This window comes from Prionailurus bengalensis, chromosome B4 (assembly GCF_016509475.1).
Source record: "Prionailurus bengalensis isolate Pbe53 chromosome B4, Fcat_Pben_1.1_paternal_pri, whole genome shotgun sequence".
In the NCBI taxonomy this organism is placed as follows: Eukaryota; Metazoa; Chordata; class Mammalia; order Carnivora; family Felidae; genus Prionailurus; species Prionailurus bengalensis.
The window spans coordinates 79,157,396-79,385,679 of NC_057358.1; the positions used below are offsets into that span (position 1 = coordinate 79,157,396).

Sequence of the window (228,284 nt, forward strand, 5' to 3'; positions counted from 1 at the left end):
GCCAAATACCTGAAGTAAAATTGGACCAAGTCTTTACGACCCCCAGGGGTACAACCAGACCCAAATGTGGAAGCCACGGGAGGCCGATTTCCACTCAAATGAGGTACTTTCCCCAGGCGGTCTCCTGCAGAAAGGAGGTCTGGAAGGCTGGTCACCTCATCCTCACCCCAGCAAGAGGGCCTGGGTTTGGGCCTTGGGCAGAGTCAGAGCAGATGGCCACGCCCACCCAGAGGGGCTGGGGTGCTGTAAGCTGAACCTCAAAAGAGGCCCCATGTTGGGGCCCCTGGGTGGCTCAGTCAGTTAAATGTCCGACTTCAGCTCAGGTCATCAGCTCATAGTTTGTGAGTTCAAGCTCCGCGTCGGGCTCTGTGCTGACAGCTCAGAGCCCGGAGCCTTCTTTGGATTCTGTGTCTCCCTCTCTCTCTGTCTGCCCCTCTCCTGCTCCTGCTCTGTCTCTCAAAAAATAAATAAATAAATAAATGTTAAAAAAAATTTTTTTTTTTTAAAGAGGCCCCATGTTGGCAGAACCTTGGCCAGCTTACCAAACGGGTCCATCTAATTCCATGCCTGCGGCAGGTCTGAAGATAGTGGGGGAGGAACTCAAGTCCCAGTCCTTGGGACTGGGGGTCTAGGACCCTGGGTGGAGAGAAGCAACATCCCCTGGGGTGCCGGATGTGATGCACAATGCACTTTAAGGGAGGGGAATCTATCTATGCACATAATATACAAAATGCAAATTATACATCAAAGAGCAGAATATAACTGGTAGGGGCTTAGCTGTGACAAGGGCTGGCAAGGGTTCAGGGGACAGTCTGTGTCCTCACAGCCTCTCCATTTGGGCATTCCTGCCCCTGCTCTCTTTGTCTTTCTCCGCCTCTCTCTCTCTGTCTCTGTCTCTGTCTCTGTCTCTCTCTGCCACACACACACACACACACACACACACACACACACCATACTTCTTTCCTCCCTCTGACCCCTCACCGCATCCTCTCCCCTACCCCATCCCCACCCACCCACCCAGGAGGAGATGCAGCCATTGCCCTTGATGAATGTAAAGTGTGGCCAGACAAAGCAGACAAAGCCATGCTCAGGAAACCACAGGGGACCAAGGTCCAGCAGAGTCTGCCCTGTTTCATTACTGGAGAGTAGAGGTACACCCAGGACTACAGAAAAGGAGGCAGTCAGGGGGAGGGACTGGAGGAGAGAGGTTTCCTGGAGGTGGTGGGCATCTTGCTGATAGCTAAGGATGAGTGCAATGTAGGTGGAAAGAGGAGGGGGGCAGGGAGTGGTGATGGGAGCACCATAAGTCAGGGCTTGGAGAGTAATTTGCCTTGATCCATGGAAAACTCCCCTTCCGGAAGTAAAGGGGCCATTTTGGGAGAGGACCTAGGGATTGTGGAAGGGGGGACATTGACCTAATAATATGAAAATACCTCTTTCTCCTTGACATTAGGAAGCATGAGAGACAGAGAGAGAGAGAGAGAGAGAGAGCGCTGGAGGCATCTCTGGTTCCAGAGCCATCCCGGGGCCAAATTACACCCCCACCCCAAGACTGAAGCACCTGCAGACAACACCCTGGCACCGAGCTCAGAGCTGAGCTGGCATCCCCCACCTTTCCAGCCCTGACCTGAAGGAGAAACAGATGGGTGGGGGGAACCAGGGCATGAAGAAAGGCAAGTGGCCTACGTTGGGACAAAGAGGGCCCTTCCTGTGAAAGCAGCCTCAAACAGCACAGTCCCAGATTCCCAGACAGGGAAGCCCAGGCTTCCCAGGCTATTAGCCCAGCCAATGCCCCTACAAGAACAATCCTAGGGAGGTCGCTGCCCCCCTCCCCCTGTCTCTGGGACATTCTCCCAGACCCAAGGCTCAGTGTGGCTCTCCATTCCAGTGGATTCTTCCCTAGACCTGACCCCTGAGAGAGGAGGGAAAGCAGTGGGGGCAGCAAACCTTGGGTCTGAGGATCACAAGAAGAGAGAGGGGACACTCTGGCACACCTCTGTAGGGGTCTCCAGAGACCCAGCGAGCTTGTTCCAAACCATCCCCCTTTGCTCTTGAGGCCTCGGTGAGAGAGCCCAGAGGCACACGGTCAACTGAACCTTTCCCTGGACAATGCCACGCCCTCAGGCCCAGAACAGTTCATCCCATGCTACCCGAGACGCAGGGAAGGCTTTGAGGCCCAGGCTTTATTGTGGACAGAACCCCTGGCCAAGTGTGGACCCCGTGTCCGAGAGTCCCCAGACTGAGGCTTCTTTAGTTCCACTGATTCTAGATCTTCGCTCCAGGGACTTCTGGGCTGGCTGAGACAAGGGTCCCAGCTGAGGGGAAGAAGTGGGGGAGATAAGAAAGCATGGGGCCCTTGCCTCTCTGCCCTGAACAACAGTCTGAACTTTGCTTCCAGAATTATCTTTAAATCTGCATCTGTCCCCCTATCACCAATCCCTCCCCCAATAGTAAACACCTTTAATGGCCTCCCATTGTTGAAGGTCTAAAATCCAGTCTCCTTAAGCCTGCATTCCCTCTCTCCCACCACCCCCTCACTCCTTAACTCTTTCTCCAAGCTCCTCCTTCTCTAAACCATCCCCTCCACCTGAGCTGATCCCAAACAATGTCTCCTACGCTGCCTGCTGCCTCTGGCCCATGCCTTGTTTCCTACATCCCAAGCTTCCCTCCAGGAGGCAAACCACACCTCGTCCCTGAGGCCTTCCTTGTAACTATGGCACGGACTGGCTGCTGAGGCTCTCCTCCTCCTTAGCACCACCTGCCGAGATCATTCTTTCGGTACTTGGGGTGCCTGGCCCCATACGTGGGCTGGCATTGGTTATTTGCATGGACATTGTATCGGTCCAGTGACAGCACCTGCTCCACCATCCCGGAAGAGACAGGGTAGAGAAGCCCACAGCAGGGGTCAAAACCCCACAGCATGAACCCAAGAGATATCCACATATTGATTAAAATCAGAGGGCTCCCAGGGCATCTGGGTGGCTCAGCTGATTGAGCATCGGACTTCGGCTCAGGTCATGATCTCGCCGTTCATGAGGTCGAGCCCCACACAGGGCTCGCTGCTGCCAGCACGGAGCCCGCTTCGGATCCTCTGTCCCCCTCTCTCTGCCCCTCCCATCCCCTCTCTCTCTCAAAAATAAATAAACATTAAAAAAAAAAATCAGAGGTCTCCCTCCAGTTTCAGAAGGCAGAACCCAGCCTGAGACTGCTAAGCCATTGGGGTTACAAAAAGACCCAAATATGGAGACCAAGCCTAAGGTAGGGGGCATGGAAAGCACTTGGGAGGTAGACTCCTTACCCCCAAGGAAGAAAATGAACAGCAGGAACTAGAGGGGGCAGAAACTAGCTCTTGGGAAAGAATGTTCTTGGGAAAGAAGCTAAAAGAAAGAAAATGGAAGCTTTCCAGAGAGGAGGGGGGCCTGGTCTTATCTGATGTTTACATTCCAGAGGGCCCCTGTTGCTTTTCCTCGAGTTAATTAGAAAATACCTGAGGATCCATGTGTGCTGGGAGACAGAAATTCAGGCCCCTCCCCTGATCCCCACCCCATCCTGCTCCCCTCACCTCTGACCTCCCAGCTTGCTGTGTGGATGGACTGATGGGGGGGGGGGGGGGGAGTTTCTCCACTTCTGTTTCTTCTTTAACATTGGGCAGATCCTCTAAGCTAGATTCCTTGGGTCAATTAATGTGAGAGAGTCTGGGAACCATCAGGGCTCCGCTCCTACAGGGGAAAAAAATCAGAAATAGCTGCTGAAACAGCCAGTTCTCTCAGTCAGCCTACCGTGACCCCCAGCACCCTTACCCACCATCAGGGTGGCCAGGGGGCTGACACTTCATCCATTCATCCATCCAACTGTTCATTCAAGATCACATATAAGGGCCTGCTATATATGTGTCAGATGCTGTGCTTGGGTACAGACACTTCTGTGGGAATCTCTGTGCTCAATAATATATGATAAAAGGGATAATCCAGGGGCGTCTGGGTGGCTTAGTGGGTTAAGCACCCAAATTTTGATTTCGGTTCAGGTCATGACCCCAGGGTTGTGAGATCAAGCCCCCACATCCAGCTCTGCACAGAGCTTAATATTCTCTCCCCCTCTCTCTGTCCCTCTCCCCTGCTCCTGCTCTCTGTCTCTCTCTCTCTCTCTCTTAAAGAAAAAAAGCTATACTCCAGCTATAAACATGCTGTGCAGGGTTGGAGACAAAGTTGTCTGGTAGGACTAGAGAAAGGTCCCAGAAGCAGTGACATCTAAGCTGGTTCTTGAAAGAACATACAAGGTGAGCCTATGGTAAGGCAGGGAAGGCATCACAGGCAGAGGGAACAGCATGAGCAAAGTCTGGATCCCATCCCCCCTCCCTCCCCCTGACTCGCACACCTCGGCTGACCTTCTCTCTGCTACATCACCTTTCTCTCTCACTCTGCTAGATCCTTCCCGTTAGCATTCAAACATGTTCTAGTGTTGCCCACTTTAAAACAGGCTCCCCAGATCGCCTTCCCCTGCAGCTCCTCCCTGGCTCTCCGTTCCTCTCCATAGGCTCTCCTCCTCCTCCCCTTCCTTCTCTCCTCAGGCCACACCAGGCTGGCCTGGGCTCCACTGCCCCACGGAAGCACTAGGCAAGGTTCCCAGAGACTCCACATTGTTAAAATCAGTGGACATTTGACATTCCCTATGTTCCTTGACCACTGAGCTCTCAGCAGCTGAATGCTCCCTACTTTTTTTTTTTTAAGTTTCTTTATTTAAAAAAAGTTTTTTTTCAACGTTTCTTTATTTTTGGGACACAGAGAGACAGAGCATGAACGGGGGAGGGGCAGAGAGAGAGGGAGACACAGAATCGGAAACAGGCTCCAGGCCCTGAGCCATCAGCCCAGAGCCTGACGCGGGGCTCGAACTCACGGACCTCAAGATCGTGACCTGGCTGAAGTCGGACGCTTAACCAACTGCGTCACCCAGGCGCCCCAAGTTTCTTTATTTTGAGAGAGAGAGAGAGAGCCGGGGAGGGGCAGAGAGAGGAGAGAGAATCCCAAGCAGGCCCTGCACTGTTGGCGCAGAACCCGACGCAGGGCTGGAACTCACAAACCATGAGGTCATAACCTGAACCGAAGTCGGACGCTTAAATGACTGAGCCCCCTAGGCGCCCCTACCTCTTTCTTGAAACACTCTCCTTCCCTCCTCTCCTTGACACCTCACTGCAGGCTTTCCTCCGGGTGTAGCTCCTCAGTCGCTGTCTCCAGTGCACCCTCCTTTATCTGGTCCATCAATATTAACATTCCCCAGGGCCGGGCCCTGAACGCTCTTCCACTACTACCATGCACGGTCTCTTTGAGTAATCCCATCCATTCCCAGGGCTTCAATAGCACCTTCTGTATGGCAAAGGCTTCCACATTTAGGTGTCCAACCCAGATCTTTCTTCTCAGCTCCTAAACAGCCTACGGAGCTTTTTACCTGCTGCCCGCTTTGGGATGTATCTTTTTTGGCATCTCGGATTTAAACCTGTTCAAAATAGGGGTACCTGGGTGGCTCAATCGGTTCAAGCGTCCCACTTTGGCTCAGGTCATGATCTCATGGTTCATGAGTTCGAGCCCCGCGTCCGGCTCTGTGCTGACAGCGCGAAGCCTGCTTGGGATTCCCTGTCCCTCTCTTTCTGCCCCTCCCCCACTCGGGCTCTCTTGCTCTCTCTCTCTCTCTCTCTTTCTCAAAGATACATAAACATTTTTGGGCGCCTGGGTGGCTCAGTCGGTTAAGCGGCCGACTTCGGCTCAGGTCATGATCTTGCGGTCAGTGAGTTCGAGCCCCGCGTCGGGGTCTGTGCTGACAGCTCGAGCCTGGAGGCTGTTTCAGATTGTGTCTCCCTCTCTCTGACCCTCCCCCGTTCATACTCTGTCTCTCTCTGTCTCAAAAAAAAAAAATTTTTTTTTTAAAGTTAAAAAAGGTAAACATTTTTTAAAAAGATTAAACTGTTCAAAACAGAAAACAAACTTTTGACCTTAGCCCCCCCCAACTCCTTAATCATTGCTCATCTTAGTAAATGACACACCATCTATCTGCTTGCTCATGTCAGAAACCAGGGACTCATATTTGACCCCTTGTTCTCTCTTACCCCACCCCTTCTGCATCTAAGGAATTACTAGGTCTACTTCCAAAATATAGCCAAACCTATCCTCTTCCCCCCGTCTACATGCCGTGCACAGGCTGTGGTCATCCCTCCTCTGTACTCTTAACCCCTCCCCAGCAGAAAGTCCTTCTCTTGGCCACCTTAGCCTTTCTCCACACACCATCCAGTGAGGGCTTCTTTAAAAATCAATCTCATCATGGCCGTCACCTACTTAGAATCCTTCCGTGGTCTCGCAAAATGTCCAAACTGCACAGTCAGTCCCCTGACTCTCTCCAGCCCTATCTTTGTCAGTCTTCTCCTTGTTGACCAGCCTTCGGCCACACTAGGCTTCACTTGGTTCTTCTAACCAGTCCCATCTCTCCAGCGCAAGGACGTGGAAGCATGGTCCTCTCTGCCAGTCACACATGACGTGTCTACTCCATCCACATACATGGCCCTTTATGTAGCTTCCTCCCACCTCATTCTCACGGGTCTTTCCCTTACCTTCCCGGGATCTGGTTAACTGCTCTGATGCCCAGAAGGTGCTCAGTGAATATGGGAAAGGAAGGGAGGACACAGGGAGGGAAGGAAAAAAGCATGGTAGGAGGGTGAGGCTCAGAGCAAGGAGGTGTTGGATGCGAGCCGGGGAGGGCTAAGGGAGGAACTTGGAGAGGCGCCCTGAGCTGATCCTTGGAGCGTTTGGTTCCAAGGTCCGTGCCTGTTTGAGTGATTCTGTTTTGTTCCTGGCACTTCATTGTTATAATGATCCATTTTACTGAATGGCAGCTGAGGGCATTGTAGACTGGTGACTCCAGCTGGCCTTGCAGAAGCCGCCCTAACCCTCCTCTGCCCCCTGGTGGCCTCATACAAGCAGACGACTGACTGTTCCAGCCTAACCCAGGACGGCTAAGCTGTGCTCTGATCTCCTGCCTTTTAGCACCACCATTTGGCCAAAACTGCTAATAGCTTCTCCACCGGCACTCACTAGTTTCTTATCAAACTTCCTGCAGTTCAGAGTTCATATGGACAAAGTCCATCCAGAACTTCATCCTGGCTTGCCATTTATTCTGGAGGGCCATCTAGAGGTGAGGGTAGAGTGGCAAATGACCAGCAGTCAAGGAGCCAGCAAGATGAATGTCAGGTGTGGGGCCCCGACCCCTGCCATCTCCCCTGTGCCCAAGCTATCCCAGTTTTCCTGCCCTGCCCCCACCTGCCCATCGTCCCCTCACTTACCTCTCTTTCTCCTTCCCCTTGCCAGGAAAGTCTCCGACCTCCTACCAGATGCTTCTCCAGATTAGCTAAGTCCTATTTACACAGTCTTTGATCTCTGTCCCTCTAACTGTCACCATGCTTTAAAACTAAATGCCAGTTTTCGGGGTACCTGGGTTGCTCAGTCGGTTAGGCGTCTGACTATGTCTCAGGTCATGATCTCCGGGCTCATGGGTTTGAGCCCCGCGTTGGGCTCGGTGCTGACAGTTCAGAGCCTGGAGCCTGCTTCGGATTCTGTGTCTCCCTCTCTCTCTGCTCCTTCCCCGCTCGGCTCTGTCACTCTCTTGGAAATAAACATTAAAAAAAATTTGTTTAATTAAAAAAATAAATGCCATTTTTCCTCATTACAAAAGGGGAACATGTTCACTGTGGACAATCAGAAAACACAAATGAGCAGAAAAGAAAATTTTAAAGCCTCCCAAACACCACCACCTAGAGATAACCATTCCCAATACGTTGAGGTGTACCCTTCAGGATTTTTTTCTTTTTTTTTTTTTTTTTTTTTTACATTTACTTATTTTTGAGAAACAGAGTGAGACAAAGCGTGGGTGGGGGAGGGGCAGAGAGAGGGGGAGACACAGAATCCGAAGTAGGCTCCAGGTTCTGAGCAAGCGGTCAGCACAGAGCCTGATGCAGGGCTCGAACCCACAAACTGTGAGATCATGACCTGAGCCGAAGTCGGACGCTCAACCGACTGAGCCACCCAGGCGCCCCTTCGGGATCTTTCAACATGTACTTGTTTTCATTTCACAAAAGTGAGATTGCATTGTACCCACTGTTTTGCAGTCTCCTCTTTACACATAACGGGCATTTCTGTCCTTGACAATTAATATCCATCCACATAGATTCTCGTAATATTAGTTTTCAGGAGTGAATCGTGTTCTCTCAAGGAATGGATATAGCATGACTTGTTTAACCAGTCCCCTTCTAGTTTTTTTTTAAAGACATTTTTACTTCTTTTTTAAGTTTCTTTATTTACTTTGAGAGAGAGAGAGAGAGAGAGAGCAGGAGAGGGGCAGAGAGAGAGAGAGGGAGAGAGGGAGAATCTCAAGCAGGCTCCACACCGTCAGCGCAGAGCCTGATGCGGGGCTCCAACTCACCAAACGTGAGATCATGACCTGAGCAGAAACCGAGTCAGATGCTTAACTGACTGAGTCACCAGCACACCCCAGTCCTGCTCTAGTTTTAAATATTTATGTTGCTTTTTGATGTCTGCTACCGTAAATGGAACTGCAACAAACAGCCCTCTGGCTATGTTTTTCAAGTTGTTTCTTTTTTTTTTTAATTTTGTATATAGAGAGAGTGCGAGTGTGAGCTGGGGAGAGGAGAGGAGGGAGAGAGAGAGAATCTCAAGCAGGCTCCACGCTCAGCACGGAGCCTGACGCAGGGCTTGGTCCCACAGCCCTGGGATCGTGACCTGAACCAAAATCAAAAGTTGGATACTGAAAGAAATGAGCCACCCAGGTGCCCCCCTCTGGATATTTTTAAATTATTATTATTTTTTTAATGTTTATTTATTTTTGAGACAGACAGAGCGTGAGTGGGGGAGGGACAGAGAGAGAGGGAGACACAGAAACCGAAGGAGGCTCCAGGCTTTGAGCCGTCAGCAGAGAGCCCGACGTGGGGCTCGAACCCACAAACCGTGAGATCATGACCTGAGCCGAAGTTGGTCACTCAACCGAGTCCCCCAGGGGCCCCAATTATTATTATTTCTTAATGTTTATTTATTTTTGAGACAGAGAGAGACAGAGCATGAACAGGGGAGGGTCAGAGAGAGAGGGAGACACAGAATCCGAAGCAGGCTCCAGGATCTGAGCTGTCAGCACAGAGCCCGACGCAGGGCTCGAACCCACAAACCACAAGACTGTGACCTGAGCTGAAGTCAGATGCTTAAGTGGCTCAGCCACCCAGGTGCCCCTAAATTATTTCTTTAATTTTTGGGTTTTTTTTAGAGAGAGAGAGCATGAGCAGGGGAGAGGGGCAGAAGGAGAGAGAGAGAATCCCAAGCAGGCTCTACACTCGGCTCAGAGCCCAACACAGGACTCAGTCCCCAGACACTGGGATCGTGACCAGAGCCAAAATAAAAAGTCGGATGCCCAACACACTGAACCACCTAGGCGCCCCTGTTTTTAAAGTAATCTTGCATTGCAAGTGCTCCCGCAGGCAGCACACTTACCCTGTTAAAATGTGAGGACCCTGCCCACCTCTTTCCCTCAAGCAGAGCCACATTGCCAACTCCACAGACTTTCCGTCCTTCTCTCCCCCTGCACACAGGGCTACCAGACTCATTTCTCATCTGAACCCACCTGCCTCACCTCTCAACTTCTCCAGGGTGCCCAGGTACCTTACTCTCTTCTTACCTCGGACATAAATCTGTACCCATCTATGAATGCGTCTAAAAGGTGCTATTTTCACCCTGCTGTTTATGTCCCTTATAATAATACCTACTATTTGCATAATGTTTTGAAGCTTATCAACTATTTTACTCAGAGCTACCACTCTTTGAGTGCTCACTGTGTGCCAGGTCCTGGGCGTGGAATTTGACCTAAACGCTCCCCGAGCTTCTCATGATAGGCAAGTATGAGTGGCCCTTTGTAACCGGAGAGGAGACGGGCTTTAGGGCAAAGCCAAATGACATGGTGGAAAGGGGTTTGAAGGCTTGTTTGGATTGCTTGTTAGCTGTGAGTGTCACAGGCTGTCAGGAAAATTGCCTGTGAACACCTCTAGGCAGGACATGCACTCTGTAACTTACACCACTTCGCAGGGTTCCTCTCGGAACCCTGACGGCTTTTGAAGTTGAGACCCCTGAACATACCATCCCAGGTGATCTTTAACAAGGACCTTGCGAGGGACGCCTGGGTGGCTCAGTCGGGTAAGCGTCTGACTTCGGCTCAGGGCATGATCTCACGGTTTGTGAGATATATATAGTTTTAATCCCATTTTACAAATGAGGAAACTGAGACTCGGCGAGGTTGCATGACTGCCTGAGATCATACAGCTCATGGAGCTAACTGTTACTAGATTTTTTCCCTGATGCCACGCTGCTACCCAGGCATCATCCTGTGCTCGTAGATATGTCCTTAATGTGTATCCTGGATTGAGGACCCTCGAAGAGAAAGGGCTGCCCACGGACGCTGCTCAGGGAAGTACCCAGCCCTGGACCAGTGGGCACTGCGGCAGGAGGCCTGGATTTGGCCCACAATTATACGGCTGTGTGGTGCCGGGCAAATCTCTTGATTTCCTCACCTGGCCTCCTTACTCACTGCGCTATGTTGGGACTGAAACAAGCTAGGTGGAAAGAGGTTTGGGAAGTAAAAGCGTCATAGAGATTCAAGGAAAGGAGGGGCGGATGTTGATGATAGGGTTAACTTTGTACTTTAATTTGGAGGTACCTGTCCTTGTTCAGATGTCAAGTCTGTAGAAGAGAGTTCTTTGCTGCCTCTCTTCTTTGAGTCCCCAGCCCAGTGCAGATAATGAGCCGGTCAAGGGCCCTGCATGGGCACCTAGAAGGTTTGGGGCCACACCACATACCCAGGTAGTGACACTTCCTTCAAGGAGCAGCACAAGTGTCCCAACCAGCTGGGGTGCAGGACAGCCGAGCCAGGAGATTCAACCATGGTGAGCAACCCATATCCCCAAAGAAGAATCATTTGTCCTCTGCCCCTGGCTGACATTCTATGAGCACACAGACAGGACTCTGCTAGTTGAGCCATTGCTGCATAACAAAACACACCAAGACTTAGAGGCTTAAGACAGTAACCATTTATATGGGTGTCTGGGTGGCTCAGTCGGTTAAGCATCCAGCTTCGGCTCAGGTCATGATCTCATGGTTCATGAGTTTGAGCCCTGCATCGGGCTCTGTGCTGACAGCTCAGAGCCTGGAGCCTGCTTTGGATTCTGTGTGTGTGTCTCTCTCTGCCCCGCCCCCGGATGTGCGCCCTCTCTCTCTCTGTGTCTCTCAAAAATAAACATTAAAACACACGCACGCATGCACACACACACACACACACACAAGGTAACCATTTATTAGCTCACAACTTTGCAATTTTAGCTGGGCTCAGTCGGACAGTCCTTCTGCTGGTCTCACCCGGAGTTGCTCATGTGTCTGCAGTCACTGGGACCAGGATAGTCCAAGTTGGCCTCATTCACAAATGAGGTGGTTAGCCGGGGCGGTCAGCCAGGTGCCTTGGTTTTCCTCCATGTGGCTCTCCAGTCAAGATAACCTGGGTTTCTTACATGGTAACAGCAAGTCCCAAAAGGGTGCAAGTGGAAGTTTATGGAGGTCTCTGGAAGTCTGGGCTCCAGAAGTCATACGTTGTCGTTTCTGACATACTTATCAGCCAAGGTAAATCACTAGGCAATTCCAGATTCGAGGAGTAGGAAAGTAGACTCCACCTTTGATGAAAGAGCTAATATTTTGGTCATGCTTTCCCATCTACCACAAGCTTTATATTTCATCATTCAGTAATTCTCATCAGTTCAACCAGCCTTCACTGATCGAATACCTGATATGCACTAGATATGCAGCTAGATGCTGAGGTATAAAAGAACTCTAAGACCAGGCTACGCAGGAAAAGTCGTGAAAGAATTTGAAATGAGCAAAAGTTTACTGGGTGCCTTTCAGTGGAATCCTGGGCTTTGTCTAGGAATCCTTCGGTGTTGTTTGATTCTGTAGGGGTCTGCGCCTTTGTTTATTTTTAATTATAGAATAGTTTATTTTCAAGATTTTTAGAACTTCCACTTCTTTTTTTGATTTTTATATTTGAGAGAGAGAGAGAGAGAGAGAGAGAGAGAGCATGTGAGTGGGGGAGAGGGGCAGAGAGAGAGGGAGAGAGAATCTCAAGCAGGCTCCACACTCAGCGTGGAGCCCCATGCAGGGCTTAATCCCATGACCCTGGGATCATGACCTGAGCCAAAATCAAGAGTTGGACACTCAACTGACTGAGCCACCCAGGCTCCCCTAAAACAGGTTATTGGAGTCTGGAATAATCCAGGAAGGCTTCCCAGAGGAAGAGTGGTTTTAGCTGGCCCTCGAAGGCCAGGATTTGCAGAAGGAAAAAGAAGGGGGAAGAGACCAACCCAGGCAAGGCAAAGTCATGGTGGGAAGAAGATAACTTAGCCAGGCTCTGTGGTGAGGTAATCCCTAGCTCCTTCCCTTATTGCATTTAGCTTTACCTTTGATTTGTCTATTAGAGAGTACTTCACTATTCATTTCTCATTTATCCACCGACATACAATAAAAACATTAAACGGGGCGCCTGGGTGGCTCAGTCAGTTAAGCGTCCAACTTCAGCTCAGGTCATGATCTCAAGGTCTGTGAGCTCGAGCCCCGTGTGGGGCTCTGTGCTGATAGCTCAGAGCCTGGAGCCTGCTTCGGATTCTGTGTCTCCCTCCCTCTCTGCCCCTCCCCCACTTGTGCTCTGTCTCTCTCTTCTCAAAAATAAATAAACACTGGAAAAAAATTTTTTAAAAAACATTAAACAGGTGAATTATTTCTTCAGCAATACTTGTCAAGAGCACACAATTAACCATAGATTTGTAAACTGCTGAGAGGCAGGGTTCTGGCTTTTAGTTGTTTCTTAAACACACCTCAGCATTAAAAAGTTTGACCTGCTAAGTGAGAAGGAAAGAGGGAGAACCTGAGCCTGCCAATGTCAAACCAGGCCGTCCTAGCAAACAACCCCAGACTGCCCTCCTGCCCAGCTCCACAGTTGGGTTCAGGTTTGAAACAGTACATGGCAAATTTTTAGCCAAAGTCTTCACCCATCCCTCTTCTGACTAATAATCACCAACCCAGGAAGTGGTAACCATGGCATCTTTCATAGCGCAGGTTGGATTTGGGGAATAAAAATAAATAAATAAAATAATCTTTTAAAAAAAAAAAGACCACCTACACTCCTCAAGCAGAAATTCTCATCAAAAAGAATATTACAGGATACATGGCCTTGGAAGAGAGGAAAAACAAACATGTATAAAATACCTCCTGGAGCTTATAATCTAATTAGGAGGATAAAATAAACCAATTACAAAACTAAATAGGAGACCAAGCCAAGAGGATGTCTTAGGACACTGATTGGAATAGGTAGGCTTCTCCTGCAAAGGAGCTGGCAAGACTGAGAAGGTACAGGCTATTCAAGGCGAAGAGAATAGTAACACCGGGAAAACTCAGGGCAAGACAGAAGTTGGGAGTGACAGATAAGGTTAGAGAAGCAAGATGAAGGCAGATTACTAAGTGCTTTCAATGCTAGGGAGCAGTGCCTTGGAAAGAGATGGGATTTGTGTTAGAGTTCTCCAGAGAAAACAGAACCAACAGAAGAGAGAGATTCTTTTAGAAATTGGCTCACATGATGATGGACACTGAGAAGTCCCATGATTTGCCATGTGCATGCTAGAGAACCAGGAAAGCTAGTGGTATAATTCAGTTGAGCCCAAAGGCTGAGAAGCACAGATGTCTGAATTCAGGAGTAGATGGATAACTTAGTATAAGCAGAGAGAGCAAATCTGTCCTTCCAGCTGCATTTGTGGTCTATCCAAGCCCTCAGTGGATTGAAGGATGCCCACCAGCATCAGTGAAGGTGATCTCTATTCACCCTATCAATCTAAATGCTAATCTCTTCCAGAGATACCCTCACACAAGCACCCAGAAGGAGTACTTTACCAGCTCTCTGGGCATCCCTTATCCCAGTCAAGTGGACAGAATTAACCACCACAGAGCCCAGGAAGGTGTAGGCGTGTAGGAAGATTGCTTCAGACACCATGTGCTGGGTGGACAGGGGTAAACTGGGTGGAGATGAAGTGGAGATAGTCCAGAATGGAAAGGAGAATCATAACTAGAGCAGAGGTAGTGAGAATAGATTGGAAGGGAAGGATGAGCTAGGTGGGCAACGACCCCTACCACCCTCTCCCTTGCTCACCCAGTTCCAGCCACAGTGGTTTCCTTTTTGGACCCCAAACATTGCCATGCATGCCTTCACCTGAGGGTCTTGGGCTTTGCAGTGCTCTTCCTGAATATCTGTCATCTCAGTTCCTCGTTTCCTTCATCTCTATTCCAGTCCCCACCACTGCCAAACACAAAATAACACCCTTCCCCTCCATGGAGCCCCCTAGCTCTTTACCTGGCTTTGTTTGCCTCCATGGTACATATCACTACCTGAACTAACATATATTTATTCGCTGTCCGTCCATTCCCAATAGGATGTAACCTCCGTGAGGGCACAGATTTTCTTCAAGTTCACCATTGTATCCCCATTGCCCAGAACAAGGCACACAGTGTAAACACTAAATGAATATTTGGGTTGGTTCTGGGTGAGGAGGTTAATATGATACCAAGGGTTTAGACTGCGACTTGGAAGACAGTAGCACCGCTAACAGAGATAGGGAAGCTGGGATACAAACTTGGAACAGTTGAACTTAAGCTAAGAGATAACTGAAAACTCAGGACTAGTCAGAGCAAACCCACAGGGCCAAGGAAGGCAGAATCCAAATTTCCAAAGAGTAAAAAAGAAGAAGAAGAAGAAGAAGAAGAAGAAGAAGAAGAAGAAAAGAAAAAACTGAGAAAAAAAAGTTTAATGGCAAAGAAGTGTCCAGTACAAGGGGAACAATGTGAGGCCACAAAATAGGAAAGTAAATCACTAGGTTAGAAATAATAAACGATTAGGTCGAATATGAAATATGTCAGAAAAAGGAGATGGGGTCAAGACCACGAGAAAGAACCATTAGGCCTTTTTACAAGGCTGCATTTGGGGGGTGCTGGCTATAGAGGGCCAGATGGGACAGATCATTTAAAGTACATATAGGAGCTGCCCTCCAGAATTTAGGCCAAGGTGAGAAACCCAAAATTGGAGGCATCTATTGAGCCCATTGGGAACTGTGATACAAAGATATGGACTTTGCCCCATCTGAACAGGAGTGACAACAGAAGCTTTGGGAACTGGTGAGTCACTAGAAAGAAAATGTAGAGCACAAGTTGCAACGTGCCCTGGGGGCTACATTGGCCCCCAGATGGGTTTTATGTGGGCTTCACAGGGTTTTAATTTTCCAAATTAAGTCCACTTTTAAATGTTGAAATTTCTTTTTTTAAATATAATTTATTGTCAAATTGGCTTACGTACAACACCCAGTGCTCATTTAAACGTTGGAATTTTCACCCAAAAATCCTTACTTCTGGTATATCTCGTAAAAACTGCAAGATCTAGGGGTGCCTGGGTGGCTCAGTCGGTTGGGCGTCCAACTTCGGCTCAGGTCAGGATCTCACGGTTTGTGAGTTCGGGCCCCACGTCGGGCTCTGTGCTGACGACTCAGAGCCTGGAGCCTGCTTCGGATTCTGTGTCTCCCCCTCTCTCTGCCCCTCCCCTGCTCATGCTCAGTTTCTCTCTATCTCTCAATAATGAATAAACGTTTAAAAAAAATTTTTTTTAAACAAAAAACTGGAAGATCTAGCTGACATCAGGCCCCCATTTCACTTGTTAGTAGATGCCTGGGCTGAAGTGTGATTGCTGCCTATAAAGGCAGTATGTAGGGTAGCCTAGGCTACAGTACCAAAATAGAAGGGCCTCAACAGAATGAAGATTTGTTTCTTGTTCAAGCAAAGTCCAGGGTGAATTGGGCAACTCTCCAAGGCGGCTTTCCTCCTAGCGATGACTCAGGGTCCAGGCTGCGGACACCTGATGGCTCTATTTTACCTTGCATTCTTCACGATCAGCAGGGAACAAGAGCTGTTGAGATCAGGCTACTCAGTAGCTTTTACGTGCTTCCCACCTGATGTGACGTATATTACTTCCACTGACAGTCCATCTGCCTGATCTAGTCACATGCACCCCGGCAGGGGGCTGAGAAATGGGGAGCTCACGGGTACTGGGTAAGCAGTAAATGTCTCTGCCACAGGGATCATGTGCTTTGCATGTAATGCCTACATGCAAACGTAGTGCCTATATTAACCATTTCTTTATTATTTAAGGCAGGCTGCCTTAAATCATTCACTTCATCTTCCTGATTCCTGGGGGCATTTGCATTTGTAGCTTTTGCTGCAAAAAGGAGAGGAGGGCTTGGGAGAGAACCTTGTGGAATGCAATGAGGGAGTAGCTTCCCACAAAACCTGACATTGGCAGGTGTCTTCCTGCCTTTCCTCTCCTCCCCAAGGTAGCTGCTATAGACAGAAACTGGAGAGTGACCCAGCCATATTTTCCTCACTCTCCTGGGCACACCACTCTGGGATTGCCTGCTTCTTCCCCAAAGGTGAAGATTCTAAATGTTCTTGTGCTACAACCTTTTGCAGACATCAGATTCCTCATGGTCGAGAAGACTCTTCTATATTCGGTCCACTTCTCCCCGCATTGTGTTTCTTCTATCTACCCTTGTTCTGCAGAGCTGACGAGGCACAGAGCTGCAATGAGAATCTGCCTTACTATGCTCCGGACAGTACCAATCCCAGTGCAAAATGTTTTTCAGGAAGACTCAGTTTATGTGTTGTCCCTTGAAAGTGCTTGTTTTATACATCTTATTTTTCCCCTGTGTTTTTCAAAATTATTAGCATCATCTGTTCCTCCTTTTCTGCCTTCTTTTGGATTAAATATTTTTTTAGAATTTCACATTGACTCATTTATTGTATTTTTAGCTATACTTCTTTGCATCATTTTTAATTATTGCTCTAAGGCTTAGAATATATACCCTTAACCTTTCATAGCCTACTTAGAGTTAATATTGTATCTCCCCAGTTGGAAGAACCATCATCTTTTATGCTATAGTTGTAATACACACATTACATCTAAAGACATAAATTCCACAAGGTTCTAATATTTGCTTTCAATGGTCAAAAGTATTTTAAAGAAGTTAAGAGGGGAAAACAGCCTTTTGTAGTCACACAGCAAGTTCCTATTTTTGATACCCTCTATTCTTTCCTGAAGATGTGAATTTCCCTCTGGTATCATTTCCCCTCAGCTTGAAGAACTTCCCTTGGCTTTCATTGTAATGTAGGTCTACCCACAATGAACTCTTAGTTTTCTCACATCTGAAAATGTATGCATTTGGCCTTCATTTTTTAATTTTTTTTTTAATTTTAGAGAGAGAGAGTGCACAAGCAGGTGAAAGGAGCAGAGAGAGAGAGAAAGAAAGAGAGAAAGAGAGGAAGAGAGAGAGAGAAACAGAGAGAGAGAGAGAGAGAGAGAGAGAGAGACCCAAGCAGGCTCCACGCTCAGTATGGAGCCCAATGTGGGGCTCAATCTCATGACCCTGGAATCATGAGTCAGATGCTCAACCCACTAAGCCACCCAGGCCCCTCTGGCCTTCGTTTTTTAAACAGCTTTGAGACACTACATACCGAACAATTCACCCATTTGAAGAATTCAATTCAGGAAACGCAGTGGAGTTTAAAGTTCATAGTGGACCAAGCATCATACAATCACTTTTAGAACATTTCTGTCCCGCCCAGAGAAACGCCATACCTTTCAGCAGGTGTCCTCCCATCCCTCTCATTCCCCACCCTGCCCCGCCCCCACTAACCAACCACTTTCTGTCCGTATAGATTTACCTACTCTGATCGCTTCACAGAAAGGAAAGCACGCAATATGTTGTGTTTTGTGACTGGCTTCTTTCACTTAGAATAATGCTTCATCCGTGTTGGGTAGCGCGTATCAGCAGTCTTTTTTAGTGTCAGATGATATTTTCTCTGGATACAGAATTTGAGAGTGACCCATTTTCTTCATTTGGCACTTTAAAAATCTTGTTTCTTTATCTTCTGGCCTCCATCGTTTATAATGAGCCCATGCCCATTCAAATTGTTCTCCTGTAGGGGCACCTGGGTGGCTCAGTCGGTTGAGCATTCGGCTTGGGTCATGATTTCATGGCTTGTGAGTTTGAGCCCCACGTCGATCTCTGTGCTGACAGCTCAGAGCTTGGTGCCTGCTTTGGATTCTGCATCCCTCCCTCACTCTACCCCTCTCTCACTCACTCACTCTCTCTCAAGGATAAATAAAACATTAAAAAAATTTTTTTTCAATTGTTCCCCTGTATATGATGGGTTACTTTATTCTGAATGTTTTTCAAGACTTTCTTGTTATCATTGGCTTTCATCATTTCAACTATGTAATAAGCCAATGCAGTTTTCTTCGTATTTATGTTGTTCAGGGTTTGCCGAGCTTCTTGAATCTTAACCAAATGTGGAAAGTTTCTTCAAGTATTCCTCTGCCCCATTTTTCTCTCCTCTTCTGTTGAGATTTCAGTAGTATAGCTTTTTATATTGTCTACAGGTTCCCTGAGGATCCGTTCACTTTTTTCCCCATCTTTTTTCCCTTCCCTTCACAGATATAATCATTTCTATTGATCTACCTTCAAGTATAGAGACTCTTTCCTATTATCTGTATTCTGCTCTTAATCCCTTCTCATGAAATTTATTTCAGATACTGTATTTTTCAATTCTAACATTTCCATTTGGTTATTTTTTTTAATGTTTATTTAGAGAGAGAGAGAGAGAGCAGCAAAGGGGCAGAGAAAATCCCAAGCAGGCTCTGCATCCTCAGCACGGAGCCCAACACGGGGCTTGATCCCACAAACTGTGAGATCATGACCTGAGGTCAAAATCAAGAGCCAGATGCTTAACCAGCTGAGTCACCCAGGTGCTCCTCCATTTGATTCTTTTTATATTTTATATTTCTCTGCTGAAATTTCCTACCTTTTCATTCATTACAAGCATATCTTATTTTATCTCAATGAGCACGGTTATAACAGCTGCATTAAAGTCCCCCTCTGATCATTTCAACATCTGGGTCATTTTCAGATTGGCCCTTGTAATCTTACCCCTTGGGAATGGGTCACACTTTCCATGTCCTTTATGTGCTGAATAATTTTGATTGTATCCTGTACATTGTAAATGACATGTTATAGGACTCTAGATTCTGTTTTACCTCTCTGTGGTAGGCAGAATAACGGCCCCTCAAAGACATCGACATCTGAACCCCCAGAACCTGTGAATGTGCTGTCACATGGCAAAGGAGAAGTAAAGCTGCAGATGAAATTAAGGTTGCTAATTGGATGACCTTAAAATAGGAGGATTATAGTGGATTATCCAAGCGGACCCAGTGTATCACAGGGGTCCTTAAAACGGAAAGAAGGAGGCAGTGCCTGGCTGGTTCAGTTGGTAAAGCATGCAACTCTTGATCTTGGGGTTGTGACTGCGAGCTCCACGTTGGGTATAGAGAATTACTCTTTTTTAAAAAGTGAAAGAGGGAGGCATAAGGTAAGTCATAATAGAGTGATCAATATAAGAAGGATTCAACCTGGTGGTTTCTGGCTTTGAAAATGGAAGAAGGGGACCAGGAGTCAAGGCATTATACAGATTCTCCTGGAGAGCTTCCAGAAGGAAGGCAGTCCTGCCAACAGTGTGATTTTAGCCCAATGAAGCCCATTTCAGACTTCTGACCCAGAGCCACAACAGAATAAATCCGTGTTGTCTGAAGCCACTAAGTTAGCGGTAATTTCTTAGAGCAGGAACAAGAAACAGATGTATCTTCCAAAGATGTTAATGTTTTATTTAAGCAAGCAATGAAATTTGTTAGACCCAAACTGCAAACTCTCTCTCACTTGAAATAGATAAGCAGCTTAGATCTTAGTTCAGTTCTCTCTCTTTTTTTTCCTTTCCTCAGCTGAACTGTTTACAGCCTGCTTTATGTATTCATGGTGCAAGGACCAGCCAGAGACTTGGACAGAATCAACACCAGAACTCTGCTCTCTTCTTTGTAAGATTCCTCCTCACCTTGTGACAGCAGAGACTGTCCTGGGCAATGCCTTCCTCATGGCAGAAATGTGGCAGGTTTCTTCAGTACCCTGGTCCACACCAGGCTGTAATATCCCCTGTTGGTACCTTTTTCCAAGTTTCAGCCCTCCTCCAAAATGTTTGCCTTTATTCCACAGCTTTCAGATAGTTGTGGGTTTTCTAAATTTTTGTCCAGAGTTTACTTTTATCTATGAGAGAGTTGATCCTCTGCCATTTACCATGCCAGAAACAGAACCCCTGTATAACGTTGATATATATTTAAAGCTAACCTGGGGCGCCTGGGTGGCTCAGTCGGTTAAGCGTCCGACTTCGGCTCAGGTTGTGATCTCGCAGTTCGTGGGTTTGAGCCCCGCATCAGGCTCTGTGCTGACAGCCTGGAGCCTGCTTCGGATTCTGTGTCTCCTTCTCTCTCTGTTCCTCCCCTGCTCACTCTCTCTCTCTCTCTCTCTCTCTCTCTCTCTCTCTCTCTCAAAAATAAATAAAGATTTAAAAAATAACTTAAAGCGAACCTGACACAGTCAACACTCAGTGATAGAAACTTTTATTTTGGAGAAATACATATCTTTAAAGCACTGATATATTTTGCTTAGATTGTGAGGACATAAAGTGGCAAACAACGATCATTTGATTATTTCAGCTACCCAAGATTAACAAAACAGAAGTAACTGGTATATGAACCATATTCCATTATTAATGGATTGGCTTAGTCCTGGTTATCTGAGGAATGTTTTTGCCAGTTTCCCTAGGAGGAAGTTCATAATATCCACAATCAGCATCACAGATTCATAAAATGACAAAATTAAAAAAAAAAATCTTTGAAATAATCTAATTTAATGCCTTTGTTTTACAGATTAAAAAACTAAGGCTTGGAGAAGACAAAGGGAATGCTTTAACTAAAGCTTATTAGTGTAACTGAGATTTTAAAAAGGTCAAGCTTCTATATATAATTATTTATAAATATATATATTAGAAAAAGGGTAGTTTTCCAAAAAAAAAAAATGTAGACAATTTCAATGACAATTGTAAGGACAATCGTAAGAACCTGAAATACTAAATTAAGCCAACTAGTTTAGTGAATTCAGACTCCAGAAAACAAATATAAACTTACATGCATTTGCTTGTTTGTTTTATTTTTAACTTAGTTTCCAAACATTTTTCAGTTTTGACTAGTCAGTCTAAAGGGAGAAATCTTTTTTGCTTTTTTCCTGTGGAAGAAGCCACTGCTTTTAAGGGCTATGTTTTCCAGTTCAATGAACAATAAATATATCCAGGCATATAAGTGTATAATATGCATTATGAGAACTTCTTGAAATCTCCTGAATGAATGTAAATTTCTTGAAAATCTGACTTTAGCACCAGCAAATACATATTGAGCACCAAGAGTGTTCCAGAGGGGCGCCTGGGTGGCTCAGTCGGTTAAGCGTCTGATTTCAACTCAGGTCATGATCTCGCTGTCTGTGAGTTCAAGCCCCGCGTCGAGCTCTGTGCTGACAGCTCAGAGCCTGGAGCCTGTTTCAGATTCTGTGTCTCCCTCTCTCTCTGACCCTCCCCCGTTCATGCTCTGTCTCTCTCTGTCTCAAAAATAAACGTTAAAAAAAATTTTTTTTAATTAAAAAAAATAAAATTGTTAAGGTGTGTTTAAAAAAAAAAAAAAAAGTGTTCCAGATGCTAATGCATGAAAATCGCAAAGATAATCAAAATGGATGCAACCCGGAGGAGTTGATAGACCAGGAGAGAAGGCAGTTCAAGAAGGAAGGTGACAAGTGTCAAAAGGAAGGTGCAGACAGTCCTGGTGGGGTTCTGAGAAAGGCTCAGGAAAGGCTTCCTAGAAAAGGTGACATTTGAAGAGCCCTTAAAGGATAGATTTTATTGGTGACCCATTTGGTAGTGAAAGAGGAAAGAGTATTCCAGGCAGAGAGAAGAGCAAAAAGACTCAACATTAGGAAAGCACTGGGTATCCACGACTGGAACATGACCTTAGACAAAGAAGGATAATAGGAAGTAAGTATGAACCAGGAATTTGTGACTGGAGTATATACAACCTTGCATGTCTGCCTCAGCTATAGAGTCATGGAAAGTAGTCAGCAGGGGAATGTTTTCAGACCAATGCTTTAGGAAAATAAATCTGGTAGCTACTTACCACATGGACTGAGGCAGGAATGTCTATAGTCAAGAAGACTCATTAAGAACTAATGTAGTGGTCAGGGTGAGAAAGGACAAGGGAAACAACAGGAATGTGGAAAAGAGGATACGAACATGAGACGCTGCAAATGTCAGGACTTGGCATTTTTGATATCAAAACAAGTGATTTTTGGTAACGAATTTCTGACCCACAGAAACTGAGACAATAAATGTTTATAATTTTATGCCAGTAAGTTTCAGAGTAATTCATTATAGAGCAATGGATAATTAACAGTTTATTCCTTCTGGATTTCTTCAGAACAAATGATACCAAGTGGTTGCCATAGACTTATTTTTTTAACAGTTTTATTTTTTTTTTTTTAACATTTTTTTATTTATTTTTGGGACAGAGAGAGACAGAGCATGAACGGGGGAGGGGCAGAGAGAGAGGGAGACACAGAATGGGAAACAGGCTCCAGGCTCTGAGCCATCAGCCCAGAGCCGGACGTGGGGCTCGAACTCACGGACCGCAAGATCGTGACCTGGCTGAAGTCGGACGCTTAACCGACTGCGCCAACCAGGCGCCCCTAACAGTTTTATTTTTTAAGAAGTCCTTGGGAAACTGGAAAGAACGTGGACCTGAGAGACAGCTCTGGGTTTGCAGCTCTGCCACTTGTTGGCTGTGTGTACTTGGGTTAGGTACACATTGTTTCTGAGCTTCAGAGTCATTATCTACAAACAGGATTAAGGGGCACCCGGGTGGCTCAATTAGTTAAGTATCTGACTCTTGGTTTTGGCTCAGGTCAGGATCTCCCGTTCGTGGGTTGGAGCCCCATGTCGGGCTCTGTGCTGATGGTGTGGAGCCTGCTTGGGATTCTCCCTGCTCCTTCCCCAGCCAAAATAAATAAGTAAACGTAAAAAAATTAAAACAGGGTTAATATTTACCTTAAAGGGCCACCGTGAGGACTAAATAAGCTAGCCTGTTAACTGCTTGATATAACCCTAGGATATATTAGGTGCTTGGTAACAAAAAGTCTCTCCCTATCCCCCATGTCCCAACCTCATCTAGCTTTTCTGTGAACTTTCTGAAATCTACAATCCCCAATAGCCAAAGCATCTTTCCATAATTCCTGAATATCATTCCCTTTTAGTGATCCGAACCAGAAGAAATACAAAATCTCAGGCTTACTCCAGTCCTACTGAACCGGAATCTGACTTTTAACAAACTCCCCAGATGATATGTATAAATTCATCAAAACATGAGAAGTACTGGACTAGTACATATCTCAAACTTAATATGGGCAAAACAGAGCCCACGCACCTCTCCAAACCTGCTTCACCACAGGCTTTGCCACCTAAGTAAATGGTATCATCCGGGTGTTCATGCCAAAAACATGAAGTCAGATTTGATAGTTCCTTCTCCTGTGCTCTTCACATCTAATCAATCCTCAAATCTAATTCCAAAATATATCTGCATCTGTCTCTTTCCATCCCCACACTCACATCTAAGGCACCAACTTCTGTCACCAGGATTACAGCAACAAGGTCAACTTATCCAGTAGGTACAGCAGGCACAGTGCCTGGGCTCTACTGTACTTTTAGGGGCCCTCAAACACATTTTATTGTAAAATTATAATAAAAATTAAATGTTTAGCTCAAAAAATGTTTCAACGTATAATATTAGTATACTGGTCATTACCCCAACAGTCATAAAATGTAATTTTATCAATAATTCTGATAAGTTCTTACATATACACTCATGTAACTACCACCTACAGCAAGACACTAAGTAATCCTTTTCAAAATTTCATTTCAATTCATGACATTCCTTTGCATACAGTCTTTCCATGCTTTCCCAACCCACCTGGAATAAGAGTCAAACTCCTAAACCTCGTTTACAAAGGCTCACATGATTCAACCCCTAACACTGTCTCAACCTTCACCTTGTACCACTCTTCTCCTGCCCCTCTCATACCCCAGCCTTTAAATTCCTCAGTTTGCCAAGATGGTCGTGCCCTGGAGCTTATGACCTAGCTGTGCATCCTCTACCTTCTCCTAAAGCTCTTCCTAAAGACATACACAGGGCTGGCTATTTGTAATCCAGATGTTTAAATGTCAATTCCCCAGAGGCCTTTCCTGACCAGGCAATATAAAGGTGTACCCAGGAGTGCCTGAACGGCTCAGTTGGTTGAGCATCTGACTCCCACTCAGGTCATGATCTCACAGGTCAAGTTCAAGCCCCACATTGGGCTCATTGCTGTCGGCACAGAGCCTGCTTCAGATCCTCTGTCCGCCTCTCTGCTCCTCTCGTGCTCATGCTCTATCAAAAATAAACATTAAAAAATAACAATACAATTTTAAAAATTCAGTTGCACCCAATCATCTTTTAATAAAATCACCTTAATTATCTGCAGGGTGCTTATTTATAACATTTATTCACTGCTTATTGTCTGTCTTTCCCTCAGTGGACCATTCATTACATCCTTTGGAGCTGTGCTTTCTGTTGTATCAAAAAATGCCAATAAACAGTGCCTGACAGAAGGTGGTCGCTCAATGATAATTCTCGTTGAATAAAATACTAATACAGCATATAAATAATATGTAATAAAACGTAGCATTAACTAGAGAAAGCACGGATAGCACTTGGCTGTGAAATCATAGCGCCTGGATTTGACTAAACCTAGCCCATAAAATGAAAGACTAAATGAGGTAAAAGTTCGTGGTAATTAAATGTTCGATATTTGTTATTCTTATTTCTTCTAAACATGCCCAATTAAAACCATCCTTATGCAAGATATTGGACTTGTTTTGCTTTACCAGAAAGTTACTTTTTTTAAAGCTCAGTAAATTAACCACATATGTCTTCACACGTGGAAAATAAAAAGAAAACAAACTTAGAATCTCCCCTTTTATAAAGTCAATTGTGGCACTCCCATTCCGGGTTCCAGCCCGCCTCCATTCGGTCCCAGACAACTGGGGCCCGGGGGCCCCGCCCCGCCCCGCCCCTTCCGCTTACCCGCCTGGCAGGAAGTCGGCCGATCGGGAAACCCGCCCCTTCGCGCGCAGTCCTACGTAAAGCGAGGGGTTTCGCGACAGCCCAGGCCCCCCCGCTTTGGCCACATGTCGCGAAGGTCTTCCCGTCGGACGTCGCACCACCTCCTCGCGCTGCTTTACGAACCTAGAGCAGCACTGCCCCGCCTCCTGTCTCCCTCCTCACTTCCCCGCCCCCTCCCAGTTTCGCGTCTCCCAGCCCGACGCTCCCGCTATAATCACGTGATTGCCTCATCCGGGTCCTTTGCGTTCTCTCTCCCTCTCCCAACATGGCGGCCTCAGGTGAGTGAGCGGCCGAGCGCGGCCAAGGACCAGGCTCATTAGCTACTCTCTGAGCCTGATCCACTTATTCCCTGGAGTCGGGGAGCGGGCGGCACCGCTTTCCTTCGGACTCTGGGGCTGCGGCAGGCTGGCGGCTTGGCCATGTTAGGTTATCGCCTCGGGATGTTTGGGGGGAGGGGAACGTGTCCTTCCCCTCCCCCCTCACACTCTTTTCACCCCGTCAGCGCGAGGTTGGAGCGGGGAGTAATGGCTTGAGTTGGAGTGATGCGGAGCAGAAAGATCTGTGGGAGGCGTGAGGCCTTCTCATAGACGTGAAGCACTGTGTCCGCGTGGAGGAAGGAAGGAGGCGGTTGGCGCGCGGACGGGTGCACACTAGACTACGTCTCCGAGGCGCGAGGCCGTAGCGGACGGGAGTGGGGGCAGGGGAATAAAGAGGGGGGGCAGTTAGAACACGAGCGCGAGTCGGTGGAGGGGCGGGGGAAGGCGACGACGCGCGTGCGCGGTGAGAGAGAGGAGGGTAGCGGCGACCGGCGCGCCTTAAAAGCACGCGCGAGAGTCCAGATGGGAAGGTTATACGTGCATGTGTTGCCTTCCCTTATGTCCTTCCACTCTCCGCTGTTCCCTTTTTAGAGTGTGGCCCGGCCCATGTATTCTTCTAAGGGTAAATCTGTAACGCTTGGAGGTTGAAGCCGCTGGAGTTAGGTGGGGGTGGGGAACCCAGTGTGGCGCGCCCACGTGTTGGAGGAGAAAAAGCAAGGATGGAGACCTGTATTTCCTCTAGGGTTTTTTTCTTAGTACGTATTTACTGGCCGCAAACTATAAGCTAGGCATAGTTCTAGCTTGGGGATGGATAAAATGGTGAACAAGGTTAGATCCCTTGACAGCTTCCATTTTGGTTTATTTGGATAGCTCCGACGGTAGAGTTCAGCTTTATTTATTTGTTTTAAAGATAACTGCACAACTCCTGGGGAGTAGTTTTAAAATAATAACTAGTGGATAGAGTAGGTTTCCTTTTTGGACGCGTTTGGAGTAAGGAATACCAGTGTCCTTCAAGTCCGCTTGCTTTTCTCATTGGCATTGGGGGGTGTGGAGCATTTTCAGCATTCATTTTAGTTTGGGGGATAATATGGTTTCTTTCCCCCGCATGATCATATATTGTATGAAACATTGCTCGAACCCCTGCTATCTCTGGACACTCCTTTCTCACCAAGAATTTCCTCTCTATTAACCTAGGCTAAGAATTATGTGTGTTTTTGGAATATGTTGAGGGAATTGAAGTGTGTTTGAACATAATGACTTTTATTGATGTAGCACTTGACAGTTGGCCAGGCATTTTTGTGTTGTGTTGTCTCATTTGATCCTCTGAGATAATGTAGGCAGATGGTGGTGTCTCCCAGCTGAGAAAAATGAAATTATTTGTTCAAGGTCACATGGCTGCAGGTAGCAGAGCAAGGTTGAAATCTTTGAGACTCCTGACTCTTATCTGCTGTCAACTTGGAAGTAACAAGGTTGGCTTCTATGTCATCACATTTTGGGGATCTACCCAAAAACTTCATCTAAATTAGAGTACTTACTTGGCCTGAATTTGCCATCTTGGCAGCTGTCATAATTTAGTGAAAAGCTTGTATTCCCTTTCACCATAACTTGTAGCACTTTTAAGGTTGGAAGACATATTAGCAATCTGTGCCCTTCATTTTACAGAATTGAGTGAAATCTGGACTGGTTAAAGGAATTTGCTTAGTGATGTCCCCTTCTCCTGTTCTTCCACATTTACTCTACCCCCTTTGAAGCCCTCATCTCCTGTCTTTAATTTGGTTCCGTAAATCTTTTTAGCTTTGTAGTATTCGTAAAGGGACACTATACTAGTATCTGAGAGAACAAGGTTACATCTGACAGTCTGCCCTTGAGGAATTGGGGATTTGTCAAATTTCTTTTCCAACTTTGAAACTTTTCCTGTCATTGATTTTGTTGAGTGGCCAATGTTCCCAGATATGGCTGTGTTAATGAGACTATTCTTGGGGCACCTGGGTGTCTCATTTGGTTGAAGCATCCAACTTCGCTTTAGGTCATGATCTCACAGCTCCTGGGTTCCAGCCCCATATCGGACTCTGCCGACAGCTCAGAGCCTAGAGCCTGCTTCAGGTTCTGTGTCTCCCTCTCTTTCTGCCCTTCCCCAGCTCACGCTTTGTCTCTCTCTCAAAAGTAAATAAAAGTTCACAGTCCTCTTGTAAATGAGACGGAAAAATTCTTCACAGCAATACCAGTGTCCACTTGAACCATTATTGATTTTCAAGAAGTGAAAGTGCCCAGGAGCAGGTTACTGAAATGCTGTCTTTACTGACAGGGAATCAAATGTGTTTGATATAGGTTAACATTTTTTGAGACAAATGCTTTCAAATTGGAAATCGTGCTTGTATGCACAGAACACCTTTAATTTACCTAACTTAAAAATTCCATGTGTGTCATCTTGTTTCTTTTCACGGGGAGAGGATGGTGTCCCAATAGTTTTTTTCATACAGTGCTGGTCCTTATAGTTCAAAATAGTTTCATTATATGCTGTTCACATACAGGTTTCCCTTGCTACCCAAAAGTAAAGTAGAGCATTTTGTGTTTTGTTTTAGTTTTATTTTTATTTGAGAGAGAGTTGGGAGGGAAAGGGGCAGAGGGAAGAGAATCCCAAGGAGACTCCATGCTCAGTGCAGAGCCCAACACGGGGCTCGATCATATGACTCTGGGATCTTGACCTGAGCTGAAATCAAGAGCCAGATACCCCAAAAGTAGAGTATTTTGTAAGTTGAAGTAAAATAAAGCAAAGAAGCAATTACCATTAGTTTTTAATGATTTTTTTTTTTTTTAGCATTCCCGAACCCAAAAAATAATCTCAAGGTTTACTGATACCTTAGGACATGTCTTGCTAACAAAATAAAGCACAGATGATCACAGACACAGTTCAAAGCTATGGTGGCTTGATGCTGAGTATAGTTCTGAGGGAACAAGCTTGGATGTGCCACTCTCAGTTGGAAGTGTGCTCTGCCTCTATAATGGCTCACTGGAAAACAAATCCTGAAAGCTATTTTCGCTTTTTTTTTTTTTTTGTAAACAGGTTTAGGTTTTTGTTTTTTAAGTTGTTGTTGTTTTTTAATGTTGAGAGAGTGTGCATGCACAAGAGGGGGAGGGGCAGAGAGGGCGGGGCCACCGAATCTAAAGCAGGTTCCAGGCTCTGAGTTGTCAGCACAGAGCCCAAAGCAAGGCTGGGTCTCAAACTCACAAAACGGGAGATCGTATCCCAAGCACTCAACCAACTGAGCCACCCAGGTGCCCCTTTGCTTTTGGGGTTTGTTTGTTTTGTTTTTGTAAGAGCAAAAATCCTCTTTGGATTTCTTTTCGTTAGGGAAAACAGGTAACAGTCTAAATCATAAAGGCAAAGTGACATAATGCAAACTTTTGAAAAGTGAGGGCTACCTGTATTACCTATCTTCAGATCCCATCCTCTACCATATATTTGTTACTCTGGGAGTAGGATACCCAGATTCAGAAGGCCAAGATTAAAACTCATAAAAATTCAAGGACAAAAACAGGAAGTAGTGTCAAAGTAATACATAGTGTTTCTTTCTAACTAATGTCATTTTAAAAATATATATATATATATACATATAAATACATGTATATATATGTATACATATATAAAGCTTGAAACAGCTTTAAGGTATAATTCACATACCATATGTGTGGCTTGATAGACTACTCTGCCACTTTGTATTAGTCTCAGAACATCCTAGAATGCATTCACTTTTCATGATGGAGAAAGAATTGATGAGTATTGTTTTTAAAAAACAAGTGCATGTTTCTAATTATGTGTAAGTACACTTAAAAGTGCACGCACCAAAGTCAATTTGAATTTTTATAGCTCTTCACTTACAGAAAGGTTCTAAGTTGTTTGTGTAGTGGTTAGCATGATGCGTATTGGGTGCTTGCTTTATATATTTTATGTAAATGACCAAATTGAGTGTGGAAAAGTAAGGGGAAGATGATAGGGCATTTTGCTAGGATTGTGTCCGTGTGAAGCAAGTTGAGTCATGTAACAGAACTGGTGGTTGAGGTGGTGAAGCTTAGGAGTTCTGACTTGGTTTTTATTCTCTACTATGCTCAGCTATAGTGCAGTAAAAGTGAGGCTGCTTAACATCATGATATTGCATTGTGTGAAACCTCTTGTCATGGGTGGGCTCTAAACAGCAGTGGAATTAGTCTAGTTCTAGGCACTCTGGTTTAGGTGTTTTTTGTTTTTTTTTTTTTTTCCCCAACATTTATTTTATTTTTGGGACAGAGAGAGACAGAGCATGAACGGGGGAGGGGCAGAAAGAGAGGGAGACACAGAATCGGAAACAGGCTCCAGGCTCCGAGCCATCAGCCCAGAGCTTGACGCAGGACTCGAACTCACGGACCGTGAGATCGTGACCTGGCTGAAGTCGGACGCTTAACCGACTGCGCCACCCAGGTGCCCCTCTGGTTTAGGTGTTCTGATTGCATTTGTACAGTATTGTTTCTTTAAGGAAACATTTGTTAGTCACTAATTCATTTTTAATTTTGGAGGGTTTGGCAAGACTCACTACCCAGAAAGAAATGCCTTGCCTATTAGAAGTCATTTCTCCCACCATCTGTTTCTTGGTATTTACAACTATTCTGAACATTTCATATAAATTAAGTCATATGATACAGGGACTTTTGTTACTAACTTCTTTCATTTAGCATATTTCCAGCATCCATCCATATTGGTGGATGTATGGGTACTCATTCCTTTCTGTTGCAAAATCTATTGTATGAACATCTACATTTTATTTATCCATTCATTGTTTGATACGAGTTTGGGTTATTTACAGGTTTTGCCTATTATGAATAATGCTGCTGTGATCTTGTACAGGTTTTTATGACACTTTCTGATTTCTTAGTCTGTAGCTACTAACATTCAGAATTCAGAATTGATAACCCTATAAAATAAGTGGGACTTAGTCTGGCAAGATCTAAAATTAAGAAACTTAAGTTTTGACAGAGCCTTATCTGAACATTAAGAGCTTTCTAAATTCTTCTTCTAAATAAGAAATAAGAGTTAAAGATGCAGAAGTAGGACTGCATTGTATAACAAATAAGCTTTATTGCTTATAGTGCTTTAAGGTGTCCTCTTTTGAAATAAAGATGTAGCAGCTAGTCAGTAATTTTGTCACTTCAGTATCTGTGAGTTGGTATTTTTAGTAAAAGAATGGAGTGATAGCAGGAAGACATTCTGAGAAAACTAAAGGAATCCTGTTTGGGTTTTTTTTTAATGTTTTTATTTATTTTTGAGACAGAGACAGCATGAGCAGGGGAGGAGCAGAGAGAGAGGGAGACACAGAATCCGAAGCAGACTCCAGGCTCTGAGCTGTCAGTACAGAGCATGACGCAGGACTCGAACTCACGGATCATGAGATCATGACCTGAGCCGAAGTCGGACGCCCAACTGACTGAGCCACCCAGGCGCCCCAAGGGATCCTGTTTTTTATATGGGGCTAACATTCCCTTTAGTTTGTCCTTTTATTTATTGATGTACAACCCACTTAAACCAGTGGTTCTCAATCAGGAGACAATTTTGTCTCACAGGGGTAATTTGACAGTGTCTGAAGGCATTTTTGGTTGTCACAGCAGGGTGGGGGTTTTGGTACTGGCATCTGATGAGTAGAGGCTGGAGATGCTGTTAAACATCCTATAGTACACAGAACAGCCCCACCCCAAAGAATCACCTAGCCTAGAATGTCAATGGTGTAGAACTTGAGAAACTCTAAGAGTCAAGTTGATCAGTTGTATTATTTTATTTTTTTTATTAAGCAGTCTCCCCATCTAGTGCGGTGCTTGAACTCACAACCCTGAGATCAAGACCTGATCCAAAATCAGAAGTCGGATGCTTGACAGACTAAGGCACCCAGGCATCCCTAGTTGTATTTATTTATTATAAGAAACCCTGTTTATCAAGGAAACAAATGTTTGGTTTCTTGTTTAAGGACTTGTAGACTTAAACGTTTTTGAAAATGCTTTCTTCTAAGCTCTTTTATTTAATCTATATGAGTATATAAAGTACCTAGTGCTTGTTCGGTAAATTGTAGTAGTAATTAAGTCAGCAGGCAGAGAACTTAATAACATTTTTGAGATGTGTGTTTTTCTCCCTTAATCCATGTAGGTTTGGCCTTAAATAATTGGGACACTTAATTGTCTATTACTATTTGAGGTGGTTGGTTTAACTTTTTAACCCAATTCACATCAGATTTAAAGGAAATTAAGAGTTGGACCAGTTCAATCATGTGGCAAGGGATTGATAAACCTGGAACATTAAACAATGCTTTACTTACACAGAGAATGCTGTTGAAATCCTAAACATGTCATGGGCCCAGGTATTGGATGAGCAAAGGGCATGGAGGATTTAGATAACATCGTTTCTCAGTTAGTGGAGTAAAATAGTGGAACAAACATTGGCACCCACTTTAGTTGACTGATTTTACTTCTTAAGGGCCAGTTAATTCCTTTAAATCTGTTTATATTTTGACTAAGTCAGTGCTGCTACTAGATTTAAAGAAAGATGAATTACAGATCTTGTGAAAGAATTTTAGCTTGTCTTTAAATGAAGACCATCCATAATCTGGTGATTTCTCAATCAGAATTTTTTGGAGGGGACAGCAAAAGAACCCAAGGGAAAGAGACATATGTGATTTAAAAAGACATTCTGAAATAAACAGTGCTTTAATTATTTTTAGTTGTGATGTTTATTTTGAAATTTCCAGTAACATTAAAGCAGAGTATGAGATGTGTTGGTCAAGAGTCACGGGTTTAAAAAAAAAAGTCAAGGGCTAAAGTTGAGAAACTACGATCTAGAAAGTTGGTATAAGCCAAAATCAGACCAAAGAACAGGCTAATTCCAGATTTCTGCTGTTTTTGGTATTAGATATACATACAGAACAAAAGGGACAGAGGTGCTTTAACCAAATTATTTTTATGTTGAACTTTACTTCATTGTATGGACTGACCATCAGTTCTATTTTTATTTCCCCAGTGACCAGTCAGATTAATAATTTGGTATTAGCTGATGATACTAGGTTAAACCCCATGAGGGTAACAAGGATCTCTAGCTAGCATCATATTAGTCCCCAACACTGTTTTGAATTATAGGATATAGAAAAGACAAAAATAAGCATTCCACCTCAGAGGTATGCTTTCTGTCTTGTTCAAATTTGCTTGTTAAAATTTTTCCTAGGCCTTTTGCATAAAGCTAGGGGCAATATCAATGCTATAGGACCCTTCTTAGTGCGTCCAGAGGCTGTTCATATCATTCATAGCAAACAGGTCATCTTTATTTCCTGAAAGTTGGATTTTAAAGAAAGGTGCTTGGTGAGAGCAACCTTCAGTTAAACAAATGGTTGCATCATGTTACAAATTTTTAGTCTTCTTGGACTGAAAATTAGATGAGAATGGCTCTTCTGCATTAGCTGTTGATAGATGCCATCTCAGAAGAGGTTCTGAGAACTAGAGAGTCAAGGTTAGTCCACTAAATAGAACCATTTGGAAATTCCTAAAGATTTCATAAACACAGAACATTCAAATGTGTTGGGTCTTAGGGGCTTCTTATGTTTTACCTTTAGTGCCCTATCTCATCTTCAATGTGGTGTTAGGGTAAAGAAGGAGAGAATTTTTTTTCCTAGAGGGCAGGGAGATCCAATTTTGTATAGTCTTAATCATCCCCGCCCCCCCCCCCCCCCCCCCCCCCCGCCCCATTACACACACGCACACACAATAGAAATACTAACAGGCTTCTTAGAGGCTGGGCCTCCTGTGGGAAGAGCCCTAGATTTGGTATCCAAAACCCTGGGTTTAATTCTAGCTCTGCTATCTAATATCTCTGTAACTGTAGGATAGTCATGTAACCTCTCTGAGACTTAGTTTTCTTTTTTGTAAATTGATAGCAATGATTCCTACTTTGTGTGGTTATTTTACAAGTATCAAACAATCCTCATAAATACCATTCAGAATATGTTATTAGGGGTAGGAGTTTTGTTTTAGTTCTTTGTATACCAGAAGCTACAAATGTAGTTACCTGTCTTAAACCCAAGTAGTTACTAAATTAAAATTTTCAAATGATACACGAGTGAATATAGTAGAAAATAAAAGGTTGCCCCCATCCCAGTCTTAATGTTGAAAATCTTTTGTTGTTGTTGTTTTGTTTATTTTTGAGAGAGACAGTGCAAGCAGGGGAGGGGCAGAGAGAGAGAGGAAGACCCAGAACCCAAAGCAGGCTCCAGGCTCTGAGCTGTCAACACAGAGCTCTATGTAGGGCTCGAACTCACGAACTGCAAGATCATGACCTGAACCAAAGTACAATTTCTAACCGACTGAGCCACCCAAGGCGCCCCTATGTTGCTTTCTTTTCACAGCGCATTGTACAACTCTTTTAAATACCCAAGTAATGGTAAATAATCTTTTGCTTTTTTAAAACAGCAAAAAAGAAGAATAAGAAGGGGAAAACTATCTCCCTAACAGACTTTCTGGCTGAGGATGGAGGGACTGGGGGAGGAAGTACTTATGTCCCCAAACCAGTCAGCTGGGCTGATGAAACAGACGACCTGGAAGGAGATGGTAATTTTTTTAGTTTCCATCACGCTTGAAATTTTCATTCTCTTCTGAGACAAAACTCATTCCATAATAATGGTTCACACATGTAATCTGAAAGGAATTTAATCGTTTTGTAGAACCTTAGGTCTAAGTTTGTGTATTTCATAGAATTTTAGGTTTAGGCGATAAGAGTTCATGATGAGGGACTGAAATTGTGATTCAGGAGAACTTAGTACTAGTTCTCCCTCTTGTTAACATACTTTTCTCAAGGCTTTTAATCCTCATTTTCATTGGAAAAGTTAGGGACTAGATTACTAAAATTGTATGATATCCTGTTATTACAGCATAATCTATAAGCTGTTTATACCCAGAGTTAAGGAATAATTTGTTCTAGGAACTATTTTTATGAAGGCATGGGTAAACAAAATGGTCTGAGGAATAGGATGGAATTGAGTTGTTTTTTGTAAAGAGGGGGATCAACCATAAGGAAAACACTTTGTCCACCCAAAAAGTTAGGAATATGAGAGTTGTCAATAATGTTTAAATACATTTGGAATGAGAGGGACCTTGGTTTGAGTCCTACCTATACTAGGATTACCATCTACTACTCTGCCATCTTTGTAATCTTGGGCACGTTACTAAATCTGAAATCTGAGTTTCCTTTTCTGTAGAATGGGAACAACCTCACAGGGTTGTTAAAAAGATAAGATGGGATATAATGAATATAAAATAACTGCACACAGTAACATTCCATAAATAGTTGATACTTTTCTTTGCTGTACAAGGAATAAGAGTTACTATGATTCTGTTCATAAAAAGCCTGGGTCTTTAAAGGTCTCTAGAAACCAAGAGACAGTGAATACTGAGTTTTTTGCATTGCTAATCTGATACTGACATTTCAGAAGCATTTTCTCTGTGTAAAATGCATTTATTTAAGTGCCTTTTTATCTGTTTTTTTCCTGGTGTGGCTTATTTAATAGTGGGTACTTAGCATGGATCTTTTTATTCTCCAGCAGCAGTGAGGGGAGTTTGCTCTGATTTCTTAAACATCCACTTTTCTATCCTAGTTTCAACCACTTGGCACAGTAACGATGATGACGTGTATAGGGCACCTCCAATTGACCGTTCCATCCTGCCCACTGCTCCACGGGCTGCTCGGGAACCCAATATCGACCGGAGCCGTCTTCCAAAATCGCCACCCTATACTGCTTTTCTAGGGAACCTGCCCTATGATGTGACAGAAGATTCCATTAAGGAATTCTTTAGAGGATTAAATGTAAGTGTAAAGGTTTACAGCAATTAACTCAATATGGAGAGTAGCAAATTGGCAGTGACCAAGTCTGAATTTCTAAGCTGAGAAAGATTCTGAGGTTGTGTCTAGACTTGGAAGAAATGGGTATATAATTGACTAAGTGGTGTTTAGACCCTTTGGCTGAAAATATTCTCATCCCACGCCAATCATAATCTCAGTCTTATATCTTATTGATACAGAAAGAATCTCTCAGGAACCTATACCTCTTCTCATTAAGAATCTTAAAAGTGATGGGGGGTGGGTATTGAGGAGGGCACCTTTTGGGATGAGCACTGGGTGTTGTATGGAAACCAATTTGACAATAAACTTCATATATTGGGAAAAAAAAAAAAATCTTAAAAGTGATATACCCAGAGGCACCTGGCTGGCTTAGGAGCATGGGACTCTTCATCTTCAGGTTGTGAGTTCAAGCTCCACATTGGGCACATACATTACTTTTTTAAAAAATGATATACTCAGTTGTTTTGAAAGGTGGAAAGCTCCTCTGAACTCAGTCATTCTTCAGGCTTCTATCAAAATCCTTTTTTTAAGATTTTAAGTAATTTTTCCACCCAACATGGGGCTCAAACTCAACCCCAGGATCAAGAGTCACATGCTCTACTGACTGAGCTAGCCAGGTACCCCTCAAAATCACTTTTCAATGTTTGATATGAATACTTGCAGCTAAGAAGGTGTGTAATTTTTATTTTTTTAATTTTTAGTGTTTTTTTAACGTTTTTTAACTATTTTTGAGAGAGACAGAGACAGCATGAGCGGGGAAGGGGCAGAGAGAGAGGAAGACCCAATCCTAAGCAGGCTCCAGACTCTGAGCTGTCAGCACAGAGCCTGATGTGGGGCTTGAACCCACAAACCACGAGATCATGACCTGAGCCGAAGTTGGAGATGTGTAATTTATATTAATGATAGTGTGCTAAAATTATTAAGGGTTCTGTGAGCTTGGTGCCACATATAGTGGAATTCACGGTGATTATAGGCCATCTTAAAAAGCTTAAGAGAGGATATTTGGAATGCTGATCTAGAAGATTTCAAAAAGATGGAAAAGTGAGTATAGAGGTGCTCAGGAGAAGTCCTTTTTCCAAACTTGGATTTAAAAATACTTAAGACTGGGGCACCTGGATGGCTTAGTCAGTTAAATGTCCAACTTGGATTTTGGCTCAGGTCATGATCTTGCGGTTCATGACTTCCAGCCCCACATCGGCCTCCATGCTAACAGTGCACAGCCTGCTTGTGATTCTCTCCCTCTGTCTCTCTCTGCACCTCCTCCACTCGCTCGCTCTCAAAGTAAACTTTAAAAAAATAAAATACTTAGGACTTGGGGTACTTAGCTGGCTCAGTCAGAGCATGCGACTCTTGATCTCAGGATTGTGAGTTTGACACCCCACGTGGAGGGTAGGTTTTACGTTTGTTTGTTTGTTTGTTTTAAGGTGCATTTCCTTTAAAGATCTACTCTCTGCATGGGGCATCTGTGTGCCTCAGTCTGTTAAGCATCCAATTCTTGATTTTGGCTGAGGTCATGATCTCATAGTTGTGGGTTCAGGCCCCACATTGGGCTCTCTGCTGGGCTTGGGATTCTGTCTCTCCCTCTCTCTCTGCCCCTCCCCTGCTTGTACAAGCTCACTTGCTTGCTCTTTCTCTCAAAATAAATAAACTTTAAAAAAATAAAAAAGGTCTATTCTCTTCTTACTTTGTTTTTTGACTCCCTTCCTAGATCCTCTTCTCTGCAGTGGGCCACCAACTTCAATGGGTACTTTTTCTGATGTGATTTTTTTTTTTTAAGAGTTTATTTTTAAGTAATCTCTACATCCAGTGTGGGGCTTGAACTCACAACCCTGAGATCAAGAGTTGTACACTCTACGAATTGAACCATCCAAGCACCCCACAATGTGATGATTTTTTTATTGCCCCTACAAATCATCTTCTCTGTACAAATACGTAGTACAGCTAGAAGGCTGACCTGTTTTTGATTTTACTTTCTTGGCCTCTTCTGTAGAATGCTGAATAATAACCTCTGACCCATTCAAGCTTTTCACTGAATGCTTTAGAACTGGTCTGGAGTTACTTCTCCCTTTCATAGTTTGTTCTGCTGTATTCAGGAGTTGAGTTAAACTAGAATTTAAAGAGACTATAACAAAATGTGTATCTCAGGAGCCAGAGTAAAGTATCAGATCAGTGATGCAGAAGAATAACTTGAATACATGCGAAATACTAAAGAAAAAAGTTAAAGGGTGAGAAAATATGTGGAAGCCATCAAAAAGATGGTCAGAAGATAGAGGTGTTTGAAAATGGTTCTAAAATTGGAAATGAAGAGTACGTACCCTGTTGTAAATAATAAAAAAATTTGTGCCAGGTAAAATTCCATGAAACTTTAAAATGAGGAATTCTGCAAACCTACAATTAGAAAACACAAGGTAACCTCAAAATAAAACCAGGTCAATGAAAATTCTTAAAAATTCAGTAGTTTGCCATCTCAGAATTCAATAGAGGGAGTAAGGCTGGTGGGAGTTTATAATCCAATGTTTGATTCAGCCAAGGATGGTTAGTATACGAAGACAGTAACATTTCTCAGATAATTAAGTCTTTAAAAAATAGACCACCTAGAAAACAACTAAAAATTAGACCTGTAGAATGAGACAGAAGTCAGGGATACAAGGACTACTCTGAACTCATGTTAATTTTTTTTTTTTTTTAAGGGTTAATTTCGTACTGTTCTAATTGAAAAGGTCTGATGGCATATAGTGAAGTCTCTCTCCTATCCCTTTGCCCCAGTTTTCCTCCTGGAAACCACCAGGTTCTTCTTTGTGAATTCTTCAGAGAAATTCATTGCATATGCAGTGATTGGGAGGGTGGGGGAAACAAATGAACGAGAACACTTAATTGGGAAATCTGTTTCTTTACTCCTTCAGATCAGTGCAGTGCGTTTACCACGTGAACCCAGCAATCCAGAGAGGTTGAAAGGTTTTGGTTACGCTGAGTTTGAGGACCTGGATTCTTTGCTCAGTGCCCTGAGCCTCAACGAAGAGGTAAAATAAATAAGGTGGGGAGTTTGAGGGTGGGAGCTAACCAGTCTTACACTTATCAATATATTTTTGGTCGGATCACTGGCTGTTTCAAAGATTGTCATAGTATCTATGACAGAAAAGCACCGTGTGACACTTAACATTCAACATCTAGCAAGTTGTACTTCACTTGAGCAAACTCCGTAGGCCCCAATCATTCAGGGAGGTACTTAGGTGGAAAATTATAGAAGAAACCCACCACACCAACTCTTTTGTTGTTGTTGGTGGTGGTTTAATGTTTATTTATTTTGAGAGAGAGACAAAGCACCAGCAGGGGAGGGGCAGAGAGAGAGGGAGACACAGAATCCAAAGTAGGCTCCAGGCTCTGAGCTGTCAGCACAGAGCCGGACTCCATGCAGGGCTGGAACTAAAGAGCAGTGAGATCATGCATGACCTGAGGGAAAGTCAGACACTCAACCAACTGAGCCACCCAGGCATCTCCACCACACCAGGTCTAATAGAAGCTCTCATTTGTTGATACAGAGCTTTGTCTCCGCTCTCATAGCTTTGCTTTTTCAATATAATCTGACCAGATCAAGGCAGATAGAAAAAATCATGTATATCAATTTAGTGTTAAAAGGCATTATCTAGTTTTCAGGGAAGTTAATGTTTTTTTTATGGTTGTAAAGAGTTTGGAAACATTTCTCAGTGGAATGTCATTTGTAATACATGTTCCTAGGAGTCTCTTAAAGGAAAATGACAGTGAACACTCAGTTCTGCTTTTTAACATTGCCCATAGATGTTTTTCTATCCAGATATGCCAGCAGTGTAGTAGAGGAGATTTAGCTGTTAATACATGAGGGGGGTGTGGGGATTAAATCTAATTATAATTACAGTCATTTGAGTGATGGGTGCCATGTAGTGATTCTTAAGCTAGCACAAGCAGGATATTAAAGCATTCGATTACCTGTTAGTAACAGAAGTTTCTAGTCTAGGACCTGCTTTTTTTTTTTTTTTTTTTTTTTTTCTCCCTCCTCTTTTTTACTTCTAGTGACTAGAAATTAAATTATATCTGGGAAGGAAAGGGGCTCTTTTTTCCATTTTAATGCCAGAAACCCCTCACTTCTTGAGAAGGTAGTTTGTCAAAGTGCAGATTTGGGCCATTTGTGCCATAATTCTATGGTCCAAACCTGCCACTTGGCACAATTGAAATCAACACCTCTCAAAATATTTTACCTGTGTCATAATTGAGTTACAGCCATGAAAATCTGAAGTAAATGTCAAATAGGAATAATAATCTAGGTATATAAGTTAAATATATATAAAGCTTAGTTCCAAAGTTTTTCTTTTCAGATCATTTTTAGGTTTTATTAACATTACTCCTTTTTAACTGTTCTATCTGGATAAGGGAAAGAATACCATACAGTTATCTGAAGTTTGTTGAATTATCTATTATGTAAAATGCTGTCATGGTCCAGACTTAGGGGTTTCTTTGTTTCTAGAGATTTCGTCATGGTAGTGTTTAATATAATTCTGGGTGTTTGTAACTAAAATTCACTGTTATCCTTCTTCAACTGTAGATTCTACTGGGAAATGAGGAAAAATCAGCAGTAGAATTTATTGGGTTCAAAGTGTATAAATAAATAATGATGTGGGAAAGGGAAGTCAGAGGGTATCCTGGAGGAACTGATTTATCCAAAGGTAATATTGAGTGAAAGAACTTGAGATAATAGAGACAATGCTTTATGTACTGTTGCTGGTGCATATTAGGGGCTCTATAAATGTCTGAGTGAATAATTGCTCTGGACCCAAATATGCCTTTTATTTAGTTAGTTGCCTGGGAATTATTTCTTGATAAATTGCCTTTGATAGTTAAAAGGCTCATTTTATAAAGTATATATATCTTTATAAAAATGGCTAATTGATGTGGCATTGATACAAGCCCAACTTAAATCTGTTAATTCTAAGGGATTATTTCAGTTTTCAAGTCTTTGTAAAGGATTCTTTAGCCAACAAATTGGAATGTTGGCTAGATTACAGTGTTTTTCCTTTATCTTCCTTCCCCCAGTGCTTCTGCTATGCCCAGACGTTCAAGGTCACTCATGGGATTTGTGCATAATGGGGCAAAAGGTTGGTTAATGTGGTCCTATCCTCTCAGTCTCTAGGTAACAGGAGAATTCGAGTGGACGTTGCTGATCAAGCACAAGATAAAGGTAAGAAATCTGATAGAAATCTTCCTGTTTTGTTTTGGTCCTAGGATGACAAAGCAGAGGTGCCTGTTCCCAGAAAATTTTAATAGAGATGCAGAGCAGTAGGCCTGCCTGAATCTGGAGCACTAGTTGCCAGTTAAGGATGATTTTGCTCAAGGGGGCATTTGTCAATGTGTGAAGACCTCTAGAGTTGTCAGAACTGGGAAGTGCTACTGACTCCTAATGGGTAGAATCCAGGGATTGCCGCATAAGACACAGCAAAGAATAACCCACCCCAAAATGATGGAAAGACCCTGATTGATCTAGAGGAACGTTAAATATGTAATAAATAGATTAGGTGTGCCTAGCAGCACAAGAGGGGCCTCATTCATACGTATTTCAGAGGTTCCTGGCCTGTACACAGAATGAGACCTATAGGCATTAAACTTCATGGTTAATTAAATAAACCATGAGGAAGTGAATCACTCAGTTAAGTTGAAGAGTGCGCTTTACGATGATGGGGCATCAAAGTTGGGACAACTTTGTGATGATATGAGGAAGAAATACAGTATGTTGGGGGAAGGCTCTGTGCATGCGACAAATAATCAGACAAAAGTTTTTGTGGGCTAACTTGTTTTTATTTTATCTCTATAGACCGGGATGATCGTTCTTTTGGCCGAGATAGAAATCGGGATTCTGACAAAACAGATACAGACTGGAGGGCACGTCCTGCCACAGACAGCTTCGATGACTACCCGCCTAGGAGAGGCGATGATAGCTTTGGAGACAGTAAGTTCATTTTTATCGAGTGAGTTTCTTCTGTGTTCTGAGAACTGTTTTGTAATAGGACAGATATGTCAATGTAAACGATCACATTAGCAGAAAGGGAGTAGGAGATACAGAAAAAAATTTTATGATCTTCAAAAGAATTGATAGATGCAGAAAAAGAATTTGATAAATTTATAATTAAAAAAAAACACAGAATTTTGGGGTGCCTGGGTGACTCAGTGGGTTGAGCGTCTGACTTCAGCTCAGCTCATGATCTCACAGTTCGTGAGTTCGAGCCCCATGTCAGGCTCTGTGCTGACAGCTTGGAGCCTGGAGCCTGCTTCAGATTCCCTGTGTGTGAGAGACACACACACACACACACACACTGCCCTTCCCCCGCTCACACTCAGTCTCCCTCAAAAATATACTAACATTAAAAAAAATTTTTTTTAAACCTTGCCAAAGATTAGGCGGGAGATTTCACTCTCTTTAGGAAATAGTCGTTTATAAAGAAACCCAACAGATCTTACAAAGTAAGGAACTATAAAAAAGTTCGGCAAGATTGCTGGGGTAAGAACATTACACAAAAATTGGTTGCATTACTAGCAGCCAGCAGTCAAAATGGAATTTTTTAAGACACCTTTCAAAATAACAGAAAATTCGTTCTCTTCAAAGATACTAAATGTTTACCCTGTACCTGATAGTGTTCAAAGCTCAGGATATAGCAGTGAACAAAACAGACGAGGGGTGCCTGTGGGTGGCTCAGTCTGTTAAGCATCCAGCTCTTAATCTTTGCTACAGGCATGATCTCACGGTTCATGAGTTTGAGCCCCACATCAGGCTCTGCACAGACGGCAAAGAGACTGCTTTGGATTCTGTCTCTCCTTCTCTCTGCCCCTCACCTATTTGTGCTCTCTCTTTCAAAATAAATAAATAGACTTAAAATTCTATCCTCATTGGACATTGCTTATACTAGGGGAGAGAAACTGTGTGCAAATAAATAATTCAAAGAAAGGAAATAGAGAATGTCATGGGGTAAGAGTTGGGGTGAATTACAACGTTTACACAAAGTACCTAAATCTAACAAAAAATATGCAAACCTTTATGGAGAAAGTGAGGCAACTTTATTGAAATATGTGAGGAAAGAATACTAATTCGATGAAGAAATGACGAGATAGCGGTTTGTCCATATAATAAAATATATGTGTAATGATAGGGATAAAGTTTAAAACCTATAAGGTTGAGTGGGGGATATAAACATTTGAACAACACTATCATATAGTAGTGTTCATGCATAAATTATAAAAATGTGTGCAGGGTAACATAACCACCTTCGTGACTGGGTGAAGGTAGAAGGAATCCTTTAGCTATATTTGTGACATATTACTTTGAATCTAGTTTATATCTGACTTCTCTATCAAGTCTTTGTGACCAGACAAAGCCTTGGGGAGAACTACCTGAGGTATTGCACGTCAACATTTATGCAAGAGGTTCTGTTGTTAACAGAAAGAAATGGCTCTTGAAAGAAAAAGCAGTCAGACCAAGGGTCCTGTTTTGAATCCAGGGACATGACTATTTCCTCACTTGAAACCTTGAGTTTGGAACAAGCAAGATGGATAACAAGAATGAATGTGCTGTTGTTATCCAAAGCTGCCAAGTTGTTAGAGATTCCTATTCCAAGCTTTGGGCCCATAAACGACATGGGGAAAGGTATAGTTGTACTAAATATTATTGTAAAATCTTAGCAAACATTTGTACATTTCTCGGCCAGCTGTTTCAGTGAGTACAAGCTTATTATCATTTTAATATTACCTAAATAAAATTAAGTATACAGTTCATACATGTCTCTCTAGAAATCAAATACATATTTCAGAATAAACACGTGGCTGATTTTTTGTGTTTTGAATTCTTCAGATTCTCTCCCATGTGTAATTGTTTTACCAACATTAGCATGTCCTTTAACTTACCAATTTAAACTACCAGGGAATGTGGAGAAAATGATGTTGTTTCCAAAATTAAATCATGGTTTAAAAGGAAGAAGTCATAAAAATAAAATCCTTGTTTGACCTGTGTGCATGAATTATTAAACTCAAAATGTTTTTAAGTTTGTTTGTTGTAATTGTTTCGTTCATCTCTGGAAGATGAAGTTTTCATATAAACGTTGGGACTCCGGGTTTCTTAGAAAATTGGAAGATCTAGCAAGTTAGCCAAAGCTAAATAGCTGCTACCTCCTTTTATAAATGCTTCACACCATTGTAGTTTGCCGCCTGAGCTCTGCAACATTCTTAGATACAAATTTCTGGAATTTAGGCACCTCTGATACTGATATTCATGCATGTGTGTAAAATACAGTTTTCAAGTGTCATAGTAAATACATCTCTTAACTCCGTTTTTAGTGGTTGCTTTTTATAGATGCCCCCTGACTTAACCCATAGCTTGTGCACTCGACAATTTTTTAATATTATACGCAACATTCCTGTGAATCTCCTTGTACGTGTCTTTATTAAATGTCCTGTTATTTTCTCAGGATAAATTCCTTGAAGTTGAACTGTTGCCCCAGAGGGCACAAGTGATTTTAAAGTTTTTAATGCATAGTTCTGAATCCAGTTTCAGAGTGGTTGTGCTGTTTTAGACTCCTCAGCAGTGTGGGAATTCACTTACTCCCCCAAACTTGGCCAACACCAGAGGTAGCTCTTACTTACATCTTCACCATTTTGGTGGTAGAAAATGTTCTGTTAATTTTAGTTCTGTTACTTAAGTAATAGCCAATCGCTGTCCTGTGTCACATATATTTTTCTCTTTTTGTTTGCCTTCCCAGACTTAGGGCTTGTGTATTTTCCTATGCGAAAGTTTTTAAGTGTTCTTTGATTGGTTCTTTGGAACCAATCAAAACTATAGATTTCAATTATATTTCCTACTATATTTGTCTTTAATGCTGAAAATTCATTATGGGCTGTATAGAGATTTTATTCTTCCTTAACTCCCTCATAAATTGTTGACTTAGCATTATTGAATCAAAAATTTTTAAATCAACCAATAAAAGTTATTTCAGTACACGTTTCCACTTTGCATTTAAAGTGATTTGTTTTTATAAAAACAGACCTAGCAGTGGCTGTGAACTCATGAAACCAAGTTGACCTCGTGGTCTTTCATGCTTCTTCCTATTAATGGTGTCAAAGAAAAGGGAATGACGTTGCTTTGTCTGTTTTCTCTCCAGAGTATCGAGATCGTTATGATTCAGACCGATACCGTGATGGGTATCGGGATGGATATCGGGATGGCCCACGCCGAGATATGGATCGATACGGGGGCCGGGATCGCTATGATGACCGAGGCAGCAGAGACTATGATAGAGGTCATTAAAAAACAACTGCGTTAAATTTCTTTCAAGAACGTCTTGCTTGCCTTTATTTCCTCTGGTGTGATGATCATAATTTGGGATATATTTACAGGTTACGATTCCAGGATAGGCAGTGGCAGAAGAGCATTTGGTAGCGGGTACCGTAGGGATGATGACTACAGAGGAGGTGGGGACCGCTATGAAGACAGATATGACAGACGAGATGATCGGTCATGGAGTTCCAGAGATGATTACTCTCGGGATGATTATAGGCGTGATGATAGAGGTAATCATTTTCTTTTATTTACTTAATAGGGCAGACCACTGGAGAAACTGATTGAAAAATTATCAGCTCTGTCTCAGACCCCTGAAGTGGGTTTTGAAACAGGATAGAATTTACACGTTGTAAGAGATAAAGCAGAGCCTAGTAGAAAGAGCATTGGACGAGGATGACAGAATGGAGATAAAGCAAAGGCTAATTCTTTTTAGTTGCCTTAGCATATAGATTTTTCAGTTAAAATTTATTGAATATACAAAGGAGAAAAGGAAAACATTTGCCACGCAGTCTCCTAGCCAGTGATTGGCACTGTGGGGTTAAAAACCAAGTGTTGGTGATTTCAGTGCCATTATGCCACAGTAATTGACACTCAATTAATGGTAAGATGTAAGTGCACCTATTCTAAAATTATGCCCCTAATGTTAATAACACTTAAGTAAAAACATACTGTGTTACAAATCTGACCTCTCACAACGTATTAATAAATGGCCAGCATCTGTGTTCTGACTTCATTGATATCAAAAAAAAACCGGTCTAGAATTTCTCCAATTATTTTTAGACAGCTTGTCTACTACTCTTTTTAACATCCCCGTGTTAGCCCTGACTTTGTGCCAAGTGCTTTTTTTAAAAACATTGCTATTAACCATTTCCTCTATTTCCATGCATGAAACCTAGAAATAACAACTAACATTTATTGAGCATTTACTCTGCACCAACGGTGAGCAGAGTACACTTACAGGTAGTATATGATCTTAAGCATTCTATCTAGTATAGGTACGATTATCATCTCCACTTCACTAGTGAGAAAAGTGGAGGCTTGATATGCACTTTGAATCTCACCTCCTGAGCTTTTTCCTCTCTCATGCCATTGTTGCCTCCCTCAGTAACTGCACACCTGATCTTTTTTTCTGGTGATCTTGTCTACAGCTCCCTCTAAGATCTGCCCCCTTATCTCCAGAGTAGCTGCCACTGGCTTTGTTCATACTTCATTGCTGTGCTCACATTACTAACAAATTTCCCTGCCTCGTTCCATTCTTTACACTGGCCCAAATTGTCTTTCTGGAACAAGAGCTAATTAGATGATTATTTCATGGCTTTTTTTTTTTTTTTTTTTTTTTTTTTAATTTTTATAGCACAAGTTGGGGAAGGGGCAGAGAGTGGCTGGGACAGAGGATCTGAGGTGGGCTCTGCAGCAACGGCAGGGAGCCCAATGCGGGGCTCAAACTCAGAAACTGCGAGCTCATGACCTGAGCCAAAATCAGATGGTTAACTGACTGAGCCACTCAGGCCCCCCATTAGATTCTTTTAAAAGCCTTCCTAGTCTCTCCATGGCCTAAAAGATAGCCTTTCTTCTGTTCCTCTGACATACAAGGGTCTTTAGTGCTGTCTCCCATCCCTTGGACATCTACCATTAAGCTGCTCGCTCAGTTTTCTAGACTTTCAGGAGTCACCACTTGGAAGCCTTCACAGGTTTCCCCAAACATAGCCCCAGTCTAAGAACTTCCATATGGTTATCTGGTTATCTGTTTTGTCCAGTTCAGCATACTGTATTCTTTTTTTTTTTTTTTTGATTCCCTGCTGAATTGCGCTCCTTGCAGGCAGGAACTAAATACTACCCCCAACTGTCATATTCGTGGCCTTAGAATGATATCTAAAATATAGGTGCTCAGATTATATGTTGAGTTGGTAAAATAAATGGAAATTATCAGACAGAGAAGAAAAGGATGTTATTGTGTACTGTAGTGAAAGGAGCATAAAGTTGCTTTGATTTTATCCTTTGATCCACAAAGTACTAACTGTAGGGCTTAAATGAGTTAACTCTTTCTGACCCCCAGTATTACCCTATAAAAGGGAAGTTAATGAGCCCTTCACAAAGTTATACATATTAAAACTGTATCAGAGGTACCTGGCTGGCTTAGAGGGTATGACTGGACCTTGGGGTCATGAGTTCAGGCCCCATGTTGGGTACAGAGATTACTTAAAGATCAGATCTTTTTGAAAAACTGTATCTTGGAAGTTTATATAAATTGGCAGTTAAAAAACCCGTCTAGAAAATTTAAATCTTGGGGTGCGTGGGTGACTCAGGTAAGCCTCTGACTCTTGGTCTCAGGGCCATGAGTTTAAGCCCTACATTGGGCTCTGCTCTGAGCATGAAGCCTGCTTAAAAGGAAAAAAAATTAACATTGCCAAATGATACCCTTTTTTTGTAGATACATACATATGTTCTGTAGTAAGAGTATAAAGACCTGCATGGGGATGATAAAACCCGAATTCAGTGTAATGGTTGTGAGAAGACCGAACACAGTTAGGCGTGTCATCAGAGGAATGCTACTCAGGAACCTTCAGTGGGTATTGTAGTGTTTTATTACTGAAGCCAGGTGGCTGACACATAGGCCTTATACCTTCTTTATCTTTGGTATGTTGGAAATACTTAAGATAAATACTAATTTTGAGAAATAGGATTTCCTTGAAACGTTCTGACAACTTGGATCCAAAACGAAATCAAATTCCTTTAGACTTTGTAATCAGCTATTCAGTGTTCTATACTGTACTCTGTGAATCGCTATAAGTTTATACTACACAGAGAGACAAGAGTATAGGCAGTAGAGTCTTACTGTTACAAGCTCTTAATGAAGTAATCCATCATCCAGACCACATTTTTGACCAAGATACTCTTCCATCCAATAGTTTATCATAGACAGTTCTTCCCAGGTAATCAGTAATCGTGATGACTTACCATTTAAATTTTTACCCTTTTTTAGTCTTTCCCTCAGTCTGGCACTGCATCATCGGCACTGTAGTGGAAAGATTGATTGGACTTGGTTATTTAAGCCACTCATTTTCTAATGATCTCTCTTCCCTGTGGGATTGGTTAGGCCACTACTCTGAATCCCATAGAGCGTTTTAGAAGAGCTGCATCTGGGAATCTGGCTTTCAGCCATCAGCTTCTGGTGATTTTGAAGAACTATTACTTAGAGTTTTATTTAACTTAGGTCCCCCCCAAAGACCCAAACTGAATCTAAAGCCTCGGAGTACTCCTAAGGAAGATGATTCCTCTGCTAGCACCTCCCAGTCCAGTCGAGCAGCCTCTATCTTTGGAGGGGCGAAGCCCGTTGACACAGCTGCTAGAGAGCGAGAAGTAGAGGAGCGGCTACAGAAGGAGCAGGAGAAACTGCAGCGCCAGCTGGATGAGCCCAAGCTAGAGCGACGGCCTCGGGAGCGGTGAGCTTCCCCTCGACTGTGGGCTTCCTGTCCACAAGTCTAGTGGCTCCGGGGCGGCGGGGGGGGGGGGGGGGGTGCATCCCTAGGGCACACTTGGGAAATTTTGACCTTGTTGGTTGTCACTAGCATTTAGTGGACGTGGGCTGGGACTGCTAGGCATGCTGGAGCGTATGGGACACTTTTCATCCAGTGAAGAGTTGCCTGTTGCTCACAATTTGTAAAAGGGCTTAACCGGGCTTAAACTGTGACAAATATAAATTGGTGGTAATTGGTGCTAATTTAATATAGGAGTTGTCAAATTATGGCCTGTTCCTTTTTTTATAAATAAAATTGATCAGGGGCGCCCTGGTGGCTCAGTCGGTTAAGCATCTGACTCTCTGTTTCAGATCAGGTCATGATCTCACAGTTCATGAGTTTGGGCCCCCATGGCCTCTGTGCTGACAGCCCAGAGCCTGCTTGGGGATTCTCGTGTTTCCCTCTCTCTCTGCCTCTCCCCCACTCACATTCTCTCTCTCTCTCTCTCTCTCTCTCTCTCTCTCCCTCCTCCTCCTCCTCCCTCCCCCAAAATAAACATTTTTTAAAAAATAAATAAAAATAAAGTTTATTTGACCCAGTAAAGAAAATTGCCAAACCTTGCTTTAGTATATGAAGTAAAGCCCCACCTTGGTGAGGCAAGTGGTTGAACCTCTTTCCAAGTTACTGGGGATAAAGTAGAGAGAAAATGTTTTTGCCTATATTAGACGTAAGTTGTAAGTTATTTTCCATTTATTTTTATTTGTGTGTATGTTACTTACTTTATCCAAGGGTATTTCAGGATCGTAAAGGAGTCGTTGCTTAAAATGTTCATTATTGAAAGGTGGCACTGGATCTAATAGGGTAGAAACGTTCTGAAAAATGGCCTAGTTTTGAATGACTTGTTGAATTGTGTTACCAGTAAGGGAGGAGGGCTGGAGATTATGTAGGAGAATGTTCTTAACCCTAGTTGGTGCTTGCTGAAGTATTTAGAGCCAAAGTATCTTCATGTCTGCAGCTTTCAGATGGTTTGAGAGACAAGATGCACACACGCACCCACAAGTAAAGCAAGCATGATAAAATATCAATAAGTGATGGTTCTTGAAGGGGCAGCATGGGTCCATAATGGCCTTCATTTAGCTGGACATATGTTTTGTTTTATTTTGTTAATCTCTTTATACAGACACCCAAGCTGGCGAAGTGAAGAAACTCAGGAACGGGAACGGTCCAGGACAGGAAGTGAGTCATCACAGACTGGGACCTCAGCCACATCTGGCAGAAGTAAGTCAGACCAGGGTGGGTATCATGTTATCGCCCTTTTCCATAAAGTAGCCATAACCAAACTATGCAGAGCCTTTGGGGTGTTAAATTCAGTCATGGACATTTTATTTGGGTTAGCATAGATTGATTGGAGTGTCACATCTCATGGTTTGAAAAATCTGAGAAATAGGTGCCAGAAGCGACGTAGGTGACCTGTTTAATAAGCTTCCACTAAAGAGTATACTTGACTGCTGGATTTTCTCTTCCTTTTGCAGACATTCCAGAGTTTTCCTTTACTTAGAGCAGTCACAGTCCTACAGCTCTCTCTGAGCTGCTCCCAGGGCCAGCCTTTTTGGATGTCCTGTGCGACCGGAGCAGTGTCTCAAGCAATGATCTTCTGCTCTTCATCCATCCTTCCTTCCTGCCTTGAATTTATTGATTCGTCACACATATGTTTAGTGTTTTGGAAACAGCAGTTCAATTATAACACCTCCCTTACCTTATTACTGTGAGCCAGTGTTTTTTTATTTTCTCCTCTCACCTCCAAACTGATTTGTGCTTGAGCACTTCAAAGTATGGCTCAAGGATGAATTTCCAAATCACCTCAGCCAAGTGTTGCAGAAGTTTTCTGTCAAACATTCATACTGGAGTAGCCTTTTAGTGACAGGACAATAATGCCTCTCTTTGTAGCGAGGTGGGAGTATGATGGTTGGGTTGATTATATACCTCCTGAGGAGATTGCACTTAATGTAGGAAGAATCTAACAAAATAAACTTTTAGTTTTAAGGAGATATTTAGTGCCTTTAAGAAAAAAAAAAACATGTAGGTTTTGTTTTTCATAAATGTATATCCCATTTTGTTCTATGTATGTGGATTTGAGGCTGCATCAGGGTCCTCTTCACACATGTATATGTATCCTTCTCCAAGTACAAACATTTTAACACAAAATGTAGCAAGGCTATAATCCCGAAGTAAAGAGTACTAGTTCCTAGGAAAGGAGGTGGCTGTCCTTGAGAAGCTGTTGTATTTCCTATTTTTCTTGCATCCGTAAAACATTTTCTCAGAGTAACATTTGGTAACCACTAGTCCGGGGATAACTTATCTGTTGGGAGTCGGATGGGGTCTATATTTAAGAATAATGATGAAAAACAGTAAACTTGCGTGTGGACCATTTTCTATTCTGTCTGATTGTAATAGATGGATGTATAATAATTTCTCTCAATAATTTAACCTTCCTACTCTGACTTAACAGATGCACGAAGGAGAGAGAGTGAGAAGTCTCTAGAAAATGAAACACTCAATAAGGAGGAAGACTGTCACTCTCCAACTTCTAAGCCTCCCAAACCTGAACAACCTCTAAAGGTAATGCCAGCCCCTCCACCAAAGGAGAATGCTTGGGTGAAGCGAAGTTCTAACCCTCCTGCTCGATCTCAGAGCTCAGACACAGAGCAGCAGTCCCCTACAAGGTGAGTCCGCTTAGAAGCACAGCAGCTGCTTAGCTGTAGAATCTTAAACATTGTGGTATCATGGTAGAAAGTGCCCTGGATGGGGTATCTGGGCAGCCCAGTCAGTTGAGCCACTGACACTTGGATTCAGCTCAGGGATTTTAAAAAATTATAAAGAAAAACAAAGTGCCTTACATAGCAGCTTTTAAGTTATGCACTTTGCTCTCAATTCAAATTCAGTGGTGTGCTGGAGCTGGCTCATTAAAGCTAATTGTTCAGCTTTCTAGAGTTTTGATAACTGGTTGGCATCACTTTGGCTGCTTGAAACCTGCAACCTGGTCATCAGAACCTGCTGCAACCACATTTGGCAGCGTGGCTTTGGGGGTCGATTCACTTCCCTAAGTCTTAGGATCCTCATGTGTAAAATAGAGAATTGTATTCACCTTGTGTGATCGTGATGATTCTACAGGACATGGTACTTAGTGAGTGTTCATATAATTGCTTTCATTGTTGTCTTTTCTATACTTTAATGTTCCACAGTGTTAAGTCTGTATTTTTGGTTCTCTGTAAAGCTTACTACTTTATAAGTTTCTTACCGGTTCTTTTCCTAAGACTGATAAACTTGATTACATGTTTTCCTTCCAGTGGTGGGGGGAAAGTAGTTCCGGCTCAACCATCTGAGGAAGGACCAGCAAGGAAAGGTAAGACCAAAAGGAAGTTGGTTTTTCACATAGATAAGAGGCCTAAATAAAAAGCCTATAAAGATAAAGGAGTCCCTAAATAATTGAACTTAAGTGTAATTTTGCACCTGTTTTTGTATTAAAGGTTCTTAGATTATCTGCCTTTTCTTGCCAGTAGAGGGCAAAAGTGGTCTCTTTGGAAAAAGCATGGAGTCCTGCCCTTTCCTGGTAGAACATTTCTTTGAAAGGGGAAAAAAAGAATCGGAAGGAAATTAACATGCTCAGTCCAGATTAGAAATGTCACCATCTGCAAGGCCAAGGTCACTACAACAGCGTCATAGTCCTTATTTCCAGTTTGCTCTTCATGATGGCGTAACCCTAAAGTGGAATTTTTTAGTGGGTCTTATTTGGGGACGAAAGGAATGTGGAAAGAAGGGTTTAGGAGAGAAATCTGGGTTGGGGTGAGGTTGAGTTTCCTTTAGTGCACATGGGCACACTTTTCTGCAGCTGAAAGGAAACTTAGGAGAGGGACAGTACTTAATATTTTACTTGCCTTCAATTTATTTTTGCGTCTTCACACAAACAGATGAAAACAAAGTAGATGGGGTGAGTGTCCCAAAAGGCCAAAGTGGGAACTCCAGCCGTGGTCCAGGAGACGGAGGGAACAAAGACCACTGGAAGGAGTCAGATAGGTATGCGTGTTCTCTCTTGCCATTTGTAATCTTTCATCTGATGCTGGATACATGTGTCCCTGTAGTTAAGAAGTTCTTGGTTCTCCAAGTGTTGCCATATCTCCTATGGTAAACAAAGGAAAGTCAACCAGTGTGGACAGTTAACAGTTCCAAGGATCTGGAAGCAAAATGTCCAGATAGCAAGCAGTGTTGGCTGGAGGGGCCCATTCAGTGCCTCCCACCTGCTTGTGGGTGTCGAGAGAGTCCTCTCCTAAAGACATGGTTTTACACTTACATCTCTGCAGGAAAGATGGCAAAAAGGATCAAGACTCCCGATCTGCACCTGAGCCAAAGAAACCTGAAGAAAATCCAGCTTCCGTAAGTGTTAGATGCTAATAGATTTCTCTCAGCTCACGTTTGCCATTGAACTCCTTTATGCTTGGGGCTGGAATCCGAGTGGTTGGAAATTGTCAATCAGGCATCGTTGCTTGTTTGAAATTGTAAAAGAAACTTAGTTTTTTCCAGTTTTCTGCCTTGCAGTCTCACTACTCTTACTCCCTCTCCAAGATAAAAGGAGGTGGAGGTCTCCTGTAAGAACACCTGGGCCTCTGGCCTAGCCTCCCTAGCTACTCCTGGCCAGCGTAAAATGCTAATGAACAAGGAGGTGGGCCTGACCTGGCCCCTCCCTTTTGCCCAAGTATCATTGTCCTGTTTCTTGGGTTTTGATGTGCGAGTTCAAGGCTTTGGTCATTTTCTCACTCGTCTATTCCAGAAGTTCAGTTCTGCAAGCAAGTATGCTGCTCTCTCCGTTGATGGCGAAGATGAGAACGAGGGAGAAGATTACACCGAATAGACCTCTGCATCCTGTGCTTTCTCCTAGTCTCTCCACCCTGGAACATTCGAGAGCAAATCAAACCTCTATCCAGACAATAAAACTCACCATCTCCTGGAGACCTTTCTTAACTTTTTTTTAAAAAAACAAAAAACAAAAAAACAAAATGAAATGAAATTCTTTTGCATGCTGCTGCAGCCTTTAAAGTATTGAACTAACTGGAGAATCGCCAATGTAGCCAGAGAGAAAGAGACGTACAGCTTTTAATGGAAAAGTTGTGCATTTTTACGACACATGCAGTTGCCTGTGTGATTAGTGCCTGGGGGCCTCCATTTAGCAAAATGGCAGTGACAGTGATGCAGCATCTGGATCTGGTTGGGCAGTAGGACAGGTTTAAGGAAGAGTGAGAGTTCTATCTTTTCATTCTTAATATCCTATTGTGGCACATATGAATTCTCAAACATTACCTGAATAAATTTTCCATCCTCAGAAAGGTAGGCTTAGTCTCTCAAGTTGTGTTTTAGTCTCCAGGAGGCTGCCAGCCCCTCTTAATTCTGAGTTACTGGGGCCAGCCTAGGGGGAATTCCTTCATTTTTACCCCCCACGGGGGTAGTGGAGAGTGAGTCTATAGGCCACAAAAGAATAAGGACTGCTCAGTGACCAAAATAAGTGGGAAAAGTTGTGGTTTGAAAAGAAGCTGCAGGGAGGTGATGGATTATTTTGCACCAGTAATAAGGGGAAATGGTATGACCTCCAGTAAACACCAAGTGGTTACTTCCTGGAGCAGGAAGCACTTATGGGTCATGGGAATTCCCAAGTCTTGTATGTCCTGGTTTTGCCCTTCCTTAAACGCCATCCTTCCTGAAAGTTCACATCCATCTACATTCTGCTGAAATCTTGAAGCTTTAAAAATGTAGACTCTCGTCCTGGGCTTCTGATCTTAATGCTACTTTTTGCTGTCACCTCCCAGAAAGCAGCTTCTATTTAAATCACATACCTGATCTAGGCATTCTAGACCCGCCCCAGGGAGCAGAAGCTAATGAGGAATCACTGCTTTTCTCAAGCAAATCTTGGCTCCTTCATGTCTTTTGACTCTCACTCCTTCCCTCCTCCATTCCTGCTCCTACTTCTTTAACTCCTTTTACACCTCAGAAGATGATAGAATTAATGGTCTTAGGTGGTGAGTGAGGGTGGATAAATAGGGTCAAATTGTGAGCCGTTCTTATGACCTTGATTGGGGCTTTTTTTGTTTTTACAAGGTTCCTTCTCTCCATTGAAATCCCACACCAATGTTTGGATTGATAATGTGGCCTCAACCAATGTGTGGTTTTTTGGTGGGTTTGTGTTTCTTTGTTGTTTTGTTTTTGTTTTTTTAGCTTCCCTTGAGAGAATAAATGATAATGGAGAGAACTGTGTGACAAGGTCCTGGTTTCTCTTGCAACACAATAGCTTAACTTGCCTGCTTTTATGTGCACCTTTGTACCGTCAGCCCGGGAGACGGCATCCTTCGGGGTGATCTCAGTCTCTCGTTCACAAGCCCTTCACCCATCGGTCCTAGATTAGACCCTGTCTGGCCACGCAGACCTGTTGGTTTAGGAGTGCTGCAGCAGTGGGCATAATGAATGAATCGTTTAGCCAGTGGACATAAAGAGGCTTACCAAGTGAAGTAACTAAATAATTGGCTTGGATTGGCCAGTAGCCGGGAAGTGGCTTTTAGAGATACCCAAGGCTGAAAGGGGTTTGTTTTTTGGGTTTGTTTGGTTGGGGTTTTTTTTGTTTTTTGTTTTTTTTGGTTGAAAAAAACAAACCATTTGCTGTAGATGATGAAAAGGTAGGGTTTGCCCTCTACAGGTCTACTTCCAAATAGTTGTCTCCAAAACTTTTTTTTTTTTTTCCCATTCCCCTCTCCTGCCCCCGTTATAACAGAAACGGGTTATGTCCCGCTCCTTAATACGTGTAAAATTTGTACAAAATATCTTCTATGAAAATGATTTGTAATCTGTAGACTTAATACCTGGGAGATGTCTTGAGATGTAAAATCCCATCCTTTGGGTTGTGGGTTTTTGTTTGTTTTCTCCAAATAAATCTGATCTTTAAAGTTCACTTCAATGCTGAAATTCTTTTGACCATATACTCCACTCTTGTGCCTTTACAGGCTCCCCACCCCTGTCTCTGAAGTCCTCTGGGCGTTAGAGACTGTCCTGTGCTAGGGGTGGGGTTACCAGGGGAATCTTTACTGAGGCCCAAGAACTGGGAATTAGCATCCACTCCCCTCCAGCATTTTGGCCTGGTGGTAACCTTTAATATTTAAAAGTACCTGCAGTCCATTTCCTACTTCATGGCCTGGAGGCCGTGCCTCCACCCTCCACTCAGCAGTCTGCAGAGGCACTGCCTCCGCATTTCGTGCTACATGGCACAGGCAGGCTGGGTTCTTGTTGATGAGCTGGTCTGGGTTACAATGGAGGCCCCAGATGCGGTGGGAAGTTTCCAAATGGCTAGAGATGGGCTGTTCCGTGTTGCAAGGCAGGAAAGAGGTTAGGACCGTGGCAGAGAATCCTTAAGGTCACAATGGGGTGAAGCAGAGAAAGCCCAGGAAAGCTCAGTCAACAATTTGGGGGAAGATTGGGCAGGGGGGGTTGCTGGCACGGGAGCCCAGCTACACAAGTGGCTTTCCTAGGCCCATCGCAGCAACTGCAGTTGTGGTTCTTGACGGTGCACTGATCTCTTCAGATGTGGAGGGGTAAGAGGCTCAGCATGCTGTGCTGACTCAGCTTTACGTGTGGGAAAGGAAGCTTTTAGGTGGGAAGGAAACAGGCCGCTGCCCAGGCTGCCTGTGGAACCCACCTCCACTGCCCGCATCAGTCTGCCACTTTCTCCAAGTCCTCATTTCCAGCCACTCGCCAAAGGCTGGGTAAATGACGATGGAAAGGAGACTAGGGGCGCCTGGGTGGCCCAGTCCGGCTTTCGGCTCAGGTCATGATCTCATGGTTTGTGGGGTGGAGCACAGAGCCTGCTTGGGATTCTCTCCTCTCTCTGCCCCTCCCCAGCTGGCACGCTCTCTCCCTCCTCTCCCCACCTCAAAAAATAAAAGAATACGAGTGGGAAAGGCTAACTTCAGAGAGATTCATGTTGGTTGGGCACAGGAAGGGTAAAGAAGGAGCTCCCTGTACTGTGTCCCATGAGGGTACTTGAAATCCAAGGGAAAGGTAGGCGCTGGTACAACCCCCATCTTCAGAAGTTGATCCCAGGACCGGTGCGCCCTGTCAACCTGCCGTAAATCTTGAATGACCAGAAGGGTACAGGTATAGCATCCGACTTTACAAGGGTCACTTCTAGGCTGCTCGGATCCTGAGTTAAGTCCACGTAGCTTAGATTCTCCTAAACAGAATCAAGCACCAGGCTCTGGATCCCAAGGCAATGAGGGTCCCAGTTAGTGCCAAAGGCGTCCCCTAAAGTGCTAAGCAAGCTCACAGCATCTGGTTTCTCAGGAAGTGGGAGAGCTACACATCTGCTCCTGGGAAGCATTATTTCTCAAATAAAACCTTGTTTCCTGGCAACCGTCATAGCCCCCAGGGCCACAAGTGAAGGGGGGGGACTCGACTTCCCTCACCCTCCCGCCTCCCCAGAAAGGAGTCTGGAAGAGGCGAGCTATGCTGTGCTGCTCCACACCCAGCTGCAGCAACCTCCCGGTTGGACAATACACCCTCTGTCCTCTGTCCTGGCCAGCAGATCCGCCTCTGGAGTGAGCTCTCCCCCTTCCCCCGCTCTTCCTGGTTCCCAGTGCCCAAACCCTCCACTCAAATCCTCCTGACCCAGTGCTCTCCCCGCCAGGATAGCCCATGCCCCTCAAAGCCCTCCCACCCCAAGGATCTGAGCACACTCAGTCGCAGGCATGGGATCACCCCAGACCTTGGAAGAGGGGGTCCAGCCTTCAGTCCCAAGATGGACTGCCCTCTGCATAGTCAAGGTAAGAAAACCTGCATGGAGGGAGGGGTCAGAAGGGGTCATGATACTGTTCCTGAAATGCTGTTTCACCTTTGCTAACATCATCCTGTCTTCCTTCTCCCTTTCCTCTCCCTTCTAAAGCTTCTGTTGCTCTGAACTGGTAGTCAGAATGTCTGGCTGGCTCCATATGCCACCCGTGTTTACAGCACTCCCAGCAAGCCACCTCCTGTGGATAATTTTTCACTCTCAACCTTCCTCATCAGCTTCCCTCCTGCAGCCCCCTCAGCCCCTGGTCCCCAGGTTGACAGCAGGAATCAAGTCTGAGCTGAAAGTTCAGCTGCCCATCTTATGACTCTCCCAATTCCTTGAAACCTCAAAAGTTCCTCATAGGGACAACCACACCAGCATGAGTGTGAGGCTGAAGCCCTGCCTACCTCTCTGGGATCCAATCAGGTGCCTCTTCTCTGAGCACCAGTCTCTCCTTGGTACCTTTAAACATTAGAACTTGGGGTATCTGGCTAGCTCAGTAGGAAGAGCATGCAACTCTTGATCTCAAGGTAGTGAGTTCGAGCCCTACGCAGGGTGTAGAGATTACTTAAAAAAAAAAAAAAAATAGAACCTACTAACCCCCTTCGACAGGCATCCCAGGCACCCAGCCAAAGACCCTAATGAACTCTGGAAAGGACACGATTTTTAAAAAACTAGCTAAGACTCCGAAGAAATGAGCAAATTTTCATGCCTCGTGTGTCTCGGTTACATAATCAAATCTTAACCAAAATACACACAATGACCTTCAACCCTGCCCCCTTCCCGCTAGCCTCTGATCCCGGTCACTCTCCTTGGGGCTTACCCAAAACTCCTGCCTCTCCCCTCCTCCCAGTGCCTCCCCACCTCTTCCCTCCTGCACCCCATTCCAACCCCCCCAGCCCTCCCTCCAGCTCCCAGCAGTTCCCACTGCTCTAACCTCTGAGATTGAGACGACCTACTGGACACCAACTCAGCCAAGAGCAGTAAGCTCTAGGCTCCCCAGTCCCAGCCACACCCACCCCTTCCAAATGCCAGTCTCTGAGGGACCGCATTGTCACCGTGCCTCTCCCCCCAGCCACCAGATTGGAATCAGAACCAGACTTCCCAGCCTTTGCCAAAGGCAAGATGAGCAGAGACGACCCAGTTGGGAGCTGAGACAGGGAGGGACAGAGGGCTTTGCAGCTGGTGGTACTGGCTGCCTTGAGCAGGCACTGGACATTGAGCCCTGGGCACTGGCTTCTCAGAATCCACACCCCCAACACACACCAGTTTTCATCATGGAAAATTCAGTGGGGAGGGTGAGGGAGGGCAGGAGGGAGTTCCAGGAAGTACTCAGTACTAGAGAACACTGGTGAATCTGAGAATGGGAGTGGATTCAGTTTCTGAAAAGACATCCCTTCCCTCTATCTTCTCCTCCAGGGTGACCCAACTCAAATCACCCCCAGGGCCCATTAGTTTCTAACCAGTATCAGATCCCGACCCTGGAAAAGAAGGGAATGAGATTAGACCACAGACTGAATGAACTTCCATCTCCACTGGGAAACCTGTGACTTGAGTTATATAGGAGGGAGGACTTTCTTTATAAGCAGAGTCAGGGAGTGGGAATGACGGTCCAGGTCCAGTTCCAAAGCAGAGCGATGGATGATGGGCTGACTGGAGCTGCTTAGGGGGTGGGAGCTTGAACTTGATGTGGAGGTCCTCAGCTTTGGAGACAAGAGGTGGTCTAGACGTCTCCCCTGTGGCAGAGGACTAGGGAAGGGTGTCCAGCGACTGGGGACACAGGGGGCGGCAGGTATCTTTGTCTGAATCTGGCGCCCCTTGAGTAGGTGGGTCCTGACTTTGGGGTCAGGCTCAATCCCAAATACTCCCCGCGGAGGGGGCGGATGAGAGGCTGTTTCTAACGCCTTCTGGACCCATGGCCGCTTTTCTTCTACGTCTGTCTGGTTCCTGTGTTTTGTTTTGCTTCATGCTCTGTCCTGCCGGTTAGTCTCCCCGGGGCTCGGAGAGTTTCTCGGCTCTGCGTCCTGCGCGTCCGCCTCCTCACACTCTCCCCATCCCGGTCTCTTCCTGTCCCCGAGCGCCCCTCCGCCAGTCTCCGCGTCCCTCCTCGCCCCGGGGAGCGTGGGCCCGCAGGAGAAGGTGGGGACGACGAGAGGGAGAAGGAGGAGGCCGAGGGGCGGGGAGCGGGGGAACGTGGGGATTGGAGCCGGGAAGGAGGGAGGAGAGCAGCGCGGGAGGGAGCGAGGGCGGGCGCGGGGCGCGGCGGGCGCGGGAGGGAGCCCGGGCGAGCGCGGCGCCCGCTCCCGCCTCCTCCGCCTCCTCCGCGGCCGCTCGGCGCGGGCCCGGCAGGATGGGCCGGTCCGGGGGCTCCCCCTGCTGCTGCCCCGCCCCGGCGCGCCCCCGCCCCGCCGGGCGCCCCCCGCAGGTGAGTGGCCGCGCGGCGCGGGGCGGGAGGGCGGCGGCCTGTGCGTCACGGCGGCCGGGCGGGGCCGGGGCCGGTCGCCAGGGGGCGCGGGGCCGCCCGGAGGCGCTAGGGCGCGGGGCGGCCGCCGGGGTGGGGGGCGGTGGGGGACTGGGGCCGGGGCCGGGGGCCGCGGGAAGCCGGGAAAGGGAGCAGGGGGCGGGGCGGGGCCCGCGGTCACACGGCCGTCCCGCCCTCGCGCGTCTCCGGCGCACTCGCCGCCACGGGGCGCACGTTGCCCCCACACGCGGGGCCCCGGACCTGGGTGGGAACTGCCGGCCCGGCCCCGGGAGCGTGCGTCGCGAGGGTTTTCTTTTTCTACTTCACTTCTGGGACACTGAGGCCCATTTCGATTTTCCAGCCCCACTCGTCCGCCCCCCTTCTGCTTCTCCCCTCAATTCTCTAGATCCCTCAGGGCACACTCATATATCCCGCCTCTCCCTCTCTCCTTCTCCGGGCCTCACCCCTCCTCCGCGGCTGGGCTCCCAGCCTCTCATCCAACCACAGCTATTTTCCAGGAAGGGGGAGTGTGGGTGGAGGGGTTTCTCCAAACAAACCCAAGGCTTCGGAGTCAGAGGGGGCCAGGCTGGGGGAGAGACTGACAGGCTCTGGAATGTTCCAGGCAGGAGTAGGGTGAGGGTCCTACCCGGGTCTGGCCATGCCTTCCCAGCCCTGCCCTGGTGAGCGCCTTTTCCTCTCAAGCCTGTTTCTCCCCTCTCCATCTCACTACAGAGGTGCCCCCCACAGAGTGGGGAGAGACTCAAAGGCATTCTTCCCTGGCCACCCAACACGGGTTAATGAGTCCCCCACGAAGGAACTACCAGGTGAGGGGACTTTTCAGCCCCTGTGGAGGCAGCAGGTGTAGAAAGAAGCATGCTGAAGGGGCATGAAGGAGCAGAGAAAAGGCACCCCAACCCACACACCCACCATAGTGCTTCTCCTACAGCAAGGCTCTGAACTGGACCAGGCCAGGCCCAGTTGCCCACACTGGCCAGGGGCCTGGAATGTCCTGGGACCCAGCCAGGGTTGGTGGGATAGGAGTGGGTTGCAGAGCCAGTGCCCCCTCTCCAGTTACACGCTAGGGGCCCAAGCCTGGCCACAGAGATACCTCCCTCTGGCCAAGGTACCCCGGGGACAGACTTCCTGACTTGGAAGGAGAATTAAATCTTCAAGGGCAAAGCCTCAGGCCAGGCCCATGCCAGGCAAGTCCAAAGAAGTGTCCTGAGTGGGCTCTCCTAAGGGGGCTCATCCCAGAGAAGGCAGGATTAGACCAGTCCCTTGGGCCTGAAGGAGGGAGAGGGAGGTCTAAGGACCAAGTGGGAGAAGGCTGAGCACCGGTACATTCAGTAAATACCATGCAAATGAGGGGAGGCATATTTGCGCGTTCTTTCAAGTGATGGCTCCAGCCGGTCAAAGGGCTGCTGTCCAAGGCTTGGGGCTGAGGACCCCTGGCCCTTAACCCCATTTATATTTGGAAGATTACTGCCCCCCTCCACCCCCCACTTCCAAGGCTCCAGTCCACCTCCTTCCCTTGACTCTTGGGACAGGAAGTTGGCCATGTTCCCAGGAGGGAGGTAGGAGGCCCACAGAGGGGGGTGGAGTATATGTTGGGAGGGGGGGGGGGGGCCCTGTCCAGTCCTTAGGACCTGGGACAGCTGCTGAGGAAGGAGAGCAGAGCTAGGAGAGCCATGAAGGTAGTACTCAGGCTTTGGGGGGCAGGGGGCATAGGGCCCAGCCCTAGGGTCTGGGTGAAGGGCCTACACAGCAGGGCTGGAAAGAGGGGCTAGGGACTGGGAGGTCTAGCACGAACAAGCCATGGAATGGGGGGACAGAGGGGATGACTGTCAGGAGCAGAGCAGGTGGGGTGCTCTCAGGAGAAGAGCCTCAAATGCCTTGGGCTGGAGCAGGAGAATGGCTCACTCCTGTGGGCAGAACAATCTTGTGGCTGGAAGCAGGCCTTCCAGTGCGTATGGGGGCGGCAGGAGAGAAGCAGTGAATGCTTTCCTTTTCCTGTACTTCACAACCAGTGAAACTGAGGCAGGAAGCTGGCCCTCAGTCCTATTTTCCCCGGCCCCTCAGGATGCACCCCGATTCTGAGCTGGCTGGGGTAGTGATTCCCAGCTCCCCCTTCCTCCCCACCAGAAGTCCCCTGAGAACCTGAGAGTTCAGGCTGGGAGACTGGCCTGGCCTGGTCTGGGACACAGTGTTCCCCACTGGCCCTTGAGCCCTGCAGGAGACCTAAATTCCCACCCTGCCCCCACCCCACTCCACTGGGGGCTGGATCTCAGGATCCTTGCAGATCCCTGGATAGGGTGGATCCCCTGGGCAAGGGGCAGCTCCACAGCAAGGGGCTGGGGGGCAAAAGATCCTGGGCTGACACTCCCAGCAGGGTAGATCCTGGGAATCTGATCTCCTGGCCTCCCCCACATCCTCCCTCCCCCCCCCCCCCCCCACTTCCTGGAGCAGCGACCTGCCCCTTTCCCGCCTGCACTCCCCTCCACTTCCAGGGCCGGGCTTCTCCTCACACCAGCCAGACAGCCTACCCTCCACCCAGGGGAAGCGGCTGCCTCCGCCAGGCTGCTTCCAGGAAGCCCCGGGCCGGGCCCCAGCATTGTTCAGGCCCGCAGTCGGCACCCCAGCCAGCCGCCCGGACATCATGAAGTCCAGCGGCCCCGTGGAGAGGCTGCTCAGAGCCCTGGGGAGGAGGGACAGCAGCCGGGCCACCAGCAGGGTAGGAGTGCCCGCTGGCTGGGCAGAGGAGGGGCAGGGGTGGAGGGGTGGGCAGTGGGGGAGGGGACCAGGACTCAGGCCAGAACCTTTTCCCCTTGCCTCGAATCCCCTCACTACTATGCCCCTTTGGAATAGCCAGAGCTGTGGTGTGAGCAGCAGAAGTTTGGATTAAAGCAGAACCTGGTGTCCACTTTCCCTCCTCCAACTTCCCTGCTCTAATTCAGGCCAACCCTGGGGATCCTGGCCCCCTAAACCTGCATTCAGGTATACTTCATTGTAGGACTTTTCCAGGTACTACCGGGGAGCCCCAGGGCAGGGCCGAGATCAGGCCCCTTCCCTGAGCTCAGAAGTTTGGGAGAAATGGGGTGGAGGTGGCGAAGGGACAGGGGGTAGCCAGGTCTCAGAAGTGCTTTAGACACTGGGACTTTCCCCTGACATCATCAGTGCATGCCGTTAATGTCAGAATGCACCCAAGTTTCCTAACGGGTCCAGCAAGGCTGGCCCATAAGAGTTCAGGTTGGGTTTAATCCAGGTTCTTGGGGGACAGCCAAGAGACCAAAAGTGCTGCCTGGGTCCCCAGGATGGGGGGCCTGGATGCCTATTACTCCATTTCCCCATATTTTATCAGCCATACCCCAAAAGAAGCAGCTCAGGGCAACATGAGATAATATTATGGGGGGGGGGGGGAGCTTGAACACTTGAGGGAAGAGAAAAATGGGTAGAAGGGAGAGGAGGTATATGGACAGAAGATGAGTGGAGTGAACCCACAGTGGGAGGGAGGGGGATGAGGGCCATAACGGGGCATCCCTGCCTCACTGCACTCTGGGTGGGGAGAGGCCCAACAGGGCATCTAGCCCACCCCTTCCCCCATTCCATGCTGGAATCCCACTTGAACCTCAAGTGACAGGGTGCTCACTACATCCAGAAGTAGCGAGGCAGCTGAACATTTCCCCCAATGTCATGCCTCTGTCTGCCTGTCTCTCCAGCATTACCACCCCCTCCTTACACAATTGCTGCCTGCCGCCTCAATGCACAATGAGTAAACATGTTGTTCTGACAGTAGGGGGAGGAGGGCATGTCAGCTGTCTGGAGCACGGGGACAGCGGGAGCCAGGGGAGTAGGACTGGCTCAGGCCACTCCCCGCCAGGTCAGTCTGGGTGCTGCGTGACTGACATTCTACGTTCATTTCTGGACCCCCTCCTGCTCACTCTCCACAGGGACCTCCATCTGGGGAAGGCAAAATGGGAGGAGAAATGGGGAACCCTCATAGAAGAAAGTCAGAGAGCACCCCCCCCCACCTCCCAGATCAGGAGGAAAGCTCTAGCACCTGGTGTGGCAGTGACCGCGAGGGTTTCACACACCATACGAGGGTCCCGAATGACCCTCAGAGAGGAGATGACCCGTCTGGGGTGATGCAAGGGGGCAGATTCCACACACCATCAAGGACAGGCCCCATAAAAGCCAAGAAACAGCTGTGACCAAGTGTGTCTTAGGAGTTTAGGGGCTTTTTCAGGATGGAGGAGAAAGAAACCAGGGTAGTGCTAAGACCCCAGCTAGTCCCAGAGATGGGTCCACTGAGAACTGACACCTCTGCCTGTGTGTCCTTCCGTCCCTAGCCTAGGAAAGCCGAGCCACACAGCTTCCGGGAGAAGGTCTTCCGGAAGAAACCACCAGTCTGTGCAGTGTGTAAGGTGATCATCGATGGAACTGGCGTCTCATGCAGAGGTGAGGTGCCTGTCCTGTGACCCTGAGAGCCTCTAACCCAGCACCATTGTGTGCACAACTCCAGCGGGTAGACTCACAAAGAGTTTAAACCGTAATGTGCACGCTGCCCCCTGGACAGCATGGGAACCGAGAGGGTGTCCGTCACGGGGAGCTGCCTCCCCTCCAAACAGCCCTTGTCCCCATGACGGACACTCCCGCCCCAACCCAGGAGACCCAGTCCTCTCCATTGCCTCCCCAGTGGACCTGTGATGGGGACTTCCCTCCCTCCCCCCTCACCCCCAGTCACCCTGGAACATTAGCCCTTGCCCCCTCCCTCCCTGGCCTGAGCGTACTACCCTGCTGCCTGACACTTCCCTTGAACTCTGCCCCTGCTCCCCCATTCCATCTCAACAGTCTTGGAAGCCCCAGGATCTGGTTCCAGGGCCTGGGAAGATGGGGGAGGGCTACCCCAGTATGTGCCTGCTAACCCCTCTCTTCTCCCCACCATCCCTCTCTAGTTTGCAAGGTGGCAACACACAGAAAATGTGAAGCAAAGGTGGGTACTTGACTGGGGGTGGAGGACTAGAGTCTCTTCCTCTGAAACAGGCTTCTCCAGCCACATCAGCATCAACCGCAGCCCCTCTCATCATGGGGGAACCCCTGCCGGAGTGGGAGAGGGTGCTGTACTGGGCCCTTTAAGAACCACCCTACTCCACCCCCTGGAGGGCTGGCCCAGGCGGGTGGACAGGAGACAGGGTTTGTCTTGGTGCTGTGCCCAGGCTGCAGCTGGCGAGAGGATGGGGGTGGGGAAGAGGAGGAGAATGAGGACGAGGAAGGGTGGGGTGGGTGGGTGGGGGAGCAGGATTTCAAAGACTGGGTAGCCGGATGGGCTGTGCCTTCCCTCTGGGGAAGGGTCCTCAGGATGCCTGGGTGGGTCTCATCCTGGGCCCTGGAAAGGCCGGGCGGAAGGTACAAGCTGTAGATAGCACCACTGTCCACTGGGGACCTGAGGCAGCCCCATCTCTGAGGAGGTTCCCTCGTCCTTCTCCTGCAGTGCGGGGGGTCCCAGGGCCTTGGAGTTGGCCTGGGGGAGCTGTGTGCCCAGGGGCGGGGTCTCCCGGTGAAAGAGGCCAGTGTCCCTCCCTGGCCATGGCCTGCCTACATGGCTCTATATATAACTCCTGCCCCACAGCTGGATGAATGGGGGTCTGTGTGGGCAGGGGGCTGGGAGCCAAGAGCAACAAGTGGGGGGCCTAGGGGTGGGGGACCAGAGAGGCCAGAGGGGAGGCTCCCTTAAATAGAGGAACCTCAGCTGGAGTGTGTGCCCATCTGCTGACAGCCCCTCCACCTTCTTGCTGAAGCTGAGGGGTAGCCCCATCGTCAAGCCCAGGAGACCCCATTTCAGCAGGAGCTCAGCCCCTCACTCGGGTCTCCTTCCAGGTGACTTCGTCCTGTCAGGCTTTGCCTCCGGCGGAGCTGGTGAGTGTGCTCTGAGATGGGGTGGGAGTGGCAAGGAACCTGGCTGAGGTGTCCAAAGTTCTGGTGGCCACAGAGAGGGCCCCCAGGAGGTTAGCTTGAATGGACTGCTGTGGGTGCCGGTCATCCTGAGGGACAGGAAAAAAATGAGCCCTCTGATCTTCTTGCCCTTGGGCCTGCTGGGGGTTAGGACTCCTCTCCCTTGGCCCGGTGCAGCCCCCACAGGAAGGCCGGCGTGCCCTCTCCACCATCCCCAGGCGCAGACTGGTCCCTACCCCCGCCCTAACAGCCCCCTCTTCCTCCTCCGTCTCCCTCTAGCGGAGAAACACGGCCCCCGTGAGGCGCATAGAGCACCTGGTAAGTGATGCTGGCGGAGGGGGCGGAAGCAGGTAGCTCTGGGAGTACAGACCTAGGTATCTTGCGAGAACGAAAGTTCACGGGACTCTGGAGCGGGGAGCCTAGAGTGGGGGGCACCCAAAGAGATGTGCACCGTCTCATCTCATCCACCAGGGATCCACCAAGTCTCTAAACCACTCAAAGCAGCGCAACACTCTGCCCAGGTAAGTGAGGGCGCCGGGGTGGTCCCATACCTCAGCCCGGCGCAGCGCAGCCCCGGCAAAGCTCTCCTAGGCAGCCCCCCACCCCGCCCCCGAGCGGCCCCACCTACCCTCGGGACCCCGAGGCCTCGCCCTCCCCTCCCATCTGCCCCCGGAGCCTCGCCCTCGTGCCTGACGCAGGCTTTGCCCCCTCCCCAGGAGCTTCAGCCTGGACCCGCTTATGGAGCGCCGCTGGGACTTGGACCTCACTTACGTGACGGAGCGGATCCTGGCTGCCGCCTTCCCCGCGCGGCCCGACGAGCAGCGACACCGGGGCCACCTGCGCGAGCTGGCTCACGTGCTGCAATCCAAGCACCGCGACAAGTACCTGGTGAGGGCGGGGCCTTCCGCAGTCAGCCAATGAGAGGACTGGGAGGCCCAGGTGGGCGGAGCTGCTGCCTGACGACAAACTCGCGGAGGCGCCGGCCTAGGGGGCGGGGCCTCGGGGCCGCCGGAGCCGATAGGGAACGCCCCCGCTGGGCGGTCGTAGCTAGGCCGGGCCTTAGCGCCGTCCTCGTCTGGGAGAAAGACTGCTTAGGGTCGCAGCAGGGGACCGCGCCTCGCCGCCAGCTGCCCAAGGTCACTTCCGTCTAAAGTCCCCTCTTTACTTGCAGCTCTTCAACCTTTCAGAGAAAAGACATGACCTGACCCGCCTAAACCCCAAGGTAGGAGGGGATTAAAGCCATTAAACTCAACTCCCACCCCAACGAGCCTCCAGCTCCTCCTTATTAATAGTAGCAGTTGGCACCTTCCCAGGTGACTTCTTACTTGAGACACTCCAAAGCATGGTGCAGCGGGTATCAACCCCATTGTACCCATGAGGAAAATGTTGAGCCTGTCGTGGACAACCAACAGTCTCTTGACTTTGGTTGGCCCCCACCGACCCCTACACCTGGTCCCTTTCCCATCCCCACCCATGTCTCTTTGCTTGTGGCCCCCACCCTCAGTTGTACCCCTGCGCCCCCCCCCCCCAGGTCCAGGACTTCGGTTGGCCTGAGCTGCATGCGCCCCCCCTGGACAAGCTGTGTTCCATCTGCAAAGCCATGGAGACGTGGCTCAGTGCTGACCCACAGCACGTGGTTGTACTGTACTGCAAGGTGAGCTGGGACCTGGGGTTCACAGGGCCGGGGTGACCTCAGCCTGAGGCCTCAGCAGGCCCTGCATCCCTATCTTTCTACCCTCAGGGGAGCAAGGGCAAGCTCGGGGTCATCGTCTCTGCCTACATGCACTACAGCAAGATCTCTGCAGGGTGAGACTCCCTGACCCCTGACTGGCCCCTCCCCAGTGACCTGCCCCCCCCCCCCCCCCCCCCCCGCCACTTGGCCGAGATGAGCCCTTCTCCCTGGAAGCCCACCTCTGTGTTCGGAGAGCCATTTACCATAAACTTGGCCTTTCCACCGCCTTTTTCTTGCTTGTACCTCCTCCACCGTTCCCAGCAGAGGATTTTTATCAGTTTCCTAGGGCTGCTGTAACAACGTATCACAAACTAAGTGGCTAGAGACAACATAAATGTGTTGTCTCCGTTCTGGAGGCTGGGAGTCTAAAATCGAAGTGTCAGCAGCACTGCACTCCCGTGGAGACTCTGGGTAGAGCCCTTCCTTGCCTCTTTCTAGCTTCTGGTGGTGACCAGCAGTCCCTGGTGTTCCTTAGCCTGCAGCTGCGTCACTCCACTCTCTGCCTTGGTCGTCACATGGCTTTCTTCCTGTGTGTGTGTCTGTCTGTCTGTCTCTTCTCTTCTTCTAAGGACACCAATCATATTGGATTAAGGGCTCATTCCTCCTCCAGTATAACATCTTAACTAATTCCACCTGCAGCGACCCTATTTCCAAATAAGATCACATTCAGAGGTACATATCTTTTGGGGAGCCAAAAACCCAACCTATAGCATGGTCTTATTTCCCCATTTTACAGAGGAGGAAACTAAAACTCAGGGAGCACTTGCCTGAGGCCCAACAACTAGTAAAGTGACTGTCTGTGGGGTTTCTAGTCCTCTTCACCACCACTCTGGGCTTCCTCTAGCCTTGGGGGGGATCACACGTCTCCTCCCTATCCTGGGGCTTAGGGTTGAGAGGCCAGCTTGGATACCAGCCCCTAATCCCCCACGCTGGTCCTGCTGTCCCCAGGGCGGACCAGGCATTGGCTACGCTTACCATGAGGAAGTTCTGTGAGGACAAGGTGGCCGCGGAGCTGCAGCCCTCCCAGCGCCGGTGAGCAGCCCGGGTAGGGATGGGTTGGAGGAGCAGGCTCCCTCCATGGCTGCCAAGGCCGAGATTCTCTCGCTCATACAGCATACCTTAATGGAGCGCCTTCTGTGTACCAGGCACTGTCAGGTGCTGAGAATTCAGAACAAACACGGTCCTTGCTCTCATGGAGCTTGTGGTAAAGAGAGACTTGCGGGACAGTCAGAACCCATCTCTGTGACGGGAAGCAGAGATCTGGGGGAAGAGCATTCTAGCCAGAGGGGCCAGCAAGTACAAACCTTTGGGACAGCAAGAAGGATTGAGGTTAGATGCAAGGAAGAACTTTCTGGTGAGCTGGAAGATGTGAGGGAAGTGCTAAGAAGGGCAGGCTTTCCAAGTGCGGGGGGAGGCGGGTGGTGGTGAGCATGGCTGAAATGATACAAAGGGGCCTCCAGAGGAAGGGGCTTATGTTCTGACACACCCCCTCCCAGATATATCAGCTACTTCAGCGGCCTCCTGTCCGGCTCCATCAGAATGAACAGCAGCCCTCTCTTCCTGCACTATGTGCTCGTGCCCGTGCTGCCAGCCTTTGAACCTGGCACAGGTGAGTCTGCCTGGGGTGTGCTCCACAAGGAGGGCTGTCCCCACCCCCTCCATTCAGCAAGCCCCACATGCCTTCTCCTTCCTGTCCCTCCAGGCTTCCAGCCCTTCCTCAAGATCTACCAGTCCATGCAGCTCGTCTACACATCTGGAATCTAGTGAGTGCTCTCTTCCCAGGCCCCTGCTGCCCGCATTCCTGTTCCTCCAGCCTCCCCAGACACAGGGTCCTCCGGTTCCTGCCACTGCACCTAAAAACTTTGGCCATCATGGAATCCATTTTACAGTTGGAGAGGCTGATGTTCAGGCTAGAGGTCTCTCGCTCAGGGCTCGGACTCCAATCTCCCAAGTCCCTCCTGACTCTTCATAGCTCCCCACCCCAGCCCGAGTGCCTCTGACTCAGCCTGTGCCTCGTCCTTCCTTCCTCAGTCACGTTGCAGGCCCTGGGCCGCAACAGCTCTGCATCAGCCTGGAGCCAGCCCTCCTCCTCAAAGGCGATGTCATGGTGAGGGGACCATCCTGGGAAGGGGCAGGGGTCCAAGGGGTGGTGGTGTATCCTGCCTGCTGCACAGTCTCTGGGGACTCATCAATTCAAGGCAGATTGGAGGGTGGAAAGCTAGTCCCCTAGATGGGGGGAGGGGCCACCTTGAGGTTGAGGCCCGGGCAGAGCTGCGGCCAGACAGTCCCCAGGGCGGAAGCACAGAGGAGACGCAAGTGGACAGGAGGGCCTGACCCCTAGTCTCCCTTCCCTCATCCAGGTGACCTGCTATCACAAGGGTGGCCGGGGGACAGACCGGACCCTCGTGTTCCGAGTCCAGTTCCACACGTGCACCATCCACGGACCACGGCTCACCTTCCCCAAGGACCAGCTGGACGAGGCCTGGGCTGGTGAGTTGGAGACAGATGTGGGGGCTGGAGCCCAGGTGAGGGTGGGCAGGGGCCCGGCTCCTCACCGCCACTCCCCGCAGATGAGAAGTTCCCCTTCCAAGCCTCGGTGGAGTTCGTCTTCTCCTCCAGCCCTGAAAAGATCAAAGGTAAGAGCCAAGCCTTGGGTCAGGGGTAAAGGCTGTCTGCCTGTTTCTCAACACCTGGGCGGCCCGTTCCACAGGCAACACCCCACGGAACGACCCCTCGGTCTCTGTTGACTACAACACGGCAGAGCCCGCCGTGCGCTGGGACTCCTACGAGAACTTCAATCAGCACCACGAGGACAGCGTGGACGGTGTGTGGGGCAGGCCCAGGGGCGGTGGGAGGTGGAGGTTTGAGGGGCACACTCCTTCCTCCCAGGCAGATCCCCCTCCCGAGGGACACCCCTGAAGTGGAGTCCCCTGCACTGTTCCCTCTCTTTGACTCCCTCTCTCTCCTTTCTTCCTGCTTGCCCTCCCTCCCTGGTCCTGTCCCCACTCAGGCTCCCCGACACACACCCGGGGACCCCTGGATGGCAGTCCTTACGCCCAGGTGCAGCGGGCCCCCCGCCAGAGCCCACCGGCGCCCTCTCCAGAGCCACCTCCACCCCCCATGCTCTCTGTCAGCAGCGACTCCGGCCATTCGTCCACACTGACCACGGAGCCGGCTGCCGAGTCCCCTGGCCGGCCACCCCCAACGGCTGCGGAACGACAGGAGCTAGACCGCCTCCTGGGAGGCTGTGGAGTGGCCGGTGGGGGCCGGGGAGCCGGGCGCGAGACGGCCATCCTGGATGACGAAGAGCAGCCGCCCGTGGGCGGAGGCCCCCACCTCGGAGTGTATTCAGGCCACAGACCCAGCCTCAGCCGCCACTGCTCCTGCCGCCAGGGCTACCGGGAGCCCTGCGGGGTCCCCAATGGGGGCTACTACCGGCCAGAGGGAACCCTGGACAGGCGGCGGCTGGCCTATGGGGGCTACGAGGGGCACCCCCAGGGCTACGCCGAGGCCTCTGTGGAGAAGAGGCGCCTCTGCCGATCCCTGTCTGAGGGGCCGTATCCCTACCCCCCTGAGCTGGGGAAACCAGCCAACGGGGACTTCGGCTACCGTTCCCCAGGCTACCGGGAGGTGGTGATCGTGGAGGACCCTGGGATGCCTGCCCTGTGCTCCTGCCCTGCCTGTGAGGAGAAGCTGGCGCTGCCCACTGCAGCCCTATATGGGCTGAGGCTGGAGAGGGAGGCTGGAGAGGGGTGGGCGGGCGAGGCTGGCAAGGCTCTCCTGCACCCGGTGCGGTCCGGGCACCCACTGCCCCTGCTGGTGCCTGCCTGCGGGCATCACCACGCCCCGATGCCCGACTACAGCTGCCTGAAGCCACCCAAGGCAGGCGAGGAAGGGCATGAGGGCTGCTCCTATGCCCTGTGCCCTGAAGGCAGGTATGGGCATCCAGGGTATCCTGCCCTGGTGACATATGGCTATGGAGGAGCCGTTCCCAGTTACTGCCCAGCATATGGCCGGGTGCCTCATAGCTGTGGCTCTCCAGGTGAGGGCAGAGGGTATTCCAGTTCCGGTGCCCACTCCCCACGGGCTGGCTCCATTTCCCCGGGCAGCCCGCCCTACCCACAATCCAGGAAGCTGAGCTACGAGATCCCTGCAGAGGAGGGAGGGGACAGGTACCCCATGCCTGGGCACCTGGCCCCCGCAGGAGCCTTGGCATCTGCAGGTGAGGGCACTGGGGTGGGGAGTGCCCGGGGAAGAGGAGGGTTCTGGAAGATGGTGGGGGAAGGTGCAGAATGAGAAAGAGCTAAGACAGACAAAAGGGACTTTTCCGGCTCACGGCCCCTTCTCCCACCTTCCCTACAGAATCACCTGAGCCAGCATCCTGGAGGGAGGGCCCCAGCGGGCACAGCACCCTGCCTCGGTCTCCCTGTGATGCTCAGTGCAGTGCCTCTTCTGAGCTGTCTGGTCCCTCCACACCCCTGCACACCAGCAGCCCAGTCCAGGGCAAGGAAAGGTATACAGAGGGGCCGGGGCTGTTCGGGCACTGAAGCTGGGGGTGGGGGCAGCTCACACGGGGGCTCCGCAGCACTACCAATGTACTGACCACCTGCCCGCCCTCCCAAACTGCAGCACCCGACGGCAGGACACCACGTCCCCCACCTTGGTGCCCACTCAGAGACTAAGTCCTGGCGAGGCTTTGCCATCCGTTCCCCAGGGAAGCGCTGAAAAGGCTCCCGAGCTGCCAGCGAGAAGCGGGCTTGAGCTTCCAGCCCCAGGCCCCTTCTCCCCCACCTCCCCGCCCAGCTCACCCAAGGACTGGCCTCAGGAGAAGAGCCCGGGGAGCCGCTCAGACAGCGCCAGTCCGAGGGGCCCTGTGCCCACCACACTGCCTGGCCTCCGCCATGCCCCCTGGCAGGGACTTCGAGACCCCCCAGATAGCCCGGATGGGTCCCCCCTCACCCCTGTGCCTACCCAGATGCCCTGGCTTGTGGCCAGCCCAGAGCCGCCTCAGAGCTCACCCACGCCTGCCTTCCCCCTGGCTGCATCCTATGACGTCAACGGCCCCACCCAGCCCCCACTTCCCGAGAAACGCCATTTGCTGGGACCTGGGCAACAGCCAGGATCCTGGGGCCCAGAGCAGGCATCACCACCAGCCAGAGGCACCAGTCACCATGTCACCTTTGCACCTCTGCTCCCGGATAATGTCCCCCAACCCCCAGGTATAAAGGCCTTGGGGAGGGTGGGGCCCCCTTGGGAGAACCCTGTCTGCCAAGGAGGGGCATGGCACAGGCACTGGGAAGCACTGGGGCCAAGCTCGGTCCCTCCCTGTCCTAGAGCCCCCTATGCAAGAGAGCCAGAGCAATGTCAAGTTCGTCCAGGATACATCCAAGTTCTGGTACAAACCACACCTGTCCCGTGACCAAGGTGAGAAGGCAGCCTGCCCCACCCCTCCCGTTTTATGGCCCTTCTGGGGCTCTGTCTTGGCTTAAGGACCCATCCTTCAGTTAACACCCTTGGTGCCTCCTCCCTGTCTCAGCAGGTTTACCCCAGGCAGTCTCTCACTAGCAGGTGGTTCTGGGCTCTGGGCCCATGGAGGTTTCAACTCAACACTGTCAATACCCTTTTAACTCTGAAGTTCCATCCCCAGGTGCCCCAAAACACCACGGCTGTTAGGGTGAAAGGCCTAGGGAGCTTGGGTAGCAGAGGTAGAGAGGGGCTACGTGGGGCTCAATCCACCACTGTGAAAACTTCTCCCACCTCCCCCCAGCCATTGCTCTGCTGAAGGACAAGGACCCTGGGGCCTTCCTGATCAGGGACAGTCATTCATTCCAAGGAGCCTATGGGCTGGCCCTCAAAGTGGCCACACCTCCACCCAGCGCCCAACCCTGGAAAGGTAAAGAATGCCCACACCTGGGGGAGAAGGGGAGTGGAGTGGGGGGGAGGCACCAGAGACAAGACAAGGCAGGGTAGGCCATGCCACTTCTTGGTGGGGAGAGGCAGGAAGTGACCTCTCCGGCGCTGGAAAGAATCCCAGCACAGGAGAAAACTGGAATCTGGAATCTGATAAAGTCTATTTCTTCTCCTCTCCACCCGGCCTCCTCCCCTCCCCTCAGGGGACCCCTTGGAACAGCTGGTCCGTCATTTTCTCATTGAGACTGGGCCCAAAGGGGTGAAGATCAAAGGCTGTCCCAGTGAGCCCTACTTTGGTGAGGCGCAGGGGCCAAGGGTGTCTCAGGAGGGTGGAGGGAGAGCTGGGGAGGGGGGGGGATACCTGTGGGTACCCCAGGGCTTCTGTCACCTCCCCCTGCAGGCAGCCTGTCGGCCCTGGTGTCCCAGCACTCCATCTCCCCACTGTCCCTGCCCTGCTGCCTGCGCATCCCCAGCAAAGGTGGGTGCTTGTGATCTGCCCTCCCGCCTCTCCTCACCCGCTGCAGCCCAAGGCAGCATCCCCAGGTCCTGGCTCCCAGCCTGCCTTCCCTTGGGACAACAGAGTTCTCCAGTTCCTAGGGAACATGACTCCCTGCTGACCTTCCCTGTTGGCCCTCATTGCCCCCAGATCCTCTAGAGGAGACTCCAGAGACCCCAGTGCCGGCCAACATGAGCACGGCAGCTGACCTCCTACGTCAGGGTGCCGGTAGGACCTCTCCCTCCCTTCTCTCCCTGGGTGCCAAGTGGGGTCCTACGTATGCAGGCACGGGGCACTGAAAGGCCCTGAGGTGGGTGGGCCCCTATATTTGCAGTGGGGGTGGGAAAGGGGGTCCTCAGTCTAGGACCTCAAATTCATGAACTTGAAAATCTTTGGAGGGAGGCTTGTTAGAATGCAGATTGTCAGGCCTCTTTCGAGCATTTCCGACTGTAGATCTGGCAGAGTCGCAGAATCTGCCTTTTTAACAAGTGACCCGGATTCTAATGAATTTTGAGCAGCACTAGCTGGGGAAGGTGCAAGAAAGAGCTGGCGGTGTGGGGCGATAGGGGAAGACAGACTTGGGGGCTGGCAGAGCCGGCGCTCCCCTGCAGCCCTCTCTTGCCCTCATAGCCTGCAGTGTGCTCTACCTGACCTCAGTGGAGACAGAGTCACTGACGGGCCCCCAAGCGGTGGCCCGGGCAAGCTCTGCAGCTCTGGGCTGCAGCCCCCGGCCAACCCCAGCCATCGTCCACTTCAAGGTCTCAGCCCAGGGAATTACGCTGACGGACAACCAAAGGAAGTGAGTGTGTGCGCCCAGCCCCTGGGGGACCCTAGGGACCCCCGGTTCCAGTTGTGACTTTCCCCACGATCCTCCTTGCAGGCTCTTCTTTCGCCGCCATTATCCAGTGAACAGCATCACCTTCTGCAGCACTGATCCTCAGGACCGGAGGTGAGCCTCCCTCTCGACCCTTTCTTTGCTCCCATAGCCCCACGCTCCCATCAGGTTCCCCCAGACCAGAAAGTCCCCTGCCCCAGCCCTCCTCCTCCGGTAGGCAGACCCTGGGTGCATTCCGTCACGGTTCTTCTTTTTCTGCAGATGGACCAACCCCGACGGGACCACCTCCAAGTAAGCCTCCCCACGGGTGCATCTTCCCTCCCTGGGACAGAGGCACTGCCTTCCTCCCCACCCCTGGCTTTGCAGTCCTTTGTGGAAGGCATGCTGAGCCCCCTCCCCTCCCTGCCTCTGTGCTCCTAGGATCTTTGGTTTCGTGGCCAAGAAGCCGGGAAGTCCCTGGGAGAACGTGTGTCACCTCTTTGCAGAGCTTGACCCAGATCAGCCTGCCGGCGCCATTGTCACCTTCATCACCAAAGTCCTACTGGGTCAGAGAAAGTGAAGGAAGGCCACAAGCTCAGAGCCCACTTCAACACCGCGCACCTCTCAGCACCCCACAGTCCTCACTTCCCCTGGCCTGGGCCCGGGAGACCCAGGAGCCAGCCCCTCCCTTAGGAATGGGGAGTGGGCATCAGCCTGGGACACTGCTCTCCTTCCCTGCCCCCAGCCTGCTAAGCCAAGTGGATGGGCCTGTGAGATGACCTTGCACGTGAGCAGATGGCAGAGATGGGTGTGTGAAGGGTGAGGAGGCATGAGCGGTTGAGCCCTGGAGGGGATCTGGACAGCCCCACCTGCACGAGAAGAGAACATCAGCCCAGAGGGGAAAGCGGGCCTGCCAGCTCCACCCAGCTGCAGGTCCCAGCCTGGCAGGGAGAGGGGGAAGAGGTGTGGGGAGCAAGGCACGCCCTCCTCCGCCTCCCCCTCTGAGCAGAGAGATCAGAGTGGGATCACATGAAAAGGGGGGGAAAGAGTCTATTTTTGTCTAATAAAGAAATTCTATAACATTTACTCAGAATTGGAGTTGTACCTTGTTCATGGGAAGGTCAAAGCATCTCCTCGGGGCACTTGGGGGCTTCTTGGGGGCATCCCAGGTCCACGAAATGTACACAATCCCCACCCTTGGCCTCACATGGGTCCAAGTCCCCCTCAGCAGTCCCCAACTCTAGCCCTGGCCCCGGCCCTACGGACTGGAAAGGATTCCCTTGTCCAGGCCATCCTGATAAATACAGAAACTCCATCTTTATTGGCTGTATAAACATCTCTGGGCTGTACATACATTTCATACATCGTAGTGGAGGGCCGAAGGGGGGACACCAGCAACACAGCAGCTCACCCCCTTTCCCCAAGGCCCACCCACTCTGTGCAAACCAAGGCTAACAGCTCCCGCTCCCTCTTCCTCCCAGGAGAAGTCACTGTATGGGAAGGGGGTCAGGGGTCGTGGCGGCGGGAGACAGGAGGGCTTGGTAGGGGAGGACGTATGTAAGTGCTAGAATCAAACACTGAAGCAAAACAGGCAACTGGCACGGGCAGCAAGCTGGGACACGGGTGCAGCAGGGAAGGGGAGTGAGGAGCCGAGCCGCCTTCTGCGCTTGCGACCACGGCTCCGGGTCTTGCCTTCACCGTGCATCCCAGGGAACTAGGGACAAGGGTACCACGGGTGTCCCAAGGATGGCAAGGAGGGGATGGGAGCAGAGGCCCCAGGCCCCCTCACTTGGCAGCCCCTCTCTCACTCCATTCAACACGTAACAGGCACCCGACTGTGTGTACAGTTGCGGGGAGCCAGAGACTCAGATTCTCTGCGGGACTACGGTGCCTAAGCAGGCAGTGAAGGAGAAAGTGGGCTCTCAAGGGAAAGAACAGAGACCCTAGAGTAGTCTTCCTGGGACAGCAGTCAGTGGAAGGAGAGAGAGGGCCCAACAGAGCCCCCCGAGCCCAGCCAGGGGGATAACAGCAGCAACTGGTTCACAATGAGGACAGGGAACAAAAAAGGGAGATGCAATGGGAAATACTGTGATAAATAGAGGAGGGGGGTGTCTCTACTCCACCCCCTGCAAAGCCTCATGCCCAAATAGCAGCTGAGACAGGGTGCTCACTCCTCTCCACTCCTATGGCCGGTGGGGAAAGAAAAGGTGCGGGAGTCCACCAGCCAAAGCAAGCGGGACCCACCAATATACCAATTCCATTCTTAGGGCCTGTTCCTGTCCAACCAGGGACTCAGGTCCAGGACTGACTGATGATCGAGGTAGCACCAGGTCAGAAACATGGGCACACAGGAGCTCGGCAGGGGCCTGATCTGGGGGGAGGCGGAGGGACTATGAACTCCCTGGGGCTGCTGGGTAAGCAAATCCTTGGGGAAGGCAGGAACTGGGCACCCGGTTCTGCAAAGGGCGAGGAAAAGGAGACGGGGCAGGTCTAGGGAAGAAGCCCCTAGCCACTCAAGGGATGCAGATCCACTTTGACTTTCTCCCCACAGCTCAGCATTCCAATGGTGGGAAAGAAGCCGCCAGAAGGTACAACAGCATCCTTCTTCCCGATGATCTTGCCGTTCCGAGTGAAGAAAACCTGGGGGTGGAGGCATGTAGAGGAGTGGAGCAGGTGGGCTCTAGCCTCTTCTGATGATGCTACTAGAGCCACACAGGCCTGAACCCCAAGCACTGCCAACTCCCAGAAGCCCTCGGGGGGAGAGACTTAGGGTGACGTGGGAAGTGACCACAAGGGGGCGTCTGGAAACCAGCTCCCCACCAGAGTCTGGGCAACGTCCAGCACCTCAGAACAGAACACGCCCACCGCCAGGCCTTCCCCTCTTCCCTGCGTTGGCTGGGGGTCCTATTCCCCAATGATGCCAGCCCCTGCCCAGGCCCAAGAACCCTAGTCCAACGCCACCCTGTCCCCACTCACCACCACCTTCTTGCCCTCATGCTCCTGCTCAATCTCTTCTCCATCTTCTTCTTCTTCCTCTTCCTCTTCTTCCTCTTCTCCCTCCTGGTGCAGGTACATGACATTCCGGACATTCCGGACGGCTCGGGCAGTTGGGGACAGGATCACTGTGTCACAACTGTCATCACTGTCACCTAGGAGGCCAGGAAACTGAGCTCCCGTGGTACTGCCCCCACCATCTGCCTGACCAGCCTGGTCAGCCACCCCCACCTACTCACCCTCACTGTCCAGAATGTAGTCCCGGGGGAACATGATTCCACAGCCCATAATGTCCCCTTTGTAACAGCGTGGCCCGAAGGGGTCCCCCACACCACTGCCGTGGAAGATCTTCCCATCATCTATTGGGGGGGGGGAGGGGAGGGAGAAGACACACACTTGAAGGAAGGGCTGATCCTCTACCCTCCACCGGGCGAGAGAGAGGTCCCTGCTTGAAGTTGAATGCTTGCTCCTCTCCCTCTCTGGCACTGAGGAAGGGAAGGGGTCAAGGTGAAACAAAGATGGAAAGACAGGAGTAGAAAGAGGGCACCATATTAAGAAAAAGAGACACAATATTCGCTCAAGATGCTAAGGGGCAGCAGACTCCCTCAGGATGCTGGCAGGAGAAGGGAGAGGGGACAGGGGCTGAGGAGGGGATGGGGATGGCACTGGGAGCTCATGGCAACTCCTTTCTAAAGAAAGCCCTAAAGGAAATGAAGCAGACCAAAAAAAGAAACTGCAGAATCTGCAAGAAGGGCGCAGAGGGAGCCAACTCAGAGGCCTGGAATGTCCAGTTTGGGCCCAGATCTCCCGCCCCTGTTTCGGCTCCCCTCGCTTTTCAGGCCGGGAGGAAAAACACAGACAAAGAGAAAGCACTAGCAGCTTGGGAAGGGGAGATGAGACAGCAGCAGGGGAAAGTCTCACCAGCCAGACGCTGGAGGGGAGGCCTTTTGCTGGGGGTCAGGAAAATGGATGTCCCTGTGCCTCTACAGCCCCCACGGCCTGAGCCGCCCCGGGGCAGCCCCTACCCACCTGCATGGTAAGCCACAGAGCCTCTGCTCCAGCCAGGGTGCCTGTTCTTGGGATAATCCTGCACCAAGAAGGAAAGAGAAAACCTGTGGTCTCATGCACAGAAAAAGAACAGGAGAGAGGGCATCTGCACATTCAACCTTCTGAAACAGGCTACAACCCCAGAGGGCTGCTCACTCCCCTGCAGCCTCCCACCCCCTTCAGGCACTTGAGGTTGCAGGGGATGCAGGGAAGGTAACAAGGGTGTTTGGCTTTCACAGCCAGGGCTGCAGGCTGCCCCCACCCGACCTGCAGGCCCATTTGAGTGCTGCAGTCAGGACCCTCTATCTGGTTGTGGGTCATGGGGGGTGCGTACCCTCCCACAGCGAACACACACAACCATGCTCGGGTAAAGACCCTTCTCCCTCCACAGCCTGCCCCCCCCTGCTCCCCGATTTCCCCAAGAGCTTCTGAGCCCCATTCCAACAGCCCCAGAGATGAGCAGCTCTCCAGATAAAAAGCCAGCATGAGTCCCCACCTTCCGGGCCAGCCCCAAGGCGATGTAGCATTTCTCTCCAGGGTCCACGATCTCCACCTCAAAGTAATGGCTCCGGGTGCTCAGCGGGTGCCGGGCCTGGGCCAGCCCCACGTCAACGATGCTCTTGCCCTTGCCCAAGTACTCCAGGAGCTGTGGGGGAAGAGCCAGGGGCAGCAGGTGGTGCAGAGGGCAGACTGACACCTGCCCTAGAAACCTGGTCCAGAGGCACTCGGGACCAGTTTCCTGAGCGTGACAAACCCTTGGCTGGAAGGGAAAGGATCCTAGAAGAAACTGGGCCCCAACATTCTGGGCAGGCATGGGAGAATGGGGCGGAGGGGGGGAAGCAAAGGAGGTAGCACAGGCAGGAGGGCTGAGCCCCGTACCCATCTACCTACTGAGCCAAAGCCCCTCTCCTTGCTTTGGGGGAGAGGCGGGCAGCAGCACAGCACCCCAGCTGGCTGAGCACCCAGGACCACACTAGGGGTCTCCAGGCTGTCACCTCCCTGCCCTGAAAGACCCTGCTAGAAGAGGTCTACCCAGGGGCCCTGGACAGGAGAAAAAGAGATGTGAGGACGTGAAGCCTGTGCTGAGAGGAGACATGAGGGGGCCTAATGGGGACAGGGAGGATGCAGAGGTTAGGTGCCAACTCCAGATGTCTGAGGGAGGGGAGACAGCTCAGAAACCACTTCTGCCTAGGATGGGACGGACGTGATTTCTCAAGGGCTGTTTGACTTGGCTGTGGACAGAGCTGGGTCAGGGGGGTGCCGCGGGGAATCAGGGAACCCAGAATGACCAGATCCACTCTTTACTTAATGTGAAGGAGGGGAGCAGGCAGGTCGGAGACATGAAGGCAGGCTTTGCTGTTCACAGCCCCTCTCGGCCCTTTCACAGCAGGGGTATGGAGGTGGAGGGAGAGGGGAGGCGACTGATGGACTCTTGGGGCTCTTCAATTCCACAATGGTCCTGCCTGGGCATGATGGGGCGGCCACCCCCAAGCTGGGAGGATTTATTTATCAGTTGTCATGGTAATTGTGGGGTTATGACTCAACCCCATCCCCTCTTTCCTCACCCTCAGCATCACCTGGGAGTCCTTAATCCCTTTTTAATTAGCCAAACTGCCCCTCAAGACTTTAGTCTACCCTCCCACCCCTCCAGCCCAGAAGAAAACACTGCCTGGGGACCTCCTCCACTCATCCCTGGCAAGCCTTGGGATGCTGGCCTCTCACCCCCAAAGAACTCCTGCCTGAACAGGAAAGGAATTATGCTGGCCTGCACCAGTGCAAAAGCCTAGGTGTCTGTGGCAGAGGCAGGGCCTGCACCCTCACCACCCCTTCAGACAGAACACTTGAGGGACAGGGTCCCCTTCTCAGCCCTCGATCCCCAAAGCCCTGCCACCTCAAGTCCATCCTCCCCTCTTCTCCAAAAGAGAACTGAGGTGGGAGAGGCAACCAGAGGAAAAGCCAGAGCTGCATGGGAAGCCTCCTACATCCACACCCAGGCTTTTTTTCAAATTCCTCCAGCCATGACCTTCTGTGTTTCAGGTTATGCTGACCCTATTTTATTTACACCCCTAGACCAGGTCTTCTCGGTTAGCTCACACTGCTTTCTTTCACCACAAGGGGGTCCCCCCACAGGCCATGTTCTGATTTACCGGGTACTAATTAAAGGCCCACACTGCTGGACTTCCCCTCACGGTCCTGTATCCTCTGCTGGGCCTGGGTTCCTCCTCGGCATCTCCCCACAAGCTGGGAGGGGTAGAGCCTGGTGTGCATTAACTGGCTTAACGCTCCACCCAGTGCGAGGAGCCCCCCAGCCCACCCTCTCCGGCCAGCATTGCAGAACTGGGTGGGGGATCCCACAGCTGCCCTCGACCCACTCCATCCAACTGGCCTCGGCATAGGAAACACAGTGTTCTCCACTTCCAGAGCCAAGAGGCAGCGGCTCCAGATCCTGATCCTTGGGAAAAACCCGCCCAACCATTCCCTCTGCCTCAGCCCTGAGGACTGCGGCCACTGCAGTCTTGTCTGTGGACAGGGTGGGGACGCTTCCTCCAGCTAAAAGGTCAGGAGGACGAAACCCACTAATGTGGGACTCTGAAACCCACTCCCCACCCGGCACAGCATTTCAGACAGACTGCCGACAGCTGGAAGACTAGGTCCCAGCAAATGCCGCCCTCTGCAAGAGAGAAACCACCCGCCCCTTAGGGCGTAAACTGCCCCAATTCATCTGATCCTCTCTCAGCATTTACAGGGGCAGGTGGGGAGTGTGGCCTCCCTGACAGATCCTAGCTTGAGTTCACTCCTCCCCTCCTGAGACTAGGGCTTTAGCAACCTAGTGGAGATGGGAGATTTAGCCCCTAGGGTCTGAGTTGCTAGAATCTCAATGCTGGTCCCTCATCTGTGCCTCAAATGCCTTTCAGTTTGGAAAGAGAATCACACAGCCCTGGGTTCAAATCCTAACTCCTCTTAGTCACTAGAAGCTAACTTCCAGAAAGTGACTTTTGCTCCTTTAAGCCACAGTTTCTTCCTCAGTAAAAGGAATTTTCCTAAAATGGGCGAGAGAAGACTAAATGAAGTGTGTCAAGTGCTCGGCATGGAGCCTGCCCCCAGGTGATCAACACATGTTCCGCCTTTCCCTAAATCAGGAAACGGGGTGGGGGGGCGGGGGGGGGGGGTACCAGAACATACCCACGTATCAATGCTCCGTGAACATGAACAGTCACCCCAAAGCTACAACAGACTATAACTTCGTATCACAGACAGAAATGACCCTTCATCTCAGCCCTTACCTCCAACTCCAGCAGCCCCATAGGCCCCAGAACTGGTCACCGTTCCCCTAGGACAGATGAGCACGCCCCAGATTACTCTGTCCCCACTGACCAGCTGCCCTCCTCTTAGTACTTCTCAAATAATGCCCAAGCAGCAGGAATATTCCCCCACATCTTTGGTGGGGTAAGGGCATCCTTTCCTCAGTGCTTTCAAGCCCCCCGACTCCTGAGCCTCCCTCCCCACACCACCAAAGCCCTGAGAGGCCAAACAGGTGGACTCGAAGCCACAGAATGGAAGCTGCGGGCCAGAGTGCAGAGAGCCTCCTGCACTCCAACCCCCCACCTCCCAGTAGCGCCTTCCCAGTCACTTCTCTGGCTGGTATCCGCCCTCCTCCTCTTGCCAGCAGAGACCCTAATCCCTCTTGACAGGAGCAAGGGAGGGCTCAGTGCCCTGAGGGCCTAGAAGCAGCTGAAACAGGCACCAAGAACGTGCTCCACACTCCCCACCGGCCAGCTCAGGCCCCAACATGGTCTCCTCTTGGGTTGGGTTGGGTTGGGTCCGGGAGGACCCCTGGAGGGTGAGGCCTTATTCACCCCTCTCTGTGTACCAAAGCCGTTGCTCCATCACTAAGGAGTTGTCAGAGGAGCTATGAGCAGGAAACAAAGACAGAATGAGTCTAATCCCCCAGCTTTACCTACTGCCCCCCACCCTCCACACATTACCTCACTTTGCAAAGCCTGGGGGCAGGGATGAGGTGAGGGGTAACACCCCCATCCCTGAGCAAACACAGCAGCGGTTCCTCAACACCCTCAGAGCTCTGCAAAGGAGGGACTCTTCAGGAGGGGAAACTGAGGCCACAGGATGCAGGGGGAAGGATTCCACTCAAGAAAGAGCCAGGTCTGTCTATATACAGGTGCTCAGATCAAACAGACACAACTAAATATCAACTGTTGAAGCTAGGTAGCAGGTAAATGGGTGCACACTGTACCATTTTTTCAACTTTTCCATATGTTTGAAATTGTTCATAATTTAATGTTGGAGGGAAAAAAGAGGGTCAGGAATTCGTTCTTCTCTGTAGGAAGAACCAGTGAGAAGGGAAGAGAGAAGATAACAGAGACTCCAAACTGAGAGCAAGGCCCAGGAGGCAAAGGGTCCCAGACAGCGAGGTAAGCTCACCCAAAAGGGCCGTGGCTAAGAGCTAGTCAGGAGACTGACAGGGGAGGTGGGGACTTAAAGCCCAGGAACCCCGATTCACCTTACAAGAAGGGCCAGGAGGAGAGATGACGGGCTACAGCAGAGGGGTTGGGGAGAAGGGCACAGCATGTGTCTGGCAGTGGACAGAGTGGCAGTGGCAAGGGATCAAAGAATAAATATCTGGACTTAGTTTCACTACTAATTCACTGTTTGACGTTTGAACAAGTCTCTTCACTTCTGTCTGGTGCTGTTTTCACTTCTGTCTGTGTTTTTTCATCAACCGCACAAGAGATCTGGGAGCATGAGGGCTGTCACAAAGACTAGGGGAGGGAGCACCCTGGGTCTGCTAAACATCCTGCATGTCAAGGTGAACGGTCTTCGGCTCCGCACTGGGAAGCCCTGGACTGGATGGCATCAGAGCCTCCCCCAGACCTTTATGGTTCTAAAGGGTGCTCTGCCGGGAACGTCACCCAAGGCGGGAGAAACAGGGCCCATCCAACAGTGGAGGTCTTGAGGCTCCAGGGAAAGGCTCCCCACAGAGGGGACAGGAAAACAGGAAGGGCAAAATGGAGAAACAGCTGAGCTATACATCTTTAGAAGTGGGAGGCACAGGCCTCCAATAGCCCAAATGACGTCTCCCAGGCTCCTCCAGGAGATACAACTCCGATCCCCAGATCAAAACACAATGGATGGTCAGAAGGGACAAGAAGCAGCAGGGCAAGAGACAAGCAGGGATAGGGTCCGAGGGGATGGAAGGAAGAAACCGGGTATGTCACCCTCATTTGAAAGATGGAGTCGCTGGCAAAAGAAGAAAGGCATATATTTCTCAAGAGGCTCATGCTCCAGTCTGCCCCAGAGGAGCAGGTGCTCAGGGAAGAGTGTGCCCACCCTGCCAGCTGTCCCCAGCTGGGGTGAGGGTCTGAGAGAAGAGCCAAACAGCTTATGTCTAAGAAAGAAAAAAATCTCAAATGTGTGACCTGAGGGCATTGGGGGAGGGCAGAGAGGAAGGAAGGCTATTTATAAATGTCTACAGGATTCTACATCAATTAGAAAAGATTGCCTGGGAGGAGCTGGGGCCAGAGTGGGGACAGGTCCAGGCAGGGAAAAGATGCCAGGAAAACAGTCTTGAGGAGAGGTCAGGGATGAGAGCTGGAACATCGCCCTGGCTCAGTCCCAAGTTCAACTCTGTAGATGTTGTCAAAATGATGGTGGAAGGGGGAAAGAAAGAGATGAGGATCAAAGAGTGGGCATCTGAAGCCTCCCGGCTTGCCGCCATTGCAGCCCTCAGACCCCACTGCCAGAGGGGGTGCAGAGTGTCAGGAGCAGCAGGAGGGCACACATTCTGCCATTTTCCTTGAGTCTGACTCACCTTGAACTCCAGAAATGGGGGGAGCCTTGCTCATAATCCACTCCCACCCCCCACTGCTTCTGTTTTGCTATCAAAGGCTAAGCTGAAAACAGCCTGGGTTGGGGTGAGAAGGCCAGAGGGTGGAGAAAAAGGTTGAGCCGGGAGCAAGAGGGCGGGAGAGGGACAATTCGAAGTGGGAGGCCGGAGCAGCCCACTGGAGGCCAGGGCCAGACCCCTGACTCAGCATCCATTTACTCCCAGCCCAGCATGAGGCATCGAGGGTAGATGTGAAGAATTTCCCTCTCCCAAGGTCCATACACTCCCCAAGAAAGTTTCAAATCCAGGGAGAGACCAAAGCAGGTATGAGGAGACGGTGTATTAAAAAAGCAGACTCTGGAGGGTCAAGGATTCTCAATGAATCTTCATTTGCCTTCATTCGCATTCCTCTATCAAAATGTAGGGGAAAGACAGAAGACATTGACATTGACACTTACTCAAGACAGATCTCAGAACCTTCCCCCACAGGAGCAGGGCTTGTGACCACACATAACCTGCAGCACAGTGAGTGGAGAGCTTGGGCCAGCTGAGCTAAGACTGGGCTTTTGAAAGGAGGATCCAGGCATCCCACCTCCAAATGAGCCCGGATGTGCAGGGCAGCAGAGGCCACCAGATGCAAAAAGAACCAAAGAAGGCAAAGGAGAACTACTGCTGTTCTCAGAGTAAAGCAACTAACCTGAGCTCTCAGTGACACAGAAGGAAGACAGCCAATCAGCACTAAGGAGAACACAGATCTGGATTCAAGAAGTCGCCTCAAGGCCCCAAGTTCCCGTTTCCCAAAACTCTATAAAAGACACTGCCCTCACTCCCCATTCTAAGCAATTCAGACATGCGTATGTGGCCCACAGAGTTCAGCCCAGGCCTCCCGGTCCAACCCCCACCACTCCACCCCCTCCTCCACTTACAGTTCCGCACACTCTGACATCATGCAGCCGACCCCACTCGTCCTCGTAACTGTCCACCATCATGACGCTGTCGTCCTCGCGGCCCAGCTCAGCGTTGAGGTGCAGCCTCACCTCTTCACCCAGAGAGTGCATGCCCACTGCTGGGAACAGTCCATCTGGGGACATGGGCATGATGGTGGAGCCCACCTGCAGCGGAGGGAGGGAGGAAGGGAGCTGCCGCCTGGCTCACTTTTCCACAGCTCACCTAATTCTCACAAGGGTACTTTTGAGATGATGCAACAAATAACTACCACACACACTGACGGCAAAACAGAGGTACGGAAAAGTTTAAAAAGTTGCTAAGCACGCCTGGCCAAGCAAGGTATCCACAAAGCTAGAGGGCAGACAAAAATCTCTTGACTTGCTGCCAAATGTTTTTGGCATGTGTGTGTTCTAGAGGCACAGACGCTAAGGAGGGCCCCCCGACCCCCACCAAGGCCTGAGAGAGCAATCTTCCCAGGGTGGGAGATGGAGCAGGACAGGAGACGAAAGACAGCTGAGGGTCTCTCTTCCATCGCTCTTACCCATCTCTTCACCGCTACTAGCCTGTCTCCAAAAAGGGAAGGAAAGGAGAAGCGAAACAAGAAAAATAAACACAGAATGGACATATCCCTCAAAAGCATTCAAGTCAAATCTCCGAAGAGGACCTCCAGCTTATGCAGCCAGGCTGTAACCTCTTCCTCTCCTTTTCTGCTCAAACTGTCCCCCAAATAACCCAATTCGGTCCCCTACAATCTCTGCCCATCCTCCACTGCACTAACCCACCCCTGTGCACATATCATCTAGCCAATGTCCTGGCTTCCCCTGGGCAGGGAAAGTGTCTTGTCCCGTACACAGACTTCAGAAGAACCTGAGGCTGGCCTGAAGGAGGTGGAACTAAAGCCTATGGGTCCCTGAGCAAGCCCAGCCAGATAATTTCCACTCCCACAGATCCTCGGATGGCTTCAACCCGCTTAAATCCCACCTGGGATTTCCCACTCACCCGCTTCCCATTTTTGGTGAAGAAGATCTGGGCAGTCTGTACATCAAAGGACACGGGCTCAATGCCGCAGCCAATCCGGTCCCCAGAGTTGCACTTTGACCCAAACTGGCGGCCCTTGGCTCGGCCATTGTACAGCCTGCAAACAGAGCGGCACAGACACAGGACCTGAGCCTGGCCTCCCAACTTCTCCACGGCACTGACCCCTGGGGCCTACCTTGCTGCTCCCAGTCACCCTGCCATGGCATCTGTGTCCACGCATGAGCTCCACCCTCCCCTCCAAGCCTACAAACCTCCAAGGGTAGCTATCAGGCCACCTTCCCATCCTGATCAGAAAAGTCTATGAAAATACCCCAAGACAGGTGAAGGAATGGCAAAAACCACGTCCAGGTAGTCCTTTATATCTAAGGTTCCCGAATCCACAGGAAAGGGACAAGGTTCCACAGGAGGCAACTCACTTGCCATCATCAGCGTGGTAGGCTACAGAGTCGGGCAACCAGCCAGGCTGGTGATCCAAGCTGTAGTACTGAGGGACCAGCCCCACAGCAATGGTGCCCCGCACCCCGCTGTCCACAATCGACACCTACAAGGAAGAGCGCAGGGGGAAGGAAGTTAGCAGGCATCGGGATGAATTTCTGCCGGGGTGGGGAAGGGGAGTCAGACATCAAAGGCTCAAAGACCCTCAAAGAGACAAAAACATGGTAATCAAAGAAAAAGAAAGGACACTGAGGGGAGAACTGGGGAGACCAGGGGCCTACTTTGTCATGATTACCCAGAAAATCATTTGGAAGCTATGGAAAATGATAGGAAAATGAGCAGATGCTGGGCTCGGGTTAGGAAGTGGGAAAGGACATGGGTCCGAGTCTGGGGTGTGGGTCATAGCTCCTCCCCTAGCTGAGGGGCAGGAGAACAGAAGAGACAGGGTGACAGCACTGGGGCATCTATCTCTCAGCTGAGGCACCATGGTATTCTGCGCCCTTTTCTCAGCCAAGAAGACAGCCCTGATGGCAAATTAAAAGAGAGCAAGAATCTCCTTGGAGCTTAACAATCTCACCCCCTGCTCTCCCCCCCACACTGCCTTGATCACCTCAAAATAATTGCTGTCCTTGGTCAGGGGTCGAGAAGCCACGTAGCAGCCAACTTCACCGGAGTTTCCATGGTAACTAACAGAAGAATGGGGGGGGGGGTTTCATTAGCAGCCTAGCCCAGGAGTGGGGGGTAGGGCCTCAGCATCCTCACTGCTGCCCCATCCCCTGGTAAGGGCCAACACAGAGGAGAATCTATCAGGCCACACTTCGGGACATCTGCACAGACACCGTAACAAGATACTTGAGGTCACCCACCCCTCCTGCTGCCTCCAGCCAGGGTCCAACCCACATCAGACCAACAAGAGCGTGGCTCCTTCATTTCTAGGAGGCAAAGAATGCGGAACCTCCCTTAATTGCCTAGCCGGGGTCTCACAACCCTGTCTAACCTCAATCCCTCATGCTGCAGCTTTGGCCTTTTTCTCTGGCTCTGTCTTCAGTGGAGCTGAAGCACAGCTGGTCTCTATCCTCTGCACCAAAGCCCTTCGTAGACTGGAAGACGGTTATTCAGTCCCCACTCCTCAACTTTTTTGCCTTCAGGCTAAACAGCACTACTTCCTTCCCCCCCCTTCAGGGACAACTTTGTGACAGAATTAGGCTCAGAAGGAGTCAGGGAAGGGGTTCAAGCCAGAAGAGAGAGAAAACAAACACAAACACACAAGCCAAAGGGCTGGAAACTGGTGGGCAGGACGCACTGTGGGACTGTCCTCCCAAAACAGGAAATCCACTGCCTCTGAAACGGCTACTCTCCACCAAACCCCACCCCCTGAGATGCAGGCAGAAGGAGACCCAGACAAGCCACACACCCACTGGAGTCCCCTCAACGAGGCACTTGGGCGACTCGACACACCAGCAGCTTCCTCTCTCTTACACGACTGCTTCTAATGTGGACCAGGACAGAGTGACCCAGAGACACAGCTCCACCCCGCTCCACTCAGAAAGGCCTCCAGGGTCAAAGGCCCTCGCAGGGCAGGTGCCAACAGTCGTCTGCCTCTGAAAAGGCCCCTTTTCATCTCTAAGACCTGGCAGAGCAAGGAAAATGTGGAAGCACTCCCCCTAAACTCACCTCAAAGTGTCTCCGTCTACAAGAATGTGCTTGAACCTCTCCTGGTATCGGAAAGCCCGGACCTCCCGAATTTCCCGGATCCTCCGGCGCCAATTCAGAAACCGGTAGTGCAGGTTGAGGTCATCCATCTTGTTCATGAGAACAAACCTGCCATGGGGAGAAGGAGACTGAGAAGGAGACTGAGAAGGAGGCAGGGCCCAGAGCACACCAGAACGTGGAGAGGGCACTGGACTCAAAGTCAGTCAACAATCCCCAACCTCGTCCTTACATTCAGCATTTCCTGAGCTCCTACTATGTGCACTGTTCTTGGTGTTAGGAGTACCACTGTGAACAAGATGGGTGGGATTCCTGTTCTCACAGCACTTCCGTTCCAGTGCGGGAGGCGTGACAGGGAAGACACGGACCTGACGACATCGGACAGTAGAGGAAAAAAGTAGAGTGGGGTGATGCAGAATAAAGGCGTAAAGTCTAAAGACTACTTTGGATACAGCGGACAGAGGAAGTCTCTCTAAGGTGACACTTGAGTTAAGAAGCCAGGCGTGGGACAAGCTCAAGAAGGAGCACTTCAGGCAGAGGGGCCAGCCAGGACACAGGTCGTGGGGTGGAAGGCAGGCACGGTAGAGGAATACAAAGGCCAGGGTGGCTGGTGCGTAGGGAATGCGTGTGGGAGAGTGTTCAAGAAGAAGATGGGAAAAAGCCAGGAGCCAGAGCAGACCACAGGTTAAGGAGTCTGGATTTTATCCCAAGCGGGACAGGAAACCTCTGGAGGGTTTTAAGCAAGGAAATGACGGGATTTTTAAGGTTTATCAGATGTTAAAGATCATTCAGGCTGTTGGCTGGAGAACTGATCACAGATATACAAGAGCAGAAAGAGCGAACAAGTAAGAGGCTGTTGGAGCAGCTCCAATGAGAGATGGCATCCACTAGGAGGGTAGCAGTGAAGATGGAGAGGAGTAGGATGACCTGGATATTTAAATCACCAACGGTGCTAATATATGAATGAATGAATGAATGAATGAATGAATGAACGAACGAATTTTTCCTGGAAGCCAAAAGTGACGAAAATGGGAGGTACGTTTCTCTTCCCATTGCCCAAACATTGGGACAGAGGTTCCATCAAGGCCTGACAGTACCCTGCATACAGTAGGTGCTTAAATGAGCCTTAGCTGGGCTGAATTCGACCCCAAAGCGCTTGTTACACCCTTCTGCGGTAGCCACAGGCACCACGTGGCCCAGAAGGGTTGGCACCGGCGGGGCTGCCCTCCTCACTCGCCGCCTGGGCTCCACCCCAGATAGATAGTGGCCCCCAGACCTAAGGACGTCCGCTCGCCCAGAACCGCACAGCCTTGGCACCCGCGAGCGGTGGCCGCACCGGGTCCCGCCTCCAGCCCGGACACCGCCTGGCCCTCAGACGAGACCAGGGGGCAGGAGGGCCGGGCTCGTCAGCGCGACTACACCCAGTCTCCCCAGGCCCCGCACGGGGCCGAGGAGGGTCCCGAGGCAGGAAGCCCAGGGACCGGGGCGCAGGCCCCGCCTCTGACCCCGAAGCCTCCGCCCAGGACCCCCGCCTCCCGCCTCAGGCTCCGGCGGGGGGACCCGAAGCCTCCGGGACCCCGCCCCCCCCGATCCCCGCCTACCGGGGCCGCCGCGTTCTCCTCATCCATAGGCCTCTCAGCTCCTCACACTAGCTCTTCGGCCGCCGCCACCACACACATCCGGGTCCCCGCCCTTCCTACGCTCTCCGAGTCCCGCCCATCCCCACCCTCCCCGGCCAATCTGCAGAGGCCCAGGACGACAGGCATCTGCAAGAACCAATGAGAGGACGCAGGCAGGCTCGGGCGCGGCCCGGTGAACTGGCTACCTAGCGCAGGGTAGGGGCTGGTAACCCGAGGGTGGGAGGGTGGAGGCAGCGACGTGGCGGCGCGGACGCCGCGCCGGGCGCCGTGGGCGCGGACTGGGCGGTCAAGGGGCGGCTCCCGCGCCGGGCGGGGCGGGCGGGGAAGGTCCCTGCGCACCTACAGCTGCTGCCAGTCTTGTCTGCGCGCTCGTTCTGTGGCACAGACAACGCTGAAAGCAAGCTTCGTAGGAATGTCCTCTTAAGCCACCCAGCAACCTTATGAAATGACCTTATGAAATGAATCTTATCATTATCTCCTTTTTGCAGATGCAGATCTTGAGGCTGGCCTCCATAGCTCGTGCGCCTGTTACCATGTGCTTTATATTTATTCTCCAGAGCTATGCTATTACCATGTGCTCTTTATCCCCACCCCCCACCCCGAGCTCCACGTCTTGTCACCTTCCGCTCATTCTGGGAAGGACAGTTCATTCCAGGAAGAGAGAACTTCGGATGCAAAACCACGATGGCATGAAACCTCTGGCTGTTACGGAAGGGAAGCTTTGGGTGTGACGTAAGGAAAGTTAGGCCCGAGTCATTATATGAAGGGAAGGATACTCATATTTATTGAGCACCTACTAAAGGGTGTTTATTACCACTCTCGGGAGGGCTGCCCAGGTCGCCTCCCATCACCAGATGTCTCTTCCAGATCAGAGGGTTTTCCCTCCTCTGCGTTCTCATACCATTTCATTTGCGCCTCATCTAAGCACTTTTTACAATCTTTCATTACCTAAAAGTCACTTCTGTATATAGGTCTGTCTCTGCTAGATATACAGTGGCCACTTGGCATGATGGAAATAGGTGATGGAAGAAAATGTAGATTGGGAGATTAGGAAATCTGGATTAGAGCCCCAGTTCTATGCTTGAGGTCAAGGTCTTGGTGTTCTTACCCATAAACAAAAATTTTGAAGCATGTGGTCTCTTAGCGCCATTCCAGCCCCTGGATTCCATGAATCTGGAATTACCCTCCCCAACTCATCTCCAGCTCCTGTTTCCTTTATTGCTTTCTTCAACCTCCCCTTCCTAAACTATAAAAAATACCCCAAGCCTCAACTCAGCTGTCCCCAAAGGCAACCAGAAAGCAACAGCCCAGGGGGCTCTCAGAGTCACAACACAGGGTCTCCTGGCTCCTTCCAGAAACTAGTTAGCTAGTTAGGGCCTCAAATGGTGAAAGGGCAGAAGAAGGTGTTAACAAAGTGTTACTAATGGTTGGTGATTCCACTCGAGAATTCCTCATCTTTGGGTTCCAGGTGTGGGGCTGGCCCTTTTGGTGAATCATCAATCTGTTAACATTCTCAGGATTTGATTGACAATTTGTGTTTGATATCTAACTGTATTTGATTAAACAACTTTAATGAGATATAATTGACATAGGATAAGCCCTACATATTTAAGGTGCACAATTTGATAGATTATGTATACACCCATGAAAATTTTACCACAAAGCAATGAACATACATAATATCACTTCCAAAAGTTTCTTTGGCGATGGCTGGGTGGCTCAGTTGGTTGAGCATTGGACTTTGGCTCAGGTCATGCATGATCTCACGGGTCGTGAGTTCAAGCTCCCCATTGGGCCAATTGCTGTCAGCGAGTAGCCCATGTCCAGTCCCCTGTCTCCCTCTCTCTCTGCCCCGCCCCCGCTCATGCTCGCTTGCTCGCTTGCACTCTCTCTCTCAAAAATAAGTAAAACATTTTTTAAAAAGTTTCTTTGTGCTCTTTTTGTAATCCCTCCCTCCCACCCTCTCATCCCCAGGAAACTAATCTGCTTTTTGTCACTAGTTTAGTTTGCATATTCTAAAACTTTACTTAAGTGAAATCACAGATTTCATACACACACACACACACACACACACACACGTTCTTGTGGGGGAGGGATGTCTGGCTTCTTTTATTCAGAATAAATATTTTGAGATCCGTCTGTGTTGCTGCTGCGTGTGTCACTAGCTCATTCTGTTTTATTGCTGAGTAGTATGCTACTGTGTGGATATACCACAATTTGTTAATGATTCATCTGTTGATGGATGGACATTTAGTTGTTTCTGATTTTTGGCTTTTACAAATAAAGCTGCTATGAACGTTCATGCACCAATCTTTGTATGGACATACATTTCATTTTCTCTTAGGTAAGCCCCTCGCAGTGACTGGCTGGGTCACATGGTAAATGTTTGCTTAACTTTTTGAGAAATTGCCAAACTGTTTTCCAAAATAGTTGTATCAGGGCACCTGGGTAGCTCAGTCGGTTAAGCATCCAACTCTTGATTTGGGCTCAGGTCATAATCTCATGGTTCATGAAGCCATGAAGGTTCATCAAGGGGTTCATCAAACCCCAAGTCCGGCTCTGTGCTGACAGTGCCGAACCTGCTTGGGATTCTCTCTCTCCCTCTCTGTCTCTCAATAAATAAATAAACATTAAAAAAAATAGTTGTGTCAGTTAAAAAAAATTTTTTTAATGTTTATTTATTTTTGAGAGAGACACACAGAGCGTGATCAGAGTAGGAGCAGAGAAAGAGAGGGAGACACAGAATCTGAAGCGGGCTCCTGGCTCTGAGCTGTCAGCACAGAACCACAAGCTATGAGATCATGACCTGAGCGGAAGTCGAACGCTTAACCTTAACCGACTGAGCCACCCAGGCGCCCCAGTTGTATCCTTTTAAATTCCTGTCAGCAGTGGATGAATGTTCCAGCTGTTCCACATCCTCTCCAACACTGGCATTGTCATTCTTTTTAATTGTAGCTATTCTAATAGATATGTAGTGGTATTTCATTGTGATTTTAATTTGCATTTCCATAATGACTAACGATATCGAATATCTTTTCACATGCTTATTTGCTATCCGTCTATCATCTTTGGTGACTCTTATTATTATCTCCTTTTTGCAGATGAAGATCCTGAGGCTGGCCTCCATAGCTAATCCTAATAGGTCCACAATAAAGGTAGTGACCATCTCTGTTCAAGTCATTTGCCCAGTCTTAAAACTTGAGTTGCTTTACTTAATATTGCATTTTGAAAGTTCTTTATATATTCTGAATTCAAATCCTTTATCAGATATGTGATTTACAAATATTGTCTTCCAGTCTGTGTCTTGTCTTCTCAGGTTTGAACTGTGTGAGTTCACTTGTACGTGGGCTTTTTTTCCCCGATAAATACAGCATATCTGCATGTATAACTTTTGACTCCCCCAAAACTTAACTGCTAATAGCCCATTGTTGACCAGAAGACTTACCAATGATGTAAACAGTCAGTTAACACATATTTCGTATGTTATGTATATTATATACTGTATTCTTACAACAAAGTAAGCTAGAGAAAAGAAAATATTCCTAAGAAAATAACAAAGAAGAGAAAATACAGTGCTATATCGTGTTGATCAGGAAAAAAATCCACCTATAAGTGGACCAGGTCAAACCCATGTTGTTCAAGGGTCAGCTGTATTCGAGTGTGATGTATGAGATTCAATTGCTATCTCCCTAAACTTACTCTGGTTGTTTAATACTAAATTCTAGGCCCTCAAGCCAAAATTTTAGGGAGGAAAAAAAGAAATATTTACTATGACCAATGTTTTGTTACAGCCTAGGATACTTTCTTCAACAGCTCTGCCAGAGACAGGTAATAAAGAGGGCACAGCTGGCCTGCCCAGAAGGGTAGGAACCCAGACCTCGAACAACTCCAGGTTGCCTTTGGAAAGAGGCCAGATTTAGGCTGAGGGTGTTCTCATAGCTCAAGAAGAAGTAAAAGAGGAGGTCTAGTCTTTTCATGACTTGCCAGGAATCTTATACCTATGATCTTATTAATTCTTTTCAATTTCTTTCTTTTCCAGTTTGTCCTGCTTATCATAATAATACATTTCTTGTGTTTCTTCCTACCCTACCCTGAACATAAGTCTACCCTTCCTTTTATTTGCCTTAAAACAACTTCTCTCTAGCTCTAGAAATTACATGTGGTTTGAGTATTTAGACAGTTTAGCAAACAAGTCTGTATTTAACTTATCCAAAGTCTTAATGTTTTTCTACATCATGAAAGTTTTTATGTTGAAGTGTAAAAAGCATTGAACTTGGAATCCAGTGGATCCCACTGTCCAGCTGTGTGGCCTTCAGCCAGGTATTTGGTGTCTCTAAATATGCCTTCTTATTTGCAAAGTGGAGATGGTAATAGAACATTGTGAAATTATGCAAAATATAAATAAGCATTCAGTGAACTTGAGTTGAATCTCAACATCTTTGCCTCCTCTTCAGACTGGACGGCCCTCATCTGGTTAGCTCTCACAGGCAGGTATCCTCACCCTGCTGAAATATTGCGTCTCTCTGGATATTTTCCCATCCAATGAGGCCTTCCAAAGTAGAGTTCAGATGTGAACACAACGATTTTGAATCAGGGTAGGATCATTCATTCATTAAGTGCTGAGTATATTATGTGGGCCAGGAACTGAGTTAGACACTTCATTCCATTCATTATAGGAAAACAAAAACACTGGATGCCTACCATGTACATCACATGAATTTCCCCTAACATAACAATTCTACAAAGTGGATATTGCAACAAGCATTTTATGGATGGGGGAATAGAGGATATGGCCCCTAATCTAAGGGCATTTATAAGCCAGTTATAAGAAGAAAAGATCTGGTATATGAAAGTGTGCTAGAAATACAAGACAAACTATCAGAAATGTTAACAGAAGACACATGATGAACAGCCACATGATTGGTAAAGACAGGTGTTGCTCCCTCTGCCTAGAAGCCTTCCCCTTACTCCTTCCCTAATAAGTTTCTACTCCAACAATCAGCCAAAGCATCATCTCCCCTGTGAAGCCTTCTCTGATTCTCCCAGGCAAGCTTAAGTTTTTCTCCCTCTGTGTCACTTAGTCTTTGATCCCTCCTATCCTTACATAGTGTCATTGTTGATTTCCTTGTCTATTTTCCCCAGAGACTGTGAGTTTCTTGGGATCAGGGTGAAAGACTTATTCAATTTCACCCAGAACTTGATCATAAAAACTAGAGAATACAAGGCTAGAGAAGAAGGGCAAGGTTAGGAGTGTAATTACGAATAAAAGCTCCAAAGTATGAATTCAAAGAGCATATTTGGTCAGGGTGGGTGGTTCTTGAAAGGTAATAATAGGGGTTATAGAACAGGAGGATTGAAAACCAAGGATTTGGACTTGATCCTGGAGTTAATAGGGAGTCATTGAAGGTTTCTAAGCAGAGGAATTATATGCTCTATTTTCATTTCAGAAAGAATAGTCTGGGTACAGAGTAGATAATGTCTGAAAACTGGACAGTCCATAGGAAACTGTTGTCATGGTCCAGGTGAAAGACAATGAGACCCCAAATAATCAAGGTGGCCACAGAAATGGAAACACTTTAAGACCAGATGGGGGAAAGCAACAGGAATAGGTAATTTCAGGAGAAAAGAGAAAAGCATGGAAGATGATTGGGAAATTGGGAGAGTGCTGAGACCACGCCCAAAATAGGAAAGTTAAGGAATGGTTCATGGGAGGAGAAAATAAGTGTGATTTTAGACGTGTTGGGTTTGAAATAGGGACAGGTGGAAAATTCCATTAGGATCCTAGGTAATCCTTCCGTTGCCTAATGTTCTTATAGCCATGTTGGCCATGGCTCAGAATTAAAGGCTCAGAATTTAACCACAGACGCTCTGTGGAATGGCCCTTTTCCCAGTCCAAGTGATCATGTTTAAAGAGGTCTTTTGGAGATGGATTTGCCCAGCAGATGGTTCTGAACAAAACCCTCCAGCAACACCGTCAAAGATGACTAGGAGGTTGACAACACTGAAGCAGCTCACAGAGGGCTCAAGTGAAATCTGAGTTCAAACCCCTGCTCTGTCACTTCTCTATTTGAAGACTTACTGTTCCCCTATAGGAAGAACAATGCAAATAATAACATCACCCATCTTAATAACGTACAGTGAGAATTATATGTAAAGTGCTTGGTGCAGCTCTCAGCATATAGAAAGTATTAGATAATGTAAGCTATTATTTTTATTGACCATTATCATTATTATTATTATTATCATTGTCAGTAATTCACGTGGCCATCCTCTATAGACTGTGATCTCCTCGGAAGCAGGGGGCCATCTTACTTATTTCTCTATCTTCAGCTCAGGGCATGGGACATACAAAATTTTTGTTTGTTTGTTTAGAAACTGAGGTGAAACCATTACTGTGATATATATTTTTAATAAGCTCTTTATTTGGCAATAATTTTAGATTTATAGCAAAGTTGCAAAGATAGTGTGGAGAGTTGCCCAATATCTCTTACCCAATTCCTCCCACTGATAATATTTTACATGGCCATGGTATATTTGCCAAAACTAAGAAGACAACATTGGTACGTTGCTATTAACTACACTCCAGACTTTATTTGTATTTTTTAAAGAATTTTTTAAAGTTTACTAATTTTTGAGAAAGAGAGAGAGACAGAGCATGAGCAGAGAGAGAGGGAGATACAGAACTCAAAGCAGGCTCCAGGCTCCGTGCTGTCAGCACAGAGCCCAATGCGGGGTTTGAACTCATGAACTGAACCATGAGATCATGACCTGAACCAAAGTCAGATGCTTAACCAGCTGAGCCACCCAGGCATCCCTTAAGATTGTATTTTTATGTAATCTCTACATCCAATGTGGAGCTGGAACTTACAACCCTGAGATCAAGAGTCACATGATCTTCCAACTGAGACAGCCAGGTGCCCCTCCCCCCCCTTTAATTAATATATATATTAATTAAATATTTTAATGTTTATTTATTTTTGAGAGTAGGGGGACAGTGGATCCAAACCAGGCTCCATGCTGTCAGCACAGAGCCTGATGCGGGGCTCAAACTCACAAACGGTGAGATCATGACCTGAGCCGAAGTCAGATGCTCAACCGACTGAGCCACCCAGGTGTGCCCCTCCCCCCTTTAAAAGATTATTTGGATTTGATCAAATCTGGGATTCAATCCACAGTACCACACTGCCTTCATTGTCATCTCTCCCCAGTCTCCCCTGGTTGGAGGCAGTTTCTCAGTTCTTCTTTGGTTTTCATAACCTTGACAGTCTTGAGGAAAATGGGCCAGGTATCCTGTAAAATGTCCCCCAACCTGGATTTGTCTGATGTTTTTCTTGCAGTTGGATTGGGTTATGGATATGTGGAAAGAAATTCATAGAGGTGAAGTACTTCCCATGTCATATATGGGGGAGGGGGGATACACGAATACCCATTTGACAATCAGTGGTGAGGTTAACCTTGATCACAAGGTTAAGGTAGTGTTTGCCACGTGTCTCCCCTATGAAGTTACTATTTTTCCTTCCCCTTTAGAAGCATGATCACCAAGTCTAGCCCAAGGTGGGAGAGTTGTTAAGCTCTACCTTCTGGAGGTCAGAGTATCTACATACATTGGAAGTCTTCTGGAAGGAAGATCTGTCTCCTCTTCCCCACTTATTTGTTAATTTATTTGTTTAATCACTTATTTGTATCGGTGTTATAGATTGAATCGTGTCCCTCAAAACAAGAAATGTTGAAATCTTAACCCCAACACTTCAGAGTGTGACCTTATTTGAAAATAGGGTCTTTGCAGATTTAACTAAGTCAAGATCACTAGGGTGGGCCCCAATTCAATATGACTGGTGTTTATATAAAAAGGGGAAATTTGGACAGATAACCACAGAGAGAAGCCAATGTAAAGATGACCATGTGATTACAGAGGCAGAGATTAGCCTGATGTATCTGCAAGCCAAGGAATGCCAAGGATCGATGGCCACCACTAGAAGCTAGGAAAAGGCGAGAAAGGATTCTACCTAGAGTCTCAGAAAGGCCATGGCCCTGCCAACACTTTAACTTTGGACTTCTAGCCTCCAAAACCGTGAAACAATAAATTTCTGATGTTTTGAGCCACCTAATTTATGGTACCTGGTTACAGCAGCCCTAACAAATTAATACAATCAGTATGCACTTGGATTTTTATTTTCTACTTTATTCCCCTTACTTATCTGTAGCTTCTCCCACCAGCAATGAGAAACCTGGCTCCCAATATCCGTAACTTATTTGTTCAACACTGCTCTACATCTAAAGCAGTTTCTAAAGTTTGTAACCTATAAGCCCAGGAGAAAATGTATCAACTAGAGCACAGTGTTTATATAGATTATGCTGTGCCTTTTATCTTTAGCCTTACAGTTTCCAGTCAAAACACTGTTTTCTAGAGTTACTGAGGTCAGCACCTTTCTTCCCCTCACCACCTTCAGTGTGCTTACGTCATAGATCTGTAATACAGTTAGATTCGTTTGCAACAGTCTACATTCTATCCTGGAATACCCTAGCAGCCTTGTTGATTTTTTTAAGTGTTTATGAAGTATGTGTTGGATGAAGAGATATAAAGTCTAAGCTCTCAGAGAGCACCAGGTCTCCCTATTACGTCCATCTAAGCTAGTTATATCCACATAAATAAAGGCTCTATGAATCTATTGAATACGCTTTGTTCATTTAATTACAAAGAAGCAAATCTCAGATCCCCAGTTGCTGCTTCTTGTCCACTAATGATTCCCCGTTCCCAACTGTCTGGCTGACTCCAGCCCAGTCTAGAAAAATGCCCTGCTGCCTTCCCATCTCTTCTCCCAAGCTCTGTTATAAAGCCTCATTCTCTAGGATGCCCTCTTTAACTTATTCTGGAGCCAGATGTCCCTCTCTTATTGCACTCTACCATACTCTGGGCCTCTTAGACTCTTCGGCCTTTACTCTGAATGCAAGAGGAGGAAGAAGAAGAGAGAGAACGGCTGAAGTGGTGGGAGGGCCAGGAGACCTCCTGGGGTGGGTTGGGCTAGCCCGGAAGCACAGGAGTGATGGTGGAGCCTCCAGAAGTGGTACAGTGTGCCCCTTACCTCTCAATGCTCTCCCCCAGGACTATCTCTGCTCCCACCCAAAACACCAACTTTTACTTGCATCAATTCCAAACTCCGTATACAGTAGCTGGGGGCCCAGAGATGAAGAGGGTGTGGGGCTCCTGTTCTCAAAGCACCAACAATCTAACGGGAAAAGTAAGACACACGAAAGGATAAACAAAAATTGACGATAGCAGCACAATAATGTGGATGAATTCAAAGGAAGGCACAGAGCTGGCCTGCCTGCTGAGCAAGTGAGGATGAAGTGATGGGATTTGGTTTGTGTTGAAGGGAATAAGGGTTCTGTCCCTGTGAGATGAATGCTTGGAATCCAGAGGAAGAATTGCCCTCTGAGCCCCGATTAGGCCATACCTTCATTTCCCCTAATCTCAGTTCAGCCCCAGAGATGGGAGACTGCCACGGGGTTCTGGGAAAGGTGACCCAACCAGCTGGCTGAACCAGAGTGTGCTCCCAGGGTCACTGTCCCAGAGCCATGGATGGTAGATGAGAGCACAGATTTTTCGGGGTGAGGGGCAGGGGACATGGAGCACCACCAGAGGCCTTCAAGAAGGAGAGAGTCCCATGGTCAGGACTGTGTGCACCAGGACCAACTGGAAGGCTCTGTGGAGACTGCAGGGACCGAAGGCTGGAGGCCAGCTGAGGTTATCAGAAGAGTCCCCGTCTAGCCCATGCTAGACTTTGGCCATGTCGTGATGTGATCATTGATCTGCATCCCCGGAGCTTTCTGCCTGTGAAATGGGCCACCACTTGTCTTTCCTCAGACTCAAAGCTCTAGGCAGGCCCTTTCCTTTACTGGGTGTGAGAGTCACAGAGCATAAGGGATCCAAAGAAGACAGTGTCCTGTACAGGAAGAGGAGGCTCAGCAGAGTTTACCTCTGGAAAAGCCGAAGCAATAGCCCAAGCTGTTTTCACAGCCTTGGAAAAGCTTTCAGCAAACTCTTCTCTCTCAAGGAGGGCAGAGTCCCAAAGGACTGCATCTTGGCCCACACTCCATCCTGAGCACTCACCACGTGCTTCAGATCCCACGGCTCCCAGCGCTGTGGTGAAGGGCATCCCCAAGGGAGGAAAAGCAGAGTCCAAGAGTCTCAGTCTGCAAGGAAGACACTGGTTAGACTCCAGCACCCACCGTGTACAGCTCTGGACACCCACACTGGAGGGGTGGAGAAAGGGCAGTACTGTGCAACAGTACCGTGGTGGTGCTGGACTGCTCAGCCCAGCTTGCACTGCAGGGAGGGAGCAAGCTGGGCAGGTGGGAGCAGTAAACCTGGGGGAATCTGTTTGAGAAGGGAGTGGCGGATATGAGAGGCTAGCCAAGTGTTGGGCTTTCCTGCAATATAACCTACAAAGGAGAAGCAAGATCCTGCAGGGAGCACGTGGATCCTGCAGGGAGCACGACCATCTCTTCCCCATCCCAAACTTCCCAGGGCCTTCCTGTTTTATGCAGGAGCAACAAGCTGGAACCCATGTGCAAGGCATAATAAATAGTGGTAGGGATTTGGGGACAGGACAGAGCTCTCCACCCTGGGGTCAGAGCTTGGGGCAGGAAGTCACAGAGTCTTCACACAGTGGAGGACAGTTGCCCCCTCCCACTCCCCCAACCCCCCTCCTCCCAGCCTGTCCAAACTGCGTCCGTGTCTCAGAGCCACTGCAAGGCACTGCTCCCCAAATTCATGTTCTAGGGTCCCAGGGTAGCCAACGAAGGGGGCAGAGGGCTGCTGGGAATGAAGTTCTTTTTATTTTTTTTTGTATTTACCTAAAAGTTCAGGAAGCCCTTGCTGACGTTATTGCTTGGGGGCCCAGAATTTAAACTTAGCCACTGCCCAGAGCTCTTGTTTTAGGAAAGAATGAGATGGCCCTTGTTGCGTAATCCGGAGCGGGTGTGAGTTGCCAAAGGAAGCGGTCCTTCTTCCTGCCTCTAGGAAGGCCGGCTCCGCTAGGAGGCTGGGGATGGGTGGGGCACTGTCCCAGAGAGCCGCTGTGGGCGGTGGGGGTGGGGTAGACAGACAGCCGGAAGAAATACCCAGACTCTCCGGGTCCAGTGCCCCCCCTGGGCAAAGCAAAACCTGATGAATCCAGAAAACCCAATGAGTGATGCCCGGGGTGGGGGAGGGGGGCAGATGCTAAGAAAGGAAAGGAATGGAGGAGTGGGCTAACCTGGATGAATGACAGAAGGGGGGGGGGTCTGTTTTCTGTCCACTGTTCCCAAGAGCCCCTGAGTATGGGTTCATGCTAACTTGTGCTTCACCCACCCACCCCTATACACCACCACCTCCATAATTCAATGGGTTAATCCCTCACCACTACCCTGTCCCTTCCTGCCAGGTGTTCAGCGAGCGCATTGTCGCCCTTGCACACTGGACCCTCTGGGATACTCCCATGAGCCCACCGCGATCCTAGGGTTAAAGCCTGTTCATTCAAGGTGTGACTCCCCACCCTCTCCCCATCTCTCCCCTTGCTTCCCCCAACCGTTCTATCCCCCAGTCTGGCCCCCTGGCCCGTGTTTTCCCACACTAACATCTCAGGCCCTGCTCTTCCTTGCCTCTCCCTTGGGCTACTTTCTCCCATCAGCAGTGGGCTATCCCAAGACCCCATTACCCATCATCCCTGCCTTCTCTCTTTCCCTTGGCACACATCTCCCTGGTGACTCCCACACACCATCCCTTCCCCATCCCTCTCAGACAACAGTCCCCTCTCCACCAGAGTCCCCGCGGCAGCTTCATCCCCGACAGGACACAGACACTCGCGCTGGATTCCAGGTTTTTCCCTTCATCCCAATTCCCGTCCTCTCCTTCCACCCCTCCCCACTCTCCAGTGCCTCCAGCCAGCTGTCCAGCTCCCAAATTCCGGCCAAGAGTCCCGGGAACAAAGCAAGAAAAATCAGAGTAATTTGGGAAGTAAACAGAAACTGGGAAGGGAGTGGGCAGAGAAAAGTGGGGAGGACCAGGTGGGGGCGGGGGGAGCCTCTTCAGTCCCACCCAGTTTAGGGAATGCCCCTGCCTTCTCCCCCCACCCCCCTTCACCTGGCTCTTAAAGGGCCCGGCCCCTGACCGGCGGCTACTTAAGGCGGAGGGGCGGCGGCGGGCAGCAGCTGTGCTACGACTGCGCTGGGAGGAGTGGACGGGGCAAAAATCCTGACCATGACCCCCCACAGGCTGCTGCCGCTCCTGCTGCTGCTAACTCTGCTGCTCGCTGCCCGCTCAGGAGCCGCCTTGGCACGGTGCCCAGGCTGCGGGCAGGGGGTGCAGGCGGGTTGTCCAGGGGGCTGCGTGGAGGAGGAGGGGGGGCCGCCGGCGGAGGGCTGTAAGGAAGCTGGGGGCTGTCTCAGGAGGGAGGGGCAGCAGTGCGGGGTCTACACCCCTAACTGCGCCCCAGGACTGCAGTGCCAGCCGCCCGAGGAAGACGAGGCGCCTTTGCGGGCGCTGCTGCTGGGCCGGGGCCGCTGCCGCCGGGCGCGCGCGCCCTCGGGTGAGTCCGCGCCCCGCCCCTGCTCCGCCCACGTGAGACCCGCAAAGCGGCCGGCAGGGTCCTGGAAAGGACGCGGGCAGCCCTGCGAGCCCTGCGATGGGTTCTGCCATTGATGCTTCCCCTTCCTAACCCTGGGCGTCACGTTTGCGTGGGGGGGGGGGGGGGGAAGGGGCAAGGGCGGGGAGCCGCTAGAAGGCCGGGGTGCAGCTAGGGGCCCCTGGGGATAAAGCAGGGACATGTCCCAGCGGTCAACCTTTTTGGCCCCTTCTATTTCCTCTTGAGGGGAAAGGTGAGGGTGGAGGGTTTAGGGCCATGCCATCTGCCACAGCATCCCAGCTCCTTCCCTGGACCCCGGAGCTGGAGAAAGGACCCAGGTGTTGTTCTCAGCTTCCATTTGGAGAAAGAGGGAAGGGAACCCCGACTCCCAAATTCTGCACACACACTGAGAAATACCCCTCCTCTCCTCTTACTATCAGGGTGTCCAAAGCACCTGAACATAGGGCCTAGAACAGAAGATGTCCCAAATCCTGAATTGTGTCAGACTACACTGGGGTCAGAGGGCGGACTCTGTGGGCCTCAAAAGGATGGGATAGAGGTGGGAAAAGAAGGAATCTGCCAAATCAGGGTTATGATTTAAAGCTGCTCAGAACCCTCCACCCACCCTACCCCACCCTACCCTAGGGAGGAAAATAGAAGGCTGAGTCATAGGGTGGATGGGACAGAAGTGAGTCATAACCCAAAAGATGGGGGGCAGCAGGGAGAGATAGGGCAGGAAATAAAAGCAGCGCACTCCCTCCCCCCAACCAGGCATCTGATCTCCTGGTTTGTTCCATGGAAAGGGATGAGAAATTAACTTGGAATTTCTTTCAGTCCCAAACGCCTGGGTCCAAGGTGCTAGAGGGTCCTCATAGGAAGGGGTGTGTAGGTGGGTCAGAGGAGGCAGTGGGAGCATGGTCGTGGAGGGAATGAGAGGCAAGGTCTGAGAAAGGTGGAGGAAGAAGGATGCGAGTCAGGTTTGCAGAGGAAATTGCTCTTGAGTTTCAGGTAGTAGGCAGGTGGGAGCAAATGTCTAGGTCTGAGGACTGGGGACTTGAGCAGAGCTTGTCTTTGGGCATGGAAAGGGAGAGACAATCACTTTAGGGGCCATAATATCTCATTTTACACCTGGGGCGATTTCCAGGCAGTGCACACTCTCCTCCCTGCCTTTCCCTTGCCCTGACGCCCTGATTTATTTCCTCACTTCCTCCCATCCTGAGCTCTCCCTAGGCCCCCCAGACACCACGTGTGACATTTTCTCCAGAGCCAAGAGCAGCCTGTAGGTCAGAAGCCCTTCATTCCCTGCATCTTTGCAACCTGCCCTCCGCCTGTCCTGGTTAAGGGCTGAATCGTACCTGCTCCTGGGACCACTGGGGTTGAGCTAGGCTGAGCTATGGGAGACCAGAAGGGAGAGGCCCCCAGTGCAAGCGCCCCTAAAGTAACCATGTCTACAGCCTGGGAGGGGGTGGGCTGAGTCACCGCAGGGTCACAGCGGGGACACACATTCCACTTGGGTCCCTGCTAACCCCCTCCCATACCCCTTGTTCTTCTGCCTCATCTCCCTGGCTTGGTGCACCCCCTGCTGGCTTCAGGGGGAACAGCCAGGTCTTTTCTCCCCAAGTCCAAGGCCTCCCAATCAATGTACTTGTACTCGTCCTAGGTTTTTGCTTTCCAAAGTGCTTCTCCCTTATAAGCCTTAAAACTAGTCTGGGTTTTTTTTGTCAGGAAAGCTAATATCACCATTTGTCGGAGAAAGTAACTGAAGCCAAGAGAAGGTAACGGAGCCAGGTTCTAAGCACCCTCATTTCTCCTACTTGGAAAGCCCCTCCCTTCCTCCCGCTTCAGGGAGTCAAGGTGAACAGGGCTCTCTTCCGTTTGGTTCTGGTCTTTGACATCTGGCTGATTTCTGGACTCTTCTTCCCCCATTTCCCTTGTGGCTGTAGGGGAGAATCCTAAGGAGGGTAAATCCCAGGCAGGGACCACTCGTCCACAGGATGTGAACCGCAGAGACCAACAGAGGAATCCGGGCACCTCAACCACTCCCGCCCGGCCCAGTCCGGGGGGTGCCCAAGACACCGAGATGGTGCGTTTGTGAATGGCAGGGAGCAGGAAGGGTGGGGAGTCCTACACACTCCCGTCCGAGGCTATCCCCTTGGGCCTGGAGAAGTCTCCCACATGCATCCTGGGAACCTGGCTGGCGGTGGGAGGGGGGTGGACAGTGGAGGTAGGCTGGACGGGTTCTGAGCTGCCTGCACTCTCTTCCCCCAGGGCCCGTGCCGCAGACATCTGGACTCGGTGCTGCAGCAACTCCAGACCGAGGTGTACCGAGGGGCTCAGACCCTCTACGTGCCTAACTGTGACCATCGGGGCTTCTACCGGAAGCGGCAGGTGAGGCCCCCACCTCTCCTCCCCTCGGTCCTGTGGCACAAGGCTCCTACCAGGGATGGGGTGGGGGGAGTTTACAAAGGGGCACAAAGAGGGGCGCCTGGGTGGCTCAGTCGGTTAAGCATCTGACTTTGGTTGAGGTTGTGATCTCACCGTTCGTGGGTGAAAGCCCCACCCTGTGCTCTCTGCTGTCAGCTCAGAGCCTGCTTCGGATCCTCTGTCCCCCTGTCTCTCTGCCCTGATCTCTCTCTGCCCCTCCCCAGCTCGTGCTCACTCTCTCTCTCAAAACAAAGAAACAAACAAACATTAAAAACAACAACAAAGGGGACACAAAGAAGACACTGCCGCTGCCTTTAATGATCCCCCAACTTTTAGGGCCCACAGAAACCTAGAGAATAGCCCCACGCTGTGGCAGAGGAGCCAGACTGCCTGACTCAGAGGTTCACATCTGCGAGGCGGCTCAGAGTCACGGAGGGCTGGGAACGCCCAGGTGGCTGAGCCCCTCTCAGCCCAAGAATTCGCGTTTCTAACACAGTGCCCGCTGCTGCTGCAGCTGTTGGTTTGGGAACCACGCTTTGAGAACTACTGTTCTGCCTAGAAGAATGGGCACCGTTTGGTGGGTGGAGAAGAGGAGAGCAAGAGAAAGGGACCCAGGTTGTCTCCTTGTCCTGAGAGCTCTCAGAGGTCTCTGCACACTCAGACTTGGGGCCCACAGCCCATCCCCCACCCACGGGCCCTCCCATCCCTCCTGCGGGAGCCTCAGTGCCGCACCTCTGATCCGTGTGCCTCTCTCCCCAGTGCCGCTCCTCCCAGGGCCAGCGCAGAGGTCCTTGCTGGTGTGTGGATCGGATGGGCCAGCCCCTGCCGGGGTCCCCAGAAGGCGAAGGAGGCTCCTCCTGTCCCACCGGGAGCAGCGGCTAAGGCTGGGCAGGGGGCGGGGAGGGGGAGGCTGCAGGACCATTGGCAGGAGCACGGAGCTATCATCTTGGGTCATTTGTTGAGTGACGAGTAACTCGGGAGCCCTGAGCCCCACACTCCACCGTCAGGCCCTTTCCCAGTGTCCCCCTCACCCCTGGGACCCCACACATGGAAAGATGGTTGGTGTTGGCTTGGGATGTTAATAAAGCTGTGTTGGGGGTCTCTGGCCTACATCTCTGGGTCCACCTCTCACATTTATGGAGCCCCTGCCCTTCTCTCTACCCGTCCCCCATAGCAGCTCTCCTTTCCCGTGGACTACCTTCTGTCTCTCCTGCTGCACTTGGGATGCAGGAGACAGCCATTGGCGGAGGTTTCCAGCCCTCAGCCCTCACCCCAGTACCCACCAGGGAGCGAGAGCAGGGGAGACATTGAGGCCATGACCTTGGTCTGAAGTTGTGGCCTTGTTTCCAACACTCATCTTTGGACACAATGGGAGAAGGGAGAGAAAGGATTAATAGCTAATCCCCAGCAGAAGCCCAACAAAGAGGAAACTCTCGAAGCACTTATCCTTCCATTACATCCTACTAAGAAAGGGAAGGAAATTCTTATTTACTAAGCCCTTCCCATGGGCCAGACCCTGGACCCTGTGTTTTTACCTGCACTACCTCATTCTGAGCTTACAATAACCTTGTGAGGGAGGACCTTTGGCCCCTGTTTTTCAGAGGAGGAAACTGTGGCTTAAGATATCTGGGTCGTTCGCCTGAAGTCACACAGCTGGTAAATGACAGAGGGAAGATTCAAATCTCGCTCTTCCTTCAGAGTGGTCTGTGACGATACCTGGTGTTCCCTAGGTGCTGAATAAGTGTTTGTTTTGCCCCCTTTCTGCCCACATGCTAATCCAAGCAGGTGTAGGGAAGAGCTGATTTGGGGGGAAGGGGTCCTGGCACCCAACACTTCCTGGAGGGGCCAGAACGCCACCTTGTCACAGAACATTAGTCACATCAGAACATTAATCACTTGCACACAGTGTTTTTGAGCTGACAAGGTTCTTTCCCACACCTTATCTCCTGGTCTAAGGGAGCCGAGTGCACTGATACCTAAAGATCCTTCAGGCTGCTGGGAAAGAGATCGGCAGGCAAGTCATCCTACGTGATAAGCCTCAGAGAGGCAAAGTCCCCCTCCCCATGGACATACATAGGTACACAGTGCACGGCCACTGTTCTGGTGGGAGGGGTAGCTCGCTCAGCTGGGCATCTGGGCGGCGGGTAGGGCTGTTGGGGTGTTGCAACCCTCCCTGGGACAGCCAGCTGAGCCGAGCCTGTAGCTGAGAAGTGTTACCCTCTAGACCTGATAACCTATTGTGCTCCTGGAGGTCTCCTCCTCCTGAAAGGACTTTAGTCTTTGGAGCTGTCAGATGAACCGAGTGAGATAAGAGCTTGGCAGGCTGTGAAGGAAGGGAGGGAACACTCCATAGCCGCCTACTGCCCGGTTGAGACTCACACCATGGAGCCAAGGGCGGCCCGATCGCGGAAGGGAGAAGGGCCGAGAGGAGAGCAAGAGCGCCGACGCTCCGGAGGTGGTGAGGCACCCTCTGGGGGTGCAGAAAGCTCAGGGGGCGTTGGAGGTGGAGACGCATTGCTGCGGGGAGGCTCCTACTCTCTTGGGAGGACAGGGGAGGCAGCCCCTGCCTCTGTCCCTCACTGCCCAGCCGGGAAAGGGAAGTGAAAGGGACATTCGGAGCGGGGGGCCTTGCCTTATCTTGCAGACTCTTTCACCCCAGAGGGTGAATGGAGTAGCTTCCCAGTCCCGGGTATTGTCATCCGGCTCCCAGTGGCCTCACCCCCTGCAAAAATGACTTCCCCTTCTGATCGCCTCCCATAACTTCCCCTTCTGATCGCCTCACTGTGATACTACATATCGACTGGTTGGGGGCAGGGAGGCTGCGGAGCTTGCAGAAAGCATTTCCTGGAAAGAGGATGTTTCTGGGTCCGTACAAGGTCACAGAACCCTAACTCCCCCTCCCCCTTGGGTGTGCCCTTTGACCCTGCCCCCTAGGAAACATTGAGAAGGACAGAGGCCTGGACTTGGTGCAATGGACCCGACATATGGAGGTGAGGGAGGTCAGGGGTCAGACGTCAAGATGGACAGGTCTTGGGAGTGGAAGGAGGCAGGGACGAAGACCAGCCTGGTGATAAAGACAATTTGTTCTTGGGTTCAAAACCTTTCAGATCAGGTTGGAGCCAACGGCTAAGATGGAGGGGGTTGGAATACAGGTCAGCAGGGCAGGGGCCAAGAGTCAGCCAGTGAACAGTCTTCTGTTAGTCGGGCTAAAGGTCAACAGAGGGAAGGCTGGGGACAGGGGGAAGGGAATAGGGTCAGAGACGACAAGGTGGTTGGGATCCAGGCCCTGGCGCTGGAAATGTCTTTCCTTGGTCCTCACTGCTGGTCTGGGAAGCCAGAGAGAGAGAAATTTGGGGGGAGCCTCTCGGCAGGAACCGTGCCTGTTCATGTTTCTATCCCCAGCGCTTAGCAATGCGCCTGGCTCAGAGAGAAGAAGCTCAGTAGATATATGGGGAACCAGAGGATGGCTGCCCGGGTGGAGGGACAGTGGGCCCTGCCCTGTTTTGCCCTGTAGGCTGTGAAGACACAGTTGCTGGAGCAAGCACAGGGACAGCTGATAGAGCTGCTGGATCGGGCCGTGCAGGAGGCCATCCAATGCTACCCACCACAAGGCGGACCCCTGTCCTCCATTCCTCCAGATTCCTTGAGCAAGTAAGAGTCTGAGGACCTGGGGGCTGGGGAATGGCTAGAGCGGGCTCCTCTAGCATAAGGGTCATGAGCCCTAAATATCATCTCATACTTCCTTTGCCAGCACTGGCATGACCCCGACTTCAACCTTCCCTCTTTTGCTCGTATTGCCTCTGCCTGCCCAACACTGACCTCCACCTTTGGGGCCTTTTGCTGCCCTGGCCCTGACCTTCCACCTGCTCCTGCCCTCTGGCCCTTGCCCTGACCTACCTACTATTGCCTTTGGCTCCCAAGTATTGACCTTCTGCAAGGCCCTGCTCTCTACCCAGGGCCTTCTTCCTCTGGGTCCTGATCCAGAACAACTGTCTTCATTTAGGGCCCGGGAGCCATCCCTGGGGAAGCGGAAAATTTTCATCATCCGAAAGTCCCTGCTTGAGTAAGTCCACGTAAAGGGCAGAGGATGGAGGAAAAGAAAGGGATTCAGCGAGGGTCCCAGGACACCTCATTTCTCATCCTCGGGTTCTAGGTGTTTGGAGGGAAGACTTGGAGAGGGTTTCTAAAGTTTAGTCTCCCCATTTGCCCTGGGTGTGATCGGCCCAGCCTTTAGCTGGAAGTTCCCAATCGCTAGTCCCCACCCCACCCCCACCCGCGTACAGTGCCTGAGCGGGTCCGCGGGACCTCGAGGACCCTCCCACACTGACATTCGGGCCCCTGTCCCCCCAGCGAGCTGATGGAAGTACAGCATTTCCGCACCATCTACCACATGTTCATCGCCGGCTTGTGCGTCTTCATCATCAGCACCCTGGCCATCGACTTCATTGATGAGGGCAGGTAGGCGCCCTCCCCCGTCCCCTGCATGCCTGGGACAGGCACGTGGATCACACCCCCTAGGTCCCTAGTGTTCCACTTGCCACTGGCTTACGACAGCACAAGCCCTCCTTTGATCCTGTGATTCCTGGACCCACATCAACATTGCTTCCAGCAACATTCCCACCTAAAACGGACCTTGACTTCTTCCTTCCACAGCCTTTGGATGGCCCTTGCTCTGACCTTCCAGGTCAGCCACTCTGGGGACACTCTGTCGCCTGCTCAAATACTTCTCAGTGGGAAACTTGCCCCAAGGCAGATCCATGTAAGCTAGCAGGCTCCTTCACACCACTCTCTCAAGTTCTTCCCAAGTTCAATCCAAGCAACCTTCATGGAGCACTTCCCAAGGACCCGCCCTGGGAGCCAGAGAGATGACGGCCAGACCCCCTCCCTGTCTATGAGGCACTACCAGTCTTGGGGAGGGGGGAGACAGACATGCATACAAACGCCCCCAAAGAGCACCCCCCCCACGCTGGGGGTGAGCCTCAGAGGGCTCTGTAGCCCCAGGGGGTCTGTATTTGCATGTCCCCTACCTCACCCTAAGTAGGGCTTAGGAAGCAGTAAAAAGAAAAGGATCAAAGATCTGCAGGTTCTGCAACGTATTTCCTTCTGGTAAAACTGTTGTTAATTCTATGAGTGGTATAAGGATCAAATCTCAGTAAAAAGTCCAAATGCGTGTCAAGGGACCGTCCTTCCCGACTACTCCCTCAACCCCAGACCGGACGTAAGGGTTTTCACAGGTTTGAGTGAGTCCCTCTAGAGCATTTGCCACGCATTCACCCCCACGTGTCTATAAGAACCAAGAAGCGGTGTGTAGAAAGTTTATATAAATAAGATATTCACTGTACTTCTTGATTTCATTCCTTAACAACCTATCTTCCTATCTCAGAGATCTTTCCAGGTCAGCCCACTGTTCTTAACGACTGTGGTCTGGAGGTGCCAGTCTTTTGCTCATTTGGTCCTTTACCAAGGGACACTTAGGTTGTTTCCAACTTTTCACCATTACAAGCCAAACACTCTTAACCTAAGCAAACAAAACACCTAACGACCTGCTTTCCACTAACTTGCGTCTGCAGCGACAGACGTTCCAAAAGAACAAAACTGACAAAAATCAAAGTTAAACTCTGAAAACCTCATATTCTAATGCCCACGGCATACAAAGTTCTGAGCCCTTCTGCAACACTGCAAAATTCAGAGGGCTCTAAAGGTCATTTGTAAGCAAACCCATCCCACAATCCAGTCTTTTCTAGCGACGCCCTGTGTTAGAAGTTTGGGACAATAGAGGTGCCATCTTGAACACCTTCAGATATGGGGAGCTGGAAACTCGGGCAAAATGTCTCAGTTTATTTCCCAAGAGTTCTGACTGCACAGGGAGGGGACAAAGTCGGGCCACACATTGTCTATCTTGTCTCTTCCTCTCTACTCCAAGGCTGATGCTGGAGTTTGACCTACTGATCTTCAGCTTTGGACAGCTGCCCTTGGCGCTGATGACGTGGGTCCCCATGTTCCTGTCCACTCTGCTGGTGCCCTACCAGGCCCTGAGGCTGTGGGCGAGGCCCCGGGCAAGAGGGGCCTGGATGCTGGGGGTGGGCCTGGGCTGCATGATGCTGGCTGTCCACACCACCGTGCTCTGGGTCCTCCCTGTCCACGTGGCATTGAAGTATCAGCTCCCGCCTGCCTCCCGCTGTATCTTGGTCTTTGAGCAGGTAGGTGATGGAGTGATGGGCAGGCGAGGCTGGGGTAGGGCCCCTGTGGGGAAGGGGACTTGATACTACAGTATTGGTGGAGGCAGAGCTAGTTACTAGGGGCGGAGTCCATCTGGAAGGATTTGAGGGCACCAGCAGGAACCAAGGATATTTGCTGTTATGCAAAAGTAATCAGATTTTGCAAGGAGTCAGGGGGGTTGGCTGGTTGGAGGCTCCACCCTGGCGTTTCCTGTATGTCTTTACTCCTGATTCATCCCAGCAGCTACCTGTGTTAGGTTAAAAGACTACCCGACAAAAAAATAAAGTATGGGTTTTGATCGTACAGATTTTGCAATCCGCCGGCCTCTCTCTTCGGTAAACAAGTGCACAGAGATGTTAAGTGATTTGCTCAAAGCCACACAGCAACTTAACCTCCCTTCCATTCCTTCTCAGGTCAGGCTCCTGATGAAGAGCTACTCCTTCTTGAGAGAGGCTGTGCCTGGAACCCTTTGTGCCAGAGGAGGTGAGGCACTGCTTTGAACTCAGTCATTTTGGCTGTTTGAATGAAGCCAGCCATACCAGGATTCTCATAAAAGCTCTGACTTCCTAAGCCTGTGTTGCTCCCAGGGCAGAATTCTGACCTCCAACTAGACTCTGTGGGCTTTAGTCATTAGGCATCCTCCGGTCCCACCTCTGAGATATGGTACCTCTGTGGCCAAGGACTTCTGGCGCTTTCCAATTTCCAGGCTTAGCCTGGAAAGACCCAGAGTATGAGAGCCTCACATTAGCAAGTCAGGAGGTACCAGGATGACCGAGTGGTTAAGTGTTGGACTTAAGATCTGATGGACGTATATCCTGGCTCTGTCGGCAGAGCATGTGACTCTTGATCTCAGGGTCATGGGTTCGAGCCCCACGTTGGGTGTACAAATTACTTAAACATAAAATCTTTTTTAAAACGTGGTGGGGGAGTCAGAGCAGAAGGAGAGAAAGAATGGGTGGTGGAGCTTATAAATACCAAATGAAACTCTGGCCACAGCAGGTGCTGCACCAGAAAGTAGGGTGCCTAGAATGGAAGCAAAAGAAGGGCAACCAAAGAGCAGCTTCAGCTCCTGCCTAGTCTCACCTTCCCGACTGCACCTCCAGACCCAATGTCGGGTCCCTCCCACTCCAACCCCCCCCCACCGCACCTCTGCCCCATCCAGGCCTCCACCCACCAGTCCCAGCCTCCACTCCCCCTGCCCTCTCTCCTTCCTCACTTCACTCATCCAAGCCCTCTCCTTCCTCCCCAGGTGAGGGCATGCGGGCCCCCAGTTTCTCCAGCTACCTCTACTTCCTCTTCTGCCCCACACTAATCTACAGGGAGACTTACCCCAGGTAAGACCCTGCTCCTCTTTCCCAAATGCCCAGACCCATCAGGGACCTTGCCTTCGACTTTCCACTCTCTGAGGCCTTTAGCCTCAGGCACTGACCATGTTCTCAGGAAGCATCCCATAATAAAAATGGGAAATAGGTGTCAGACAGACTACGCCTTCTCCAAGCCTTCTCCAAGCACAACCCACAAGGGCGGCCAACTGTCCTGGGTTGGCCCTGGGCTGTCCCAGTGTTAGCACTGAAAATCCTGCACCCTGGGAAACCCATCGGTCTGGAGCAACCTCCCGATGGTTGCACTTTAGTTGACCTTCAAGTTAAAAATCCATTTGCCATGTCTACTGGGGAAGGTCCAAAGTGTTCTAGACCCTTACCTGCCTAGATAATCCTCCCAGGCCCGAGCAATTGAGGGAGCTTCGGAGAGAGGGCCCTAGAACCTGTGTACCAGTGGGTATGGAACAAGCTAAAAGATAAAAAGACTAAAAACATATTGTCCCCATTGCTGCTGCAGGACACCCAATGTCAGGTGGAATTACGTGGCCAAGAACTTTGCCCAGGTCAGAAGATGGGGTAGAAGTGTGACTTGTGGTGACTGAGTGGGGCATTTCTGGAAGTGGGGTCCGGGAGGCCTGGGGAGGAGGTCAGAGGGTGGGGCTAAGGTAAGAGGAGGCAGGTGCTGGGCCAGAATCCAATTCCAGAGTTGAGGGGGCAGCTGCTAGTGACCCCTGTCAAAGTTATGTACCCCCCCCACCACCACCCCCCAGGCTCTGGGCTGCGTACTCTATGCCTGCTTCATCCTGGGCCGCCTCTGCGTTCCCGTCTTTGCCAACATGAGCCGGGAACCCTTCAGTACCCGGGCTCTGGTGCTGTCTATCATGCACGCCACCTTGCCAGGTATGCCCACCGAAGGCAGGGCTGGGGAGGGCTGCACCCTGGGAAGGCTTAGCGGGGGGCTCCTCCCTCCCCTCACTCCTTTTCTTCAGTCAGATTCAACACCTCCTGCCTCAGAAACCTCTCCCACATGTGTCCCCCGCCTCCTCATTGCTCCATTGCTAGGGTCTCAGTTCATTCAGATGGCCACTCAACTCCCTCTTTCCACATCAGCCTCCTCGCCTGCCTGCTTTCCCTCTCAATCTTCCCACCTTCCCCTGACACTGCTGCCCAGATGAAATTCCCTCCTACAGGTTAATCATTCCCTACTCTGCTTCCAAAACTCCAGTCACTCCCCATTGCTGGCATCTCCAGATAAGATTCGACCCCTTGGCCTGGCATTCAAGACCCCTTCCCCGACAGCCTAGCCTATCTTCTTGTCCTGCCACAAGCTCAGCCATTCCTTGAAAGACATGTACTTTCATGCCTCCGGGCCTTTGCTCATACTGGTGTCTCAGCTTGGAATGACATTTCCCCATTTTCCAGCTGTAAACTCCAGTCCGTTTCTGGAGGCCCATAACAGAGATGCCCCCTCCTTTAGGAAGCCTGTCAGTTTTAGCCATCAGTCACTATGACCCACCCCTTGCTCTGCATTCCCAAGCACCTCAATGGCCACCCGTGCTTAGCTCCCAGCACATTTGACCTTGATGCATGGTTGGACATGTCTCTGTCCCGATCTCTGCCTCTGTCTCTCTCTCTCTTTCTCTCTCTCCAACCACTCTGTGAACTGCCAATGGCCAGGGCTTTGAGATTCATCTGTGCATCCCCGACATGTGGCTTGGAGTTCATGAGCAGATGGATGGATTAATGAATGTAAGAATTTGTGAGTGACAAATAATTGGCTGGAAGGAGTTGGGGCCCTGGTTGCTGATGAGGGCCCCTCAGGGCTTCCCAAGGAAGCCAGGTGGGCAGTCTGACATGCAGCCCTTGTCCCCACTCACCAGGCATCTTCATGCTGCTGCTCATCTTCTTTGCCTTCCTCCACTGCTGGCTCAACGCCTTCGCAGAGATGCTACGGTTTGGAGACAGAATGTTCTATCGGGTGGGGCCTGGACCTGGCCACTTGGGAGCTGGGTGCAGGGAGGTCTGGGGAGCGATCTGGGGAGGATGATGGCTCCATTGGGTGTCACCTCAGCTGTGCTGTCAAGCTCTCACGTGAGAAACGCGCTCCTCTGGGTGTGGCTCTAATGCCACCTGTCCACCTCTTGACTAGCCAGGGCTAACTGCTTCTGTGCGCATGGTACACTGGAACCATCTTCTCCTGGAAGGGGATGAAGGAGGGAGTGTGGGCCTCAGGTCCTGAAGAGACTGCAGGGAAAGTTCTTGCTGTCCCTCTTCAGCCAGGGCCCAGCCCCTTGTGGAAGAAAATTGGGATAGGGTGCAGGGAGCAAGGGGGAGCCACTGGGGCCTGGGAAGAGTCAGGGCCCTGATGCTCACCTCCTTCCCCTAACCCTGACCCACTCTTCCCCAGGACTGGTGGAATTCAACATCCTTCTCCAACTACTACCGCACTTGGAACGTGGTGGTCCATGACTGGCTGTACAGCTACGTCTATCAAGATGGGCTGTGGGTATGGGCTCTGCAGACCCCCTCAGCTCCCACAGTTAATGTAGCCTCCCCAGAACATTCTCCTTCCCTTCCTCTGCATCATCCTCCTTTTCCAGACCTAGGGGCCCCCTGGACTTTCATCTGCTCCTTTCTACCCAACCCAGTGGGCAGAAAATCCTTCTTAGGATCTAACTTCCTTCCCTCTTTACTCTTAACCCCACCCCTCCACAGAGCATTTCTCTCCTCCTTAGACTTCTAAGAAACATGCATGTAGCAATTCTCAGTTACCAAGGCTTTTCACATACATAATCTGCACTGTAATCCTGAGAAGTATTATTATGTCCCCTTTAAAAAATTGCATGTAAGGCCCAAAGAACTTAAGTAGGACACATCACACCTTGAGACCCCCAAATCTCATATTCTTTCCATTGTACTGTATACTTTCTGGCTTCCTTAAGGAGGGGACTCTTTGTGGAAGAGTCTTAGAGAGACTAATTCCACCCTTCTCCCCCGTCCCCTGCCAGCTTCTCGGTGGCCGGGCCCGAGGGGCAGCCATGCTGGGTGTGTTCCTGGTTTCTGCAGTGGTCCATGAGTACATCTTCTGCTTTGTCCTGGGATTCTTCTACCCGGTCATGCTCATGCTCTTCCTTGTCTTTGGAGGTGAGCTTGGCCTCTGTGTGCCACTGGAGGGGGAGCCATCCAGAGGGAGGAGGTCAGGAGTCCTGCTCCTGCAGATTCCAGATGGATGGGGGAGGCCACATACTCTTCTGGGAAGAGGCATGAAAGTTGGGGTGGGGAGGAACTTGGGAACAGGGAGGGAAGCAGCAGGAGGTATCCTGGGGGATGTGAGAGAAGATTTCTGGCTGGAGTGGAGCATCTGAGCAGGGCACACATAGAGGGAGACAAAGGAGAGAAAACTGGCATGAGGCTGGGAGGTGTAGTATGAGATCCAGGATATTGATGTGTAAACTGAGGAATCCTGGTTTTACATGAGCCGCTTGAGACCTCCATGGGTTGCCGGAGCTGGGCTCAAGATCTTCCTCAATGATGCCTTCCTGTTCCATCTCTTCCCAGTACCCTGGGATGGGGGGATGGGGGGCATCCAAGGAGACAAGGCACTGGAATTGGGGTAACAACCTTTCCTCCTGCATCAGGGCTGCTGAACTTCATGATGCATGACCGGCACACAGGCCCAGCATGGAATGTGCTAATGTGGACCTTGCTCTTTCTGGGCCAAGGCATCCAAGTCAGCCTGTACTGCCAGGAATGGTATGCACGGCGACACTGCCCCCTACCCCAGGTAAGGGACCACCGCCCTCCCTCAGCTCCCCATCCAGAAGAACACACCTCTCCTCTCCAAGAGCCAGCCCCCTGTTCTTGCCCAATTCAATAGCCATGGTCAGGGGCTAGGCCTGGTTTGGGGGTGATGGGCTCCCATGTCTTGGACACGTAGGGTGGGGACAGGAGGGACTCACGCATAACTCACCTTTCTCTGGCACAGACAACCTTCTGGGGGCTGGTGACACCTCGATCTTGGTCCTGCCATACCTAGAAGTCAGAGCACTGTCACTGCCCAGAGGACGCCACCAAGTCCTTCTCTGCCTGCAAAGCCTCGGACCAGAGCACCTCTCCCTGCATTCCTAGATCTAGCTCCAAGTCAAGGGGGCCTGGCAGGCATGACCCCAGCAGGGAATGCCAGGGACTGAGATCTGAGGACCTGTAGAACCGCTAAGCACAAACTCACTGTGGTGGTGGCTCTTGAGCCGCCACGACCCACGGATTGGGCACAGAGCCCCCTCCTACCTCATCACTGTCCAGACTTGGGGATACTTGAAGGATCTTATAGATTTGGTGAATGTGGGGTGACTTAGAGAAGTGAGGGCCATCAAGGTCTGAGAAAGGTTTGACTCTTTGTACTGCTTCCAATACAATAATAAAGTTTGTATCCCTTTTTATTCATTCATTTGTTTATTCCTCCCTTCGTTATTTGTTGAAGGCCCACAGTGGACAGGCATGATTGAAGAGTTGTGTCTACAGCAGCAAGACTTTGTGCTGGCAGGGGCTGAGGGTCTTAGGTGGCATCTTGCCTCGCCTTTCCGGTGCCTTGCCCCTCCCCAAAACCCAACCTCGCCTTCCTCCCACCTCCTCCTTCCTCAGTTCATGTTTCCACACCCCTTAATCCTTCTACTCCTGGCAAGCCTCTAGCACATTTGGAAAGGGCACATAGCAGGCCTCCTTTCCCTCCACAGACCCAGGAGAGGAACTGTCCGTATAGACCTTACACAAGTATTTTCATTTCGTGAGCCACAGTATCCACCGCTATAAAGTGGACCTTAAAATGAAGAGTGTCCTGACTGTATGGGTTCAGAAGGTCAAAATATTCACGTTCACAACCATCCCAGAAGCCAGACTTTGTAGTCACTCTAAGGAGAGGATCTTTTTTTCTAACTTTTAAATTAAATTAAATTTTTAAAATGATAGCCTGATGCTTTTTTTTAATGCTTATTTACTTATTTTAGAGAGAGAGAGAGAGAGAGAGAAGGAGAGAGAGAACCCCAAGCAGGCTCCATGCTGCTAGTGCAGAGTCCAACATAGGGCTTGAACTCATGAAACCTTGAGATCATGACCTGAGCCAAAACTAGAGTTGTATGCTTAACCGACTGAGCCACCCAGGCACCCCTTGGTTTCATTTCTTGTATCATCTTGTATGTTCTTTTTAAAAAAATTTTTTAACATTTATTTATTTTTGAGAGACAGACCATGAGTGAGGGAGGGATAGAGAGAGAAGGGGGAGGGACACAGAATCCAAAGCAGGCTCCAGGATCTGAGCTGTCAACAGAGCCCGAACTCATGGACCACGAGATCATGACCTGAGCCAAAGCTGGACGTTCAACCGACTGAGCCACCCAGGCGCCCCTTGTCTTGTATGCTCTTTAATCATTCCATAGCAAGTTGCTGCTATCCGTTCCCCTTTCCCTGCTCCCTTGTTATTTTGGAAGTTCTACTAAACCTTTCCATTCCCTTGATAGTTGCCTTCTTTCCCAGCACTGATGATCCAATACCTACTTCATTACCATCATTTTTAATATGCCAATTGTTTCTTCCATTAAGATGTTTTATTTCCTGCCAGATGTTTTATTTTCTACCCCAGTAAGAGAGACCTTTAGAATGCTTTTACTGATCTTTCTTATTGTGCTTCCAATTCCTAGGTTTGGCTGAGGTAGCACAGTACTTATGTTCCTAGATATAATTAGGTGTCTGTCAAGCTCCATGAACATTTAACAGTATGATATTTTGCCAACTTTCTTGCTCACTGCAGGGTTTTCTCCTCCCCTTCATCTTCCTCTACCTTGACTTCTCTATTCCCTAACCAATTTTTTTCTTAAGTATTTTCCTCAGGTGAGACAGGAGATTGATATACTCTTTGAATCATCTGTAGCTCCAAATATCTTTCTTTTGCTCTGACAAGTGAAAGCTTTCCAGCTGGGGATGAGGTCCCTGGGCAACCGTCCTTTTCTCTCACTGTCCCCACGTTAGTTAGCTTCCAGTGCTGCTGATGAAGAGTCCCCGGTCAATTGGATTCTTTTCCCTTTGTACAGAACTTGCTCTTTCTGTCTAGAAACTTGAAAATGTTTTCTTTAATCTTGGAATTCAGGAGTTTCATGCTTAGATGTCTGTCTTTTCTTTCTTTTCTTTTTCTTTTTTTTTTCTTTTTTGGTCTTCCTGTGCCCTTTCGGTCTACAAGCGCAGATCTTTCTTTCAAGTCACTGAAATATTCTTCTATTTTTAAATTATTGCCTCTCTTCCATCTATGCCTTTTCACTCTTTTGGAGCTAATATATTTGAATGTTAGGACTACTGGATCTATTCTCCAAGTCTCATGTTTTCCTCGCTATTTCCATCTCTTCGTATTATTTGCTCCATGCTTTGAAATATTTTTTCCACTTGTTCTTCCAAGCCACTAATTTGAGTCTCAGAAGTGACCAGACTTCTCTCTTTCAATACATATACTGACTTTGTTTCGTTGAAAAAATGTTTCTTTAGTTCCAGAAAGGTTTTTGTTTTTGTTTTGTTGTTGTTGTTGTTTTTGTTTTTGTTTTTTGGTACACTACTTGAATCTCTTTAAGTGCTCCTGGTATTTTCTTAAGTTGTCTTATAACTCTTCAGTGGTCCCTATGCTGTCTGGTAGGCAGGAAAACCACCTATGATGACCTCATCCCTGTAAAGTCAAGGCCCTCTGAGTCATGTTCTTTCAAGATCGCCCATGGTCCTGACCTCAGCACAGGGGCTCTCCAAAGCCAGTCTCCAGACTCCTGTGTGGTGAAAATGAAGAAGCTCCTCGCCAGGTCTCCCCACATTAGGCTTTCATTTCACTAACTTGAACTTCAAGCCCTCACTTGCACATCTTGCCCCTGGGCCCAGCAGCAAGATGGCTTAGGAGAGGCATGTGTTTGGAGATGGGAGTGGAAATTCCCTTAGAACCGGAGCATACATTAGAATCACCTCCAGAACTTGCTAGTAGAGACAGTTGAGCCCGGCCGCAGAAGTTTCTGATTCATTCATCTAGGTGGCCTAAGAGTTAGCACTGCTAACGGATCCCCAAGGAGTGTTGGCGCTGCTGGTCTGGGAACCACACTTGGAGAAACACTGCATTAGCGAACACCAAACCAGGGGCATCTGGGTGGCTCAGTCGGTTGAGTGTCCAACCTCAGCTCAGGTCATGATCTTGCAGTTCATGAGTTCGAGCCCTGTGTCAGGCTCTGTGCTGACAGCTCAGAGCCGGGAGCCTGCTCTGGATTCTGTGTCTCCCTCTCTCTCTGCTCCTCCCCCATTCGTGCTGTCTCTCTCTCAAAAGTAAATACACATTAAAATTTTTTTTTAGAATACACAAAACCGAGCTGTCCTTCTTCAAAATTACAGCTTTTGTTTACGGTAAGGAAATTAATCCAATGTCAGGGAGGTATCATCTACTCATTTTGCGTTGGGTTCTTCAACTTAGTCCTAGTACTAAGGCTTGTATACAACGGGGCTCCATCCAGGACCCCCTGTCCACCAAAGCCCTTGTTGGTGCTTTGCTGCCCTGACTCCTGGCACAAGAACAGGGCAGTGGCACCCAGAGCAGAACACTTTTAGGCTGAACTGAAGTTGAGTAGAAGTGAGTCAGACCAGAAAGTCTCTCCTTTGCACAGGCTCCGGAGCCCTCATGGTACCCTTGTTTTACCCTGGTGCACAGAGGGTGGGAGCAGCACTGCCCCAGCCCTCCCTCCAGGATGTCAGTGGGGGTGGGAGGTGCCTGGAGTGGGGGTATGCATGTGAGGCAGGGGAGAGCTCTGCGGCCACCTTCCCGCCCAGCAGGGCTCTCCTCCTGGGCTAGGAACCACCTTGTTCCTAGAAAGGGTCTCCTCTCTGCTCCCCTATCTGTGTCCCTCAAACTCTGTGCCCATCCTCTGCCTCAAACACCTTCCCTTCACCTCCATGATTTTGTCCAGTCTTTTATCCAAATCTCCTTGCCTGTCTTGGGACCTCCATATAACACCCACCTTCTCCTGTGGTCCCCTCCCCAGTCTGTGTTGGCCCAGTGGCCTGCAGCCTCCATAACTGCCCTAGCTGGAGTTTCTCCCTCCCATATCGCTCCTCCCTTGCTCTATTGCTTGGAGCCCTCCTCCTATAACACATACTCCGCAATTCTGAAACACAGATCTCAAATGGGCATTTCAGCAATGTCCAATGATCTTCCAATTAATCTGGAGGACTCCCTTCCCACTTGCCAAAACAATTTCATTTCTTCTCTCCCCACCATCCATTTCCAAGTCTACAATCCCCCCAAAACATACAAACATACGCTCAGCTTTTCCCCACTCCAAGTCCCTCCTATGAGCTGCAGGAATTCGCCCTCTTTCCATCACAGACCCTTCTCTTGCCTCTCACCATCTCCAACACTAAGTCCCTTTTATGAGTTCCCGGTGTCAACCCCCTCCTTTCTCCTCTCTACCAAATGGTTCCCATAAGCATCCAGACATGCTCCTCCACTATGTCCCATCTCTAACTTTCTCTCTCTTGGCCCCACATCCTCATGAAGCTCCTACTTCTCAGCTTCCTTCTGGAAAAAGTTGTCTGGGCTCACTGTGGCTGTTTTCTCACCTCTATTCACTTTTGTGCTAATCCTGGGTCTACAAAGGTGTCTCTTCATAGTTTAGTATGGCTTCTTACTCCAGTACCCATCCCTTCCTGTCATCTCCTTTTGTGCCAGACAGATTCACTCTAATACATGACACATCTCTCTGTATGCTTGAAAAATAGAGTGTTGTACTCTACCTTTTTAATTTATATGAAGTAATTTATGCCATAATTCTCATCCCATTCATACTCATCGCTGTTTGAGATACATAAATGGTGCTATATTCAAATATGCACATTTCTGCTGATACCTGTGTAGCATTCTATATATGCACACACTGATTTTTTATGTATGCCTTAACCTAGTAGTGGACATTTAGTGTGGGCTTAAGGAAACAGGGATTCTCTCTAGGATTTCCTAGGAACTAATTTTTAAGATATGTTTAATTCCACTAAAAACTGCCAGATAGTCTCCAAAATGGCTAGACCAGGAACCATCTACTTTTTTTTTTTTTTTTTACCAGAAGTGCATGAGGTTTTCAGTTTCCTCACATTTTCAGAGCATGAGGTATTTAGCTAATTTTGCTTACAAATAGCCTATTGTACCACAACCATTTGTCGAAAAGCCTATTCTTTCTTCACTGAATTGCCTTTGCACATTTGTTAAAAATCAATTGATCATATATATGTGGATCTATTTCTGGACCCATTTCTGTTCCATTGATCTATTTGTCTCGCACCCTGTCTTGATTACTAAAACTCTCTTTAGGTCTCAAAATCAGGGGTGCCTGGGTGGCTCAGTTGGTTAAGCATCCAACTTCAGCTCAGGTTATGATCTCACAGTTCGTGGGTTTGAGCCCCAGGTCGGGCTCTGTGCTGACAGCTCAGAGCCGGGAGCCTGCCTCAGATTCTGTCTCTCTCTCTCTCTCTTTCTTTGTCCCTCCCCCGCTCATGCTTTCTCTCTTTCTCTCAAAAAATAAACATTAAATGGGGCGCCTGGGTGGCGCAGTCGGTTAAGCGTCCGACATCAGCCAGGTCACGATCTCGCGGTCTGTGAGTTCGAGCCCCGCGTCAGGCTCTGGGCTGATGGCTCAGAGCCTGGAGCCTGTTTCTGATTCTGTGTCTCCCACTCTCTCTCTGCCCCTCCCCCATTCATGCTCTGTCTCTCTCTGTCCCAAAAATAAATAAACGTTGAAAAAAAAATTAAAAAAAAAATAAATAAACATTAAAAAAAAAAAAGTCTCAAAATCAGGTAGCGTAACTACTACAGCTTTTTTCTTTCTTAAAGTTGGTTTTGGCTATTCTAGATCACTTGCATTTCCATATGGATTTTATATTATTATTTTTTAAAACAACACCAGTTTAGGGACGCCTGGGTAGCTCAATCAGTTAAGCGTCTGACTTTGGCTCAGGTCATGACCTCACGGTTTGAGTTCGAGCCCCATGTCGGGCTCTGTGCTGACAGCTCAGAGCCTGGAGCCTGCTTCAGACTCTGTGTCTCATTCTCTCTCTGCCCCTCCCCGCACTTGTGCTCTGTCTTTCAAAAATAAATGTAAAAAAAATCAATAAAACGACACTAGTTTATAAAATTTAATTAATTTTTTTAATGTTTATTTATTTTTGAGACAGAGAGACAGAGCAAGTGGGGGATGGGCAGAGAGAGAGCAAGACACAGAATCTGAAGCAGGCTCCAGGCTCTGAGCTGTCAGCACAGAGCCCGATGTGGGGCTTGAACTCACGAGCTGTGAGATCATAACCTGAGCCAAAATAGGACGATTAACCGACTGAGCCACCCAGGTGTCCCTCCATATGGATTTTAGGATCAACTGTCAATTTCTATAAAACCATGCTAGGATTTCTATTGAGATTACAGTCAATCTATAAATCAGTTTGGGGAGAATTGGTGTCTCGGCAATATTAGGTCTTTCAACCCATAAACATTGCATATTTCTCCACATAAGACTTATTTAATGTCTCTTACCAATGTTTTTCGTTTTCAATGTGCAGGATTTGCACATCTTTCATCAGAGTTGTCCATACATATTTCTCTCTTCTTTTTGATGATATTGTACATGATATTGTCTTTTAATTTCAACTTCCAATAGTTTGTTGCTGGTGTACAGAAATACAATTAATTTTTGTATATTGATCTTATATCTTGCAACCTTGCTGAACTAGGTCTAGTAGCACTTTTGTAGATTCATTAGAATTTTCTACATAGATGATCATGTCACCTGCAAATAAAAACAATTTTACTTTTTCCTTTCCAATTTTTATGTTTTTTTTCCCCCTTGCCTTATTACCTAGCTAGAACTTCTAGTACAATATTAAATAGAAAGAGGGAGTGGACCTATCTTGTTCCTGGTTTTAGATGGAAAGATATATACATATGTAGTATATCACCTTTATTCAAGTATATATACTTTAGCGTTACTCAAATGTAATTCATAAACCATTCAATTCACAAGTCAATGGTCTTAATATATTCACAGATTTGTGTACATTTAATTAATCATAAGTTAATTATGTAAATCACATAAAATTAATCACAATTTTAGTACATTTTCATCACTGCTCTCTAAAATCTTATACCCATTAGAAATCACTTTCCATTTTCCTCAACCCCCCCCCCCCCCAGTTTTGGGCAGTCATAAATCCACTTTCTGGATATTTCAGGAAAATGGAAACATACCATACAGGGTCTTCTAAGATTGGCTTCTTTTTTTAGCATAACGTTTTCAAAATTATACCATGTTGTAACATAACCAGCTCTTCATTCCTTTGTATGGTCAAATAACATTCCATTGTATGGATATACCACATTTTATTTACTCATTCATGAGCTGATGAATATGACAGTTAATTTTTTGTTCCCATTAGACTAGGCTAAGGGATGCCCAGAGAGTTGAAAAAAAATTTTTTTTCTGGAAGAGTCTGTGATGGTATTCTAGAAGAGATTAGCATTTGATTTAGTAGACTGAGTAGAGAGATCCTGTCTCGCCAATGTGGGCGGGCATCATCTAATCTTTTAAGGGCCCAAATGGAACAAAAACAAATGGAACAAGGGAGGCTGGGAGGCTCAGTTGGCTGAGTGTTCCACTCTTGATTTCAGCTCAGGTCATGATCTCCTGGTTGGCGAAATGGAGCCCTAAGTTGGGCTCCTCACTGACAATGCAGAGCCTGCCTAGGATTCTCTCTCTCTCTTCTTTCTGCCCCTCCCTCGCTCATGCGGTCTCTCAAAATAAAAAACTTAAAAAAAAAAAAAAAGGCAAGGGAAGGACAAACTCTCTTCTTGAGCTGAACACCTATCTTTTCCTATCCTCAGAGATCAGAGCTCCTGGTTCTTGGGCCTGCAGCCTCCTGCTAGGAGTGACATCAGTGGCTCCCTGGTTCTCAGGCCTATGGACTCAGAATGAGTTACACTGCTGGCTTTTCTGGTTCTCCAGCTTGCGGATGGCAGATTGTAGAACTTGGTCAACCTTCATAACCAGGTGAGCCAATTACTACAATAAATCTCCTCTTATAGATATCTATATATAGCCTACCGGTTCTATTTCTCTGGAGAACCCTGACTAAAACAATGAACACTTGGATTGTTTCCAGTTTGGGGCTATTATGAATAATGCTGCCATGAACATTTGTGTGCACCATTTTGTGTGGAGGTATGTTTTCATTTCTCTTAAGTACACACCTGGGAGTGGAATCCCTGGGTCGTATGATAACTCTGTATTTAACCCTTGGGGAACTGCCAGACTGTTTTTCAAAGTGGCTGCACAAGTTTACAATTCCACCAGCAGTGTATGAGAGTTCCACATTCTTTACATCCTCATCAACATGTGTTATTCCTCTTTTTGTTATAACCACCTCAGTGGATACGAAGTGGTATCTCATTGTGGCTTTGATTTCCCTGAGGACTCACGATGTTGGGCATCTTGTTAGGTGTTTATTGGCCATATGTGTATCTTCTTTGGGGAAATGTCTATTCAGATCCCTGGCCCGCTTTTTAAATTGGATAATTTGTCTTTTATTATTGAGCTGTAAGAGGTCTTCATCTATTTTAGATAACTCCCTTATCAGATACATAACTTGCGGATATCTTCTTCCATTCTGTACATTGTCTTTTCACATTCTGGATAGTGTCCTTTGAAGCACAATTTTTACATTTCGATGTGGCCCAATTTATCTATTTTTTCCCTTTGGTTGCTTGTGCTTTTGGTAACATATATAAGGAGGCTTTGCCTGACCCAAGCTCACTAACATTTACTCCTCTATTGTCTTCCAAGAACTTTACGGTTTTAGCTCTTATATTTAGATCTATAATTTATTATGAGTTAATTTTTGTGTATGACGTGATAAAGGGGTTCAACTACATTCTTTTGCATATGGCTATCCAGTTGTCCCAGCACCATTTGTTGAGAAGACTATTCTTTCCCCCAGTGAACTGTCTTGACATCCTTGTTAAAAATCAATTGACTGGAAATGTGAGGGCTTATTTCAGGATTCTCAATCTATTAATTTGGTCTATATGTCTATACTGTAGACCACAGTGTCTTGATTACTGTAGTTTTGTAGTAAGCAAAGCTTTCATTGTCCTCAGGACACGTTACTCTTTCGTCATCAACATGTGACAGTATGCACTGAATATGGCCAATCTGGAAAACTCACTTGGATAGAGATTAGAGCAGAAATCAATGAAAAGTAGAAAAACAATTAAGAAAGTCAGTAACACCAAAGCTGGTTCTTTAAGAAGGTCAATAGCAATAAACCTCTAACTAAACTGAACAAGAAAAAAAGAGAGGAGACACAAATCATCAGTATCAGGAATGGGAGGTAACAATACTACATATTCTACAGATATTAAAAAGATAATTAGGGGTGCCTGGATGGCTCAGTTGGTTGAGTATCCGACTCCAGCTCAGGTTATGATCTCGCAGTTTGTGGGTTCGAGCCTTGTGTCAGGCTCTGTGCTGACAGCTCAGAGCCTGGAGCCTGCTTCAGATTCTGTGTGTGTGTCTCTCTCTGCCCTTCCCCCACTTGCTCTCTCTCTCAAAAAATAAACATTAAAATTTTTTAAAATAATAATAATAATAATAATAATAATAATAATTTATATCAATAAATCCTGCAACTTAGATGAAAATAGGCCATTTTTTGGAAGACAAAACTACCAAAGCTTGCTCAAGAAGACACAACCCTCAATAGCCCTCATCTATTAAAGAAATTGACTATGTGGTTTAAAATCTTCCCCCAAAGAAATCCCAGTATCAATACCTGATATATATAACCCTCAAGTCTATCTTTTCTGGCAGAAGGGAACAGCACCAAAACACCTCCGGTTGACGTAAAAACACTTAAACTTCTCATCCAACTTTCTTGGTTACAAGAAAAAAACTAAAAATAACACACTACAAACTAAGGAAATGTGCAAGCTAATTATGTTGGCACCAGAGAATTTGCTAAAAATGAACTTCAGGAATTTTTCAAAACTAGGCCATCAGACCACTGAATTCCTCTAACATGTGGAAACTGGATCTCAACAACTGACAAACTATCAGTCTAGAAAAGAAAGCACAGAATTATTGCTTTGGGGGGATAATATTAAAGAGATGGTGGCTTTTACAAACAAATGGAATTCCTTTTCAGAATACACTGTATCTTCTGCTTAAGAGACACTTTTGTGACTTTGTCAAGAACCTTAGCTTTGCTCAGCCTCGGCAGCTGTATTTGTAAAATACAGGGTAAAAAAATCTGCCTTAAGGCCAAGGTTGTATCAAGCGAGTACTTATGGAGGCCTTTCAACTCCAAGACCTATTATTCTATGAAACTTGTAATGACAATGCTAAACCAAGGGTTGCCTTCTTTGTACAAAACCCAACAAGGTACTCTTAACATTAAAGAGTTAAGGTACCACTTAACATTAAAAAACCTCTCTAAAGAGAGAGAGAGAGAGAGAGAGAGAGAGAGAGAGAAGAATGAAGCACCACAACTCTGTGTTCTGGATTCTCCCCCCACCCCCCACCCCCACCATGCTTGGTTATCAATCCATTTTCTCTGCTGCCCCTGCGATATCTTCCAGGGAAATATCACTCCCCTCTTTAAAGCTCTCGCCTTTTGTTTCCCTTAGCACAGTTAAGATGGGTTAGGAGATCCAAAAGGATGTTAAATTTTAGAAGTCCCTAACATCTACCCAGGAACTATGAACACACCTGGTGCCTAGATTGTGGTGTCTAAATGTCATTCTCCACTAAAAGGAATTAGGGTTCCTTGAAGACATGGCTGATTCCAAGTGGAGCAGAGAAGGCACAAGATAAGCCTGGAACATTTTTGTTGTACCAGGAACAAAGGCAGGGGTTTAAAAACAAAACAAAACAAAACAAAACAAAACAAAACAATCATGCCAAAAGGACATAGGAGCCAGATTGAAGGGGCTTCTTATGGCTGAAAGTGGTACAGTTTGAGCACATTAAAATAAGTAAGGATTGGGTGCCTGGGTGGCTCAGTTGGTTGAGTGACCAACTCTTAATTTTGGCTCAGGTCATGATCCCAGGGTCCTGGGGTTGGGCCCTGCCTCGGGCCCGGAATTGGGTTCTGTGCTGTACACAGAGCCTGCTTGGGATTTTCTCTCTCTCTCTCTCTCTCTCTCTCTCTCTCTCTCTTTCTCTTTCTGCTCCTCTCCTCAGCTCACAAGGACTCTCTCTCTCTCTCAAATAAATAAATAAATAAATACAGTAAAATAAGTAAGGATAGAAATGGATTATAACTTATTGAATAAAACAAAGTCCCATATTGATAGTAAATAGATGAACAAATGAATGAGTGAATGAATGAGTGAATTTATAAGGAGAAAGGAGGGTTCTTCTTTGTAACTGAATGCCACATGATAAAAGTGGAGGGAATGTTGGGATTAGAAAATCATCATTTTGCAGCCATTATGATGAAAGTTGGCTTGGGCAAGGATCATGAGTGGATACGAAATCTAGCTGGGGAAGTACAAGCAGAAGAGGACATTGTGTAATCTCAGAATGACTCCACATAGATTGTTTATCAGTTGCAAAGGGGAAAATAGTGACTGTACTGTGTAGAAACCAGACAACATCTTGATCAAATGACATCACCAATAAGCAGATGGACATTGTGGACCCTGGAGAGTACTTCCTTGAAAAGAACATACATGATTTATATCACATTCCAACTCAGAAAGCATAACCTGAATCCAGTTGAGAGGAAACATCAGGAAAAACAAATAGACGAACATTCTTTAAAATGACTGGCCTGTATGCTTTTAAAATGTCAATGCCATTAATGACAAAGAAGGCTGAGGAACTATTTCAATTAAGCTTAGTTCACTTTAGTTTAAGGAAACAGAAATATAACAACAAAATGCGATACATGATCCTAGCCTGGGATCTTGTACTGGAGAGGGGAAATGCCACCGTGGGCACTATTGGGATAATTGACAATTTTGGAATATGGACTTTAAAGTATAATGTCAGTGTTAAACTTCCTGCATTTGATAATTGTACTATGGCTACTTAAGATAATATTTTTGTTCTTAGGAAATATGCACCAGAGTATTAAGAGATAAAGGGGCATATTGTATAAAACCCACTCTCAAATGGTTCAGGAAAAAAATGTTATAGTATGTATATAAAAGAATGATAAAGAAAATTTGTCAAAATGTGAAAAATTAATACACTTAGGTAAAGAGCATATTGGGGCGCCTGGGTAGCTCAGTCGGTTGAGTGGCCGACTTCGGCTCAGGTCATGATCTCACAGTTTGTGAGTTCGAGCCCCGCGTTGGGCTCTGTGCTGACAGCTCGGAACCTGGAGCCTGCTTCCGATTCTGGGTCTCCCTCTCTCTCTGCCCCTCCCCCTCTCATGCTCTGTCTCTCTCTGTCTCAGAAATAAACATTAAAAAGTTTTTTTAAATAAAAAAAGAGCATATTGAAGTTCTATGTAACTATTCATGCAGCTTTTCTGTAAGTTTCAAATTATTTCAAAATGAAAAGGTTTTGTTTTTTTTTTAAGGTACATAAACAGAAGAGAACCAGCCAGATAAGGACCTAAGGTACATAAGAAAAGTTCCAAGTATTGAGTCAAATTCTGACCTTACTGTAGCTTGCTCCTTTTCATCTACTTTCTTAAAAAGGCTCTTACCATCAACCTCAAGAGCTACCATTTCATAGGTGCCCCACGCAGCTTTTAGCCCCTCGGCCCATGGCCTCCCTATGAAGGTACCACTTTCCTTCCCTAGCTGTGTGGAGTCTGGCCGCTTGAACATTTAGACTGCTTTAAACCAAAACCAAAACCAAAACTAAAACCAAACCAAAACCAAACAGAACCTATTCCAACATTGCAACCCACCCAGGTAGGTATTCTCAACATCCTTATTTGCTGTTTGATGCAAAATACAACTTCTCCAGGCCAAGGGCAAGATGGATGTCCGAACCTGTGCATGACTCCCTTCTTCCCACAAGCAGTAAATCCACAGCCTATAATTAATAAAACAGCCCTAACACCCTCACACCTGTGATTTATGTACACACGACAACAGAAGCAGGCTAGGTCCGTGGTGAAGAATGGAAGAAAGAGAGCCTGAATTTGGCTTTGACTCCACCACTTAGAAGTTACGTGACTGAGAGCAAGTCAACTACTACCTGGAGCTCATGAGGCATCTGGTAAGTATCAGACTCCATTTTAGGAAGCAGCTCCCAGAGCTTACATTCTAGTCGGATGAGACAGAAAATAAATAAATAAATAAATAAATAAATAAATAAATAAATAAATTGATAGAAGATAGATAGACAGATAGATAGATAGATAGATAAACTGAAATATAGACCATGCCAGATACTGACCCATGCCATGAAGAAACATAAGGCAGGTAACAGAATAGCAGATGCAAGAACAGAAGGTGAAAATGTAATTTTTTAGTAGAATATTCAAGCAAAACTTCCCAAAGGAGATGACAACTGAACACAAATCTGAAGTCCACGAGGGTGCAAACCGCATAGAAAGATGAATTTTAAGGCAAAACGGGATAGCAGGTGCAAAGGCCCTGGGGCAGTGACATGCCTTGGGTGAGGGATGACTTCTTAAGTCTCAAGCTCTTTGAAGGCAGCAAAAGGAATTACACATAGCAGGAGCTCTGTATAAATGGTGACGGGAGAGAGAGAGAGCAGGAGGGAGACTGCCATATTGTATCCAGAGATTTAGAGGCTGAATTTCTTTTTTCGTGAACAAATCTAAGTTATTTATTTAAGCCATCTCCTGCCATAAGCAAAGGGATGAAAGATCGGTGTACGGGTCATCATTTGATACAAGTAAGGAAGGTGAGCTAAAGGTACCATATACTGCTCTGGTCCGTGTGCAGAGTCATGGTCCGAACCAGGGCTGTGGTCTTCACTGGGTAGTGGTCCTCTTCACAGCAGGTCAGAAGTGGATTCACGTGAGAGTTATGGAATAGAGAGTACGATTACCATCTCCCCATGGAAAGGGCTTGGACCTGATATGGAGATGGGGGTAGGCGACGAACTGGGGTCTCTCGTGTCCTCTGTGATGCGACTTCAGGAAGATGTTCAGCCTGCTCACCCTCATGTCGGGAAGAGCTATGAAGTAGGTGAGGGCCTTCCACGTTCAAGCTGAGCCCTCCTCGCCATGGGTGTCCCTCGACATGTACTGACCTAGCAGCCCCCCCCCCCCAAAAAAAGTTTGAATTTTTAAAAAAATATTTATTTATTTTTGAGAGGGAGGAGGGGCTGGAGGGGAGAGGATCTGAAGCAGGCTGTGCACTGACAGCACAGAGCCTCATGTGGGGCTTGAACTCAACAGGTGGGATCATAACCTGAGCGGAAGTCAGAGGCTTAACCAACTGAGCCACCAAGGTTGAATTTTGGGAATAGGAAAGTAGGGGCACCTGGCTGGTTCAGTGGGTGGAACATGTGACTCCTGATCTCAGGGTTGTTAGTTCAAGCCCACGTTGAGAATTCAGCTTACTTAAAAAAAAAAAAAAAAAAGTAGAAGCATTAGCCTATAAAGCTAATGGAGAAAACCTGGTGATCAACTGATTGTAGGTCTTATCTTTCCAACCTTCTCTTAAAAATATTTCTCAAATTGGGGTGCCTGGGTGGCACAGTCGGTTAAGCGTCCGACTTCAGCCAGGTCACGATCTCGCAGTCTGGGAGTTCGAGCCCCGCATCAGGCTCTGCGCTGATGGCTCGGAGCCCGGAGCCTGTTTCCGATTCTGTGTCTCCCTCTCTCTCTGCCCCTCCCCCGTTCATGCTGTGTCTCTCTCTGTCCCAAAAATAAATAAAAAACGTCGAAAAAAAAATTAAAAAAAAATATTTCTCAAATGGAGATGATTTAAGGATTTTGAAGTCTTTGTTTTTGCTTTCTAGCTTTGTTTTGAGTTGAAAATAAGGATTTTTTTTTTAGTCTGTCTTTTTTACTAAGTTTAAGACATTTTGCAGATATGTAGAACTCTTTAAGAATAGGGCTTAGAGGGGCACCTGGGTGGCTCAGTCAGTTAAGCCTCTGACTTTGGTTCAGGTCATGATCTCCCAGTTTGTGGGTTCAAGCCCCACATTGGGCTCTCTGCTGTCAGCACAGAGCCCACTTTGGGTTCTCTGTCCCCCACCCCACCCCCACCTCTCGGCCTCTCCTGCACGCTCTCTCTCAAAAATAAATAAACATTTAAAGAAAAAAAAAAGAATAGGGCTTAGAGTTCAAATTATTAATACTCTCAAGCAACTTTATTATTTGGAAGAAGTTAAATACCATTTATAGAGTAACAAGCTTATAAGGGAATTATTAGTAATTTCTGAATAGAAAGGCTTTTTCCCCAGGCCAAATTGTCAAGAGAATTGGGTCTGCGATTTTGGATGTTCTTTTGCTATGGTTTGTACCATCTGTATTTGCCTCTTCAAATAACTTTGGATGATTTTTACATGACCACATTATTGTTCTCATAAACGGTATTTTTAGGAACTGGAAATCTGTCACTCGTCCTTAATAATTTGGGTAGCGCTGTTTCCTCTTTTACCCAACCTGCCAACATGGGCCGCGTTGGCACCAAAGCCGTGAAGAAGGCAGCCCAGGTCGTCACGGAGAAGTACGACACGGGTAGCTACGTCCGCACCGGCAACCGCGTGTGCAAGGAGATGGCCACTATTCCCAGCAAGAGCTCTGCAACAAGAGAGCAGGTTGTCACGCATCAGACGGAGCACATTCAGAGAGGCCCAGTGAGAGGGCTCTCTGTCAAGCTGTTGAGAGAAAAGAGAGAAAATTACGGTCCTGAGGTCTCAGCTCCGGATCAGGAGAGCACGGAGGTAGATCCTCACACCAAGGAAATATTGAAACCCTTGCACTTTGCCAGTCTGTCCGACCTGCAGGTCACTTGGCCTATGGTTGGGATGTGTTTCAAAACACCACGTGGAGGGGCGCATGGGTGGCTGAGTCGGTTAGGCGTCTGACTTCAGCTCAGGTCACGATCTCAGGGTCCATGAGTTCGAGCCCCGCGTCCGGCTCTGGGCTGATGGCTCAGAGCCTGGAGCCTGCTTCCAATTCTGTGTCTCCCTCTCTTTCTGCCCCTCCCCCGTTCATGCTCTGTCTCTCTCTGTCTCAAAAATAAATAAACGTTAAAAAAAATTAAAAAAACAAAAAACAAAAAACGCCACGTGGAGCCCTTTGAATCTTTCTGCTGGGCTGTGAGATCTTCAATAAACCTTGGACAACAAAAACAAAACAACTTATGTAGCTAATTGTCTCTTTCCCAAAAAGTAACTGAAAAGCAACAGTAGTCCAGGTTTGTAAGTGTGAGATGGATGTTTTGTTGCTGGGCTCTTCTTTTCTTTTTCTTTTCTTTAAAAAAAAAAAAAATTAATGTTTTCATTTTATTTTTGAGACAGAGAGAGACAGAGCATGAGCAGGGGAGGGGCAGAGAGAGAGGGAGACACAGAATCTGAAGCAGGCTCCAGGCTCTGAGCTGTCAGCACAGAGCCCGACGAAGGGCTCAAACCCACTAACTGTGAGATCATGACCTGAGCTGGAGTTGGACGCTTAGCCAACTGAGCCACCCAGGCGCCCCTCTTACACCTGCCTTTAGAAGAAAAATTCCCATTCTCTATTATCTGGTTGAAAAGTAACAAACTTCAAAACATACCAAAAAATATAGTTGAAGTTTTAACTTTATTATTTCCCTATTATAAAAGTAATGCATATTCATTATATAATAAAAGGGGGGAGCACAAAAGGTATAAAGAATTTAATTATAAATTACCTATAATCCCATCCCAGGGAAAACTGTTAACATTTGGCATATTTTATTTTATCAGTTTTTTTCCCTATGTGTGTTTGAGCATAGCTCAGCTATCACTATATATAAAGTCCTGTATCCAGCTTTTTCAATATAACATTAAATTAAAATCATTTTTTCTCGTATCAATAAAAATCGTTTGTACACATAATTTTAGCGACAGAGTAACATTCCATCATGTGGATGTACTGTAGTTTAAATAGTCTCCTAATACATACATATATATATATATATATATATATATTTTGTTTATTTATTTTGAGAGAAAGAGCATGAGCAGGGGAGGGGCAGAGAGAGAGAGGGAGAGAGAGAATCCCAAGAAGGCTCCGCACTGTCCGCGTGGAGCCCAGTGCGGGGCTCAAACTCATAAACCATGAGATCATGACCTGAGCCAAAATCAACAGTCAGATGCTTAACTGACTGAGCCACTCAGGCATCCCAACAGCAAATATTTCATAGAAGAGTCAGTGGGTCAACACATATAAACATTGTTAAGATCACTCTGCTCTTGATAACACAGGAAGGGAATACACACAGACAGTGAGGGTGAGGGGGGTTGTCGAGGCCAGCAGCAAGGAGGAGGCTCAGAGGTCCTGGCCTAGCCGTTCCAGCTCATTGAGAAGGAAGTCCATATCGGCCCGGGTCAGTGCAGGGTTGGCCACAACCATACGGAAGAAGTTGCCCCGGGTCCCATGGGGCTGGTAGCCAATCATCATGGAGCCCTCCTTCACCATGCGCTCCTTGAGTACTGGGGCCACCTGTGGAAGGGGTGAAGGGAACTTCCAGCTACAGCCTCAGGTCAGGCTCCCCGAGATGTCTTTCCCTCTCACTCAACCACCTTCCAGAGGGAGTCCTCACTGCTCAGCTCCTGACCTTGGCCCCAGTTCACCTCTTCCACTGCATCCAACCTGCTTGGTCTTCTCTAGCTTCTGTATCATTTCCTACCTTACCTATCTCCAAGTTGTCACACAGGCCATTTTCTGCCAAATCCTGATTGTTCCCTGACTCCCAACACTGCTTTAGTCCAACATCTAGACTTCATCGTCTTTAACACCTTCTTCTCCTCTCTCTGAATTCCCGGAATGGTTGTGATCTGTACCTTGTGATCTACTGTGTAATTTACAAGATTGCATCAAACATATTGGTTTCAAATAGGTAACTCTAATTTTCGAAATAACTCCTCAAAGGCAAGAACATTCTTGTCCTTTCAGACCATCTGCAGCATCTAGTACCAATCTATCCTTAGGGACCAGGACATGACATATCTCCTTTCCTCTAGGAGGCCTGTCTGGACTGGCCTTATAGAGTTGTTCTGCCCCCAGCATCTGTGAATAAGGCCTCAAGCGTCTGTCCTGGGCTTGAGCACCCAGCAGAACTCCCACAGACTACGTACCGCACACTGGTGACTTCTCCCAGAACATCTCTGTCTTCCTTTTGCCTTCCAAAAACATACCTTATTCCCCATCCCCACCCCCACAGAAATGAGGACAAGCTGGTGCCCTTTTACAGTTCACGTCCCCACCTCAGGAGCAAACTAGCAAAGGGACCTGCTATGCCATTCACTGCCAGCAGGGGGCAGACACACACCAGATGCGTCACCATTCCCTCAACTGGGCTAACCAGAGCCAGAAAAGAGAGAACCTACCTTAGCCAGCCTTTCACTGTAATCTGGGTTCTCCTGCTTCCCCCGCAGGCTGGGGGGCACGAACCAGAAACACACGTTGACAAACTCAGGCTGGGAGGAATGAGGGAGAAGAAGGTGTGGGCTGTGGAAGGGGTGATGATCCCCTCTCACTGCCCCTCTTCTGCATCAGGGCTTTTTGTGTGGGACAGACTGAGGGGGGGAGAGCGGGGGGGGGGGGGAGGGGCAGAGGGATGCCAAAGAGCAGACTTGGTCATACCTCTATAACCAACTCAAATCCTTCTCGCTTTTTCAATTCCTCCACCAGGTACCTGGAAACAGAGAGGAAGAAATCACAAATGGAGGAGGAAAAAAGCAGAGATACAGGAACAGAGGAGACCCAGAGAATGGGCCAAGAGACCCTGAGGGCAAGAAAAATGTGAGGTGCAGGGGTGAAGGCGTGGGAGCGGGGGTGGGACAGGACAGGACTGGACAGGGACCCCGGGAGAGAGGAACCCAGACCGCCACCACTCCTACCAGGCAAGGGCAAAGGCCCGGTCCACACGCCGCTCCAGCCCCTGCCCGCCCTGCGCCTTCCACATGAGCCACAGCTTCAGACAGTCCACACGGCGGCCGCACTGCACCACCTTGTCTCCAGTGTCCAGAGCCACGTCGTAGAACTTGTCCTGCTGGAAGAGGTAGCTGGCCTGGGAGCCGTGGCAGCGCCTGAGCAGGTTCTGTCGGTGGGGAGAGCAGGGGGGAGGACTGTCAGACCCCACCCTCCCCACCAAGGCTCCCTCTGGAGCCGCACAGGGGGGCTTCTTAGCTCAGCCCAACCCTTCTGTCCCTGGCACCAGGCAGAACTCCTGAGATGGCTGCCAGCTAACTCAGGCCCCTTTCTCCGGGTGTTCTCCCAACACCCGGAGTTCTCCCCAAACTCGGCCCAGGAGCCCTTCAATTACAACCTCAAGCTGGACACATTTTCCTTTGCACGAAGATGTGCCGCAGTGGGGGCAGGGGTGGGGAAGCACTTCAGGGGATTCGGTGGTCGAAGCTACTCAGCTTCAGACGGGACGGTGAGAAGGACACAGCAAGGCCACGACCCTCTCTGACTTGGGACAGGGAGGAAGACAGAGGTCCAGGGTGAGAGGTAGGGTGAGGACAGGGGCAGGGCAGACCCACCGAGGTATCACGGAGAAGAAGAGCTGAGCACTGCAGGCCTGCCGCGAGGAGTTTGTGGGGATTCCAGGCCACGGAGTCAGCCCTGGGGTGGGCACAGCAAAGCCAGATCAGCCGGCTCCTCCTCAAGCTGCCCAACCAGAGTCCCCCCACCCCCGCCGCTCCCCCCACTCTTCCACATCTCTGGTAAAGGGGCTTTAGTCTCATGTCAGCCCAGCAGTCTGCTCTCCAATCCCCCTTCCCCCAACCCCCTTCCCTCACTCCCATGGGAAGCTCCCTAGTCCAGGACTAGTCTCTGGAGCAAGGATTTGAACGGTGGGATTCAGGAAGTAGGTGGCCGTATGCACCTCTGGATCCCATCCAGGAGATGTCTATGTGTCTGTGACAACAGGACGCTCCCACCCCAGGCAGCCTGTGGAGCAAAAGGAATAACATGGGCCTTGGCCTTGGCTTGGCCCACCCCACCCTCAGGCCTCAGTCCCACTCACATCCACGTGGAGCCACAGCCTGTGACGCTGGCACACATCAGCAATTGCCTCCAGGGGGTCAAAGGCCCCCAGCACAGTAGTGCCAGAGGTAGCACTAACCAGGAATGGCACAGCGCCCTGTGGCAGAAAAACAGGGGGGAAAGAGGCTGTGAAGGTATCGCAAAAGCTTCCAGAGGGGCGCCTGGGTGGCTCAGTCGGTCAAGCATCCAACCCTTGATACGGGCTCAGGTCGTGATCTCCTGGTTTGTGAGATGGAGCCCCTTGTCCGGCTCTGTGCTGACAGTGTGGAGCCTGCTTGGGGTTCTCTCCCTCTCTCTCTGCCCCTTCCCCACACACTCTCTCTCTCAAAATAAATAAATAAAAACATTTTTAAAAATTGGGGCGCCTGGGTGGCTCAGTCAGTTAAGTGTCCAGTTTTGGCTCAGGTCATGATCTCACAGCTTGTGAGCTCAAGCCCCATGTCGGGCTCTGTGCTGACAGCTCGGAACCTGGAGCCTGCTTTGGATTTTGTGACTCCTTCTCTTTCTCTTTGCCCCTCCCCTGCTTGTGCTCTCTCTCTCTCTCTCTCTCTCTCTCTCTCTCTCTCTCTCTCTCAAAAATAAATAAACATTAAGAGAAAAAAAAAAAAGCTACCCAGAGCCTGGTGACGAGGCCATCTCGAAACTCTTATTGCAATGCCTGACCTAGGCCCTTTCAACCTTACAAAATGTTACTGTCTTCCTTAATATCCAAGTGAGGACACCGAGATCCAGAGCTGTTAAGAAATTTACCCCCAAGCTGAAGCTCCAGAGATGGAATTCAATCCTAGGTCTATCTGCTGGTCTATTTCCAAAGCTCATATGCTTTCAGAAAATGTTAATGTCTTACTGGAAGATCAAAATGGTATTTATAAAATTCTAACACTACAAAAGTTTGTGAAGAAATTGAATTTCTGTTTTTTTTTAATTTTTTTTCAACGTTTTTTAATTTATTTTTGGGACAGAGAGAGACAGAGCATGAACGGGGGAGGGTCAGAGAGAGAGGGAGACACAGAATCGGAAACAGGCTCCAGGCTCTGAGCCATCAGCCCAGAGCCTGACGCGGGGCTCGAACTCCCGGACCATGAGATCGTGACCTGGCTGAAGTCGGATGCTTAACCGACTGCGCCACCCAGGCGCCCCGAATTTCTATTTTTAAAAAATTTTTTAATGTTTATTTATTTTTGAGACAGAGAGAGACAGAGCATGAACAGGGGAGGGGCAGAGAGAGAGGGAGACACAGCATCTGAAACGGGCTCCAGGCTCTGAGCTGTCAGCACAGAGCCCGATGTGGGGCTCGAACTCACAGACCGCGAGATCATGACCTGAGCCGAAGTCGGACACTTAACTGACTGAGCCACCCAGGCGCCCCTTGAATTTCTATTTTAAAAAAATATTTTTTTAACGTTTATTCATTTTTGAGAGACAGAGCATGAGCAGGGAAGAGGCAGAGAGAGAGGGAGACACAGAATCCAAAGCAGGCTCCAGGCTCTGAGCTGTCAGCACAGAGCCCGATGCGGGGCTCAAACTCACAGACCACGAGATCACGACTTGAGCCGAAGTTGGACACTCAACTGATTGAGCCATCTAGGCGCCCCTGAATTTCTATTTAAAAAAATACCACCAAGAAAAGCCCAGGCCTATATGGCTTCACTGATGAATTCTATAAAACATCTGAAAAAGAACTGATACCAGTTCTTCACAAAAAGTCCAAAAAACAGAAGAGGAACACTTCTGAATTCATCCTGTTACCAAAACCAGATAAAACATCACAAGAAAACCACAGGTGATATCTCTTTGAATATAGACACAAGACCTACAAAACGCTAGCTAATCAAAATCAGCAATGTATAAGGGGCACCTGGGTGGTTCAGTCAGGCATCTGACTCTTGATTTCAGGTCGGATCATGATCTTGCAGTTCATGAGTTCGAGCCTCACGTGAGGCTCTCTGCCATCAGCACGGAGCCTGCTTTGGATCCTCGGTCTCCCTCTCTCTCTGCCCCTCCCACGCACTCTCTCTCTCCCAAAAATAAATTTAAAAACATTAAAAAAAATCAGCAACCTATAAAAAATTATACATTATGACAAAATTGATTTGTCCCAGGAGTGCAAGCTCGGAGTAGCACCCAAAAAACCAATTAATGTAATACAAGTATCAACAAAATAAAGGAAAAAAAATACATCTCAATAGACACAGAAAAACATTCAGCAAAATCCAACACTCCTGCTTAATAAAACTACTCAACAAACTAGAAGGTGATGGGAATGTTCTCAACCTAATAGAGGGCAACTACAAAAAAACCCCAGCTAACATCGTACTCAATGCTAAAAGACTGAAAGCCTTCCCCCATGATCAGGAACAAGACAAGGATGTCCACTCTCCCCACTTCTATTCAACATTATACTGAAGGTCTAGCAGGGCAATTAGGTAAGAAAATAAAATAAAAAGCATCCAGATTAGAAGGGAAAAAAGCAAAACTATCTCTACTTACAAATAACATAATATTGTATCTAGAAAGTCCTAAGGAATCCACTAAAAAAAACTATTAATAAATGAATTCAGCAAGTTTTCAGGGTATAAGATCAATATTAAAAAGTCATCTGTATTTTTATATATTTTCAATGAACAATCCAAAAATAAAATTAAGAAAGCAATTTCACTTATAACACTAAGAGGAAAAAATACTTAGGAATAAATTTTAAAAAGTAGTACAAAACATATACTCTGAAAACTACAAAGCATTGTTGAAAGAAACCAAAGAATATCCAAATGGAAAGATATCCCATGTTCATAGATCTACCAATTGAACATAATCCCTATCAAAATCCCAGTTGGCTTCTTAGCAGAAATTGACAAGCTGATCCTAAAATGCATGTGGAAATTTAAGGGACCCAGAATAGCCAAAACCATCTGGAAAAAGAACAAAGTTGGAGGGCTCACCCATCTTCATTTCAAAACTTACTACAAAGCCACGTCAGTCAAGGCAATGTGGTCTATACTATAGACGTGCAGATCAATGGAACAGAACAGAGAATCTGGAAATACCACCTCACATTTACTAAGGTCAACTGATTTTCATCAAGGATGTCAAGATACTGAGTTGGGGAAAAAATATTCTTTGCAACAAATGATGCTGGGACAACTGGATATCCACATGCAAAAGAAATTGTTGTCATACATAAAAATTAACTCATAATAAATTATAGAACTAAATGTAAAGTTAAAAATATAAAACTCCTGGGGTGCCTGGCTGGCTCAGCCAGTAGCGCACGAATCTCTTCATCTCAAGGTCATGAGTTCAAGCCCCACATTGGGTGTAGAACTTACTTAAAAAAAAAAAACTTGAGGCGCCTGGATGGCTCCGTCAGTTAAGCATCCATCTTCGGTTCAGGTCATCATCTCACCGTTCCTGAGTTTGAGCCCCGAGTCAGACTCTGTGCTGACAACTGTGAGCCTGGAGCCCACTTCAAATTCTGGGTCTCCCTCTCTCTCCGCACCTCCCCCACTTGCTCTCTCTGTCTTCCTCTTTTTCAAAAATAAATAAACATTTAAAAAGTATTTTTAAGGGGCGCCTGGGTGGCGCAGTCGGTTAAGCGTCCGACTTCAGCCAGGTCACGATCTCGTGGTCCGTGAGTTCGAGCCCCGCGTCAGGCTCTGGGCTGATGGCTCAGAGCCTGGAGCCTGTTTCCGATTCTGTGTCTCCTTCTCTCTGCCCCTCCCCCATTCATGCTCTGTCTCTCTCTGTCCCAAAAATAAATAAACGTTGAAAAAAAAAAAGTATTTTTAGAATCTTAAAAAATGTAAAACTCAGGTGGGCATGCCAAAAATAAAAATAAAAACAAATTTATAAATCTTAGATGAAAATATAGGAATAACTCTTCATGAGCTTGGGTTAGACAAAGCTTTTGTATACATGACACCAAAAGCACAAGCAACCAAAGAAAAATTAGATAAATTGGACCCCATCAAAATCTAAAACTTTTGGCTTCAAAGGACACCATCAAGGAGGTGACAAGATAACCCAAAAGACGGAAGAAGCTATTTGCAAGTCACATAGCTGATAAGGGACTTCTATCTAGAACCGATGAAGAACGCTTACAACTGAAAAACAAAAGACAACCTAATTAAAAACTGAGCAAAGGAGACAAATAGACACTTCTCCAAAGAAGTTCTACAAATGGCCAATAAGTATGTGGCAAAATGCTCAACATCATTAGTCATCAGGGAAATGCAAATCAAAACCACAGGGAGATAACACTTCACACCCACTAAAATCAAAAAGAGAAAGTAAAAAATAAAAAACAAACAAATAAACCAATTAAATAATGGACAGGGGTGCCTGGGTAGCTCAGTCAGTGGAGTGTCTGACTTCAGCTTAAGTCATGATCTCGTGGGTTCTGGGTTTGAGCCCTACATTGGGCTCACTGCTGTCAGCTCAGAGCTTGCTTGGGATTCTCTCTTTCTCTCTCTCTCTCTCTCTCTCTCTCTCTCTCTCTCTCTCTCTGCCTCTTCCCTGCACATGCTTTCTCTCTCAAAAAAAAAAAATAATAATAAACATTAAAAAGAACTTTTTTTTTTTTTAATGGGCAGTGGGGGCACCTGGCTGGCTAAGTCAGTAGAGCATGCAATTCTTGATCTAGGGGTTGTAAGTTCAAGCCCCACATTGGGTGTAGAGAGTACTTAGAAATGAAATCATAGGGGTGCCTGGGCAGCTCAGTCAGTTGAGTGTTCAACTCTTGAGATTTCCATTCGGGTCATGATCCCAGGGCTGTGGGATTAAGCCCCACATCGGGTTCTGCACTAAGCAAGGAGCCTGCTTAGGATCCTCTTTCTCCCTCTGCCTCTGCCCTTTCCCCCACCACTGCACTTGCACGTGCTCTCTCTCTCTCTCTCTAAATAAACAAAATAATAATAATAATAAATTAATTAATTAAATTACATTTGGGCAGAGGACCTGAATAGACATTTTTTTCAAAGAAGACAAGCAGATGGCCAACAGACACATGAAAAGATGCTTAACATCATAAATCATCAGGTAAATGCAAATAAAAACCACAATGAGATACCACTCATACCTCTCAGAAAGGCTAGAATCAAAAAGATACATAGAGATCTTGCCATTAGCAACAATGTGGATGGATGTAGAAGGTACAATGCTAAGTGAAATAAGTCAGATAGAGAAGACAAATACCATACGATTTCATTTATATGTGGGATCTAAAAAAAAAAAAAACCAAAAGAAAGAATAGAAGAGAAAAGAGAAGAAAAGAAAAGAAAAGAAAAGAAAAGAAAAGAAAAGAAAAGAAAAGAAAAGAAAAGGGGCGCCTGGGTGGCTCAGTTGGTTGAGCATCTGACTTCGGCTCAGGTCATGATCTCGAAGTTTGACAAGTTCGAGCCCCGCATCAGACTCTGTGCTGACAGCTGAGAGCCTGGAGCCTGCTTCAGGTTCTGTGTCTCCCTCTCTCTCTCTCTGTGCCCCTCCCCCACTCATGCTCTGTCTCTCTCTACCTCAAAAATAAATAAAACATTAAAAAAAATTTTTTTTAATAAAGAAAAGAAAAGAGAAAAAAGAAAAGCAAAGCAAAGAAAAGAAAGGGACTCTTAAATACAGAAAACAAACTGGTGGTGGCCAGAAGGAAGGTGGGTGGAGACATGGGTGAAATAGATAAAGGGGATTCAGAGGTACAAACTTCCAGTAATAAAATAAAGAAGTCATGGAGATGAAAACACAGCATAGGCAATACAGTCAACAATATTGTAATAATGCATGGTGACAGATGGTGACTGCACTTATTGTTGTAAGCACTGAGTAATGTATAGAATTGTTGAATCACTACGTTGTACACCTCAAGTAATATAACGCTGTTAATTACACTTAAATTTAAATAAATGAGGCAAAAAAAGAGAAATAACAAGTGTTGTTGAGGATGTGGAGAAACTGGAACACTCACACCCTGCTGGTAGGACAGCTGGTGTAGCCACTTTGAAAAACTCGTGTAGCCACTTTGAAAAACAGTCTGGAGGCTCCTCGAAAGTTAAATACAGAGTTACTGTATGACTCAGCAATTCTGCTCCCGGTACATAACCGAGAGAAATGTAAACGTATGTTCATGCAAAAACTTGTACACAAATGTTCGGAGCAGGATTACTCGTAATAGCCAAAAAGTGGAAACAACCCAAGTGTCCATCGACTGATGAGCAGATAAGCGAAATGTGGTCTATTCCATACAATGGAATATTATCCAGCAATAAAAAGAATGAAGTACCGACACACGCCACAACAAGGATGAACCTTGAAGATGGGGTGCCAAGTAAAAGAAGTTCATCACAAAAGACCGTGCATAGTGTAAGTCCATTTCCATGAGAAATCCAGAATAGGCAAATTCACAGAGACACAGAGGAGCTTAGTGTTGCCTAGTAGGAGGTTTGGGGAAAACGAGATTGATGGCTAAAGGGGGCAAGGTTTCTTTTTAGGGTGATGAAAATGTGCTAACATCTATTGTAGTGAATGTTGCACAACTCTGTTAAAAACCATTGAATTGCAGGGGTGCCTGGGTGGCTCAGTCAGTTAAGCGTCTGACTTCGAGTCAGATCATGATCTCACCATCCTTGAGTTCAAGCCTTGCGTCAGGCTCTGTGCGGACAGCTCGGCCCGTGGAGCCGGTTGCAGATTCTGTGTCTCCCTCGCTCTCTGCCCTTCCCCCACTCACATTCGTGTGTGTGTGTGTGTCTCTCTCTTTTTTAAAAATATTTTTAAATTAAAAAAAATTTTTAATAAAAAATAAAGTATAACAAAATTTGTAGAGACAGTGCCACAAGGCAGAGCATAGGGAATCTAGTCAATGACACTGTAATAGTGTTGTTACGGTGACAGATGGTAGCTACATTTGCGAGTACAGCCTAACACAAACTCATCAAATCACTGTGTCGTACACTTAAAACGAGTGGAACATTGTGTGTCACCTATACTCAATTAAAAAAATATATATATATGTCCATGCATGGGCAAAGCGTTTGAACGCTCAACTTACCAAGAAGCTATAGAGAGAGCAAAGAAGCACTTTATTTATTTTTTTAAAAATTTTTTTTTTAACGTTTTTATTTATTTTTGAGACAGAGAGAGACAGAGCATGAACAGGGCAGGGTCAGAGAGAGGGAGACACAGAATCTGAAACAGGCTCCGGGCTCTGAGCTGTCAGCCCAGAGACCGACGCAGGGCTCGAACTCACGGACCGCGAGATCGTGACCTGAGCCGAAGTCGGCCGCTTAACCGACTGAGCCACCCAGGCGCCCCAAGAAGCACTTTAAAAGATACTCAACGTCATTATTTCTTAAGGAAACTCGATCACAAAATGATATCACTACGTAGTTATTAGAATAGAAAACCAACAAAAACAAAATTAAAAACCCCTCCAAATAGAAAAAAAAAAATTTTTTTAATAGAAAGTGCCAAAATGCCCTCCAAGGTGGCTGCAGTGATTCACACGGGCCCCCAGTCAGCGGGGAGTGCTGGGGCCTCCACATTTCCCACTGCTCGGAGCTGGCACAAGCCTCACCGCTGGCCACCACAGCTTCCTGGGCTTCTCCCTGCACAGAGCCTCCCAGCTCACAGAAACCTTCCACACTGCACTTAGGTCCCCAGCATCTTCCTTCTGGTGCCACCCTGGAAACTCCACTCAGTGACTCAGGTCTGCTCCTGTCTCTTCGGGTCCAGTCCTGCCTATGGGTCTCGGCGAAGTCCCTGAGAGCAGCACAGAGTGTCCTCGCTCCCACTGATCACTTTAGTCCATAGGGGAGATGGGCACCAAGGTCAAGAAGAGGAAAGAACAGGGGCGCCTGGGTGGCTTGGTCGGTTAAGCGTCCGACTTCGGCTCAGGTCATGATCTCATGGTCCGTGAGTTCGAGCCCCGCATCGGGCTCTGTGCTGACAGCTCAGAGCCTGGAGCCCGTTTCAGATGCTGTGTCTCCCTCTCTCTCTGCCCCTCCCCTGTTCGTGCTCTGTCTCTCTCTGTCTCAAAAATAAATAAATGTTAAAAAAAAATTAAAAAAAAAAAAGAAGAAGAAGAGGAAAGAACAGTGCCTTCAGTAGGGAGAGCCCAGAGAAGCTTCCAAGAAAAGACCAAGGGGTTCTGCTCCACTGTCCCAGCGCCCCTTACTCACTCACCTCAGCCTCAGCCAGACTGATCTGCCTCTCCAGATCTTCAGGCATCATTTTCCCTCTGGAAAAGAAAACTGAGTGGGTAAAGAAGTATTGGGTATTCTCAGCTAGGAGGCAGACCTGTTGAGAACAGGGTAATGTGGGGTTCACTATGCAGAGGCCACAATGTTGATCTTTCCCTAAGGGGAGTGAGAGGATCTCAGGGGACAGGGCTAGAGACACTGGTAGACAGAAGTGGCAATTCTGTAGGAACAGCGGGGAGAAAAGCCCACTTGGGGCGTGGGCCTGAGCCCAGAACTTCTGGCAGCAGGAAGGTACACTGTGCCACGCTGGGTCTGAGCCATGTGAACGGAAGGACCTTCACCTCTCATCTGTCTTGACTATCCAGACACTGTCGGTGCCAAGTCCCAGAAAAGCAGCTCCCTTCTTAATGGAGTAATGACACTGTGGAGAAAGGCAGAGGGAGGATTAAGCTGGGGGCAAGAGGGCAGGGAGGATGGGGAAGGGAGAGACTGGAAGGGAGAGACTGGGGATGAGACCCCATAGACCGGGGCTTCTCAAACATTCCTGTGCCCACAGATCACCAGGGTGTCTGGTTCCAATGCAGATTCAGATTCAGTATGTCTGGGCTGGGGCCTGAGATCCGGCATTTCGGACAAGCTCCCAGGTGATCCTGATTCTGCTGGTCCACAGACCACACTCTGAGTAGAAAGGGTGTGGACTATGTCCGCTGCACTCACTGTCCCTTCGCTACCTTCAGACAGAAGGCAAGGTGAACGGAAGCCTTTACTCAGCCCCTTGATTGGAAGGGAGCACCTCTGCCTGGGGGCAGGCTGGCCCCAGAAGAGATGGGTCTGGGCAGGCTGACTCAGCTGGCTGAAGATTAGAATCAGGAGGCCCAGGGTAGGTCTGAACCTCTTCCCACCTCCTTTGATGTGAAGAGCGCCAGGGGTGGCAGTCCCCGGAGGCCCCTCTGCTTGCAATCCGGGTAGCGCTGATAGCGGGCCAGGTTCATGGCATACATGTTGGAGATGGAGCCACCTGTCACGGGGAGAGTGGCAAGAGGGAGGAGCAGTGGGTCAAAACTGGAGCTTGCTGCCCCTGACCTCTCCACCCAGGAGAACTGATCAAAGAAGCACGAGACACTGGCTCCCAGGGCTCTGCAAATGGCCTGCTGACAACACAGAACAGCCCCAGGATCTGCAGATCCCCCTGACTACTCCCCTCCACGTCCTGGGCTGACCCGGGACGGTGCCTCCCCTCCCCAGAGCAGGCACTAGAGTGCTGATCCCATGGACTGCTTGGCAAACATGAGGATACAGAGGACTGGGCAGCTTCTCTCTGGTTTGGCCCAAGCCCAGCTGGAGAGGAAACAAGGAGGAGTCACCCCTCCCTGCACAGAGCATGAGAATAGTGGGAGAGGAGGAACCCTCAAAAAGGCCAGAGAGAGGCTTCCTCCTTCTCACATACCAGGACAGAAGACCCCATCCCCAGAGCTCCAGCCCACCAGGGCCCGGAGTTTCTTCAGCACCTCTTCTTCCATGAGTACGAACACCGGGGCAATTTCATAAGTGTACCTGCCAGGAGAGGGAGGGATGAGAAGGGAAAAGAGGAGGGAGGACTGGCCAGGTCAGACTCTCAGAGGAGTAGAAAAAGGAGGTGGAGACACTGAGTGAGGAAAGGTCCAAAGGGAGGAATGAGCTGGTGACAAAGAGCCAGAGAAGCAAGAATGAGGAAAAACTGGGGTCAGGAGGCATGCGAAAGCTGGGAGAAAGGGAGCCCAAAGGGTACAAGGAGAAAAACTGCCAGTAGAGATGCCAGAAAACAGGGGGCAGGGGGTGGGGAGCAAAACCATTCTCCTCCTTCCCCCAGGGCTATGTCTCCCCGAAACCCAATCCTTTGGAGGGTGGGGGAAGTGGCCTTGGGAAGACTCACTGGCTGGTGTTGAGGCTCTCAGTGATAACGCGCCCGGCCAGAGAGTGGGGATCCAACCCTGAGAAGAGCTGGTTGAAGAAGTGCGGGTGACCTGGACAAGGGGGGCGGGGAGCTCAGAGTGGAGCTGCTGGGGCGAACTCCGGCCACTCCTCCCGCCACGACCCAGGACCCACAGGTCTTCACGCTATAGCGGATCACCGCCCGGCACCGCGCCAGGATCTGCTCTGGTGCCTCGCCCTGGCTGCGCAACTCCAGATCCAGAAGCCGCTTCAGCTCCTCTGGCTCCTTCCACTCGCAGACCTAGCAAGAGAAGCAGGGGATTCTGGGGGCCCGTGGACACTCCACCAACTGGCTGCCCGAGCCACATCTCAACTTGCACTGAAAACGAGTTAGAAATATTTCCAAAGCAACTCATGAACCAGGGTAAAGACGGTGTGACCCAGGATAGAATCCCTGAGGCACCCAGTGAGACAGTGATGAATTCTGGAGAGAAGCCTGGTGGGAGGAGGACAGTTCTGAGCCAGGTGTGGTGCGCGGCAGGAGGAGGGGGAAAGGACCCACCTTCTCCGAAGCACTGGTTCCTTTCCGAATGACCTCATCCACCACAATCCCAAACACATCCCGGAGCAAGGCTTCGGCAGCCACCGGGTCCCCATCAAGGGAGAAGAGTGGTTTCGAGTCAGCCATCAGGATAAAATCTGTGAGCAAAGCAGGAGTTATTCCCTACTCAGCCTGTGTACTCCACCTGGAACTGACCAGCGAGAATCCCAACCCCCATAACAGGCCTATGGCCCGAGTCCTGCAGCCCAGTCCCAGCCTTCACTGTACAGACAAGGGCAAGTGAGGGCCCAGGGAGAAAGTCAGTAGCAACAGCAGGAAAGTTAGTGGTGAGCAGGTGGAAACTCGTGGCCACTGCCCACGCAAGGCAAAGATGAGAGGCGTACCTTTCCACTCAGGTCTCCGTTCAAGTGAGCCAGAGGCAGGGCACACAACTAACTTTGAGAGTGTTAGGACCAGGACAGCAGAGGGGGTGACGTATAGGCAGCAGTCACATGACCATGAGATCACTCTCATGACCCTTGCCCCTAAGAGAACTTACAGATTTGGGACAGGGACAGCGGGTTAAGTCCCTGAATAATCATTAGCTAACATGAAGAAGGGGGAGATGAGATGAAAGGCAAAAACATTAACATCAGGGTTAAGAGAACAGCCAGCAGGACTAGAGAATGAGAGAGCTGAAGTGGGACCTGGCTGCGACCACCACGACCACAGGGAGGACGTGGGGAATGTTCAGCAGGGAGATGAGGGCAGCCGGGGCAGGAAACCGCCGCAGGTGACCCTGGAGACCGAGGGGGAGGGAGCCTGAGAGAGAGAGACAGGTGGAGGTGAAATGGTTTATCTCTTTGCATCCCAACCCCCAGAGGCTTTTCAGACCCATCCCGATTTCCAAAGTCCTCTCCTAGAGCGGGAAGAAAAAGGGGTTATGTTGAGGAAGCATTTTGTTAAACAAGTGTCATCCTGTGCCCCGCAGGCTGAGAGTGCTCAATACACAGAAAGCAGTTGTTGGAAGTGAGTACCAACTGTGTTCACGACAGGGTGCTGGGGACTGAGAAAGTCCCCCTGTCTGCTGGGAGGACACAGATGCACCTGCAACAGTCACAGCCCAGGGCAGGCTGGATGCGGCCCCCAAGGGCTATTGAGGAAAAGAGGAGATGGGTGGAGGCTGAAGGCTGGGGAAGACGTGTAGTGGGACTGGGGCTGAATCTTGAAAGTGGGCAGGAGAAATGGGATTGGCGAAAGTGGGGGGTGGGGGTGGGGAGAGGCATTCGGGGACAGGGGGCTGCCATGAGCTAACATGGGAACAGAGTATGGAAGGTCAGTGAAGGCGCCAGGCTGGCTGGAGGGAGGTCTGCAAAGATGATATGGGAGCAAAGGCAGGGTGGGCAGGGCTGCAGGATGATGGGGAGGCTTGAGTGCCACCTAGGCCCAAGGATCTGGATTTTATCCTGCAGAAAACAGGAGGCCATTGAAAGACTCTGTGGCATGGAATAATGTGATGAAAGTGACGCTCAGAAGACCAGTATATGGCACAGGGTTGCAGAATTAACAGGGCGTTGCTGCAAACCAGGCAAGAAGTGATCCACATCTGAATAAGGGTGGCGTGGGTAGGAAAGGACAGAGGAATGAGGAGGTCAGCCCAAAGTGCTGATGAACTGCTAGAACAGAAAGCAGATTCAAGAGTCAGGGTACAGCTAAAGCCTTGTAATGGGCTCCACTCCCCATGGGAGAGAATGTTCGGAGAGATGGTCAAGGAGAGAAGGGAAATCCAAGGCTTAGGAACCCTCGCCCCAAATGAGGGGGCGAGAGGATCCAGGAAACATGAAGAGGAACCTTCCTCAAAGTGGGCTGCTCTGATATAATCTGTCAACAGCTGCTGGAACCCTGCACTAGTTGAAAACACAGGTTCAAGGGACCGTAGTGGTCCCACCCTTAAACTTTCCCTCAGCAGACTGGGTTTGGGGAAAATAGGAGAGCTGACCCAGGCCTTGCGAATGAAAGAGTCAATCCTTCATCAATGTCACTTTAGCTCTCCTGACAGGTGGCAGCTGTGGGGTGTTTGGGTGGAGAGACTTGAGGGAGAGAAGCAGAGGAAGACAGCACTTACTATATGCCACACTCTACTTAATATGTATTATCATCATCTTTGCAACTGTTTAGGGTAAGTTTATTACCCACATTTAAATTTTTTTTTTTAATTTTTTTTTCCACGTTTTTATTTATTTTTGGGACAGAGAGAGACAGAGCATGAACGGGGGAGGGGCAGAGAGAGAGGGAGACACAGAATCGGAAACAGGCTCCAGGCTCCAAGCCATCAGCCCAGAGCCTGACGCGGGGCTCGAACTCCTGGACCGCGAGATCGTGACCTGGCTGAAGTCGGACGCTTAACCGACTGCGCCACCCAGGCGCCCCTTAAATTTTTTTTAATGTTTATTTTTGAGAGGGGGGTAGGGACAGAGAGAGAGAAGGATACACAGAATCTGAAGCAGGCTCCAGGCTCTGAGCTGTCAACACAGAGCCCGACACAGGGCTCGAACCCACAAGCAGTGAGATCATGGCCTGAGCCAAAATCAGACCCTTGACCCAATGAGACACCCAGGTGCCCCTATTACCAACATTTAAAGGTGAGGAAGAGGTACCTCTAAGATTCCAGAGGTACTATGTATATCACTTGTTGAGATCACGCAGCCGGCATGTGGCCAAGCTGGGTCTGAACCCACGTGTGTCAGGCTCTGAGGCCCCTGCTCCTAACCATTATGCTCAATTGCCTCTCACGCGGCTCTCTCGGGCACTGAGTTTGCTGTGGTGCAAAGACCACTGGGCCAGAAGTGAGAATGCTTCAGGGCCTCAGTTTCTGTAAAATAAGGGGTTTTCAAGACAGAACCCCTAAGGCATCTACTGGTGTTCACAGGAGCTCAGTGTGGGTAGAAAACAGGTTGCCAGGTTTGTAAGGAGGGAACAGCTGGTGAGCAACGAGAGACCCCTGCCAGGAGGGAGGCTTTTCCCAAAGCTCGGAAGAGAGGGTCTACAGGGAAGACTGTGTGTGGCCGCCTTCCCAGCACCTGCTTTACCCATTCTACCTCAGTCATGGCTCAGAAATGAAAACTGGAGGTGAGGGCTCTAGCACTCCCAGTTTCCTCCAGGGATAAACGGGGAGATGAGACATCACTACCCTTGTTCCCCATACGCAATCCTGCCCTGGGAACCTTAGAGAGGGAAGCGCCCCTGCCTGCAAAGAGTTTTTCTTTTTAAAAGGAAGAAGGACAAAAGCAAAGAAACATGAATGGAGTTAGGAACAGCTAGCCCCTAGCTGAGAAGATGGTGGTAGGAACAAGTAGCGTTTGTTAAAAAATTCACAAGTTTCTTCCAATTTCATGGGATCTCTAGTCCATCGACTCCTCTAACCATCAACTCCCACACCTGTATTCCTTTCACTTTTGCAACCCAGATTGTATGTTCTGTCGTTTCAACCACTCTTTGTGCAAAATCCTCAACTCCCCGGCCCTTTGGTGCTTCCACCAAATCCACCCGGTGAAACCCCACTCCAATTGGCCAGTCCTTCTCTTACCAAATCCACCAGGACTACTGGATTCTGCTAGTAAAAGCCACCCAACCATTCAAATCAACATCGCTACAAATTCATGGTCTCCGTGCTCATTCCGATTAAACACAGCAGGTTAAACACCTACGTTTACCGCTCTTCCTTCCTGAAACTGCTAAAATTGCATCAGTGAAATTTTAAAGCCAGGAGAATAAAGCAAATGAGAAGAGAGACAAGAGGTGAGAGATGTCATTAATCATAGACGATAGAAAGCAGATGAGAAGTGGTAACTGGTTTAGCAAATGGCAGAAAGTCAAACCAGTGTGTCCGCAGAAGGCCATGCCAATGGGAAACGAGCTGGTTCTTGGGGCAGAAGCCCAGAAGGGCTCAGGAATTAAAAACACCAGCCATCTTGGAAGGCAGGAAGGAGTTGTGTAAGTTTGTGTAACGAGCAGTTAAACCCGCACTCTCCTCCCCCAACCTGTTCAGCCGGGAAACTCTCCTTCTTTCCCCCGACTTCCAAAGAAAGCAAGAGATTTGTTTTCTAGAGAAAATGAAACAGGTAGGGTGGGACTTAGGGAGGCCAGGGAAGCACAGCAGGTGAGTATGAGGCATTGCACTGAGTGGAGGAGGGTGAGAAGGAAGTGACTATCACATCAGCTCCTTTCTTCTAATCAGCATTCAGAACCAGTGGCCAGGGGTGAGCCTTCTAGGGCCAGGAGACTAGAGGGTTCCTCTCCAGAGAAACTGACCTTGATAGCCCCAGAGAAAAGATCTCCTGACGCTCTTATCTCAGTCTTCACCTGATCACCCGGTCAGTGGTGCCCACAAGTCAATATGGCCTACCCACACACTTGGGCCTTCTAATACGCCTGAGTGCCTCCCTCTTCGATGGGAGCGGCCAGCCAGCCAGAGTTACCAGACCCTTGAGAAAAGCCCCTAACCTGAACCACAGAGGTAAAAAGACAAACTGAAAAAAGGCATTTGGTGGAAGAAGAGAAATGCAGGGAGAAGAAAGCCTCAAAATTTCAAGAAGATATTGCATTCATTAAAAAATAGGTCGCCCTCAAAAAGGAATACTCAGAGAACATGAAGAAGCTCTAGGATTTTAAAAATATGACAACTGAAATGAAAAATTAGAAATAAAAGGAAGCCAAGAAAATCACACAGAAAGATAAAAATATAAAGGGATGGATAAAGAAAAGAACTTTAGATCAATCCACAAGGCCCAATAGTCGAGTAATAAAAGTTTCAGAAATAGACGGGAGGAGAAAAGGAGGAAGGAAATCAAAGACATCTATAAAGAACAGAAAGATAGATTAAATTTTTTTTTTACATTTATTTATTTTTGAGAAAGAAAGTGAGACAAAGCATGAGCAGGGGAGGGATAGAGAGACAGAAGGAGACACAGAAGCTGAAGCAGGCTCCAGGCTCTGAGTAAGTGGTCAGCACAGAGCCTGATGCGGGGCACGAACCCACGAACTGTGAGATCATGACCTGAGATGAAGTCAGATGCTCAACCGACTGAGCCACCCAGGCTCCCCAGAACAGAAAGATAGATTAAAAGAATCCACTGAATGACCAAAACAAAGACAGATTATAATATTATTTTAGAACAATGGGGGATCTGAAGACTTCCAGAGATAAAACAAAACAAACAAATACACCAAAACCAGGTCATAGACAAAAGACAGGAGAAGCAGACCAAATCAAATACCTCCAACACAGGAGAGAGATGAAGGGAATCCCAGGGACTGTAATGAAGGCAGTAACCATATTCAGAGGATAAAAGCACTCAGTTTTGTGTTATCTGCCCTCTGGATACCTCCCCCCCTCCCCACCGCCTCCAACTTCCTCCTTCTCTTCTTCCCTTCCTTCTTTCAGTATTTGTTCAGTATCTAGTACGTACCAAGCACTTTGGTGGCCGCTAGAGGTACAATAGAGAGCAAAAGACCATAGCCCTAGGGGAACCTGGCTGGCTCAGTCAGTGAGTTCAAGCCCCATGTTGGGCATAGTGCTTACTTAATTAAAAGGGTGGGGGATGGAAATGCCATAGCTCTGTCATGAAGCTCACAGTCTAAGCAAGGTCACTGGTGAGCCAACTCTCATGCACAGAGGTGGTTTTGTTTGGCTTGTATAGTATGTTTTGTTTGTTTGTTTACATAATCTCTAGGCCCAATGTGGGGCTCGAATTCAGGACCCCAAGATCAAGAGCCACATGCTCTGCCAACTGAGCCAGCGAGGTGCCCCTGTTTTAAAACTTTGAAAAGTGAATGGGGCGCCTGGGTGGCGCAGTCGGTTAAGCGTCCGACTTCAGCCAGGTCACGATCTCGCGGTCCGTGAGTTCGAGCCCCGCGTCAGGCTCTGGGCTGATGGCTCGGAGCCTGGAGCCTGCTTCCGATTCTGTGTCTCCCTCTCTCTCTGCCCCTCCCCCGTTCATGCTCTGTCTCTCTCTGTCCCAAAAATAAATTTAAAAAGTTGAAAAAAAATTAAAAAAAAAAACTTTGAAAAGTGATTGACAATACTATAACTTCCAGCTCCTCGTGAAAAAAATCAGAAGGCCTGGCAATCATCTGTAGTTGGAGCTGACCCTTTATTATTATTGCAGTTTTGCATTCATGCTTTCTTTCCGATTTTTATTTTTGAGTAAGCACTATATTCAGGTAGTTCAAAAATCAAAATATATAAAAAATATTAATAGTGAAAAGTCTAATTCCCAACCATTCCATGTGCCCCATTCCCCCTTCCGCTCCCACAGGTAACCATTTTTAATAGTTTCTTGGGTAATCTTTCAGAGTTTTTACTGTAAATACTAACAAATGTGACTATGTATTCTTACTTTCTCTCTTTTCACACAAATGATAGCATATAATCACTGATTTGTATCTTGTTTTCTTTCAGTTAACAATATATAGGTGACCTTTTATCAGCATATATAGAACTTCTATATTCTTTTTTTAAGTTTATTTATTTTGAGAGAGAGAGAGAGAGAGAGAGAGAGAGAGCGCAAGTGGGGGAGGGGTGGAGAGAGTGATAGGGAGAGAGAGAAGATCTCAAGCAGGCTCTGCACTGTCAGTGCAAGCCCAATGCAGGGCTCAAACTCTCATATCGCGAGATCATGACCTGAGCCAAAGTCGGATGCTTAATCGACTGAGCCACCCAGGCGCCCTATTCTTTTTTAAATAGAACAGCTTTATTGAGATATAATTTACATGTCACAAAACAAACCCCTTTACATTGTGCATTTCAGTGGTGTTTTTTATATATACGGTAACAAAATTGTGCAGCCACCATCACTAATTCTAGAACATTTTCATCACCCCAAAAAGAAACTCATCAGTGGTCACTCCTCATTCTCCATTTCCCACCCCCTTATACCTCCAGCCACCACTAACCTATTTTCTGCCTCTACACATTTGCTTATTCCAGACATTTCATATAAATAGACGCATACAATATATGATCTTCTGCGACTGGCTTCTGTTACTGAACATAATGTTTTCAAGGTTCATTCATTTTTGTAGCACATAGCGGCTACATATCGGAACTTCATTCCCTTTTACAGCCAAATAATCCATCACATGGATATACCACGTTTTATTTATCTATTCACCAACTTACGGACCTTTGGGTTGTGTCTACTTTTTGGCTATTGTGAACAGCGCTGCTGTGAACATAAATGTACAGGTTTTTGTGTGGGCACATGTCTTCAATTTTCCGGGGTATGTAGCTGGTAGTGGAATCGCTGGGTCGTATAGTAACTCTGTGTTTCACTTTTTGAGGAACTACCAAACTGCGTTCCAAAGTGCCAGTACCATCCTACATTCCCATCAGTATTGGACAAGGGTTCCAATTTCTCCAAATCCTTGTCAGACTTACTATTATCTCTTTTATTTATTTTTTATTTATTTTTTATTTTTTAAAAAAAATTTTTTTAAGGTTTATTCATTTCTCAGAGACAGAGAGACAGAGGGTGAGTGGGGGAGGGGCAGAGAGAGAGAGGGAGACACAGAATCAGAAACAGGCTTCAGGCTCTGAGCTGTCAGCACAGATCCTGATGCGGGGCTTGAACTCGTGGACCACGAGATCATGACCTGAGCCGAAGTCGGACGCCCAACTGACTGAGCCACCCAGGTGCCCCTATTATCTCTTTTATTACAGCCATCTGCATTTGTTATTTTGATAAGGATTGCCAACTTCCGGAGGGTACCAGTATATGAAAGTGCCCGTGATCTTGGCCTCGGTGGCAGAGTATGCCTATCAAACTTCTGAATCTTTTTAATTTGAGTACAATATGATATCTTAGAATGGTTTCATTTTAGTTGAACATCTGCATTAGTCAATTTTGCCGTGGTAACTAACGGCTTCAAAATCCCACGGGCTTGCAACAACAGAAGTTTATTTCTCTTTCATGGTTTACATTGGTGGTGGGGTTGGCTCTAGGCCTGACCCACGTGCCTTTATTCCACGATCCAGCATGAAGGAACAGCCCCTATCTGGGACACGATGTTCTCATGGCAGAAGGAAAGGAACAAAGGCAGAGAAAACCACGCAACGACTCTTAAAAATTCTGCTCATACCTGGCATATGGCACATCCGCTCATATCTCATTGACCAAGGCAAACCCCAGGGCAGCGGGGTGAGGATGTATGTTCCTCTCACAGGGGGCTGCTGCAAAGCTCACGGCGATGGGTGAAGATGTAATCTCTCATCACAAGGTCATGAGACATAGGCCCTTAAAATTTTGCACTCTGTTTCACCTCAGTCCACACCAGCCCACCTCACTCATCTACATTGCCTGCCTGGCCCTATAGATATCCAAGTTGAAACCACTGGTCTAAACGCTTCCTCTCCTTTTCCCTCAAGGATACCCTCTCGGTTATCCCCTCACTTCTTCAACTCTCCTTCCTACTACTTCTTTCTCACAGCATTTTAAATAGCTTAAACCAAGGGGCGCCTGGGTGGCTCAGTGGGTTAAGTGTCTGACTTCGGCTCAGGTCATGATCGCATGGTTCATGGGTTCAAGCCCCCGCGTCAGGCCCTGTGCTGACAGCTCGGAGCCTGGAGCCTGCTTCAGATTCTGTCTCTCTCTCTCTCTCCCTGTCCCTCCCCCACTCGTGCTATCTCAAAAATAAACATTAATAAACAAACAAATAAATAAATAAATAAATAGTTTAAACCTCACACATTCCCACTCCAGCCGCCCCCTACCTTCCTAAAAGGGCTGTCCCCACTCCATCTTCATTTTCTCTCCTCTCACGCTTTCCTCAGCCCACCACATAGCTTCCACCTTCAAAGCCACCAAGAACTTCCAAATCCAATGGGTACATATCACCCTTATCCGAGCAACATTTTCTTTCACTGGCTCCATTGGATTACCACCAACTGTTTCTCAGTTCCCTTTGCATTTTCACCTTCCCCTGGCCCTCCCTGAAATGCTGGAGTCCCTCAGGGCTCTGTCCCAATGCTTCTTTTACCTGTAATCTGCACCACTCCCTAGACAACTGCATCTGTGCTTTGGGCTACCTCCTGGTAGCTCCTCCATTCCAGACCTCTCTCCTGAGTCCACGTCCAGGAAGGAAGCCGCCTGCCCAACTTAGAAGTCTCATGGGCACTTCATACTCAGTAGCTCCAAAACTGAACTCAACATCAGCCCTCTCAAATACACTCTTCTTAGGTGTCCTGGTTTGATGAATGGCAACCATCTTCCACTGGTTACTCAAATCTAGATTCTGACTGTTCTCCTGCCTCCTCATCCTCGACTGATTTTTTTTTCTTTTTCATTTAATCCTCAAATATTGTCACATCTTTCTCTCATTCAAAAACATCAGCATCACAGTAAAACCTGGATAAAGCTTCACTTTTTTCCTATGGGCTATGTTGCAAAATTCCTTTCCTTAAAAAAAAACACCTTAAGGGGAAAATGATGACCTTCTAGTGGAGAAACCTGGTGGACCACCTTACCCAAGATTCAAGGCAACATCACCAATAATGGGATAGACTGACATACCAGCCCTTCTGATGTGAGGCATTGAGAAGCACTCAACATCACTCATGTCACATTTCTGCCAAAAATGCATAACCTGAATTTAATGGTGAGGAAACAGGCATATCTAAATTGAGTGTAATTCTACAAAATAACTAACTCGTTATTTTCTCTTTTTTTTTTCATGTTTTTATTTTTGAAAGAGACATAATATGAGTACGGGAGGGGCAGAGAGAGAGGGAGACACAGAATCTGAAGCAGGATCCAGGCTCTGAGCTGTCAGTACAGACTCTGACATGGGGCTCAAACTCACGAACTGTGAGATCATGACCTGAGCCCAAGTCAGACGCTTAACTGACTGAGCAACCCAAGCACCCCAGTAACTTGTTATTTTCAAAAATGTCAGCATCGTGAAAATCAAAGAAATATTGAGGAAATGTTCCAGAAATAGAGACATTACAATCAAAAGGAATGTTTGAGGGGCACCTGGGTGGCTCAGTCGGTTAAGCGGTTAAGTGTCTGACTCCTGATTTCAGTTCAGGTCATGATCTCTTGGTCATGAGATCAAGGGCCATGTCGGGCTTAGCACAGAGCTCCGAGCCTGCTTGGGATTCTCTCTCTCTCTCTGCTCTTCCCCCAATCCTACTCTCTCTCTCAAAAAAAAAAAAAAAAAAATTTAAAAAGGAATGTGTGAACTTAAATCGGCTCCTGGATAAGGAAGAAAAAACCTGCCACAAAGACCATTATTGGAACAACTGGTGGAAACTAACTGTGCATGGCATCATAAATATTAGTATTCGGTCAGTGTTAAATTTCCTGAATTTGATCACTGGATTGTGGTTATGTAAGAGAATATTCTTACATATGCGGAAACATTTAGCAGAAAAGGAGCATGATATCTGCAACTTGCTCTCAGGTCAGAAAAAGGCAACACTTTATGTATCTATAAACATTTTTAGAAAAAGAACAGCTTTATTAAGATATGACTCACATACCAGGAAGTTCACCCTTTTAAATTGTACAATTCAGTGGGCTGTTTTTTTTTTTTAGGATATTCACAAAGTTGTACGTCGTTCACATTTTTAATTCCAGAACATTTTCATCACCCCAAAGAGAAACCCCATACCTGTTAGCAGTCATTCCCCATGCATTTTTTAAAGACTTTAAAAAGATGGAAAAAGCCTTCAAAATATTAATAACAGTTATTCCTGGATATTGGAATTATAGATTATTTTCATTTTCTTTTCTAAATTTTTTTTCACGTTATTTTGAGAGACAAGAGAGCATGCATGCACAACAGAGGAGGGGCAGAGAGAGAGGAAGAGAGAATCCCAAGCAGGCTCCCACAATGTCAGCACAGAGCCTGACATGGGGCTCAATCTCACGAACCATGTGATCATGACCTGAGCCAAAATCAAGAGCAGATGCTTAACTGACTGAGCCACCCAGGTGCCCCTATTTTGATTTTCTTATACACCTATACTTCTAAAACTTTATATGATAACTTCATATTACTTGTGTAATTAAAATAAAGGTTATTATTATTTTTTAATTTTTTAACGTTTTTTTTATTTTTGAGACAGAGAGAGACAGAGTATGAACAGGGGAGGGGCAGAGAGAGAGGGAGACACAGTATCTGAAATGGGCTCCAGGCTCTGACCTGTCAGCACAGAGCCCGACGCGGGGCTCGAACTCACGGACCGTGAGATCATGACCTGAGCCGAAGTCGGACGCTTAACCGACTGAGCCACCCAGGCGCCCCAGTTATTATTTTTTTTAATGTTTATTTATTTCTGAGACAGAGAAGGACAGAGCACGAGTGGGGGAGGGGCAGAGAGAGAGGGAGACACAAAATCTGAAACAGGCTCCAGGCTCTGAGCTGTCAGCACAGAGCCCGATGCAGGGCTCAAACCCACGAACCTGAGATCATGACCTGAGCCAAAGTTGGACGCTCAACCGACTGAGCCACCCAGGCGCCCCGTAAAATAAAGGTTATTTTTAATCAACAAGAAAAATTAAGGAATTTAAGGAGCAGTAAGAACTCTAAAATATAAAAAATCACCAGGCTCAAGAATGGCCCTAGTACCTCACATGGTTTCCCAACTCCTTGATCCACTATCATTAAAAAGGTCTAACTGGTCACAAAGGTAGCCAGCTATATAGTGCTCATCTCTATTACACAACCCAAAAGGCTCTCAGAGAGAGGAACGAGCTCAGCTAGTTCAGCAAACACTGACTCAGTATCTGCCTGGGGGGCTGTGTCTGCCCTGTGAGCTCCAGCTGACAGACCAGTAGGGAGGTGGACAGGTAAAATAAAGGCTCACTTGCCACAATAGAATGGAATGCTCACAAGGAAAGGCAGGGCTGGTTAATTCTGCTCAGATTGGCCCAGGGCAGTCTTCAAAGGGAAAACGTTCAGGTCTTAAAGGCGATAAAGAGCTGGTGCAGGAAAAGACTAATCAAGAATCTGTTAGGATACTATTTGAATAACTGATAGGGTGGGCCTGAGCGCAGAGCAGCGCCAAAGAAGTTAGGGAAGTCACGCAGGAGGAGGCCTGCCTGTGGGCAAAAAAGACCAGGGCAGTTTCTTAAAGCACTTTCTGCCAGGCTAATTGTTAGAAAGTGACACCGACCTCTGTACTGTCCACCTGCTAACAAATCCCATGGACTCAATACCCACATCCATAAAGGCACCAATTCTCTTTATATGTACAGTGATTTCTCTGCTTCTAGATTGTAAAGTCCTGGGGGGTTAAGGTCTTATCTTTAAGGAAAGCACTAAATACAAAACAGGCACTCAAAAAAAAAAAAAAAAAAAGATAGTTTTCATCTTCCCAACTCTCCACTCCCTTCCCCCAAGGGCTTGCACAAAGGCACTCAATAAACATTTGGATGAATAGACCAACTATTACCTGATACTGAAGAATAATGCTGCATTCCACTTACATTTTATTTGCATAGACCAAAAATCTGTATTAATGATAACTTAGAAAATTTGCAAAGGGTTTTCTTCTTTCTCAAAGCCTTCTCATCTATGACCTCATTTGATCCTGGCAGTAGTGCCAGAAATTAGCCGGAAAGGTATTTATTTATTCGCCCCAGCTTTCAAGATGAGGACTCTCAGTCCAGAGTTAATTTGTCCAAGATTACAAAGGAGACACGGCAGCAAGCCTAGATCTCTGATTTTCTGAATTCTAGGCTAGTACCTCTCCCACTACAGTATTGGTTACTTTTAGGTCTGGCATTTCTAAATACCTCTTACCATACACAAAAATAAACAGCAGAGAGAAAGACAAAAGCTGAAAATATACAACTATAAGAATGTCAGAAGGAACTGTGGGGAGAGACTTTTTTTTGTAATGTTTATTTTTGAGAGAGAGACAGAGTACAAGTAGAGGAGGAGCAGGGAGAGAGAGGGAGATACAGAATCCAAAGCAGGCTCCAAGCCGTCAGCACAGAGCCCAATGTGGGGCTCGAACACACACACCAAGAGATCATGACCTGAGCCAAAGTCGGACGCTTAACCAAGTAAGCCACCCAGGTGCCCCAAAGAGACTCTTAACAATAGAGAACAAACTGAGGGTTGACAGAGGGAAGTGTGTGGAGGATGGGCTAGATGGGTGATAGGTATTAAGGAGGGCACTTTTTACGATGGGCACTGGGTGTTGTATGTACATGATCACTGAGTTCTACTCCTGAAACCAATATTGCACTACATGTTAACTGACTAAATTTAAAAAAAAGAAAAGAAAAAGAAGGAACTACAGGGAAATATTTTTTTTAATCTTGAGATAGCATCAGAGAAACCCAAAAGCTGCAGGCAGATTTGACTATGGATAACTTCTAAAATTCTGTATAGAGAAAGACACCATTAAAGTGGTTAAAGATAACTCATGGCTTTATCCCCCCATTATTTTACCCACTCCATGTTTTCCAAAACAATTTTTGCTCTCTTTGCAATTATTCTTTTCCATCAAAAATTTAAAATCAGACTAAGTTCCATGCAAAGTCCTGTTTTAATTAGAACTTAACTTAATCTAAGGCAAAAACTTATGCTGTTACACAGTGTTTCTATTCACAGACATGGTAAAACTCTTCATTTAACTAAGGCCTTTTTGTCTTTCACTAAGATAGTCTGGTTTTCTTAGTATATGACTTGTAGTTTTCTGTTAAACTTATTTCTAGAAATGTAATATTCTTGGGGGCACCTGGGTGGCTCAGTCGGTCAAGCATCCGACTTCGGCTCAGGTCTCACAGTTTGTGAGTTCAAGCCCTGAGTCTGGCTCTGTGCTGACAGCTCAGAGCCTGGAGCCTGCCTCAGATTCTGTCTCTCCCTCTCTCCCTGCCCCTCCCCCATTCATGCTCTGTCTCCCTCTCTCAAAAAGAAACATTAAAAAATTTTTAGAAATGTAATATTCTTACTGTGAGATTATTTCATTTTTATGATGTTATTGTTCTTATATTTGATATCTACAATTTTTGTTTGTTAACCTCATATCTGGCCATGCTGCTAAGCTCACTAGTTTTAGTATTTTGTCAATCAATTCCCTTTCTAGATGAATATACCAAATGAAAATAATGAGACTTCTCAATGTCCAGGAGCTCCAGTACAATATTAGCTTTGATGGTAAACATTCCTGTCTTATTCTTATTTTTGATAGGAGATTGCAAATATTTTCACATAAAGCATAACTTGCTCTAAAAAGGGGGGGGGGCTGAAAGACAACTGAAAAACTAAGAGAAAGGATTTTAAATGCATATAACAAGTAAAAAGTTAATATAACTTAGAAAAGAAGCAACAGAAGTTGTCAACTCCAGTATTAGTGACATGCAAGTTTAAACGATGAAATTACTATTTTTCATCTATCAAATTGGCAACTGCGCTGAAAATTCATAGTATCCAGTATTGCTATGTTGTAGGAAATGGAGACATTCACACGTGGTTCTGAGTGAGCATGTAAATTGTTACAAACTGAAATTCAATTTTATAGAATTAAAATTTTAAATGCACATATCCTATCTACAAATCTATAAGCACAAAAGGATACCTATATAAAGATATTCCTTATGGCACTGTTTATAAAACAAAATAATGGAACTAACCTAAATGTTCATCAGGATGAGTCTAGACAAATCAAAGTACCAATATAAGTTGGAATTTTATGCAACAACTGTTAAAATGTTAAAGAACTTAGATGTCTACAATGTAGCACTTGTGTCTTGCACTGTAGGTGCTCAATAAATATACTCTAGGTGAAAAAAAAAAAAAGTTTTGTATGAACATAGAAAAAAGCCTGGAGCGCCTGGCTGGCTCAGTCCGTTAAGCGTCCCACTTTGGCTCAGGTCATGATCTCACTGTCCATAAGTTCGAGCCCCGCGTCGGGCTCTGTGCTGACAGCTCAGAGCCTGGAGCCTGCTTCGGATTCTGTGTCTCCCTCTCTCTCTGCCCCTCCCCATTCATGCTCTGTCCCTCTCTGTCTCAAAAATAAATAAACATTTTAAAAATATATAAAAAAAGAAAAAGAAAAAAGCCTGGAGGTGTATTTGCCGAACTGATAAAAGTGACTATCTCCAGGAGCATAGGATAGAAGAGGAAACATAACATTTTTTGCCTTTTATTCTTTTGTGTGTGTGCACTTACCAAAATAAATATGAGCTAATTTTTTTTTTAACTAAAGACTCATTTCTGATGACGTTTCTCTATGTTATCTCAATTTTACAAGTCTAAGAGCACCAAGGTTTGCGGTCAATGGCTCAAAACATGAAGTGCTCAGGGAAATGAAACCTGTATTATACAAATAGTTGGGAATTCCTTTCTTCTTTCCTAATTTTTTTCTTTTGATATCTCAATTAATTCTTCTAAACTCACAACCTGATGGCACCTACAGCAGAAGCTGGGACCTAAATCGAATTGACATTTCCTTCCATTGAGTACACTTGACATAGTCCATCTTTAGCGGGACCTCTCCCGAATAGCTAAAGTTGGGAGATTTTGAAGACAGGCTCCAGTTTCCATTTTCCTAACGCCGGGCCCAGGGGCCACCCTGCATCACCAAGTCTCTAACGAAACTAGTCTACTGAGGGAAGTCCTATGGCTTCTTCCTCCAGGCGAGGAGACTAATGTCAGAAGCTGGAAAGTCTGGAATGAAGAAATAAGCGGTATAAGGTAACAAGACTGGCCTCGGGGTGCGCGGTGTGTGTACACGGCAGACCCGTGCAAAGTTAACTCTTCTCCCAGCTGACTGGGCGCCCCCCAAATCTGCACAGCTGGGCCTGATAGAAAACTCAGATAAGAGGACCTCGGAGCTGGGCCTGATAGAAAACTCAGATAAAGAGGATCTCGGCCGAGTTACGTGAAAAGGCTGGGTACAAACTATTCAGGCTCTATTTGGGGCTCCAGGCTGAGAAGCGACACGGAAAACGTCCGCGAAGAAGGGAGACTGATGGCGCTTTTTCAAGGAGCCCTACTTAACCAGCCCACCTAGCAGAACCCATCAAACAGCTCCCGGAGAACGTCACTTCACGGTCTTCGTTCCTGCCCTCAGCCAAGATGGCCGCCGAGGCGCGCCCGTACCATGGCGCACGCGCCGTACAGCCGGTCTTCCCTCTTCCCGTCCTTCCGCGCGCCGGCACCGCCCACTCACCAGCTGCACCCCCCCTCCCAGCGTCCTCAGCCTCACCCCCTTTCTGGCTGCTCCCGCCGGTCCAGGCTCCGAGCCCGGAAGTGGATATTGCGGCTCGGCTAAGAGGACGAGGGGGAGGGGGAAGTACTTCCGGGGAAACGGGCCCCGGGTTGGTGTTTGTAAACTTGCCTCGGTCCCGGCAGGGCAGCGACGGCCACGGGGTTGGCACGGTGCGCTGGGACCTGGAGGAGGCGCCGCGCGGCGGGGGAGACTGCGAGAGGCCGCGCCTGGCAGGTAGAAGCACGCCTCAGGGAGCGCAGCGTCGTCCGGGCCGGCGGCAGCGCCTCAGCAGCTCGCAGGCCGTGGGGCGCCGCGCGGGAAGGGGGAGGGGAAGGGAGGAGGGGCGCGTGGCGAAGGGAGGGGGGCCGGAGAGGGGAAGGGGCCGCGCGCGCGCGCGTACCGCACCCCCCCCCCCCCCAGCCCGCCAGTCCGGCCGCGTCGCCGGCCCGGCGGAGGGGGCTTGCTTGGCGGGGACGCGGGCGCGAGCACGCACCTCGCGCGCTCCTCGGCGCTCTCCTCCGGCTTCTTGCGGTGGGGCGCTGCGGCTGGGTGGCTGGCTGGCAGGCTGGAGGAGGAGGAGGGAGGGAACGCGCAGCGCCGGCGTCCGTCCGCCTGCCTGCCTGCCTTCCACCTCCGCAGCGAGTTTCCGTACCTTCGGGCGGAATCGGAGAACGCGCACGTGTGGGCCGGCCCGGCGCGCACTGCCAGTCCGGTTGCTGCCTGCCGCTCAAGCGTCCAGCGATAGCCCTCGAGCTGTCCTCTACCCCAGTTCTGGTCTCCTTAATAGAGTGCGAGCGCGGGCCGGCCCACTGGGCACAAAAGCCCCGAGGGGCCTCCGCCCCCTTCTATTCCTAAGATGGCAAATCCAAGCAGTTGGCCCGTTGCGGCTCCTCTATGAGAGGCCCCAATTACTTTTACTCCTGTTGGCAGCTCCTCTTTGCCCAGGAGACCAGTTTCTACTCCTGACCTAGAAAGAAAACTCTGCTTGACTAATGTCCTCTTTCTGAGGTTCACGGAGAGCGCCCAGCAAAAAAAAAAAAAAAAAAAGTTCAACCTACCACAGGTCGTATGGCCTGAGAATGTTGCACCTAACAGCCCCATTTCCTTTCTGGTTTCAGGTTTCTGAAACAGATCGTGAACTTCAACGAGAGGATTCAGTTGGAAAATCAAGACTGGCAAGCTTTTTCTTCAGACCATAGGCAGGATCCAGGCAGAGTCCAGGGATTCTTGGAACATCCATCTTCCCCTTGGAGGACACTAAGCTCTGTCTGAAGACAAAGGCAATTCAATATGGCAGCAGGACTGAAGGGACATGAAGGAGTTGTTACAGTGATTTGGTGACAGTTCTTCAAACAACAGTGTCTTAGGAAAGGTGGATTGAGAAACTCCTGAACTTTTGGGTTGCATAAGTGAGAAATCAGCATGGCTCAGGTAAAAAGCTATAGAATCCTCCTCCTTCAAGATCACTGGGAAGCGTGTTTGCAGTTTCACTCTTGAATGCTGTCCTAGTCAACATATTGACCAACCCAGTGAGCCAAGCTCTGTATTAAGCACCAGGGGGAGATCTAGAGGAAGGAAAGGAGACAGGCCACAGCCCCTGCCTTCAGGGAGCTTCCAGTCAAATGAAGGAGGTAGGCTATTCTGCATCACAGGCACTGATGGGACGTTGCAAAACAACTACTCAGCTTACACTTGGTACATTAAGTGCTGAGGGGCATGAGGGAGTGAACAGTCTGGTGAATGCTTCATTTGTTTTTTTTTTTCAACAGGAATTAATTGAACTCCTGTTACATGCAAGGCATTGTGCTGGGGATACAAAGATGAATAAGATTGTCCCTGTCCCCAGCAAGCTTCCAGGCTAGTCGGGGTGGGGCGGGGGGCGGGAAATGAAGAAACAGTCTATTATTTATCTTTATATTCACAATACCTTGCATGGTGGTTGGCTAGCAATCAATGAATCTGTTGATTGAAGGAACGTGCAATAATAGAGGTATGTACACTGCAGAGGAGAGAAGGGTACCTCTGCCTGGATGGAAAAAAGTGGATGGAGCTTGAAGGATACAGAGGATTTTCCTAGGTAGACAAGCAGAACAGGGCAGTCAGATAAGGAGAACTGAATGGGCAGAGGCCTAGAGGCATGGGAGAATGCGATGAGGTTAGGAGTACTACAGGGTTTGCTGGTTAAGGAAGAAAAGATTCAAATGGGTGAGGGGGATAGGATAGGTAATGCTAGAGGGAAAAGTTAGGGTGAGGGAGTTGTTTCCTAGAGAAGTAAGAGTATAATCCCAGGGCTTTTTATGCCTTGCTAAGGAATTAGACTTTATTCTGTAAGGAATGGGAACTCTCTGAAGAATGTTAAGTAGCAGAGTGATGTCAGGTCAGTGTATTTAGAAAGTAATTGTCACTGTGAGGGTACAGGATGGATTGGAGAGACAGGATGATGTAATAGGTTGTTGTAAGTCTGGATAGCAAAGCCATGTGCAGGCACCCCCAGAGCTGCTCCCAGCTTTCTTCCAGGGACCCTCCCCTACCAGTCTCACCAGGATGGCAGCCTGATTACAGTATAATTGGCTTCCTTCCAGCTGCATGCATAGCTTCCTCCTTTCCATGCAGATTAGGAGCCCTTCAGTTTCTTCTTTCTTTGTTTGCAACCCACTTCACAGCATCATGTTCACTCTTGTTCTGAGAACACTGCCTTTCACTAATCACTAACTGGGCCCTGCTAGACATTTATACCTTAGTTTCATTCCCATCAACCATGTGAGAGTAGACACTCTCATAAACATTTTGCATTTAAGGAAACTGAGGCCCAAAGAGGTAGAGTAATTTGCCCAAGATTGTACAGTGTAAATGGCAGAGCTAAGCTTTTCACCTGTAGACTTTTCTATCCAAAGCCCTTGAAGGAGAGAGAAGGGATCCTAGGATATACTAAAAGGAATTTCTTTCTTTCTTTCTTTTTTTAATGTTTATTTATTTTGGAGAGAGAGAAAGAGCACAAGCTGGGGAGGGGCAGAGAGAGAGAAGGAGACACAGAATCCAAAACAGGCTCCAGGCTCTGAACTATCAGCACAGAGCCTGATATGAGGCTCGAACTTGGGACTGGTGAGATCATGACCCGAGCTGAAGTCGGATGCTCAACCAACTGAACCACCCAGGTGCCCCTAAAAGGAATTTCTAAGAGGAATTTTTGTAATAAGTCACTTGTGGAAGTTTGCTGACCAACTATTTTTTTGAAGTGTTTCTTCCCCCTCACCACCCCCCCCAAAAAAGGTATTTCTTCAGTAAAAAGAGTAAATTCTGTAGTGCTGGCTAGACTAAGTCAGTTGGAAGAAGGTAGCCATAAAAAGGAAATTTTCTTAATCATCCTTTGTTTAAGTATTGTCTAAAGTGTATATAGAACAGAGGATGTGAAAATATATGGATATGCACACAGATAAATGACTGTGGGAGTCACGAGAAAGTGATAATTCAATCCTAAAATCCTTCCAAGTGATTTAATTTTTATATCTCTTACAATTGATGGCACATAGGGAGTTTAAAATCCAAAGGGAGAAATGACCTAATTTTACTGATAAACATGTTTGTAGAACCTGATAGAATATATATGTGGCACCAGTGAGGTCTGCCAATCGTAAGTGGGCTCTGAGGCTGCTGTTGAGAGAGGAAGGAGACAAGGTCTGCTAGAAATCTCCCCTTTCAGTGAGTCAGCAGGGCAGACACTCATGCCCATTCACAAGGCCTAGAAAACCTAGTAACACGCAGACACACCACACGCTATACCTAGCACTCTATTAATGCCAAAAGTGTTGATAATACTTGGTTATTCACTTGATGTATACCTCAATGCTGATGAATGACAAAATAAGTAACTTGTTCCTGGTGAGGTGAGTTAGGGAGGACTCTTGAAGGAAGCAGAGTTTCGCAGTAAGAGGGACACTCCCTAGAGAAGCACTTTGTTTGTGGCTGGGTGGAAAAGGTAGTTCTATAGAAGATGGCAGCGTGTTTTTGCCCTGCCCTGCCAGGTGACCTGACACCTCATCTCCTTTCAACTTAGGCAAGTCTCCTGGCTTGTGAAGGCCTAGCAGGTGTGAGTTTGGTTCCCACTGCAGCCAGCAAGAAGATGATGCTGAGCCAGATTGCCAGCAAGCAGGCCGAGAATGGAGAACGGGCAGGTAGCCCTGATGTGCTGAGGTGCTCGAGTCAGGTACAGCATTTGAGTCCGTTGTGGCACCTGGGGATTGGATGGCCCAAGCTCTCTGCCAGGAGATGTCGAGTTTTGATTCCTTGGTGCTTCTGTTTAGGGAACTGGGGAAAAAAGGATCCAGCTGGGGAATGAATGAATATGCGTATTTTAGAGAGCTAAGGAAGGTCTTTTCTATACCTACAACCCTTAACACCATAGTACTTGCAGAGGAAATGGATGGGTACGTTCTCTAAACCTTTGGGGCAGGTGGTTATTCTCGTTTATAACTTGTCTGAAAGCAGACAAGTTTGTTTTCCTGTCTTGTGTTCTAAGATAGACTGTGAGTTTAGATTTGATTTGTTTTCAAAGGGCCACCGAAAAGACAGCGATAAGTCCCGTAGTCGCAAAGATGATGACAGCTTGGCTGAGGCCTCTCATTCAAAGAAGACTGTTAAAAAGGCAGGTAATGGGGTAATCCCCAAATTGGTACTGTTTTGTAATGGGGTAATCCTCCTCTTCTTCCCTCTGTGGTTCAACCTGAAACTTTCCCTAGATGTTTTGGTCACTTAATAGCCAGTGAGTGTGTCACTCAGATTTCATCCATAGGTCACTTTGGTATTTGATGTCTGCCCTCTCTGGAACATCCTTCGTGAGGGAAGGAGGATCAGGGAAGCATGGGATCCTGTGCCAAAGAGGCAGGTAGACATTCAGAGTGTTGAGTTTGATGGGGGCAGACAGCTTACCCACACCCACCTTCTTCCTCAGAGGGTCTCTTAGTAAGCAGTGTGGGAGATGACAACATCAGAAAGATTACTTTGTCTGGCAACTGGAAATTGACCCAGATTAGAATGGAGGCAAAAAGGAGGCAGAGGGATAGCCTTATGACATGCCTGATTGTTGCCCCCAGGTGGTGGTAGTGGAACAAAATGGTTCTTTTCAAGTAAAGATTCCCAAAAATTTTATTTGTGAACACTGCTTTGGAGCCTTTAGGAGCAGTTACCACCTCAAGAGGCACATCCTAATTCATACTGGTAAGTCTTTTGCTCGTATTTTCAGAGGAGAATAGTCTATGGTTTGTATTGTGTGTGTGTGTATAGCTCTTGTTGGGTTTGTTTTAAAGGCTGGGTATTAGAAATAGAGGAGGAAGGTGAGTGAGTGAGCTAGAGAAATCACATGGCTCTGTTACAATCTAGTGTCACTGAGAACAGCAGCTTTGAGGACCTTTCCCATTAGGTGTCTGCACATTGCTGAAATTTAAAATTTCGGGAAAAATACCTGAAATGAAATCCCTGCCATGTGTACCTCCTTATATTAATTTCTCTCTCCACCTGGGCCAGGTGAGAAGCCATTTGAGTGTGATATATGTGATATGCGCTTCATCCAGAAATACCACCTGGAGCGTCACAAGCGTGTGCACAGTGGCGAAAAGCCCTACCAGTGTGAACGGTGTCATCAGGTAAGCTCACATGTCATCCATCCACCCCACACGTGGATTTTGCCTTCACCAAGAACCAGGGCCAGTTCCCATCCCCTGCCCAACAAGGGACCATCTAGTATTCCTGGCCATGATAGAATTAGTACCTCAGTGGGAGGTGTATCTCTCTGGCCTTACTGCTGATTGTAGGGAGGGGCCATAAGAATAATTGTAATAACAATAGCAGCATTTCTTGAGGACTTATTTTGTGCCAGGCACTGTGAGAGCATATTTGACATAGATTATTTTATTTAATCTTCATGTTAACTCCATAAACTAGCTGTGTTCCTGTCATGTCACATGTGGGGAAATTGAGATTTAAAGAGGTTAAGTTTCCTAAGGATATAGCAGATCAAGGGTAGAGCCAAGATTCAGTCCAACTTTGGAGCTGGTGCTCCTGGAAGGAGAAATACAATCTCTGCCCTCGGGGTCATATGTGATCTGATGAGAATGTAAGAGCTTGGACCAAAACAAGACAAGAACAAAACATGAGAAATGATAACAGCTAACATTTCCTGGTTGCTTTGCTCCACCCTCTTAAACTGAATCTCAAAATACTAGAATAAAAACTCCATGAGGCAGAGAATTTGCCCCTCTGGTTCTCTACTCTATCCTCAGCCCCAAGAACTGTACCTGCCTTGAGACAGACATTCAATAAATATTGGATGAATAAAGCAGCCATTCTGTGAGTAGGTACTTTTAGTCCCATTGCAGATGAATGTACCAATTAAGTACTGTTAGATACCATGTCCAAGGTTGCACAGCTACTAATTGGTAGAGCCAGGATTCAGACTTCAGAGCTTGTGTTCTTAACCACTGTGTGCTCCTGCCTTCTGTGTACATGCTGAGGGCATATGGAATGGGACCTGTGCCTCCCGTGTGGGGAAGACAACTAGCCAACAGGTAGCTGAGTTTCTCCTCTCAAGCACTTAATCCTTCCTTTCTTCTCAGTGTTTTTCTCGGACAGATCGATTACTCAGACACAAACGGATGTGCCAAGGGTGCCAGTCCAAGACTTCCGACGGGCAGTTTTCTCTATAGGCGCAAGGGGCCCTGGGTGGTGGGAGTGATCAGAAGAATTTACCGAAGAGCGTACCCCCTCTGGTCTGATGGTCCCACCACCACCCCGTCTGTACCTGTCCCCCTCCTGGAGGAGTGGACCCAGGAGACCAGAAGAGTGCATCAGGGGACAGCAGCCTCAGAGCCTCAGCTCTGTAAATAATCTGAGACTATGAGTATCTCGGGGAAGTTCCTACAGCATTCCTGGGTAGGGAAGCTAGTCCCTGGACCCTTGGCTGAGGTTATAGGTGGGGACTCAAGGTACAGGACCAAGACTGGTGTGGCTCCCACAACCTTGGACTCCAGCTGGCAGCTGAAATGGAAAGGATTGGGGAGAGGGATTTGTTTGTTTGTTCTATTCTTGTTTTTGTTTATTCAAAAGCAATTTTAGCAGGTACACTGTGGATAAAGGTAATATGGAAGCATAGAGCCCTGGTCAAAGCAGGGACTATGGCTGGTCCAGCCCTCCCCAAAACTGAGTTTTTAGTTGCAGTTGATCCTCAGTGTTCCGCAGCCCTGCATCTCACCTCCTGTTTGAAGGAGAGTAGGATCAGGGATGGCAGCTGAGCTTACTTTGGCCTCCTTATACACTGTAGGGACAGAAGGAAGAATGGTGGGAGGAGCAGACGAGGGCTGGGTCCAACTGGAGTGGACAGGTACCTCTGATTTCCTTCGGGAAAGAGCAAGAATTGTGCCCAGGGCTGATGTAATGGCCCAGGCCACACTGGTACCTAATGGGGTCAGCTCAAGTGCCTTTTGGAGGAAACTTGGGTGAGAGTGGCCCATGAAGCCCTTTCGTGCCCCTTTTGGGCACTCGATCTTGGACATAGTTTGTGGCTACCTCGCTGCCATTGACTCCTGAGCCAGACAAAGGTGTCGAGCAGGTAGTCATGGATATCAAAGTGGGCTCTCTCTCCTTGTGCCCTCTTAGGAACAACCCGAGACTAGTCCCAAGTTGGGCAACAACTGTTCAAGAAACAAAGGAGTTTGGTGTCCCCTAACATGACTGTTGAGCAGTGTGAGCTGCTTTCCCTGCCCAGTCCTATCACTGTATTCAGGTAAAGGAGATAGGGGTGTGGCTTTTGGTCCCAAAGAACAAGATCTTGGCTTCCTTCTTAATGGCCATCCCTACCCAACAAAGAATGCAGGGGAGGGAGGTGCTGCAGAGAAAGGACTGAGGAGGAAACCTTTTGTGGGTTTTATTGTTAACTGTATTCTTTGCTCCTCTCTGCCCCAACACCACCACCTTATCTGCCCCCAAAAAAGTGATCAGGGGTGTATGTGTGTGTGCGCGCGCACGTGTGCATGAGTGTGTTCATTCACATGTGTGCTTGTGTTTGTATGCTTGGAGATGGCATATTATTGAGCCAAACCCTTTTCTGGCCCTCAACTCAGGGGAGGATGAGCATAAAGCAGCCCCCACCACCACCACCATGAAGGGTGCTTGGGGTCCCAGCAAGAGCTGAGGAACTCAGTTTAGGGGACTGAAGGGCTTTGTTTTGGAGGGAGTTTTTTAGATTGATTTAACAGGCTGGTTAGGGTGTTTAACCCAAGCCAGAGCTTGTGAACATGAATTTTCTAAAGTGAAATAAGAAACCCTCTTCCTGCTATGGAAGGTTCAGGGGGTTGATTGACCCCCACTGTGGCCTGCCCTGACCTGTTGGGGGAGTAATCATGGCGTAATCCTGGATGCTTGGTGAACCTGACCAAGGTGTCAGTGGGGATCTGAGATGGCAACTCCAGGAAGTGTGATTTCATTTCCTCCAAAATGTAGGGAACAGCAGCAGAAAATTCCTAGCTGTTACCTAATCAGGAGGAGATTGGGGCGGGGGGGTGGGGGGAGGGCGGGGGGCGTCCATACCTCTGAAATGTGAGGATTCCAGGGAAAAAGAAAGGTGTGGCACCTTTCAGATTTTCCCTGATGGCACCTGAGATCCTTTGGGAGAGACACTAGGGAATGTGTTTGCCACCTGTGCTCTTCTAGCTTTATGCCGGCACTTCCATTTGATAGAACCTAGACCTCGGTCCTTGGAGCTGCCCTGTTGTCCCTGCAAGCGGGGTATCTTCCTGTGTGTGAGTGAGCCCCTTTCCTGTTAGAGGGCTCTGCTGGGGCCAGAGTTGATCATTCACATCTGGCAGTGTATTCTCAGAAGGAGGCTACATTCAGAAAACAGTTGTCCCATGAGCACTTTTGAAAATAGGAGGCTTTGTTCACTGTCACTTGCAGCTAATCTGTGTAGAGTTGGGGTGTGGGTGGCTAGAGTCCCAGGAGTGACCTATGCGCCTACGTGTATGGACGTGTGCTTAGGTCAGAAGGTGCCCTGGCCCCCCACAGCCTCAGCCTTTTGCCTGGGTGGGTGGGAGAGAGGGAATGTGTGAGCAGATGTGTGAAGAACCATACCAGAAGCACCCCTGCCAAGGATTGGGTGTGGGGGAAACTCAGGAGCAGGTGGTTCATTCAGTTGTCCAGGTGTTGAGGATCTGGGGCCAGTGATGTGTGAGGAGAGAGGAGCAAAGAGGTGAAAAGGAGTGATTCAGCCCCCCCCCCCCCCGAGGGTCCAGGAGCCCCACTTACACCCCAGGGAAACCACAGCCTAAGAGCGCTTGCAGAGGCTCCTGGGCCCAACACCCCAGCCCTCCTTAGCTGGTGGGGCCTAGCACTGGACAGATGCCTCAGGTGTGTGTGGAGTGAAGGGAAAGGGAGATAGGGCAGGCTCTCAGAGACCAGGACATGGAATTTGGGGACCTGGGAAAGAGAGTAGCACCCGTTCCAGGTGGGCCATTGTACCAGGCCCTACTAGCCCTGCCCTGTACCCATCTCTTCTCCGTCCACTCCCCTACAGCCTTTCATCACTTAGCTACTGATTGTGCCCCATGGCTTGACATTGGAGGGTTAAATGAGACATGGGGTCCCGCCACAACTTCTAACCCTCTCCCCAGATGCTCTTTGCCTCTGCTGCAGTCCTGGGGCTTTTATCTTAACAATCCCTCCTACTCTTCCTCTTTCCCTCCCACCTTCCCTCCCTACCCCCCCCCCGCCCTTTTTTTTTTTTTTTAATATACTTATTTTGCTATTGGGGGAGGGGAATATCAAATGAACAAGATCACTTTTAAATGGTAGTTTTTATAAGATGTTATAAACTTGTATCTTTTTACCATTAAAGTGCAGTGTATGTTCCTTCGTGATATATTTAGGATATTTAAATAAAAAGAAAATGGGGCTTTTCTACATACTATCTCTTTTTTGGGAAACCTTTTCTTTGGGGCCAAAGTGGTTATCCTTTTTTCCCCCCAATATAACCACCCCAGATGTCCTGCATCCGAGAAACCACCATGTAAAACTCCACAGGAGCAACAAGTAGAAGTGAAAACAGGATATCACTTCTGAATAAGAGAAAAAACATGCACAGCAGAACGAAATAAGGTCAAGTACCAGCTGTGTTTCTCCCAAGTGTGGTTCTGTAGTCCTCCTGCAAATGCATGACCGGAGGATTCACTAGCCCACCCTGACCAGCCACTTCCCAGGCAGCCACATACTGAATCTCCTGCACACCAGGTTAGAGGACCTCTCCCCACCCTAAGGTGGCAGGAGGAGGAATGAGCAAGTTTTCCCGAGGCCCAGGCTCCACAGCCTGCTTTGGCCTTGGGTGAAGCAAGATGACAGCTGTGCTCTGAGGTCAGACTCTTTATTGTATACAGGGAGCGGGGGAACTAAGCCCACACTCCTTGTGAGGTAGGGAAGCAAGGTTGCAGTGGGAGGCCGCCCTCGACTGTCACTCTGAGAAGGAAGTAGGTGGTGACCATTCCTCAGCACTGCCCTACCGGGCTGTTGAGAAAAAGAAGAGTCCTGGGATGAGTGTGCCTCTTCCCCCTTCAGAGAAAGGGACTCCTTGCCTCCTGAAAGCGGGGATTGACCGTGGTCGTGATGGCACTTCTGTAGAGAGGATTGCTGTCCTGAGGAAGAAAATGGGAAATGAGGAAAAACCTCCCGACTGCTCCTTTACCTAGTCCTAAGAGGCCAGCCTGGAACTTGAGCAGCACCCCCAGAGCTGATGGAAGTTAGCAGAGGGGTGGGGGCAGAGGACGCACAGACCAAAGTGAAGGGGATGACCTAGGTTGGAGGAGTCCAGGTTGGGGGTGGGGCAGGGAAGCAGAGACCAGAGGTCTTAACCAGGGAAAGCAAGCAAAACCCAGCCCAGTGGGGTAGGACGCAGTCTCCCTACCTGCTTCCAGTTGAGCTGCTGCCGCTCCTTCTCAAAGCGGTTATATTCTTGGCGATCATAGATTTCCACAGAAAGCCGGTAAGCCAGGACCAGCCCCAGTCCCACTGCCACGATGCCCCCCACGCAGCCCAGCACGATGGCCAGGGTGTGATTTACTCCTGTGGGGAAGAAAACACAGACTTCTGGGGGCTGGGGCATAGGGGTTGATCAACGGTTGCCCACAATGTGTCCAGCTTCCCTAGCCCTGCTTGTCATTGAAAACAAAGGGAACCCAGCAGGGTCCGAGGTTATCTCTGTGGTGCCCAGGGCCTTAGCTTTGTCCACTTGGTCCATCACCTCTGCTTTTGCCTGGACTCGCTGCTCTGCTTCAAACCCTACCTGGTTTTCCATTATCTTCACCTGCCCAAGCCCAGAGTTCTGAAGCCCCACCCATCAAACTTCCGGGGCTCCCTCTGGCACGTCCGCAGCCATCTCTGCCCACTTACTCTCTTGGGCTCTCACTCTCAGTATGACCCTGCCTCTGGCTTCCTCCTCCACCAGGAAGAAGAACAGCTGGTTGTCCAAGGTCCTCTCTTTGCACCAGCCGTCATCCGGGATAGGGTCCAAAACCAGGGTCACGTTGGCATCAGCACAAGCGATACTGCAATTGGTAGCCAGGGGACCGGTCCCAAAGGCCCCACACTCTGCACAGTCCCTGTCCAGTGGACACCAAGAAGTTACCAGCTGGGCAGCTGTGCTCCCCACACCACACGGCAGAAAGAGGTGGGCAGGTGGGAGTGGCTCAGCGACCCCCGCCATGCCCCTGTTCCCAAGTTGCAAGACGGGAGGCCTCACCTGTGTCTCTCGCATGACGTCTTGCAGCCTGGGCACTGCTCACACAGGGCACCGTAGTAGCCATCCAGGCACTGGCAGCGGTTGCACGTGCAGCGTCCATGCCCACTGCAGAGCACTCCCTCAGGACTGACACAGCTGTCCGTGTCCCCACTGCACTCACACGCTCTGCCCGTGCGATTGGCATGACAGTGACACGTTCCACAAAGGCAGCGGCCAAAGCCTGGGACAGAATCACGCTCAGGGTGACAGCCATACTCCTCACACACAAAGGACATCACATGCCACCACGGGATGCCTAGAGCTGAAGTGTTCTGTGCGTCCAATTCCCTCTCAAGTGTGCCAGATAGCTGCAACTCCTACACCAAAGTCTGATACTTGCCCTTAGTGCCATGATGTTCCCAGAGCCGAAATATCCTGGGAGCCACTCTGACCCCACCCTTCCCCCAAAGTCTGCAGGTACCTCCACAGAGGATGCCCTCATGTCGTTCACAGCTGGCATCATCACACTCGCACAGGGGCCCGGAGCTCTGTCCACTGCAGGTGCAGCGTCCACACTGACACCGTCCCTTCCCGCTGCACAAGGGCCCTGTCCCGTTGGGGGCCCGGCACCCAGATTCCAGATCTGGGGAGGACAGTTCAGCCTCAGAGCATTCACAGAGTCGACCCAGACGGCCAGAGTTACAGCTGGGAGGGGAAGGCAGAGCCAGAGGAGGGAAAGGTGGGTCAGAGAGTTTGACCATCCCTTGACCTCTTTCCCAGGATCCTCTAAACCTAAGCTCTCAAAAGAACTGGAGAGAGATGAGTGGCTGAACGGATGCCGGTGTATAGTTGAGCACCAAGGAGCAAGAGAGCAGAGGGAGTTTGGGGGGAGGGGAGGGTCTTGGCACATCTGGGAAGCTGCACATGAAAATCAGGATGGAGTCTTGGGACGTCTGGCAAAAGAGGTCTGGAGATGGCCAGTGGGAGGACAGAAGGCAGAGGAGGGATACCGGGGCTGGTCATGTGTGGACAGTCACATGGGTGAAAGGAAGCAGGAATCCTCACCTGCACACCCCACATTGCAGCAGCCCCTGGCCATCACTGCAGTGGGGAGCCCGGGGCTGGGTGTCACTGCAGTTACAGTCACACAGTGTGTGCAACTCCACGGTCAGCTCCTCTGAGAAGCCAAGGGCTCGGAGCCTCAGAAGATGGGGCTCTGAGAGGCAGTGAGTAGCTTGGATAGTAACCAAAAAATTCACCTAAGGACAGTGCGGGCAGAAATCAGCTTTGAGATCCTGCACCCACACGTGCACACCACACCAAACCCATTGATCATCCAGAAACCTATTCCTTAGGAAATTAAGGGATAAGCCCATGCTAACACCCATCTCGTAGAAACCTGCTGGAGGAAGCTGCTCATTAAAGCCTTTTAGAAGGGATGGATGGAGAACTACCCCACGCTTTTGCATTGTTCTGTGTCTACCCCCCATCTTTTCCTGCCTGCTTCAATTTCCCACCCCCCACCCCCACTTCCTTCCTTCTGCCTATCTCGGCTGGCTCTTACCATCTGGTTGATTCGGACCTCGTTGCACTGGCCCCGGTCCCCAGCCTCACGCTCCCTCTCCTCAGGACCCCCACACTGAGATTCATAAGAGATGTGGACCCCAGGAGGGAGTGGAGAGTGTTCAAGGGTCACAGTGGATGATAGGCTCTGTGGAAGAGAGCAAGTAACCACGTGAAGGCAGGACTCCAAACCCCACCTCGTGTCCTCTCCAGCCTTTCCAAATTCTGCCATGACCTGCCCCAGCCTGCCTTGGGGACCCCTTGCATTCTGCCCAGTCAAGAGGTATTTCTGCAGGAAGGGCACTGTGAGAACTTTGGGTGCATCACACAGGAGTTAGAGGCCTCTCGGTTAGCATTTTAGTGCGGCTGCAGCAAGGGCCCCACTGGGGCGGGGGGGCCTGTCAATGTGCAGTGGCTGCTTCTCAAACCCCAAATGGTGACACATAACCTGTGTGCATAAAAGGCAGAGTCTTTAAATCGAGTTTGCCCTGGGAAATTTGGTACCGTCTCAAATTTTCTCACCATGGGCTTAGGACATGGTGGTCCCTGTCCTAAGAAGCCTAGAGCATGGTTAGAGATAGGACCTAAACCCAAGAAGCACTTAAGAATCTTTGTGGTTCCCTCTACCTGTAAAACTCTATGGTTCCTGTGAAGAATATCTCTGAATTATTTGTAAGCTTAGTGAAAGTAGGCTCTAGATGTCACATTCCTTCTGTACAGATTGACTGGGGCACGAATGCCAGCCCTTCCGTCCATTAACTATGTGACCTCGGGCAAGTCATTCAGGGACCTGTGTCTGTATCCCCACCTATGAAATAGGGATGATAATAGCAACCAGGGGTTTAGTAGAGTTAAATGAGATGGCAAACAGTATGTGCACTTAAGACAGTGGTTGGCATGAAAGACAAGCTCAGTGAGTGTTCCTTCCCTTCCTTGCCCAGTGCAGGGCTCCGTGCTCGGCCCAAACCAGACGCTTCAGATTTGAGAATGTAAGATTGAGCAGATGAACTAGGAATGACAGCCACAGGCAAACCGTAGGTAGTTGCTAAAAGTGATCAGTCCCTGATAATTCTGCTGCCCACCACCTGAGGCCCCTTCCCAGTGCCCGCCCTCTCCATGCTCCCCCGGTCCCAGCCCCTCACATTATAGGCGTCCATGATGAGCTGTACCACGTTGCTGGAGTCCTCACTCAACTCCCCAACTGCGGACTTAGGAATCAGCTTACTCAGCTCCTGAGTTAAGAGGAGTCCAGGGAAATGGTGGGTCACAGCTCTAGGGAAATGGGCTTCTGCGGGTCTGGAAGGAGGGCATATTGGGGGGGGGGTGGAGAATGGGGTCTTTGAGGAAGTTGAGAAAGGCTTGAAGTGGGAAGGTCTGGCATTCAGCCAGCTCTCACCTGGTAGACAGGCAGTGTGGCACTGGTGACGGCAAAGATGGGCTGGATGTTTGCTGCAGAGAGGGCCTGGGCTACCTGACCCACAGAGGGGTAGTCCTGGGCAGGGAGCGGGGAAAGGTGAGCACCACAGGTCTCCCCCATAACATCCAAGGTGCCCTCAGCCCAGGAAATCCAGGAACCAGGGCTCCACCAGCTAGAGGAACCCTGGAGGCTCGGGAAGGCAGAAGGGGCTAGGGAGTGGGGTGGCACAGGGTTCTGTCTGAGCAGTGGGGGCACATGGAGCGAGGAGCTGGTGGGAAAGATGGCAGGGTGGTCACTGGTAAGGACAACGAGGCTGGGGAGAGGGGGGTCTGGGAGTAGAGGAGGTGTGGCTCGGATGGGGAGGGGTGGAGCAAGGGTGGGGACTCACAAACTCTGGGCTGCGACTATAGAGGCCATTACTGTCCAAGTGGCAGTGCCCGTCGCTGGGCATGAAAATGCCACCCAACTTCCCATCCCCAGCTGTGTGGAATGTGTCATCTGAAGTGAACACCAGCAGTCGGGACACATTTCTCCAGCCAATCTGCTCCTGGAATCGGGGTGGGGGTGGAGGTAGGCTGTGCACCTGGGCTCCATGAGCCAAGGATTTGCCAGCCTCATTCTGAGTCACTGTCTATCTCCATACCCAGCCCCCGCCTCCGCCATCCCACCCCCCCATCTCCAGCTCCCTGCTTCCCCCCAATCCCCCAGACAGGGCTGCTGCTAGCGGAGGCCTTCTTATGAATTAGAAAAACATGCCTCTTCCTCAAGATGTTTTACTCCAATCCACCAGGAAATTATTAAAATAAATATGCAAACTCCAGTGACTATGGTACAAAGGGCACCCCCAGAACCAGGCACTGCACGACCCTAGGTGGCAGTCTTGGCCCCAAAGCGTTCTTCAGACTCAGATCCCCTCCCTGCCTCCTCACCTGGCAGAGCGCAGCCTGCAGAATGGCATCAAAGCCACCTTCAGGCGAGTCCAGGTTGCCAGACACGCTCTGGCGTCCCACCTCCCGCTCGAAGGCCTTAGCATCCGAGGTCAGGGACAACACGTGGCGAAAGCTGAAGGGAGGCTGGCAGCGCTCCAGCCGGGTAGGGCAAGGGTGGATAAGTTTGGAGGGCACTGTGCTCACAAAGGGCAGCACCGTTTTGTCCACGAAGGAGCCAAAGCCTGGGGGGGGGGGGGGGGAGAATCACGAAGGTTGTGCCCAAAGTCACTGGCCAGCAGCAGGGTGGAAGGTCTGCTGCTGAGGACTCAGAAGGCAAAGGTCCATGGGAAGTGGGGGGGGTGAGGGGGACAGTCAGAGAGGAGCAGAGGAGATCACGAGAGCAGGTGCTCCTAGAGCACAGGGACTGAGTACCTGGCAGGGACAAAGGGTTTAGGCCACTGACTCAGGGCAGTGGGGGATGGAGGAGATTAAGAGGAGGATGAGGGGAGGGTCAGACAGGATCTCTCTCTCCCGAGGAAGAAGGAGAGGGTGTAGGGTGTAGTAGCAGCATGAGGCAAAGGAGGGGATCTTGAATAGGGCAGATGTGAGTGTGGAAGCCGCAGCCAGGGACAGGGACATTTAGACCTTTTCCTAGAGACACAGACAGGGCTGAGAAAGTGGCATCAGGGCAGTATCTGGGTTGGCAGGTCCAGAGTGCGCTGTATGACCCCTGGGAGCTGTCTGAACGCGGTCTGGCCAGACTCTGGGCCTCCGTCACCCCCACCCGTAGTCTCTTATATCCCCTCCAGTTCTGTCCTAGAAGGTGGATGTTCTGGGAGAGAGACGCCAGAAACCCGGGGCCTGGCCAAGTCTGTTAAAAACCGGGAGAGGGCAGGCAGGGCCCCTGTGCGCCCAGGACGCTGGCAGAGGCAGAAGCGGCTTTTGCAGGTAGAGGCCGAGCTCACCGATGCGCACTGAGTGGGTGACCTCCTGCAGCCGCGCCAGCAGGTCTTGTCCGAGCTGGCGCACGCGCTCCAGGTCGTCCTTCATGGAGTAGCTCAGGTCCATAAGGTAGTACAGGTCGACGGGGTAGCCCTCTGCCCGGAGGAAGCGCACCCGGAGCTGCTGGGGCTCCCCTGGGGAAGCGGGGTGGGGGATGGCGCGGGTCAGCGAGCGCCATCGAATCTCAGCCCGCACCTCCAGCCCAGCCCGCCGCCCCCTGACTCACCCGGCCGCAGCGTGACCCGGACCTTTTGCGGCGCCAGCTGGGTGGCCCCCTCGCCGCGATCGCCCTGGCCGAGCGGCTGGTCCTGCAGCACCTCCTGCCAGCCGCGGGGCTCCTCCAGCTCCCCCGGGGGGCAGCCCTGGGCCAGCAGCTCCTGTCGCTGGCCGCAGCGCCGCGCCTCCGCCACCCCCGACGCGGTGAAGTTCTGCGCCCAAGGGGAGGCGCGTCGGGGACTCTAGTCCTCCACACACCCCCCACCCCTGTTCCCAGACCACCTCTCCCCCACCTCCCCCCCCCCCCACCCCCGGGATGCCGGCCGCTCCTAACCCTCCCCTCGCGGTCAGTTCCCTGAGCCCTTAGGATGCCCTCCCTTCCCCGTTCCCCCAACAGCCACCTCGTCCTGTCTTTGTCAGAGCCCGCTTCCTCTAGCACCCCACCAGCCCCCACCTTATCTAGACAACCCCCTTTCCCTAGCCACCTACCTTTCTCCTCCCCCTAGGGCCACAGACTTCCTGTTGAGATCTCAGGGACCTCACTACCACAAGAAAAAGAGGAGCCTGGCCTCCTAGTCCAACCTCCCCTGCATGCTTAGGCCCAAACTGGAAGGGGGTCAGGCTGAGACCTAGGCTAAATTCCTGGGAAGGGGACGGACAGGGACAGAAGAGGAGACACCCCCTCCCCCCAGTTGGCTGGCACCCCTGGGACTGGCTGGGAAGTGGCAGAGGAAGGAAATAGTTACAATGGCTTCTCAACTGGCCCTGGTGCCAGACTCAGGTCCAAAGATTGAAGGATGCAGACACATATCTGACTGTCCCCAAAGCCCCTGCCTGGTACCTCTGCTCTCTGCCTCCTGCTGACTCTGAGTCTCCTCTTCCGGTCCTCCCAGATTCCTGGGCTGGCTCAGCCTCTGCTCAGCCACTGTGGCTGTACCTTCTCCTTCTGGTGAGTTTGCCCTCATCTCTCATCTAACTCTCCCTCTTCCTTTGAGGGAGACAGTTCTGTTCTCACCCTCGCCCCCAACTCAGTTACCTGCCATGCTCTGTCACTCCATGAGCCCTGTCTCTTTAAGGCATAAAGCAAAGAACAGCCTTGTTTGACCAGCCAGGGAGACACCTGCTCCCCAGCATCCTTCCTGGCCACTTAGGCAGATCAAGCCTTTCCCGCAAGGTGTACACACCTCTAACTCCTTCCCTTCTACTCCCCCAGCCACAGGCTGCTACATACCTTAGGAACATTATGAGGTACACACACCCCCAACATAGACTCAGAAACCCAGTCACATACTTTCTGCTAAAAACTAACCCCCAGTGTGATGGCATTTGGAGATGGAGCCTTTGGGAAGAAATTAGGGTTAGATGAGATCATGAGGGTAGAACCCTCATGATGGGATTAATGCCCTTGTAAGAAGAGGTAGCAGAGAGCTTGTCTACAGCCTGCCTGCAAGCCAAGAAGAAGGTTGTCACCAGAAACCAAATTGGCTGGCATGTTGATCTTGGACTCCCAGCCTCCAGAACAATGAGAAATAAATTCCTGTTGCTTAAGCCACCCAGTTTTGTTATGGCTGCCCAGGCTGACAAACGCACTTCTTCACATGTATACACGTACCACAGGTCCCTCTCCCTGTACACAAGCATGAGTTCCAGCACAGACACACTTCCTCCAAATTTATGGTTACAAGTCTTTTCCATATATACACAAACGCACAGGTACACAAACATATACACACAGGAAACTTGCATGCTTGAGTATGCACACACACACAACCACGCACAGGAGTCCTATGTGCACAAACTCAGTCACGCACAGGACTGCAGAGAGCACCCGGAAAACCACACAGTCACAAACCTATCTCCGTTCTGCACATACACATACACAGGGTTCAAAGGCCACAGAGCCATCTTTACCAGTTGCTTGCACCAGGCACAACTTGGGTGTGAGAGGATGCATTTCTGGCAGGTGGGGGCCGGCTGGCAGGACCCCGGCAGGGACAGATCAGGATCCCCCCGTTCTGTGACCTTCTGTGGGGATGAGATCTTGGCATCCAATTCACTCGCACCTCGGCTCAGAGCCAGCAGGAAAACAAGGACCATTGACAAAGCCACCATGGCCTGCAATACGATACAAAGGGGGACACATGGGTCCTTAGGGAGGACCTCCAGGTTCTCAGTCCTCTAAAATTAGTCTGTGGTTGGGGCACCTGGGTGGCTCAGTGGGTTGAGTGTCCGACTTAGGTTCAGGTCATAATCTCAGGGTTTGTGAGTTCTAGCCCCACATCAGACTTGCTGCTGTCAGCGCGGAGCCTGCTTAGGATCCTCTGTCCCCCTCTCTGCCCTTCCCCCACTTGCTCTCTCTCTCTCAAAAATAAATAAACATTTTTTAATAAAATAAAGTAAGTCAAGGGGCGCCTGGGTGGCTCAGTCGGTTAAGCATCCGACTTCGGCTCAGGTCGTGATCTTCCGGTTTGTGAGTTCGAGCCCTGCATCGGGCTCTGGGCTGACAGCTCGGAGCCTGCTTCAGATTCTGTGTCTCCTTCTCTTTCTGCCCTCCGCAACTTGTGCTCTGTCTCTCTATGTCTCTCAAAAAGTAAATAAATGTAGGGGCGCCTGGGTGGCGCAGTCGGTTAAGCGTCCGACTTCAGCCAGGTCACGATCTCGCGGTCCGTGAGTTCGAGCCCCACGTCAGGCTCTGGGCTGATGGCTCAGAGCCTGGAGCCTCTTTCCGATTCTGTGTCTCCCTCTCTCTCTGCCCCTCGCCCGTTCATGCTCTGTCTCTCTCTGTCCCAAAAATAAATAAACGTTGGGAAAAAAAATTTTTTTTTAAAGTAAATAAGTGTAAAAAATAAAAAAAGAATAAAAAATACAAAATAAAATAAAGTAAGTCTGTGGTTGTCACTCTCAAAACTCTACCCCAGGGGTGTCTGGCTGGCTTAGTCGGTAGAGCGCGAGTCTTGTTCTTAGGGTCATGAGTTCAAACCCAACCTTGGGTGTAGAGCTTACTCAAGAAAAAAAATAAAAAACCTCTACCCCAAATCTTTATCTCCCTTCATAGTTGCACTTCCCCCTGTGGATTCAGCAGTTTCTTCAAAATGTTGGGAAGGGGCAGGTCCCAGGCCTGGGTAGGAGCCTCAGACAAACCCTGTCCCTCCTGTGTGCAGACTTCCCTAGGGCCAACGTGGGCAAAATGGCCTAACAAGAGTCTGGGGACTAGGCCTGGAAGCACTAAGGTCTACATCCGCCCAGGTCTATTCACCAAGATTGCAAGCCACAGTGGAATCAGAACCGAACAGGAAACAGACCGGGTTCTGGTCCTGCTTCAGTCCCTCACTGGCTGTATGGCAAGTCAGACTTTTTCTCTGGGCCTTAGTTTCCACATCTGTAAAGAGAGAGAGTTGAATAAATAATCTGGCAGTCCTTGCAGCTTTCATAATCTTGGATTCTAAGTACAGGAAGAGGGTCAAGGATTCTAAATAAAGGAGGAAGGTCGGGGAATAGGAATGAGAGGAAGGAAGGCTGGAGCTGATGAAGAAGTGTGTGAAAGAAGCAGGAAAGGGTAGCCGACATGGTAGCAAGAGGAATGAAAATTAGACCATAAGAAAACTTTCTAAAAGTCTGGCATAACGGAGGAAGGCAGGCCATGGTTGGCAAAATTTTCTTTTTCCTGTCCTTTGCACAAAGCAAATATAGACTGGAGAAAGAGCCTGTGGCAGGGTAATTCCTGGAATGACCTCTAGGCAAATTTCTGATTTTAAAAAACATATTAATTAAAAAAATGTAGTAATTAAAATTTTGAATAGGCAATCCATAACCATGCTTCAAAACTCAAAAAGTTAAATCACAATGGCCTTTTTTTTAGAGGTGGGAAAGCTGATCCTATACGGATCCATTATATGGATTGATTCAATTATATGGAATTGTGGGGTGTCTGGGTGGCTCAGTTGGTTAGGCGTCCAACTTTGGCTCAGGTCATGATCTCGGAGTTTATAAGTTCAAGCCCCAGGTCGGGCTCTGTGCTGACAACTCAGAGCCTGGAGCCTGCTTTGGTTGTGTCTCCCTCTCTCTGTGCCCCTCCCCCTCCTCAAAATAAATAAGCATTAAAAAAAAATAAAACAATCTTGAAAAAGAATGAAATGGGAGGACTCTCACTTCTCACTTGCAAAACTCACTAGAAAGCTATAGTAATCAAGACAACGTGATACTGGCATAAAGATAGGCATATAGATCAGTGAAATAGAATGGAGAGTCCAGAAATAAATCCATCCATTTATAGCCAATCGATTTTCAGCAAGGGTGCCAAATTATTTGATGGAGAGAGAACAGTCTCCAACAAATGGTACTGGGATAACTAGATATCCACATGTAAAAGAATCAAGTTCAATCCCTACCTCACAACATATACAAAAATTAAGTGAAAATGGATCAAAGGCCTAACTGTAAGCCCTCGAACTATAAACTCTTAGAAGAAAATGTCAGGGTAAATCTTTGTGATCTTGGCCTTGACAGTGGATTCCTAGCTATGACATCAAAAGCGCAAGCAACAAAAGAAAAAAATAGATAAACTGGACTTCATAAAAACATAAAACTCTTGTGCATCAAAGAGCACTATGAAATGAAAAGACAGGCTACGGAAAGGGAGGAAATATTTGCAAATCATGTATCTGATAAGTATCCAGAATATATAGAGAACTCTTACAACTTGACAACAAAAAGGCAAACCACCCAGTTTTTGAACAGCAAAGGATTTAAATAGACATTTCTTTGAAGAAGATAGACAAATAACCAACAAGCACATAAAAAGATGCTCAACACCATTAGTCATCAAGGAAATGCAAATCAAATACCACAGTGAAATACCACCACACACCCAGAAGAATGGCTAGAATAAAATAAAATAAAATAAAATAAAACAGAAAATAAGTGTTGGTGAGGATGTGGAGAAAATGGAACCATCATACGTTGCTGGTGGCACGGCACTGTGGGGAACAATTTGATAATTCCTCAGTAAGTTAAAACAAAAACTGGGACGTGACTGTTCAAAGCAGTGTTATTCACAGTGGCCTAAAGGTAGAAACAGCGCAAATGTCCATCAACTGATGAATAGCTAAACAAAATGTGATCCATCCATACGGTGAAGCATTATTTGGCCCTAAAAAGGAGCGAAGTGCTGATTCAGGCTACAACATCGATGACCTTGAAAACACTAGGCTAAGTGAACGAAACCAGTCACAAAAGACCACATCTTGTCGGATGCCGTTCATGTGAAGAATTCTGATTCCCCAAATCCACAGAGGCAGAAAGTGGATGCCAGGGGTTGGGGAGGGAGGGGAGGATGAGGAATAACTTCTTGATGGGCAGTCTTCTTTTGGAGTGAAGAAAAAGTTCCAGAACTAGATGGTGGTGATGGTCGCACAACATCATAAATGTACTTAAAGCCACTGAACTGTACACTTAAAAAATGGGTTAAGTGATCAATTTTATGTGTGTTTTATCTTATCAAAAATCAAAACATTGAGATAGTGAGAAATCTCCCATACCCATCCTCCTCCTCCCATTTCCACACCTCACCCTAAATGAATAACCGTCATTTTAAGTTATCTTTTGTTGCTGATAATCCTTCTAGAGATTGTTTTATGCATACACAAACTAATGTGAAAATATATACTCTCCAAATGGTAGAATCACATGACAGAAGTCTACAATCACAATTCTAGAATACATGCGGGTTTGTCCCCCTTTTTTCTTTTTTTAAAAGATTTTTTTAATTTTTTTTTTTTTAATTAATTTTGAGAGAGAGAGAGTACAAGCAGGGAAGGGGCAGAGAGACGAGGGAGAGAGAGAATCCCAAGCAGGCTCCATGCTGTCATCGCAGAGCCCGATGCGGGGCTCGAGTCCATGAACCGTAAGATCATGGCCTCAGCCGAAATCGAGACATTTAACTGACTTGAGTCACCTAGGTGCCCCTTTTTTTCTTTTAATTGCTTTTCTTGGAGATCCTGCTACTCAAGAAAATAAAGAACTTCCTTGTTCATTTTCACAGCGGTATACATTTCCGTGGCATGGATGTATCATATCCCAGTTAGTCTCTCAATGGGATTTAAATTGTTTCTAATTACTCACTGTTAAAAATAATGCTGGGGGCGCCTGGATGGCTCAGTCTGTTAAGCATCTGACTTTTGGTTTCCGCTCAGGTTGTGATCTCACAGTTTGTGGATTCGAGACCTGCACTGGGTTCTGTGCTGTCTCTGCTGAGCCTGCTTGGGATTCTCTTTCTCTCTCTGCCTTCTGCCCCCTCTCAAAATGAATAAATAAAACTATTGCAGTGAAAACCCATGCATTTATCATTTCACATGTGTGCAAGTGAATCCGGAAGATAAATCCTGGGAAGAGGATTTGTAGGGTCAATAAATTGGCATCATTTGTAATGCTGGCGAGTGATTGCTGACGCAACCGCCTTCGCATCTATGCCAGTTTATATTCCCATTGGCGGTGTGTGTATGAGAAAGGCCAACTAACTCCTTGTCCCAAAACGTCTGCATCCGCCCCAGCCTGGGCTTAGATTCAGACTGGGGAAGGGGTGGGGTGACCTCAGCTGTCCTGCTCCCCACTGTGCACCATTTGGGACCTTAGGTGTAGTATATATATGTCTTGGAACCTCCACCCCCATGCGAGGCCGGTTCAGGCTCAGCCTCACTGTAACCTCAGCCCCGCTTGCTCTGCACGCCTGTGGTCGAGGAGGCCTGAGATGCTGTAGCACAAAGCCCAGTTTTGACTCATCTGTCACAGGTGGGGCCCCCAGGATAAGACAAACCAGAGACCTCAAGCCCACTCATGTCCCCTAAAGGGAGCCCCTGGGACTCTCTGGACAGCGTTCCCCCACCCTCTTCTCCCAATTGTCCCCCTCATTTCTTACTTGGGGATACATGGCCTGCCACTTGTTAATTCTCTCTGTCTCCTTCTCTCTCCCCCACCACCCTCCTGTTCAAAAGTTTGATGACATCCCTCTGCTGCGTTTCTCTTCTCCGCGTCTTTACAGTTCTTTGTTTTACTTCCTTTTCCTCTCCTATCCTAACCAAAGGAAGGCAGAGCTGTCTAACTCAATCCCCTCTTACAAATGGAAACCTGAATCCCAGAGTGATAAGTGACTTGCCCACAGTCACACAATGAACAGGGATGAAGACAGGTCGGGACTCGGTCTGTTTGCCACTTTCCTCGCCTCCAACCCAGGCACCATCATCATCAAAAGCCGTGCCTTCTCCCTTCCAGTTCCAGTGGGCTCCACCTAATCCCCTTTCTCTTCCCTTGATGGGTCCTCTTCAGTCGGTCTTCTTTCCCCCCCGTGGTTGTTCCCTTTTCCTGGGCTCTATCCTGACTCCAACACCCTAACACCCCCTTCAGCACCTGAGAAACAGAGCATTTTCCCAACCTATCCCGATCTTCCAAATCAAGTGGAATCCTCTGCTGCCCACTCAGTGTCCCAAGGAGGGAAGAGAACCGAGCCACGCTGCCACAGTCTTGGCAGCCACGCTGCCACCATAGCCAAGGTGCCACTGGCAGATCTGAGCTGAGCACCAGGCACTAGGCAGCAGAGATAGCAGCTGGGGAGTCCTCTTGGGAGAGCCCTACCATGACATAACCCTTGGCACATGGCAGGCACCCAGATGATAGCATCATACATCCCCTTCCTTCTTTGCCTCCCTCCAGGCCCACTTTTGGGAAACACATGCAGGAGAGAGAGGTGAGGAGGGTACGGGGGGGGGGGGGCGGGGGGGCGGGGAGGGAGAGCTTGAGAAGCTGGAGGGAACAGGGATGAGGATCTCAGGAATGCAGAAAGGACTTCAGAGCCTTTCTTGAGTCTCACCTGAACCCTGGGTGTCTTGGGATCAGAGCCCAGCGTCCTCTTCCCGGGAGATTGGGAGCAGGGGTGGGGGCTGGGCTAGTAAGGAGAGGAGGCTGGAGGGCTGGTGCCCTGGTACTCACAGGTGCGTGCAAAGCAGCCCTTCCTCCAGCCGCGGCGGCCTTTGTGTACTGATCTGGGAGGCTGCAGAGGAGGAAGTGACACACCCTGGGGTGGGGTGGGGGAGATTTCGGGGTGGTGGGGTAACTGATCTAGAAGGTGGGGCCCAGAGGGGTGGAACTGGGCCAAGGGGGTTGACAATACAGGGATCTGAAAGGAAGCACGGAGGCTCGTCTGTCTACTGAGCACCCACTACATGCCGGGCATATCACAATATTGTCATTAATCCTTGCAACAACTTCATGACATATCCGTACGTTAATGTCCCCCTGGGGTCAAATTTTACAGATGTAGAGGCTAAGAGGTTAAGGTGGACGTTGAGGCTCAGAGGTAAGAAATAAAAATCCTTGCCCAAGGCCACATAGTAATAACTAGCTGGTCTGGGTTTTCAACCCAGGTCTGCCTGCCTGGCAAATCGATGGGACCCTTCCACTTCTTCACACAGGAACACGATAGCAAGGAAGAAATATGGAGGTAGTAAGTCCCGGAATGAGTGGGAAATCAGTGGCGACAGGCTCTAATTTTGAAAAACGAGTGCCCACTGTATGATGGTGGATGCTTAACTCCATGGGCTCTGGAGCCAAACTGCCCGAGCTCCAATCCTGGCTCTATCACTTACAGCAGTGGGAACTTAGGTAGTTGCTTAACCTTCCTGTGGCTTCTTCTCATCTGTCAAGTGGCACTCAGGATTGTTGCGGGAATCAAATGAGGGGACTCCTACCAATTGCTTACAAGAGAGCCTGGCACAACCTAAGGGCTTGAAAATAGACTCAGTGGCTGAGAAGTAACACGGTGAGAAGCGGAGAGGCTGAGAAATCCAAGGTTGGGGCACTGGGAACTTGGAGAAAGACACAGGGCCGGGCTCAGAGAATGAGACTGGGAGGCCACTGCGCAGAGACAGCAGTGGCGGCTGGGAAAGGCGTAGAGGAGGCAGAGAGTGCGGTAATGGCAAGGATGAAGCCTGTCTGGAGAAGAGGGTGTGGAAAATACCTGGCCCTGGCCCACACTTGACCACAGGGAACTCAGAAGGAACTGGATGTGAGATCTGTCACAGGTCTGTCTTACCTGCCCGAAGGGGCACTCTGTGCAGCAGGGACTGACAAGCCAGGCACCGAGCCAGGTGCCCGTCTCTTAGTGGGTGCACAGGGAGCATCAGGTGGGTCTTAGGAGTGTAGCCTCTGGAAGGAGCAACTGGGGACAGGGGTGGGGGGAGGTGGGCTTCTTCGGCTGGCCTCAGGCTACCGGACCTTATACCCTTCCCCCACAACCAGGGGTTACCATGGTGATGACTCCTTCTTCCCCACAGGCCCTGTGGTTTCCTCTAGAGCTTCTTTCACTTTCTTCTTCTGCTTTTCCTCAATCTTCTCTCTCCCCTACTCCCACATCCTCAACCCCTCTCTCTCCCACAAGCACAGGTCATTCTTGAAGGCGGCCAGGTACAAGGTAGGCAGGGTGCTGTCCCAGGGAAGAAGGCGGGCCCCAGGGTGGGGGGAGGGCAGCGTGGAGGGGGAGTCACAGAGGGAGGGGGGAGAGTCCAGGGGCACAGTGGGAAGGCCTGAGCGGGCTGAGGATGGGAGCTGTTGCAGAGGGGAGGCATGGAGGGGCAAGGATGTTAGTACAGAAGGTAACAGTGGGGTCATGGGGATGAGGTCACGGGGTGGGGTGGGGTCAGAAGGGGCAGCGGGAGTGATTTGTAAGGTGATAGTGGGGTCGTAGAGTCAGGGAGCTCATTAAGTAAAGGGAGGGGTGGTGTAAAACAGAAACACTGTAACTTAGATGCAGGCTGCGGTTCTTTTCTTCTGGGGCCAGAGACCCTCACGAGAACCAAGTGCAGCTTCCATGAACCCCTTCCCCAGAGATGGGCAGATATGCACATACACATAACTGGGGGTGGGGACAACTTAAAAGACCTCCGGGCCCATTCACACCTCCCCAGAGGCCCACAGCATCCAGTCTAAGAACACACACACCTGGTGGCTGCAGGAGGCCCAGACACGCGCCTCCCGGGGTAAGCTCCTGGGGGCTCCCTTTACCCCACTTTCCCACCACCGCCATCCAGGCACATTTCATCCGATTTCCTTGGTTTCCCTAAGAAAGCTGCAAAATCCGGTAGATTGGGAGCTCACCTTCCTCACCCAGTCCCTCTCCAGGTCAGCTAGTCATGTCCCCTGCCACTTCCCAGAGGGAGCCACATGCCATGAGTTTCCATCACTTTATTTTGCAAAAATAGAAAACTCAGCAATATGCGATACAGCGGGGAAGGGGAGATGTAAACAGAGGGGAGGGAACAGCACCCTGACCCCCCAGAGAAAAAGGGGAGCCAGTGGGAATCTTATTTGGCAGCTAAATACAAACTGGGGATTGGAGGAAGAAGGGAGGGGTCACAGGGGCCCTGGGCTCCCCCTCCCAAGACCCCTGGAGGAAGGGGTCAAGTCCAGGGTGTAAACAAAAGCTAATAAATAAATAGAGGTTTCCTCTGGGTCAGGGAAGGACCAGCTAAGCAGCGCCCACCCCCCACTCCCTGGGCCAAGCTGCTCTGGAGATCAAGGGGGGTAAGGCACTAGGGGGAGAGGGATCCCCTGGCCCCTCTGTAGTGTAGGAGCGTCCCTGCCCCGGTGGCTGAGATGGGAGGCAGGGGAAGCCCAAGGCACATGACAGGGCTCGGGGAGGGGCTTGTAACGGAGGGCACAAGGTCAACTCTGGGCCCAAGCAAAGAGGTGCCGAATGTACGCGCATCTGTCCCTTTCACCCTCTGGCCCTCCACAGAAATGCAGGGGCCAGCCTGCCCCAACCTGACCTGGCACGAGGATGGGGCACAGAGGGCAGTGTGAGCCCGGCAGGTGCATTACGCAGCATGAGGCACCAAGGGCAGGGGCAAGAGGGTGGGCTCAGCCCTCCCCCTGCGCCCCTTTTTTGGTCTCTAGTGTTCCTGTTTGCTCCCAGAGGCCTAAGCACCTGGCAGAGGAAGGGGCTTTGGAACTGGCAGGGTCTTCCTCCTGCCCTGGGGAGCCTGGGACCCTGGTGTCTGAGGGGCAGCGCCGAGATTTTAGAGTCCAAACCCAGGCTCACTCCTCTGCCCTCTCTCCTGGTGGGAGCAGGGCAGGCCCCCGAGACAGGAAAGGGAGCCAGTTAGAACAAGAAGGGGATGAACACAGAGGCACCCCTGGAAACTTTGGCAAAAACAAGGAGCTCACTGGAAGGGGTGGAGAGAGGGCAGAGCTCGTCCTCCCCCAGTCACTGGCGGTGTCTGGGAGATGGTCAGTCTGCTGCCTGGAGCCCCAACCCCCACGGCAGGGGAAGTCAGGGGCCCTGGTCAGGCTGGGGGCTGCAGGCCCCTTTGCCCTGACCCCGGGGAACCTCATCCTCGCTAGAGGCCTTGGGATGGGGACCAGGCTGCGAGGAGTCGTCCTCAAACATTTCAGGGTTCTCCAGCATCTCTCGGATTAGGGGAGGCATCGGGCCTGGAATCTCCATCTTCAGGGTAATGGCCCTTTCTGCTCCTGCAACAGAGGAACAAAGGTTCAGGGGGACAGAGGCCCATGCCCCATGAGGCTAACTCACTAACCTTTCTTGGCCTTCCAGGGGCTCCCAGCACAAGCCTGCCACTTGTCTGTCTCAGATTCACCCTCTCTTCTGCAGAGTTCCTGAGGGCCTCTCCTCTGCCTGCAGCTTCTACCTGCCTTCTCTGCCAAGCCCGTTGCCATTCTTTCAAGCCATCCCATTGTTCAGACCATCTCCTCAAAGATCACACCGAGTCCAACTGTCACCTCCACTCCCCAGGCACTCCATCCTCCTATGTCCGCGACTGGCCAATTGTTGCTAGGCCTGTTCTTACATTCGTAACAACAGCTAGTATTTATTGAACCTACTATCTGCCAGGCATCCTTCTGAACCATCAATGTCCAACAGAACTTTCTGCGATGATGGCATTATCTGCTTCGTCCAGTACAGTCATCACTAGCCACTGAGCACTTGAAATGCAGCTACCACAACTGGGGAATGGCGTCCTTAATTCAAGGTGGTTCTAAGCCCGTTGCGTTAACTCGTTTAGCCTTCTCGATAGCTTATGAGGTAGATGTAAGTAAGCCCGGTTTACAAACATGAAAACAAGGTACCAAAAGTAAAGGAATTTGCCCAGAGTCTCCCCACAAGCCCGTGGCAGAGCTAGGATTCCAGAGCGTAGGCCGCCCGGTTCGCACCCACTCTGTTCTTGTCTCTGCTTGTCTGCCTGCCTGTGCTGGGAGACCAACAGCTCCAGGGAGAGAGAGGGGAGGTTCCCTCATGACTAACCCTTGGTGCTGATGCCCCGGAGGTCAGTGATCTTCATGAGCATCCTTGGGAACATGTAGGGCTGGCTGGGCCGCCGCCGGCGGGCATAGAGCCTCAGGGCTTCCAGCAGTGGCTCCTGCAGCTTGTCTACTTTTTCAGGTTCCTCCAGGTCCATGCGGTCTACAGGAACAAGCACAGTGCAGTGAAAGAGAAAGAAATAGGGGACACCATGACAAGTGGCTGATCCCCAGCTGTCCCTGACCTATGGCACTCCAAGCCCCAAACTCTGTCCTATCAGCCCTTTGCCTTATTGTTCCTGGGCCTATCCAGGCCACTTCCCCTGCTCCACGCCCTGTACCTTCTCCCCTCTGGTAAATCACGCCTGCCCACACCCCTATCTTGGCACCAGTATCTGGGACCTCCTCAGCTCTCTCTGGCTTTTCTCTCCTTTTTGCTCTATGCTCCAAGGTGCTAGAGGGCCTGTCCTGGGTCTGAGAAGTCTGTGGATGGGGCAGGTGCAACAATCCCAGGGAGAGGGACCAAGGTCTCCTGCCCGGTCAGAGATCAGGTGTGGGCTGTGGTGGGAAAGGAGTCTGAGCAAACGCCAGGGGGCGCCCCTGCACCTCCGCAGATGAGGCAGATGGCGCTGAGCAGTCCTGTCTCCGTGTCATCCATCTCCAGTGGCAGGAGCTGCCCAGCAAAGGCAAAGACGAGGTCTGTGAGGGGCCCAAAGCCGGCGTTGTGCATCTGTGTCCGGTTCAGAGTCAGCCCATCAGAGAAGGTCATGGTGTCCTGCTCTGGGGTGTACCTTGTGCAGATCCGCAGCATCTGGAGGTGGGCAAGGGGGAGGGTTAGTGCTGTTTCTGGGGAGGACCACATGTCCGGTGGGGAGAAGAGGCAATGGGATGTACGTGGAAGGTGAGGAGGTTAAGTCCAGAAAGAGGGCAACCTGCAGCAGGCATGGGGAGGAAGGCAGAGGTGGAGAATCTGAAGCCTGGGGAGGGAAGGGGAGTCAGAAGGAGGCAGAGCGTCCAGAAGCACAGGATCGGGTCTTGGGGAGGGGAGTTAAGATAAAAAAAAAAAAAAAAAGCTTGGGTTTAAAGGCGATCTGGGGAGTCCCAGAATGGAGGGGTAAAGAGAGATAATGAAATCTTTGTGGTAAACCAACTCCTTGGCCTCACATGAGGGTCAGGCCTGGTGGGAGACATGCCACACGGCTTAACTTACCAGGATGTCTAGGCAGGCAGCCTTGAGCAGAGTGATCTGGTCAGCAATGCTGAGCCCTGTAAAGCCAGGCAGCCGCTTGGCAAACTCCACGATCTTGATGATGCACTTGGTGGCCAGCTCACTGAACTTGTCCCACAGCCCCAGATCCAGCTGCACCCGGTGGTCTGCACTGGAGTTCTACAGGGAGGGCAGGTTGGAATGCAAGCTAAGCCCCGCCGTGGGGGCTATCTTCCTTCCACCCAAACCCCCAGCTCCCCCCTGTGCATTCTGTTGCCTTTCCTTGTCCCTCAGCACCAGACCATGGCCTCAATACAACCCGTACCTAGTCCCCAAAGCGAACAATCCCCTGCCCTCACTGGACTCACCGTGGTGTATTTGCCCAGCTGGCAGAGTGAGGGGAAGGTCTCCTGATGAGCTTTGCTGACCTTGGTGATGAGCTCTTCTAACTGAGGGCTCAGCTCATAGCTGTCAAGCGACCCTTCTTCTTTCACCTCTTTCTTCTTCTTATTCCGGTCATTCCGCACAGCTTGGGGGCAAAGGCACGGGAGGGTCGGGACCCTCAGAACCTCCCTCTGGGTATCCCCTCTCATCCTAATATCATGTGCTCAATCCTTATCATGAACATCTGTTCCCTGGGACCCTAACCACTGCCTCAGTTTCCCTAGCTCCTACATTAGCTCCCATTCCCAGGCTGGCTCTCTCCAGCCCCACCCAGGGCCTGCAGCCCCTGCTCCCTTCCAGAGCCATTCGGCTCCATCCTGCCCTTCCTGTCACCCCTCAGGAGCTAGGGAGGGGGGGCAGGATATGCGGGCGGCAGGATATCCACTTATAGCCTTGGCAGCACAATGGCGCAGGGGAGGGGACTGGCAAGCCCCCCCCCCCCACCTCCCCATAAAACAGGGCAAAGTGAGCCGGTAGGTAACCCCCACTCACTCATTCAGAGGAAGGATTAAGCTCTGAGAGGGGAGAATGGCAAGGGGTGGGGCCTCCTAGGTGAATGGCACTAACCAAACAGGACTGGCCAGGGAGGAGGCAGCATCCCAGGGCAGGCCAGGTCTCAGAGGTCAGAGAAGTGGGGGTGGCCAGTGGGAAGAGGGCAGCAATGACAGGGGAGGGCGGGAGGGCTCCTGCTCAGGCCAGCGCTAGGGGCCTACCTTCTTTGGACATGCCCACTTCGAAGCACTTCTGTAGCCGACAGTACTGGCAGCGATTCCGCGTCACCTTGTTGATGATACAGTTTTTGTCGCGGTGACACGTGTACACCATGTTCTTCTGGATGCTGCGGCGGAAGAAGCCCTGGAGTTGGGGGTGGGGGGTGGGCAGTGAAGCAGGATGCTGGGAGTACCAGCCTCTCTCACAGGCCCTGCGGGTCGCCCCAGGCTGGACCCAGCCTGCGAGCCACGTGTGTGCAAAGCAGCTCCTCCCCACTCCGTGGGAATGGCCACCCACGCACAGCGTCCTGCCCCTCTGGTCTGGACCCGGAGGCCCAGCGCGCCCCACCCCCACTATGCACACACCTTGCAGCCTTCACAGGAGCTGACCCCATAGTGGTAGCCAGAGGACTTGTCATTGCACACGAAGCACGGCTTGTAGACCCGAGGAGGTGGAGGGGGCGAGGGCGAGCTGGGCACCATCTCCTCTGAGCTAGTGCTCTGCGTCTCCACCGCTGAGGGGGAAAGCAATGACATGAGGGTTGGGGGAGAAGGACCCCTCAGATCTCCCCGGCATCCTCACTACACAGGCACACCCCATTCCCACTTGTCCCTCCAGCTCAGAGATGACAACACCATCATCACCACAGTGGCTTAAAGTCCCAACAACCACGCACGGCCCCATAGTAAACACTTCCAGAAAGCCCCAAACAACGGCTACCAGTGCACCTCCCGCCGCAGTCTGGCCGTCTCCCTGCACAACAGTGCCAGCCCGAGCCCTCAGATACTGCCAGCCCTCATGACACTGCGAGGTTCCTCAAATTCCAGGCCAAGGTCATCTTGGAAGTTAACTTCTGGGCCTCAGTTTCCCCAGCTGTGTAGTGGGTAGGTGGAGGGATTATGGGCTGTGGCTCTGCACCCTTCAGTCACTCTCTGTCACATCGGTCCACCTTGCTGGGTTATCTACTTCCCATCATCCTCCTCTTCCTGAAGCAATAGATTTGGGGCTGGGTAGGCAAGCACCAGCCACCTGTAGCTCGCACCTGGATAAATGACTCAGTACCCCAGGTACCCCGAGGTCAAAGAGGACCTTGTTCTCTCTCAAGTAGTACAGGGTAAATAATCCTCCAACTTCTCCCTCTCATACCCCCACCCCCACCCCAGATAACGGCCAATGTCCTTTTTTCCAGAAACCACTGAGGCAGTGGAGCAAAGGGGACACAGGTATCAAGAAAAGTAGGTTAGCAGGGCGCCTGGGTGGCGCAGTCGGTTGAGCATCCGACTTCAGCCAGGTCACGATCTCGCAGTCCGTGAGTTCGAGCCCCGCGTCGGGCTCTGGGCTGATGGCTCAGAGCCTGGAGCCTGTTTCCGATTCTGTGTCTCCCTCTCTCTCTCTCTGCCCCTCCCTTGTTCATGCTCTGTCTCTCTCTGTCCCAAAAATAAATAAACGTTGAAAAAAAAATTTTTTTTTAAAAGAAAAGTAGGTTAGCAGATATGCAACAGCCCGATTTTACACCTGAAGGAACTGAGGCCAAGCGGGGGAAGTGACCAGCCCAGGGACACACTGCCAATTGATGGTGGAGCCCAGGCTCTCAGGTTCTCTGACTAGACCTAAGTGGCCAGGCAGGCAGTCTGAGAAGTCAAGAAGTCGGGGAAGGAGAGACTGAGGTATTTGCTCAGAGCCTCAGGTTGAGAAGCGGTTGGGAGTGTAGCAAAGCGGGAAAAGTCAGGTGACAGTGGGTAAACAGGGCTCCTGGGGGAGGGGGAGGGGAGCTATCTCTGGACCCTCTCTGAGCCTATGTCTTCACTCCTAAACTTTCCCCACAAATACCCAATCGCAGCTCAAATGGGGCCTCGGCCCACGCCACACGGAAGGGGTGGGAGTGGGCACCCTCTGTTCAGGAGGCTGCTCAGTAAACCTTTTTCGGTTTTGGGGGGGGGGGTTGGGGTCTGTGGTTCATCTTCAGAGGCAGAAAAACCTAGAAATTATTCAACCTGTAGGACCCGCTGCCCAAACCTAGAGGGCCCAAGTTAACGCAAGAAAACGCGAAGACCCTCCCCAAGGAGAGTCCCACGCACCCACCTCAAGAGCACCTTCTTCCTTCTAACCCGCTGCAGCCCACCTGGTCAAAAGTCCGCCCCATACCGCCAGAAGGGCAGAAGGAATGCCCAGGATGCTGGGGTTCCGGGCTAGCTCCACCTACCCCACAGGAGGGAAGCCCTCCCCACCCCCCAACACACACCGACACGATTAGCATAAGAATCCTGCTGGAGTGAGATTCCCCAATGGAAAAGGACAGAGAAGAGGGGAGGAAAGAAGGTGCCTCGAGTCTATTCAGGCCCCAGGGCGGGAGACTCCAGGAGGGGCACTGAGAGACGTGGGGCTGGCTGGAATGCCTTTCAGGACCCCTCCTGCAGTCCTAGGAGGGCACACGTGCTGCCCGCAGGCCAGTGCGTGGGGTGGTGCTCACTCAGGCGCTGACGCCCTCCCTGCCCGCAGAGCGCTGCCTCATTTCCTCTCTTGCGAAAGGGCCCTGGGTGCGGTCAGACTGGCATAGGGCAGTGCCAGGCAATTATAAAGACTGGGGGCCGCAAGGAGACAGGCCTGGGGACAGCTTTTCCTGTCTGAGTGGTACTGTCACCCCTCTGGCACAACTCGGCCCCCTGAACCCTCGAGTGCGCCCCAGTGGCTCTGGTCAATCTGAGGGTGAAGGGCACAAGAAGGCTAATTGGGTCAAGCCTGCTCAGATTCCCTTCTTCAGCCCTGGGCTGAGACCCCACCATCGGGATGCTGCTCCCAGGCTAGGCAGGGGCCCCTGCTGGGGAGGAGGGGGGTGGGCTCTGGGTTTTTCTCCTTTTAAAGCCCAAATTGCTGAAATTGAGGAAATTCCTGGCCAGGCTGAGCGGAGCTTCAAACAAACTCTTTATAACCGGCTGTAAACGCTCCCAGCTGCGAGGCGCAGGACTGAGAAGCCCAGACTCACAATCTGATACACACCTCCTTGGAGACACTCTCACACATCAACAACAGTCAGGGCACAAAAGTAGACATACTACCAATGGCTTCCTATGTCCCAACAGGCCCCTGGCACCGAAGAGCACACACAGGCAGGCGTAAAGGCACATTCACTCCAGCCACACTGTGGAAGTGAATGCACAAATCATAAAGCTGCCCCCCAACATCCAGCTTCCCATTTGCAAGGGAGCAGCTCAGCTACCAGACAAACACCCGGGCCTGCCAGCGCAGCACCAGGACACCGCCAAACACCTACAAACACACCATGTGGCCCTCCCCTCAAGGGACCTCTTTCCTTCCCTGCTTTAGACACAGGTCTCAACTACTTTCTAAAAGTGTGTGGAGCAGGCCTGAAGCCCACTGAGACCCTAGAGGCCAAATTAATTGGTCCAAATTGAAATGCAAAACCATACTGCCAGCCAAGGGGGGGGGGAGGGGCTGCCATGCTCCTGGAAAGGGCTGGATCCCTACCCAGCCCCCACAAAAAGCCCTCCTGGGAGTCTCTCCACCTCAGCACCCCTCCCAACATACCCCAATTCCCCTTTCTATTGGACAGTGAAAGGAAGGTTAAGAATTCACCAGGATTTGGTGCAAAGCAAAAACAGTTCCATGCTTTCTCCACCCTATAAATGCCACACTTTTACTTCTTGCCGCACCCCACCCCAAAGTACGGTCTCCTGTTTGCCACCTCCCTCCTTCAGTCTCGGAGTTGTTAAATCTGAGCAGCTCTGCCCTGGAACCAAAAAAAAAAAAAAGAAAAAGAAAAAAAGAAAAAGAAAGAAAGAAAGAAAAAGAAAGAAAGAAAAGAAAAAGAAAAGAAAGAAGGAGAGAAAAAGAAAAAAAAAAAAGCCGAACTCGTAAACAGCGCTGCCGAGTGCCAAGCAGCGAGGCGCGTTGGCGGGGCTCGGTGACCCCGCGAGCGCACTCCCCCAGCGCCCGCCGCCCCGCCCGCCACCCGCCCCTTCCCAGCTGCCCCCAAGCCCCTCGCGCTGGCGTCCGCACCGGGCTACCAGCGCGGTCCCAGCCCGGGGTAAATTTGGGGGGTGTTCCAGGCTCCCCTCTCGGCTCCTCCCTACGCCCACCCCCGCCAGGCACTTCGGCCCAGGCTTCAAAGCCGCCTCTCATCTGGACTTCATTTTTACTGCCTCTCAGTCCCCAGCTTTTTATTACCGCTCTGGAAAGGGGTTCCAGGGCCCCAGGCCTGGCATCTCCCATTTCACAGAGAGGGGAAGATGGATATTTGGGGACCCAGTAGTCTTACTCTCCGTGCCGCTGCCTCCTCCAGGCCACCGCCCCCCACCATAAACAGGCTTTGCTTTAAACTTTACGCTTCCTACTGAAGTTGTGTGTGTTGGAGCCCTAGGAAAAAGTCATCTCTCTGCATACAATCCTATACACATTACCACACAGTGCTTTTTAAGATGGGGGAGGGGGCGCCAGAGCCGAGCCTTCTCCTGGTTGTGTGCACAACCCGGCGCACCCCGCACGAACAACACACAGGATGAACTCTCGAACGCAGCACTTTCCAAAACCGCCCCCGCAGCCACGCAGGGGCACACGCCTTCCCGGCCTCACGCCACAAACATCCCTACATAGGGCCGTGCGGAGGACCTGCCAACGCTGTCGGAGGGCGACATTGCGTGGAGAGACCCCCTACCCTCACACCCACACTGCCGACGCCAGGCGCTGCACACTCCAGGGATTCACACGCTCTGCAAATATTTTTTACGCTCTCAACTTCCCACATGGACCCTACTAATGCCACCCACGGCCCTGGGTGCTATATCTCTCCGGGGCCACGGACCTGCGGGCACAAGCTACCAATAACACCTCGGTTTCTCCCTATCCCCAGGAATTCTGGAGTGGCATCAACCACAGCTCCTACCTAAACACCCACCATAAAAACCACACACACTCCAAACACTAATGCACACACCCAAATGAGTCGCTGAAGTCCCACGTTTAAAGGGCCAGTACCTCTCTTTCGTACACACCCGCCCCTCACATAGAGAGGGTGAGAATCTCCGCTTGCACCCCAGTTCCACCTTTTACACACGGAAAGAGTGAGCCGCTGCTTCTCCTGCACCCCACCCCCCACCTCTGGGCTCTGGTACCTACATTGCAGACTGGCGGGTTGCGGCCAGGCAAAAGACTCAAATCCGGCGAAACAGGAGCTGCCCGTGGCTCTGCGCAGCAAGCCGGCCCCGGGCCCCGACGCCCCGTACAGCCGTCGCGGACCCGGGGCAAATGTTTCCATGCAATCGTACATCGCGACCCGGCTTGGAGGGAAGCTGGGTGCTAGGAACACCAAGGACCCGCAGCCGATTCCCCCTCCTCCCCCGGCGGCGCCCCGCTCCTGGAGGGGGGGAGGGGGAGGGCTAGCATAGGGCGCCAGGCTGCATGGGGGGTAAGGGGTGGGCGGGGAAGAGGGGGATCCCCAGCAGGGGAAAGGGACTGGGCGGGGCGCAAAGCCAGGGCCGCCGCTTCGGCCGCGGGCCGGCTCGCTCTGGGCGCCTCCGCAGCTAACACTGGGGAGACCTTTTGTAAAAGCGAAGCCCGGAGGGGTGGGGGGTGGGGCTTGGAGAGCGAAGGGGGCCGGGCACTAAGACGAGCTGAGCTGGGAGTGGAGCGCACACTTACACACACTCGCACCCGGCGCGCGCGCTTGCTTAGACACATACCCGTGCATGCATTTATCTAGGCAGGCGCCGCATATTTGCAAATATGCAATAGTGCGCATGCATTTTTTCTGCACGCACATAAAATCACAGAGGCACACAGATATCTATGCAAGCACATATTTGTGCAAGCACATCTGGCTCGGGAAAATGCTTGCAAGCATTCTCCCTCCACAGCCCCGAGGCTTTGCACGCATTTGCACTTCGGCGCGTGCCCTGGTCCGGGATGGGGGGAAGGAATAGAGGAACCAAGCACACGCATTTCCTTTTGAGTTTTCCCCCTATCTCTCCCAACACTCTTTGCACACCAGTCATTACAGGCTGGGGTGTCAGGGAAGACGGAGGAGAGGGGAACATGCAGGTTCCCAGCGCGGGGCAGTTCTCCCCGGGCCCGGGGACCTGCACTACCTCCACCCCCTCATTCCCAGGCCTGGCTCCTCCCTCTCCCTCCGCGCGCGCGCTTCGAGGCCGAACCGTACATTCCTGCGGCTCGGCGCGCGCGGCCTCCTCCTTCCTTCCCGTTCTCCCCACCCCCGGTCGAAGGGCCGGAGCGCGCTCCCGCCGTGAACTCTCCGGGAACCCCCCTCGGGGCGGGTGGCCGGGCGCGCTCACCTCCTCCTGACCCGGCCCCGCCCCACCCCGCCCAGGCCGTCGCCAGCGCCGCCGCGGAGTCCCCCGCCCCCTCCTGCGCTGCCTGGAGTCTACTCCTCCTAGCCCGAGCTGTCCTCCCTCCGCCGCGGCCCGGACTGCCTCCCTCCCCAGTCCCCGTAGCCCCGTCGCGCGACCGACGCTCCCCTGGCGCTCCACCGCGTCTCTCACTGCCCCTTTCTCGAACCTGACTTCACTTTCAGAGCACAAAACTCCCACCCCAAACTGCCCCTACGGTGCCAACCGCGCCTCCGACGAAGCTGCCCTGCTGAGTGCCAACTCCCCTCCCCCAGACTTTCTACCGTGCCAGTTGCCCCAAACTGCCAAGGGCCCCTCTCGGCTGTAACTGCGGGTCCGGTCGTCAACTGTTCTCACAGCCATTACATATCCCCCCCCCCCCCCATTGGCAATAACAGCCCCTTCTCCCCTTCAGTGCCACACTGAGTGCCCTTCAGATCTCAGAGGGCCGCCTCGCTGTCCCCTCGGTAGCCCCTTCCGGGCACTGAGCGCCCTCGCCCGGCGGAGCAGGGGGTGAGGGGGGCGGGGGGTTGGCCACGTCAAGAGTTTGCCCTAGCCGCCCGGCCGAATCGGGGACCCTGGCCCCGGGACAGCTCCAGCGGCGGCGACTCCCGGAAACCGCCCCCTCCCCCGCGCCCCGCCCGCCCGGCCGCCCGGCGGCCCGGCGGGCCGGCCCAGCCGGCTCTGTCAGCGCGGCTCACACGGGGAGCGCCGGGGGAGCGGGAGAGGCGCCCGGCCGGCCCCTTCCCCCGCCTGGCGGCTGTGGCTGGGCCAGGGCGGGGCGCGCTTTTCTAAGAATCTGTTGTACCGGGTGGGGGGCGCACTGGGGGTGCTGCAGGAGTGGGGCGCCAGTTTGGAAGAATAAAAAGCAGGAAGGGGTGCCAGAGTAGGCAGGGAAGGGAAGGCGGGCGCGGAGGAGGGGCCGGGGTGGCGGCCGGGTCCGGGGTGGGGGGGGCAGGGTTGGGAAGGAGGGCCAGGCTTGTGGATGCGGGGGGGCGGCGCGGGGTGCCAGGCCTGATTGGGGGGCTCGAAGTAGGGATGAAGCGGGACTGCAGTGTTCTTTCCAACCCAGTGTGAGCTCCTTGCTGTTGCCCCCAACCTGAAATACCCCATTTCTGAAGCCAGCCCCCCCCACCCCAATAAAAGGGGGGGATGATAGATTTCTGAATCAGAATCTGGGCAGTGGTAAAAAAAAAAAATTAGGTACAAAATGGGAAATACCCCCCAACCAGGGGGAAAGAGCCCTGATTAGTCAACTCCAGGCTGTCAGTACCCCCCCCTCTCCTCCCAAATCTGAAAGGTCCCAATTAAGTCAAGCCTGCCTGGTTGGTAATTAGAACCAGAAGTGGCCAGGCCACAGGGAGGGGGGTTGGGAGTGGGGCACAGGAGGGGGGTGGAGGGCTCCAGGAAGTCATGAGTCCTCAATAGCCCCCCCTTTCTCTTCACCAGATGCACCCCACTCCTCATCACCCCATCTGTGGTGCTTCCCAGGCATTGCAGGGAGAGGGGGCCTTTAAGGGACAAGGCATTAGAGTGCCAGGCCCACCCTTCCCGTCAACCCCAACCCCCCATTCTAGGCAGTCTTACTTAGTACAGCCTTGAGGAGAAGGTAAGAGGATGGGGGGGGGGGGATCTAGTGCCCCCTCTTATCCCCAAAGTCCCCCCAGCCCTTATTGCAGCAATTAGACCCATTAGCCTTCTAGCATTTCATGGGAACCAGATGTTCTCCACCAGCCTGGTGGGAGTATGAGGGGGGGTTGCTGCCTGACTCACCCCGTCCCCATCTATGATCCCCACCATCACAGTGCACCCCTCCCCACTAGAGCCCCACAAAGTCAAGACCCCGGAGGCAAAGAGAAGCATACCCCTCCCCCACTAACAAGGCCATTAGCACTGAGAGTCTTGTATGGTCACCCCTCAGAGCCTCTACAACCCTGGCAAGGATGAGTTTGGCCAACGAGGGACTGTGGAGGGAGGAACAGCTAACTCCTTATGCACCCCTCCTTTTCCCCCCCTCCTGCCACCTTCTGGATGGGGCTGGAGGATAACTGGCTCTGAATTCCTCCCACTAAATTCTCCTTTTCTTCCAAAACCTTCCCTCAAAAAGGTGAAGAGGGGGCATTTCAAAGCAAGAAGCCCCACCCCAAGGGTAAGTCCTAACTTAGGAGTCCCACCTGAAGGGCGGTGGGGAGGGGTCTCTGGAGGAGGGGGCAGCAGAAGAGAGAAGGGAGGTGTGAATGGGGGACGGGGCCCAAAGCAGGGGTGTAAGGAGCGCTGGGCAGGATGGGGGCTGGGACTGGGTAGGGGGCCAGGAGAGGGGGGGTGCAGCCTGGGCCCCAGCGGCGGCGGCTTGCCCAGCTCCCCCCGCCGGAGAGGTTTCCTGTTGCAATCAAAGCCCCGTTTGTGTAGGCCTGGAGTTGGAGCCCGAGCCTGAGCGGCGGAGACCAGGGAGGGGAGGGGAAGGGAAGGAGGCAGTCGGCTGGGGTTTTTTCCTGGAGGAGGCCTCACTGCCGCCTGCTTGCCACCCTTACCCGCCTGCTTGTTCTGCTGGCCTCTCCCAGCGTCTGGGTTCTCTCTGTGTCTGTGCCTTTTGGCCTGTGTAGTGCTCTGTCACCTTGCTTAGGTCTCTGAGTCTCTCTTTCTCAGTTGCTTTTAAGTAGAACTCTTTTTCTTCCTGTGCCAGCCTGCCCTCAGTTTCTCCATGTGACTTAGTGTGGTGCCGCCTGGGCTCCTTGCCCCAGGGACACCGTCACCAAGTTCAGAGGATAAACAGGGCTAGGTCCTCACCACCACAGACATCTCCTCGAGAGGGGGAAGAGGGAAGTGGGTCCCTCCCGACCCACTCTGTTCCCTGTAGGCTTGTCAAAGCAAACAGAACACATCAGTGTTCATAAGCACGGAGATACAAAGAGACACGGACCCCAGGGTTTCATGCACACGTGTGAGCACACGCACGTGCACACACATACACACCTCTGCTCTCCCATGCACACAGGCCTGTGCTTGTCTCTGCAGCACATGCCCCCCTCCCGCCGCCCCTCCTCTCCTCCACCACAGGGTTCTGAGATGCCTGCCTTACCCACTCAGGCCCCTGGAGAACCCCAAGGGGTGGGGCAAGATTTCCCTTCTCAATGTGGATGTCTCCAAGGTGCTAGGGACCCAGCAGTAGGATCCTGGAGGCAGCCTCAGGGAGAAGTTGCAGGTTCTCTCATGGACCACCCTTCCTCCCATAGACTAAGAGAGAGACACAGACTCAAGGTGAGTGTGGCTTTGGCATCAGACTTAGGCCTCCAACCCCCCTCCATTGGGTGGCTCCAGGCAAAAAAGGGACAGCAGGTCAGAGAAATGAGAGACTAGACCTTTTCACCCCTCAGCTTCTCTCCCACTGTGGGAGGTCTCCCAGACTCCAGGATCCCTTCCTCTCCCCTCTGCCTCCTCATTTACCACTGGGTGCTGCATGCTCCACTCTCGTGCAGGCTGTCTGGACCCAAGCCTGCCCCTCCTCCCCACCCCACCAACATCTCTCTGCCCGGGCCTGTCTCCTGCTGCCAGCCGCACCCTCTCCAGCTACCTGCCTTGGTTCTGGCTCCTCCCTTGGATTTCTCCTTTTGGCCCCCACCCCCTCCTTCAGGGCAACCTTGGGGGATAGAGCCCAGGGTGACCCCTTCCCCAGTCTTGACCTTATTTTGATCCCTGACCTTGATCTCCATGCGTCCAGGGCGCAGGGGCCCAAGGAGAGCTTCCCTGGGGGCTTGGCCACTGGCTCTCAGCATTCCCCCGCTACCATTCTTTTTCTCCTCTCCCACCTTCCTCCCTCTGCCTTAGTGGCTTCTCCCAGAACCTGAGAAACTCAAGTCCCAAGGGACCGAGTCGTGTGGTTCTCTGCAAGAAGTACATTCATGTGGGAGGATGGTTTCTTCCTCCCTCCCCAGGCCCTGGGACAGATTCATGGGGTGTAAATGAGGTAGGGGAAGCCCAGCTGAGGTTTCCAAAAAGGGGGGCTTTGTGCTCTCCTGTTCACCTGCATGCCACCCAAATAACCCCTGTTGGGCTACAGACATGCCACTGGCAGGTCTCACCAAACACCAGACACACCGTCAGCAGCCCTATTAAATACCGCCTCACTCCTCACACTGACTCTTTGTTGCACACACTGGAATTTTGTATATGAGCAGAGTCTCGGGGACATGCTGTGCACACACAACTGCATGTGGTCTACACACACACACACACACACACACACACACACACACACACACACTTTCTCCAGATGAGCACAGTCTTTCCACTAAAGCTGCCAGCCCCATCTAGTCACCCCTTTCTTTACACATACACACGACCCTCCGACTGCCCCTCCTGAAGGCAGGGCCCCTTTCTCCCACCTCCCTCTCCCTGAGCTTGTGAAGCTTATAAAGGATGTCTTTATCTTTTGTCTTTTTTTCTCCATCTCTGTTTCTATGCCTCTGGAGCTGCCCTTCTCTGTGTCTCTCCTCCCATCACCTCTCTTTCTTTCCAGGTGAGGGTTTCTCACATGTTCACCCTTTACCCCACTGAACCCGGCGGTCCAGCCCTCCAGCTCATGGGCACCCACGCCTGTAATGGCTTGGTCAAGAAGACCAACTACCAAGTGGGAGGAAAGGAGATCCAGAGGGAAGAGGAGAGGCCTAAGGCTTGTCTGCTGTCAGCACTCAAAAGCTTAACCCAAAGAGGGCAGGCCTGAGGGACAAGTAGGGATCTGCAGCACGTGGGCACCATGCCAGACCTAGAGGGAGGGGAGGCATCCAGAACACACATGGCTGGAGGAGAGGATGCTTCTGGAAACACCCCCTCCACCTCCCTGGATTACTTATGGTGCAAGAGCCACCTTCTTTGCAACTGATTCCACCCTCCCTAGCACCAACAAGAGACTTTCCTGACCCCACACATCTTTGGGCACCTGGCTCCATTTCATTTCCTTTTTGTGCTGCCAGCCCCTAATTCAGAACAATATCACCTCTCTATCACAGTCAGCTGGTTGGCCTTCCAGACTCCTCCATTCCCCAGGGTACTTCCTGGTACCCACCACTGCATGCAGGCAGAAGCCTCAGACTTCACCAGACCCAGCCTTGGCTGCCCATGCAAAGTGTTCCCCACTGCCGGTTGACTCGGGAGGCGATCGTAGACCCCAACATTCTAGACATCTTGGGCAAGAGAACTCTCATTTGCAAGCAATGCCATTTGCTCCACATCCAAACCCCCTCCTGTCATGGCCACCCCTGTCATCTACTCCATTAGATCAAACCCCCATCCCTGCCAGTCTTGCTAACTAGGGTGCCAATTTTCTGTAGCACCCACCCTCCAAATGTCTTCCTATTGCCACCTGCCCTCATCCCCCAAGGTCCCTGAGACTCACACAGAGAGGCCATCTCCTTGGGGAGGTCAGGCTGGCCCAGGCCCCGGAAGCTAGGACTCAGCATCTCGAAAGGTGGAGACCCCCTGAGAGCCCCTGGGAAGGCAAAGGGGAAGCCAGCCCCTGGGTAGCCAGATCCAGGCCCCAGGACACCAGCCGCTGCAAAGAGTCGTTCCTTATTGGTGGCCATGGCAGCTGCGGTGAGGGAGGCTGAATCCCCTGGGGTCTGCAGTGGGCGGGGGAGGTCTTCAGCCACAGCCCCCGCCCATGCCCACTGCCCCAGCCTGGGAGGCTCCGTGCCCGCCCTTCCTGGCCTGCCCACTGGGTCTCCAAGAGTCCTAGGGAGAAAGAGAGGAAAGGGAGGGATGAGAGAATGATCACCCTAAGGTTCCAAGCCCCATGGCCCTCTCTCACTTGGAGCCTTTTCCCTGTATGCTTCCAGGGTCTGTACTGCCCTGCCTCAGGGCCCTCTATCACATGGTAGAGGGCAGGGCAGGAGCTAATACAGGTTGAGAAAAACTCCCCAGGGAAAGGTAAACTGGTTTCCAAAGTGAATAATGGTCTTAGGACTCCTGACAGAGAGGACTCCCAAGCTGAGAAGGGACCATTAAACACCAGTGGGCTAGACACTTGATTCAACCTTCACATCAACCCTGTGAAGTAGGAATTATGATTCCCATTTCACAGAGGAGGAAACTGAAGTTAAGTAAGTGACTGGCTTAAGGTCCCATGGCTGTAAGTGGTGGAGCCAGGATCCAAACTCTCAGGGTGCGTGGCTGGCTTAGTGGTGGAACATGCAACTCTGGATCCCGGGGTTGTGAGTTCAAGCCCCATGTTGGGTGTAGACCTTACTTTATTAAAAAAAAAAAAATAATATATATATATATATATATATATATATATATACACACACACACACACATATATATATATACACACATACATGTGTGTCTATATACATGTATATATATCTGTGTGTGTATATATATATTCAAATTCTCTACTCCCCCGGGAAAAGCAAACATCTCTGTTGTAACTTTGGGGCCCTACACCTCTCTGAAGAGGAGTTGCAGTCCGGTGAGTAGGAACACTGACTCTGGAGCCAGGCGCCCTGAGTTGGTCCCCACCACTTGTTAGCCGGACCTTGGGCGTGTTACTTAATCTTTCTTTGCTGAATTTAGTTTCCTCATTTGTCAACAGGGAATAATAATAGGGCCCACTTCATAAGGCTGTTGCGAGGATTAAATGATTTAACATATGTAAAGTGTTTTGAATGATATGGGGCAAATATTACATGCTGTGTGTCTCATGTTATTTCTCTTTGTACCTTCTCTTCCTCAATACCTCTCTTGTAATTAGCATTTCCTTCTGTCTCTATCTTCCTCAATACTCCTCTCCCAGTTTCCTCTCCCAGTTCTCTCCAGTTACCCCTTCCTCACTCCCTAACTGGTCTTGCATTCTCTCCTTCAAATCCATAGATGCTGATGGCCACTGTGTGCCAGGTATGATGCCAGGGAGCTCCTCTCCTTGTCCTCCCCTTACTTTGCTTCTCCATCTCCTTTTCTCTGTCTTCTCTGAGCCCTCTGCTTCCAGGAAGACCTCCCTACATCCTATCCTCCCTCCAATGTAGCCTGCCCCTTGAGATTTTAAACCTGAGCTCAAGGGAGGGAGAGAGGAAGGAGGAAGAGAGGAAATGGGAATCCTAGTGCTAGGCAAGTGGTTTCTCTCCTGCTGTTCTGATAAGGGAAACGTTGGCTTTCTCAGGAGCCCCAGAACCACCCTCTAGGGAGTGAGGGGTTGGGGAAAGAAAGTCACCCCAGTCTCGGTAACTCCTCTATCAGCCAGAACCATAATGGATTGAGATGCAGAAGGACAGAGAAGGACTAAGAATGAAACACAGAGACCATGGCATGGGCAGGCCCAGAGGTAGGTGATAGGCATTTCTGTATCTCCTTTTATTAGTCTTTGCTTCTAGAATCAATATATCTCAGTCTTTGTACCTCTGCTTTCCTTTCTCTCCCTTCCATCGTCTTCTTTTTTTTTTTTCTTTTCTTTTCTCTTCTTTTCTTTTCTTTCCTTCTTTCTTTCCTTCCTTCCTTCCCTCCTCCCTTCCTTCCTTCCTTCCTTCCTTCCTTCCTTCCTTCCTTCCTCCCTTCCTTTTCTTCCTTTCCTTCCTTTCCTTTCTTTTCTATCTCTCATCTACTTTGGCCTTCAAACTCCTGAGGCTAAACTATCAAGGAAGTTACAGGAACTCAGACTCCAACCCCACCACGCTTCACTCAGTCCCCATGTATGAAGCTACCCCTGTTCCTCACTGGGCATCACCCATATCCACAGCACCCTCAGACTCCTTACCCCAGTCTCTCCCCAGGCCCTGAAAGTCTGAGCCCCAAGCCCCCAGGGTCCTTCTCCTTTTCCTTCCCCTATTCCCTCAAGTCCTCATCCCTGGTTAAGCCCAGGTGGAGCCAGGAGTCCGGGCCCCAGAGGCCCCTGGGCCATAGCTCAACAGGCTGGGCCACATTCCAGGTGGATTAACCCCTCCAATGCCAAGGGTGAGAAGCTACTAAAGCCCCCCCATCTTTTGCAGACTGCCTTAGACAGAACCTGGGATCTGTCTCCAGCACCCACTCTTTGCTTCTCACTTACAGGTGGGAAACGGAGACCTGAGGGTGGGGTGGGAGGACTTCGGGGTCCCAGAGAGGGATGCTCAGACTCCTGGTCCTTACCAGAGAATGAGGCTGTAATGAGTGAAGGGCAGCCCAGCTCTCCCCCAGACTTCCTCCTAATTTCCCTCAGAGAAGGGACTTGAGAGTTGAGTGGAGAGGGGAAGGAGACAGAGAGGCATCCCATTTCTGAGCCTTGCTTCCTATCTGCCCTGGCTGGGAAGGGAAGGGGAGGGTCTTAAGTCCTGGGTGGAGGAAGGGACCAAGGGATCGAAGACAGTGGTACAGAGAGTAAAAGGCAACCCTACACTAGGGACCCAGATGCCTTGGTTCTTTGGGGAACCTGTGGAAGGAAGAGAATCCTTCTTTCCTCCCAAGATGCCATCTCAGATGGAGGTGGGGCTGACTAGGGGAAAGGGGCCCTTACAAAGCTGCTTCTCTTAGGGCTGAGGTGGAGTTGAGGGAGGGCATGGATGAAGGGGGCTGCCGGATGGGGGGGGGGGGCGCGTCTCCCTGCTGCCCTGCCTGCTCTAGAGCCTGGAACAAAGCTGCTCTTGTCGGTTGCTCTCCACCCGCTGCCCCCCTCCCCTCTGTATAAACACGACCACCTTTTTCCATGACCCCATCTCCAGCCTGGGCGGAGAACCCAGGCATCCTCTGCTCTAGCCTGGGCCCCCAGCCTGCTCCCCAGGAGGCAGCGGTGGCCTGGGTTTCCCTGGCCTTGTGCCACCCTTGGGGGAGTCCAGACCCTTGAGCTCTCCACCTCTCATCCCCAGGTGCCCTCCCTCCACCCCACTGGCCCCAGGGAGGGGCAGTGCCCAGGAGGCAGGCAGGCAGGCAATGCCAGTGGAATGTGTGTGGGCAATGGAGGGCACGGGCAGGGTGGGGCAGAGGGGGGAACTGGAGGTGCCAGTTAGGTGGCTTTCTGAGCCAGGGGTGGGGGTGTGCCGGGGTGGGGGTGTGTGCCCTATGCTGCCTACCAGACTTTAAGCTACAGCGTGCATGTGTATGGGTGCGTGCACGCGTGGGCATGTACGTGTGCGTGTGTATGTCCATTTGAGATACCCAAGCTCCAGGCGCCCTGCATACACTGCCCCCTGCCCCTTTTCCTTCCTCTCTTTTCTTGCCTCAAGGGTATGGGACACTGCCTATGGTCCTCAACCCCAATTCAGCATCTGAGGAGTAACCTTAAGGGCAGGAGTCTCAGACCTGATCTGGGATTGCAGCTGTCCTGGACATGCCCTGCCCCCTTCAGGGGGCACAGTCATCTCAGCTTCTTGCCTTACAGACACCTCCTCAGGCTCCCCTGCCCCCCCCCCCCCCCACACCCATGCATACTCTTACCCTCTGGCCACCTGCAGAGATCCCCTCCTACATACTGGGTCAGGCTGAGGGGACTGGGCTGTAACTGCTGAAGACAGAGAGGCATGTCAATGGGGCTCCCAGACTACAACTCCTAGGTCTTCCTGCTCTTCCTTTGTTCCCTTTGGGCTCCCCTCCTGAATACTCCTGAGGAGCCCCCGTCCTTGGCTGGAAGGAACCAAGACTCACCCCCTACCTGGGGACAAATGAGAGGGAATATAGAACTGAGGGTTTAAGGGACCTTCACAGACCCCTACCCTATCCACTTGTCTCTGCAAACTCCTGGACCCAGAGGGCTAGGAGCGCTTGCCTCTGGATGCTTTCCTTGCTTTTCTGATGTCCAAACTGGGCCATTCCACTGGGGAAAGAGGAACTTGGACCAGTTTGGACCAGAAGGCCACCCCTCAGACTCCCCTGGGGAAGCCTGACCAAGGGCTGGCCAAGGTCTTTCCACACGGGAGGGAACCCTGGCTTCCCTCACACTCCAAAGCACAAAAGTAGGCTAGAACCCCTCTGCCTGAAGACTCGTCCCCAAGTGCTCTCCCCACTATTCACCGAAATGCAGCTTTGCTGAAGCCCAGCCCAGCCTCAGCCTGTCTAAATCTTCCCCAATCCCTCCGGCATCGGGGCTGACCCCCAAGTCGGGCAGGAAGCCCCTCCAGCCTTGTGGACCGCCCGAGCAGCCCCGGCAGGGACTGGGCGGCGTCGCTCCCCAGCGCCCCCGCCCCCAGCCCACCTCGGCGGGGACCCAGGCGTCCGCGGGCGGCGGCGAGCCTGCTTCCCCGCCTGACTCACCTGGAGGGGAGGGAGGGGGAAGGGAGGCCGCTGAGCCCCAGGTCCCGGCGTCGGGCGGTCGCGAGGATGCGGCGTCGCGGTGTCAGGGGCTCACGGCAATGGGGGGCTCTGGGCGGGGGGGGCACGGGCTCTAGGCTGGGACTGTCCCGGGGCCTCTCGGAGCCCGCCCGCCCACGTGACCGCCCCAAAATATCCGACACATTTTCTCCCAAACCGCACACTGACTCTGCAGGCGGGGACACGGAAAATATTTTCTTTCTTTTTCTCCCTCCCCACCCCCCCCCCCACCTCCCTCCCAGCCCGGCTCCCTCCTCCCCCTCCCGCCCTCGCTCCTCCCTCCCCTGCCGCCTGCCCCTGCCCGGCTCCCTCCTCGGTGCCCTGGGGCTGGGGGGCGGGGGTGGGTGGGAGGGGGACTGGGCGGGGCAGCCCAGGACGCCTGGGTCTCTGCCCCTCCCATTTGCTGGGCTTCCGTGGCTCCATCCCCAGGAGGCCGGGCAAGGCTGGCAGACGAGGTCAGTGTCCTGGGCCCATGATGCCACCCTTTCTCTCTGGCACTTTTCCTCTTCCTGCCATTTAGGGGGACTGGTTGAGTTCTCTGGCCAGGCTGTGTGGTTCAGTGTGGCCAGTGTCTGCTACCTCCCGAAGGGAGGCGATGGGAGCTGTAGTCTCACCATCCCCCGGGTGGAATGATGGGGCAGGGGTATGACAGAGCAAACGCCACAGTCTTTGCCCTTTGCTTCGCCTCCACCTGCAGGCCAAAGTAGTCTCTACTTCCCCTGGCCTATCCCAGATGGTCCTTTGGTCCCAGGAGCAAACTGGTTTAACTAGTGGGATTGGAGGGTGGTGGTGCTGAGGCCCCCCGCCTGGAAGACCTCGTCATTTCACCCTGCCTTGAGTAAGCTCAGGACTTAGGGTGCCTGGGTCCCTGCTGCCAAAGTTGTCCCCACCTTTGGGCTTGGATCTGGCGGGGGAGAGACTGGCGAGCAGGGAAGGAGGAACCTTAGCTGGGAGTGGGAGGGGCCTCTGGCTGGGTGTGAGGGAGAAAGCCCAAGCAGAGGGTGTGTGTCTGCCTTAACCAGCGCCTGCTTGCCTGGTAGATGCGCCACGAATGTTGTTGACTCTGGGTGTGTGTGTGTGTGTGTGTGTGTGTGTGTGTGCATGCGCGCGCATGCCCAGAGTCAGTGTCAGTGTCTGATGGGGAACACTCTCTGACTTCAACATGACCACCAAAGACTGTTAGCCCTAGAGTGGGAAGCCAGGGGTTTATTTCCATTCTACTGAAGACAGAAGGGAAACGGTAGCAGGACAGGGCTGGATGGGGCTGGAGAGATGCGCCCAAAGGACCTTCCCCCAGCAACAATCCCAGGGGGGCCAGCACTGGGGATGTGGACTCCTGATCACATCATCACATTTTCCGTACAGAAATTACTCTGCTCTGTCCTCACTGCCACCCTGAGGCCCAGGTGTCCTCCCTCTTAGGAAAGGCCACTTTTGGCTAGCCAGAGTCAGCTGATAGAGAGGGCGGAAGAAGAGGCATGCTGTGGCTATCTCTGGAGAACAGAAGGTGTCGATGGGGGTGCAGACAAGGCCCTCTCTTTCACTCCAGGGGTGGAAAGAGCTGGGAATAGGTACTCCAGGGTCCCGTCCCCAGGTGGCCTGGCTGCTGTTGACTTTGCTTGGTTACCCTGGGAGCAGCTCTCAGCAGCGTGGGAGGGGCAAGTGTCAGGGAGTTAGACCCAGGCATCCAGGCTGGGGTGGGATAGCACCCGCCTGTGTGGCAGGGATCCTGCCAGGAGGCTGCAGAATTAACCCCTCCAGCCCTGCTGCTGGTGGCTGGTGCAAGGAGGGCAGGCCCAACTGCGGTTTGTGAATGTGGCCCTAATTCCCCCTCCCTGTCCCAGCACATCTGTACTTGGTTTACAGTGAATGAGTCTCCTGTCCTCATGACCGGGCAAGGGCACCACTCCCTCCCTAGCCCTTGGCTGGGCATCCTGACACAGAACCAGGCACCACCCCCGTGACACTCTCCCTGCTGGGTATCTCCTCTCTCAACTGCCCCCCCCCGTCCTTAAGGGGGCTCAGGGGCTGGTCCCCAGGCCAAGAGCTAGAGCTCTGAGACTGTGCAGCTGGAGTGGCAGATGGGAACAGGGAAGCTAAACAGGGGACCAAACACTTGTGGTAAACTGGAAAGAGCAGATCTAGAATTCTCTCCCTCTCTGCCCTTCTCTTTGTTTTGGTTTGTCTGTCTGTCTGCCCCTGTCTTTGTCTCTGGTGGGTGTTTGTCCATCCATCCGTCTTTGGTAACTGTGGCTCCTCCCTTCTGGTGGCCTGCTGCGTCCCCAGCCGAGGACGGCAGCCAGGGGGCGATGCCCAGGAAGCCCCGCCCAGTGCTGGCCCCTCCCCTCAGGGTTGCCGCGCCTCCGCCCCCGCCCCTCCCGGGGACCCAATGACTGGGGTCTGTTTGGAAGTCAAACCAAACAGCCAGGCCGACTGGGGATCGGGGAAGTGGAACATTGTGAGGGGTTCAGGTTCTTCTCTCCCTCTTGCAGTAGAACCGGTGTTCTGTCCAGGGATTCCAGGAGGAAGCTTGGAAAGAGGGCCTTCTATTCTGGAAGCTGGTGGAGAGAGCTCCCCTCATTTCTCCTTCCCTTCTGTCATCCCTGTTTCTAGCCTTTACTCTGTTTGTGATTGTTCCACTGAGTCACCCCGGGGCAACTTGGAGAAATCATTTCTTGGGGGCCCTAGGCCCATACCAGGCTTCCTTGGCTTTCCTCATCACAAAGACCAAAAGGAGAGATTGTGAGGACAGGACATCTGACCCACCTGCCCTGACTGTGCTATTTTGCACCCCCCCCCCACCATTGTCACCCTCACCCCCTCCCCACCAGAAGGAGGACATTGAGCAGGTGATTGTCCCATGCCCACTCTGGTGCTGGGGAGAATGCCCTATGCCGCTCTCGGAGGTGGCTGGCAGATGTCTGTGGGAGGTGGGAGAGCTGTGTTACAGCCCCCAAGGACATCATTAAGGCACCAAAGTGCCATGGGAGCTTGGAGCCCAAGGCACCCAGGGAGAGTGTGATGAAAACATGTTTTGTACAACACGTGTCTTCTCTTTTCCTTTCCTCTTCTCCTCTCTCACCTCCTCCTCCTCTGCCTCCTCCGTGCCAAGGTTGGTGCCAGCCCTGCCCCAGGTGCTTGCTCAATTCCACCCCTTTGACCAGGCCTATTTTCACTTTTTTTTCTTTAAGTTTATTTATTTATTTTAAGAGAGACAGAGACAACATGAGTGGGGGAGGGACAGAGAAAGAGAGAGAGAGAGAGAGAGAGAGAGAGAGAGAGAATCCCAAGCAGACTCTGCACTGTCCAACACAGAGCCTGACGTGGAGCTCGAACTCAGGAACTGTGAGATCATGACCTGAGCCAAAACTGACTGAGCCACGCAGGTGCCCCAATGACCAGGGCTATTTTGCCACTTGCCCGTTTGTTGGGTTTCCTAGTGAATGAATTTTTGTGTAGAAGGTCCTCACCAGCCTCAGTACCACCTAGATCCCCATATAGAAAAAGGCCTTGATTTTGAAACACAGGATTTGGGGACTAGTCTAAACAATCCTAGGAGTTTCTTCCCTGAACATCCATTATTCATTATCTCAACAAATCTTTTTTAAGTACCCACTGTGTGCCAGGCAAGTACTAGACTCTGGGAATGAATACCCAGGTATGGTTCCTGCCCCTGCAGGCTCAAAGTCTGGGGGAGGAGTCCGATGTTAACCAAATAATCCACAAAATTGCAAGTGATCACTAGTATACAGACACCTAAGGTATACAATGAGAATGGATAATAGGAAGATTTTTCCTCCAGCCAAGGAGATCAGGAAAGGCTTCTGGGAAAAACTGAGGAGGAGAGTAAAGAGAAAGGAGGGCAACAAAAGAATATGTGCAAAGGCCCTGTGGAATCAGGGCCCTGCTTCCCAGCCACCCTGCTCCCCTCAGAAAGAAGAGGATCCCCCGCCATGTCTGTTCCCCTCCTGGATTTTTATATGGTACAAGGGAGAGATGATAAGCACCTCATAATGGCCAAAGGGGGACCCTGGGACACCTGGTGACCCCACCTTGAAATGATTCCAGCCATTCCTTCATTTCCTCCTCCGGAAAGGGAAATAGAGGCACAGATAGGGAAGAGGAAACCACAGGCTTAGGCCTCAGATTATACACAGAAAACAAGGCCCCACGTTGTTGGCAAGTCCCCCAGAGTGCGGGATTCCTATGTTTGCCTAGCTGGAGCTGGAGCTGGAGCCTCACCAGACAGAAAAGCCTTCTCCTAAGAGCTGTTCTGCCATGCACCTTCCCCCTTCCTGATCCAGCCCTGACCTGTCCCACTCCCTGGAACTAGGAGCATGTCTGCCTCCACGGTTGCCTGGAGTATGTGTGAGGTGAGAGCTCCAGGTGTCTGCCAGTCGTCACGTGGGTGGGTGTAGCGGTGGTTAGTACAGAACCTCAGTCCAGGGGTTAAAGGGTTCTCTCTCCTCTGTCCACTGGGGGGCTTCCACTTCCTCTAGCCCAGACACCTAGGTGCCAATGTTCTTCCTTTCTGCGAAAAGGAATCGAAGGCCCTTTGGAGCAGGGAGCAGGCTTCTTTGTGGCTGTGCCGCCTCTGGAGCTGGCAAAGAGGTCATGGGACCAATGGAGTTAAGTTCCAGCCCTGCTCTGACCCACTTTCCTCCCTGTGTCCACATCCCCTGGAGCAAGGGTGTTGGGTGGGGCCAGCCTGGCACCCCCGCACCCACACCTGGGACTTCCCCTGGATGGAAACTCCCAGAACCTTGGTGTCCTACCTCATCTGCCAACTCCCACCAATTGCCTGGGATCCGTTCAGCTTCAGTTGGATCGCGCCGTCTGCCAGCTCTCTACCAGACTACAGTTCCACTTTAGCCTCAGGGGCCTCCCCCAAAGATGTTGTCCCACCCTCTGGGCCCATCTTTGAAGTCTGGCTGCCCCTTCCAGCAGACTCCTTTGAAGAAAAGATGTGGGGCTGGGGCCAGGGGGTTGGGGAGCTACCCTTGGTTGAGCACTTACTGTGTTCCAGGCGCTGTGCTACGCATGTACCTTACTCAATCCACAAAGCAGTGCAGAGAGGTAGCAGTTATCGCCCCATTTCACAGAAGAGGGAGCTGAGAACCAGAGTGGTTAACAGCAACGTGCCCAAATCACACAGCTAGGAAGTGCCAAAGCTGAGATGGGAACCCAGGTCTTGGTGGTCCCGAGTGCTCTTTGCCATAGCCGGCTCCCTCCTCTTCTGTAGCTTCCCCTCTCTCTATGGGATGAGAGACTTGGGAAATTCAGTTCAGTCCAATTCAGCAAATATTTATTATCTGCCTCATGCCAGGCATGGAGAGATGCCAAAAATACAAGGAAGGTGGCTGTCCTTGAGATCTGGTTGGAAAAGTCAGGTATAGGGGACTAAGCAGTATCTAACTTCAGCATAACGATCTGAGCAAGGTGGCGTGGACCAGAGGGAAAAAGCAGTACTTTATTTTCTCTTTCTATGCAGAATATATAAATATATTATGAACAGTGTATGAATAAGCTGGAATACAGCAAATACCTATTTAACTGCCGGGCAAGTCAAGAAGTAGTATTTTCTGCACTCCAGAAGCTCCCATGTGTTCTTCCCACAATTCCCTGCCTCCCCTAAGAAGTAACCACCATCCTGACTTTTGTGATGACTATTTTCTGGGTTTTCTTTATAGTTTTAGACCTATGTATGCACCCCTAAATACTATTGCTTAACCTTGTCTGCTTTTGTAAAATAAATGTTGCTTTTGTTTTATTTTATTTTTTTCAGAGAGAGAGAGAACAGGGGAGAGGGGCAGAGGGAGAGAGAGAATCCACACTCAGCGCGGAGCCGGGTGCAGGGCTCTATCCCACAACCGTGGGATCATGACCTGAGCTGAAATCAACAGTTGCACGCTCCACTGAGCCACCGAGGCACCCTAATCTTGCCTGTTTTTGAGGTTTATGTAAATGGAATGATACTGTATTACTCTTTCGTGTCCTCTTTTGTTCAACTTCCTGTTTGTGAGACACATCCAAGTTTTCGCATATTAACTGCCTTTTTATTGTTTCATGGTATGCATGAATATATCACAATTTATGATTGACGTTTTTATTCTGTTGGTAGATGTTTGAGTTGTTTTCAGTATGCCTACCATAAACAATGGTGCTAAGAACATTCTTGTACATGTTTCCCAGTACATACATGCAAGAGTTCTTCCAGGCTATATAACTAAGAGTTATGGGGCGCCTGGCTGGCTTAGTCGGGAGAGCATGGGACTCTTTTTTTATTTTTTATTTTTTTAACTTTTTTTTTTTCAACGTTTATTTATTTTTGGGACAGAGAGAGACAGAGCATGAATGGGGGAGGGGCAGAGAGAGAGGGAGACACAGAATCGGAAACAGACTCCAGGCTCTGAGCCATCAGCCCAGAGCCTGACGCGGGGCTCGAACTCACGGACCGCGAGATCGTGACCTGGCCGAAGTCGGATGCCCAACCGACTGCGCCACCCAGGCGCCCCGAGCATGGGACTCTTGATCTCGAGGTTGTGAATTCAAGCCCCACACCGGGCATAGAGCTTAGTTTAAAAAGGGATGGGGCACTTGGGTAGTTCAGTCAGGTGAGCGTTCACCTCTTGATTTAGGTTCAGGTCATGATCTCACAGTTCTTGAGCTTGAGCCCTATATACTCTGCACTGACAGTGCGGACCCTGCTTGGGATTTTCTCTCTTCCTCTCTCTCTGCCCCTCCCCTTCACTCACTCTCTCTCTCTCTCTCTCTCTCTCTCTCAAAATAAATAAACTTTAAAAAATATATGTAAACAATTAAAAATAAAAGGGGGACGCTTAGGTGGCTCAGTTGGTTAAAGCATCTGATTCTTGATCTCAGCTCAGGGTTTTTTTTAATATATAATTTTTTAAATGTTTATTTTTGAGAGAGAGAGAGAGAGAGAGAGAGAGAGAGAGAGAGAGAGAGACAGGGTGTGAGCAGGGGAGAGGCAAAAAGAGAGGGAGACACAGAATCTGATGCAGGCTCCAGGCTCTGAGCTGTCAGCACAGGGCCCAACTCAGGGCTTGAACGCACGAACGTGAGATCATGACCTGAGCTGAAGTCAAACGCTTAACTGACTGAGCCACCCAGGTGCCCCTCAGCTTATGTCTTGATCTCAGCTCAGGGCTTGATCTTGGTCATGAGTTCAAAGCCCCATATTAGGCTCCATGTGGGGCATGGAGCCTACTTAAAATATACAAAAAACGGGCACCTGAGTGGCTCAGTCGGTTGAGTGTCTGACTTTGGCTCAGGTCATGATCTCACGGTCTGTGAGTTTGAGCCCTCAGCATTGTCAGACTCTGTGCTGGCATCTTGGAGCCTGAAGCCTGCTGTGAATTCTGTGTCTCCCTTGGGACGCCTGGGTGGCTCAGCTGGTTGAGCGTCTGACTTCTGCTCAGGTCGTGATCTCATGGTCCGTGAGTTCGAGCCCCACGTCAGGCTCTGTGCTGACAGCTCAGAGCCTGGAGCCTGCCTCGGATTCTGTGTCTCCCTCTCTCTGCCCTTCCCTGCTCATGCTCTGTCTCTCTCTCTCTGTCAAAAATAAGTAAACATTTTGGGGCGCCTGGGTGGCGCAGTCAGTTAAGCGTCCGACTTCAGCCAGGTCACGATCTCACAGTCCGTGAGTTCGAGCCCCGCGTCAGGCTCTGGGCTCATGGCTCAGAGACTGGAGCCTGTTTCCGATTCTGTGTCTCCCTCTCTCTCTGCCCCTCCCCCGTTCATGCTCTGTCTCTCTCTGTCCCAAAAATAAATAAACGTTGAAAAAAAAATTTAAAAAAAGTAAACATTTAAAAAAAAAATTTTTAAAGAAATAATGGATTCTGTGTCTCCCTCTCTCTCTGCCTCTCTCCCACTCATGCTCTCTCTCTCTCTAAAGAATAAAATTAAAACATTTTTAAAAAAAAAAAACCTAACAGTCAAAGTGTATGTACAGGCAATTTCAATTTATCAAATAATGCCTGACTGTTTTCCAAAGTGCAGTTTTCCAATTATGCAGGAAGAAGAACATTCTAAACAGGGGCAGGCGTAGGACCAAGAAGAACTGTACACTCTGTTGCCTAAAACCCTCAGCGTTTTTCCCTTTTACTGGAACAAGATCCAAGCCCCTGCTGTGAGTGCCAGGGCCTTGCATGTTGAGGCCCCTGCCCTGCTCTCTACCGGTGCCATTATGACTCTGCCCCTCACCCCCAGTCCCATGGTCATGTGTGACTGCCTAACCCCGCCTCTGCCCCAGTGTTCTTCCACTAGACATCTCCATAGCTCTTTCCCTCATTTCCTTCAGGTCTTTGCTAAAATATCCCTTCTCAGTGACACTTTCTCTGACCACCCAGTTTTAGATGGCAACCTCCCACATTCCTTACCCCCTCCTCAGCTTTGCTTGTCTCCACAGCCTGGCCACCTGGGTTCCATTCAGTCTCAGGCAGCTCTCCCCTGGTCTGCTAGGACTTGACACTTTATCTCCCCCCAAGCCTTAAGTGCCAGCACACCTGACTGTTGGGGGCTGGCTACCTGGCCCTGCTGATGGACTGGCCTCTCGGAGCCACTTTTGATCCGGGCAGCCTGGGTTTCTCACAGTCATTCTCATGCTCTGAAAAAAAGCTCATGTATTTTCTTTATTTACCTGTTTGGTTTTGGTCCCCACCCTGCCCGAGCCCTCACTTTTATGGGAGCTCTATAAAAGAGGCAACCTCGCTGTCTTATTCACTACCCGATATATGATAAGTCCTCAAACAATAACTGTCCAGGCTGGTTGTCAATCTCCCAGAGATATCTGAGCACCCCTACACCCACACCTGGGAATTGCCCTGTGTGGAAATCCCCAGAACACAGGCATCCTCCCTCCACTGCCAGCTCCCGCCAACTTCCCTGGTTCGGTGTCAGACAGCTTCTGCTGGGGGCTGCTGCTGCTGCTGCTGCTGCTTCCCTAAATCCCCTCTGGGGACTGTCTGGGAGCTCTGGCCGCAGCTTTTCTGGCCATCAGGGCACAAGGGTGATGGGCAGGGGTCCTTAAACAGGCAGGGGTCAGGTGCCTGGAGCTCGAGAAAAACGTTTTGATGGAATAAAGTGGAAGACTTCAGAGATGAGAGGACCTCACCAGGTGGAGAAAAGAAAAGGGCACGCTGAGCAGAGCAGAAGGAACAGTGGGAACAAAGGGCTGGAGGCATGAGAGCGCATGTCGTATTTGAAGAACACGTTCTGGTCTGGTGCAGCTGGAGGGTTTTCGGTGGAAGGGAGCGTGGAAGGAGAGCATCCCTGGGCTGGCCTGGAGGGGGAGGGCTGGCTGGGGAGGTCTGAGCTCCCAGCAGGATCAGCAAAGGCTCAGCAGTGTCTTAGGTTTAATCCTGCCCCCACCCCTGCCTCTGTCAGTCTGCCCCTCCTACTTCACCCCTGCCCTTCCCTTCACCCAACCCCCAGCCTGGCCGCTCCTGCAGCTGAATGGACTTCTCCCTCGGCCTACGCTTGGGCCCTCGCAACAAGAAGGCCACCCACCAACAGCCCCCTACACCCTCTGGGCACGCCGCCCCAGCTGCCGCCCCTTGTCTGTCCTGTCCCCCCTCCGCCTGTTTTTGCCCCTGCCCTAGCTGTCCTCCTCCCACCTGCTCCTGCACTGCCTATCCCTCTCATGCAGCTACCTGCCCCTCCTGCCCCGGCGGTCTTCCTGGCCCACCCTGTACCTGCTCCTGCCTCCCCTGCCCTGCCTGTCCTCCCCTGACTTGTCCCCACAGCTCCTGTGTCTTGTGCGCTGGTCCGCACGTGACCTGCTGCCACCCCTCACCTTGCCCAATTTACCCTTGCTCCAGAGGCCGAGCTGCCTGTCCCAGCTCCTGCCTGGGCTGCAGTGACAGCTGTGGCTGTGGCCCAGGGGCTCCTCCAGGCTCCACTGGCCGCTGCAGCCGCTGCTTCCGGGGACAACGCACCTCTCAGAGGCACTGTCTCATAGTCTAGCTGGACTGCTGCCCCGCTGAGAGGTTGTCAGTCTGGTCTCCCGGAGCACTTCTGCCAGCTGCTTCCTCTGGGGGGAGGCAGAAGCTCTGGAGTGAGGAGAGGCATCAGCTAAACCCCTCACCCAGACAGGTAGAGGCAGAAGACTGCTCAGAGCCCCCGCGCATCCCCCATAGTCCCTGAGAGCGGGGCATCTGCTTTGATGTTAGTTTCTGGGCCTGCTCCCGCTGGTTCCAGAACCTCCTCTTCTGCAACTTCTGAAATGGAAAGCATGCTTCTCAGAGCTTCCCTCAAGGCCTCGGAAGGTGAGGAAGTTGGCCATTTTCTTCCTGTAGCCAGCCTCTGCTGGACATCCTTCTTGGCTCATCTTCTCTGCAGTTCTCATGGATAAGGTACATCCCTCCTCTAGAGGCAGTAGGGGGCCCTTTGTCCAGGGGTTGTCTCTTGCCACTTGGGCCTCCACCCGTATCCCTTACTGACCCAAAAGTCTGTGGACCCCTTACCTCTCATCCTGAGTCAGGCAAAGAAGGTCAGTGGCTCTTAGACCAGGGGAGAAGGCTGAGCAGAGGGTTCTTGGCTCTTCCCTCCCCTTGGATATCATGACATCCTTCATGGTCCTTTGCTTCTAGGAACCTGGAGTTCTCTGCCTGGATGTCTTGTCTTTCAAATCTCTGAGTGCTCGCGCAGTGTCATGACCTCAATCTTCCAGCAATAATCCCCTCTGTGACATCCATGCTCATCTGGCATGGGGATAAGGGAAGCTGGGAAGTCTGGTCTCAGTGATCCCATCCATATAGCTAAGTCAAAATACCCTGTCCCTGTGGATAGGACCTGAGTTTGGAGAAGCCACCAAGAGGAAGCTGGAAGTAAGAGCCCCAGGTATCTGCTCAGGGCTGGACCCTTAGCTAAAAGCCCCTAAGCATCCCTCCACACTCAAGTCCTCTGACATCAGTCTGTTTCAATGTTCTCTTTCTCGGCCTCCTTCTCTGGGACTCTTTTGAGCTTTCCTTTCTATCTGTTTATCTTTCTGTGTACCCTTCCTTCTGTCTTTCTACATCACTCTCTCCATTTCTATTTCCTTCTTTCTGTCATTGGGAGGTTCTGCCTTCACTTAACTTTGCCTCTACATCAGCCTTCCTCGTTTTCTATCCTTCTATTTCTCCCTCCTTCTATCTCCCCATCTAATGTAAAGTCTATTTAACATATATGTCTTTTTCTTTCCCCCTTCCCAGTCTCGGTTTGTGTCTTCACCTCTATTTTCTTCCTTGGTCTTTCGATCCACCTTATCTCTCTCTTTTTCTAAGCAAGCTCTACGCCCAACATGGGGCTCAAACTCAGGACCCGGAGATCAAGAGTCGCACGCTCCACTGACAGAGCCAGCCAAACTCCCGTCTCTCTGCTTTTCTATCCTGTTCTGCTTCTGGTGCATTTCATTCTCAATCTCTTCCATTTCTATTTCCCTTTCTGTGCTTGCCTCCCTTCCAATCATCTGGGTCTAGCTGTGTATTCATTTCCTATCTCTTTCTGCCTCCCCAAATCTGGCTTTCTCTCTCTCTCCCTGGGTCCTGCAGGTGCCTCTACACCATGCCTGTGTCATGCCCATCTCATTACTGCACAAGGTCCAGGACACTGAGTCCTCTGATGTCTGTCTGTCTCACACACACCCCATGCCCTGGAGTGAGCAGAGCTGGACACAGCTACCAGAATTGTCCTTCCTTTCCCCACCATCTAGGCCATCCATCTCAACTCAGCTCCAAGCCCAAACTTTTTAAAAATGATGTTTCTTCCAATTTCTTATTCTGAAAATTGGCAATTAAAAAGAAAAAGAATTGGGGTGCTTGGCTGGCTCAGTTGGTGGAGTGTGTGACTCTTGATCTTGGGGTTGTAGGCTCAAGCCCCACGTTGGGTATACAGATTATGTAAAAATAAAATCTTTGGGAAAAAAAAAAACCAATTAGGTATTTATGCTGCCTGTGCTGTATAAACTATATTTCAGGGTAGCCAAATAGCTCTTAAGAAGAATTCCAGCTAATGTGGAAGGAATACGGAATTAGAAAAATCATTGGGCAGCCCTTGATCAAATAATTGATCAAAGCAAGAATCATGAATGGATGAAACCAAAGATGATGGTTGATGGTGAACTTTACAATGGAGGAATCAAGCCGTGAGCACCTAACCCCACTGAGGAATCTTACCATCACTAAAAGGGGTATAACCCCTCTACTGCGTACCTCCTGGGGTGATGCAATCTGAAGCACTCAGCACCACCCATGAAAGACTCTTGCCAAACAAAGAGCAAACACACACACAAAACTGAACATGATTCTAATCAAACCTCTAAAACCAACCTCCATTTAACAGGAAATATCAGGGATGGAGGAACAATTTAAATGACACAACGAGGAAGTAAGAAGACACATCCAGAGAGTGGGAACTTTTCAAGGAAATGTGGTTCAATTTCTTCAACTAGTCAATGGCTAGGGGGGAAAATTGAGAGAGGACATAAAAGGACTACTATTATATGGGGCATGTGGACTCTTTTGGTTCCTGATTGGATAACCCAATTGGAAAAAGACAGTTTCAGACAGTTGGAGCCTTTTACTTACGGACTGGAGAATGCCAAGGAGTCAGTATTGATTTTGTTAGACATAAAATGGCTTCAGGGTTTTGTAAGAAAAGGGCCTTATTTCCTGGGGGTGCATATTGAAGTATGGAATGAAGTGACATACTTACTTTTAAATATTTGGGCAGATAAAAAAAGGACGGAATTAAAGGAATAGACGCAACAAAGTGACAGAATTATATTATTGAATTAACTATGTAGGGGTTCATAGAACTCTGGTCTCTACCTGTGTGTATGTTTAAACATTTTCATAATAAAAGTTTTAAATGTTGCTCCTCTGGTAAGCACAGTTCCTCAATATTCCCAGACCACCCTCCCACCTTCCCTGAAAACTAGGACTTCCCCTGTGCCTCCCCAATACACAGACCTCAGCCCTCCTTGCAGTCTGCTAGAAGCATCTTCTAGAGATATGTTGTATTCACAGGCTGCCTTTTATCCCCTCCAGTCCTCTGCTGGCACATTCCCCATGTTTAGGAACTTTCCCAGCTGTTTTTCACAGTTCTGAGGTGACAGAGGAGCCTTAAGACTAAACATATTTGGGGGCGGTTGGTTGGCTCAGTTGGGTAAGCATCTGATTCTTGGCTTTACCTCAGGTCATGATCTCATGGTTCGTGAGTTTGAGCCCCACATCAGGCTCTGTGTTGACAGCACAGAACCTGCTTGGGATTCTCTCTCCCTCTCTCTCTGCCCCTCCCTTGCTTACTTGCTTTCTCTCCCTCTCAAAAATAAATTTAAAAACTTTAAAACATTTTTTAATGCTTATTTATTATTTTTGAGAGAGAGGGAGAGAAAGAGAGAGAGCCTAGGAAAGGCAGAGAGAGAGGGAGACACAGAATCCAAAGCAGGCTCCAGGCTCCAAGCTGTCAGCACAGAGCCCAATGCGGGGCTTGAACCCATGAACCGTGAGATCATGACCTGAGCCAAAGTTGGACGCTCAACTGAGCCACCCAGGCGCCCCCAATTTTAAAAACTTTTAAAAATTAAAAAAAAAAAGACTACCCATATTTTGGGGGTGTCTGCCTGGGTGGCTAAGTCAGTTAAGCATCAGACTCTTGATTTTGGCTCAGATCATGATCTCACGGTTCACGGGTTTGAGTCCCGCATTGGGATCCCTGCTTGGGATTCTCTCTCTCCCTCTCTCTCTGCCCCTTCCCCCACCCTCAAAAATAAATAAATAAACTTAAAAAAAAAAAAAAAGACTAAACATACTTTGGGGCCCCTGGGTGGCTCAGTCAGTTGAGCGACCAACTTCAGTCCAGGTCATGATCTCACGGTCCATAGGTTCCAGCCCCACAACAGGCTCTGTGCTGACAGCTCAGAGCCTGGAGCCTGCTTCAGATTCTGTGTCTCATTCTCTTTCTGCCCCTCCCCTCCTCACACGCTCTCTCTCTCTCTCTCTCTTTCAAAAATCAATAAAAAACATTTAAAAAAGACTAAACATATTTTTAATATGTCCCACAATAAACAAAAATAATCCAAAATAATGTAATCTTGCTGTAAGTCTCTTTCTGCCAGGTGCTTCTGAGCAAAATGCGATTCAACAATGGGGGAAAACTGGCCTCCCTCCTGGAAAACAGAAGGCCAGGAATGCAAGGCCATCCTGTCCCATTCCTGCCTTCATTCAGGATGACTGCCACCCCCAAAAGAAATGGGTGACATGAGTCCAAGGAGCTTCAGTCCGGGAATGGGATGGAGAGCATTTGGGTTGCCTTTGCCCTCACTCACTGAATGACCTTGGAGAAATCATGGTTTTTGAGGCTTTCTGATTCTAGATGAATGCATGGGAACCACTTCCCCTGGGAAGCCCATGGGGGAAGCCCTGGGTTCCCTATGGGAACCACACTCTGTAGGAGGGTGCCAGTTAGGAATAAAGGCACTTTGGAACTTGTAGATATAAATCTTCGCTGTTTACCTTATTGTAAGAAAGTATTTCTCAAGATACGATCCCAGACTCTCCTACCCTCTACCCTCCAAACTTTAGTATAAAGGAAACCAACACTTGCCAATCACCTGTGCAAGTGAGTGAACTCATTTAATCTTTTCAGAAACTATGAGTGTGGAATTGGAAAGATCTGGGTCCCAGTTCTAACCCTACCTCTTATCATGTGACTCTGGGCACATTATTTAACCTTGCCAACTCTCAAGGATAATAATAGTACCTACCTCATGGGTTGTTTGTAACAGTTAAATAATTCATCTGCAGCAGACAGCCCAGGAATTCTTAAAACAGAGCTTAGGTACATGATAACCGTTTGATGAGTGTTACCAGCTAATATGGGCCAATACTTTTTAGAGTAACTTATCTGGATTAACTTATTCAGTCATCAAATATATACTGAATCCTTTGTACTTACCAATAACTGTTTCTTAACTTTCTTAATTTTTTAAATGTTTATTTATTTTTGAGAAAGAGACAGCGTGCGGGAGAGGGAGGGGCAGGGAGAGAGAGAGAGATACAGAATCCGAAGCAGGCTCCAGGCTCTGAGCTGTCAGCACAGAGCCCGACCTGAGGCTCAAACCGACGAACCGTGAGATCATGACGTGAGCTGAAGTCGGACGCTTAACCAGCTAAGCCACCCAGGAGCCCCACTTTATTTCTTTTTTCTAGTAATCTCTACACCCAATTTGGGGCTCAAACTCACGACCACATGTTCTTCCAGATGAGCCAGCCAGGCACCTCCCCAATCACTGTTTTAACTACTGGGAATACAAGTGAACAAATAGATAAAAATTTGTAAGGAGAAGAGACAGTAAATCAGTAAAACACAGTGTGCCAGATGGTGTGAAGTATAGGGAAAATGCAGCAAAGGTGAATAGAGGCTGGAAGGATAGCAGGTGGATTGCTGTGGTGGATGTGGTGTTGTTGCTATTTTAAGCAGGATGGCTCAGGAAGGCCTGATAAGGTGACATGTGAACAGAGAACTGGAGGGGCTGAGGGAGGGAACCATGTGGGTATTTGGGAGAAGAACCAGAACCTTGCAGGCCACAGTGTGCAAAGGCCCGGGAGGTAGCCAGTATAGACGGAGTAGAAAGACTCTAAAGGGAGAATTGTAGATGAAATCAGAGAAGTAGCAGAGGAACAGAGGATAGAAGGTTTTGTAGGTCATTATAAAGATTCTGACTTTTACAGTTAATGAGATGGGAAGCCACTGGAAATAACAGTAAGACAGGAGACGGGTTAAATAATTTTTCCAATGTAACACAGCTTAGGTAAGTGGCAGAAGGTGGGCGTTCAGCACCAAGGCTGAACTTGAGCCTTTCTAATTTGTGCACTGCTCTCCTGTGACTGCAGACAAAGGAATTGGGACACTGAGAAGTAATGTGGCTTGCCCGAGGCCACGCAGTGGTAAGTGACAGGGGTGCGATTTGAGCCTTAGCCCGGCTGCAAGCCCGAGTCCAAAGTCCTTTACACCACACTGCCTCCCTCAGGTGTCTGGGCCATACTGACGTCGGGCCTGGCGGTCGCTACTGTGAGAAAGAGGGAAACCGAGGAGCCGGCTCGGCTCGGGGTAGCGACATTTCCTAGGAAGCGCCAGCCCGCGAGTCTGCGGGACTGCGGGCATTCTCCATGTTGCGGAGGGAGAGAAAAAATGGATCCTTATTTCAGGGCGGCCCCACAGGCACCCGGGAGTCGAAGAAGCGGGTATCACGGGAAAACA

At 49.7% G+C, this 228,284-nt stretch overlaps 10 protein-coding genes and 2 long non-coding RNA genes across 27 annotated transcripts; 7 read left to right on the top strand and 5 right to left on the bottom strand.

Moving 5' to 3' along the window:
* Positions 1–25,289: 25,289 nt before the first annotated feature.
* Positions 25,290–55,312, top strand: EIF4B (eukaryotic translation initiation factor 4B). 2 transcript variants are annotated; one of them, XM_043564038.1, is made up of 15 exons: positions 25,290–25,580; positions 34,092–34,229; positions 35,273–35,481; positions 38,421–38,537; positions 40,672–40,726; positions 41,357–41,491; positions 44,688–44,825; positions 44,923–45,096; positions 48,081–48,309; positions 49,505–49,602; positions 50,834–51,047; positions 51,672–51,727; positions 52,293–52,398; positions 52,683–52,755; positions 53,150–55,312. In XM_043564038.1, exons 1-15 carry the CDS (start codon positions 25,568–25,570, stop codon positions 53,228–53,230), a joined length of 1,836 nt encoding a protein of 611 aa, XP_043419973.1. In that variant the 5' UTR covers positions 25,290–25,567; the 3' UTR covers positions 53,231–55,312. The 2 variants fall into 2 exon arrangements, with proteins under 2 accessions (XP_043419973.1, XP_043419972.1); XM_043564037.1 differs by having other exon boundaries at positions 25,347–25,580; positions 49,505–49,617.
* Positions 52,244–66,473, bottom strand: LOC122473463. Its single transcript, XR_006294670.1, has 2 exons — positions 66,363–66,473; positions 52,244–52,501 (listed from the first exon to the last, which is right to left on the bottom strand). It is a non-coding gene; the product is annotated as an uncharacterized LOC122473463 (long non-coding RNA).
* Positions 56,938–75,629, top strand: TNS2 (tensin 2). 5 transcript variants are annotated; one of them, XM_043564034.1, is made up of 29 exons: positions 56,938–57,176; positions 63,989–64,097; positions 64,595–64,632; positions 65,517–65,555; positions 65,871–65,909; positions 66,063–66,112; positions 66,308–66,479; positions 66,763–66,813; positions 67,123–67,245; positions 67,333–67,397; positions 68,272–68,355; positions 68,820–68,932; positions 69,026–69,086; positions 69,355–69,430; positions 69,684–69,813; positions 69,894–69,959; positions 70,034–70,147; positions 70,334–71,545; positions 71,686–71,836; positions 71,953–72,542; positions 72,658–72,747; positions 73,091–73,216; positions 73,437–73,529; positions 73,634–73,711; positions 73,880–73,957; positions 74,360–74,528; positions 74,610–74,678; positions 74,826–74,855; positions 74,985–75,629. In XM_043564034.1, exons 1-29 carry the CDS (start codon positions 57,102–57,104, stop codon positions 75,121–75,123), a joined length of 4,230 nt encoding a protein of 1,409 aa, XP_043419969.1. In that variant the 5' UTR covers positions 56,938–57,101; the 3' UTR covers positions 75,124–75,629. The 5 variants fall into 5 exon arrangements, with proteins under 5 accessions (XP_043419969.1, XP_043419968.1, XP_043419970.1 ...); XM_043564033.1 differs by lacking the exon at positions 56,938–57,176 and adding an exon at positions 59,461–59,606; XM_043564035.1 differs by lacking the exon at positions 56,938–57,176 and adding an exon at positions 61,283–61,336.
* A 209-nt stretch (positions 75,630–75,838) lies between these two features.
* On the bottom strand, positions 75,839–90,425 carry SPRYD3 (SPRY domain containing 3). 2 transcript variants are annotated; one of them, XM_043564040.1, is made up of 11 exons: positions 90,159–90,425; positions 88,522–88,668; positions 87,458–87,533; positions 86,829–86,953; positions 86,374–86,509; positions 85,353–85,538; positions 79,081–79,230; positions 78,567–78,624; positions 77,777–77,896; positions 77,520–77,692; positions 75,839–77,183 (listed from the first exon to the last, which is right to left on the bottom strand). In XM_043564040.1, exons 1-11 carry the CDS (start codon positions 90,179–90,181, stop codon positions 77,049–77,051), a joined length of 1,329 nt encoding a protein of 442 aa, XP_043419975.1. In that variant the 5' UTR covers positions 90,182–90,425; the 3' UTR covers positions 75,839–77,048. The 2 variants fall into 2 exon arrangements, with proteins under 2 accessions (XP_043419975.1, XP_043419976.1); XM_043564041.1 differs by lacking the exon at positions 90,159–90,425 and adding an exon at positions 88,790–88,906.
* Positions 90,426–102,124: 11,699 nt separating this feature from the next.
* On the top strand, positions 102,125–106,338 carry IGFBP6 (insulin like growth factor binding protein 6). Its single transcript, XM_043564044.1, has 4 exons — positions 102,125–102,766; positions 104,746–104,885; positions 105,071–105,190; positions 105,986–106,338. Exons 1-4 carry the CDS (start codon positions 102,439–102,441, stop codon positions 106,106–106,108), a joined length of 711 nt encoding a protein of 236 aa, XP_043419979.1. The 5' UTR covers positions 102,125–102,438; the 3' UTR covers positions 106,109–106,338.
* A 112-nt stretch (positions 106,339–106,450) lies between these two features.
* Positions 106,451–117,210, top strand: SOAT2 (sterol O-acyltransferase 2). 3 transcript variants are annotated; one of them, XM_043564042.1, is made up of 15 exons: positions 106,451–107,684; positions 108,161–108,216; positions 108,741–108,877; positions 109,230–109,289; positions 109,577–109,684; positions 111,150–111,426; positions 111,859–111,928; positions 112,695–112,779; positions 113,285–113,330; positions 113,538–113,667; positions 114,648–114,745; positions 115,175–115,273; positions 115,776–115,911; positions 116,406–116,551; positions 116,753–117,210. In XM_043564042.1, exons 1-15 carry the CDS (start codon positions 107,609–107,611, stop codon positions 116,801–116,803), a joined length of 1,575 nt encoding a protein of 524 aa, XP_043419977.1. In that variant the 5' UTR covers positions 106,451–107,608; the 3' UTR covers positions 116,804–117,210. The 3 variants fall into 3 exon arrangements, 2 of the variants coding, with proteins under 2 accessions (XP_043419977.1, XP_043419978.1); XM_043564043.1 differs by lacking the exon at positions 116,753–117,210 and having other exon boundaries at positions 114,648–114,720; positions 116,406–116,523; XR_006294671.1 differs by lacking the exons at positions 115,776–115,911; positions 116,406–116,551; positions 116,753–117,210 and having other exon boundaries at positions 113,538–114,516; positions 114,648–114,720; positions 115,175–115,197.
* A 15,196-nt stretch (positions 117,211–132,406) lies between these two features.
* On the top strand, positions 132,407–132,884 carry LOC122473470 (40S ribosomal protein S17-like). The gene has a single exon (XM_043564058.1). The coding sequence runs from the start codon at positions 132,423–132,425 to the stop codon at positions 132,837–132,839; it is 417 nt and encodes a 138-aa protein (XP_043419993.1). The 5' UTR covers positions 132,407–132,422; the 3' UTR covers positions 132,840–132,884.
* A 651-nt stretch (positions 132,885–133,535) lies between these two features.
* Positions 133,536–164,669, bottom strand: CSAD (cysteine sulfinic acid decarboxylase). 3 transcript variants are annotated; one of them, XM_043564048.1, is made up of 15 exons: positions 163,979–164,070; positions 147,643–147,779; positions 147,255–147,381; positions 147,082–147,172; positions 146,617–146,723; positions 146,072–146,187; positions 145,511–145,590; positions 145,153–145,207; positions 136,970–137,086; positions 136,829–136,893; positions 136,485–136,566; positions 135,840–136,039; positions 135,583–135,634; positions 135,327–135,416; positions 133,536–134,439 (listed from the first exon to the last, which is right to left on the bottom strand). In XM_043564048.1, the coding sequence occupies exons 2-15, from the start codon at positions 147,766–147,768 to the stop codon at positions 134,266–134,268; spliced, it is 1,482 nt and encodes a 493-aa protein (XP_043419983.1). In that variant the 5' UTR covers positions 147,769–147,779; positions 163,979–164,070; the 3' UTR covers positions 133,536–134,265. The 3 variants fall into 3 exon arrangements, with proteins under 3 accessions (XP_043419983.1, XP_043419984.1, XP_043419982.1); XM_043564049.1 differs by lacking the exon at positions 163,979–164,070 and adding an exon at positions 164,343–164,669 and having other exon boundaries at positions 134,097–134,439; XM_043564047.1 differs by lacking the exon at positions 163,979–164,070 and adding an exon at positions 148,026–149,826 and having other exon boundaries at positions 134,097–134,439.
* Positions 163,972–173,794, top strand: ZNF740 (zinc finger protein 740). 2 transcript variants are annotated; one of them, XM_043564055.1, is made up of 7 exons: positions 163,972–164,083; positions 164,968–165,280; positions 167,904–168,053; positions 168,402–168,491; positions 168,940–169,063; positions 169,370–169,488; positions 170,458–173,794. In XM_043564055.1, the coding sequence occupies exons 2-7, from the start codon at positions 165,272–165,274 to the stop codon at positions 170,545–170,547; spliced, it is 582 nt and encodes a 193-aa protein (XP_043419990.1). In that variant the 5' UTR covers positions 163,972–164,083; positions 164,968–165,271; the 3' UTR covers positions 170,548–173,794. The 2 variants fall into 2 exon arrangements, with proteins under 2 accessions (XP_043419990.1, XP_043419992.1); XM_043564057.1 differs by lacking the exons at positions 163,972–164,083; positions 164,968–165,280 and adding an exon at positions 165,287–165,480.
* A 441-nt stretch (positions 173,795–174,235) lies between these two features.
* On the bottom strand, positions 174,236–188,774 carry ITGB7 (integrin subunit beta 7). The gene is made up of 16 exons (XM_043564045.1): positions 188,590–188,774; positions 184,031–184,107; positions 182,640–182,843; positions 180,739–180,940; positions 180,476–180,646; positions 179,511–179,752; positions 178,970–179,128; positions 178,561–178,656; positions 178,307–178,396; positions 177,166–177,312; positions 176,667–176,860; positions 176,083–176,306; positions 175,623–175,842; positions 175,274–175,482; positions 174,789–174,946; positions 174,236–174,519 (listed from the first exon to the last, which is right to left on the bottom strand). Exons 3-16 carry the CDS (start codon positions 182,838–182,840, stop codon positions 174,439–174,441), a joined length of 2,394 nt encoding a protein of 797 aa, XP_043419980.1. The 5' UTR covers positions 182,841–182,843; positions 184,031–184,107; positions 188,590–188,774; the 3' UTR covers positions 174,236–174,438.
* A 2,169-nt stretch (positions 188,775–190,943) lies between these two features.
* RARG (retinoic acid receptor gamma) lies at positions 190,944–212,230 on the bottom strand. 5 transcript variants are annotated; one of them, XM_043564052.1, is made up of 10 exons: positions 211,962–212,230; positions 211,149–211,215; positions 207,145–207,479; positions 195,759–195,907; positions 195,396–195,537; positions 194,607–194,767; positions 194,242–194,418; positions 193,638–193,842; positions 193,036–193,194; positions 190,944–192,245 (listed from the first exon to the last, which is right to left on the bottom strand). In XM_043564052.1, exons 3-10 carry the CDS (start codon positions 207,329–207,331, stop codon positions 192,046–192,048), a joined length of 1,380 nt encoding a protein of 459 aa, XP_043419987.1. In that variant the 5' UTR covers positions 207,332–207,479; positions 211,149–211,215; positions 211,962–212,230; the 3' UTR covers positions 190,944–192,045. The 5 variants fall into 5 exon arrangements, with proteins under 5 accessions (XP_043419987.1, XP_043419985.1, XP_043419986.1 ...); XM_043564050.1 differs by having other exon boundaries at positions 211,149–211,212; positions 211,962–212,194; XM_043564051.1 differs by lacking the exon at positions 211,149–211,215 and having other exon boundaries at positions 211,962–212,194.
* Positions 212,231–221,131: 8,901 nt separating this feature from the next.
* Positions 221,132–224,896, top strand: LOC122473471. Its single transcript, XR_006294672.1, has 3 exons — positions 221,132–222,394; positions 222,632–222,881; positions 223,999–224,896. It is a non-coding gene; the product is annotated as an uncharacterized LOC122473471 (long non-coding RNA).
* Positions 224,897–228,284: the final 3,388 nt, after the last annotated feature.

Excerpts from the sequence above, each read along its gene's own strand:
- EIF4B (XM_043564037.1), top strand. Across the intron at positions 45,097-48,080 it reads TTATAGGCGTGATGATAGAG|GTCCCCCCCAAAGACCCAAA; the intron begins GTAATCATTTTC and ends TATTTAACTTAG. Across the intron at positions 52,399-52,682 it reads CACTGGAAGGAGTCAGATAG|GAAAGATGGCAAAAAGGATC; the intron begins GTATGCGTGTTC and ends ACATCTCTGCAG.
- TNS2 (XM_043564034.1), top strand. The coding sequence starts at position 57,102 with ATGGGATCACCCCAGACCTTGGAAGAGGGGGTCCAGCCTTCAGTCCCA. Across the intron at positions 68,356-68,819 it reads CTGCAGCCCTCCCAGCGCCG|ATATATCAGCTACTTCAGCG; the intron begins GTGAGCAGCCCG and ends ACCCCCTCCCAG. Across the intron at positions 71,837-71,952 it reads CCAGTCCAGGGCAAGGAAAG|CACCCGACGGCAGGACACCA; the intron begins GTATACAGAGGG and ends CCCAAACTGCAG.
- SPRYD3 (XM_043564040.1), bottom strand. The coding sequence starts at position 90,181 with ATGAGGAGAACGCGGCGGCCCCG. Across the intron at positions 86,510-86,828 it reads TACCACGCTGATGATGGCAA|GCTGTACAATGGCCGAGCCA; the intron begins GTGAGTTGCCTC and ends CTCTGTTTGCAG. Across the intron at positions 77,184-77,519 it reads ATGAGGGCAAGAAGGTGGTG|GTTTTCTTCACTCGGAACGG; the intron begins GTGAGTGGGGAC and ends CTCCACCCCCAG.
- IGFBP6 (XM_043564044.1), top strand. The coding sequence starts at position 102,439 with ATGACCCCCCACAGGCTGCTGCCGCTCCTGCTGCTGCTAACTCTGCTG. Across the intron at positions 102,767-104,745 it reads CCGGGCGCGCGCGCCCTCGG|GGGAGAATCCTAAGGAGGGT; the intron begins GTGAGTCCGCGC and ends TTGTGGCTGTAG. Across the intron at positions 105,191-105,985 it reads GCTTCTACCGGAAGCGGCAG|TGCCGCTCCTCCCAGGGCCA; the intron begins GTGAGGCCCCCA and ends CTCTCTCCCCAG.
- SOAT2 (XM_043564042.1), top strand. The coding sequence starts at position 107,609 with ATGGAGCCAAGGGCGGCCCGATCGCGGAAGGGAGAAGGGCCGAGAGGA. Across the intron at positions 108,878-109,229 it reads CCTCCAGATTCCTTGAGCAA|GGCCCGGGAGCCATCCCTGG; the intron begins GTAAGAGTCTGA and ends GTCTTCATTTAG. Across the intron at positions 111,929-112,694 it reads AACCCTTTGTGCCAGAGGAG|GTGAGGGCATGCGGGCCCCC; the intron begins GTGAGGCACTGC and ends CTTCCTCCCCAG.
- LOC122473470 (XM_043564058.1), top strand. The coding sequence starts at position 132,423 with ATGGGCCGCGTTGGCACCAAAGCCGTGAAGAAGGCAGCCCAGGTCGTC.
- CSAD (XM_043564047.1), bottom strand. The coding sequence starts at position 148,155 with ATGAGAGTGATCTCATGGTCATGTGACTGCTGCCTATACGTCACCCCC. Across the intron at positions 145,208-145,510 it reads ATAGTCAAGACAGATGAGAG|AGGGAAAATGATGCCTGAAG; the intron begins GTGAAGGTCCTT and ends TTTCTTTTCCAG. Across the intron at positions 136,567-136,828 it reads CTCCTGGATGGGATCCAGAG|GGCTGACTCCGTGGCCTGGA; the intron begins GTGCATACGGCC and ends TGCCCACCCCAG.
- ZNF740 (XM_043564055.1), top strand. Across the intron at positions 168,054-168,401 it reads TGCTGAGGTGCTCGAGTCAG|GGCCACCGAAAAGACAGCGA; the intron begins GTACAGCATTTG and ends TTGTTTTCAAAG. Across the intron at positions 169,064-169,369 it reads GCACATCCTAATTCATACTG|GTGAGAAGCCATTTGAGTGT; the intron begins GTAAGTCTTTTG and ends CACCTGGGCCAG.
- ITGB7 (XM_043564045.1), bottom strand. The coding sequence starts at position 182,840 with ATGGTGGCTTTGTCAATGGTCCTTGTTTTCCTGCTGGCTCTGAGCCGA. Across the intron at positions 180,647-180,738 it reads CCGGGTCACGCTGCGGCCGG|GGGAGCCCCAGCAGCTCCGG; the intron begins GTGAGTCAGGGG and ends CCGCTTCCCCAG. Across the intron at positions 179,129-179,510 it reads TGCAGGCTGCGCTCTGCCAG|GAGCAGATTGGCTGGAGAAA; the intron begins GTGAGGAGGCAG and ends CCCCGATTCCAG.
- RARG (XM_043564052.1), bottom strand. The coding sequence starts at position 207,331 with ATGGCCACCAATAAGGAACGACTCTTTGCAGCGGCTGGTGTCCTGGGG. Across the intron at positions 195,538-195,758 it reads GCTCCTGTGAAGGCTGCAAG|GGCTTCTTCCGCCGCAGCAT; the intron begins GTGTGTGCATAG and ends CCCCAACTCCAG. Across the intron at positions 193,843-194,241 it reads CTGCCTGCCTAGACATCCTG|ATGCTGCGGATCTGCACAAG; the intron begins GTAAGTTAAGCC and ends GCCCACCTCCAG.